Source organism: Suillus fuscotomentosus, assembly GCF_016647785.1.
Source record: "Suillus fuscotomentosus strain FC203 chromosome Unknown F5891scaffold_73, whole genome shotgun sequence".
In the NCBI taxonomy this organism is placed as follows: domain Eukaryota; kingdom Fungi; phylum Basidiomycota; class Agaricomycetes; order Boletales; family Suillaceae; genus Suillus; species Suillus fuscotomentosus.
Window position 1 is genome coordinate 1 of NW_024539585.1, and position 267020 is coordinate 267020.

The 267020-nt window shown below is 46.1% G+C and overlaps 74 protein-coding genes across 74 annotated transcripts; 44 read left to right on the forward strand and 30 right to left on the reverse strand.

The window, feature by feature from the left end:
- Positions 1-5385: 5385 nt before the first annotated feature.
- F5891DRAFT_984619 (uncharacterized protein) lies at positions 5386-7758 on the forward strand (the record flags this gene model as incomplete). The annotated part of the gene is made up of 10 exons (XM_041377480.1): positions 5386-5448; positions 5496-5504; positions 5551-5631; positions 5678-5794; positions 5984-6689; positions 6743-6801; positions 6853-7008; positions 7061-7252; positions 7304-7488; positions 7539-7758. The coding sequence occupies 10 exons, from the start codon at positions 5386-5388 to the stop codon at positions 7756-7758; spliced, it is 1788 nt and encodes a 595-aa protein (XP_041220476.1).
- A 1740-nt stretch (positions 7759-9498) lies between these two features.
- Positions 9499-11117, forward strand: F5891DRAFT_1254247 (uncharacterized protein; the record flags this gene model as incomplete). Its single annotated transcript, XM_041369951.1, has 5 exons — positions 9499-9770; positions 9827-9904; positions 9964-10152; positions 10206-10836; positions 10905-11117. The coding sequence occupies 5 exons, from the start codon at positions 9499-9501 to the stop codon at positions 11115-11117; spliced, it is 1383 nt and encodes a 460-aa protein (XP_041220477.1).
- A 150-nt stretch (positions 11118-11267) lies between these two features.
- F5891DRAFT_960783 (uncharacterized protein) lies at positions 11268-11543 on the forward strand (the record flags this gene model as incomplete). Its single annotated transcript, XM_041375770.1, has 1 exon — positions 11268-11543. One exon carries the CDS (start codon positions 11268-11270, stop codon positions 11541-11543), a length of 276 nt encoding a protein of 91 aa, XP_041220478.1.
- A 1091-nt stretch (positions 11544-12634) lies between these two features.
- On the reverse strand, positions 12635-13351 carry F5891DRAFT_1060398 (uncharacterized protein). Its single transcript, XM_041362867.1, has 4 exons — positions 13044-13351; positions 13001-13012; positions 12894-12942; positions 12635-12841 (listed from the first exon to the last, which is right to left on the reverse strand). The coding sequence occupies exons 1-4, from the start codon at positions 13083-13085 to the stop codon at positions 12681-12683; spliced, it is 264 nt and encodes an 87-aa protein (XP_041220479.1). The 5' UTR covers positions 13086-13351; the 3' UTR covers positions 12635-12680.
- Positions 13352-14751: 1400 nt separating this feature from the next.
- On the reverse strand, positions 14752-16426 carry F5891DRAFT_960821 (ABC1 family-domain-containing protein; the record flags this gene model as incomplete). The annotated part of the gene is made up of 7 exons (XM_041375772.1): positions 14752-14851; positions 14954-15144; positions 15198-15350; positions 15425-15532; positions 15590-15808; positions 15918-16276; positions 16333-16426. 7 exons carry the CDS (start codon positions 16424-16426, stop codon positions 14752-14754), a joined length of 1224 nt encoding a protein of 407 aa, XP_041220480.1.
- Positions 16427-17491: 1065 nt separating this feature from the next.
- On the forward strand, positions 17492-18697 carry F5891DRAFT_1194715 (uncharacterized protein; the record flags this gene model as incomplete). Its single annotated transcript, XM_041367994.1, has 6 exons — positions 17492-17541; positions 17601-17670; positions 17719-17760; positions 17810-18120; positions 18180-18552; positions 18671-18697. 6 exons carry the CDS (start codon positions 17492-17494, stop codon positions 18695-18697), a joined length of 873 nt encoding a protein of 290 aa, XP_041220481.1.
- Positions 18698-19018: 321 nt separating this feature from the next.
- On the reverse strand, positions 19019-20938 carry F5891DRAFT_960837 (uncharacterized protein; the record flags this gene model as incomplete). The annotated part of the gene is given in 11 exon segments (XM_041375774.1): positions 19019-19250; positions 19302-19377; positions 19440-19617; positions 19669-19919; positions 19971-19991; positions 20044-20097; positions 20114-20227; positions 20279-20367; positions 20482-20506; positions 20564-20831; positions 20879-20938. Coding segments are annotated over 11 exon segments (1368 nt in total), but the record flags the coding sequence as incomplete, so codon positions are not given.
- Positions 20939-30879: 9941 nt separating this feature from the next.
- Positions 30880-31470, forward strand: F5891DRAFT_699729 (uncharacterized protein). Its single transcript, XM_041372851.1, has one exon. The coding sequence runs from the start codon at positions 31093-31095 to the stop codon at positions 31390-31392; it is 300 nt and encodes a 99-aa protein (XP_041220483.1). The 5' UTR covers positions 30880-31092; the 3' UTR covers positions 31393-31470.
- A 381-nt stretch (positions 31471-31851) lies between these two features.
- F5891DRAFT_1060415 (ubiquitin-conjugating enzyme/RWD-like protein) lies at positions 31852-33139 on the forward strand. The gene is made up of 4 exons (XM_041362868.1): positions 31852-31958; positions 32018-32150; positions 32207-32284; positions 32338-33139. Exons 1-4 carry the CDS (start codon positions 31956-31958, stop codon positions 32976-32978), a joined length of 855 nt encoding a protein of 284 aa, XP_041220484.1. The 5' UTR covers positions 31852-31955; the 3' UTR covers positions 32979-33139.
- A 144-nt stretch (positions 33140-33283) lies between these two features.
- Positions 33284-34287, forward strand: F5891DRAFT_984624 (uncharacterized protein; the record flags this gene model as incomplete). The annotated part of the gene is made up of 3 exons (XM_041377481.1): positions 33284-33611; positions 33671-33934; positions 33992-34287. The coding sequence occupies 3 exons, from the start codon at positions 33284-33286 to the stop codon at positions 34285-34287; spliced, it is 888 nt and encodes a 295-aa protein (XP_041220485.1).
- Positions 34288-36780: 2493 nt separating this feature from the next.
- F5891DRAFT_1060422 (uncharacterized protein) lies at positions 36781-37943 on the reverse strand. The gene is made up of 6 exons (XM_041362869.1): positions 37925-37943; positions 37604-37873; positions 37367-37539; positions 37234-37311; positions 37120-37185; positions 36781-37068 (listed from the first exon to the last, which is right to left on the reverse strand). The coding sequence occupies exons 2-6, from the start codon at positions 37814-37816 to the stop codon at positions 36978-36980; spliced, it is 621 nt and encodes a 206-aa protein (XP_041220486.1). The 5' UTR covers positions 37817-37873; positions 37925-37943; the 3' UTR covers positions 36781-36977.
- Positions 37944-38086: 143 nt separating this feature from the next.
- On the reverse strand, positions 38087-38703 carry F5891DRAFT_960772 (uncharacterized protein; the record flags this gene model as incomplete). The annotated part of the gene is made up of 2 exons (XM_041375769.1): positions 38087-38510; positions 38585-38703. 2 exons carry the CDS (start codon positions 38701-38703, stop codon positions 38087-38089), a joined length of 543 nt encoding a protein of 180 aa, XP_041220487.1.
- A 343-nt stretch (positions 38704-39046) lies between these two features.
- On the reverse strand, positions 39047-40698 carry F5891DRAFT_1060425 (uncharacterized protein). Its single transcript, XM_041362870.1, has 7 exons — positions 40416-40698; positions 40197-40359; positions 40110-40147; positions 39867-40057; positions 39734-39811; positions 39620-39685; positions 39047-39568 (listed from the first exon to the last, which is right to left on the reverse strand). Exons 2-7 carry the CDS (start codon positions 40264-40266, stop codon positions 39403-39405), a joined length of 609 nt encoding a protein of 202 aa, XP_041220488.1. The 5' UTR covers positions 40267-40359; positions 40416-40698; the 3' UTR covers positions 39047-39402.
- Positions 40699-41796: 1098 nt separating this feature from the next.
- On the reverse strand, positions 41797-43102 carry F5891DRAFT_1060431 (uncharacterized protein). The gene is made up of 3 exons (XM_041362871.1): positions 42912-43102; positions 42152-42854; positions 41797-42099 (listed from the first exon to the last, which is right to left on the reverse strand). Exons 2-3 carry the CDS (start codon positions 42747-42749, stop codon positions 41885-41887), a joined length of 813 nt encoding a protein of 270 aa, XP_041220489.1. The 5' UTR covers positions 42750-42854; positions 42912-43102; the 3' UTR covers positions 41797-41884.
- A 99-nt stretch (positions 43103-43201) lies between these two features.
- F5891DRAFT_1115488 (pali-domain-containing protein) lies at positions 43202-44592 on the forward strand. The gene is made up of 6 exons (XM_041363782.1): positions 43202-43615; positions 43678-43688; positions 43739-43785; positions 43836-43928; positions 43984-44178; positions 44229-44592. Exons 1-6 carry the CDS (start codon positions 43448-43450, stop codon positions 44384-44386), a joined length of 672 nt encoding a protein of 223 aa, XP_041220490.1. The 5' UTR covers positions 43202-43447; the 3' UTR covers positions 44387-44592.
- Positions 44593-46129: 1537 nt separating this feature from the next.
- Positions 46130-49040, forward strand: F5891DRAFT_699865 (uncharacterized protein). The gene is made up of 14 exons (XM_041372852.1): positions 46130-46182; positions 46238-46733; positions 46797-46850; positions 46901-46976; positions 47025-47301; positions 47357-47381; positions 47484-47572; positions 47624-47707; positions 47755-47796; positions 47856-47876; positions 47928-48178; positions 48230-48406; positions 48462-48553; positions 48601-49040. Exons 2-14 carry the CDS (start codon positions 46270-46272, stop codon positions 48818-48820), a joined length of 1872 nt encoding a protein of 623 aa, XP_041220491.1. The 5' UTR covers positions 46130-46182; positions 46238-46269; the 3' UTR covers positions 48821-49040.
- Positions 49041-49260: 220 nt separating this feature from the next.
- F5891DRAFT_1194727 (quinon protein alcohol dehydrogenase-like superfamily) lies at positions 49261-52102 on the reverse strand (the record flags this gene model as incomplete). Its single annotated transcript, XM_041367995.1, has 4 exons — positions 49261-49545; positions 49594-51027; positions 51081-51107; positions 51170-52102. 4 exons carry the CDS (start codon positions 52100-52102, stop codon positions 49261-49263), a joined length of 2679 nt encoding a protein of 892 aa, XP_041220492.1.
- Positions 52103-54179: 2077 nt separating this feature from the next.
- Positions 54180-56124, forward strand: F5891DRAFT_1060440 (uncharacterized protein). The gene is made up of 9 exons (XM_041362872.1): positions 54180-54295; positions 54351-54375; positions 54487-54575; positions 54628-54711; positions 54761-54802; positions 54910-55184; positions 55236-55412; positions 55464-55555; positions 55602-56124. The coding sequence occupies exons 1-9, from the start codon at positions 54256-54258 to the stop codon at positions 55789-55791; spliced, it is 1014 nt and encodes a 337-aa protein (XP_041220493.1). The 5' UTR covers positions 54180-54255; the 3' UTR covers positions 55792-56124.
- F5891DRAFT_1060441 (uncharacterized protein) lies at positions 55638-56124 on the reverse strand. The gene is made up of 2 exons (XM_041362873.1): positions 55816-56124; positions 55638-55754 (listed from the first exon to the last, which is right to left on the reverse strand). Exon 1 carries the CDS (start codon positions 56103-56105, stop codon positions 55872-55874), a length of 234 nt encoding a protein of 77 aa, XP_041220494.1. The 5' UTR covers positions 56106-56124; the 3' UTR covers positions 55638-55754; positions 55816-55871.
- Positions 56125-56155: 31 nt separating this feature from the next.
- F5891DRAFT_1060443 (uncharacterized protein) lies at positions 56156-57937 on the forward strand. The gene is made up of 6 exons (XM_041362874.1): positions 56156-56274; positions 56343-56389; positions 56486-56583; positions 56641-56781; positions 56834-57568; positions 57597-57937. Exons 1-6 carry the CDS (start codon positions 56236-56238, stop codon positions 57869-57871), a joined length of 1335 nt encoding a protein of 444 aa, XP_041220495.1. The 5' UTR covers positions 56156-56235; the 3' UTR covers positions 57872-57937.
- A 1305-nt stretch (positions 57938-59242) lies between these two features.
- F5891DRAFT_1194730 (amino acid transporter) lies at positions 59243-61769 on the forward strand (the record flags this gene model as incomplete). The annotated part of the gene is made up of 18 exons (XM_041367996.1): positions 59243-59390; positions 59439-59767; positions 59827-59840; positions 59888-59949; positions 59997-60058; positions 60112-60252; positions 60305-60484; positions 60538-60638; positions 60693-60702; positions 60752-60766; positions 60817-60844; positions 60896-61005; positions 61066-61164; positions 61216-61267; positions 61320-61364; positions 61421-61487; positions 61542-61680; positions 61734-61769. The coding sequence occupies 18 exons, from the start codon at positions 59243-59245 to the stop codon at positions 61767-61769; spliced, it is 1638 nt and encodes a 545-aa protein (XP_041220496.1).
- A 610-nt stretch (positions 61770-62379) lies between these two features.
- On the forward strand, positions 62380-65118 carry F5891DRAFT_1254314 (adaptin N terminal region-domain-containing protein; the record flags this gene model as incomplete). Its single annotated transcript, XM_041369952.1, is given in 10 exon segments — positions 62380-62503; positions 62554-62942; positions 62994-63278; positions 63333-63625; positions 63675-63840; positions 63893-64084; positions 64143-64222; positions 64242-64320; positions 64372-64550; positions 64617-65118. The coding sequence occupies 10 exon segments, from the start codon at positions 62380-62382 to the stop codon at positions 64984-64986; spliced, it is 2157 nt and encodes a 718-aa protein (XP_041220497.1). The 3' UTR covers positions 64987-65118.
- On the forward strand, positions 64928-66018 carry F5891DRAFT_700179 (uncharacterized protein). The gene is made up of 3 exons (XM_041372854.1): positions 64928-65539; positions 65604-65785; positions 65834-66018. The coding sequence occupies exons 1-3, from the start codon at positions 65251-65253 to the stop codon at positions 65906-65908; spliced, it is 546 nt and encodes a 181-aa protein (XP_041220498.1). The 5' UTR covers positions 64928-65250; the 3' UTR covers positions 65909-66018.
- F5891DRAFT_700163 (uncharacterized protein) lies at positions 65834-66926 on the reverse strand. Its single transcript, XM_041372853.1, has 2 exons — positions 66632-66926; positions 65834-66575 (listed from the first exon to the last, which is right to left on the reverse strand). The coding sequence occupies exons 1-2, from the start codon at positions 66649-66651 to the stop codon at positions 66050-66052; spliced, it is 546 nt and encodes a 181-aa protein (XP_041220499.1). The 5' UTR covers positions 66652-66926; the 3' UTR covers positions 65834-66049.
- Positions 66927-67622: 696 nt separating this feature from the next.
- Positions 67623-68412, forward strand: F5891DRAFT_1060457 (uncharacterized protein). The gene is made up of 2 exons (XM_041362875.1): positions 67623-67800; positions 67849-68412. Exon 2 carries the CDS (start codon positions 67988-67990, stop codon positions 68327-68329), a length of 342 nt encoding a protein of 113 aa, XP_041220500.1. The 5' UTR covers positions 67623-67800; positions 67849-67987; the 3' UTR covers positions 68330-68412.
- A 140-nt stretch (positions 68413-68552) lies between these two features.
- Positions 68553-69590, reverse strand: F5891DRAFT_1194734 (uncharacterized protein; the record flags this gene model as incomplete). The annotated part of the gene is made up of 5 exons (XM_041367997.1): positions 68553-68635; positions 69008-69212; positions 69269-69337; positions 69404-69468; positions 69539-69590. 5 exons carry the CDS (start codon positions 69588-69590, stop codon positions 68553-68555), a joined length of 474 nt encoding a protein of 157 aa, XP_041220501.1.
- Positions 69591-88959: 19369 nt separating this feature from the next.
- Positions 88960-90030, forward strand: F5891DRAFT_960752 (uncharacterized protein; the record flags this gene model as incomplete). The annotated part of the gene is given in 3 exon segments (XM_041375766.1): positions 88960-89179; positions 89193-89720; positions 89786-90030. Coding segments are annotated over 3 exon segments (993 nt in total), but the record flags the coding sequence as incomplete, so codon positions are not given.
- Positions 90031-90220: 190 nt separating this feature from the next.
- F5891DRAFT_1194742 (uncharacterized protein) lies at positions 90221-91039 on the forward strand (the record flags this gene model as incomplete). Its single annotated transcript, XM_041367998.1, has 2 exons — positions 90221-90436; positions 90839-91039. 2 exons carry the CDS (start codon positions 90221-90223, stop codon positions 91037-91039), a joined length of 417 nt encoding a protein of 138 aa, XP_041220503.1.
- A 7957-nt stretch (positions 91040-98996) lies between these two features.
- Positions 98997-100031, reverse strand: F5891DRAFT_1060465 (uncharacterized protein; the record flags this gene model as incomplete). Its single annotated transcript, XM_041362876.1, has 2 exons — positions 99720-100031; positions 98997-99658 (listed from the first exon to the last, which is right to left on the reverse strand). A coding segment is annotated over exon 2 (568 nt), but the record flags the coding sequence as incomplete, so codon positions are not given.
- A 2897-nt stretch (positions 100032-102928) lies between these two features.
- On the forward strand, positions 102929-103473 carry F5891DRAFT_1060468 (uncharacterized protein). The gene is made up of 3 exons (XM_041362877.1): positions 102929-103054; positions 103112-103311; positions 103364-103473. The coding sequence occupies exons 1-3, from the start codon at positions 102934-102936 to the stop codon at positions 103427-103429; spliced, it is 387 nt and encodes a 128-aa protein (XP_041220505.1). The 5' UTR covers positions 102929-102933; the 3' UTR covers positions 103430-103473.
- F5891DRAFT_1060469 (uncharacterized protein) lies at positions 103414-103989 on the forward strand. The gene is made up of 3 exons (XM_041362878.1): positions 103414-103661; positions 103711-103794; positions 103863-103989. Exons 1-3 carry the CDS (start codon positions 103577-103579, stop codon positions 103922-103924), a joined length of 231 nt encoding a protein of 76 aa, XP_041220506.1. The 5' UTR covers positions 103414-103576; the 3' UTR covers positions 103925-103989.
- A 1467-nt stretch (positions 103990-105456) lies between these two features.
- On the forward strand, positions 105457-106411 carry F5891DRAFT_1060474 (uncharacterized protein). Its single transcript, XM_041362879.1, has 3 exons — positions 105457-105877; positions 105934-106139; positions 106192-106411. Exons 1-3 carry the CDS (start codon positions 105568-105570, stop codon positions 106279-106281), a joined length of 606 nt encoding a protein of 201 aa, XP_041220507.1. The 5' UTR covers positions 105457-105567; the 3' UTR covers positions 106282-106411.
- Positions 106403-108089, reverse strand: F5891DRAFT_1060476 (uncharacterized protein). The gene is made up of 5 exons (XM_041362880.1): positions 107959-108089; positions 107686-107899; positions 107402-107626; positions 106753-107348; positions 106403-106703 (listed from the first exon to the last, which is right to left on the reverse strand). Exons 1-5 carry the CDS (start codon positions 108044-108046, stop codon positions 106594-106596), a joined length of 1233 nt encoding a protein of 410 aa, XP_041220508.1. The 5' UTR covers positions 108047-108089; the 3' UTR covers positions 106403-106593.
- An 806-nt stretch (positions 108090-108895) lies between these two features.
- Positions 108896-110587, reverse strand: F5891DRAFT_700319 (uncharacterized protein). The gene is made up of 6 exons (XM_041372855.1): positions 110258-110587; positions 109783-110200; positions 109607-109725; positions 109415-109556; positions 109276-109362; positions 108896-109222 (listed from the first exon to the last, which is right to left on the reverse strand). The coding sequence occupies exons 1-6, from the start codon at positions 110392-110394 to the stop codon at positions 108905-108907; spliced, it is 1221 nt and encodes a 406-aa protein (XP_041220509.1). The 5' UTR covers positions 110395-110587; the 3' UTR covers positions 108896-108904.
- A 1534-nt stretch (positions 110588-112121) lies between these two features.
- On the forward strand, positions 112122-112370 carry F5891DRAFT_912666 (uncharacterized protein; the record flags this gene model as incomplete). The annotated part of the gene is made up of 2 exons (XM_041373649.1): positions 112122-112232; positions 112287-112370. Coding segments are annotated over 2 exons (195 nt in total), but the record flags the coding sequence as incomplete, so codon positions are not given.
- Positions 112371-113002: 632 nt separating this feature from the next.
- Positions 113003-116281, forward strand: F5891DRAFT_960822 (Na+/solute symporter; the record flags this gene model as incomplete). Its single annotated transcript, XM_041375773.1, has 22 exons — positions 113003-113045; positions 113096-113125; positions 113172-113266; positions 113390-113412; positions 113471-113532; positions 113586-113601; positions 113660-113756; positions 113807-113897; positions 113950-114130; positions 114182-114363; positions 114424-114437; positions 114482-114520; positions 114568-114660; positions 114704-114828; positions 114878-114931; positions 115046-115154; positions 115208-115241; positions 115348-115509; positions 115556-115660; positions 115709-115990; positions 116041-116113; positions 116173-116281. The coding sequence occupies 22 exons, from the start codon at positions 113003-113005 to the stop codon at positions 116279-116281; spliced, it is 2019 nt and encodes a 672-aa protein (XP_041220511.1).
- A 167-nt stretch (positions 116282-116448) lies between these two features.
- F5891DRAFT_1060508 (uncharacterized protein) lies at positions 116449-117692 on the forward strand. The gene is made up of 2 exons (XM_041362881.1): positions 116449-117149; positions 117204-117692. Exons 1-2 carry the CDS (start codon positions 116777-116779, stop codon positions 117422-117424), a joined length of 594 nt encoding a protein of 197 aa, XP_041220512.1. The 5' UTR covers positions 116449-116776; the 3' UTR covers positions 117425-117692.
- A 41-nt stretch (positions 117693-117733) lies between these two features.
- On the forward strand, positions 117734-118657 carry F5891DRAFT_700692 (uncharacterized protein). Its single transcript, XM_041372856.1, has 3 exons — positions 117734-117818; positions 117876-118402; positions 118463-118657. The coding sequence occupies exons 1-3, from the start codon at positions 117809-117811 to the stop codon at positions 118493-118495; spliced, it is 570 nt and encodes a 189-aa protein (XP_041220513.1). The 5' UTR covers positions 117734-117808; the 3' UTR covers positions 118496-118657.
- Positions 118658-118791: 134 nt separating this feature from the next.
- Positions 118792-119199, reverse strand: F5891DRAFT_1130743 (uncharacterized protein; the record flags this gene model as incomplete). Its single annotated transcript, XM_041364567.1, has 4 exons — positions 118792-118866; positions 118915-119025; positions 119099-119126; positions 119183-119199. The coding sequence occupies 4 exons, from the start codon at positions 119197-119199 to the stop codon at positions 118792-118794; spliced, it is 231 nt and encodes a 76-aa protein (XP_041220514.1).
- Positions 119200-123631: 4432 nt separating this feature from the next.
- Positions 123632-124820, forward strand: F5891DRAFT_700736 (uncharacterized protein). The gene is made up of 6 exons (XM_041372857.1): positions 123632-123769; positions 123820-124046; positions 124102-124147; positions 124200-124322; positions 124379-124551; positions 124609-124820. Exons 2-6 carry the CDS (start codon positions 123915-123917, stop codon positions 124765-124767), a joined length of 633 nt encoding a protein of 210 aa, XP_041220515.1. The 5' UTR covers positions 123632-123769; positions 123820-123914; the 3' UTR covers positions 124768-124820.
- A 695-nt stretch (positions 124821-125515) lies between these two features.
- F5891DRAFT_700820 (uncharacterized protein) lies at positions 125516-127935 on the forward strand. Its single transcript, XM_041372858.1, has 11 exons — positions 125516-126132; positions 126182-126277; positions 126332-126341; positions 126393-126457; positions 126522-126802; positions 126861-126900; positions 126958-127089; positions 127145-127190; positions 127244-127366; positions 127425-127597; positions 127647-127935. Exons 1-11 carry the CDS (start codon positions 125749-125751, stop codon positions 127884-127886), a joined length of 1590 nt encoding a protein of 529 aa, XP_041220516.1. The 5' UTR covers positions 125516-125748; the 3' UTR covers positions 127887-127935.
- Positions 127936-129557: 1622 nt separating this feature from the next.
- F5891DRAFT_1060546 (uncharacterized protein) lies at positions 129558-131937 on the reverse strand. The gene is made up of 6 exons (XM_041362882.1): positions 131217-131937; positions 130742-131151; positions 130495-130690; positions 130268-130411; positions 130103-130206; positions 129558-130033 (listed from the first exon to the last, which is right to left on the reverse strand). Exons 1-6 carry the CDS (start codon positions 131890-131892, stop codon positions 129938-129940), a joined length of 1626 nt encoding a protein of 541 aa, XP_041220517.1. The 5' UTR covers positions 131893-131937; the 3' UTR covers positions 129558-129937.
- Positions 131938-133144: 1207 nt separating this feature from the next.
- Positions 133145-137319, forward strand: F5891DRAFT_1281362 (uncharacterized protein). Its single transcript, XM_041370465.1, has 10 exons — positions 133145-133308; positions 133362-133430; positions 133481-133564; positions 133618-133722; positions 133781-134008; positions 134057-134107; positions 134165-134360; positions 134414-134548; positions 134597-136119; positions 136167-137319. The coding sequence occupies exons 1-10, from the start codon at positions 133228-133230 to the stop codon at positions 137061-137063; spliced, it is 3369 nt and encodes a 1122-aa protein (XP_041220518.1). The 5' UTR covers positions 133145-133227; the 3' UTR covers positions 137064-137319.
- On the forward strand, positions 137230-137849 carry F5891DRAFT_700958 (uncharacterized protein). Its single transcript, XM_041372859.1, has 2 exons — positions 137230-137706; positions 137763-137849. Exons 1-2 carry the CDS (start codon positions 137396-137398, stop codon positions 137770-137772), a joined length of 321 nt encoding a protein of 106 aa, XP_041220519.1. The 5' UTR covers positions 137230-137395; the 3' UTR covers positions 137773-137849.
- A 487-nt stretch (positions 137850-138336) lies between these two features.
- Positions 138337-139046, reverse strand: F5891DRAFT_1254366 (uncharacterized protein; the record flags this gene model as incomplete). The annotated part of the gene is made up of 2 exons (XM_041369953.1): positions 138337-138677; positions 138734-139046. 2 exons carry the CDS (start codon positions 139044-139046, stop codon positions 138337-138339), a joined length of 654 nt encoding a protein of 217 aa, XP_041220520.1.
- A 2804-nt stretch (positions 139047-141850) lies between these two features.
- Positions 141851-145218, reverse strand: F5891DRAFT_1130746 (uncharacterized protein; the record flags this gene model as incomplete). The annotated part of the gene is made up of 11 exons (XM_041364568.1): positions 141851-142464; positions 143084-143155; positions 143339-143558; positions 143594-143690; positions 143741-143766; positions 143791-143916; positions 143970-144099; positions 144153-144381; positions 144469-144670; positions 144719-145019; positions 145166-145218. 11 exons carry the CDS (start codon positions 145216-145218, stop codon positions 141851-141853), a joined length of 2070 nt encoding a protein of 689 aa, XP_041220521.1.
- A 1412-nt stretch (positions 145219-146630) lies between these two features.
- Positions 146631-149198, forward strand: F5891DRAFT_984643 (uncharacterized protein; the record flags this gene model as incomplete). The annotated part of the gene is made up of 6 exons (XM_041377482.1): positions 146631-147139; positions 147422-147551; positions 147607-147996; positions 148051-148386; positions 148478-148792; positions 148848-149198. 6 exons carry the CDS (start codon positions 146631-146633, stop codon positions 149196-149198), a joined length of 2031 nt encoding a protein of 676 aa, XP_041220522.1.
- A 3191-nt stretch (positions 149199-152389) lies between these two features.
- F5891DRAFT_960765 (uncharacterized protein) lies at positions 152390-152767 on the reverse strand (the record flags this gene model as incomplete). Its single annotated transcript, XM_041375768.1, is given in 2 exon segments — positions 152390-152558; positions 152574-152767. The coding sequence occupies 2 exon segments, from the start codon at positions 152765-152767 to the stop codon at positions 152390-152392; spliced, it is 363 nt and encodes a 120-aa protein (XP_041220523.1).
- An 8181-nt stretch (positions 152768-160948) lies between these two features.
- F5891DRAFT_1166006 (MT-A70-domain-containing protein) lies at positions 160949-163347 on the reverse strand (the record flags this gene model as incomplete). Its single annotated transcript, XM_041365413.1, has 4 exons — positions 160949-162233; positions 162366-162477; positions 162535-162880; positions 162929-163347. 4 exons carry the CDS (start codon positions 163345-163347, stop codon positions 161371-161373), a joined length of 1740 nt encoding a protein of 579 aa, XP_041220524.1. The 3' UTR covers positions 160949-161370.
- A 194-nt stretch (positions 163348-163541) lies between these two features.
- Positions 163542-166300, forward strand: F5891DRAFT_1130748 (Noc2-domain-containing protein; the record flags this gene model as incomplete). Its single annotated transcript, XM_041364569.1, has 12 exons — positions 163542-163753; positions 163811-163886; positions 163936-164026; positions 164073-164326; positions 164382-164487; positions 164544-164634; positions 164692-164878; positions 164996-165109; positions 165168-165356; positions 165417-165586; positions 165633-166218; positions 166265-166300. 12 exons carry the CDS (start codon positions 163542-163544, stop codon positions 166298-166300), a joined length of 2112 nt encoding a protein of 703 aa, XP_041220525.1.
- Positions 166301-167099: 799 nt separating this feature from the next.
- F5891DRAFT_701075 (uncharacterized protein) lies at positions 167100-167743 on the reverse strand. Its single transcript, XM_041372860.1, has 3 exons — positions 167660-167743; positions 167417-167606; positions 167100-167349 (listed from the first exon to the last, which is right to left on the reverse strand). Exons 2-3 carry the CDS (start codon positions 167594-167596, stop codon positions 167188-167190), a joined length of 342 nt encoding a protein of 113 aa, XP_041220526.1. The 5' UTR covers positions 167597-167606; positions 167660-167743; the 3' UTR covers positions 167100-167187.
- A 1426-nt stretch (positions 167744-169169) lies between these two features.
- Positions 169170-172501, forward strand: F5891DRAFT_1060576 (actin-like ATPase domain-containing protein). Its single transcript, XM_041362883.1, has 18 exons — positions 169170-169791; positions 169842-169861; positions 169918-170099; positions 170152-170224; positions 170273-170375; positions 170431-170575; positions 170627-170729; positions 170788-171019; positions 171072-171202; positions 171256-171363; positions 171428-171568; positions 171620-171708; positions 171761-171802; positions 171856-171879; positions 171935-171957; positions 172014-172078; positions 172135-172234; positions 172286-172501. Exons 1-18 carry the CDS (start codon positions 169281-169283, stop codon positions 172384-172386), a joined length of 2193 nt encoding a protein of 730 aa, XP_041220527.1. The 5' UTR covers positions 169170-169280; the 3' UTR covers positions 172387-172501.
- Positions 172502-173071: 570 nt separating this feature from the next.
- F5891DRAFT_701401 (L-gulonolactone D-arabinono-1,4-lactone oxidase) lies at positions 173072-175122 on the forward strand. The gene is made up of 5 exons (XM_041372861.1): positions 173072-173578; positions 173710-174189; positions 174240-174428; positions 174478-174689; positions 174740-175122. Exons 1-5 carry the CDS (start codon positions 173270-173272, stop codon positions 175014-175016), a joined length of 1467 nt encoding a protein of 488 aa, XP_041220528.1. The 5' UTR covers positions 173072-173269; the 3' UTR covers positions 175017-175122.
- Positions 175106-176068, reverse strand: F5891DRAFT_1254378 (ubiquitin-conjugating enzyme/RWD-like protein; the record flags this gene model as incomplete). Its single annotated transcript, XM_041369954.1, has 8 exons — positions 175106-175208; positions 175270-175331; positions 175389-175529; positions 175579-175642; positions 175699-175731; positions 175786-175853; positions 175911-175937; positions 175996-176068. The coding sequence occupies 8 exons, from the start codon at positions 176066-176068 to the stop codon at positions 175158-175160; spliced, it is 519 nt and encodes a 172-aa protein (XP_041220529.1). The 3' UTR covers positions 175106-175157.
- Positions 176069-178516: 2448 nt separating this feature from the next.
- On the reverse strand, positions 178517-182707 carry F5891DRAFT_1194763 (beta and beta-prime subunits of DNA dependent RNA-polymerase; the record flags this gene model as incomplete). Its single annotated transcript, XM_041367999.1, has 15 exons — positions 178517-178564; positions 178614-178887; positions 178943-178979; positions 179033-179039; positions 179093-179218; positions 179281-179334; positions 179388-179477; positions 179509-179926; positions 179982-180061; positions 180117-180557; positions 180614-180885; positions 180936-181417; positions 181469-181951; positions 182015-182559; positions 182612-182707. 15 exons carry the CDS (start codon positions 182705-182707, stop codon positions 178517-178519), a joined length of 3453 nt encoding a protein of 1150 aa, XP_041220530.1.
- A 42-nt stretch (positions 182708-182749) lies between these two features.
- F5891DRAFT_1281370 (uncharacterized protein) lies at positions 182750-183550 on the forward strand (the record flags this gene model as incomplete). Its single annotated transcript, XM_041370466.1, has 2 exons — positions 182750-183181; positions 183231-183550. Exons 1-2 carry the CDS (start codon positions 183016-183018, stop codon positions 183548-183550), a joined length of 486 nt encoding a protein of 161 aa, XP_041220531.1. The 5' UTR covers positions 182750-183015.
- Positions 183551-186081: 2531 nt separating this feature from the next.
- Positions 186082-187686, reverse strand: F5891DRAFT_1130754 (uncharacterized protein; the record flags this gene model as incomplete). The annotated part of the gene is made up of 8 exons (XM_041364570.1): positions 186082-186169; positions 186217-186395; positions 186448-186576; positions 186628-186760; positions 186813-187006; positions 187051-187159; positions 187222-187365; positions 187673-187686. 8 exons carry the CDS (start codon positions 187684-187686, stop codon positions 186082-186084), a joined length of 990 nt encoding a protein of 329 aa, XP_041220532.1.
- Positions 187687-189533: 1847 nt separating this feature from the next.
- On the forward strand, positions 189534-193161 carry F5891DRAFT_984653 (uncharacterized protein; the record flags this gene model as incomplete). The annotated part of the gene is made up of 11 exons (XM_041377483.1): positions 189534-189615; positions 189670-189889; positions 189948-189956; positions 190028-190308; positions 190355-191256; positions 191450-191767; positions 191814-192019; positions 192230-192423; positions 192486-192812; positions 192884-192943; positions 193052-193161. 11 exons carry the CDS (start codon positions 189534-189536, stop codon positions 193159-193161), a joined length of 2709 nt encoding a protein of 902 aa, XP_041220533.1.
- Positions 193162-193464: 303 nt separating this feature from the next.
- Positions 193465-194182, forward strand: F5891DRAFT_1254394 (uncharacterized protein; the record flags this gene model as incomplete). Its single annotated transcript, XM_041369955.1, has 4 exons — positions 193465-193513; positions 193565-193652; positions 193786-194030; positions 194080-194182. Coding segments are annotated over 4 exons (485 nt in total), but the record flags the coding sequence as incomplete, so codon positions are not given.
- Positions 194183-194687: 505 nt separating this feature from the next.
- Positions 194688-195238, forward strand: F5891DRAFT_1060614 (uncharacterized protein). The gene is made up of 3 exons (XM_041362884.1): positions 194688-194755; positions 194812-195012; positions 195068-195238. The coding sequence occupies exons 1-3, from the start codon at positions 194743-194745 to the stop codon at positions 195214-195216; spliced, it is 363 nt and encodes a 120-aa protein (XP_041220535.1). The 5' UTR covers positions 194688-194742; the 3' UTR covers positions 195217-195238.
- A 427-nt stretch (positions 195239-195665) lies between these two features.
- F5891DRAFT_1060617 (uncharacterized protein) lies at positions 195666-196158 on the forward strand (the record flags this gene model as incomplete). Its single annotated transcript, XM_041362885.1, has 2 exons — positions 195666-195775; positions 195828-196158. The coding sequence occupies 2 exons, from the start codon at positions 195666-195668 to the stop codon at positions 196156-196158; spliced, it is 441 nt and encodes a 146-aa protein (XP_041220536.1).
- A 1238-nt stretch (positions 196159-197396) lies between these two features.
- Positions 197397-198904, forward strand: F5891DRAFT_1254398 (uncharacterized protein; the record flags this gene model as incomplete). The annotated part of the gene is made up of 9 exons (XM_041369956.1): positions 197397-197432; positions 197491-197601; positions 197625-197651; positions 197696-197778; positions 197834-197943; positions 197997-198160; positions 198214-198417; positions 198477-198522; positions 198648-198904. 9 exons carry the CDS (start codon positions 197397-197399, stop codon positions 198902-198904), a joined length of 1038 nt encoding a protein of 345 aa, XP_041220537.1.
- Positions 198905-207673: 8769 nt separating this feature from the next.
- F5891DRAFT_1194769 (uncharacterized protein) lies at positions 207674-211384 on the forward strand (the record flags this gene model as incomplete). Its single annotated transcript, XM_041368000.1, has 15 exons — positions 207674-207760; positions 207819-207893; positions 207950-207973; positions 208029-208130; positions 208182-208269; positions 208432-208740; positions 208792-208844; positions 208892-209065; positions 209120-209296; positions 209349-209533; positions 210187-210295; positions 210344-210605; positions 210658-210905; positions 210954-211224; positions 211272-211384. 15 exons carry the CDS (start codon positions 207674-207676, stop codon positions 211382-211384), a joined length of 2277 nt encoding a protein of 758 aa, XP_041220538.1.
- Positions 211385-213248: 1864 nt separating this feature from the next.
- F5891DRAFT_1130756 (calcium/proton exchanger) lies at positions 213249-215388 on the forward strand (the record flags this gene model as incomplete). Its single annotated transcript, XM_041364571.1, has 11 exons — positions 213249-213324; positions 213375-213409; positions 213462-213510; positions 213628-213670; positions 214023-214024; positions 214098-214163; positions 214223-214369; positions 214492-214820; positions 214875-215069; positions 215229-215280; positions 215333-215388. 11 exons carry the CDS (start codon positions 213249-213251, stop codon positions 215386-215388), a joined length of 1050 nt encoding a protein of 349 aa, XP_041220539.1.
- Positions 215389-218940: 3552 nt separating this feature from the next.
- F5891DRAFT_984657 (uncharacterized protein) lies at positions 218941-220835 on the reverse strand (the record flags this gene model as incomplete). The annotated part of the gene is made up of 6 exons (XM_041377484.1): positions 218941-219249; positions 219298-219612; positions 219663-219968; positions 220120-220180; positions 220270-220473; positions 220624-220835. The coding sequence occupies 6 exons, from the start codon at positions 220833-220835 to the stop codon at positions 218941-218943; spliced, it is 1407 nt and encodes a 468-aa protein (XP_041220540.1).
- Positions 220836-221045: 210 nt separating this feature from the next.
- Positions 221046-224349, forward strand: F5891DRAFT_1130757 (uncharacterized protein; the record flags this gene model as incomplete). Its single annotated transcript, XM_041364572.1, has 11 exons — positions 221046-221346; positions 221409-221861; positions 221898-221920; positions 221970-222171; positions 222228-222456; positions 222505-222637; positions 222758-222867; positions 222915-223083; positions 223251-223415; positions 223569-223654; positions 223728-224349. 11 exons carry the CDS (start codon positions 221046-221048, stop codon positions 224347-224349), a joined length of 2493 nt encoding a protein of 830 aa, XP_041220541.1.
- A 382-nt stretch (positions 224350-224731) lies between these two features.
- On the reverse strand, positions 224732-225265 carry F5891DRAFT_984660 (uncharacterized protein; the record flags this gene model as incomplete). Its single annotated transcript, XM_041377485.1, has 3 exons — positions 224732-224919; positions 225001-225078; positions 225148-225265. 3 exons carry the CDS (start codon positions 225263-225265, stop codon positions 224732-224734), a joined length of 384 nt encoding a protein of 127 aa, XP_041220542.1.
- A 2690-nt stretch (positions 225266-227955) lies between these two features.
- On the forward strand, positions 227956-228363 carry F5891DRAFT_960753 (uncharacterized protein; the record flags this gene model as incomplete). Its single annotated transcript, XM_041375767.1, has 1 exon — positions 227956-228363. A coding segment is annotated over one exon (408 nt), but the record flags the coding sequence as incomplete, so codon positions are not given.
- Positions 228364-229991: 1628 nt separating this feature from the next.
- Positions 229992-230243, forward strand: F5891DRAFT_960750 (uncharacterized protein; the record flags this gene model as incomplete). Its single annotated transcript, XM_041375765.1, has 1 exon — positions 229992-230243. A coding segment is annotated over one exon (252 nt), but the record flags the coding sequence as incomplete, so codon positions are not given.
- A 5563-nt stretch (positions 230244-235806) lies between these two features.
- Positions 235807-238227, reverse strand: F5891DRAFT_984661 (uncharacterized protein; the record flags this gene model as incomplete). Its single annotated transcript, XM_041377486.1, has 9 exons — positions 235807-236212; positions 236274-236561; positions 236648-236682; positions 236740-236848; positions 237091-237187; positions 237248-237440; positions 237510-237560; positions 237890-238063; positions 238111-238227. The coding sequence occupies 9 exons, from the start codon at positions 238225-238227 to the stop codon at positions 235807-235809; spliced, it is 1470 nt and encodes a 489-aa protein (XP_041220545.1).
- Positions 238228-238545: 318 nt separating this feature from the next.
- F5891DRAFT_934467 (uncharacterized protein) lies at positions 238546-238907 on the reverse strand (the record flags this gene model as incomplete). Its single annotated transcript, XM_041374019.1, has 2 exons — positions 238546-238715; positions 238760-238907. Coding segments are annotated over 2 exons (318 nt in total), but the record flags the coding sequence as incomplete, so codon positions are not given.
- A 561-nt stretch (positions 238908-239468) lies between these two features.
- Positions 239469-242088, reverse strand: F5891DRAFT_1130758 (uncharacterized protein; the record flags this gene model as incomplete). The annotated part of the gene is made up of 10 exons (XM_041364573.1): positions 239469-239561; positions 239643-239810; positions 239844-240133; positions 240184-240509; positions 240562-240679; positions 240704-240781; positions 240827-241200; positions 241256-241476; positions 241528-241869; positions 241921-242088. 10 exons carry the CDS (start codon positions 242086-242088, stop codon positions 239469-239471), a joined length of 2178 nt encoding a protein of 725 aa, XP_041220547.1.
- Positions 242089-243643: 1555 nt separating this feature from the next.
- On the forward strand, positions 243644-243931 carry F5891DRAFT_960785 (kinase-like domain-containing protein; the record flags this gene model as incomplete). The annotated part of the gene is made up of 1 exon (XM_041375771.1): positions 243644-243931. A coding segment is annotated over one exon (288 nt), but the record flags the coding sequence as incomplete, so codon positions are not given.
- Positions 243932-254522: 10591 nt separating this feature from the next.
- F5891DRAFT_928317 (uncharacterized protein) lies at positions 254523-255871 on the reverse strand (the record flags this gene model as incomplete). The annotated part of the gene is made up of 4 exons (XM_041373911.1): positions 254523-254570; positions 254625-254701; positions 254798-255299; positions 255350-255871. Coding segments are annotated over 4 exons (1149 nt in total), but the record flags the coding sequence as incomplete, so codon positions are not given.
- Between the last annotated feature and the right edge of the window lie 11149 nt (positions 255872-267020).

The window sequence follows — 267020 nt, forward strand, 5'->3', positions numbered from 1 at the left end:
ACCTAAGGCTCTGGTCTGTGGGAAATTTAGTCATGCGATGATGGCAGCTACGCTGGCAGTTCAAGGCTCGGCTGTTTCTGCCGAACCTTGTTATGACATACAGCTGAAGTTCAGTAAGTCCTTTTTCATCCGACCTCAATTGCATACTCGTTCTTTCAGCTCCTCCTCTTCATGGACTTCGGGGGTTTACCGCTGACTCCCGCTCCTTTCAGGTGCACCTGTACGCGTCACTTTACGCAGGAAAGCGCCTACACTAAACATCAACGTTCGTGTACGCAAGGGAAGAAGCGATTATTTTCTGCTTTGTCCAAAGCAAAAGAACTTTTGGGCTCTGCCAAACGGTCCCGAGTGGACGGCAGTGGCAGACCATATGCTTGCCTTAGCACGGCGTCTTCAAGCGTGCAGCCCCCCCGCTCATGTGACCTGTCTCCGTCCGCCAACCAGGTTAATGAAGGATCTGTTGCAGGGCCTTCCAACACTGGCTCAACCCTGTCGGAAATGCACTCCCAAAGGGAGCTTTCCTGTGCAGCTTTCTCGTCGCTCAATACCGATTCGGGTGCTGCGCCTATGGTGATAGATGATGACGAAGACCTGTCACTGGCGCAGCGGAGAAGCCGACGTGTTGACGTCCCTATGCCATTGTGTTACAGGCAGTACGAGGACGTTCTTCCACAACCTCCCCCGAGCGTCCCGTTAAGCCATACTGCCCCGCCACCAGGTCCCAACCCACCAGAAAATCCTACTCATGCTTCCACCGGTACTCCTACTTCGTTGCGGGGTCCTCCTTTCCGTACGGCTAAGAATGCCTTCGGACTAGTACGCCAGTTTTTCTCATCCATTCCCCCGTCTCACGATCCGGAAGAAGCTGTGACGCTGCAAGACATGAGCTCTGTCCCAGCTGTCGCACCAGCAGAGCCAGATACCCCCTGCGCGCCTCACGACCTTGCATTTCACCCATACCCCAACCAGTCTTCTTTCGAGCTCGGTCACTGGTACTGGAATGGTGGCGTGCAGAAGTCTCATAAGGACTTCAAGGAATTGATTGATATTGTTGGCGATTCGCATTTTGATCCTGACGACGTGCGGAGTACGCCATGGGACAGGATCAACTCGACATTGGGTACGAGTCGTGACGACGACGAGGAAAACGAATGGGAGGACGAGGACGCGGGCTGGCGTAAAACCGAAGTCACCATTCAGGTGCCCTTCTCTCGGACCACGGCCCAGCCAGGCTCTCGCTCGTATATGGCAGCGGACCTTTACCATAGACCTCTCATCTCTGTCATTCGGGAAAAGCTCTCGAATGTTCAAGACGATGAGCTTTTCCATTATGAGCCTTACGAACTACGATGGAACGCTTCCCATCTTCCCCGTGAAGTACATATTCATGGTGAACTGTACGCTTCACCGGCCTATATGCATACACACCGCGAGCTTCAGGAATCTCCTGGAGAGCCGGGATGTGATTTACCCCGTGTGGTCGTCGCACTTATGTTTTGGTCAGATGCTACGCACCTGACAACGTTTGGTAATGCGAGGCTATGGCCGGTGTATATGTACTTCGGTAATGAATCGAAATACCGCCGCTGTAAACCGTCCTGCCATCTGGGCAATCATGTCGCTTACTTTCAAAAGGTACGATCACCTTTACTATGAACTCTCTTCAGCACAAAAGCTTATGTCGCAGTAGCTTCCAGATTCGTTTAAAGATTTTGCGAGTACCTACACTGATGGCAAGGGGGCTAGCCGCGAGTGTGCAACCCATTGCCATCGTGAATTATTTCAAGCACAATGGAAGGTCTTACTCGATGATGAATTTCTAGAGGCTTACGAGCATGGCATTGTTATCCTTTGCTGTGACGGTGTCGAACGCAGGTTTTACCCGCGAATATTCACCTACTCTGCGGACTATCCTGAAAAGTGAGTTGTGCACGTCAGCTATATGAATTTCAAGCTAATAAATTCCAGGGTTCTGGTTGCAACGGTTCGGCAGATGGGAGGGTGCCCTTGCCCAAGATGTCTGATACCGACTGCGCGGCTTCACAATTTGGGAATGCACTGCGATAGGCACGAACGTTCAACGCTTGCGCGATCCGATACCTTGAGGAGTGAGCTGGTTACCGCTGCACGCAGCCTCATCCACGACAAGAACCATGGTGTAGATAGTGCAGGAGTTGAGACGCTTCTTAAGCCTAATTCGTGGGTGCCGACCTCGGTGAGCATGATCATCGGTTGCTTTTGCTGCCCTTACTTACCCTTGATTAGAATGTTTTATCTGACGCCCTCGGTGCATTCGGATTCAATCTATTTTTTGCACTTGTCGTTGATCTCCTGCACGAATTTGAGCTCGGGGTGTGGCGCATGCTTCTCATCCATTTACTGAGAATCCTTTTCGCATTGAATAAGGATCTGATCAACGAGCTTGATAAAAGGTGCCCGATGCGTATCTGATGAAGGCCTGATATACTTATACACCCCTGACAGGTATAGGCAGGTCCCCCCGTTCGGACCCTCAACCATTAGGCGGTTCTCTGCCAATACATCTGAGTTGTCAAATATGGCCGCTCGGAACTTTGAAGATCTTCTGCAGGTATGCCTTTAGAACGATTCTCCTAGGTTCTTTGGAACTGACATTGTATAAGTGTTCTATTCCAGTATTCGACGGTCTTCTCCCCGACGATCACAACAAAATCGTCATCGATTTGCTCTTTATCATGGCGCACTGGCACGGACTCGCTAAACTCCGGATGCACTCTGACCTGACATTAGATATCCTTGACCGGCAAACCACTCAACTTGGTGAACAACTTCGTCGATTTAAGGCGAAGGTGTGCACTGTGTACAGTACCCAGGAGCTTAATCGTGAGCTCGATGCGAGATCTCGCCGGCAGGCAAAAGAAACAGCTAAACGGGCAGGGAAAGACAAGGCGGGTGGCAGTCAGCAAGGGGCTGCGGCTCAAAAGCCTAAGGAAGGTGCCAATGTTAAAGGGAAACAAAAGGCAAGCCCAGAGCAATCACAGGACGCACTTTTACCGGGGAAACTCAGGAGAAAGAAGTCGTTTAACCTTCAGACGTACAAGGTTCATGCGCTGGGGGATTATGTGGCCTGCATTCGTCGCTTTGGTACCACGGATTCATACAGCACAGAGCCGGTAAGTCTTAATATATTGTATGCCCCTCTCCGACTTAACTGCTATCAGGGGGAGTTAGAACATCGCATGCCAAAAGGCAGATACCGTCGAACCGACCGGAGGGACTTCATTCGCCAACTAACGCAGATTGAGCGCCGTCAAGCACGCTTACGTCGCATTAAGCAACGCCAGCAAAAATTGGCCCCTCGTGCGGAGCTCAACGAAAATGCGAGTGATCCCCGCTTACAACATCACATGGGCCAAAGCGAAAAGGTTTATGATGAGTTTGGTCATTACCTGCGCAGCCGTGCGAGAGATCCTGCTATGAAGGTAAACAAACTTTGTTTTTGGCGATTATCGCCATTTTGACGGGTATTTCAGGACTTCCTACCACGGATGAAAGATCATATTCTTGATCGCCTTGTTGCAGGAACTTCTGGAATGTCGACGGAGAAATCCATCCACTCCGATGAAGAACGCAACTCAATCCTGTTCAAACGAAACCGAATCTACCATCACAATCTTGTCAGGTTCAATTATACCACGTACGATGTTCGAAGGGCTCAAGTATCATAGTTTCTCACTCATATATATTTTTACATACCTACTCGGTAGCGCTTCGGCTCCGCATGAGCGCGCTTAGGCGCGCTATATAAGCGCTAGCAGTACATACTACACTGGACCGACTTTTCCTACTTTTCACTTACTAGTTACTACCCACTTACTACTTAGCAGAATATAGTAGAAAGCTATTCCTTTACATTTTGCACTCTTATATCTCTTATCTTGCTTTATATCACTACTTAAGCTTAGTTTCTCATTTCCGCATACGCGCGCGCACTTTCCCGCGCTTCGCGCTAATACGCGCGCGCGTTCCCGCGCCTTTGTACCTTGCGCGCTCCTGCGCTTTCTCGCGCTTCGCTTAAGCGCACACTTCTAGATCCTTGCTGCACTCACTTCCCCTATAGGGTCGAACGCACTTGCTTCTCAAGTAACGCAGACTAGGCAGCGCGCGACCTTACAACTTTTACAGATACAGTCAGGAGCTTCTTTTGTTCCTCATTGTATTGACGTCATAAACCCGAAGACTCCGCATTGTAATATAATACTTCTCCGACGTGATTGCGATGATGGAACTGACGACAATTACTGCTATGCCAAGGTTTTAGGCATACACCACGTTAATGTTGTTCGCACGGGGAACATCTACGAATCTCACCGGATAGAATTTCTGTTTGTTCGATGGTACGAATCCGTACAAAACCATGCTTGGGATGCATGTACGTTGGGCCGCGTTAGGTTCCTACCCCTCGCAAGCCCAAACGCATTTGGCTTCGTGGACCCAAGAGATGTCCTCAGGGCGTGTCACATTATTCCGGCATTCTCTCGAGGCCAGCGCAATCCGAACGACGGGATTTCTCCTCTTGCAGGAGATAAACATGATTGGTATGAGTATTATGTCAATAGGTAGACGGCTTGATTTATCTTAGCGATACTTACTGATATCACGACTGTACTAGCTTTGCTGATCGTGATTTACTCATGCGTTTTCACTATGGGCTTGGTGTAGGACACACATATTCCCATAGGCCTGGAATCTTGAAAAATCTCGGCTCGGCACTATACCCTGCAGCTCAAACCGAAGATATTGAATACATAGGAACCGAACAAAGCCTCACGGAAACCACCCATTTGCAACATGCAGCCGACGATGAAAACGAAGAGGGCGAAGATCACGTTGGTGTCGAAGAATCTATCCTCTTCGAGCAGCGACGTAATGGAAGCACCGAGACGCTCATAGAGGCACTAGAGGAGATGTATTTCCACCACGCGTTTGATTATGAAAACTGAACTTCTATTACATCAGTTTAGATGGGCGCAAACCCAAACTATTTCCTAGTCATCTCGTTGTCAGTCCCAGTGTCGTCAAATACTAGCCATCATGGCCATAGATCCTGGCCATCACCGCTACATATCCTGGCCATCGTGCGATCTGTAATCCCTGGCCATCAATATCTCTTAGCCATCACTGGCCCCCGAGCACCTCTAACTTTTAGCCTCGTCAAGCGCTGGTTCATCGCTAAGTAGTACTGAGCCCAAGTGACCCTCGTTAATTTACGAACCAGCACTTGACTAATGAATAGCTGCCCGTGATATTTATTGCGCTGCAATTTTCTTTCTAGTCAATCCCAGACGGTGAGGTGAATCCCTCTTATCTAGGTAGGACCATCTTAACTCTATCACAGACATTCAAATGCATCAAACATACTTATATGTACACGAATCCGACGAAGTCTACATGATGGTACAACTTGCTGTAAGTAGGCTACTTAGAGTCGACTCTTGCTGATACCTTTCCTCTAGCACGAGGAGGTGTGCATTTACCATCAGACATCAACGGGATCTAATCGTGTTTCAGCACCCTTTCTCAGCGTTCAAAAACCGTCAATTTCATTTTATTGGATACATGGCCGCCCATGGCGAAGTATCACCGCTATATGTAAGACTCCCCCTTCGAAATATTTCCTCTCATTGTTGGTTTGCAGTGTGATGGGCTATCCGAGGTCGAAAGGCCTTGGCTTCGAAAACTGAACGTCCTTGGAGTGCTGTGTATCCCCGACAACGTTGGCATCATCCATGATTACCCCTTGTTTGCAGAGCTGGTCAGGAATTTGTCTTTTTCGTGCTGGAAATTTCGTTTTGAAATAGTAGACTTAGGTTGGCGACTCTACCTTTTTGGTTAAGACGTCTTTCTGTAGGTCTAATATCTTGGATAAACCCGGCCCTATGTGGTTCATAAGTATTGTTCTGATTAAAGTCTAGCTTGCCATGGACTTATCTTGCTTCGGCAGTTATCCCAGCTATCTGAAGCGTCTATTCCTTTCACTCCGGCGCAATTTCCACATGGATTTCCCCCTCCCGTCCTCGAGGACAATGCATTTTCATACGGGCAGCAACTATCCGTCATCACCGATGAACCATCCTCGATGCTTGAGTTGCCGCTCTCCGCTGGCCCCACCGTCACCGGTGACACTCACTCGGTGTCCCAGCCCCCGCATTCTGCCCCTTTCAACGACGTAATCAACCCATTTGATTCTCTCTTACTGTCTACTCCCAATTCCCCTAGCACGTCTGCTGCACATGCGTTCACCTTCGGCTACAGCACTCTCTGGCCCACGTCGTCAACGGTGTTCTCTGACAGTATCACGGTATTCGAGGCTTCGGAGGGCCTGTACGAGGCTGTCCCTGGTAATCCAACCCCCACCGGCGATCATGTACGACTCCATCCGGAGTTACAATGGAGAGATTCGACCAATCTCTGGGGAGAACATTCAGGATCGCAAAGGACACAAATTTCGCGTTTGTTGGGGAAGTCGCCGTGCTGGTTCCGAGTTTTGACACTCACGAAGGCCCTTCTCGACGGTAGTCTATGGGTCGGACTTTATGGTAATCCATTCAAACTCTCTGCGGTGGATCACCGGCGTGCAATCACCAGTAATTTTCTAACTGCCCTACGACTCGAAGGCAAAACTTACGACGAGATCAGGGATCAGCCAAGTGAGTGCTCTATCGTTTGATACTTTGAGACCTTATCTTACAGTTCGATTCAGTAATCATCAATGAGGGTGGAAAAGACATCACTATTGGATGGCAGATACTCCGCACACACGTGCGCTTTCCTCCTTTCTTACCTTCACCTCCTCCTGATACATTCGAGTAGTTGCTTGCGTGGTTCGAGCACACAAGATCTGAGTACAGAAAAGTCATCAAGGGCGCCATGACGTTCTTCACAAATTTTTGTGAAGACACTGAGTCTGGTAGAGCAGAAGCAATCACGCATTTTCTCAAGCTCTTGAATTCGGAACATTGCCACGATGTAAGTAACAAACGAGATCTTTGAACCTTCTTACATATCTTTCGTCATTCAGGTACAGGCCGCCATTTCGGAACTAGTGGGCGAACAGCTCTTTGCAGAGCTCCTCTGGACATCCTTGTTGATGCCAATGGAAGGGTTGGCTGACGGGAAAAGAAGTGGGAGGGTAGCGGACTTTTTCCCCGAAGATATCTGCACATCGACTAAGTGTTTGGCGGAGGATACCGTATGCAACTTGGTGACATTAGTAAGTCTTTTCCTCATTTGTACGTTCTTGAGTGATATAACAAAACCACAGATCTACCAGACAATGTTACTTGTTTTGAAGAGGCTCGTGGGTAAAGATCGTAAAAAGGAACTCGCTGTCTACCTGGACCACAAAGTTATGTCCGATGTCATCACGGCCGCGCTTTGTCCCATGTATGAAAAGCCGTATTTGTTTCCCGAGTTTACGCAGACCGTGACGCGGCTGCCTTTCATACAGTCAGTCCTTTACATGTTGCTTAGTATTGCTCATCATGATCTAAATTCAGGTATCAAAATGTGCTCAACTTCGAGCCAAAAACGAAAGCGCCAAGAATGATCGGGAAGACCAAGGTTGCAAGAACCCTGCACGACGTCAGGCCCATTGATACCACCGAACCATTCGAGGCTGGCAGCCTACCAAACAATGCAGGCTTTCAGTCCTATAGGTCACTCGTAGACGTATTCTGCTCCATAAACGACTTCAGACCGGTGATGCAAACTTCATGAGACGGAGTCCCTGTCTTTTTCTTAAATTCCTGTTGGATTGTCGCCTTAATCTTTCATGTAACACTTCCGTTCATCCTTCCTGCATTCTAGCAGCACGATTATGTTGACAGGCGCTTGTAGTCGGCAGCTCATTGATAGCCAAAATTCCCGCCTGTTTTGAATGGTGTTTTGTTCGCACAGTCCTGCAGTGTATTACATCAATATTCTTTAGTCATCAAATATGTCTTTTATCTATTACAAAGTCATTGCATTTTACGCTAATGAGTTCCTGCTGTCCCAAAAGCCATATAATTAGTGGCACGCAGATACGAAGGAGATCATCAGATGTCTGTCGCATCATACATCCTGGGTCAGTTGGATACAGTTCTCACCTGACGAGAAAAGGCTCGCATTGGCATCAGAGGATGGCACACTAAAGATCTGGGATGTAGAGACATGGGAACTTGTGTTTGATATCGATGATCATCAGGGAGAAGTATGGACTGAGTTGCCTATTCTCCTAACGGAACAAGGTGAGTTCAAGTTACCTACGCGTGTAGTCTATTATTAAGCGAATTTTTTTTCTCTCTTGTATTTGTACCTGTTTTTCTCATGCTGGTTATCGCCACCCATCAGGCGAGTCTGGCAGGTGGACCGTGTTGTCCCTGCAAAATGAAGTTCGTTCCAGGCGATCTGTGGTCGAATGTGTGTAGTTTCTCAATCTTTATGACTTCAATGTGCTCAGAGCTCTGCAAGATGTTAGAGATTGCCTGCTTTCCAGATAGGCTGATTATATGCGTAGGCCAACAGGTTCGCACCGCATCTCCCTTTGTTGGTTAAAATTTTGATGGTGAGGATAAGATCTAGAGCCAACATCACGTTCACATTTGGTCGAATGGAAATAACAAGCGCAGATAGCAGTCAGTGACTATATTCTGACTGTGTAGGGATGGAAGGAACTGTGTTACCAGTATTACCTCCTTGGCGCCTATGGCACAATGCAGCCTAGCGTTCGAAGATTCTGTCTAGTGGAGCCATTTGAGTCTGCAGAAATAGAATGGCATACTCACCCTGTATGTGAAGACCATGTATCATTGCCTATTCAATAAACTGACGAAGGAACGTTGTAGACATCTTTGCAAGGCCTCCCAATTGCATTCTTCACCTTTGGTGTCCAACTGGAAGCTGTAAAAAGTCTTCATTAGCTCATAGTAGGACATGGGCAGTCATCGCAGAACACACCATGGGACACGATTAAGTCGAAACCAGGTGCGAGTGCTAAGGGGGATGCAAAGCGAGAGGTCAAACCACCGAACTTGGCAAACTGTTTCGTCACTTTAAGGCGAAAGCCTTGGGCGGGTGCCAATGTCTGGGATTTCCCCTCTTGCAGGAGATAAACATAATTGACATGAGTCAGATAGACGATTTCTAGATCTGTGCTAACTTTGTTGATCGTGATTGCTTCATGCATTTTCACTATGGGGTTGGTATAGGAGGCGCATACTCATATGAGCCAAATGGCTCGGACCTTGATGAACATGTGGAGACCGGACAAAGCCTCACGGAAACCATCTACCAGCTGATAATTAGCATAACTCGCGCCAAGACATCCTCAATTGCTTTCCGACTTCGGGTGCGTTCTTATATCGTTGAACCCAGCACTTATCTGAATGTGATGGTCTCATTTGTGTGCAGCCGAAGCAGTCACATCATACCGTGGGCGACATACTCTGAGGGCCGCTTCGTTGTTGACCTACATAAATGGCGTTCGTGGACAAGCCACATGGAGGTAATTTCATCAAGCTGATTTGTCAAGGGACTTCGTCGAATTCCATTTTTAAAACGGCTTCTCTTTACCGAAGAAGTCTGATTGTCTCCGTTGCAATAATTGCTACCTTTCTTCCACGATTAACTAATTGTGCCGAGCGCCAGCCTGCGTTGAAGCGCCTGGAAGGGGATGGGGACCTGAAGAGACTGAGCGGTGGCCGCGTTCACGGCTTTTGCCCCGCTATTACCGACCAGAAGGTGCCGTAGTTCGCATTGCTATCGGTTTAGCATGGTCCTTCAATTTTTACTCCCCCACTTTTAGTGCAACGCTTAGGCACAACCCAGCAATACTGTTCCTTATTGTGCCTCCTAGGATATATGTTATCATTTCCACATTCGTGTGGGCCAGGCAAGCTTCCATATCGAACGATCTAGGAACTGATCTGGAGGACTTCTCAGGCACTGTTTCTTGTCTGAATCCTCCATTGGTACAGGCTCCGTCGAGGACTTGCGTCGAATTGGCGCATGGAAGCTCAAAGATGACAGCAAGAATATACGCCTTCTGCATTTTGGACTAGATCCATCGAAATTGCAGACTGCTATGACGACGGTCGCCTCGATAAAGACATGGATGTTTGTCTCCTATTCGTAAGGAACTATCGAATTCACCTTTGACTTCGACCACGTCTGATGTTCATTAGTCTGGTCTTTTCTCAGCTGTCAGCTCAGCATTTATTCTTCACATGCAATCAGACCTCTGCAGCTGACATCACCGATCGTATGTATCACACTATCCAGAACGACCCGAGTGAGACTCTCAATCCTTCCGCGTGGACTGGGCCGGAACCAATAATTATTTGCGCAACATCGCTTGCCCATGCAAGTTTAATGCTGCACTTGGTGCCAGTCTTGGAAAGCAACGGTTCATATACTTCAAGTCCTCTACTCTACTCTACCCCCACCCTGTCTAACCCCATGAGCTACAGGAAGGCGTTAGTGGTGACTGCTCAACCACTCATCGCTGATCAAGTGGCATCTTTGCGAGAGAAGCACGTTAATGTTGACTGCATGTCTTCCCTAAGGACCGTAGACGACTCTTGGGACGAGTCTTGGAAAGCAACGGTTCGTATACTTCAAGTCCTCTACTATACTCTACTCTACTCTACCCCCGCCCTGTCTAACCCCATGAGCTACAGGAAGGCGTTAGTGGTGACTGTTCAACCACTCATCACCGATCAAGTGGCATCTTTGCGAGAGAAGCACGTTAATGTTGACTGCATGTCTTCCCTAAGGACCGTAGACGACTCTTGGGACGAGTCTTGGAAAGCAACGGTTCGTATACTTCAAGTCCTCTACTCTACTCTACCCCCACCCTGTCTAACCCCATGAGCTACAGGAAGGCGTTAGTGGTGACTGCTCAACCACTCATCGCCGATCAAGTGGCATCTTTGCGAGAGAAGCACGTTAATGTTGACTGCATGTCTTTTCTAAGGACTGTAGACGACTCTTGGGACATCATGCGTCACCTTCGAAGCCAGCAAAAACCCGACATTTGCTATATCACTCCCGAAAAGCTACGCGAGAGCAATGCCATGCAAGATATTCTAGCCTAACTGTATGAAGAAAAGAAGCACGTTCATGTTGACTGCACGTCTTCCCTGAGGACCGTAGACGACTCGCGGGACGTCATGCGTCGCCTTCGAAGCTAGCAAAAACCCGACATTTGCTATATCACTCCCGAAAAGCTACGCGAGAGCAATGCCATGCAAGATATTCTAGCCTCACTGTATGAAGAAAAGAAGCACGTTAATGTTGACTGCACGTCTTCCCTAAGGACCGCAGACGACTCGCGGGACGTCATACATCGCCTTCGAAACCAGCAAAAACCCGACATTTGCTATATCACTCCCGAAAAGCTACGCGAGAGCAATGCCATGCAAGATATTCTAGCCCAACTGTATGAAGACGAGCAAATCGCGTGCTTTCTCATTGATGAGGCACATGTCACTCAGCCGGGGGGGATTTTCGCGATGCTGTAAGTTTGCACAATTTGGTCCATGAGTGCATTAACAAGTTCTTAATTGTATCTTTAGCATGCAGAGGCCACACGAGCTCGCCCTCGCGCTAACGCCTAAGGCGAATGTGTCTCAGTTGTTTAATCATGCTCGTATTACGCATAAGTATGAATTCCGCTCGATCGAAGCATGGGCCCTCGGTGCCCTTACGATTATATACATGCGCCTAACGCAACAAATGCGCACTTTCAGATAGCAAGCTCCCTCTCGATTCCTTCAAATCCGCTCTCGATTCTTCAAGGCCTGCTCTCGATTCTTCAAGACTCCTTCTCGATCCTTCAAGACTCGCAATCTATCCTTCAACAGCCCCTCGCGATTCTTCAACAGTCCCTCGCGATCCTTTAATACTGCTTCTCGATCCTTCAACAATGCCTCGCGATTCTGGCTCGTGCGATCTGGCTTGCCGAGTGGATCGGCACTATGGAGGTAAGAACCTGTAGCACTAGTAGATTACCTACTTACTTTTGGTGCCCTTCACTTCGCGCCACGGCCAGTGAGAATCCACTCACTACCACCTCCACCGCAAGCTTAATGTACCAATTTATTTTCTGGGAACCGAGTGAGTGAACGATTAATGAGAACTCTTTTCACTCACAGGAAGTCGAGGGCCCATTCCTGCAGATAGTGATTGATGAGATGTGCGTGTGCTTGTGCGGGTCCATCGCCCTAAAAAGGGCGGTGTGACACGGTGTGACAAATCGGCAAATCGAACCGTCCACCCGGACACACCTCAAACATTTGAAGGCACTTTGAACATACAATGACCCTACGGGTACACCTGGACCCGTTATTTCTTAAATACTTTCTTAGAATTGATAATTAATACACTGAAGTGCGCAGCATACCCACAATATATAATCTTATGATGACTTGGAGCGCGGCGTCCACCCGCGTGCGTCTCGCGTGCCAGTAATACATAGCTACGTCGCCAGCATTTGTTGCCCTATGCTGTCCATACCTTATCAAGCGCTCACGTCGGGATAGACATCAAAGCGACGCTGTTTTGTGACTGGTATTCCAGCTCTTACCTCGTGGAATGGTTCAGGATCTAGCTACCGAGCTCGTTGAAGCAGTTCCCAATGCAAAGGTCCAGTGGTGAGGTTAAATGCCCCAGGATAAACCATGGCGTGACAACCTTAAGAGTTTGTGCGTTTTTCGTTTTTCGTATAAATCAGGTAACCACGAACCTCGCCGTGCCGCAATCATCGCCAGTTCCGGGAACCTGACGTCGTAGCACAAACCGAGCCCAATACGTGCAAATTCTTAGGAGAGTTTCATCGAGTGTGGTGCAAGCACGTTGAATGAGGTTCGCACCAGTGTCAAAATAGTTCGCCGTTGTTCCTCCTGTCAACGTTTCGCTCTCCTGTAGGTACGATGAGATCCAGAAAAGACGCTAAAGCGAGAACTAGTAAAGGGTATACCTTGAATTTTATCTTCCCAGATATTGATGTCAAATAGGTGAACCTTGCGATGTGATGCAACAAGTGCACCTCCATCCACGTACATCAGTGTTGATTGGAAAGAGTTTCAGGGAACTTGACACCTGTCGGAGAATACACAGTGCAGGTGTTGTAGATGTCGTTTGTCTCCACATCTCTCTCGGGTATCGAACCTGTTAGACAAAATATAAATTTTCTATCCCTTTGCCACACATTTGAGTGAGGTATGACCTCCGATGAGCCAGATTCCCGCCTCCTTCGCAGCAGAAGATAGCATCTTGACACTTTCGCTTACACTCGCTTGAATATCATACTCCTTGCCAGCAGTGTAGCTAATGTTCTCGGCATACGCGGGGAAGTGAACAAAGCCGTACGGCGAGTTGAAACATTCCTGAAAAATGAGTTAGATGTCGTGACTTGCGCGAGCCTTGATCAGCGCGGTGAGCAATGGCGTGTATGAAGAAATGTGGTGCCGAGAGACGGACAGTGTTCATTACACATATGAACACGGAGCAGGTCACGGACACAATCATGCGTATCAGTCGCCTTAACAGACAGAGAATGAGTGTACTACTAGTAGATCTAGGAATGTTTAGAATTCTTACTGAATTTAAAAGGTCTGGCTAGTGTGTAGGCCAGGACAACGTACTGCACTCAATAGCGACTCTAAACAACTTTGAGAATGTTCCAACATAATATAACTGCGAGCAATGACCACACTATACGTCAAGATATTGCAGGACATTGTAACCCTTGATTGCCAACCGGGTGACATTGCAAACGGGCATCGCAAAGACAAGCTCAGATGGTGGGTGACCATTATTTCGGAAAGATGGCGACTTCCTTCAATGGTTTATCTGTCAAATATCATAGTTTGCGAGACATACATATGTTCAACAGAATTAGATTTGTTTTGCAATTTCTTATCCCTCACTGTTATTATGCCGAGGCTAAGTTATGACTTTATCTTTGGATATAATTTGTGTATATTTGATTTTATTTTGCCAAAACTATCTATTCAAAACATCTCCAAGCCGATTTCGTGATGTCGTTGCTCCGAGTCGCTAAGTATCCGTGTCGTTCAACAGTTGTCTTGGTGTCGATTGGCACCACTCACACCTGCCACGCATTGTGGCAAGCATCTGGGAGGTTATGGACTGCCTCAGGCTTAATACTACACAAAGACAATCTTTCGAAGTATGTAATGAAGAACTACACTTACGACACAACGAAGCAGCATTTGAAGTAGAGAAAGAACATGATCAGCTCAATGCTTGTACATGCTTTCCACCAAATTCACAGTGCAATTACAAACAACAGAAGTGGTGTTTTCTTTGTAGAAGGTCGCCCAGGACGAGAAAACTATTTTCAATCAGAGCCTTATGCTTTGCGATACATGCGCAGGTCAAATTGTGCTGATCGTCAGGAGTTGCGCACTTCGCGCAATTGTTTACGGGCCTGCATCATCGAAGTTCAACGTTGCCGCTCCGAATCAACAACCTCGAAAGTCACTGTAGAGATACACTCTGTTTATTGAAGTTCGCATCGACAAACGAAGAATAAGCGCTTGCTTTTGGAATGAAAGCAATTCCTCTGTGCAACGACCGGAGGTTGCGAGGACGGCTCCTTATTGTATAGGATTACAGCGACTTTTTGTCAGACGACGCATATCGCTGCACTAAGGTGTTCCATACAAATTGTGCATTGGGTATTCTGGATCGGACAGCACAGACTCATGCAAACTTGTACGGTTCAGTCACTTGGTCCCAAAGCTTCTTGGTGTCTACCACAGCACGCAACCTCGAAGCAAGTAGGAACGCCCCACTCAATTTCCTACAGAACCGACGATGAGCAAAAAGAGGACAAAGAAGCACGCAAAAAATTGAAGATAAAACCCCGGCTTTTGTTCGGAGGGAAATCTATCCCAAGACTCACCGATTCAGACTGTAGGTTTCCCTTGGTGGAGGCGTCAACCTATGCTTAAGCATCACGGGTATGAAATCACGTATTTGAGCTGTGATGTCCGCCCACGGTGTCCCAGATCCAAATGCGAAGGGCTGCGAGGTCGTGGGTTTGAAGGGGGTAGCTAGGAGGACCATGGAGCTGACGTGCGCATTGAGCATGACCTGTGAACGTGTTCTGTGAATACATGCGCGGGACAGTGATGGGGAGATAGCACTTCATTTTCCTCTCCAGTGAGATATCCAAGTTTCTGACTCCATTCTGCGCATGCGATACGGTCCTCAGATGCAGCGGCTTGAAGAAGGCGCAGCCAGTTGTCCATGAATTCTTTCGTGTACTCGCGCGTTGCACCAAAATCGACCAAGGACAGCTGCAATGATAGTCAGCGAATTCGTCCAGGCAACTCAAGAAGTAGAAAATATGAAGTGTCAACATGAGACACACCTGTTGTGCCCTTGAGTCCCATAGGAAATTTGTGAAGTTAGGGTCCGTCTGCATGAGTCTGAACTGGAAGAGCTCCCGCAAGCAGAGCTCGATGATTCGCGATGCAATCTACCATGAATTTCAAGAAATGCATAATCTATGGTGGATGATAGGAGAAGCGCGCACCTCGTTTCGCTCTTCTTGTGGTAAACCTCCGACTATAGCATCTCCAATGCTGACGCCTTCTACATGCTCCATTACAAGAACACGCTCTGTGCTACCTGGCCACACCCACGGGACCCTGAACCGTGCATCTGCACCAAGACAATCTGGGCTCCTATACCGCTCGAGGAAACTTGCCTCCCGCGAGTAGTCGCATTCGTCAGCAAGCTCGTCTTTCATTACCTTTGTGTTGAGATAGGATGTAGTGAATTATCCGGATAGCAGGAAATGAAGCAAGATCGAGAATAAAAAATATTCAGCACTAAGTATGAGGAAAATATAGAAGACACACTTGAATCGTACGATCCAGGAATAACCCCCGTGGAAGCAAGCTTCCAGCGGTAAGAATCATCTTAACATAGCCAAGGTCGTTCGCAATTGAGTTAGCAATATTCGGGAACTGGATCTTTACAGCGACATGTTGGCCATCGTCGCCAGATGGACTCTGACTTTGAGCAAGGACAGCGTGGTGCACCTGGCCGATGCTTGCAGCTGCGAACGGTATACGATCGAACGATGTAAAATTATCGGCCCATGATTCCCCTAGGGACGTGTACAGCACTTGTTGCATCTGCCAGTCCGGCATATAGTGAGCGCTGTCTTGAACGCGACGGAATATTTTATCGACTTCTGGGGGTAGGAGGTGGGTGTCTAGCGCCAAGATTAGTAGTGGACAAAATGATAAGAGATGGCCAATGAATGAGCACCTTGGATGCTCATGAACTGGCCGAGCTTTAGTGCGGCACCCCGCATCTGAGAGAGCTTGGATACCAAACGAGTTATGTTTGCTTCAGTTAACATGACTGGTTGTGTGTCGTTTGCATGGGATGTAGTAGAGCGACGTAAGAGCTCGGAAGCAGCGCCATACGAGAGTGATGCTGCAAGGCCTGTGACTACAAGTGAGCAAAAGGTGCACTAAAGGACAGTAAAGAAAGACGTACCGCCATAATGAAATAAGCGACCAAGTCTGGATGAAGGGACCTTGGATGATTGGAGGTTGCGTGATTGTATAGGAGGGGAGTTTATGGGTGCAGATAGAGCTTCGTCTGGATGCTATAGGGTGGCAGCACATGGAAATGAGCAAGAGGCGGACATAAGTAACGAGTTAACTGGCAGGGAGGAAAGGACTAGAGACACACCTCTAAATCTAGGGGCACAGGACTTTCTATTTCACGACGTAGGCTTTCAAATCTCGTGGGTATGGAAGGAGGACCAGAGTCAAACGTGACTTCAGAAGAAGACGCGATTGTCAAGGAACCCTCCACCTCAAGTGGAATAGAGATGACCGCAAGACTGGGATCGCTAGGTAGTTGAGGTTTCAAGATAGGCTCAGTGGAGAGAGATATATGGGTAGTGCGCGAAAACTGCTCAGACTGGATGTCTTTTTCAAATCGAGGTGGTAATGGTGTCGCTTTCTCTTGCCGTTCCTCGGGATGGGACAGGCAAGTATTGTTAATCGGAGGGTTGGTAGAAAACGCGTGATTTGTGCGCGGTCTTGGAGAGTCGTGGTCAGCTTGAGCATCACCTGCAAGCTGTGACGTTAACTGATGCTCCTCTGTCTTGCTCTTGCGCAAAGAGAACTCCGGAGATACAACGGGTCTGACAGGAAAAATCTGGGAGGCTCTGATCTGTGCTGCACGAACAGCAATATCTGTAACTGAGTGGAGAACGCAAAGCCATCCAAACGCAGGCCCAGGTGGCATCCACGACTAAAGTTCTGCTTCAAAATCAATTTAAAAGGCACTGCACCGTCACGGTTGTAACTTGGAGTGAAATTTGCACAGCCACAGTAGTCCGTTTCAGACCTTGCACTCAAGTTGAGCGTTAAACGCACCTATCCTTGTATCACAACTACAGGTCGGAGCCATGCAGAATCAGACCCACAGTCCCAACCTGGCTCGATATGTGATACAGAGGTAATTAAATGTTGTCCAGGTAATATGCCACCACTACATTTTACCTTGGTTTGTTATAGCTCCGACGTCATTTCTGACTTGCGAATCAACGTCTTTGAGGAGGGTCACGACAATGTCATGTGGTACAAGGTGCGACATTATAGCGGTTTTTTTCTCCGCCCGCTCACTTGAATGAAGGAAAGGTTCCTAGGGGACGATGAGATCATTGAGCATGTCGTGGTGCGTTTTCATCTTTCATGTATCACACCAATTCATATTTCCTCCGAAGCACAATCAAACATCGACAATATGCTGGACAATCCACAAGCCAAAGCGCGGGTGGTATATCCGCATTCGTGCACCATCATTTCCCCCAGGCGTCTCCATATCCCTTCTTCCTATTCCCCGCACGTCCCCTAATTATATAGACGCCGCACTGTCCTTATCATGTCTTACCAACACCCCCTCTACTGTGATACACTCACCTAGTACCTCGAAGATGTCCATAGATAGCACATCGACAGTGCACTCTTATCCTCCAACACCGCCCCCGGCCTCCATCATGATCACCCCGCCTACACCACAAAGCATCAGCGCGCGGTTGGAGGAAATATCCCCGTCTCCCATTTCAGTACAGAAACGCGCCTCTTGTCCTGAAGCAACACAATTCTTGTTGGCACCGCATTCTACACCACACATCCCGGGGCCGCAACCAGACGAGCAGACATCATTCCTATACGTGCGCTGTCAATGTTCAAAAACAACAGGCCTTCGCACTCTGCCTCATTTACGATCACGCCACTCAACCGGCCTAGTCCCCAACCGCCTGGTTCAGGACATCGGATATCCCAAATTATTCCGATGACCCCGACGCCATTGTTGACCTTCCACGATCGCACACCGTTACTCACCTTGGCGTCTGTGACGGGTCTTCTCGAGATAAACAGAGCAGAGGAGCGTATATTGGGAATTGATACGAGCTTTTGGATCGCTGTTGCCTTAGCGTATTGGGATTTTTTGGAAGATAGAGAGGTGAGTATCTTGCCGACTGCTAAAGCACCTGGCGCCGTCCACCTATCACAGTCTCTTCGGCAGTTTATTCTTCTACACCGACCCTTTGAATATCCTCGCTGACACATTCCTTGCACAGAGCTATCTGGCTGCAGTCAGTGATTAAACTCAGTCTCATATACCCGTACTCTGCTGTTCACTTGCTGTTAACATGCTATATTGTATTGAGTCATCCTGATCTGAATATTCCCCCTCCCCACCTGTGCTAGTTCATAGGTTCGCGTGCCATCTATAGAAGGTCCGAATTTCCCGGTCATTGCATCATGCCGCTTGCTTCTCATATCTTTGCCCCTAAAATCTGCAATGCAGGTCTCGTCCCCAAAGACGGGTATTCTACCCCACCCAGGTACAGCATATTGTATATATACGAGGCCAGTCAATGTCGGGCACTACCATCTAGTGTGAACCTGTCTTGTTGTCCAACAAACTATACGTCAGATTCAACGCGAGCCCTGGTGGCGCTCCACGATGGTATGCGATGTGACTTGATCTGTTTTGTGATCCAAGAGAACAGGTCAGAAATGTGCACATCGTTGGAAGCCAGTACCGGCCATGTCGCCAGAATTAAAATAGCGACCCAAATGGGAGATACGATCGAGATGGTGACGACGCTAGAAGTGAAAATCACGATGGACAATGCCGCAGCAAAGAATGCCATTCTGTTAAATAATGAGCCACTACCGTCCCATGGTCTTTAACTGGACACGCACCCCCAAATTAGAAGAGCAAATGGTAGACATAGCATGAGGGCAAGGCCTTCGAGGCCGAGCACAGAAACCGATATCGCTTCCATAAACGAGGCCTAAACTGTAAAGAATGCAGACTAAACAATTAAAAAGAGAACTTACCACAGCTTTTAGCGGAGTCCCGCCGGCTGTCATTGACTTGTCCGGCTAAGACTAGTGAAACCACTAACGACCCCATAGCACAGAGGGTAGACATATAGGAAACAAGAATCGCGGCCTTTTGAGTTCCGACAGATGGTACCGCGAGAAAGCTAATATCGACAGCAAGCATCACAGTAGACTGAGATGGACATCGATTGCATTGCCAATATGGAGCAGAAATACAACTCACGAATATTGTGTATCCATTCCATTCATTGTTGAGTCTATTGATAAAATTCTTCCACCGCGGTTGAACGATGGTGGAATCGACCCATATCTTTCGAAGGACCTTGTTGTAAGCATTAGGGGATCCAAACAGTATGCAATTCATGACGCGAAGAAGGATATTGTTCGAGCGGGTATTGGTATCTCCGTACAGGGACTGGTCTGCGTTAAGCCGAGCGCCCGGTTGTCCACAGAAATTCACAAATTTGACGTTGCCTATGAAAGTAATTAGGAAGCGTGATGCACTTCCAATCGACCGGAACTCACAGAATTCTTCCATAAATCGAGCTGAAAGTACACAAAATCAGGTAAACAACTGGCCTTCTATGCTCAGGCTTACCGACAATCCACACAGAATGCTCATGTGGATGCTCATGCTCAATGCCAGCACTGCCTAATAACTAATCAACAACGACCATCTATATCAGTTAATGATTTACCCATGAGAGGATCCATCAGGCTAAGCATACTTGCAACCTCTTCCGAAGAAAAAGGCGCTAAGGACGTGTCAGAAGTGATATTGTCTGTTACGAACTTTCCAGTATAACGTGAAACATTTATGAATCTTTACCCACCTGCCTGGGTATACATAACAATTTCTCTGAGTCTCACGACAACATCTTTTGGAAGGAAGCGTTTGTTTGGATATAGTTCGACGTGTAGCCTGTCAAAGTCATCATGGATAACCACACGAGGTCAAGATAGGCTGTCACACAAGTTTCAGCGCATCAACTTCGGTCAAAGTGAGGAATAGGTATACTCCTGAGGCCGTACGAACCAGTACTGTGATTCTAATGCATATCCTAGGAGTGGTGCAATGAAAGAAGCTCGAAGGGGGATACTTCCCATAAAGAACTCACTGATATGATCAGCGCACTTTACGCCTCGGACGCCACCAATGAGATCACTAGATTTATGGGCCTCGAACCAGAAAATGATGCGTCTGTCGTGATCGGCAAAGTAATAGCCCCATTCTTCATGATCCCCATTCATGAACTCCAATACTAGCTCGACGGATGGATCGAGGTCGATGCCTGCATTTTCTACTTCTTTGTACGCCTTGTCAACAGCCTTACCTATGTTGTCCACCATTCCAGGGGCCCGAATATCAGCATCAGTAAAAACTCTCTGGTGGGAAATGAGTCGAAGTTACACAGAAATGATCGTAAACATACTTTATACGAGTGATAGAAAAACAAAGCGCCTTCCGGGTGTGTAAGTGGTTCCCATCCAGACACCAGAGCGAGCTCCCTACCAGTCCCTTTCAATCTTATTGTTCACTCTCTCGCCAACGTACTTACTCTGAACAGTCTAAAAGACCTTTCGGAACTTCGTACAATGCATAATCACCTTGACTGTAGTTATGGATTAGAAAGGCAAAATACTCGGCAAGTATGATGTGCGTACAATTCAATCCTATCGTATCGCTTGATTTGTCCAGGTGTTGCGGGAACTAAAGTGATACTATCGAAAGATTGTACTGGCGCCACAGGATGCGAGATAATAGCGATACTGGTGGTGGTGGAGGGCTCGGGCATGGAATATCCATGGTGCACAAGAATCCAGAGGAGGCTGGATATCAGAAGCCACGCCATTCCACCCGTCGCTTTGCCGAGGTGAGAGTTCAAACAATGGTACTGCGAGCGTTACAGAAGTAGATTTCTCTTGATTGACGGCGGCCGGTTGAGAACTCCACGCCAGCCCTGATTCTCGAAAGATTCTCTCTTTTCCGTCCATGATGGATTGACAGTGTCGAAACACCCGCCGGAGGACAGAGAGGATACTTGTGTATGGCCGAAATGCGATGGTCCTGATGACGAGCCTCAACCATGAGATAAACGTCCGAATGTAGCCTCTAGGTATGATCATATTGAGAAAAGTGGAGTGAAGTACAAGCTAGAGAATCTAAGAAGTAAAGTACGACGGTTTTCGGAAACGTTCGCGCGCTCGCGTGGCTTTCGCGTATTTCGCGTATTTCGCTTACCTCGCTTAAACCTGTTTTTGGAAATCTCGCGTGGTTTTCTCGCGTGGCTTTCGAGCGCCGACTCACTTGCCCATTAGAGCAGCGCACTACGCAATACAAGTATTTTCCTTATTGTAATGTAATTGTTTATGTTACATGCATACAGTAAATAATAAAATTGAAAATGGAACAACATGATATAATTTTGCAGACAGGGGGACAACAAATATATGTGGTGACAGGAAATGAATGAGAAAAGGTTGTGAAAAAATAAATAAAAAATAGAGAAAGTAGAGACTTGACAACTGGAGAACAGGAGATAGTGAGGAGACAGGAAAATTGGGAATGGGAAACAGGGAGAATGGGAGGAGATAGGAGAACAGAAGATGGGGAGGATGGGAAAATGGGAAACAGGGAAACAGGGAGATCGGGAGGATGGGAGATGGGAAACAGAGAGATCAGGAGGTCGGGAGATGGGAAACTGTCACAACCCAATAACGAATTAACGCTGGGCAGAGACTAGGACTCAAACAAAGAATAATCACGCAGAGGAAGTAGGCAGCAGGTACGTCTTGGTATTGCTCACTTGGAGATACAAGAGGTTTGAACTAAAGAACTACTGACTACGACGAGCTACCTATATACACATATTGAAACTGAGACTGAAACTGAGTATGAACTAACTAACCAATCAGAATAATTAAAGGTATCGTACGATTCTATATATAACTATGATGTCATAACATGTGCCGCAGCCGCAGTAAGACTCTGGAACATTCCAAGAGTGTCGCGAGGCATGACATCAATATCTTCGGCATTGTCCGATAGGTCACGTGACTCTGGTAATTCTACAATAGACGCAATAATAGGAACTTCTTCAACAGTAAACACATTCTTAGGAACAGGCGCTGTGACTGGGCGCTTAAAGGACTTAGAGTTTAGGAACGAATAATGGTTTGTATTTGGAACTCGTGACATTACCCCCTCTCTAGGATGAGCGTCATCGCGAATGAAACTAGGACGAATAAATTTCTTGCGCCATTCCAAAAACTCCTGGGTTTCGAACACCGATTTGTTAATTTTGCGGGGATTTAATGCCTTCGGATTTTGCCGGTGAAATTCTTGAACTTTCAACCGTGCATTCTCAAGGTTTTCCTCAGGTTCCCATGTCGCTTCTTCTATCGGATATCCTTCCCACTCTACTAGGTATTGGAGTTTTGATCTGTGCAGTCTCGAGTCTAGGACTTTTCGTACTATCCATTCGGAATTGCCTTCTGATAAGATCTCTGGCGGCGGACGATGATGTGGAAGTCTTTGGATTAAGGTCGAGGGGGAATGCGGAGTGAGTAATTCTACGTGGAATACCGGATGAATCTGATATTTTGCTGGAAGGTTCAGGCGGTAATTTACATCACCCGTCTTCTCTAGCACTTCAAACGGACCAAGTCGTCGATCGGAGAGTTTCTTATTTGGTCTTTTCTGACGGATATTTTTGGCATTGAGCCAGACCAGATCTCCTTTCTTGAATTGTGGTGCGTCTTTTACTCCTCTATCGTAGAATCTCTTCATCCGCTCATTCGCCATTCGCAGCATGCTTTCTGCGTCTTCCTTCGCCTCTTTCATTACATCCACTCGTTCATCAGCTGCAGGTACTTTAGAATTGGAAATTGGTGAAAAAGTAAACTCTGGATCGTATCCGTAGAGTACTTTGAATGGACTATGACCTGTTACAGTGACAGAGTTATTGTGAGCGAATTCTGCTATCGGAAGCCAGTCTACCCAATCATTTTGGCGGTAAGACGTGAACATTCTCAGATATTGCTCTACTTCTTGGTTGATTCTCTCTGTTTGTCCGTCTGTCTGAGGATGATAAGCCGTTGACATGTTCCATTTTATGCCTAGGCGTTTCGACACTTGTCCCATAAATTTGGAGACGAATTGTGTTCCTCTGTCCGATATCACCTGTTTCGGAGTTCCATGGTGTTTCCATACGTTATCTAGGAAAAGTTTCGCGATTCCTCGAGCGTCAACTTCCTTTTTCGTAGGCATGATGTGTGTTTGTTTCGTGTATCGATCAACGACAACAAAAATAGAATCGAACCCTTCGCTTTTAGGCAAATCTACTATCAAATCACAAGTGATTGATTGCCAAGGTCCCGCTGGTATTTCATTTGGTTTAAGCGGACCATGTGGTTGCGTTGGGTGAATCTTCGTTGCTCTGCATCTATCACAGCCATCTACGTAATCGTGGACATACTTCATCATTGAAGGCCACCAATAATTTCTGGAAATCAATTCTAAGGTTTTGGCACGTCCAGGATGTCCAGCCGGTGGAGAGTCGTGAAACAGCTCCAATATCTCTCGGCGGATCTCTTTATCGTTGGGGACGTAAACCAGTCCTCGGAATAACACCAATCCATCCTCCACATTCCATTCTTCGACTCCTCTACGTAATTGTACCGGTGCTGCTTTTAGCGTTTGTAGCGCTTTAGCGACTTCGGGCTCTCGTTCTGTGCATTGCCTTATCTTTCTCAGCAATTGTTTTTCTCCTTGCACTAGAACTTGACCTCTTTTAGCAGCTTTTACAGTAAAAAACTCCGGTTTTAACAAAATACGATCAGAATTGTCGTTTTCTATCCCCCCTCTGTGGTCTTCTCTCCGAGAAAGCTTATCGGCCTTATCATTGACTACACCAGGCTTATGTTGGAGCGTAAATTCATACTCCGCCAGGAACAGACTCCATCTGGCTTGCCTTCTTGTCAACTTTTGGCTCGTCATAAAGTACTCGAGATTTTTATGATCCGTCCAGATCTCCACATGGTGAGGTTTTCCCTGCACATAGTGCCTCCACTCCTCCAACGCTCGAATGATTGCGAGTAACTCTTTGTCATGGATGTCATAATTTCTTTCTGCATCGTTCATTGACTTAGAGTAATACGCCACGGGGTGCCACAGGTCATCTTCCATCAGTTGAGATAGAACCGCTCCAGTTGCATAATCAGAAGCATCGGTTTCTATTTTCATTTTCTTCTCAACGTCAGGCATTACTAGGATCGGAGCTGATGTAAACCTTGACTTCAGTTCATCAAAAGCATCTTGCTGTTTCTCCGTCCAGTCCCATTTGACATCCTTCCGCAATAAATCATTCATTGGTCTGGCAATGTCCGAAAACCCGAAGATAAATCTTCTGTAGAAGTTGGCAAAGCCCATAAATGCTTGAATATCTTTGACGCATTTGGGTACAGGCCATTTCATTACTCCTTCTACTTTCACAGGGTCCATTCGAACACCACCCTTCTCCACTATCAACCCGAGGAACTCGACTTCTGTCTGTTCGAAGCTACACTTTTCAGGCTTCAGATACAGATCGTTCTCTTTTAGTCGTTTTAGTACCTCTCGTACAACTTTTCGGTGTTGCTCCCTATTGCCATTCGTGAACACGAGGATATCATCGATATAGACAACTACGGTCTTTCCATCAATTAAATCTCTGAATATCTCGTTCATCATAGTTTGAAACGTGGCAGGGGAGTTTGTTAAACCGAAGTACATCACGGTTGGTTCATGGTGACCAAACGGCGTTTTGAAGGCCGCCTTCCACTCATCTCCTTCTTTCATGCGAATATTATTGTACCCCCATCTTACATCCATCTTGGAGTACATCGTGGCGCCGGTTAAAGCATCAATCAAATCTTGAGATCTCGGTAGCGGGTATGCATTTTTAACCGTCTTCTCATTGAGCTTTCTATAGTCCATCACCGGTCTTAACTTGCCATCTTTTTTGGCCACAAAGAAGAAAGGTGCTGCCACTGGAGATTGTGAATTTCTTATACGTCCCAGTGCAGTCTCGGCTTTTAACCAATCTTTCAAAGTGTCCATCTCCTTGGGTGATAAGGGATAGGGTTTCGCATTCGGCGGAAGATCACCATCATCTTTAAGATCTATCGCATGATCCCATTTCTTTCTTTCAGGGAAGCGCTTAGATTCTTCTTCTGAGAAAACTCCCAGGTACTCGTGAAGCCAATCGGGAACCATCTCTTCGACCGATTTCTTCACCTTCGTTGCTTCTTCTGCAACCTTCTGCTCCGTGGCAACCGAGGCTTTATACTTGATCCATTCTCCAGGATACTCTTCGTCTTCTATTTCCTCAACTGTCGCCCTCTTCATCGCCATGTCTTCTTCGTCATCCTCTTCTGTGGGAATCAGGTCTGGCACTTCTTCTATCTTTTTTTGTTCTTTTCTTTTTTCTTTATTTTTTTGTCTTTGTTCTTTTTTAGTAATACATTTAACCGGGCAACGAGAAAGTGCAAAACGTCCAGCGTTCCAATCTATTTCTGGGTTGTGATATCTTAGCCAATCTATGCCAATAATAACATCATCGCTTCCTAGGTCCGTAACCATGAAGGCTGCTTGGTCTTCAACATGGTCACCAATTTTTAGACCTAGATCTGCGTAATGAGTCATCGATCCAGCGGCATTTAACGAGCCATCAATATTTTTAACCGGAATGGGCCTTAATAATTTATGACACCGGACTTCGTTCTTTTTCACAAACTTCTCGCTAATAAATAATGTTGATGCACCGCAATCTACCAGTGCTTTCACATCTGCTTGTCGGTTCTTTCCCTTCAACGTGATCGGAATGTAAAAATGTTCAGATTTGGATCTAATATATACTTCTGATACATCCGAGAACGTAGATAGGATGGAGAAACGATTGTTCGGGTCTAAGTTCGCAGACTTTGACTTCGACCCCTCTAAAAACCCTTGCCTTCCTTGGAGCTGACCCAGGCTTTGAACCAACTCGGGATAGGGTCTTCTTCTTTTGGCACTGTAGTAGCCTTCACCTGCACCTTTGGTGCGACTGCGTCTTTGCAGTTTCTAGCCATATGGCCTTCGCCTCCACAGCGGTAGCATTTGAAGGATCCAGTCCTTCCTTGAGGTTTTGGAGCACCTCGCTGCTTGTTGGCGTCGACGTCCATAGCGTCGCTTTCCCTGCTCGGACCAGGTTTGTATTCAGGGGTCCTGGGGCCTTGTTTAGGGGTCCACCAGGTCGTCTTCTTCTTGTCCGCGTCTAGCTCTTCGAAGTTGCGTCCGATTTGGATCGCATGTTCCACCAGTTTCTTCATGGTGTTTTTGTCCTCGTAACGGACATGAGCAAGCTGTATCTTGACGCGGTCTTGAAGTCCCATTCTGAACTTCTGCCTTTGGTCGTAGTCGGAAAAGGAGGTGTGTGCAGCCTTTTGTCTAAAAGCGGCTGCGTACTCTGGAACCGAGGAAGCTCCTTGTCTAAGGGATTCTAGTTCCCTAATCGCTTTTCCTTCGCGATCCTCTTGCCCCCACATGGCTTCTAAGTCTTCCAGGAATTTTTCCACGGTCAACTTCTCATCTCCGGTCTTTCCAAGTTTGTTAATGTAAGGTTGCGCCCATTTGGCTGCAGTGCCTTTCATGAAGGAGAGCATTACTCCAATTCTTTGGCCTTCTTGGATGTTGGGCCATTGCGCCGTGTATAGCGCTACTTGGGATATCCAGACCATGAGTTCTATGGAGTCTTTTTCTCCAGTGAAGTCTTGGGGCTTGGAATATTTGATGGATGGGGAGGAATTCGATGATAATAGGCTAGCTCCTGCAGAGCCGAATGATGGTTGTTGAGACTGTATTTTCACGGTCTCGTCTTCTTGCATTTCTAGACGTACGCCCAGGAGTCTGTTTGCTTCTTCTAGAGCTAAGTTTTTGGCTTCTAGTTCCGCTATTCTGACCCTGAAGCTGTCCGCTTGGTTTGCAAGTGACATGTGAATGTAGTCAACAATTTCTTGTGGACTAGATGGTAGTATCACCGTCTGTGCAGGCTGCGTGGGAGAGTTTGGTAATTCAGACATAGTGCCAGTTGTGTTCTGGAACCCGATTCACTGATGTCTGTTGAAGAGCTGCTCGTAAGGGCTCTTCCGAAAGGGAATGATGGTGAAAAGATGAAAGTTTATGTAATGGAAAACTGAAGCGGTCCCCGATATCTGATCGGATCTACCACGTACTTCAGGATCGAAGGGTTCTTTTATCAACCCAACCGATGCTTCCCTAATACTAACTAAAAATGGTACGTAACTATACTCGATCGAGTGGGAAAAACTAGGGACAATGCAATCTCCGTTCTGAGGGTACAAGCCTAGGACAAGTTATCACTCTTCCAGCCGAAGCTTACAAGTGCGAGTCTCACTAGGGTATGTCGCTAAATCCTCGTAGGTCGAAAGCACGGTTTGTCGTCTAGACAGTTCCGCTATTGACTCGAAATGAATGCCTACGTGCGTATGAAGAAAGGATAGGTAAAATGAAACTATAGTAACGTTGAGCAGGCAGGGTTTTGGGCCAGCACTCAAAGTTGCAGTGACACGCCTAATGTCGTGAACACCTCCGTATACTGGCGGCTGCGGTAAGACAGGGCCTGGTATAGGACTACTAACTACGAAAGATGATAGGTATGAAAATTGTGCTCAAATGAGCAAAGGGATGAAACAAAGGATCGCGGCGGTTAAGCCGGGCAAAAGTATAACGGTTCTGTTTCGGTTGATGGTGTGGTGATTACCAACACGACCAGGCGAAAGAGAAAGAGGTGCGAGAGTGTAACGCGGGAGTCGGAGTCTCCTATAGTTCAAACCTAATGTCACAACCCAATAACGAATTAACGCTGGGCAGAGACTAGGACTCAAACAAAGAATAATCACGCAGAGGAAGTAGGCAGCAGGTACGTCTTGGTATTGCTCACTTGGAGATACAAGAGGTTTGAACTAAAGAACTACTGACTACGACGAGCTACCTATATACACATATTGAAACTGAGACTGAAACTGAGTATGAACTAACTAACCAATCAGAATAATTAAAGGTATCGTACGATTCTATATATAACTATGATGTCATAACATGTGCCGCAGCCGCAGTAAGACTCTGGAACATTCCAAGAGTGTCGCGAGGCATGACATCAATATCTTCGGCATTGTCCGATAGGTCACGTGACTCTGGTAATTCTACAATAGACGCAATAATAGGAACTTCTTCAACAGTAAACACATTCTTAGGAACAGGCGCTGTGACTGGGCGCTTAAAGGACTTAGAGTTTAGGAACGAATAATGGTTTGTATTTGGAACTCGTGACAGAAACAGAGAGATCAGGAGGTCGGGAGATGGGAAACAGAGAGATTGGGAAGATGGGAGATGGGAGATGGGAGACGGGAGACAGGAGACAGGAGACGGGAGACAGGAGAAGGGAGACGGGAGATGGGAGACGGGAGACGGGAGACGGGAGACGGGAGACGGGAGACGGGAGACGGGAGACGGGAGACGGGAGACGGGAGACGGGAGACGGGAGACGGGAGACGGGAGACGGGAGACGGGAGACGGGAGACGGGAGACGGGAGACGGGAGACGGGAGTAGGGAGTAGGGAGACGGGAGTAGGGAGACGGGAGTAGGGAGACGGGAGTAGGGAGACGGGAGACGGGAGTAGGGAGACGGGAGATGGGAGAAGGGAGTAGGCAGTAGGGAGCAGGGAGCAGGGAGCAGGGAGCAGGGAGCAGGGAGCAGGGAGCAGGGAGCAGGGAGCAGGGAGCAGGGAGCAGGGAGCAGGGAGCAGGGAGCAGGGAGTAGGGATTAGCATGGGTATACCCCATGGTAACACTTTTTCCAATCACATATATTACCATTTGAAGGCAAATGTACAACTTCAAAATTTTATACTTATCCATCACTCCTATGGTAATCAATTTGGGGATATATTTCCAGGGGTACAGGGGTCTTCAGATCCAAACCCCTACCCCTACCCTCAAGTTTCCCATACCCCTGCTGATCCCTAGATGGGAGGCAGGGGAAAATGGGAAAACAAATACATTCAATGATACTGTTACATATTTGGTATTTTTTACATTGGTCAAAATCCTGCTCAAAGAACATAGCACTGACTGATCTTATGTACTTTTATGTGGTGTGATAGATTGTACTTTTGAGTTCTTTGAAAAGCTGCTCATAAATATATTTCAAAATCATTCAAAATGCACAATTTATTAGGATGCAGCCTGAGGCCAGGAAGCCAAAGGAGGGCGTAGCCCTCCTTGGCTTCCTGTGACGAAGGAACAACACTCATTTTTCTCCCCTGAAGGAGCGCGTAGCGCTCCTTCGATTTGTGCCGAAGGCACAACGGGCGTGAGCTCGTCGTCTGCTAAGCGCGCCTGTACAGCAGTCACGTGATCGTCATTCACGTGCTAGACTGAAATCGGATTAATCTGGCCCAAATCTGGCCGGTCTTGGCACTCTGGGCATGGGTGATCAATGCCATCAACCTAGTGAGAGTGGAGAATTTTGACGTAGTGTCAGACTGGTCGATCTCGGAGAAACGAAGCACGGAATTCGAAATTTGGCGTTTGTGCCGCATATAGCCGGTTTGCTGCATCTATGTACTATGCATACTAGTATCTGCTTTGAATAACGGACTTTACAAACACGCTTTCAACGATACAGTTCCAGCGAGTACTCGAAGCTTTCGCGCGCCTTGATCTTGTCTCGAAAGGCACCATTGACCAAACATCCGAAGTTATTTCAACCCAAGGCTCTCGTATCTTTGCTTACAAGAAGGCATCGGCTTCTAACACATTCAGAATTTGTGCTAGTGCACTACGGAAAAATCCATCCCTCCAAGTGGCCATGCTAAGCTTTTCTGAGTCTCTGAGATGGTTTGTAGCAGGAGGTCGTTGACCGTCACCATTATGACACGGAGTATTTTCAGCAAGGAGATAGTTGCCCTCCTTGCCGAGGCTACGAGGGTCCGCTGTCCATGCTAAAGATTTCGACAGCAGAGCATCATGCTGCAGTGGTGGTGGAGGATAATACGGAGCAAATGGTATCATTTGGAGGATTCAATTTCAATTTAGTGCTGTAGCGCCAAGCGAGAAAGATATGGTATAGCACTCTATGCAGTGCGCGAACGAAAGTTTACGTGTGATTGATAGTCGACGGTAACCATGTAGCACTACATGGCTGGTCCCGAGCCTACATTGAAAATGCATAGTCTGTACCTCTCACACATGGCACACTTCCAGGTTCAGATGATGAAGCCACGAGTGCTAGTGAGAGATCGGGACGAGAAATCGTAGTTCAAGCGAGCGTTCTGTGGTTACAAAGAAGAGAATCGTTGATGCCTTCAGGCAGGTTATGATTCGATGGCCGTGCGCGCGCGCGACCAATGGAACACGCTCCTGCAGGTTCTGCCGAAATTTGTGCTATCTGACAGCAAACACAATTATACCAAAATGATCAGAATCATGCCCGTTGGTAATATATGCATGATATAAAAACTGGCCGTTGTCCTATAGTATTCCCCCATCCTCAGTGATATCATCCGAGAGCCCCCTCAGAAGATTCCATATCATCTCGTACAGAAAATGCGTTTATCCCTCCCCGCTGTTGTTGTTGCTTTGACAGCATCTATCTTGGTCAGTGCATGTTCGAAGCAGTATGATCCTTGCAATTGGAACACCGATTGTTGTCCTTCCTACTTTTGTTCCTATAATATCGTGAGTATGAGCAGGCCGTTGTACAACCAGAACTCAACCACAATGACCCACCCAGTGCCAGTGATACACCTGCCAGCCTTCGTAGTCGATTGGAAATTGAGCCGGCAGCTCGAGCGGCACATGGGGATAGTGAGTCATGTCTCTGTTTTCGCATCATATCATGGTTGATGGTGCACCACCTAGTTCGGAGTCAATCAGTATAGTTAAATGTTCATACTGTCCGAGCAATGTAAATGTTTGAATTTATCTCGATCGTGCCTAGTAGTCTTGCTCGTGCCAGTCCACTGAGTTGTACGATTAGTAATAAGGAACGCACTGCACAGTCACCTCAAACGAAAGCGGAATTCCCTTGTTTTCAATGCGAGTTTGAAACTAGGTGCCGTCGCCGGCGATGCTTTGTTTGTAGGGCAGGTCGTCATAGACAACTGAGTGAGAACTGTGAACAGAGAATGAGGAAAATGCCATAATTTGTAACGGTGGACGATCCGCAGAATCATCGGTTTGGCATCTGACCTTGCAAGCAAGGTGACTTTTCGGGAGTTTCCCATTGCAAAGGAGGTTTTCCCTGAAAGCGAACTCACACATAGTACTTGCGGCAACAATTCTTCTCCCTAGACTAGGGTTAGGGTCGGAGTACGAATTTGTCATCACTGCTCCTTCTTTTCGAACCATTCTCTCAGGTCAGCCACATTTCATCTGAATTCTATTCAACAATACCTTATTACTTTGCCATGGTGCGTATGTTGAACGTGCTGCTTGATGCAGCTGTAATGTTTATTCTATTGGTTTACAGTCCCTAACACCCACGGCCATGCGCCGTTTGATGCGCGAGATCACCGAGTTGAAGAACAATCCTCCGGAGGGCATTCGCGTCGTCACGAGTGAGGAGAATATGCTCGACCTCACAGGAATCGTCGAGGGACCAGGTGAGTTATTGCATACTGAAATACGCGTCCATAAATCAAGTCATCTTATACCACAGAGCAAACACCGTACGCAGGCGGGTATTTCAGGGTGCGGTTCCAATTTACACACGAATTCCCCACTGCACCCCCCAAATGTACGCGTCATTATTAGTTGTCTGATTACATTTATCAAATACCATCGGCATAGGCTGGTTTGCAACCAAGATTTTCCACCCAAACGTCTCTTCCGCGGGAGAGATTTGTGTGAACACGTTGAAGAAGGACTGGCAACCGTCATATGGCATCGGTCACATTCTCGTGACAATCAAATGCCTCCTTATTTATCCAAATCCCGAGAGTGCCCTCGACGAGGAAGCAGGGAAGCTCCTCTTAGAGGACTACGACGCGTACTGTTCCCGCGCGAAGCTTATAACAAGTGTTCATGCCACTCCTCGCATACGACCTCCCGAATTTCAGACGCCATCCACTGAGGAAGAGGGAGAATCATCCACGACATCGATACCGGTTTCGATTCCAACACCAGCTGTGGTGCCGCCGCCACCACATATCACGCTACCTGTCCCAACATCTGCATCATCGCCTCGTAAATCCTCTCCTACGCCACCGTCGCAACCTCTCCAATCATCACAAGCGAACACATTGCCCTCATCACTCTCTGCGAGTACTGTGTCTAGCAAAGACGGCAAGGAGCGCTTATTTCCGCTTGGGACTGCAAATTCCAATGTTGCGGGCCCAGCTGCTGCTGCCACAACTAAAGCCGTCAAGCGATCCGCAGCCTCAGCCAGCTCCGGGACAGAGAAACGTAAGAAAGCGTTGAAGCGTCTATAAGAGCGCGCTTTGTACATACACTATGATCTAGGACATTGGTGCAATAGGGGGACCATCTTGTGCACATAGTAGTTACTAGTTCTGTTCTTTGTTTCCTGTCGATATGGCTGTCGCATTTGTTTTCTCAATAACATAATGACTAATACACAAGCTTGACATTATAAGCAAAACATCTGAAAAAAATTATAGCCGGCTCACTGTCACGTGTAACGGTGCGCGTCGCGTGACAAAGTGACCAAGTTATTTTCTATTTGAGCCAAATTTGAGCTCAGTACAAGAAAATTCGTTGTACTACATTCTCTGTCATGTTCTCCAAAGCCCTTTTAGCTCAGTCAAGGATGTTCTCTGTATCTCTCGGGGCCCGTGCGTCACATTCGTCGCTAGCTCTGTTACGCCATGCCAGCTCTGGAAAAGTGTCGATGCCATTACAATGGCAGCGGGCATTGTCAACGTCGTTAGCGCTGCGTGATGAAGAGTCACGGTTTGGCGACCAAAACTCGAAGTCAAGGGGCTTTCGGAGAAGCGTTCCGCCTTCGGGAACACTTTACATAGGAAACCTTCCATACTCTATCACTGAAGAAGAACTGCGACAGTCTTTTTCGGAGTTCGGGGAGATCGTGCGCGTATCTTTGGGTGTGTTTTCCGTGCTACACTGAAGTGTTTACGAAGTGCTGACTAGGCATGTGTTGTAGGCACCACACCAGAAGGGACCAGCCGTGGGTTTGGACACGTTCAATTTACCAATGTGGACGATGCTTGCAAGGTCGTTAAGGCGGATGAGGAGGACCCAATATATATCATGAACCGCGACATCCACCTTGACCATGCTGCAGTCCAGAAGGAGCCTGTGCGCGAACCTTACCACACGCTGTACATTCGTCCGTTTGGTGGGGTGGAGGACGACTTGCGCGAGATATTCAGCAACTTTCAACATTCCATTGCGGGTGTGAGATTACGTGCGTGCGCTTTGACTTATTGAACTGTCATGTGTCTGACTCTGGGCTCGGGTCTAGTGAGGGACAAAATCACCGGCGAATCAAAGGGAAGCGGGTTTGTGGAATTTGAGGATGCCGAGACTGCTACAGAGGCGCTCGAGGCTATAAAAGATCCAAAGGACCCTTTGACGGGTAGGCAGATGGTCATCAAATATGCAAGGCCTTCTCGTCTCGGTGCTGCTTCTGACCTCAGGAGTAACCCGGAGGGACAAAAGCGGAGATTCAACCAGAGGGAGAAAGGTCCTCGTCGCAAAAACTCATACGGTGGTGACTGGAAAGGTTCCCAGCGCACGGAGGAGTATCGTGATTCATAATGGAGTGGTGATCATCTGGGCATATTATAACTATATTGTGGTGCCCCCTTCATGCATGCTTGTTGTTCGCGCGTATTATCAGCTCATCATTAATCCCATCTCATGGCGTTATTCCTGGCTGCCTTCACTTCGTTCCACTGCTCTCTTGCTTTCTGACTTCGACATCTTAAATCTTGTCCCTTTTTCATTCTGCACGCCCGCCTCTGCTATAGACACCACCTGTAAGTGCACTCTTCTCAGGTATGGTCGACAAATTCTAACTCATGTAGAAATGAACCAGCACACCAGCAGTACCGCAAAACGCATTGAACGCCACGGGATAGGTGATGAACGTTGAACGTTCGAATACGTGCCAGGCTTTGAGCAATGCGATTTATATTGCGCTTCCAATCAGGAAACAACGTGCATATTGTTGGTGGCGCGTCACTACTGTTCGCCGACGCACGTGAACGACGAGAGCGAGGAGCTTGGGTATGTGATGTTCGGACTTGCGGTGTCAATTCCATCAAAGACCGGATATTTAAAATGGTTGAGATCGACCTCTGCTGGTATCTGCGGGTAAAGCAAGGTTCATACTGATAGCCACCTTGCCAGGCGCTGTCGATGTTGCACTAGGAAAACTAGCAGGTATGCAGGTTCAAGAGTCCAAACCATTTCAAACTTCAGAAAGGATATCGCCGTCGCCCAGAATCTTCCGAACCATCCATAACCGGCAAGAACTTAGGCTGAGGAGGGTCTGGAAGGTATGGCCTGCTCAGCGCTAGCAAATTTGCAGACGCTCCGAATAAGGGGCGTCAACCGTAGTGTCAAATATATTTTTAGCCCATTGGATGATCATGCTGTCTCCCACCATAGCTGGCTCGGGGTGCTTTCCACAGGCTCGTTGCAGTACTTCACTGCCTAGGAAAGTCTCAAGCGTCAACGAAAGTTGAGCTGAAGCAGATGTGGTGTTTCTCAGCGACCTCTTGGCTCCCATAGCGCGACTGGCTCTGTATACCTGCTCTGATCAAACAACCTACGGCACTCATTAGGTCATTATCATCGGACCGTTTTTGCGACTTCTCTGAAACACTAGTATTCACCTTTCCCCTGCTGGCCTACGGTGCATCGTATTTGCTTACAAGGTAGATACTAAGCCCTCCCTTCTTTCACATGTGACCAGGTTTTGACGCTTCTGCTCGTCCTTTAGAATCAATTCATATCTTGATCCAAGAATTTGGATGCGAGGTGGCGTGGATGTAGTTTCGGTTGGGAACTCATCTCACTCTTTCGGCGACCTTGTGCTGCGTGATGAATTGAGTGCTTATCTGTATGTGGTCATCGCATATCACCCTTGGGTATCGGGCAGGATGGCATCATAGATGTTACCGTGTGTCTGATTCTATCGTTTCGTTCTGTCAAAGCCCTCATGATTGACTGCGTCGGAATACATAGGTGCAAACGTCGGATGATTGTGTGTCCAACCTTGGCCGGCTGGCAGCTTTATATCCCCATAGGCGGCGAATCCTCGAACCATCTAAAACGTGGAAAGCGAATAAATCGTTTGTGTACACTCTATACATCCACACACGGGGTACATTCTACCAAGGACACGCCAGTCATCCAGGGACGTCTAATATGATTCAACTTGCGCCATATATATTCCAATCTCCGTAGACAAATGTGCCAAGCGATTCGTGCAAGCAGGACGATGAATTTGAACGTCAACAAACCTGCACGAAAAAGAAGACGCAGAGTCAGTCGCATAATAACAATTGAAGCAGCGTATATAAAAGCGATAGATTTTACTGTAGCACCGGGATTGTACATGACAGCGGTCACGAGCGCCAGCATGAGGATTTTGAACAGGGCCATGAGATATTGGGGCGAATTGAAGAACAGCGCCCATTTAAATACTTGGCCGAGCTTGTGCAATATGATATGATTGAGTACTGGCCGGAACAGCATGATGAAGCAGCATAGGCGAAAGAGGATGAAGACAAGGGGTCTCAACACATGGCTGAGTTTTGCGAGTTTCAGCGGCGAGAGCAACGATGGCACGAATTTTGAGATGTTTGAGCAGAGTAAGTTAGGACTTTCTAACGGCAGAGTTTTTTTGAGAGGTCTGAGGAGAGTATCCGTCTTTATGACGAGCCCAAGCATGATGATAACGGTTACGGTGAGAGAAGTGAAATTTTATATAGGGGTCAATTGACAAAAAGAAATACGCAATCACATGACTTCACTAGGTAATTGACCATCTACTACTAGTCTTACTTCATATCTATGATTCTATTCCTGTCTGATGACACGACGACTTAGACTGGTGACACGAACACCATATAAGACATACTTTGATCGTATTACTTAGTGATAACACGGAACCGACACGAAGCTTGACTATTTGACTCAGTCTGGGATGTTATATGTACGGTATTTGCATTCACCGATTCCTCGAATTCAGGCGTTGTGTGGAGATGCGGTGTGAGCAGTGTAGTAACTGCATCGAAAAGCTTGCCACAAAAACATAACTTATATTGCTCGTACACAACACTACCTGGTAACTAGGCGAAGCTATTGGACAACGCGAGAATGGAGGGCACTATATATCAGCTGTGTGCAATGCTAGTCATGCATTGTCATCACAACTGCAATATAATGACAATGCATGACGTAGATCGAGGAAAAAGAAGTGGAGGATAACAGCCCGCTTAAGCAGCTAGTGGTCTACGCATTCCATGACGGCGAGCCGTGAGAATGCTACGGATGAGCGCAGCTAGTAATACGAAAGTTACAAGAGCCCTAGCGGGAATATGAACAAGGAAGCCATGGTTATATATCAAAGATACATACTCAGTGACCCAAGCAAAGCCTTCTAGCGCGTTAAGTTGAACAAGATATACGAAATTGCCCTGGGTCCTAAGAAGATAGGAGGTGAGCGGTAAGTAGTAAGAAGATGACACCAACTTGCGATCCAGCGCTCCACTGAGAGCTGTAGTCATACTTGTGGCGCCGGCGGTCCAGAAGAGCCATGTTAAAAACAGGCTACAATAAATTCATCAGCAAGTCCGACCGTCCATGCCAAAGGAAGTCTACGTACACGCTACCCAAAACACTGCCCGGAAGACAAGAGGAGAAAATCATGTAGAGACTGGAGAATACGATCGTCCATGCTGAAGTGAACAATAGAAAACGAGTGCGGTCTCGTTCAGCTAGACTGAAGTAGTTGTGGTAGGCAGTAAAACGCGATGTGAGCCAGGCTGAGATTGACAGCTACCACAGGATTTCCACAGGAGGTCATTATATCACTAATGTTGAAAATAGAACGGGCACATACCACGATGATACTGCAGAAAATAATTAACGAAGAGACAACTAAAATCCAGGGTGTCCGCCAATGATGGTGCAGATGTCCCATTCGCCTGTGGGTATCTAAAGCCATTGTGTGAGGTAAGGAATTCAGCTGAGAGGGGCAGGGATTAGTATTTATCACGAGGTATTGAGGTCGAGGATTGTGGAGGTTTTGCAACTGAGATCGCAATTGCGACATCTATGTGTATTCAAGTTAAGTTCAACATAAACGCTGTTGAACCAAATGATCACCTCTCTGCGGAGAAATCATTTAGAAAATATTCATTGCTTATGAGGAGCAGCTCACAGGGCACGTTCAGTCTCTATTTCCTCGATCTTAGCAAGGAGATTGTCTTCCACAGCACGAGATGTTCTGGAGCCATGGTCTGTGGTCAGTGTGCTGTTGCGAAGCTGGTCGCGAAGATGACGACATTCTGCTTTATCACGCTCGCTCTCACGTTGAAGAACTTTATATCGCTGGAGGGAGTCTAAGGCGGCTCGAAGTGGTATATGCTAAAAATGCCGCATATGAGAAATTTGATGAGAATTGGGTCAGGTACTGACAGCAAGCATAGGTATACATCGCGTTTGTGATGCGCCTGCAGAATGAAAAGAGACTCACAGAATTTGGGTCACCCGGTTGAGACTGTAGCCATTCCTGTACTTCGGAGACTACTTCATCGGCATCGACTTCGGGGACACCTTCGCCTGAGACTAGAGATATCCGACGAAGAAGAAAATCAGCACGATTGGGAACAACACCCTGTTCGGCATTGTCTCGTTCAGCATTATCTTGTTCGAGTGGATTTCCGATATGTAGTCTCTTGACACCATCTAGATCGAACGGTTCGCGACAGAGAGGACATGTATTTGTGTTTAAGGAGTGAAGGCACCTGAGATTGAAGAGGATATGAGATGAGAAATAGATATTATTGCTGGGCGCAAGCTGGTAGAAAATCAGACGTACCCGAAACAGAAGATGTGACCACACTCAATTGTATGCGGAGAAGTAGCAAGATCTGAGGAGGTCGAATAGGGATCAAGGCAAACGTCACAGCGACTTGAGGGATGGACGACAAGTGGCATGCCTACTACTAGTTCATAAGAAAATTTACCAACAGTAAGCTTAGGATTTTTTTTATTGGTGCAAAATTCAAACCCAGCACTAGCCACAAGCTTAATGCCATCAGCGCTTCAGCCATCTATTATGTATAGTGAGTACTTAACTTACGTGTGGTTGGAACAAGATTGGCGAATCACTATTAGTAGCGCACTGCCATCCTATGTTCCTGGCCATTCGCCAAGGCAAAACCTGATAAAACAAGGCAGTTGGCTGACTCCGTAAGCAGAACTTGGCAAAAGGTGCAGAGCATTGCGCGAGACGACTGTACTCCACAATCACTACAATGTATACATTGCATGGCCATGATGAATTGATGTCGATAATGCTTTCGACAATATTTTCAAATGTCGATCTACATTACATAAGCGGGTACATCCTGGCAGGCATACAGCATAGCTCGGTCATGCAATTCAAAAGTATAAGTGTATGGCAGTGTGTGCTCAGGCAAGCAGTCATTACGAAGTAAATGCGACGTGCAAAGACATGTAACAGCAATATCCGCTGGATTTGGGGTGGCAAGGAAGTGACAAGAAACAAATATGGATAGAAAGAAAGATAAATTGAACATAGAAGTGATGCATGGACGCCCGGAGGGTCATGTCGAATTTCGAATAGAACGACAAAATCAAAGGCGTCTCGACTCTCGCTCAGTTGCACGCATACTAGTAGTGCGGGGGATGACTCTCCGGCAGGCTCCGAATCGGCACTTTGCTCAATCGTACTATGATATTGTCACGATCGTCAAAATTGTCGTGATGGTCTGAACCTGGACGGGTTGCGATGATGCCACGGATGAGCACAGCTACTAATGCGAAAGTTACAAGAGCCCTAGTGAGAATATGAACAAGGAAGCCATAGACATGTATCAGTGACACGTACTCAGTGACCCAAGCAAAGCCTTGTAGCGCGTTGAGTTGATCAAGATATATGATATTTCTCTGGGTACTAAGAAGATGAGAGGTGAGTGGTGAATAGCAAGAAAATGTTACGAACTTGTTATTCAGTTCTGCACCGAGAACTGTAGTTATACTTGTAGCACCCGAGGTCCAGAAGATAAATGTTAAAAACAGGCTGCAACGAGTTTGTCAGCATGTCCGACCATCCATGTCAAAGAGAGTCTTCGTACAAGACGATATGAGATCCCACACTACCCAAAACACTTCCTGGAAGATAAAAGAAGAAAAGCATGTAGAGAACGGAGAATACGATCGTCCATCCTGAAGTAAACAATAGAAAACGAGTGCGGTCTCGTTCAGCTAGACTGAAGTAGTTGTCGTCGACAGTAAAACATGATGTGAGCCAGGCTGAGATTGAAAGCTACCACAGGGGGTCATTATCTCGCTGTTGTTGAAATAGAACGTGCACATACCACGATGATACTGCAGAAGATAATCAATGAAGAGACAACTGAAATCTAGGGTGTCAGTCAATGACGGTGTAGAGGACAGAGACTCACTAGGATGTCCCATTCGCATGTGGGTATCAGAATTCATTGTGCGACCCGGAGGCAAGGAGTCTGACTTCATGAGGGGGAAGGGATTAGTATTATTGATAAGGTATGGAGGTTGGGGATTGCCAGGGTTTTGCAATTGAGATGACTTTTATGATTATCCTAGATACTAGTAGAAGATGCATAATTCAAAGCCAGCATTATGAGTTTGATGCAAGTACTTACTGATACTTTCATAGACCAGATTTCATTTTGTTCCCTTCACGGCACGGCTTCTGTTTACGTGTGGTCCGTGGAGCTCGACAGACAAAAGGGAAAGGTCCCGCAAGTCATTACGATGTTTGGGCGCGTGAGATACCCCACAATGGCCGCTTATCCGACGCTCTGCCTGATACGATTGTAGGAGTCATACATGAGATTGTTAGAGATCCTGCACTCGGCCTGCCGCGGTCTGGTACTGATATCGAGAATCAACACAGACAAAATGGACCGGTTAGCTTCGAACCATGATGGTTCTGGAACGGACCGCAGCAACCGTGACACTGCCTTGAAGGAATCAGTACGGTCAATCATGATGAAGACAATAGTCTAGTGGTACGTCACTGTGGTATCAGAATATCGTCAATCGATAGTCATGCACTGCCGCAAGAGGTGACATATTCAAGTTGTCGCAGCTACCATGAACACTATCATGATGAGCGGACTCCGAGCTTGCCATTCTAGAATAGCAGCTTCGCGCATCGCAAGAAGTGGGAACCCTGTTGTTTGTTGAGCTCTATAAGTAAACAGAAGCGGTAAGGGGAACAAAATGAAATCCGATTTGTCGTTCTGTACTGCGTTTGAACAACCGCCAATGGCAAAACGGACAAGTGCCCTTCGAGGTCAATCGAAGTTCTTGCAACCTCCTTGAAACACAAGATGTATCGGCAATTTCCGGCTGAAGAACATGATCGAGATCACGTGATGTTCTGTCCTTTGAACTTTGAACAGCCTCGTCGGACTCTGATCAGTCTCCCGGAGTCCCAGGTCAGAACACTAACTTAACAATTATTTAGGTCAAGCAAGGTTTCTCCCGGCGCAGGTGGCATTCTCGAAGCACTGACACTGGTCCCTTGAGCGCAATTGTGACTCCGATCATAAACAGGCCCATCTTCACTTACCTCGAATACCTCTTGAGATTTCATCGACAATTCCTCAACCGGCGGGCCACTTCGGTTATCTGGCGCTTGAAGCTTGAAAGTGCGCTTCCCCACTGCTTGGGCATCTTTGGGACATCGATTACACATCTTCACGCTCGCCTCAAGATGTTCTAAAGGCGTATCACAGGATTAAATTGTCCCTTCTTCTATTTCCTATTTAATTCTCGTGAGTCTACGCCAAGTACTATCTTGAATATTCATCCGGTTTTCAAACGCTGGCCCATGCAAACACGACCTATCTATGTGTTGAGGGAACAGAACAAGCGCCGAGTGATAACAGGGTATGTGAGCCGCACAACCTTGATACCCGTACGACTAAGTTCTGCCAACCAAACGGCGAGCATCAGATGTACGGTTTCGTCGAAAGTTGCCTAATCTGCAAGAGACTTATTTGTCATAAAGTCGAACATGATATTTGGATGCAGACAAGCACTACGATACGCCAAAGATACGCAGGAGAACTTATGAAGAAACATTCAAGTCATGACAGAATACCTACATCTGAAATTTGATGGCGTCCACGCCTGATTTCTTATGGTGTAAAATCCTGCGTAAAGCCCTCTTTGCCCTGGATTGTCCGGCGCTGGTGCGTTTAGAAGATCCACGGCGTATGAGCCCTTGGCCCTTCACTCCAGATAGAGACTTCTTTCCGTGAGCGATAGATCGGTACCTGTGCGATGCTTGCCTTGGTGGAGAAACCCGATCAGGTTCTAGCCAACATAATCAGTAAATTGTTAGTGGAATCGGGTACTGGTGGGCAACCTTGGGCTTTGAGGGTAATCCCGGACGAGGAAGGAACAAGCTGGAAAGGAGAGGTGAGGAAGTTGAGCTGATCAGAGTATTCTTTGGAGCCATCTCTGCTTTCCGCATAATCCTCGACAGCTTCATCGGCAGATGTACATAACAAAGCTTCATCGTCGTCATGTTCGAAAACTACTTCATGATCGCTCCCGTAGATCGAAAGACCGACGAGACTCAGCGGGGAGAAGTCAGCTGTGGTTTGTAGAGAGTCCTGGTTGATGCATCCGGGACCATGAACGTCGTATAGCCCGCGAAGGCGAGGTGACGGGAAATGACTGCTGCGTGTGGGGGTGGGGGTGTCGCGCATGTGTTGCTGTATGACGATGGACTCCGATAAAGCATCTCGAAGCCTCCGATTCGGAGTGAACGCCTCGAGAAAGTGCAGCCTCTGTCTTTTAGCTTCCACGCGGTGTTGTGTCTCGTCACGGAGTCGCTCGAGAGTTTGTATGTGTTCGAGAAGGATGCATGCAGTTGTGAGTGCGTTGAAATGATTCAGAGGGGTACGTGTGCTTGTCTCCATGTGTGGCTGAGCATTGCCAGCTGGAATCGGAGAAACCATGATTGTGTTACCAGGGAGCTATGATTTTGTTGGATATAAACGCAGTAGGAACAGCCATCGTGCGACAACAGAGTCCCAGTCAGTCTGAACTGAAATAAATCAGTACTAGAGGTTTGAAACGTAAATAGAAGATAAAAAAGGAACGGCTAAAAGAATACAAGCCTTCTATCTTGATTCCCTGGAAAGACCGTCGGAACTAGGTCTCGCCGCCTCGCCCTGATAGTACCTGAGTCCGAGTTTGAACATATACGTCATCGATGACTAGACTCGTGACTAGGGTGGTCTGGAGACTCGATGTAGGACGCCGAGATCAGACCTGAGGCTGCTCAAGACACGCGTACGGTCAATGGGTGAAGATGCGATATATACACCATATTGATCAAGTATGCCCGTGTTGTGGACTCAGTGGCTGTGTCTAGTCAGCAGACAAAGCGCCATCATAACCTTATTCACGCTCGCTGATTATCGACGATCTGCAGAAAACTTCCGAGGGTGGATACCTATTACCGACAACCCGGAATGACGTTACCAAAAGGTGGCATCGTGGCAGTGCTGTAGGGCGCACACACTCCTCCCTCCGCCGCAATTGGCATAAAAGTTAACCTTGCCCCCACCCCCACTTAATCTTCGTCTCTGACGTCGTTCGTTCATAGTCCTTGAAAGACGACAAACAAGCAATACCAATCAAACTGGCGAAGATGTCGAGAACATACTGTATTCCAGGCGTCTTCTTCCTCTTTTCTGCCTGGTTCCTCCTTTTCATCGTCTCAATCTCTCTCCCAAGTTTTCAGGCCATGGACATTACTCGCGTCCATTCCAGCGGACAGGTTTCAAGCAACAACAACGAAGCATTCACCCAACTTAGAGTGAGTAGCAGTTTAGTTGACTTGAGGTGCCCGAACTCATGGTTCCTCACCGTATCGTCTAGCTCGGTATTTGGTAAATATCATACAATACTATACGAGATGGCACAACTAAACTACCTTCAGGGGTTATTGTGTTGACCTGTCTGCGGGCCGCACATGTTTCAACACTGGTAAACCTATTTATTGATATCGCTACAATTCTATGCTTATTGAATGACAGGCCATGGATACTCGCTCACTGTCACCAACTCACAGAATACTGAAGTTACTATAGGTCCTTCGTGGACACGTGGCCTCGCTACTCTCCCCGTTGGTCAGTTGTACTCCGTACCCAAAACAGCTGCAATCTGACTTCGCCTCTCCCTTAGCCTGCTGTGTTGCATTTATTGCACTTCTTCTATCCTTTTCCCAGCACATCACAATTACCTTGGTGGCTTCTCTAGTCTCATTCCTCGCGGCCCTGATTACTCTCGTCGCATTTGCCATCAATATCGCTCTTTTTGCCTATGTCAAGCAAGAATTGGGTACGCTAAATATAAGCGAGACAACCATCACTGGGCCTGGTTGGTTTTTTCTTTTCCTCAGCTCACTACTGGTCTCAACACTACCACAGGTTTTTGGCTCACATTCGTAGCCCTGATCCTGCTTCTCTTGGCTGGATGCACTGTGTGCTTCGGCCGTCGTCGTGACAGAATGGCAGGTGCTACTAATAACGCATACCAGCTGAATGGCCCCAAGGGCGGGTTCCTTTCGCGCTTCCGCCGCAACTAGGATTCATGACTTTTACGGATGGATGGAAACTTGATGATCTTGCTATATATACCGACTGGACGCTGCACGCCGAATTTTCGTGTGCATCATTTGTTGCAAAGGTTCTCCTAGTAGTAACCGTGGACAGTGTGTTCATTCTATCGATTTGTCTTGTATACCATGTTGAACCCTTTTATGAATTTGACATCTATATTTGGAATCCCCTAGTGCCTGGTGAGGTATTCTTTGATCTGAGTATATGGCGCTCGACTACTGATGTGACAGATTGAGGAATACGTGCCTCTGTATGGAAACACGTCACATGGGGTCGAATACTAAGTGTAGGTATGCACTTCACTGTACACACGGAATCTGCAGCTGCGACATCAACCCCACTAATCCTCCTAGTAAGTAAAAATTCCGCCCGCAAAAGTTTGAATCCAGGTTTGAACTGCTTTTTCAGAGTTACTAGCTGTATGCCACTTCAGCATATGACAAGCATCCGACCGGTTCCTATCTTGTTTCGGATGTCACATCATGTCAAGGTCCAATCGACCGAAACGAGGTTGCTTGCAACTGTGGCGGTGTGTTGATCACGCGCAATACATGCATGCCTCCATAGCAATCTCCAAATCCAGTGTGATTGTCACTGACTGATCCACTCAAGCCTAGGTCTGATGTATCGATACTATCCTACTAGTATCAGGCCAATGGCGATGCTGTGTGATCTGCATAAGATCATGACCGTTAACAATAATTGTGCTCCCCTCAGCTGGTATTCATAGGCTCCCGGATCAACCCAGTTTGACCTTCCTGTTCCCAAGTTTTATCAATGAAGATGGGCATCATCGGACTTTCAATGAAAGACTCATCTGCTCTCAAGGACGTCGATAATGGTCAACGCATGGCACTGCTGAGTGGGACGATAGCGGTGATCAATACTGCAAAGGCTGTCATGCCTAGTGTCCTCTTGCAAAGCATTCTTCTACAGGTTCGAACATCTTGCATCGCAAAAGTAAGTTATTATTGGACGATTTTAGGCTACATGGCACTCTGATATTTCTATATAGAATACCCTGAATAACGAGGGTGATCTCCGTGGATTGATCGAACAGTGCCGAGTGATTTGTGATATCGTTGTAAGGGCTACAGATGCGATGGTCAGACTGACAGCGGCTTGAGCAGTGAGCTTAGCGACATCATCATCGATCACAGAAGGTGGGATTTTCGGCAAAATGGAATTCCATGAGGCGAAATCTTTGGATCGAAAAGTCGGAGGGGCGAAAAAGTCAATGCTGAGACGTTCTACACAAGTCGACTGATATGCTTGACCATCAAGCGTCTGTAGCCAATCTCGCTCACCCTGGCTCTGCAGCCAATCGCCGCCTTGGGAAGAAAGCCTCTGCCACAAATCATAAGTAGACTGTGTCTGTCGTCGAAGCGCCCAACCCTCATTGGTTTATATGTATACACCGCTTGAGTACCTGACCATGAGCGGTAACTGCGATTCATCACTCTCATCGACCTACGTGTTCTCGATCATACAATACAAACAATGTGTGTATGTCCAAACACTATTTGCTGCACATATTCACCACTTCTCCATGTCCTAGCATTATGTTCTACTGCACGTGGAGTAGCACGAGTGGTCTTTCGTAGTGGGGGCTTGATTAAGTAAAACGAGCAAACAACAGGGATTTGGATCATCAACAAATGAGACATCATTGAATTTGAAGACTCGTTCTGTGTGGGCGTACACACGATCGATGAACGACATTCATAGGGCGGTCGGCGGCCGGACATTGAGGGAAGCTTAAGTAAGTAACTTGATGTCCGTGAGACTTGGCCACTGGAAGCTATCATGTATCGCAGACAAAGTGCTTTGTACAGGAATCCCGTCCTCGATGATCGTCAATATGCCTGGAGGATATCACATGCGCATGTTCATCGCCTGGTTGAGGCTCTCTGTCAGGAATACCATATTTCGCTCATATACGAGCCTCCTCGCTTTCCTTCTGCGACTAATCCGACACTGCCAGATCTTTGTTAGCCGAAAAAAGAGAACCTTTCGAGGACCAGATTTAGCGTTCAGCTCTCATCCGACCGACCAAGAGAATAAGACTCAGGAGACTCTCGCCGTGCCGCTGCTCAAAGCACCACGAAGTGAAGGGTTGAATCCTCTAGCTTCCAACACCCAGTCTCTCCCGATCCCTTCTGTGCCATCAACACCAAGCTATATCGCGATGCCTGAGCCCAGTTTTCACACCACCGTCGCTGCCACCATGCTGCCCCATGCCGCGGCGCCCGGGCAGTTCACTTTTACTCCCATCATACCTGGACAGATAAGGCGATATGAGAGGAATCAATTGTATGCGAAATATATCTGTTGAGCGCATTATCATCTCAACGCCGTTATAAATCATATTAACAGTCAAGATCAAAATGAAGATTTTGAGATTCAAAAAGGTCCTTTGGACTATTCAGAGTAAGCATGCTGGTGGCACCGCACTCGATGAAATTAAAAGGGGCCGTCAGGGAGCTCGTTCCGGTGTCGGGATGGGAACCGCTCACGCACCCAGAAGGCGCTTTGTTTTTCTATCACTCATATGATGTACGTCTGTGGCAGCTCTTACATGACTTTATTCATATCTCCATCCAGCGAGTTTTCACCGATGTTGATGTTCGAGACCCTGGATCTGCGGTCACAATGGGTACAATGGGTGAGGTTGTTAAAGAGGCGTACAAAGAAGCCCGCAAGGCACACACCTTTCATGCGTCCGTCGAACTCACTTTGGAGCATATGGAAGTGGATGGGGAAGAGAAATGGGGGTACTACTTTGTCGATCACGACAGACATGTCATTTTCTGGCCGGAACCCTACAAATCTGGAGATCTTCTGGATAATGTTCGAGGAGTCAAACGCAAAAGCCACATCAGTGAGTTTATTCCGTCCAATGCTCACCCGAGCTTCTCCCATGGTGTTACTCCCAGAATATGCACTAGAATCGCAGTACTGGTCCGTATGGTCTCAGAAGTATGCATGTTCCCTTACCTGACCAAAGTAAATGTGCTGATATTTTTTAATAGCCCTTCTTACCTATTATCATCATTTCGACAGGTTACACATCGAATTATTTCCAAATAAACGCTTCCTTCCGCAATATGTCCTCGTGAGACTTAAGGAAATCGTTATGTTTACCCAGGCAGGTGGGTAAACACTAAAAATCACCTGCGACGTGCTGGCATGATTTGTGACAGACAATATTACTTCTGAAAAATCCCTAGCAACTTTTACTCCGGACCAGGTTTCAAGCATGCTAGACCTTATGGATCCTCTCATGAGTGAATCGCTTCCTGATATGAGAGGTTATCGTTAATTATCTGTTCAGGCAGTGTTGACAAGGAACATGAGCATTCTGTGTGGATCGTCGGTAGGTCTAAGAACGGAAACTATGTTGATGGCTTCTGATACCTTTGTTGATGACTTCAGCTCGGTTTATGGGAGATTTCTGTGAGTTCAGGTTAGTTGCGAGCGCAAGCCGTCCGCTAACTACTTAATCAGGCAGCGACAAGTTTGCGAATTTCTGTGGACAGCCGGGCGCCCGACTTGACGTAGACCAGTCGTTATACGGCGATTCCGTTCCCCACCCGAAAAGCGTCCTTTTTCGCGTCATGAATGTGATTTTGTTTGGATCCCCTGATGCTCAAAGCAAGGCCCTTCACAAGATATGGGTCGATTACACCATTGTTCAACGGCGTTGGAAAAACTTCATCAACAGGCTCAATAATGAATGGAATGGATACACGATATTCGTGAGTTGTACTTTTGCTTCCTGTCGTCAATGCATTCGACGTCTATTTCAGTCTACGGTGATGCTTGCCGTTGATATCAGTTTTTTGGCGGTTCCACCTGTCCAGAATCAAGTGCCTGCAATCCTTGTATTGTATATGTCTACCCTCTGCGCCTTGGGCTCGTTAGTGATCTCACTGGTCCTGGCTGGACAAGTCAATGACAGCCGGCGGGATTCCGCTGAAAGCGTGGTGCGTTTTCCTGTTTGTTGTTCGTTTGACTTGCATTTTTTACGCCCACCACTAGGCCTCGTTCATGTTAGAAATGTCGCAATCTGTGCTCGGCCTCGAGAGCCTTGCACTCATGCTTAGCCTGCCGTATGCTCTTCTGATCTGGGGGTACGTTTTTGGTTGCACAAATGAGACGGTGACTTACTCTTTGATAGAATGGCATTCTTTGCTGCAGCGTTATCCACCGTGATTTACTGCACTTCCGACGTTGTCACCATCTCGATCGTCTCTCCAATTTGGGCTGCCATATTTATCCTGTCGACGTGGCCGGTACTAGCTACTAATAGTATCCATGTATCCCACATGAGTCCCTGGATCGCGAAACAAATGTCGTATTTCAGATCATGGTGGGTAGCCACCAGGTCTCATTTCTAATCCGATGTACTACAGTTATGTCTGGTGTTTTGGATGTTTTATGCGAACTGGTTTGTTACTGGATATTGATGTGGTGTACACAGCCCTGTGCATTTATAGTGAACGTGACACTTGCAAGTTATTCTATTCCTCCGCCAGCACCTCATCAGTCCACCGCCATTCTACGTGTTTGGACTGTCACGTTTTTTCTCCTAAGCTAGTGCCCTTGATCCCTATGTATCCGCTACATAATACCAGATCGAATGAATGTTACTTATCACACAGGTACATCTAGGTAATGCGGAGAAAATACAACGATGCGACAAGATGTTGTGCTGTAAGGGCTATGGTATGACAATATTGTGCATACAAGTATCAAACGGAAGTACGATGATGGATGAGCAAGAACAAAAAAAAGGCGAGAAACGAAACTTGTATGAACAAAGAATCGTGGACCTGTGCTAATGAAGACCATCAGAAGATTCAGCGGAAGTGCAGCAGCTACAAGACCAAAAACGAGTCCAGCACCCAGCCCGTCTTTTAATAGGAGCATCGGGCATATTTTTTATGGTTAGTGGAGTAGAGGCGACAGGAGGGGGCATTGGTCCGGGTGGCAACTCTGGAGTGGGAGCTTCTGCCTGTAGGTTTGGTGGTGGCAATGACGGCTCTCCAACTTGTAAAGGGTCTTGTTTTGGCTGTCCTTGAGAGGCAGCTCGTGTGTTTGGTGGCGGAGCTATGTGTCTGAGCTTTGAAATAAATGAGTATAGGAATGAGGAGGTTAGAAGAGAACACACTTTATCCTTTGAAGAGGCAGCACGAGGATTAGGAGGGCGACGAGAGAAAAAACCTAACCATGGGCGTGGTGAGAAGCGTGGAGCCTGTGAGTGGCCTTGCCACGACATAGAAGTTGACTGCCATGCTTGACCATGGGGCGTCTGCAGCCAGTCTCGTCCACTCTGGGTCTGCAACCAATCTTGTCCGCCTTGCGCCTCAAGCCAGTCTTTCCCGCTCTGGGTCTGCAGCCAGTCTCGGCCACTGGAAGCATCCAGCCAGTCTCTGCCACCATGGGTCTGTAGCATATCTCTGCCGCCTTGTGTCTCCAGCCAGTCTCTCCCGCCCTGTGACCCTAGCCAGTCTCTCCCGCACCGAGTCCGCAGCCAATCTCTTCCGGTCTGAGTTTGTAGCCAGTCTTTCCCACTCTGGGACTGCAGCCAGTCTTTCCCGCTCTGGATCTGCAGCCAGACTCTGCCACTCTGTATCTGTAGCCAGTCCTGCCCACTCTGGGTCTGTAGCCAGTCTTGTCCGTTGGAGGTATCCAGCCAGTCTCGTCCGCCCTGAACTTGTAGCCAATCTCTCCCGCTCTGGGTCTGTAGCCAGTCTCCTCCGCTTGATGTATTCAGCCAGTCTCGCCCGCCCTGGGTCTGCAGCCAGTCTCTCCCGCCCTGTGTCTGCAGCCAGTCTCTCCCACCACGGGTCCACAGCCAGTCTCTCCCGCTCTGGCTCTGCAGCCAGCCTCGCGCGCCCTGGCTCTGTAGCCAGTCCCGCCCGCCTAGGGTCTGCAACCAGTCTTTCCCCTTCGGGCCATTCAGCCAGTCTTTCCCTTCCTCGGTCTGCATCCACTCTTGCCCAGCCTTGGTATCCAGAAAGTCTTGCGAAGTCGAAGGCTGCTCCCACTTCCGCCGGCTCCCAGGCTGCGCCCATGCTGGCGCGTCCCGGGAATTCACCCCCTCTCCACTGCCTGCAATCTGCGGGAAATCGACCTCGTCATGGGTATATGGTTGTATTTGCCCTTCATTGTCCTCCAGAAACTCTTGCTCACTTAGGGTCGACGGTGTCGACGGTATGAATGGTGTATCCTGCTCACTCCACAGTGACGGTGACGGTGATTGTATATTTATTTGAAGATGTTCCCCGTTCTGGGTCTGCGACAGGTCTTGTCGTCTCACGACTTGCAGCCAGTCTTGTTGCCACGGGACTTTCAGCGAGTCTTGCCTGCCTTGGGTTCGTAGCCAATCTTGTCCGCCTTGAGTCTGCAGCCAGTCTTGCCCACTTTGTGTTTGAAGCCAGTCTTGCCCGCTTTGTGTCTGCAGCATATCGTGTCCTCCCTGAGTCTGCAGCCAATCTTTCCCCATCCGGGAGTGCAGCCAGTCTTGCCCCCTTGGGGTGTGCAGCCACTCTGATGTTACTTCGCTGACATCCTTGACTTGCTGCAGTTGAGTAGCATCAGCCTAGAACGGTAATGAGATCAAATCAAATGGTTTTTTTAAGACGTATAACGGACATTGAGTGACGACTTCAAGTTACTGTCCTGCAGGAGGTGCTCTCAGTTCCTTGAACATAGTTGCAATCAGAGGAGCTTTCAAAACTCACCTTTGGATCTTTTGGCAGGAAGCCGAATCTGCGGGTGTCTCTAACGATTGTCCATACGTACGCATTATGGTCACAGCAGCCAGTGGTTCCTAGCTGTCCATCTGCCGAAAATGACACGCAAGACACTGTATCTGCATGCTTGAGGGGTGAACTGATTGGTTGGCCATTGTCTAGGCTCCACAGTCGCGCTGTCTTGTCTTGCGATCCGCTTGCCAAAATGCGATTATATATTGCAATGGCACGAACACCGTCAGTGTGCTCGTCCAGACCGATGATTTGCCTCCACGTGGAAGTATCCCATATCCTAATCCAGTGATCAGCTGATCCAGATACAAGCTCCGCGCCCCAAGCTAGACAGGACACTCTGTTTGTGTGTCCTTTGAGAGAAGTAATTAGGGTCCCTGTATCGGCATCCCAGACCTTGACCAAGCAATCTCTGTGGCCAGGCGGGGACTTGTCGGACCCAGCAGTCGCAAACATTTTTGTGTCTGGCGAATAGACGACTGCCTGCACCTCTGCGTGTCCAGTCTTGATTGGTTCGAGGATAGTCTCTCCGTTTTCCACATTCCATTGCCTTGCGGTACCATCGAGGGATCCGCTCACCACTCGATGTCCATCCTTACCCCAACAAACAGATGTCACAAGGCTTTTGTGCCCAGTCCATTCAACGATGACCTTGGTTGTGTCAATGTCCCACAACCTCACCACACCATCTTCACTGCCGCTCGCTAATTTCCTTCCATCCGGAGACAATGCTATGGTGAACACATGAATTTTGGCGTCCTGCCATTCGTCGCCAATCTGCTCTCCGCTCTCTAAGTTCCATGCTCGCAGCGAACCGTCGATTGAACATGTGATGATCCGCTGTCCATCGGGCAGGTGTATTGCGTTGGAGACAGGTTCGGTATGTCCTTCAAATTTCTGGCGGGGCATTATTATTGATGTCTCTGCAACCATCATGTCTGACGAGTATAATTTTGAAGGTGGTTGCGGTAGCAGATCTGATTCTGGTATTGGTCTTATCGCAGAATGGGGTGTTACATGGGCCTGCGACGACGAGATGGGGGTAGGCAAATACGTGGTCATTGCCTGTTGATTGCAGTCTCAATTTTTTCCGCTGACTTAGAATTTAGGTTATCACTCACAGACGGAACGAACAATCTGTGGAGGTTGAACGTTGAACGATGGAAGCTCGAGTTTGTAAGTACGTTATTTATTCGCGTTATCTTTGTTTGCCACTGAATGATCAAATCATAAGTAGGCTGTATATGTATGTCAAGGCGCCTAAGGGCCCGTTCGGCAACCGCTCGTTTGCGTCCGCTATCATTTAAAACGGAAAAACGTGTTCGGTCATGCGTTCGTTTCGTTAAACGCCCATCAGGCTGCATAATGCAGTATCGCACTTGTACTTATTTGCTCACTCTTGTCAATCGAGATTCGAATATCCATCCCTCTGTCAACCACTACCCACCATGCCAGCTATGAATTTAGAACACGAGCGCACTCTCTTGTCAGATATCAAGGAGAACATGCATTCACTGCGGGAACCTCAAGAGTGGACTGTCAGCAGGAAGATTCCATGGAACACGAACAGCATTTGGGATCCTAGAATTTGATGAATATTTCGATCTCAGAATATCCGACCCTCGCCGAGACCCTGTCCAACATCCGCGCTAGGTATTTACTGCGGAAACGAGATTGACAACTGTGGCATGTGAGCGCCTCGCCAGGAGTTGAGAACACTGATTTAAAATTAGAATGATGTTTTAAACGCTGGGGGAAGTCATCCGAGAACTTAAAATAGGGGACCTAACGAAACCTTCGCATCACATGTTGCACGCAAACATGTACAACCCGGGCCGGCTATGACCTCGGCCACAGTGTGTGACACAAGGTTAGACCAGGACCCTCTTCCATGGAATATCCGACAAACAGGGATATCTGGTAGAACACCACACAATGACTCATTCGTGGGCCAGCTGCGGGCGGTGGCAGGATATTGAGTCAAGCTTAAGTAAGTGATATAATGTCCGTGAGACTTGGAAGCTTGGCCGCTGGCCATTTAAGGTTATCGCCAAAGTTCGAGTTTGTTCCTCGATTATCAATATGCCTGGAGGGTATCCCATTCGGATGTTCATTGACTGGTTGAAGCTCTCTGTCAGGAAAACCATATTTCGCTCATATACGAACCTCTCCTCGCTTTCCTTCTGCGACTATTCCGGCACTGTCAGGTCTTTATCGGCGGAAGAGAGAGGACTTTTCGAGAACCAGGCTTAGCGTTCAGCTCTCATCTGGCAGACCAAGACAATAAGACCCATGAGACCCTTGCAGTGCCGTTGTCTAAAGCATCTCCACGAAATGAAGGGTTGAATTCTTTAGCTTCCAACACCCAGTCCCTCCCGACCCCTTCTGTGTAATCGACACCGAGCTATACCGCGATGCCTGAGCCCAGTTTTCATACCACTGTTGCTATCACCGTGCCGCCCTATCCTGCGGCGCCTGGACAGTTCACTCTCACTCCCATCATACCTGGACAGATAAAGCGATATGAGAGGAATCAATTGTATGTGGAATATATTTGTTGAGCGCATTATCATCTTAACGCCGTTATAAACCATATTAACAGTCAAGATCACAATTAAGATTTTGAGATTCAAAAAGGTCCTTTGGACTATTCAGAGTAAGCATGCTGGTGGGAGCACACTCGATGAAATTAAAAGGGGCCGTCAGGGAGCTCGCTCCGGTGTCGGGATGGGAACCGCCCACGCACCCAGAAGGCGCTTTGTTTTTCTACCACTCGTACGATGTATGTCCATGGCAGCTCCTACATGACTTGACTTAATCATATCTCCATCCAGCGAGTTTTCACCGATGTTGATGTTCGAGACCCTGGAACTGTGGCCATAATGGGTGAGGTTGTTAAAGAGGCGTACAAAGAAGCTCGCAAGGCACACACCTTTCATGCGTCCGTCGAACTCACTTTGGAGCATATGGAGGTGGATGGGGAAGGGAAATGGGGCTACTACTTTGTCGATCACGACAGACATGTCATTTTCTGGCTGGAGCCCTACAAATCTAGAGATCTTATGGATAATGTTCGAGGAGTAAAACGCAAAAGCCACATCAGTGAGTTTATTCCGTCCAATACTCATCCGAGCTTCTCCCATGGTGTTACTCCCAGGATATGCGCTAGAATCGCAGTACTGGTCCGTGCGACCTCAGAAGTATGCACGTTCCTTATCTGACCGAAGTAAATGTGCTGACACTTTGCAACAGTCCTTACCTGACATCGTTACACATTGTCATCATCTTGACAGGTCACACATTGAACTGTTTTCAAACAAACGCTTCCTTCCGGAAGATGTCCTCGTGACACTTAAGGAAATCGTTATGTTTACTCGGGCAGGTGGGTAAAGATTTTAAAATCATATTCCACGTGCCAGAATAACTCGTGATAGACAATATCACCTCCAAAAAATTCCTAGCATCTTTTACTTCCGACCAGGTTTCAAGTATGCTAGACCTTATGGATCCTCTCATGAGTGAATTGTTTCCTGATATGTGAGAGGTCATCGTTGATCACCTGTTCAGGCAGCATTGACAAGGAGCATGAGCATTCTGTATGGATCGTCGGTAAGTCCTAGCACGGAAGTTACGTTGATTGCTTCTGACACCATTGTTGATGACCTCAGCTCGGTTTATGGGAGAGTTTTGTGAGCTCAGGTTAGTTGCGAGTGCAGGCCTTCTGCTAATTACTCGATTAGGCAGCAACAAGTTTGTAAACTTCTGTGGACAGCCGGGAGCTCGGCTTGACGTAGACCAGTCGCTATACGTCGATTACATTCCCCCTCCGAAAAGCATCCTTTTTCGCGTCATAAATGTCATTTTGTTTGGAGCCCCTGGTGCTCAAAGCAAGGCCCTTCACAAGATATGGGTCGATTGCACCATCGTTCAACGACGTTGGGAAAGTTTTATCAACAGGCTCAATAGTGAATGGAAGGGATACTCGGTATTCGCAAGTTGTGCTTTTACTTCATGTCATCAGTGCATTTGACGTCTATCTCAGTCTACGGTGATGCTTACTGTTGATATCAGTTTTCTGTTAGTTCCACCCGTCCAGAATCAAGTGTCTGCAATCATTGTATTGTATATGTCTACCCTTTGTGCCTTGGGCTCGTTAGTGGTCTCACTAGTCCTGGCCGGACAAGTCAATGACAGCCATCGGGACTCCGCTGAAAGTGTGGTACGTTTCCTGTTCATCATTCGTTTGACTTGCATTCTTCACGTCCACTAGGCTTTGTTCATGATAGAAATGTCGCAGTCTATGCTCGGCCTCGAAAGCCTTGCACTCATGCTCAGTCTGCCATATGCTCTTCTGATTTGGGGGTACGTTTCTGGTTGCACGATGAAATCCTTACTCACTCTTTGACAGAATGATATTCTTTGCTGCAACATTGTCCATTGTGATTTACTGCACTTCCGACGTTGTCATCATCTCGATCGTTTCTCCGATATGGTTCGCCATATTTATCGTGTCGACGTGGCCGTTACTAGCTGCTAATGGTATTATATCCCACCTGAGTTCCTGGGTCGCAAAACAAGTGTGGCATTTCAGATCATGATGGATCGCTACCGGGTCTCCTTACTGATGTGATGTGATGCAATTATGTCCGGTGTTCTGGCTGTTTTATGTGATACCTGTTTATTCCTGGATATCAACACGGTTTACACAACCAAGTGCATTGACAGTGAACGCGATACGTGCAAGTTGTTCTACTCTTCCATCAGCCCTGAAGCCTAGGCTCGAGAGCAGCCTGGTTTTGATTTTACGACCAATAAGTCGAGTTGCACATCTCTCACAACGGCGCTTCACAAGGTAATGCAAGTACGATGAAGGACATGCGCGCACTAGAGAAATCAAAAAGGGTAAACGCATATTAGACGTTGGTTAGACGACAACAGTAGCCGTGTGAACAATTATCAATCTTTGACCTCTACAACCAAACGGTTACTGAATTTTAATCTTCCAATCAGTCTTTGTATACACGGTGTAGAATTTCAGAGATATGTCGGTCGCACCCCAGGTCTCAGTCCGCCTTGCCATCGTACGGTCAACTTCTCGCACAGGATCAAAGTCAGTGGTCAAGCCGCTCATTACTTGTTTCCTCCCTAGGCCATCACCGTCTTGAAACACAAGCCGAAGGACCAGTCCTATTTCAAGTCGGTTGCTTCAAGGCTCACTCACAGGCTTTTATGACACGGATACACAGGTTATCTCCTCGACCTTCGGTCGTATTTTTCTACGTCCGACGATAGTCAGGCAACGTACGATGAGGATGGGTGGAGGACTCATGCACTCTCACTCGAAAGAGAACTTGAGTCCTTGAAACAAAAGCGGGAAGAGGATGAAGCAGGTGTGTTCGAGTCTTCGAATACCATCCCGTCCGCCAGCCTTACTTATCATTTTCTAGAACTCGTTCATCTGCGGCAAAACGCGGCCAAGGACATGCCAGACGACTCGGAAGTTGCTCCTCCTCCGAAGAAAACGAAGAAGGCAGGTAAAACTCAAGAGCCTCAGCTTCAGGACGATGACTGGCCTGCAAAACGGGAAGGTGCAAATCTCATATATCCGCCTCGTTTTCCTTGACTCACGATTCGGGGAAGGACGCCTCAATGCGACAGGCCAATTGTCATCGTCGCTCACTGCAGCATTCACCTCCCTCCGAAGTGTTCTCGACTCAACAAGTTCACAGACAGGTGACGAACCACCACGCAACTCGCGCCTGCTAGCTGCGATCACACGCACGATCAACACCGTCGGTAAATTTCTAGGCCTCCAAAATATTTCAATGTCTTCTGTTCCAACAGAACTCAACGAGTCGAGAATCGCAATGGCCTCCCCACTTCTGGTGTACGTCTTGCGCGTCGCTCTTCCAGCCCTCTTCTGCCAGGACATCAGCAATTCCAACAGTATCGCTGTATCCCGCCTCATCGGCACCATATTTGTCCCCGTTGTCTGCAGTTTCAGTCTCATATCCCGGGCATACATTATGCACCATCTAGGCGCAAGCTTGGCCAAGAAAACGTCGAAAAGCCGCAAAGGAAACGAGAAGGTACCTAAACCTCCCAGCCAGACACCCGTCCCCGACCCTCGTGCGGACCTCTTGACTCTTCTCAGCGAGGCGATGGATACGTTGGACTCGATATCACCCCGCTACTTTGAGTATACAGCTGGCATCAGGGAGCGCATAGCATTGGAGTCAATTCGGGCGTTAGAGTTGTTGTACCTTACCAGAACTACTGAAGGGACTATGGGCAGCAACGCAACTCCGAATGAGGCGTCTCGTGGTCCGGAATTATTGCAGGCGTCGAATCCACACAAACGGAGAACTGTGCTCGGTAGACAGGATAGGCTCGAGGGCTCTAGCGCGGAAAGATGCGACGTGGTATCTGTGCCACATACTCAACTCTTGCGTGAGCACAGGCAGAGCGAAAGACGGGCTTGGAATTATACTCAACGGTGCTCTTTTGGAGGCCGCTGTAAGAATGGGGAAGATGTGCATCTCGATGGACTGTGACGATGTCGCGCAAGTTGGAAGGAGGTGTATCATGGACGTGGTGTGTCGGAATATGATCTTGGCCGCTTGTGAAAAGATAATCAGTGCCCTACCTCAAGAGAACCTTGAATGTAATACATCGTAGATTTGTGCAGGCCCTTACCTGTGTTACTATTTAACAACATTCGAACGCAGGTATCCGTCGCCCAGAGTAGCCACCTTGCGAAGTTCTAGTGCGTCTGTTAGCTGATGATGGTGGTACTACCTCCAACTGTAGCTGCAGGCACTTCAGCGACTTGAAAGTGGTATGTGGTCTCAATATTTGCAATTCAGGCTCCATTTACTGCATTACTTCATTTCCTAAGTACTGGATCCTTGGTCAAGCCCTACTCAGTTGGGCTCTCCAGGACGCTCCAGCACTCTGGTAACGGCGAAGTGTCGTTCAGCATTTGAACACTCCTATATCTGCCAAATGTTCCCAACACTCGTATTGTGCCCTTCATCACATATGCATCACTTCTCGTCGACTCATTTGCCAATCACAATTATTTTACTCACCCACGTGCTTCCCATCGCGGGGTACCCGATAAGCAGGTAAACGTCGATGGACCAGACTAATTTGGTACACAGTTACCACTACAATATTAGATTGTATTCCACTGTCCACATGTATTCGCATAGCTCAGTGATAAGTGGTTATTATGGGATATTGATACGTCCGACGTTCGCTCGAAGACCAAACTCTACAGTACTAGTGTGTTTCACTCAAAAGCGGCAACTAGCGAGATCAAAAATTGTAATTTCATCTACACCTCCAAAAACACTTCTTCTTTCTCGAAAATATTACAAATGGGTTATGATAGAGTAGAATAAGTAATAAGACTATCAGACTCCAGCAAATCCGGCAATGTCTCTGGTGTCATATAACAGTACACGCTTATCTAATAGGAACGGAAAGCCAAAGGTGTATGTGATATAGAGGTGTGTCCCAAATAGGAACGGAAAACCAACGGTATATACGAGAGAAGGCGTGGTTCCAATAGGATGGCTGAGGAACGGAACGCTCAGCATGCTGCTTGCCGGGAAATTAAGGTACATCCTGAATAGACTAGCCGGCAACGTCCGATAAGCCGTGCTGGCATGAGTATTGATATAAAGAAGTATGTCCATGTACTGCACAACCGCTCCACGAAGTCCTTATAAGACTCGAGTTTTCCAGCACTAGCGGATATGACTACTCGTCCGATTGTGGTTTTGTTCTTTGCTTCATGTAATTCGTTCTTATCTGTTCTGCCGCCGCAGTAGAATCTATTTGGTTCTTGCTTCCGAAAAATCTAACTTGGGGTGTCGATAATACGAGGGTGTGATGCCCCGCCTTCTCCTCCAGGTCACGAGTCACTCTTTTTGGCCTTCATACCTCGCAACTAGAACGGGCATAACGTGTATATGAAAGTTAATAAGGAACGTTGGTTTTCAGTGATGATCTTGTGTTCGTATTTCCCACCTCATCTACAGGATGTCTACTACCTGGTGGTCGCGGTTAAACAAGAAACAGGAAGAGAACCATGCTTCCGAGTCACAGCTCACCGAAAAGGATCAGAGGATTCAGACGCAACCAAACGATGATCCTAACCTTAATCCTGGAGAGCTGACCTTTGAAGAATGTGCGATTGCTAGCTATTCTTTCAACTTACTCGTCTAATATTGTCCAGATACTGCTGGAGGTCTCGGTCGTCACCTTGGTGTAACTTCTTGCACTCTCCTTATCGTTGGACGGATCGTTGGCACCAGTATATTCTCAACACCGTCCTCCATCCTCTCCAGCGTGGGCTCAGTCGGTGCCTCGTTCATGCTCTGGGCTTTCGGCTTCTTTTTTAGTCTCTGTGGCCTCTTCATATGGCTTGAATTCGGCACCATGTTTCCTCGCAGTGGTGGAGAGAAGGTATACCTTGAGGCCGTCTATACAAAGCCCAAGTACCTTGCCACCGTAGTATTCGCTGTCTACTGTATATTACTTGGATTCACTCCAACCGGTTGTATCGTAAGTCATATCTTATTTCGGATGGATATTCGGTGTTAAAACTTGGCTGCTTTGTCAAGGTTTTTGCTAGCAAGTGCGTATTTTGGATCTTAATGAAACGACTCAATTGATATGATATAGTATCTTGGTTGCCGCTGATCAGCTCGTAGGTCGCTGGAATGAACGTGGAATTGCACTGGGGGGTATGATTTACACAACTGGCATGTTACGGTCGTTTCATGGCCTTTAGTCATCTTCTTCGTAACCCTTCTACACGGATTGACCCCAAAGACCGGCGTGCTGATCATGAACGTATGCAAACTTTCATTTTTTTACCATTATCATATTCATCATCTTCCTTTCAGTTGCTCTCGATATTCAAGATCCTAATTCTCCTATTTGTTGTGATCGCAGGTTGGGTAGTTCTCTCTGGTAAAACCCGCGTCGCAGATCCACACTATAATTTCAGAAACGCGTTCGCGGGGAGCTCCACGAGCAGCAGCGGTGTGCGTTCAATGATATTCCTAGATGTCCACCTGCTGATTGCGGTCTTGACAGTATGCTGCCGCTACCTTTAAAATCCTGAACGCATATGCGGGATGGTCTAACGTGAACTACGTGATGAACAATGTCCGTAATCCAGTGAGGACGCTCAGGATCGCGGGCCTGCTCGGTCTTGGTATATGCGCCGTTTTGTACTTGCTTGCAAATGTGGCTTATTTCGCAGCTGCAACCAAGGTAAGAACTTCTTGTGTCTGCACCACGAACGAAATACTGAATGGTATCGATAGACAGAAATCGACGAGTCTGGTGTTACTGTTGCTGCTTTGTTTTTCGAGACCGTCTTTGGTTCTGCTGCGGAGCGTGTGCTCGCAGTTTTCATTGCTCTTAGGTGAGCTCAACGTCCTGAGTTTGAGGGTTTCCTGATTTATTGTTCTCATGACAGTGCTCTTGGAGTGAGTCCTATGTATTTTATATCATGATCTCTCTGATGGTGCGCCGTAGAACGTTATTACTGTGGTAAGCGAGGGATGTTATTAAAATATGTAACCCAAGAACTTTTCATCTAGACTTTTGCTGCGGCACGAGTAAACCAAGGTTCGTCATACCAAACATCGTAATTATACATAGCTCATGCTTCAATCGCAGAGCTCGCAAAGGAAGGGATACCCCTACCATTCGGAAACAAATTCTGGGCTTCAAATTGGCCCACAGGGAAGTCCCCCCTTCCGGGATTGATCATCCACTTGATACCCTCCGTAAGTGCTACTGTAGAACTACATGATATCCGTGATATTAATCTGAGATTGGTTTCCTAGGCCATCACTATAATCGCACCTCCCCCAAACATTGCTTTCCCCTTCATTTTGGATATCGAAGGATACCCACAGCAGATTATTGACTTCTTTATTGTCACCGTACGTCTTTCAACTCTGTCTGGAGTGTTTCTTACTTCTTGATGCCGCCAGGGTCTGTTCTATCTGAGATGGAAGAAGCCAGATGCTGTTCGGCCATTCAAAGGTGAACAAATATGTTGCTCTTCCTATGTGATATCTTCATGCATATGATGTAGTATGGTGGCCTTTCGCCGTATTCTTCTTGGTTGCTGCTGCCTTCCGTGAGTTACCATCTACAGCTTCCACGCTTTCTTTCCCTAACCAAACCTCTATACAGTCCTCGTTGCTCCCTTCCTGAGACCACCCGGCGGCGTTGGTGACACCCCACCATTACCATATTACCTGTACGCTTCTTCCACTAGTGCGTCCCTTATTCTCATTCATCGCTTGTTCTATAGGTACTGCCTTGTTGGAATCACTATCATGTTTGCAGGCGTGCTGTACTGGGCTGTATGGCGAATCATTCTTCCCAAGGTATTTGGGTATGAGCTTGTACTGAGGAAGGAGGAGTTGGATGATGGAACTGTTGTCGCTGTAGTGAGTGTTTGCGTTTATTAATCTTTTTTTTGCTCACGGGACTTATTTTCAAGTTTTCGAATCAGAAGATCCAGCGATCTGGGGATTGAGTGGAAGTATTAATCAGTTGGTTTACTGTTGTAGTGGTGTTCGTGCAATGTAAGTAAGTATGCGGTATCATACTACCGTATGCTAGTCTAGGTGTAGATCGGATCCTCGGTCACACCTGAGGCCTGAAGCAGGATAGAATCTATCTGCCAGACAGATCGGCATTGTCGACACATAGATCTTCTCCACTTCTCCTTTCGTCGTATGTCTTGCTTCTTGGTCCTGTATAGCGATTCACCTTCTTACATACTAACTGGCTCGTATTATATCAGTAACTGCGCCGTTGTACATAAGAATACGTTTGATCTCGCGGGATTATCTACACCTTACTGTCAAACAGCGAGGGTTGTTGATCTTCAATTTGCAATGTTCAACGATCTAACGTGCACCTCAGTGCTATGATGAAAGTTGCATCCTGGGTTGTACATGATCCAATTACCAGCATCAGGGAAACGTAACTCATTACACATGATTACAGAGTGCTACGAAGCGCTCCGTAGCACTCTGTAGCACGATCTAACCCGCTGATGCATATAGATTCGGCACACGTGTAGCAACAAAGACAATTAAAGTGTGCTTAGGTAATGGCATAATCTCTAATACTTACTCTCGATGAGCATACGAGCACCACGGAAAGGCGAAAACTATGAACTCAGCGTGGATCTCAACAGCGAGTACCGCGATAAACGAAAAGATGCGATCAAGCGGGTCATAGCATCGATGACCGTCGGCAAAGGTGCTGCTCATTCTCGCTTGATCTTCCCTCCGTGCTTAACACATCCCTAGACGTCAGCGGCTTGTTCCCCGATGTTCTCAAGAATATGCAGACAGATGACCTCGAACAGAAGAAGCTCGTATATCTATATCTTATGAACTATGCAAAGACACAACCAGAACTCGTCATATTGGCCGTGAACACCTTCGTCAAGGACTCCGAGGATCCCAATCCTCTCGTACGCGCACTGGCGATTCGAACTATGGGGTGTCTGCGTGCAGAGAAAATTATAGACTATCTATGCGACCCTCTTCAACGCGCTTTGCGAGATGACAACCCGTATGTTCGAAAGACTGCTGCGCTCTGCGTTGCAAAGCTGTATGATCTCAAGCCCGAGCTTGTGATCGAGAATGGTTTTTTGGATCAGCTTCGTGATATGATTTCAGATAGCAACCCTATGGTAATCTCATATCTTTCTGTTTTACAGAGTAGGATTCATCTTTGCATTTAGGTCGTGGCGAATACAGTCGCAGCACTCACAGACATCCACATCTCAGCAACATCCAACCAACCATCTGACTCTACTTCCGATCCCGCTGTGTTCTCCATCACCTCCGCTATACTGAACAAACTACTCATCGCCCTCAACGAGTGTTCAGAATGGGGTCGAGTCGCAATTTTGAATGCTCTAGCACGGTATGACGCGACAGACGACAAAGAGAGTGAGCACATCTGCGAGCGCGTCGTACCTCAATTCCAGCATGTAAATGGTAGTGTTGTTCTTGCAGCAATGAAGGTACACAGTGTCACTCATCCGGCCCTTGTCATGACTTGACCTTCACATTTCAAGGTCATCATGATCCACATACGCCATGTTCGACGAGACGATCTCGTTAAGCAGTTGATCCGCAAGATGGCACCACCACTAGTCACCCTGCTATCGTCTCCGCCCGAGGTACAATGGGTTGCGCTGCGGAATATCAACCTTCTCCTTCAAAAACGATCCGACCTCCTTTCGAACGAAATGAGGGTATTCTTCTGTAAATACAATGACCCGTTGTATGTCAAGATCGAGAAACTTGATATCATGGTCCGATTGGCCAGTGATAGCAACGTAGATGCTTTGTTGAGCGAACTGAAAGAGTGAGTCATAGCAACTTCTGTGGTTTGCATTGCTGACCGTGCTGGTCAGATACTCGTCGGAGGTCGACGTCGATTTTGTCCGGAAGAGCATCAAAGCTATTGGCCAGACAGCAATTCTAATTGAGAGCGCAGCGGAACGTTGTGTGAACGTATTGTTAGAGCTCATTAACACTCGCGTCAGCTATGTGGTCCAAGAAGCCGTGGTTGTCATGAAGGTGCGCAGTGATATCTTGCTTTTTGTGGCCTTCGTAATGACATTCCTTTTAGGATATTTTCAGGAAGTACCCCTCTACATACGAAGGTGTAATCCCTACACTCTGCGCTAATTTAGAAGAGCTGGACGAGCCAGAAGCGAAAACGTCCTTGATTTGGATTATTGGCGAGTATGCCGATAAGATCGACAACGCAGATGAACTGCTGGGGATATTTGTGGACTCTTTCATCGAGGAGTCGTACCAGGTATTTGACTTCAGTGTTACTTTAAACTGGTGCCACAAGTACTGATCTTGCACAATAGGTACAGCTTCAAACGTTGACTGCAGTGGTCAAGCTATTCTTGAAGAAGCCTGACTCGTCCCAGGGAGTCGTTCAGCGTGTGTTGAATACAGCAACGAAGGATTGCGATTCACCATGATGTGCGGGACCGCGCTTACATATATTGGAGACTCTTGTCAACAGACCCTGGCGCAGCGAAGGTGTGAAAAATTTCTGGGCCTTGGTCGATGGTGCTAATCAACGTAAACTAGGCTGTTGTCCTTGCTCATCGGCCACCAATATCTATCCCGAGAACAACGGTTTCGCCCGCGTTGCTTGAAGAGCTCCTCGGCGAGATATCATCATTAGCAAGTGTTTACCACAAACCTGCTGAAACATTTGTTGGTCATGGACGGGTTGGTGCCGACTCAGTGCAACGCAAAGGATCAGAGTGAGTGCCCACTGGCCAGCTTTGTTTGTTTCTACTGAATTGACGACTCTCATGGTGTAATTACAGAATTTCAGATGCTCAGAAAGCCCTCCAGACGGTTGTTGCTGGCCAACAAGCAGAGAATCTTCTCGACTTTGGTGATGATTCCGCGCAGGATGGGCAGCCTTCTGGACTCGCTGCTACTCAAATACTTCCTTCGACACCCGCTGCAGCAAACTTCCTGTCAGGCACTTCTGCGAATCCACTAGACGACCTTGTGTCGATCTTCGGTGGTATGGAAACTATGGATACGGGTGCAGGATCGCTGTCAACGGCGCTATCGCCGACAGTGACATCCCTGTCCTCGCCTTTCGAAGGATTTGGAGGGTCGTCGGCGCCACCGTCCCAGCCGGCTCAGAATGCGCAGCCCCAGGAGGACTTGTTAGGGTTGTTCTAACGTACTTGACATCACCATGCGCATTTACTCGGTGCCGTTAGCAGCCTTCCACGTGTGGTACACATACATGTCTGCTGGTCGATATTTTCTGTTTGAGGAATGGATGGGTTACTTTCCGCGACATGCGCGTTACTGTCAAGCACGGAGTCTAAAACTGCTTCTAAGTCAAAAGTTTTCCCACCCCGTCTGAACTTCACAGGTAACGCCTAGCTTTGGGTTTTTACCCCTATCCAAATCTTCCTCTTTGCCGTACCCACTGGCACAATGCCGAGACCACTACTACGAGCAATTTTTTACGCCTGCTTTCAAGTCATCTACATAATTATCATGCAATACCCATGGTTCTCTTCCCGGGCCGCAGAAGTCACTGCTGTCATTATGGCAGCAACCTGGCTCTTAGCTGTTGTCCTAGTACGAATCCCAATCACTCGCAAAGTTTTCCTAAATGAACCATTCAAACTTCCCATACTGTGCTGGGCCTTCTATGGATTGTTGGTGATAGCCTTAGTGATATATGATGACAGTGACACCGCAGAGACGAGGTCACTTGCAGGTAAATTTGCAGCAGCTTGAACTTGGGAACCCCTACTAACTTGAATATCATGCTAATACCATAGATTTGCTGGAAAACAAGGCCATGGTGTTGAGTTCTTCATTGGCATATGCGCTGTATTGCTTGGTCACGTTAAGTGTCTGGGGGAATTTGAAGTGGAACTTCTGGAAGCATCCGATCGCGAAAGTTTGGTGGCTCATCAACTTGGGCCCAGTCATGGAGGAGTTGTTTGTGCATTCCCCGTTGGTAGGTATTTCATTCAGTATTCATGACCACACTAAAATTACGTTCAAGCCTGAAGATGATCCTGATTTGTTGCATCTTTCAGACTCGCAACTAGACGAGAAATCTTTCACATCCGAGGTTTGAATGTTCACAGCACTGGACTATCTCTTCTAGACCTGGCTCTTACATATCATTGCTCGACTGTCAGAGGACCTACCTAGCTGTAGCGTAATTTTATCATCCGGATTTTGTGGAAACGAGGAACCGTATGCGAGGATCAGCTCATCATTCGCTTTGAGTAGGTATTGAACACTTCTTCGCTAAGAGGCGTCGTGGTATGCGAGATGATAGAAATAGTAGCCGACTCATCCCTTTCTTCCGTACTTCCGGATAGGACGTGCAACAAGAAACAGGCTGTCCACGAGAATGGCTGAGGACATCTACGCCTGGAAGCATGAACGGATAGGTCGAGGAGGTGGTCTGCAGCGTAGGAGATCGAGATAGAAGTGTGGATGGAAATGCGCGGGTCAAAAGATGCGTCGTATTTGTCCCTGATCTAGTTTGAGAGGCATGCACGGAAAAAACAAGCATGGAATATGCATATCGAGTGTATCTTTTAGCCCAATACAGCGTGGATAAAGGTTCGGCATATATTCCACTCAGGATTCCAGCTTTCCTGACGATCATGGGTAGCGCCGTAGATGTTAGTTCCTCGGAAAGCCTCGAGTTCAGATGGCGTGAATTGAAGAGTGTGTCTGCAGGTGGAAGGCTTTTCAGGTAAAAAAGGTATCGAAGGACATCGGGAATTGAACTGTAATTTATTATCATCAAATACTCACGCAGAAAGACAATATTAGTTCAACGCGCCTTGGATCGGGGAAGATCATATGTAGATGCAAATAAGCTGCCTTTCTGACCACGACTGCATGTCGACGAGAGATATCCTCCACACGCGTTGCGTAGCACAATGGACGACAAAGTGCTCGTATGGGACTTTGGGCAGACACAAATGTTGGGGGAGACTACGATAATATGCCAGAGTATGCCGATCATGGTGTGGTGCATGTGCAGACACGAATGTGGCATAGCGACAAAGAGGAAACGATTTCTTACATGTTAGTGTCCGCATAATGAGAAGGTAGCATAGGTGCATAAGGGTCTTGAGATGCGGTCCAGGATGACAAATGAATAGTATGTCATCCACACATGACATCATAAGTATCGTCATTTACCTAACCTACCGTTGACCCACCACAATTTTAATCCTCACTTAATCCTTCATCATGCCCAAATACTACAGTACAGCTACCTTCGTCAAGAGTCTAATACTTCTATTCCTGATAGTCGAGTCTGTCACCATCTATTCGATTCGGAACATCGTCCCTCGCTTTATCACAGAGGCACTCGCAGGTTGTATGGCCTTTTCATGGGCCCTTACTGTGGCCTTTACCAGAGGTCGCAGTACCAGAAGGTTTATGCAGTCAGGAGCCATGTTCGACATCCTGTGCTGTTCTTTCACAATAGCTTGGGGTGGCATACTTTGCCACATTGGTCCAAATATGGAAACTTTGACAGGTAAGTTCCGCGACAATGGCACTGAACACACCACTAATTCCATAATAGTTACACTCGCAATCCCTGGGATGCTATTGATACTATTGGGTGCTGCAGTATTTGTGTACTCGGTGCCTGTTTTCTTTCATGGCCAAGTTCACTTCCGAAAGTCACTTTTTGGTCGACAGTTCTCGAAGATTTTTGGAGACGTCTAGAAGCCCAATTCAAAGGGGCTCAGGGATTTTGCCGCATCACTGCCGCAACTTGCCGCACCACTAACGCATCACTGCCGCATCTCACTGAAACCAACATTCAACGCTCATTTCCGACAACTACTCTAACCATACACAAGCTAATTGACCTAGCAGCATTACTCGTCGAATTCATCAACTATGCGCCTCTCGGACATGCCTTTGAGAGGTTGAATTTAGAGGACGTGTTGGGCGTGTTGCGGCACGGATGCGGTAGTGGGCGCGGCAGCAGTGAGTCCTAGTAATATAGTACGAGACGATGTCATTCAGACTATATAGATTCTAGAGCACCCACTTTACAATAACCTGTCACTCTCGACAGGCACCTGCTAGTTACAATCTGTTATATACAGACCTCCGAGTCAGACACAACACACTATGCGGCACAGCCATTTTGGAGCAACCTGCTCCTGCGAAGATGCGCAACGCAGTCCCAGCGCTTGGGTATCTTGCCGACCTATCAGAGAAAACGGGTCGCAAGCAGACTACTGTGCCATATTGTGGTGATCTGTCTCTTACAGACTGTGCTCAGATTGCGAACTGGGTCTACCATCGCATCCCTGGTGCATCAAAACGAATTGTTAATTGGCTAAACTGTGCTACCTATGCGCATGCATGCACTATTGTAATTGCAAAACGGAAGAAGAATCGACTCCAGGAGATGGCCGAACATATTTTGACTGAACGTCGCTCAGCAGCACTTGACGTGGACTCCAAGTCAGTTCCTACTCCCGAAGAGGAAGCAAATGCAACCTATTAGCTAGCCTTTCCATCACTGTGATAAGAATTTGGTAGCCATTTATACATTCCTATCTTCGATAGATAATCCTGTGGAAATTTGATACGATCTTACCAAATCTATCTAGGAAAAACATCATCCACCAATTCCGTGATGGTTGAAGTAGCTGCCGGTCGCAAAAAAATGTGGGTAGCTTCCATCGCTCCTTGTTGATATCATGGAAATTAATACATTTGCAGAGAATTTATGTTTCCCCTCCCAGCGCAGCAGAATTAGCCCATGCAGAAGCGGCAGCAGCAGCAACTGCATCAGCAAAACCCTCCTGGGCTAAATATCAGTGATTATCGACAATTATTGACAAATTACTCAAAAAGCGACTGATTTCAAGGATCGCATAGATTATGTTACCCCAAGAAACTTTGACAGAAATGTTTCTAATTATTAGTTATTTGACTAATTTGTCGAGCATTTGAGAGACCATCCATTCAAATTTCGGCAAACAGTGTTCACCAATTTCCCCACCATCAGACAGCATTACATGAACAAATTAGTTTTTGATTAGAAAAGGGTATGTAATAGCTAGTAATGACTGGAATAGAGATATGTATCAATCAACACCACGACTCGGAGTCTCGACAATCTTTGAATCGCATAGGTACACCAAAAGAGCAGATTCCCATCACTAGTCTTCCTCCATACCCTCAAGGTCAAGCAGTTCGAAGGCGTTCAGCTCGATGTGATCCCCAGTAGCGCCATTCCATTTCAACTTACTGCAAGCCAACAGAATTTCGGGACACTTTGACTTGTTCTTGGAGATTTCGACAAAGTGTGACGTGAATTTCACACCAATGGCCCTTGAGCTATGAAAGAGCTGGTTAGATATCAACAATATGAGGAGTTCAGCCTGGTTTAAGGTCAATTAGAATATCCTGGGTATTGAATGAGGATCAACAGACTTACATCCTGCGAACGGTGGGAACGACTTGGATCAGTAGCCCTTGCTTGAATGAGGACCGACACACTCACTTCCTGTGAACGGTGGGCAACAATTTGGATCAGCGTGACCCTTGCTCGAACGAGGATCAACAAACCTACATCCTGCGAAGGGGCAACACCTTGGATTAGTGTGGCTGTTGCTTGAATGAGGATCGGCACACTCACTGCCTGCGAACGGTGGGCAACACCTTGGATCAGTGTGGCTGTTGCTCGAATGAGGATAGACAGACTCACGAATTGCAAACAGTGAGCATGAACGACAGGCCCTGACAGCTTCGATCAGCATGGCTCGACCTCAAAGCAGAATCGGCACACTCAGTCTGTGAACAGTGGGCAACGACAAGCATGAAAGGATGACTATGAACTGTTAAACAAAACTTTTTTATATATCTAAGACGTACCTATCAGCTTGATGGTTGAGGCTGACAACGTTGAGGAATCATAATGAGGGATCAATGTCGGAAGTTCAAAAATTCAAAGGTTTTCAAACCAAAGTCATGTGAGTCAAACAAATACAAGTAAATGGTTCGATTTCAATATCAACCAAACAGTCACATGAACGAAACAAATATGTGCAAATGACGAACTTCAACGAAATTTCAACGTTCTGGTCTCAGCTTTTCCTGCATATCATTTGAATGGTTTACTTACACTGTTCCTGACTGCTCCTGCGTGAAATAGCGGACTTGATAAACTCTCAAGGTTACTGTGCGGTGGTGACACAGTGGCTAGTGATACATAGATAGATAGATTGTAGATAGACATACTTTTTCAAAATTCAGATAATTCTCGCTAATAATTTGTTCTTGTTCAAATAATCCATCTGACATTATCTAACATTATCATTCTTAATGTAATTATGTGAATTCACAATGTTATGTAAAATTTAGCAAATTTATGTAATTTTGCCCTGGGAGGGTTTTCCTGATGTGCTGCTCAATGTGCGAATGGCAATGAGGCTGGAAGTTCAACGCAAGCAGGTCAACCTCAGGCTGTGTCAGGGACACAAGCATCTCAAGGATGCCAGGCAGAAATGCAACCGGGTCCATCTCTGGTTGTGCCAGGGACACAAGTTGTTGGAGTATGAGACCGAGAGATCCGAGGCCAGGGGGAGATCAGAGTCGAGAGAGTCCGAAGGATCCGAGTGATAAGGGGAGAATGGTTCGAGCGCGCGCCAAAACAGATGAAGACGAGCGACGTATGACGTCGGCTCGTGTCCTAGTTTATTTTTCAGTCTCTCATTCATATATTCCAGTACCTGACCAACTTACTATAAGATTAGCAGCAGTACCACAAGTGCATCTCAGTTTTCGTTTGAGACAACTGAGATGTATGTGCCAAAAAGTCCCTAGAGTTTGCAACGCGTCTAACATTAGCTATAGCTTGTCTTTGTCGTTCTGGGTAGATGCACCGTTTAATTGGAGTTTTCATTCGAGACAACTGAGATCTTGTCTTTGTCGTTCTAGACTCCTCGTGACCCTCTTGCTCATCATAAACACCTTTAGGTTATGAGCCCTGCCTCCATCATGTTGAGAGCCGATGAAGCCGAAGATGGAAAGACCGAGAAAGGAAGAGCTGAAGGGGAGAATGGGAGTATGGCCGAAGGATGAAGCAGCTCGAGGTGCAAGCACCACCAAACGGAGAACATCGACGATGTGTCAACGTCGGCAATCTTTTCACTCTTTAAGTATATATTTTTCATCAAAACTCTTGCTGGCAGACTCACCGTATAAGAGGATGCTGCCATTGTCGAAACATCTCAGATTCGTATAATGAACACTGAGACGTGAGTAAAAGTTCCTGTAACATTTGAGTACAAATACTAACGTACAAGTAGTTGTACCTTTGTCTAGGTACAAACATTTGTTAATGGAGATTCGTATAACGAACACTGAGACTCGTACCTTTGTCTAGCGTGTCCTGAAGCTCCCGCTCGTCTATTATCTCCACACATCATGGAATCTACGCTCCCTGGTACAAACTCCAGCCTGTTCAATATCCTGAAGCTCACAGAAGACGGCTTGAATTGGATTACTTACAAAGAACAAATGCTAACAGCTATTGGAGCCCGAGGTTTGATGTGATATACCGATGGATGCATCTGCGAACCTATTTCCTTCGTCATTGATCTGAACACCAAGGCTGTAAAGAAGCCTGACGGTTCGACGCAGACGCAGACTGAAATAGACGAGCTTGATAAGAAAATTGATGAGTACCACCAGAAAAACTCACTTGTAATGCAGCCGATATTCAGCACGATCACCGATCAGCTGCTACTGCGCATCCAGAAGCTTGGGGAGGCATCCGAGATCTGGAACAAAATTTGTCAGATTCACGAGGGTAAGACTGAACTCGTGCAAATAGACTTACGGTGTCGGTTGCAAGAGACACGCTGTGATGAAGGAGGCGATATCAAGGCCCACTTTGCAGAGCTCATAAGGCTCCGCGAGTCGCTGGCAGGAATGGGTGTGGCTATCGTCAACAACAACTTCCACACCATTATTCTAGGCTCGCTCCCGGAGTCGTACTGGCCCCTCCTATTGTCCATCAGCACAGCAGCTAGGATAACTAAAAGTCCCCTCACCTCCTATGAGTTAATCAGCATCATCACTGAAGAGTACGAGCATCGCCTACTCACCGAATGTTGTCCCACCAAAAAGGGAGCTTCTGGCTCCGCCCTATCTGCTAGAGAAGCTAAGGGGAAGGGCAGAGCGTCAGCCGGCACCCCCAAAATGAATCCGGAGGTCACCTGTTTCAATTGCGACAGGAAGGGCCACTATAAAACGGACTGCTGGCGTCCGGGGGGTGGTAAGGAAGGGCAAGGCTCTAACCAGCAGAAAAGGAAGGCTGAGAAAGCGCCCAAGCAGGCTGCTAACTCGGCCACACAGCCAGAACCCCATGACGACCAGTACACCTTTGTTACGTCAGACTTGGCGAGCGTGGCAGGCGAGCTGAATGTACCTGTCGAGAAACAAGGCGCAATCATAGATTCAGGCACGACCTCTCACTTTTGCCCTGATAGGGCGAAGTTCACGAAGTTCATGAGCATCCCTCCCCAAGACGTTCGCACAGCCGACGGTTTGAGCTTGAGTGTGATTGGCCGTGGAGATGTGCACCTGGAGCTACCGCTCAGTGAGAAACGCACAAAGGTCACATTGAAAAACGCACTCTACACACCAAAAATGGCCTTTACGCTAATTTCCACGAATCGTATCGCAGCGGCTGGCCTAGCCATGCTGTTTGAGGGCAGGATGTGCAAGCTCCTGTCGAAAGGGCCAGACCGGAAAGTCATTGCGGAGATCCCCCAGGTTGAAGGCCTGTATAGTGTTGCAGGAGGACAACAACATCAGCATCATGCCAATGTCGCAAAAGGGAAGCTTACCGTCAGCAGTGCCCACAAAGTACTGGGCCACATGTCCCAGACTGCAGCCGCTGATGCGATCCGGAAGGGCCTAGTCACCGGCCTGGAACTGGATGAGGCATCGAAAGCCGAATTTTGCGAAGCCTGTGTGCAAGCTAAGTCAACGAGGAAGCCTTTCCCAGAGGAAAGCACAAGCCATGCACTTACCTACGGTGAGCTCGTGCACACTGATCTATGGGGCCCTGCCCAAACAGCAAGCATCGCCGGGTGCCTGTACTACGTCACGTTCACGGACGACTACAGCCGGCAGACCAAAGTTCAGTTCCTCAAATTGAAGAGCAAGGCACTTACAGCGTTTAAGGCCTATGAAGCCTGGTTGGCGCGTCAGATGCCGGGAGTTTGGCTGCACAAGGTCCATTTGGACAGAGGGGGAGAATATCTCAGCGCCAAGTTCGACCTGTACCTCCGTCAGCAGGGTATTGAACGTCAGTTAACCGTCCATGACTCACCTCAGCAGAATGGCGTGGCCAAACACCTGAACTGGACCCTCGTTGAGCACGCTAGGGCCATGCTGATAGGGAGAGATCTCCCTAAGTACCTGTGGGCAGAGGCGGTCAACTATGTGACTTGGTTAAAAAACTGCTTACCGTCAAAGTCCACCCCCAGCACAACGCCATACGAGCTCGTACAGAAGTCCAAGCTGGACTTGTCACGGGCCCATGAGTTTGGGGCGAAAGTCTTCGTCCACGTGCTGGATACTGGGAAGTTGGAGCCAAAGGCGGAGGAGGCAATCTTTGTGGGGGTAGATGCTGAAAGCAAGGGTTATAGGGTGTACTGGCCAGGGAAACACTGTGTATCGGTGGAGAGGAACCTCACCTTTGCACTGGCAGATGTAAGTCGGGGTTGGACTTGCGAGTGTGAAGGGGTGGGGAGACCGCTGGAGGATGTACGAGCGCTAAAGAGTTAGATAGTTATTAGTGAACATTTTAGATAAAGGGAATGTGATGATTTTGAGACGTTTAGACGAGAGTTATAGATATATCAAGGAGTGTGAGAGTGAGACTGCGTGACTAGATCTGATTGCCTCTCAGTATGGACTGTACATGGGCTACTTATACTGTTAGAATAGTAAGGGTCCTTATTGATGGCTAGGCCGAAATTAAATGCGAAAAACGGAGTCCGAAGAGAGAATTGTCACGTCCGAGAAGGTAGGGTAGATATAACACGAAAGAGTACAAAAATGAGCGAGCGGAGGTTTGAATGGGTATGGCTTGACAGGATAACGAGAGCATGCATAGGTTTTGACAGTTTTTAGATGGCTCGGTTGTGAGCAGAGCGACGGGGACAAACAGAGAGACACGAACGAGAGCTTTAGTGCTATAACGGCTGACAAGGACTTGGTGGTGGTGAGCACCGGTGATGTGAGGTGGTGGTAGCAATGAGCATTGATTCGGCTATTTCTGGCGACAAACGATTGGTCATCCTTACATCTCCCCCCAACTACAGATATCAACCGTCCTCGGTTGATCCTTCAACGAATTAAACACCTGATGACTCCATTCCTCCTGCGACTGAATCTCCGTCCATTTTGATAAGCTGCGTGACCTCGAGCGTCGTTGGTGAGCATGCATGGTACGGAATGAGTCTAAATGCGGCAAATTTGAGCTTCGAAACGGCTCCATCAATTTCAGCAAGATAATAGGCACCATTTGTGTTGCGCGAGATGACAACCATAGGACCGAAATAACGTGGTTTGCACTTCGCGTTTGATGAAGGCTCAATCTTTTTGTTTAAAACCAATACGAGCTCGCCTGGCCTGAAACTTCGGTCCTTGATTGTGTTCGAAAAACGGCGCTCAAAATCTCTCACTGACGCATAACAACTTGCGAGGACATGTTTGTGAATGTCTGCAAGGTCTTCGTCTCGTTTGGCAAGTTGTCGTGCGCGGACAGCAAGTAACTTGTGTGTAGGAATGATTTTGGTGATATCTGGGATAAGGAATGTGGCCTCTGTGATATCGAGTGGGAGGAGTGGTTCAACACCGTGTGCCATGTAAAATGGTGAATGACCGGTGGATTTTCGAGTTGTAACATGGTCTGCCCAGAAGACATGGGGCGCGAGAATTGGCCATTGCGTGATATCACCTTCACATGCTTTGACGAGTGAATCGCAAATCGTTCAATGCGAGCGTTCAACTATTCCATTGGCCTTTGAGTTGTAAGCTGAGATGCAGATATGATGGATATGGTATTTTGTTGCGAGCCAGTCAAGCGCAGCCACGAACGGCATGCCATTATCAGTAATGATTTCCTCTATTCCTCCCCAACGACATAACAAGTCTTCGAAAATAAAACTTCCCAACGTGCGACCAGTTTCCTTTCGTAACATGCGCCACTCTGGCCATGCTGTGAGTGAGCAACGAGCTTGAACGATATAGGAAAATCCATGCGAAGTCGGCATGTGCATAGAGTCGGTATAGGCTTTTCGAAAGAGAGGCGCGGGAATAGCGACTGTTGGTGGTAGGACAACTTTTTCGATAGATCGAAGCTGACATTGATGACACGTCTTGAGGTACCAAGAGAGATCATGATCGAGGGATGACCACCAAAAACGGTCTGCTATGGTTCGTCAAGTTGAATAAAATCCTTTGTGTCCAAGATTGTTGTGAGTTTGCTGGAGAATTCGTGCATGATCGTTTGGGAAAATGACGAGTTGATGACGACCTGCAGGATCACGATGCCAAAGTCGTTTGTTATGAACAAAAATTTTTGCTGCTTGTTTGAGAAAACGAGAGCGATTTGAGAGCTGTGTGCCCGAAGGCAGCACGAGCGTCTCGAGATAAAGCTGGATGGCACAAAGGTCATCATCCTGCATTTTGGAGTCTTCGTTGCACGGGAATTCTAGGTCAGTACTGAGGTCGGCTTTGGCAGAAACGAAAACCTGGCCTGCTGTCATCATTCCAAGTCCTCCGTTGCGTGAGTCCAACACTGTCCATATCCCATAGCTGAGTACTTCATCTATCTCCTCTTCCACCTCTTCTGAGTCTTCTTCATCAAAATCTTCATCTTCCAGTGCACGACGACGACGTGATAGGCCGTCTGGGCCAGTATGCTTGGGTCCTGGAACGTGTTTGAGCGAGAAGTCGAATAGTAAGATTCCCGTGATCCAACGGTTGACAGCTGCGTTAGGTTGAATATCAGGATTATTGAGCATGCCTTTAATATATTTGGCATTGACTTCGACAATGAAATTCTTTATTCCTATGGTCCAGACTTTAGTAGCCTTGAGTGCGCGGAGTAAGCCATAAAGTTCGATTTTTGCCTGAGAATAGCGCAATTCTCGATCGTTCCAAGTGATTGAGCCGAAATGAGAGGGTCGACAATGATTTTCATTGTCAATCTGAAGCAAGATCCATCCACAGGCAATATGGGACGAGTCGACGGCAAGAATAACAGGATTGGGGCTATGATAATCGATTGGTCAAATGGCAGGAGAGTTAATGACAGCGTGCTTGAGGGTGTCCATGGCAGTTTGTGTGTTATCATCCCAAACGAAAGGTACAATGTTGTGAGTGAGATTGGTAAGCGGTCGTGCGATGAAGGCATAGTTTTTAATCCAGTTGCGCGAGCCCCTTCAGTGACAAATTCCGTATTATATGGGCCACCCGACCTCCATAATATCCCGTATGAGACGGGCCAGCTGATCATGGGCCCATGTTGTGTATATTCTCGATGATGACGGATGGGCCGGGACACATATTATTTCCGATGGAGACGGGTGGGCCCATGTATGCCAATGATATGTATATCCTTAATGTTGACGGATGGGCCGGGGGAATATGATCATTCATGGAGATGGGTGGGCCCATCTGGGTAATATGTAGAGTAGGATATTATAGACAGCTGGGCTGAAGAGAGATGTAAGGCAAATATTGTTATATAGATGGGTGGGCCGATGTGGGTGTATTACATATATGGGTGGGCCGAGGTAGGGGAATATTACATAGACGGGTGGGCTGACGTAGGGTGTATTACATATACAGGTGGGCCGACGTGGAATGTATTACATATACGGGTGGGCCGACGAAAGGGATATCAAATAGACCGGTGGGCCGAGGGTGCTATAAAATATTTATTACATAGACAGGTGGGCTGAGGTGGGGTATAATTATATAGACGGGTGGGCCGATGTAGGATGTATTATATAGACGGGTGGGCCAACATAGGATGTATTACATAGACGGGTCGGCCGACGTGGGGGATAATACATAGATGGGCGGGCCGACGGGGGTGTATTACATATATGGGTGAGCCTAGATATGTTCCATCAAGACATACAGCTGATGTAGCCACCAGCGAATCAAACACATAGGATACATGTACACTATCAGTGCATATACCTACCATCAACCACCAAATCTAAACCCCTAAGCACAAAAACATGAATCTATCATGTGTGGCATTGACCAATAATCCAGGACTGAAGTGGAAAAACCCCACACCTGAACCCTGGTGTGCAACAAATCCTATTTCTAAGCATGGACACCAGAAGCACAACACTCACAAAAATATATATGTCAAATTTTCAGTGCCAAACCCCAAACCGAGATGTACCAACCCCCGAACCCCGAGAGTGCCGGGTCTCGGGTATCGGGTGTCTGGAACTCGGAACTTGGGAGAATTTGGGGAGATCAATACAATTTAATTTACAATCAAGTTGATTGACAACACATTGACTTACCCATGTTTGCAATATATTTTTGTTTAGACATACCGAGTTCCGAGTTCCAGACACCTGATACCCGAGACCCGAGACTGCCGGGTCTCGGGTTTCGGGTGTCCGGAACTCGGAACTGGGGAAAATTTGGGGAGATCAATACAATTTGATTCACAATCAAGTTGATTGACAACACATTGAATTAACTATGTTTGCAATATATTTTTGTTTAGACATACCGAGTTCTGAGTTCTGGACACCCGATACCCGAGACCCAAGACTGCCGGGTCTCGGGTGTCCGGAACTCAGAACTCGGTATGTCTAAACAAAAATATATTGCAAACATAGTTAATTCAATGTGTTGTCAATCAACTTGATTGTGAATCAAATTGTATTGATCTCCCCAAATTTTCCCCAGTTCCGAGTTCCGGACACCCGAAACCCGAGACCCGGCAGTCTCAGGTCTCGGGTATCGGGTGTCCAGAACTCGGAACTCAGTATGTCTAAACAAAAATATATTGCAAACATGGGTAAGTCAATGTGTTGTCAATCAACTTGATTGTAAATTAAATTGTATTGATCTCCCCAAATTCTCCCAAGTTCTGAGTTCCAGACACCCGATACCTGAGACCCGGCACTCTCGGGTTTCGGGGTTCAGGGTTGGTACATCTCGGTTTGGGGTTTGGGGGTTAGTAAAATGTTTACAGATATACATAGGTTGATTTAAACATGTCTGGAAGATGTCGTTCGTCTAAAATGTCAAATCCTGAGTTCCGGGTGTTGGGACTCGGTACCCAGCACCGGGACTCGGGGTTCGGCACTGATAATTTGACATTCGGGTGTTCGGGTTTCGGGTGATATCTACCTCAATCTGCAGTTTCGAGTTCTGGATATTGGGAGTGATCATTGAATGATTCAATTGTGGCATAGGTAACATGCATGGAAAAACATTTATGTACATCTATCACTGAGCAATTATGTAGCCATGTCAACCTCCTCACCAGGAAGATCAACCTTTCCCTCAACATCCATCTCCTCATCAGAACAATCATATTCTGGCAGGAGGTTACCTGGTTCATTAGGGACCACAATATCGCCGGGGATTCTGGCAGGAGGTTGCCTGGTTCATCAGGGAGATCAATTTCGCTGGAGGATTGTGGACCCTCAGGCTGAACTTGGGTGGGCTCAACCATGGGACCTACCACAGCAGATTCATGCTCAGGCGTCAAGGGTGTAGGTTGCATGACTGAAAAGTCCAAATCAATGAGGTTGGAAAGTGCGGAGGGGAGGGGTGACATGGACGGGGGGGACCTCCTTGACCAAGTAACATTATTCCATCGGCCGGTGTGTCCGGAAGTGAAAATGAAGGGTGCCGGTTGACCACTGTGCGCCGGAGGCTCTCATGGAGGCATTGCAGGGTATCAATCTTAGCGTCCTGCTCCTGCACCCGAGCCTTAAGAATAGCGATGCGAGCTGCACCATCCTGAATCGCGATTGCCATGGAATGGAGATCCGGCATGGGAACATTGAGTGCTGCACGAGGCACTGCGACGCTGGAAGACCTGACTGCTAAGTAAAAAATTTGGTCAGCCAGTCATCAAAAGTATGGGTGACTTACCAGCTGGCGCAGGTGCAGGGACAGGTGCAGGGACAGGTGCAGGAACAGGTGCAGGTGCAGGTGCAGGTGCAGGTGCAGGTGTCTTCTTGGTAGTGATGGTCTTGCTGCGACCACGTGACTGCACCTGGGGTGTGGTTGCAGCAGGGATGGCCGGAGTTCGGGAAGGGCCACGAGATTGACTACGAGTTCGGGCCCTTGACTGGGAGGGAGATGGAGCATTGGATGGAGCAGGGGCAGGTGTCTTGGAACGCGTCCGGCTGGTGGTAGACTTCCCTCGGGTCCGTTTTGGCGGGGATCCCAGAGATGCAGGGTTGCATTTGATCTTCTTGGTGGAGCAGCGGATGCAAGACAAGCAGGGGAGGCTGGACCTCTTGTCCAATTGAGTCGCACAGGGCCAATTTTCCTTGACACAATAATGGCAGGGGTTGTTCTGTAGTATCCGTTAGTAGATGGACTAAGGGGAATTTATTTGAGTACTCACTGGGCCGGGAATGGTGATATCAAATGTGGTAGTGGCCGGCGGGTCACCATCCGAAGCACTGGAAGTATCATCGGAGGACTCCTCCTCAACTTCCGGACACCTGCCGGAGGTTGCCTGACAGATTGTTAATACACATGAGTTTCTGGAAAACTTCTAGGACTTACCCGAGCCTCCAGACGACTGACCGGAACCTCCGGACGACTGATGGGAGATTTCTAATGTAATGGGAATGAGTGGGAATTATACATGGGAGGTCCAGACATGTCCAAACGACTCACTGTAACCTCTGGACGACTACAGGCAGTCAGCTGTGGACACATGAGCATATATTTAAAGTCCAAATGAAAAATGCAAACTTACCGAAGCAGGCCCAAATGATTGCTTCTTGGGGGAACCGGGTGACCGAGGCGACTGGGGCTTCCTTACCACAATGGTGCGCTGGGGAAGGACGACCTCCGGCACTCCACGCGAAATCGGCTGCAACAAATTGAGAGCATGTCAGAAATCAGCCAGAACACATACCTGAACAATTGGGTCCTCATCATCTTCCGACTCCACAAACGGCTTCGACTTGGGGAGTTGAGTTGAGTTGACATGCTTGCGAGCCTTCAGCGCCGACTTTGGAGGTTGGGAGGAGTGTCCCGAAATCATTGGAGACTTCCTCTTGTTGCTCCCCCCAACTTCCGGCGACAGGTCGACGGAGGTGGCCTTACCTTTTCCTTTGTCCCGGACCTCGGGGGTCGTCTTGCCGGAAGGTCCGGTGACGACCGGAGGTGAGGGAATGACGGGGGTGGGGGAAGGGACAAGTGCAGGTGAAGGGACAGGTGGAGACGGAAGGTTGACAGTGAGTGGGCCAGTGGAAATGTTAGGGACAACAGGGAGATCACAGGAATTGTCACCCAACGCCTCCCAGGCATGGACTTGCTTGCGCCAGGCGTGTCTAGCCACCCGGGGGTCATCGTGGCCAATGCTGTGCCAGTTGGGCAATGCCCGGGGAGTCATGGAACGCACCCTCATCAGCTCCTTAGAGCAGGACGCCACAATTCCAGGGATGTACTCCCCTTTCTCATGGGCCCGGATGATGTCAGCCTACCCGGACATTACAAACATTAATGTTACACTAATTTAATAAGTTCAACATACCAAAAGAGTGGTAACCTGCTTTGTTAGAACAAGGTGGACGTCCACAGAGCCGGCCGGGATGTGCCGGGCACTGGCAATGATGCCCACAAGTTGAGCAGTGGATGCCTTGAGGTTGGCCAATGAAGATTGAACTTGAGTAGACATTTGGATGGAGTTGACAGATGTGAGAATGTTGAAAGCAGGGTGAAATCTGTTATCAATAGAATGAAGTTTCAAAGAAACAATACAATTGAAGGACGATGTTGAAAATTCGTTGATTGTTTGTGTTTGTTTGGTCATCGTTCAACTTTCGGCAATCGCCGGCCATGTGTTGAACTTCGACGTTATCAGTTATCAATCAGTTCATCAGTGCATCAGCTCATCAGATATCATGAGCTCTCAACCTGGGGTCAGATTTCATGACCCTCCGGTCACTGAATTTACTTCAATGGATGTGGATGAGTCCTCCCAGTCCCGGATGTCCCTTGGTATGTTTTGTTTTTTCTGATTTCAGTCAATTGATCTGACATGGTTCAGATCCATTAGATGATATATACCTTGGGCCGGATGATGAGTTAGACTCTGATTCTGGATCGTCTGGTGGTTTGGATGTGTTGAATGTAATTCCCAGTATGTTTTCCAATTCAAATGTACATATTTTACATGTGCAAATTCATCACATATCTCCAGATCCATCATCTCCGGCTCTGGCAGATGGACTGGCCCTGTACGATGACCCGGACTTGTATCTTGGTCCAGAGGATACCTTGATTTCGTCTGATGATGCTCTGGTTATACCCGATTTTCCTATGGCTGGTGAGATTACTCTTTCAATCCCATGGTCACCTTTCATGGCATTTCCCCAGTGAATGAATCAACTCCGGAGCCCGATCCGGCCACTCCGGGTGTACCAGGTGCACCCATACCTTGTAGGTATATTCATATCATTTCATGTGCTTTACTCATGCTATCTCCTAAGCTATGTCAGAAACTCCCGAACGTCAATCGCCCGAGCCGGAACTCAACAATGAAGCCCTGCGTGCCATGGTTCAGGAGTTCATGCCAATCGGATCTTATGATCAAGCTGAAAGTAAGTATACAACAGTTGATTATTTATCTCTGCTAATATCCTGCAAGTTCAATCAATTGTAGATCACCTGGGAGATTACGAACAGCGTCATGGAAATCTTCCTGCCCCTACAGTAGCCCAAATTCTTGAGGCTGACAGACCATTCAGGATGGCATGGGCTGAAACATGCGACAAACTGCGGAAAGCAGATGCGGACCTCCGGAGGATGCAAAGGGTAAGGGAGTCAACCTCCGAAATGCTGAAGGTATTGGATACCCTCATTGAGGCCTTTGAGGACTCAAGTAACATGTAAATATTGATCAATGTCTGATAGTAGACACATTGCAGTACTACTCAGTAGGTAGTCCTTGGTACTTGTATACTCTACCTACCCAGTACTCGCTGCCAGGTTTTCTGTGCTCGGTACTTGGGGCTCGGTACTTGGGGCTCGGTAGTTGGGGCTCGGCAGTCGGTGCTTGGTACTCGGGGCTCAGAACTCGGGCCTCGGGGCTCGGTACTCGGTGTTTGGTACTCGGGCCTTGGTACTCGGTGACTGGCGTTCGGGCTTCGGTATTCAGGGTTCGGTACTCGGGCCTTGGTACTTGAGATTTGGCATTTGGCAATTACAATTTGATTGTTAGTACTTTGACATATACATAATAGCACTTATGACATTACACATGAGGGCAGGAAGATATATGTACAGTGGCTCAAAAAAGTGTCCCAATGTTTGTAGCTTTTCATGTAATTGCTATATCATGTGTCAAGCTGTGGGAATATGACTAAGCCATAGGGAGGTGTCGGAAAGGTCTGCTTCTCAGAGTCAATTCGGTTCCCTATACCGTGGGAAAATAACGACATTATGTGAAGATATGATCATTTTAATTTGATGACTCATTGGGACACTTTTTTGACTTTGAGTTTAACTAATGTAATCTCTATAATTCTAGTACTTTGTGTGACCTCCTTCTGCCCCAATCACTTCTGCCACTCTTCTAGACATATTCTCTATCAATTTTGGGTATTCCTCTTTGGTATTTTCATCATACTCTGTTGTAACACTGTCTCATAGTTGGAATAGCCCCTATGGTGAATCTTGATATGCTACAAGCAATTTCTTGAGTGATTCTCAGGGGTATTCAATATGGTTGATGTCTTGCATCTATGCTGAACATGATAGAATAGTAATATCATGGTCTTTAAGTTATTTGGTAGCCAATATAGAAGGTTGCTCTATAAGACTTAAGATCTCTTAATCACTATATTCTAATCGGAAAGGCCACTGATGCTAAAAAGGTGACTAAATTGATTATTTCCATCATCTCTATGACTATCTCTACTCAAATAGTCAGACAGACTCTTAAGACAGCCCACTTTAAAGCTATAATCAAGAGAAACAGATTCTTCTGTCTCCAACCTATAAACAGAAAAGACAAGATGCTACTTTCAAGTACAAATATTGGACTGCTAATAGCTGAAAGAGGTTTATCTAGTTAGATAAGGTTAAAATCAATAGGATGAGATCATATGGCAAGGAATTTGTATTAAAATTGATAGCACAACCATTAAGATAAAGAAAAGTTGAATAAACACTTAAGTTTCAAGACGAAAACTCGATGGTATAGAACTATATGAGATAAAATGGAGTAGGAATTTTCTATGAAGTAAAGGGGAGGATGAATATAGAGTAGTAAACACTCATTTGACAGGAGTGTCTGCTAAGAAGCATGCAGGAGTTATGAGTTAATGAAGAGAATACTATTTTGTGATAAGACAATGACCCTAAGTATACCTCTAAATCAGCCACCAATAGCTTGCAGACCATGATATTACTATTCTATCATGTTCAGCATAGATGCAAGACATCAACCATATTGAATACCCCTGAGAATCACTCAAGAAATTGCTTGTAGCATATCAAGATTCACCATAGGGGCTATTCCAACTATGAGACAGTGTTACAACAGAGTATGATGAAAATACCAAAGAGGAATACCCAAAATTGATAGAGAATATGTCTAGAAGAGTGGCAGAAGTGATTGGGGCAGAAGGAGGTCACACAAAGTACTAGAATTATAGAGATTACATTAGTTAAACTCAAAGTCAAAAAAGTGTCCCAATGAGTCATCAAATTAAAATGATCATATCTTCACATAATGTCGTTATTTTCCCACGGTATAGGGAACCGAATTGACTCTGAGAAGCAGACCTTTCCGACACCTCCCTATGGCTTAGTCATATTCCCACAGCTTGACACATGATATAGCAATTACATGAAAAGCTACAAACATTGGGACACTTTTTTGAGCCACTGTACATTAAGTGCGTCCCTGTGCTCTGGTTACTCTAGGTGTACTGTCTACTGGCATTTGCAACTTACTCCGGGTCGTCCTCGTGGATGGTTCAACAGTGACTCGAGTGCCCCTCCTCCTTTTCTGTGCCGGCGGTGTGATACTCTCTTCCATTTCGACATCATCTCTAACCTCGCCCGTCGCGTTGTCAGTTAACCCAGCGAGGAGGTCTCCCAATCGTGATGTCAGTAATGCACCTTTTTTGGCCGGCTTGGCCGGGCAAGGCTTTGGAATTGAACGTGGGACTGCTGGCCCTCTGGGTATAGGACCTCCCATCCTGGGCTTCTTCAGCGGAGGTCTCCCGTCAGCCAGGTCATCATCCACATTATGCTCCGTATGATGAGTGGCACTCTCCTTATCACTCTTGGCTTCTGTCGATGACTCCCAAGGCCTTCGGATGGTAACCCTCTGTTGCCTTCTCACTATACGAGTCTGAGGAGAGGGCGAGTTGCCAGATATGACAGATGGTACCATGTCCCCATCTTTGTTCTTCCATGCTTTGAACAGAAATGTGGGCCCTTCGCCTGTTTCTTGCCGAGCGAGCCAAAACTGGAGCAAGGTAGTGGTGTCCCAAATTTGCAGCTTCGAAGGTTCCTTCAAGTCAACATCCGCCGGAAGATACGTCCGGGCCACGAAGTCATCCTGACTTTGCACAATGGCACTCCATGGCACAACCGCCTTGTCCTTCCTGGAGCATATCCCTTTGTCCATGCATTGAACAATTTGTCAGGTGATGCGACGACAAACTCACGATAGTGCGATGTAAGAAAGGCCCTTACTATGGCCTTCTTCTCCTCAAGTTTGGTGTCGGTGATGTCCGGAAGGAGTGGCATACCCTCCCCGTCCATTTCGAGTTCGAAGGCTGGTTTTCGAATTCGTTTTCGACCTCCCTTGACCTGACGTCCTCCATCCCGTTGTAGGGATTCATTTCTGGCTGGGCTTGTAGAGACTGTTTTTACCTTACCTTATGTTGGCACTTTTGTAGCTTACATAGGCAAGCAATCTTTTCACCAGTTACCAGTATGAGTCAGAGTCCTCAGTAGTTTTTATGATATTTCCTCTCCTCTGAGCCTTAAGCCTAGTCCAGAAACCCTTTAGGGTCGAATAGCAGCTAGGTTCTGCAAGACCCAACACATTGTTCAGACTCACCATCTGAATTGTTGTACCTTCACCGTGCCCCGGCGCCTATCATTGTGATGCTCAATATGTTCAATCTGGTATACATGGTTCACACACTCACCGAACTGTTCCTGCGCGTACTCCTGCCACACTGGCTCAATGTCCTCCCAGTCCTTCATCTTCATGAAGCTGTCCCCATCTCCTAAGGCCTCATTATCATCATGCCTGCATGAATATTTTGAGATGAAAAATCTCCGTCGATGGATAAATGTACTCACATCCCGAACAGCACCTCGCCCTTTTCATTCTTCCAAGCCGACATCACAAACACTCTCATCCCACATTGCCTCCACATCTCGTTCGAAAAGTGCTCCATATATGCCGGACCCTTCTTACGAGCGACTTGTGCTTGTATCTCCGGAGGCGGACAGTTGTTGGACCACTCTTCGGCTGTTTCTTTAGCCTTCTCCAACTCGTCATCATCCAATTCAGCCATGACTCTCTTCACCGCCGCCTGATAATGTTTGAACATACCAGGATCTCCTGGCTTTACCCCGGACTCGTCCTCAATCCTCTTCAGCACCTCTTCGCGTTTTTGCTGGTAGACCACCATCCTGGGCGTCCATTTCCTCCCATACTTGATCATGTCCTTCCTTTCCTTCTTTTTCTTGTTATTGAACAACCAAGTCTTGTACACCTAAGAGTTGATGAAAGAATGTGACGTTAAAAATTTAGTTTTTCAACACAACAAAGAAGCCTCACCTGCTTCCTCTTTTTCCATTGTTTTTGGTCCAACTTCGGAGCAAACAACCTGGCCGCCCTTGCTATGGCAGTGAAAATTGCTCGCTTCTCACTCCTTTTGGCAGCAGTCCACTCAGGAAGGTAGTTCTTCAACTCCAAAATCTCCTTGTCCGTGAGCTTCTGAGACTGTGGTTGACGCATCCTGTGTCTTCCGGAAGTCGTGTTGGTGGAATGACCTGTTCTTGTCATAGTGAATCAGAATGCAGAAATGGCTAAGGATTTTCAAGGTGAAAGTATTAATGAATTGTGTGAAGTTGAACTTTGAGCAAAGCCTAATGATAGGTTAATCGGCCCATATTGGACCCTGAGCCATTAATGGAAATGAATTTGTAATAAGCCAACAGGACTGCACCGCATCATATTGCAATAACAATTCATTACACCTGAGCTGATGCCTTGCTTGCAACATTAATAAACAAGATGAAGATAGGTAGATGCACCCCAGTGCAAAAATCTCACAGGGTGGAAGCAAGGGGCAGCAAAGGTAGGAAGACTTGGGTCAAGGTCCCACTTGCAAGCACGAGGCAACATGCCTACAGGTCCATGCCTAACTCTCCCCCGGAATCACCAACAATTCAGCCTGTTAAGGCACCACCTCCTTGGGAAGACTTTCCTGACAATACTTACGAGCAGGACCAAGGCTCATTTGAGCCTTTGCAACTCCCAAAAACCATGGCAAGTTCATGTACAATGTTGGAGTGTCATTCAAACTATGGCTAAGCATTCAAAATACAGAGTCAAAATGACTACCTCAGGCAATGGCTGCCAAGGCAGGAATCACATCTACATCACCTCCTCGATCGAGAAGCTCCACCCGAAGACAGGAGATGCATCATCTGCCAACAGGATGGGGTGTACAAATGTCAAGATTGTCTTGGCGAGCCACTTTATTGCACAGGCTGTTGCAGGAGTCAACATCGTAGCAATCCTTTCCACTGGATCAGTCAATGGAATGGGTGATTCTTTGAGCGGAGTTGTCTAGCTCATGTGGGACTCATTATATACCTTGGCCATGATGGCAAACAATGTCCAGCGGTCACCGATCGGTGGAATTTGTTTGAAGAAGATGAACCCGAAGACCTGCTCGAGCCTGAAGATCTGCCATTTGTGTCCAGACCCGAGTTCCAGCCAAAGGAAAACACCATGGTCATTGTGGACAAGTCCGGAGTTCATCACCTGGAGGTTCGATGCTGTGAATGTCCGAATGCCATGAGTCCGGACATTCAAATGTTTCGACACAGATTTTTCCCTGCATCTTTTAACAGGCCAAAGACTGTGTTCACCTTCAGAGTGCTCAATGATTTTCTACTGGACAGCCTTGAATGCGGCACCTTGGCGATGAACTATTACAGCAAGCTCCGGCGAATGACCTCCAGCATGTTTCCACACCTTGTTCCGGTAATGCCTTACCCTCATGATCTACTGGACATCATATTGACAAAGCACATTGCAAGGACCGATACAGAGAGCTCATGAGGGTTGCTCGACAGTGGAGGCAGTTGAAGACAATGAAATGGCATGGCTTTGGCCATCGTTCTGATAACCCGAGCACAGGAGAACTTGCATTATTTTGCCCGGCATGTCCTCAGCCTGGGATTAATGTGCTGTTGTCAGAGGATGAATCTCTTGATGAGTGAGTCCTATTCTCAACCTATGTGGCCTCCATAATAATACTAGGGATCCAAGCTGGAAATACACCCAGTCATTTGTGATGGACGGAAATTTCAAAGCCGAACATCTGCATCCCATTAAGCCATTCGATGAAGTTTGGCTGTCCGATGGGCTTGGATTCATGGTAGGAAAGGACAGGTATAAAATGCATCTGGCAGAGGCTGCTGACACAGTGGAAAAATCAAGCTGCAACAATCACTGGGCAGTAAATCAAGCTAATGCTGCTCGGCACAAGCTGGAGTCCACCAGTATCGGGGGAGTTGCCTGTGCCAGACACAGTTGCTTTGTCCCTCACTCCATGGTGGATTTTCAGAAAGGCGAAAGGCAAGCCACATACACCATTCCCCATTCACAAGTTAACCATGGGTCACTTGCAGACAAATGAACATGGACTATGCCCTTTGCGAGGCTTCCCGGCACAACATGGAAGGCATCACCAGGGCTGTCACCTTCTATGATATTAATTGTCAATACAACAAACACTTTCTTGGATCAAAGTCGATTTCTAGAAATGGCACCACAACTAACCATCATTCCCGGAATTGGGTTATGGCACGTTCATGGCCATCAGGACAGCTGCTATGTCTGATATGCTTCTAACTTTATTGAAGGCATTGGTCGGATCGATGGAGAGATCATGGAGATGCTATGGGCACGGTGTAGGGATTCATTTCTGGTTGGGCTTGTAGAGACTGTTTTTACCTTACCTTATGTTGGCACTTTTGTAGCTTACATAATCAATCAATCTTTTCACCAGTTACCAGTATGAGTCTGAGAGATCAGCAGTTTTCTATTATATTTCCTCTTCTCTGAGCCTTGAGCCTGGTTCAGAAACCCTTTAGGGTCGAATAGCAGCTAGGTTCTGCAAGACCCAACACATTGTTCAGACTCACCATCTGAATAGTTGTACCTTCAACGGCTCAATTTGATCTCCCCTGCTGCTCGGGGAATGTCATCTCCCCACCGAAAGGAATGCCTTGATTATCAGATGAATGACTCCAATTTCTGCAAGATGATTCGCATGAAAAGGACTCTATGCCGGAAATACAAACTGGCTAGGAATGGTATCTTAGAAAGTGGAAAGGCATTCGACAGACTCGATGAAGCAGCACCCTTACATTTGAAGACAGAATGGTTAGCCAGGGAGAGGATAGCTCAGTCAAGCAGATTGAATGATCCTTCAGCCATGGATGAATATGAGATCAATATCAAAAAGGGTACGTTGAGTTCCATTGTCTCCGTCGAGGTCTGAATTAATATTGCACTCAGCACCTAGCAAAAAGGAGATCGAGCTTAGATTGTTAGAGGAGGGTAATGCCCGCAATGCAGCACCCTCTCGCAGATCTGTGGCGACATGGATATCAACAGGGTTAGCAATTGAAGAGGCTCAGATTGCATTGCTCATCAAGGTCCGAAGGATCGGAAGAAGATCCACCGAGACACAGAGATTAGACATCGCCCGTCAAAGAGATCGGCTCCAAGGCCAGATAGATGGATTTGCTCGGTCTGCTCTAACACATCTCGGGGAGGGATTTGATGCAGATGATGAACCTGAAGACTTGGACTGTAGACATTCTAGATGATCTCGATGATGACCCGGCGGATTTCACAGAGACATCTCACACATGGACAAACTCTCCCGATCTAACTGTAATCCCATTGCCATCAAACCTGGGGGTTGATAGATGCAGACAATGCATGGCAGAGGATCTGATTCCCCTGGAGATGTTGCTTCGTGAAGGGCAGGCCAATGATGCCCTTCACAATCTCCGCATTTACCTTTGCAACAAGGCCATCCTGTTCCGAACAACCGTTAGGCAGGCCAATTCCCAGGCCCTGAAAACTCGAGCTTTGTCCCAGGTGACGTCGGTGCAGCAGGCAGTCTCCCTCCATGCCAGCATATATACAAAGACAAGGAAGCAAATGATGAAACTTGAGCCGGGGCAAGACCAGCTTCAGAAATACAAACCCCTGCTTTGCGAGCAACTCAAAATCAGCACTGCAGTGGGCGACCCAAATGCCCGAGGTCAACGAAATGAATCTTTGGCTTGGTTTTGGTCTGTTGAAGTCGACCTCAGGGGTCCTGATCAATCGTGGAATGAAGAATGTGAGTTCCCACTTGCATGTCATATCCCGCGGTTACCTGACTGGACCCATGCCAAGTTTACTGAGTCCATTGGCTGAGGGCAAAGGCACTACAGGATCGATGGAGGGAAGAAATGCTATTGGTCACATTGGAGATGGATTGGACATGTAAGTTCTTTTTGTGGAAAACAACCATATGGGGCGAGCACATGCAGGAATCATTGGAGAAACGACTTCCGGGTCACGGATGCTACGCCGGAAGGCAATCCCACATGTATTCATTGCTGGCACAGGATGCGCAGGCAGCTTTTAAGACCTACAAAACGTGTTGATAGAGGCTGGAGATGAATGAACATTGTTTTCTCATGAAGTCCCTTTTTCCACATACATAATTGACGCCCGGAATTGTCTGGGTCAGCCCATGTCGGAGTTTGAATTTTGTATCCATCCATCAGTGATTCTTATCTTCACATCTTGATCATCTTTCACTTGTATTGCCAGCGCCATAGTCCTGTATTAGCCATGTCTGCATCTCATGCATCCACTTCTGGCACTCTGAATCCCGGAAGCCATTACCGACCTCTGAAGCTGAGCCTTGCAACTATTTCCTGCACATTGGCAATGGCTGGATCGCGCGTCCGTGCAATCATCTCTCAATATTGGATGGAAGCTGCCAACAATGGTCTATCTGCTGACCGGATCAAGTATTTTAAAGCCGGGCTGCAATGGGAGATGAATGTATGTTACCACTGCCCTGATGACTTTGTTGGTCAATGCTAAGAATTTGAGCAGACATTTGTCACACCACTCCTGCAGTACTCCGCTTCACAGAATATCGTGTCGGTTCTTCCAGGTCCCTGTCGCTTATATCCTTAAGTTGTATCCCATGCTGACCTGGAACACGGTTCCGGACGACAGTCTTTTCATTCCACCTCCTTTCATTTCATGATGAGCCAATTGCAGGACATCCGTCCCGGATTGTGTTCAGCATATACATGTCCATGGTGGATGGGAAACACCACAATCCCTGATCAACCATGGCAGTGGGATGAAATAATGGCTTCCTGCAGTCTCTCACTACCAGTATTGGGCGGTAAGATGTCAGCTGAATTACCTTGATTGATGACTTATCTGTTTCAGCTTAATGTTGAGGATGATGCTTTGGTACTTCCAGAGAAGTTGAAAAACACTTCGACTCCACCACTCATGGGACTGAGATTCATCAAAGAACACATGGAAGCATTGCTGGAGGAGCAAGATCAGGGCATCGAAGCTAAGATGGGAGAGGTGAAGATGTACACTGACATGTTAGAGAAATTGAGGAAAGGCAAAGGAGTGTAGTCCCATTCACTCTTCATTGTATACAAGATGTAACATATTCTATGCATTCAAAAATCTCACATTCGAGTCCCGGACGCCCAGGTCCCGAGTCCTGAATTTCAGAGGTCGGGGCTCGGAGACCCGGAGCTCGGCAACTGTGTTGGGTGTCAGGGTATCCAGACCATTGGAGATAGCATGTGTCAGTATTTTGCGTTTCATGGTTTATGTTGGGTGAATATGGAATCGGGGATCAGGGACTCGGTATTCAGAACAGTGTCAAGTCCCAGGTCACGAGCTCCGAGTCCCGAGTGCCGAACCCTGAGTCCCGAGTCCCGAATTTCGGAGGTCGGGGTTTGGCAACCCAGGAGCTCGGCAACTGCTGGGTGTGGGTTTCGGGACTCAGGACTCAGAGCTCATGACCTGGGACTCAACACTGTTCTGAATACCGAGTCCCTGACACTTGATTCCATAATCACGAAACATAAACCATGAAACTTAAAATACTGACAAATGCTATCTCCAATGCTCTGAGTACCCTGACACCCAACACAGTTGCCTGAGCTCCGGGTTGCCAAACCCCGACCTCCGAAATTCGGGACTCGGGACTCGGGGTTCGGCACTCGGGACTCGGAGCTCGTGACCTGGGACTTGACACTGTTCTGAATACCGAGTCCCTGATCCCCGATTCCATATTCACCCAACATAAACCATGAAACACAAAATACTGACACATGCTATCTCCAATGGTCTGGATACCCTGACACCCAACACAGTTGCCGAGCTCCGGGTCTCCGAACCCCGACCTCCGAAATTCGGGACTCGGGACCTGGGCGTCCGGAACTCGGTATTCAGAACAGTGTCGAGTCCGGAGTCCACAATGTCGGGGTTCAGGGTTTTGTTAAATGTGTATGGCAATAACAAATGTTAATTCGAGCGTATTTATACATCTTCCCCCAGTCTCAAATATCATGTGCTGAGGTCCAGGTGTCGGGACTAAGTACCCCGGCACTCAGGACTCCCATATGTCAAGTCCCGAGTTCCAATTATCGAATACCGAGGCTTGCATCCAAATTATTTAGTCCCACATATCACTTGGGAAATGCTCAAAATTGAGTATTGAGGTCCAGATCACAATTGGTACATGGTATTCATTTGTTGGAATGTATATAGGTCACAATGCTTGCTCTTTGTTTGATCTTTCACACGCTGTATGGACCATCCACACTAGCCCATCCACATGATGGAACACCAGCATAAATATGAACAGCATCCCTCATATACCATGCCCAAGCAATCCGATCCCCTTCCACATCATACACTCCATGTCTCACAATCTTTCCGGAAAACTGCAATCATACAGCCGGAATTGTACTTGAACTCCAGCTGAAGGTTTGGCATTGTCATCCGAGCATTAGAATAGTCCCCCACATGGTGGTGAGAATGTCGAAGCATTCAGCAATGGACATGTGGTCTCGATGATGGGGGGTTTCCCGATTGGAAATGATGGAGAGGGTGTTAAATACGGATGCCCAGTACTGCAGGGCCTCCGGCATCTGTGGCAGATCCTTGCTTACTGCTATATTTCCAAGGTTTGACAAGGTTCTCAACCCTGCCCAGTACTGCTCAGGATGCATGACTCTGAGTGCCACGGATGCGAATGGCTGCTGGCCTTGCAATGGCTTTGAGGATATTCTCGCAGGAAGGTCCCTTCAATGATGCAGATACCTCCGGATCGGACACATTCTTTGGGATTGGTAAGTATGACTGCCGGAATCACCATCTCATCAGATCCTACCTTGTGTCCCTGTTGAAACCATGCCGGAGATAGATTGATGCATCCGGGAGTTGCTCCAACATCTTCCGAGCCCCGGTTGAACAACCTTTGATTAGTTCGCCAATTGCCATCAGCCCTTACACTTTTTTCGAGGCTTGGAGAGAGCAAATAGGTGGCCTCCCTGATTTCCTTCTGTAGGTTCCATTAATATTCGATATCCATTCGAGTAACAATGTATATTACACACCTGGGTGGTGTCTGTCAGGGCGTCTGGGAGATACCATGCAATGATGGCACCAGATGCATCAAGAATTATTGCAGGTTCATCGACCAACCTTTTGCCTTCATGGCCAGGAGGACACCTCTCAAGCAACCTCGCCTCTCTATGTTCATTATGCCCGGTGTCCTTCGGGGAGATCAATTTGCTATATCTTGCAATATCCATCTGCATCTGAACTGTCATGCAGGAATTTGAATGATAAATAGAATTTTCCGAATCTGCAGGAAGACCCACTGGGATTTTTAGATGCCTTTATGAGTACATCAGCCAAGCGATTCGCACGCCATCACCAGATCAGTGTCTAGGTTGGGGGAAGGTATGACTGGGCCTCCTCCAGTCTTCTCTGCCTTGAATTTCTGTTCAGTATATTCCCCTGCTTCATAAGTCACAGTCAGGGCCCAAGTGCGCCAGATGTTTATGCTATCAGGAGGGGAAGGGGAAGAACTGTTCATGCTGGATGTTAATCTTGGGAAATCAGACGCTGAATGCTGGATGTCCTGGACTTTGGTGTTATAGGAGGTGGAGATAGAGAGGATCAGATAAGGGAGCCATGGATAATTTTGGCTGCTGTCAAATATGTATTATTATCCATTGCTCAATGAAATACTACCTGATTGGAAGTGTGCTGGTCATCAGATATTCATTTGTCGACTCCCGGGTCCCGGTACTCGGAAGTCGGTACGGTTGACCCATATTTGGGTGGTCGGAATTTGGCGTCTCATAGGGCAACACAAGCTTCATACTGCCATATCAGGAGATCACCTGCTGCTCCGGGAACTCGGTAACTGTGATTTATTACCTCCTCTGAGTAAGGTTGACTTGCTGGTCATCAGATATTCATTTGTCGACTCCCGGGTCCCGGAACTTGGAGGTCGGTACGGTTGACCCATATTTGGGTGGTCGGAATTTGGAGTCTCATAGGGCAACACAAGCTTCGCACAGCCATGTCAGGAGACCACCTGCTGCTCCAGGGAACTCAGTAACTTTGATTTATTACCTCCTCTGAGTACAGGTTGACTCACATTTTGGTGGTCAGAACTTGGCTTCTCGTAGGGCAACACAAGCTTCGCACTGCAGATTCCACATTCTGCAAGACAACCTAAGCACCATCAGAGGCCATGTCAAGAGAGCACCTGCTGCTCTCTTCAGAAACATCTCAACTTTGGTTGGCCATTTAACACGGAAAGTATTAACTAAATTATGTGTTGAGTTCCGGGTCCCGGAACTCGGAACTCAGAACTCGGTACAGTTGACTCCAATTCTGGTGGTCGGAACTTGGCTTCTCGTAGGGCAACACAAGCTTCGCACCCCGGATTCCACATTCTGCAAGACAACCTGTGCACCATCAAAAAGTATTAACCAACTTATGTGGTGAGTTCCGGGTCCCGGAACTCGGAACTCGGTACAGTTGACTCAAATTCTGGTGGCCGGAACTTGGCGTCTCATTGGGCAACACAAGCTTCGCACTGCCATGTCAGGAGATCACCTGATGCTCCAGGAACTTGGTAACTTTGATTTATTACCTCCTCTGATTTGGTTGATGTACAACTACCTCAGCTCCATCATGTCTACAATTATGATACACATGGGCCCACCCATCTATATTGTATACCACCCTCGGCCCACCCGTCTAATACAACATCCCATACAACACCCTCGGCCCACCGGTCTAATTAATATGCGTCTGGGCCCACCCGTATAATACAATATTTTATAATACCCTTGGCCCACCCGTCTAATTTAATATGTGTCTGGGCCCACCCGTGAATGTGATAACAAGTACCTACCCATCTATCTCATACACATCTACCTTAATACACCCATCTGCATAATATCCAGCTACCTCGGCCCACCCGTCTACCTAATATTCATTTACATCAGCCCACTCATCTACTCTATATATTCCCTGCATGGGCCCACCCGCCTCCATCAGGAATAATTTGCCTCCCGGCCCATCCGTCATAGTCGAGAATATTTTTATCATGGGCCCATGGTCCGCTGGCCCATATCATACGGGATATTATGCACGTCTGTTCCCTCGTATTATACGGAGATAGGTCACTGTAGTATGTGCCGCTTCTTCGGTGGGCTTTGTGACCATGTCTAATTGAGAAGTGGAGTTCATCAAGCCTTGGTCAAGACTCCAGGAGCTCTGCTTCTGTGTTGGACTAGTTGGGTATGATGCCAGGGCGCCCACAACTGTGAGTGCCTCTACAAGAATCACATCTCATATACCTAATCACCATAAAATCAATGATGAGATGCATCAATCATAAGAGTTGAGATACGGAGTTCTTTGTTCCAAGTCCTGCGTATCTGTAAATCTATTTATTAGTGCTTGAGGAAGAGATGAGGAAGCAGAGCCCATTGAGAGCCCAGATCCGTGATGCTGATCGAGGATTCTTTGGTACAGGATGGGTGGAGCATACGCGTGGGGGTTCGCACATCATCTATTCCGTGAGGTGCAAACTCCCACGATGATACAGGGCATGCGCAGATGGGTCTTGTAGTATGGTGGTCCAAATGCAACTTAATTAAATCAAGTGCACGCACAATTTTCACGCACACACACAAAAAAATCACGCGCAGAGACTCGACCATTGTTTTCGACAATCGCAAGTTGCTCCTTACTATATTATAAATACTAATTGTGCAGTATTGTAGTACTAGCTGAATAGGAAACAAATTAATCTAGTGAGATATCAACCGGGCTCTCAGCCCCTCAAGCTTGTCCTCCACAAATCCATATTCCATCAAGAGACACCTTGTTTCCTTCACGTTTGCGATGGAAGATTCCCAGAAATCACTGCAAACCTGTGGAATCTTGACCAAATCAAGTTGTGCAATAGTATCCCAACCAGAATAGAAGACATCAGAGTGTTGGCGGTCACAACATCTTGGCAGGGTCAGCTTTTGGAAAATGTTCAATTCTGACATCGAGTTTGTTGGCCAGCGACTGAGTTCAAGTTCCAAGACAACACTAGGGTTGGTGGAAGAACCCAAGAGAAAGCGATGTTGAGGTATGCCATGGCTTTCCAATAATATCCCTGGCAATAAAACAACATTAATTTTGACCCTACCAGTTGTGAGCAGTGCTACAGATTCATTTGCAACACTAAATATTGATGATGAGAGCTCGGAGGTTGTGACTAGGGAACTGCACAGGTAAACCCCAGGTATTGGAGGCCATACCCGCACCCGCACCCGGCAAAAACCCATACCCACTCTGACGGGTACGGGTTTTTGGCGGGTACAACAAGCTCAGACCCGTACCCACACCCGTGCAGGGTTTACCCGCAGGTACCATAGGTATCACCACTAGTGCTTAGCACATATGTCCAGCACACATCAGCGAATGCTGACGTGACTCGAACATATGTGGATGGCACAAGAAGGAACCCGGGCATACAAGATGTTGCCCAAATGCACGACAGGCTTGAACTTCGTGAGATCAATGACACCTTTCTCTGTGAGCACGTCTTTGCGGACATGGATGTACTTGACGTGTGCGAGAATGAGGATGTGACTGGGGGGGGGGGTGAGTTCTATCGATTTGTAGAGCTGTTGGGAGGCAATGTTGTTAGTGAGCGAGTGGGTTCGGTGTGAAATGGAATTACCTCGCATTCCATGCTAAAAGTGCTTTCCTTGACACACGAGGCTCTTATTTGCACCTGAACACACTGTTGTCAGTGCATATATCATGTTATGAAGGTGCACACGTATGCTTCTTGTGTACACAAGGATCTTGGGAGTCTGTTGGATGGAGAAATGGTATTGCCCTAAGCTATATACATGTGTTCGAAGGAGCAGTCCTGGGCATCTATTGAAATGAGGCAAGCTGTGAAGCACCATAAAACGCACCATACACCCTCTGCAGCTTAGAGAAAGACATAATCCCTCCAAAGTTCAGCCTCATCCATATTCCATACCATCAACATCCAGTAAAATGTCAGAGCTCAGTACAATCACCACTCCCCTGCGACGGTTTGAAGGTCATGAAGGACGCATAAATGCAGTCGCAGTTTTCCCTGATAAATGTCGGATGGTTACGGGCTCGTACAACACAATGCTTCGTCTGTGGGACTTGAAGACAGGTGTTGTGTTGAAGAAGATGGTGGGGCATCGCAATCCGGTGTGGAGATTGGCGGTATCACGAGATGGGCAATTGATAGCAAGTGGTGATGAAAGGAGAGAGGTCATCGTCTGCGCAGGATGTACGAGAGGGTGCGTGTGCAATGTATGAGAGGGTGCAGCGGAGGTCTGAGAAAACGAGCAAGGAGTAAAGACAAGAAAGAATGATAAAGGACAACTCACATGACAATAGAATTCAGCTGTGGGACTTGACAATAATTAGTGTGATGAAGTAGCATTAAAACACGCACATCTAGAGTCGACTCTACATGCGCTGCGTGCGCGCGCTGCGAATGCACCCAAGCGTAGAATGGCTACACTGCGACTGTGACGGGTACATCACGGGTACGGGTATTTGCGCGGGTCACGAAATCCTGACCTGTACCCGTACCCGGCAGTACCCGTACCCGTGCAGTTCCCTAGTTGTGACAGAAGCAATAGTGAAAGTCGAAATAGAATTGCTGAAGGAATCCCATATACCATGATGGAGGAGAACGACGTCGGAAAGACAGGATGCTGCGGTGACCGTGGGAATATTTCCGTATGATTCAGCATTGCGACCTCAACAACGTTATCAAGAGGCTGTGTCGTCGATATTGACGGATTCCTCGGCAATGAATGTTGCATCATTGACAGCCAACTCTCGCAAGGAACTGGGTTGTGGTCATCCACAGGGTACTAGTAGGGCACATGCCTTGAAGACTCCAGCATCTTCGTCCCGCCCACATTTGATATGCTTCTAAAGCCCAAGAATAATAACCTTTGGCTTAGGAAATAGATACATTTTATGATAAGTATTACTTTTGCACAAGTCTTTGATACTACAATTTCTTCTTTATACAAAACTTTCCTTTTTATCTAGTACTTTGATACAGTGCGCGCGATTTTTTCTGTGTGTGCGCGCGATTCTGCTGTGCGTGCGTAAAAATTGTGCGTGCACGTGATTTAATTAAGTTGCGTTTGGACCACCATACTTGTAGGGGATCAGCAGCATTTAAGTAGCGGTGAACACAGTGAGTGGCGTGCAAGAAATCACCCTTTGTCCCACATGGTGCGCAACTCTAGCACCGCACCAAATCATCAGATCGCTATGACAATAACAATAATATATAGCGATCACAATAGTGTGCATGCTATTGTGCCATAGACAATAGAAAGGGTATCCGTAATTGGTAATTATTGACAGCAAACAATAAAACAATCAGTAGCGGTTAAATTTGGTCATGCATCCTTAAATCTCATTAGCCTCCCAAAAATCAGAGTCGTCCTCTTCCTCTTCCTCTTCCTCTTCCTCTTCCTCTTCCTCTAGTTGAGAGACAGTTACAGAAGTCGTGAAGCTGGGTGTTCCACTCTGTGCGTTTTGAGACATTGGCGGGGCAAACCTAGGGTACGGGCAAGCATATGCAAACACTATGGTAGGTGCTGCCACAGGTGCGGGAGAAGCAGAGCTTCCGGAGTCTTCACCAGCTGGGTATGACGGCGGAGCGACCACAGTTCCGGAGTCTTCACCAGCTGGGTATGACGGCGGGGCGACCACAGCTGTGGCCCGTTTACACGTGCCGTTGTCCAAATGCCTTTTGTACGAATCACCTCTCGTATAACTAGTCACCACAACGTTAATAATGAGATGCGTCAATCATAAGAGTTAGGATACGCACGACTTTGAACAAAGAGAACATTTAATTCTCTTTAGTTTGGAGCCTTGGTGTTTGTCGGATAATGTGTGCTTACGATAGCCGTGGGGTCCAATTTCCCCGCCGTCTATCGAGCAAACAAATTTCCCTGTGGGTTGACCGTATTCATCAACTACGGGTTTCTGTCCCAAGGTTTGAGAGTGCGACCTCAATGAGATGAGAAAAAAAAAACTCACGAACAGCGGATCGCTGTATATCTTGTGTAAGCTTGTTGTTGATTTTTTGGCCTTGCAGCGTCGACGGACTTGACAGCTTGGTGCTTGAGACAGAGACGAGGAAGCAGAGCCCATTGAGAGCTCAGGCCCGTGATGCTGGTTGAAAATTCCTTGGTGGGGGATAGGTGGAGCGTACGCGTAAGGGTTCGCCACTCCCGGAATAGATGGGAAGAGTTGATGATATAGGGTGCGCGCTGGTGGGGGAGCAGCGACATTTGGCGGTAGGTATTGGCCAATCTGAGTGGCGCGCGAGACATCAACTGCAGGGGGGTAATGACCATTTTGTCCCGCTTGGAACGCGTGGTGCGCAACTCCAGCACCCGCATCAGTCGAAGGTACGACAGGCGTGTATTGGGGCGCGGGACCACGCGTCCAATGAGGCGGCACACCGTACGGGTGGTAGGTGGCGTAGCCTGGATAGGGAATGTATGCGGGCTCGGGCCCGGGTAATCGACCCATATGCATGCTACTGCTTCCTATGTGTCGTGTTGCTTCGGAAGAATCCGAACTGTGTGGTGAGGAGGCAGGGGGGGTGGATTGGGTCATCTGGAGGTGACAAGTAGATATGGTTAGAAAGCACAGGCGTTGAAGCTGGGGAGAGCCGTACCTGGGCTCCCATATAGTGATTTGAGATGTTAAGGTTGTCTGTATGCGTCCGTGGTGATAGAAAGTCCAGTAGATGAGGGACAGAGGGTGAAGGCCACCGTTGTATATGCTCATCCACCGCTGGTATTCTCGAGGTTTGTTTCCACTGGGAACTTCCTTTCGGGGAAGATTGTCTTTGGGGCGCCATTATTCACTAAACGGACGGTGGTTGTTTCGTTCGACGCGTCGGTTTTTCTTCCACACTTGAGTTTTTCAGTCTTGTTTCAAGTGCACGATGATAAAAAAAAGAAGTGCGCCGTTGATGAACCGTGGAATGTTTGTGTTCCCCTGAGGTCAACAATCTGATTGGGGCATCGTAACTTATGTTTCTGGCTCCGCGAAATAGTTGAATAATCGTAAGTCCATGGCCGATTCGCATAAGTGACAAGACTCATCAGGTCTCCACGAGTCATGTCGGTGCTCTGGGAGAAACTGTCTGGTGAACTTGTCAACAACGGTCACCAAGAACGAACCCACGCGAGGTGCAAGAGGCGATGCAAAATTCAATGTACACCACTCGCATCACGTTCTAAACCCGTGCTTTTAGAGACAGCCAGCATCCAACTCGAGGGCACTCAAGAGCGAAGCTTCACAGGAAAGATCACCATAACAGCATTTCCTTGCGCGTACTCACAATTTTATCTGGTTTCCTTTATCACACCATAACATGCCGTCGTAGATTCTGGCCCAACTTGATTCCTCTGACCAGGCTAGAGAATATTTTCGACCAACATTTGATTTTCCTATCTTCATATCTACACATCCGAGTTGAAGGAGATCGCCGCCTTGCAACATTAGTCGATTGACGTAAAGGTGTGTCTTTGTGACCCAACTGAGAGCCTACAACCGATCGCTTTTTAGTGTTTGTACGAAGAGCAAGACAACATAAATCGCAAGGAATAACCTCCTGGCCCAGAAGGACAGGTGATACGGATGCCGTGAACGGTAAAGGAGCAAAAATTCACTTACCCATGACATCGACTCAAGGGAGCACCAAAAGCCGCCTTCACCGTTGAACAGTCGTCTCTGGCATTGCTTTGAACTGCTGCGGCTCATAAAGACAACACAGAAGCGACATCCGCATGTCCTGGTGCAGCCTGAATCCAGAAGTCTGGATCGGATGGAGCGACAGCATGTGCGTGAAATAACTGATTATAAAGGTGAAACTGCGTTATTGCTGGGCAGAAAGTCATACCTGAGGACACAGGGGTATCTTTGACACTGCAATGTACGACCAGCGCATTGGTATAGACTTTCGAAGTGCAGCAAAACGTCGACCAGGTAATATATTTCCAGTCATAATCATTCATGGTTTCAATACTGATGCTTCGACCACGCTAAAGATCGATTGTCATTTGGTTGCCATATGACCTTCCTATTCTCCTGCCAGTGCGCCTTACAGTTTGCGGTGCGTGTCAAAGATCCTCTGCGTCATTTTTGATGGGCCTACTCTGAGGCCGCACTCGCATCAACTTTGCAATGGTTTCGTATATGACGCCATAGGTGCAGACACGCATTTGAATGAATTTTAGACGATCGTCGACTTGGTGCAGCAAAATGCGCTGTGCGTGCATGAAGAGAAGGAATACTGTTGGTTGACCTCCGAGTCGGTCCTCGGATTCTAAGCGTCACATCCGAATCCCGATAGTTAGCGTTTGTTGTACTGTTGTTTAATTGTTGACTCTCACGTTTGCATACTGCAGCCTACAGCACACTACTTGGTTTGGCCTACGAGAATGCGAAGCTGGTTGAATCTAGCGAGCTTGAAAGTGAGGTCAAACGAGCTTTTCATCATTTCAGTGCAAGATTGCCAATTTGCGACCTTCAACTTCCAGCTCATGGATTATGATTCTATCGTGGACTCTCCTTGAAGACAAGTTTCATGCTCTGAAGGAACTCACGTTGCGCCGTGGCATGAGAGAACCACGCGGGTGGATGCCGCTCCAAGGTCAGATCATATTCTGTGGATTGTTCTAGAGCAAGCTACGGTCATCCTCAGCTAGTAAGGACATATCGTGCAAAGATCCAAAGATGTGGATTTCGCATCAAGTGCTGGTGACTCAAGTACCCATCACCGGAGCATTGTAACCTCCTTTGTCCCTCTCAAGGTCCATATAACTTCGTGAACCTTGGCTCGTGCATTTCTCTTAGATCCATCCAAGTCAAAAATGTCACTCCCTGGATTAGTGTCAACACCTGTATGAAGTTGAAAATCGAACAGTAAAACCGGGCTTACGAACGCGGCAGCCTGATAACATCCGAACCGGCAGTCACCAAACACAGGTGCGTTTATTCTGCGCTCCTGTCGAATTCCGTCAAGGCGATAAGCCACTCTTACTTACCAAAATGGACCTATGATCTGTAACACATGTAGCGCTGACCGAAATCAATCATATTTGTGGATGAAACAATTTTTATCGCAGGGCCGTACGTCGTATGATCGGATCTAGGGTCTATTTCAATACTACCCTGGATGGGAAGGTTCAAGGTACGTCTGCATCAAATTCCTTGTCGTTAACTGATGAAAACGAACAGATGCAAGTCTCAGACATGTGCAGCAAGGCTTTTTGACGTCTCGGAAAAGCCTTGAGATGTGTTGGCCAAATAATGAATGTCGGAAGTGGATATTTCCGGGAGAGAAAAAAGCCGCTGAGTACATGAATATTGCGGCACCGAGTAGTGCGGCTAGGAACCCCACAGGTAAATTGAATAGTGTGACTATTATGAAATTGAAAGTGTGTTCAGTGCCGTTGTCGTGGAACTTACCTGTTGAAGTTTCTAGATTTGGCCAACAGATCCAAAGCATGGAACCAGCGCACAGGTGGTCGAATGTGCTTCCTGCCTGCATGAACCTTCTGATGCTCATGACATACTATTTATGGCAATTGTCATACAACAGTCCGCCGGCATCCTTCTTTCAGGGGTACAATATCTACCCCTATCCAAATCTTTAAAACTACGCGCTTCTAGTCTAAATTTTTTTAAATTAGCCCATAACAATGGCATTTCACTTACGAGCACATGATTATACCCACATCTGGGCCCACCTCCTCATAAACATCATTTTCATGAGCACTAAAGTGTTCCCTTCCTGGACCGGAGTGTGCTTTGCCGTTAGCATGGCGGCAACCTGGCTTTTCGCTGTCGTCCTAGTACGAATTCCATTTACCCGCAGAATGTTACTACAGGATTTATCCGGCCTTTGCATGCTATGCTCGGTCTTTTCGGCATTGTGGATATGCGTCTTCCAATGGTACGATCGTGGGACCGTGAAACCGGAGATGGTGACATGGGCAGGTAAAGTCGCAGCACTGCATCTTCAGGAACTCCAATTAATGTACATGCATACCGAAGATGTTCTAAAACTAACTGCCATATTGTTGGGTTCTATGTTGGCATGGCAGGTGGAGTTCGTAGTCATGTTGTGTTTCTGGGGGAATTTGCAGTGGAAAGATCCGATAGCGACATTTTGGTGGTTGATCACCTTGGGTCCGGCGTTTCGTGATGAGGGCGACCCGGAGAATGATCTGCACTTGTTTACATATTCCTCGCTGGTAGGTATTTCATTTAGTATCTATAACCAAGCTAATCAATATTACGTTCAAGCTCCACGAGGATCCTGATTTGTTGTTCTTGCAACTTGACGAGAAAGTTTTTACATCTGAAGTCTGAATGCTCACGGCATTGGGCTATCTCTTCTAGACCTGGCTCTTCCATATCTTTCCACATCGCTACATATGTCGTAGGCACCTAGGGCGTGCGCCCCCAAGAAAGTCTCTTTCAAATTCTCCGTATTATTCCTCATCAAACACTAATTCAATGCCTTCATCCCTTGCGGCCGCTATCGCAGCTTCTTGTCTCCTCTTAAAGTGCATTTTCAATGGAGTAATAATGTCACACTGCCCTGCAAAACAACGTCAGAAAACCCCGCAACGACTTTCCCGATGACCCACCTTCTATGAGCATCAATCTCACCACCAGCCGTTCAATGGAATGTGATCACGTGTTCAGGCGCTTTAGGTGCACAGCTTATGCTGCTGTGAAGCGAACACCAGAATACAACATGTAAAGAAATATACCAGTAAGCAGTGGATTCAGTTCTTACTTGACACCAGAACCATCATTCCCCGCTGCCTGACTATCGCTGCTGAGAAAACCTCCTCGTAAGTGATAATTCCGAAATTTGATCGATGAAAGCTGAGACCGCACTCCACTGCTCTAGTCAAAATTCTGGAATATGGCTTCATTCACCGCTAAAACGAAAGAGACATTAACGATAACACCTTGCCAAAAATTTGAAGGACATACCGAAAGGGTCCCAGGCATCATACACCTGCCAGGTGGAGAGCGAATCATGACTTGTTCATCGGATGGCTCGCTGCGAGTGTGGAACTTGAAGAGCGGGAAACAGATAGGAGAAGACTGGAGAGACGGTGAAGGTGAAGGTGAAGTGTAAAGGCGATATTACGAGCGCGGGACCGAGAACGACGAGGAGTGTATCACTAGAACACAAAGGTAAATCTCAGTTCGTTTGAAACGACTCTATTGATCTATGTACCTAGACAACAAAGGTAACTCCGAGCCGTTAGTTAACGTAAACGGCGGGTACGAGAATATACGTACATCTCAGTTCGTTTGAAGCGAACGTTCGGACGCTGGAGCTGCTCCTTTTAAGGTGAGTGACATGGTTACTGGATATGAGAGAGAAATATTGAAAAAGATTTGCAGGACACGGGCAGACGTCATATACGTCGCTCGTCTATGTCCAAAATGGCGTGCGCTCGGACCTATCATTCCTCCCCTCGTCCTATCTCGGATCTCTCGGCCTCGGACTCCATCAAAGTGAACTGTATAGCGTTGTCTCCGGACGGGAAGAAAGTGGTTAGGATGACTTGAGCAAGATAGGAAAATAATTAAAATGGTATTGTCACAGATGTGATATTAGATTTAGTGTATTCAAATAATCTTCTCTTTACATCGTAGTAATCCCTTCAAAGACCAAAGGTTGCGTTTCTGCACAGCTGGAAATGCACCGTTGCAGCTCGTCACGAACATATACAAAATTCTGTGTAGTTCCGTCCCAACATCATACGGGAGGGGAAAGTGGGATTAAGATTGGGATCGGACTCACCTAACAACATTCTCCTGGATTTCGTCATCGTTGACCATCTCGCCGTCAACACCAAAAGGGATTCGATCAATGCTGATATCAGCGCGTCGAGCAAACCTGCTGCTCTCCCTCCTGAACCACAGCCAGCATAAGAGTAGAGGTGGATTAATTGCGGGTCAACCTGTGGTTGTGAGGAGGGGGATGGTTATCCACAGGGTTTGGATTTTGAGTGTGTCGCTTGTACCTAGAAGAACAGCGAGCCCATTGAAAAGAAAGACGGACTACTACTATGAGCGATATTTCCAGCGATGATGCGAGAACGATTTGGCTTTCCCAAGTGCGGCGCTGAGAATTTCAACAGCTTTTAATTGATACGGCCTTGAAAAGCATGGCACCGAGAATCGAGATCAAGTGGGGCCATCAAGTCATTGATTCGAGCAAAGCGAAGATGCAGTGAAAGTCACGTTCGCGAATGGTACCAAGAGGCAATGCACGGGTGAATCAGTCCCCTTGGGCTTTTGGCTGGCGTCTATCCTTCGGGTCACACTGAGGCGGGTCACACCGCGGGTACAATATCTACCCCTATCCAAATCTTTCACGCGAAACTACGCATCCTTGCCCTCGTTCCTCCGGCTTCAAAGCTTCAAGCTTGCAAGTACCATCAACTCTTATCTAAATCTTTCTAGATTCGCCCATCACAATGGCACTTCACATAATAGCACATCGATGTGTCGTCTTCTGGACTCACTTCCTCATAAACATCAATTTCATCAACAGTAATGTGTTCCCTTCCTGGACCGGAGTGGGCTTTGTCATCAGCATGGCGGCAACCTGGCTTTTCGCTGTCGCCCTAGTACGAATTCCATCTACCCGCAGAATGTGCCAAGAGGATTTATCCGGCCTTTGGCTACTATGCTGGGCCTTTTGTGTATTGTGGGGATCCATCCTACTATGGTACGATTCCGAATGGTACGATCGTGAGACCTTGAGACTGGAGTGGAAGTGGACAGGTAAAGTCGCAGCACTACATCTTCAGGAACTCCAATTAATATCATGCATACCGAAGATCTTCTAAAAGATTTGGCCATATTTTTCGGTTCTACATTGGCGTGGGCGTTGGAGTTCGTGGTCATGTTATGTTTCTGGGGGAATTTGCAGTGGAAAGATCCGATAGCGACATTTGGGTGGTTTATCTTTTTGGGTCCGGTGGTTCGTGATGTCGATGAGGGCGAGCCGGAGAATGATCTGGACTTGTTTGTAAATTCCTCGTTGGTAGGTATCTCATTTAGTATCTATAACCAAGCTAATATAAATTACGTTCAAGCTCCATGAGGATCATGATTTCACAGCACAACCACGTAGATTACTGCTTCCGGGAAACGGAAACACAGTGCAGTCTGGCCTTTTCCAGTAATTTCTTGCATTTCCCCAAATGAAAAATACACCCAGCTGTTGTCTTTCAATACAATCTGAAAATACAATCAAACTATCCTTTCGTTGTGTCGCAAATATTGATCAATATATATGGGACTTAGTCGCGATTTTGTTCGGGTTGGCCCCAGCGCTCTTGACTCTCGACTAGGACTGTACATCCGAAGTCTGAATGCTCATGGCATTGGGCTATCTCTTCTAGACCTGGTTCTTACACATCTTTCCATATCGCTACACATGTCGTAGGCACCTAGGGTGTGCGCCCTCAATAGACCCTCTTTCAAATTCTCCATATTCATTCCTCATCAAACACTAATTCAATGCCTTCATCCCTTGCGGCCGCTATCGCGGCCTCTCGTCTCTCCTCAAAGTGCATTTTTAATGAAGTAAGAATGTCACGCTGCCCTGCAAAACAACGTCAGAAAACCCCGCAACGACTTTCCCGACGACCCACCTTCTAGGTAATGTTTGAGCATTAATCGTACCGCCGGGCGTATGCTAGCATCGTTCTCGTCCGGGAGATCGGGAAGTAAATCGCACTTCTTCTGAACCATTTCTAACAACAGCTGTGCTGCTTCCAAATCGTCCTCATACCCTATCTCATCCGGGGTTTCAGCCACCAATCGCCTCACTTCGTTCCAGAGTCCTTCCACACCGCTTGCAAGACGACCGATCGCCCACTTGTTAGAAGACCCACCTAACTGTAACGTAATTTTATCATCCGGGTTTTGTGGCAGCGAGAAACCATATCCGAGGATCAGCTCGTCATTCGCTTTGAGCCCATAGTTGTTGAAGACTTCTTCGCCAAGAGGCGTCGTGGTATGTGAGATGATGGAAATAGTGGCCGACTCATCCCTTTCTTTCGTACTTCCTTCTGGATACGACGTGCACCAAGAAACAGGCTGCCCACGAGAATGGTTGAGGATATCCACGCCAGGAAGCATGAACGGATAACTCGAGGAGGTGGTCTGCAGCGTAGGAGATCGAGACAGAAGCGTGGACGGAAATGCGCGGGTTGAAAGATACGTCGATGCTCTTAGATATTTGTCCCTGATCTGGTTTGAGAGGCGTACGCGGAGAAAACAAGCACGGGAGATGCGTACCAAGTGTATCTTTCAGCCCAATCCGAATTAACGGCGTGGATAAAGGTTCGACATGTATTCCACTCAACATTCCAGGTTTCCTGACGATCGCGGGTAGCGCCGTAGATGTTAGTTCCTCGGAAGGCCTCGAGTTCAGATGGCGTGAATTGAAGGGGCGTTAGCAGTGCGTCCGGAGGTGGAAGGCTTTTCAAGTAGGGAAGATGTCGAAGGACATCGGGAATTTGACTGTAATGTATTATGATCATCAGAATAGCACGTAGAGAGACAATATTAGTTCAACGTACCTTGAATCGGGGAAGATCCAGTGTAAACATAAGTAAGTGCAGATGAGTTGCCTTTCCGACCACGACTGCAGGTCAACGAGAGTCGATTCGCCAAACAGCGCTGTCAGAGCACGCAGGGAACACTCCACGTCGATGGCCAGTGAAAATGGACAAGACACAATCGTAGTGTCGGCATCGATAGCGTCTTGCGCGATAGCAGAGAGTCCGAATTTGTCTGGCGGTGAAATTAAATGGCGGAAAGGATACAAAGTGTCTACATGTTAGATCGAGCACCTTGGGACAAAGAGACGGACGGGTGAATAAAACCGCCATAGGTAGTGAGCCATCGTCTGAGCTCGGCGGCAGCGCTGCTGGGCTCCATGGTCGTTAGAGGGATGAATAAGTGATTCGGATCAATGTCGGAGAAGAACCGAACTTGGCGCTAGACTTCACGTGACCGTGATATATGACAAACGGGTTCTTGAACTACTACTACAGTACTAAAAAGAATTGTCCGTTATACATGTTTGTCATATCTTCCTCTCTTCGATCTCTTCGAGACCATGTCAGAATTTTCTTCGAGTGTCTAGACTATCCTCCCCTGCCTGTTGTGGAGAGACATGAAGAAATCTTCCCTGACATATCCGAATCCCTTTTTGGGGTCCCTATTTTGTCGTTTAGCGCTCAGCCTGAACAAAGATACGTTTGAGATGGCGCGTACCGTCTGACATTATATGTATCTTTTTCAGCGTATTTTCGGCGTCACTCGTGCCCAGCTGCGCTTCTGTTGCGTCCATAGAGATGTTCATGGATCTCGGATGCCGCAAGTTTTGTAGTAGCAGGATCTTGGTGTCTAGGAAAGCTTCCTCCGCCTCCAGATTTTGGAGTTGTTCGAGAAGGAGAGGAATACGGTCAACGACTGTAGACGCGAGCTCGCTAAGCGGGATGCAAGAGAGGCTGTTTCTGGGATGCTGCATTGTGAAAGACAGAGCCTGCGGCAACGCTAATCACGGTGGTGAGTAGAGAGACTCGGAAGAGTATTCCAAGAATAACTTTGCGGTGAACAGTGAGGTTGTTGATGAAGACCAAAAGCTGGAACTCCTTATAGCCCGAGGTATGTTCAATTAGAACTACCAGTTTCGATTGATATTTCTTTCAATATGCATTACAGCGGTTCTGAATCTGACGGTCGTGAACGCTCCAAGCTGCATGACAAGATCTAGACATTCGCGTAGAATAACTACATTTCGCTCTCGGTAAATGGTCCGGATAACATTTCGTCGCTTGCCCTCCTCGCTACGTCATCATTAAATCGCGTTCGAATTGCTTCATCTCTAGCCCTACATGCGTCAACCCCTTCGACCACCCGAATTTCTCCTTGTCGTCTAGCTTCCCTTACGAGCTCTGATGTACGCAGTAGCCGAAGATCCTGGTAATTAGTGAACACTCGTAACAATAATTCTGTCGACAGCTGGTCGACAGATGGATTGTGCTTCCCCAGGAGCCGCATAAAATGGTAGATGTCTTCGAAGGCTTGATTAGCACCTTGGCCCAGATGCTAAATACGATTCTATCTATCAGCGCCATGAAAATGGATGGCCACCTTCGTACCGGAGTGGTTGGGTGAGCTGCATCGCCCAAAAGAACAATCCTTCCCTTAAACCACGACTCAAGCTCGGGCCGGTCATAGAGACCATACTTGGAAGACGTCCATTTCAAACACTCGCAAGTATATCACGAGGGAACTTACCCTCACGATCTTCTGGCCGGTCTTTACCAAATCTCCGGCCCCAAACCCCCAAGCAGAGAAAGGCCCTTTTCGGATTTCGTTCTGCTGCTCCGCGTTCTGCATCCTCCAATTCTCCTTGGCCTCAGCTCCTCGAGTTGTGATGCTGACTCCCAGGATAATCAAACTTGGAACAGGTAATTAAGGCGCACTTACGACCATGCATACTCATCTTCCGCAACGGGATACGCAATCATATGACGACCATCCCCGTAGTTGTCTACCCTGGCAAAGCTCCCTTGAAGGACAGGCGGCGTAGGAGACACACCACCGACCTGCAAATCACTTGAATATCAGCCCCCACGCCAGGAACGTCACCGAAATGGGCTCACCCGCACCATTCCCGTGAAGCGTGCCTTCTCTTTCCCAAAGAGCGCAATCCGGGTATTGCTATGCAACCCATCACAACCTATGACAAAGCTCGCTGTGTCCTTGGTACCATTTGCGAACGTGACTTCCACTGCATCTTCACTTTGCTCGAATTCGATGGCTTCGTGGCCCCACTTGATCTCGACGCCATGCTTTTGGGCCGTGTCGATTAAAAGCTGTTGGAACTCTGGGCGCCGCACTCCAATGTTGGGAAAGCCATATCGTTCTCGCATCGTCGCTGGCGAAATATCGCTATCAACGAGGATATCCTCCACTTCATCCAAGCAGGAACAGTGAATCATCCTATCTGGAGAATGGCCGGGTATATGTTTCAGGAGCCCTGGAATGAGTGATAGAACACGCATGCCGTTGGGCTGCAGCCTGTCTCTAGCATTTAGTATTGGGTTGACGAGGAAAAGGAGGAGCGAGGGTGTTTACATGATCGCGATTCCGCCTTCTCCTGGACCAGGAAGTCTCTCATATATGACGGGGTCGTAGCCTTTCATCTTCAAAAAAACTGCAAGCACGGGACCAGCAATTCCAGCACCCACTATTATGACCCTGATGTTCGCCATCTGCGAAGGTGTTTGGCGGTGGCGGCAATGATCAGTAATGTCCCTTTACGTTGGTCACAGCAAAAGAACTAAATAGGTACTTGACAGTTCTTGTCGGACCGGGTCGTAATCAACCGTTTATCATAGTATGCGCAGTGGCGGCCCGTCAATATCACACCACCTTCGGGAGGTCAGATTAAGGGTGCGTTCAATCCAAGGCGTGCAGATGCAGCTTCGCAGCTGCACTTCCAACTCCCCTGTACTCTTCCCTGGTTAGTACAAGTGTTCTGTAGGTTTAGCGTTCAACTTTACTGTGAATGTGCGCCCAGAAGTCCAGCCTGATGTTGGCCTCGTCCTTATGGCCAACAACTCAATCAGGGCGTATCGCATATATTACATAAGGCAGTTATGCGTTGGTACGTTAAAATGCAAGCCATCTGTCATGGTCATCATCGGTATCAACTCTTGGTACGGTCCAAGCTAGTCTCTTTGAATTCCAGTACTACAAGTCTTCCTCGAACTCATAAACCATCGCCATCGATCTCCTCATGCTCATCTCTTACTCATCATTAAAGTCATCATCCCCTGAGCGATGATGTGTCGTCTTCGGAGTCATCATGCGAGTCGTTGAACCCTTTGCCTACTCGCGTCGTTGCTTGGCATCTTCTCGCTCCTCTTCTGCATCTTTAGTGAGTCAGAAGTTGCATGCATTGTGGGATACCGCCCAAGGTTTCGTGCATGTCCATAGCTCCTTCCTCGTACAACTCTTGACTCGGCGCGGCGCCATTTTTGTCGTAACTTCCATTCGATCTATCGAAGTAGCCCCAGCATCTGCATCGCACAACGTCGGATGTGCGCAGTATTGATCCAAGTCCGTGAAAGCACTCGACTCGGACTGGCAGCAGTGATCGTGCGTGGCTATTGATCACCATAGATATCCGTCGTGAAACAGTATTAGTGGGCCATACGCACACGGGAATCGTACAGGTCCGTCCAGTTTGGGAAAATAGCGATACACCTGAAGGGCGCCTACATCCAAGTACATCTTCTCAATCTGAGAAAACACATGTTTTGATGGAGTCACCAAGCTAATCCCCGTATTCGGAATTATACTCATCCTCATCTTCCTCAGAGTCATTTTCAGAGTCCTTGCATGACACAGGCAGCACTGCGCGGCACGTTTTCATGGTTTGGCGGCGATTGATGGAATAGCTGGTCCATGCGCCCTGTGTGGCGGTGGTTGGGCGAAGCAAGGGTCTAAAGCGATGTTCAAAGAACCTCGTCCTCTAGATATGACTGTCGATGTGAACTCACGAAGTGTCATGTAAGCGATGTCGTCTGTGGCATATATACGTAGTGCATTGAGGAGTGCCAGCAGTGAGACCTCCACGAATACGCGAGTATGTCGATATTGAGGCCTGCCCAAACCGATACCTGTTGAAGAAGTGGCCTTTGCTGATTCCTGGTTCAAGTTTCGTGACTGATTTTGGTATTCGGTTGATTCCGTCGCACGACAGGGTCCAGGCTACGTTCGGAACCTTCTAGCAATTGCCAATGGTCGAGCAAATACTTTTCTTCTGTGTTCAGCTTTCACTGTCCATTAATAGGCAGCTTAGATCCTCACAAGAGTGACAAGAGTTGGCCCCAGATATTTGATACTCCGGTCGCGACCTGAAGCAGAATCCGAGATGGCTCCGTCTGAAGCGATTACCAATATAAATGACGACCAGCAGATGCCAAGTGCTACTCCACTTCTCATCGCGCCTCCAGAAAACGATGATGCGAAACAAGTCACCTTGGGGTCCTCTGAGACTATCAAACTCGATGCTTTAGGTCCGATGGTAGTGAATAGTGATGGGGTAAGCCAGCCATTTTGACGCTCGGACAAATAATCGTCTCATTATAACTTCAAGACCTTATCGAGGATTGCAAACTGGGAGAATATGACAAAGGAGGAGAAAGAAAGGACCATACGTGTCGTTGCAGCTCGGAACAGGTGTGTTCAATTGTGCCGGAAGCGGCGAGCCGTGGTTGCGGGCGCTTGAGCTGCTAACCCCGCTTTCTTCCCCCGATTGAATAGAGCTCGGCTTGCGAAGCAAGCTGACCAGATCCAATGAAACACACCGCATTCACTCGAAGACATTTTCTGGGGTTGCGCATCAATATGTTTACTAGTAGAACGGTTGCAACTAAATGCCAACAAATTTTGGTTCCAAAAATCAGCTCTGAAACTTTTTCCTCCATCGCCAATCAACTTTAACGTCATGTTCATGGCAGTAACTATGCTTGAACGGAAAAGTGGTACGTATGCGTATCGTCATGCGTAACTCATGCCTTCTCGGTAAGCCAATCACCATGCCTTGATAATCCGAGGATTCAGTTTGTTTGTCGGAATGCCGCTCGGTAGGTACCATCAACTAGCTAACTTAGAGCTCCAGCTCACTCACGCTCTGTGTTATCGTAGATTTACCAGGTGCTGGATGCTCATATCTTGCTGCCATCTGACAGTTGCCCAGATCCAACATTTCTAAGAATATCTCACAAGATAACAGCTGACCCTATATCACGGCACACCAACACTTCGCCAACAAGTTGAGGGGTTAGCAGCTTTTCCCATTCAACATTTATCATGTCCAGCGAGCCGTCATATTCTGAGTTCAAGCCACTCCTCGGTATGTCTAGGTTTTGAATGCTTCCATCGCTCACAAACTTCTGCATGAAGCCCAGAGCGTTGGTTATGGCGTTGTTGTTGGTATGATGTCTAACAAGCTTGAAAATTTTTGACTGACTATTTTCAGGTGTGGGGTTCTTCTTCGCAGGCGTCATGTTCATCTTGACCACACTGCAACGCAAATTTTTCAAATTTTCTCCTGCTTCTTCGGAAGAATTCACGGTATGATATGGTTCAATACTATAATTGTTCTAATTTCTAAACTATCACAAGAGTGCTTCCCGGAGTGTTAAGGTACAGTTCGTATTTTAAAACACCTGAACGCCACCTCACGATCAATGGAAGCCTGGCCTAATATGCTGTGGAATGTGCGTACTACTACTCGTTTGGGTTTCCCAAGTGTTGTTGGACTAAACGTGCGTGTAGCGTAAGCGCGTGGACATGGAGCGCTACGCTTTTGCAATCGAGCACTGTTGCATATACATTCGGTAAGGACTTCTTTTATATCCGTTACGGGATGCGCGTTGATCGCAGTTGAAAGGCGTTAGCGGTCCTTGGTGTGTATCTTTAGGACTTGCGGTTACCTCGTTAGCTCACACTTTCGACCCTGTGTAGGTGGTATGGTGTCGGTGGCACCATTCAGGTTGCTATGTTTGGCATGGTTGCCTCCAAGGTGAAGCAGAACGCCAACGGTGCCCATACATTCCTTGAGGTATGAATAATCAATTCGGAAGGTATTCTGACTTGTTCATTGGCATTTAGATTGTCAAGACCCGATTTGGGACAAGTGCCCACATTCTCTTTACATTTTATGGATTTCTGTGTATCTTATTGGTCTGCGGGTCTCTGCTACGTATGTCCTAATCTTTGTTCTCAATTGTCAGTTTCACTCATGACTGAGATAGTTGGAGGCTCTGCAACTGTTAACGCCTTGACCGGCATGAACACCACCGCGGCATGCTTTCTTCTCCCTATTGGTATTGCTCTCTATGTCATCTTTGGTGGTCTGCGCGCGACATTTATCTGCGACTGGAGTCATACCATTATCTTGTTCATTATCATCTACATATTCACATTCCGAGCATAGTGAGTGTTTTCTCCTGCGTGGGGCTAGTCGATCATGGAATATCTTGATAGCGGAACATCACCTGCCATTGGCAGTGTCTCCAGACTCTATGATCTCTTAGAACAGGCTAGCATCATCACTCCAGTGGTAGGTAATCAAGGGGGCAGCTACTTGACCATGAAATCCGATCAAGGCCTTGTGTTTGGTGCTATCACAATCCTTTCTGGTTTTACCGGAGTCTTCTGCGATCAAGGTCTGGCTCTAATACATGCATTATCTAGTCTACATTTTTCTTATGGAATATTTTGCATAGGTTACTGGCAAAGGGTGAGCCTTACGCTTTGCAACATGCTCCTGGCTGAGCAAGTTAGGCAATCGCAAGTCATCCAGAATCGACCACCAAGGCATACGTCAGTTTCGCGTTCGTGGGCTCTGAAACAAGCTGACAGCTCGACAGATGCTTGGTGGTATTTCTTGGTTTGCTGTTCCATGGGCATTTGCATCTTGTCTCGGTCTGAGTGCTCGCGCTCTTATTACTAATGCAAGTCCAGTTCCAGTACATCCCAAAGATAACAGCTCACCGATATTTGTAGCCAAACTTTCCCACCTATCCTTCTCCGCTTTCTCCAAGTCAGATTAGCGCGGGTCTTGCAGCTCCTGCTGCAGCTGCTGTGCTCATGGGCAAAGGTGGCGCGATCACCGTGCTCCTTGTAGTATTGTACGTATACATCATGGTGGGAAGATACAATGTTCTGACAAGATATCAGTATGGCCGTGACTTCAGCCGCGAGTGCTGAGCTCATCGGCGTATCCAGTCTATTGTGAGTTGCCACATCATCCTTCCAAACGCAATCACCTGACTATACTCAATCAGTTCGTATGAGTAGGTAACACATAGCATGGATATTATTATGGGGAATGACCCCGTACATTAGCATATACCGGACCTATTTCCGTCCCAACGCCACTGGCGATGAGATAGTGAGGGTATCTCACTGCTTCATATGTTTCTGGGCAGTCTGGATGGGCTGTTGGGCAACTATTGTAAGTGTCATTCATCCCACCGTTTGTCTACCGCATGAGCTCAAACTCGATAGCTGAATGCTGTTCACATCGACCTTGGATGGGTGAGTTAGATCGTTCCCTATGCTGATGGCCTCTACTGATGAGCTCGTGGGAAAGTTATATTATGTCCAGTAAGGTTTTTGATTGTTGCGAGATGAAGTGAAGTACTGAGACTATCTGGAATACAGAGGCTGTATACTCAGCCCTGCAGTTATTCCCATTGGACTTACCGTTTCGTGGTCTAAGCTTACGAAAGCAGGCGTTTTCTGTGGTGCTATAGGCGGTGCATGTTTCGGAATGTTGGCTTGGATGATTGGATGCTGGAAGATATACGGTCTGATCTTTCAAAATACCGCCTATCTTATGCTGATCAATTTCAGGCCAAATCAACATCAGTAACCTTGCGCAACCGTACTCCGCCCTATGCAGTAGTCTCGCGGGACTATTTTTCTCTGGAATTTTGACAGTGGGGGTGTCGCTCTTGAGTTCGTCCTTGCTGCCTTGTAGTATCTAATGTTGATTGTTTTCTACAGACCCTGCTGACTATGACTTCTCGGGCACCCGAGCAATCGCCACCTTAGAAGACACAATCGGGAGCGACATTTCAGGCGTTGACACTTCATACAGAGCATCAGATACCGAATCGCAAAATGAGAAAAGGGATGAAAAGCGGTCATCGTTGAAACAACCTGTTTCCAACATCATGGAGGTTGGGTTGGAGAACGATGATGAACAACGTCTCAGATCTCTTAAGACGGTATTCAGAAAGGCGTTTATATATTCGTCGATTTTGACATTGATTGTCGTCATACTTGGTCAGTGTTGCAGCGCTATTCTATTTGCTACACAACTGATAGAGAATTAGTCCCACTGCCACTATTCTTCTCTCATTATGTCTTCAGCAAGAAGTTTTACACCTTCTGGACAGCCTGCTCGATGTGAGTTCTCGACGTCAACATGCGGTTCGATGGAGTACTCACCGAGTTTCTTTCGACAGCATATGGGCTTTCGCGAGTGGGTCATTTTGCATCGTCTTCCCCTTGTGGGAGTCCAGAAATGAGATCGGTATGATACTGGGTTCAGCTTATAGGTCAATCCGCAAATAGAGTTCGCTTTGGACCCCAAGTTGTTTCATGTATATCTTTCCTGTTAGCATAAAGTCGCAATTGTGTATCCCAGATCGGTAACGCCTTAACTGAAGACAAAAGCTGGAATCTTGATTCAAACATGATTGCAACTATACCACCTAATTGTTTTTGTATGCCGGCAAATGGTATCTCATGGGAAGCCCTCGTTATTGTCTTTGTTGTGCGAGCCCGAACGGTCTTTACCAAATCTGGTTACTAATCGCATTGGGTTGGCAGCGTGAGCCCATCATCACGACCACCTTCGTGTTCCACCTTTTTGTTAACACAAACTTGGCCCATGGATGCTTTACCAATGCCGCACCACTAGGAATCTATTTATTCGCGAATATCGGAATGGGGTGAATTCTAGGTGTCGTTCATCCGCCCACTTACAGGCCTACCAATTTCTCTCGGAATCTCCACACTACAATACTCTCGGCTCATCACTAGGTGTTTCATCGATTCCTCGGCAAAATGTGGCATACGGGCAATACTGCATCGTTCTCTCATCCTTCCAAACAGCCAGTCGAGCTGCACCTGCACAACTTGCCATCAGATACCGTTTTAACATGTGCTAGCGCATCTAGTTCATCGCAGGCAACCTACACCGAACGACTCACACCTCCTCCTCAAGCGCACTATTCATCTGTGCAGCTCCAGGATGACATGTTTGGACAATTCTTCGGAGCCAAGCCACAACGACCGAGAGCCCTCGAACGGCGTGTCCCTCCACCCTACTTGCGTGACGGGGAGTTTGAGAAAGTGTCCACGTACACTGCTTATCCGTGTCCGGATGCAGACACCAAGCCCAAAACACTCACTCGACATCTGTTTTTCTATGGTTTCTGTATGTTCGTTTACAACATGTATCACAAGATATGAAACTGACAATTCCCTTCAGTCTTTCCAATATTTTGGATAATTGGAAGCGCTATAATATTCTCCCCACCTCGGCCCAGTTCTGAATGGGAGACTGGAAGGTCGGAAGAGGAGAAACGGAGGTTACTTGCAGAGATGCGAGTTTCGGAACTCAAATGGGCGAAGCGTTGTTTATATGCCATGGTCGTACTTTTGGTTCTCATTATTGTGTTGGTGACCACCTTTGTTTTGGTAAAACGGTGAAGAACGCTGCTCTGCTCTAGCTTCTTCCATATAGCGCTGCTATTGTTGTATTATGCGTCTGGTCGACCGGACCTTCATCTTTTCGTTTATCAGCAAGTACTATAGTTGGCTTTTTCTTTTGTGTATCAGCAACTCTGCCGTACCACTTTCAATCCCTATGTTTATATAGATAGACAACATACTTTATTGTACTACCATATCTGTCTCTGTACTGAATCTCCTTCGGGTATCCGAATGATTACCTCGTGCGCAAGGGTTTGTTACATAATAGCTGCCAGCGCGTGTGACACAAAGGACTAAATGAGCCTCGTCAGTAACACTGGCGCATGCCCAGTAACTATCTCGGTTTATCAATTCGCAGCTCAATATCTCTCAGCAATATCCATGGTAAACTGTGAGAGGCCCTACATTTCATCAAATTGACTGGTGTTAGTGCTTATTGGCGTGATAGTTGCGGAGCTCAAGCAGAAGGCAGGGAAGGCCAAAGATGCGAGTGTCACAATGATGGTGAACACAAGGGACAAATATTCCAGTGTCCCCTCTTCAAAAACGAATTGGGATCCTAACTGGAAGCGTGCACCTCCACCTGCTCCAGCAGGATCGTCGGGTAATGGGTCCCCACCGCCTCCGCTGCGATCACGTCCAGATGCTTCTGGAAGTACGAGAAGCTCTGTTGTTTCACCTCCTCCTCCCTCGGCTCACGGCTCACGGTCCGGTGCTCCTTCCTCACCATCGTATAGCCATATTTCTCCTCCACCCGCACGCGCTACGAGTTCTTACCGATCACAGATGGCGGGATCAGCAGATCCAGTGAATCACATAGATTGGGCGAATTTGTCACAGGAAGACAAGGATGAATTTTTTAGTTGGCTGGACGAATTTTTCTCTAGATATCTCGATATCACTCTGCCTTCCGGGCGTTCATCTGCAGGAATGAAAGGAAGCACTGCGGTCACAGTACAGTCAGCTGGACCTCCGGTGTGTATCAGTATGATGACATATTTCATGCCAGCTGACTGAGATAATTCTGCCGCACAGCCGGTCAATCTCAATTCACGACCGTCCTGGTGAATGACCACCTTTATTTGGTACTGCGCCTCCGAACTGTTTGTGAACCGCTTCCATGGAATCTTGGCCTGACTACTACAAGCGCTCATAATAGTCCGCATTTATGGAGCTCGAAAGATTAATGCATAGTTAATGAATGACTGCGAAGATATCCAACATCTGTGAGGCTACAACATCTCAATCGACATACAAATACAAGAGGGATTTGGGATATAGATATTCCGATGTGGAATGACATTCGGACGTCAGCTAGGTACACCATGCACCCATGTCCAACATGAGACAGCACTCGTCTAGATTTACCGTGACGGTCGTACGCAGTCGGGATGACGTGTTCGGTACAAGTTTTGTACCCGGCGGTCTTCCGTCACCACCTACGAAACAGTAAATTCCAGCAGATAGGGGAATGCGAGGACTCGTACCGAGAGACACCCGCAATTTCGTGCTGTCTTGTGCATGTGAGACGCACTCGTCTTACACCGTAAGGAGGCGCAGTCGGAGGTTACTCCGGTAAAATATCTTCCATGAAAGTGCTGCAGTGAGGAGTGCCACAACATCGCTATTGTGTTAGTGCCTAGTTGGCTTCTACTCGAGAATGAAACCTACTCCACACCCTGTCCAATAGTCACCGACACTGTGATACAATGCAAGTGTGAAGGGTGACTGTACGACCTTGGAACCAATGCTTACATCTCGTGAAGACACATCAAATCTTGTCGAGGGCGGTAGCGCTAGTAGTGGTGGCGCAGAAGGATGGCTGGCAATGGATCCGAACCGTACCGACGAAGACAAGGTTGCTTCGGAGAGATGGAATGGCTGAGACCAGTTGGTTTTAGGAGGCTATTATATATCACCTCGCTAAGCGAAATTGTGGCCTGTGGTACATATGCATCCATGATGATGGTATCCCACATGTAATATGATAACATACGAAATAAAGAGTGTTGAGGTTAGAAATCCAGTACACGAATTCTCGAGACATCCCGCGGTCAATATCAAGTTGCCCCAGATGCGTCATTCCGCGCCGAGCCGGTTCCATTCGGATCACAGCAATCTTATCTCGTCGCGAGGAACGCCGATAACAAAATCAGATCGACATATTCAAAAAAACTTTACTGAATTTTGAGGAGACAGATAATGGGTGCACATGCGTGACGGACAAGCCGTCGTGAAGAAGTCAACACAAGGCTTGCTGGCAACAAGTGGCAGGATTATGTACATAATAAGTATGTACAAGTCTGACTCTAATATTTGCGAAAGTTCCCTAGTCAATCAAGATCAATGCATCCGTACTACGTAGCATCACCGCGTGAGCGACTGACCGCGGAAATAGGTATTTTGTCATGAGTATGCATCACCTACTTGAAACTTCTCCATTCTATGGTTTTCAGAAGACCCAGGGTCACATTCGTCCAAAGGAACAAGATCGTGTGTGCAAAGGGGTGTAGTATGACGTTCTACCCAGTCACGGAACGATCGAGAGACGGGATAACGTTCGAATAAACACAAAGGTATTCTGACGTAGTACCATTGCAATTACTTATATTTTCAGCCACGAAAGCCTGACCCGAATGACCCAAACTATGGGAACATCCTGAAGGGTGCTAGTGACTAAAGTAACCGTTTGTTGAGTTGAATAAAGTTCATCAGATTATACAGGGTCGAGCGCGGTGACGCAATGTGGGTGGCTTTGGCGAGCTGTTAATGAATCAACGATTGACCCGCTTGAGTAACTGCACTTAAGTTGGACTGTCACTTACGTTTGTCATCATCAATCCCGTAGTCACGAAATGAAGACCATTTCAGGTTGTAAAAGTAGGGACCAGGGGTGACTGTTTATCACATGAATATGTAAACAGCCCATCATGAACTGATGTCCGATGCCCATGCAGCTAGCTCAGACCTTGCTAGGCATGACAAAAAAAGTAGATCCGTGTATAAAGGGCAATGACGTTGGTGGGCTTGATCCACTGTAAATGGACTAATGTGTAGCTTTGCGTAGAGCATAGACTGATTGCGACTGGAGTGGACGAGAACTGCCGATCAGCATAAACACAATCACGACATGTGATTCGTTTGTGTGTTTCAGGTTGGTAGGAGTCGGACCACGGACTCTGTCTGTGCAGTCACCGCAGTGTGATCATGAGTAACTTGGAGTCAGTTATGTACACACTTAGTACTTACCACTAGTTAGTCCGTTAAGCGGTTTAACCGAATCGAAAGACATGAAGAATTATGGGCCTGGCAGGGATTCATGGAGGCTTCGTGAGTGAATGCACTTGATCATTAATAAAAATTGTCGATCGATTGGATTGGTCACGGTGAGCAAGTGCAAGTAACCTCGCCTTAATATTCGGTTCGGCGCTTTCCGCTTGCAGTGGCACAGCCTCAACCCGGGATCAACGTACGTAGAGCCTACATGTTTGAAGCATATAAAACATACATGTTGCATGATTCTGAATTTACGAAAGAGTATACGACTTAATTAGTGAGATACCTAGGGTGCTGCCATACGGTATTGCCGCGATAATATTTGTCTCATAAGTAATTTATTTTAAGCATCACTCACGTGACCTCAGCGGCGCTCTCAAGCGCTTGCATGTCAAGCGCTGTGCCAACTTGCCAAGTTCATGCGCCACGGGAACTCGTCACTTCTGATTTTCTGAGGATCTTACGGTCTGACAGTGACCCACGCTGAAAGTCTGAAACACTCGTTCCGTTAACCACGAAATGGTTCCCTTGACTACCATAGGACTGTGACGAGCCAAGTTTTGATATTTCTGCTCCGTGGTGAAAATACTAGTGTGGATTAATCGATTGGATTCCGAGTTAGAATCAGAAGTTGGTGCACAGTCGGCGTTGTGAGTTAATTCCCGAAACTACTATAATAACTTCTAGCTTATCAAGTCTCAGACCCCAGCTTGGGGGTAACCTTTGCCTTGTCTATGCAGAATGACAATGTATCAGTTTTCGCACTAGGGCCGTTTCATACAGGCATTCACATTAATGACGACCGCACGGTGGTATCACAATCGTGCGTCACGTGGTAGACTGCGATAAGCCGTACATCGAATAGTCGTGCAGATCTTAGGTTGAGAACTAACCTTATGTGAGTTGACCTCGTCGATCACCATCCAGGGCGGAATACCTCGCTGACAAAATTCAAGATCATCCTAACGTGTGTGCCATAATTGAATTGCAACGTTGCCCGTGCAGTTAGTGATTATGATGGAAACTTGGATGTTGATGACATCAGTCACGTTTCTATACCCCGTGGGTCGTGAGTTCCCCGTCAGCGTTTTTTTATACCTCGTTTGACGCCTTAAAGGCCTCATTGTCCGTGGCCGCAACCAGTTGCCAGATACGTTCCTTCCCACATCACATCGGGTGCCGCATCCCACTCAGAAGTTGAGCTTCTGTGATAGTGTCGTCGATGTACACTTGCTACAATGTCATCAAACTGATCAACATCGAAAAATCCAGTCTAATTGGCCCCAACTTCAGTGCCAGTGGTCACTGAGTTTGCTGTTGCCCTTGGCTCTGCACTTGCTGTCCGTGTCTCATGAAGCTCAAACGACGTTTCTGACATCCTCACAGACTGCCATACTGGTCGAGATAATTTCATCCTACGGAATTTCATGATATGATCCAGTTAGTCAGTTATCTTATTATCCTATCTCGATGCACTCCTCACGCCATCCGTGGCACACGTTCTGCCTACCTCGTGTTTGTTGCCTCGATTCTTCACTCATGAAACGTGGTGATCATTCTCTGTTATGGCTTCGAGCTGGGCAAGGGGAAACGCATAGAGTGGTCATGTTTCCCTTCGGTTTGGTACTGCTGCCGAGCGCTAAGAAGTTCCAGGAACCGATTATCACACTGCCAGACTTTCATGCGTCATGTTTGGATGGCTTCCGATATGCTCTAACACAGATTAACATAGATTCAAGTTATCGCTGTAGATCTTCAGCAACCAATCGATGGCATCGAGGAAACCTAACTCTGCAGCTTCAGCAGAGAATAGATATCGATATTGGGTCCGAGCGCTACTTATCCGTATTCATAAGGCGAGTCTCTGTGCAATCACAATCACCGTGGTGGTCCAAACGAGCTAGAATCATGCATCGACACAACAGTTTCAACAACAACGTATCTCGTTCGCCCTCCCTTACCCAACGTAAACTCGCGGCTGAATTTCGATCTTCATCTCCGCTCGTTGGGGGATCGCCCGTGAGCACTACTGAGACCCATCAGACGGTGATCACGAAGAATTCATGGCTCGATGCTGCTCGTGAAAGCACCAACAAATTCAAACTGAATGGTTCACCACTCCCTCTCGTTTGGGTGAGGAGCATGGTGATCGATCTTTATTGAATCTCACTTACAATTATACAAGGTTTTGGTTGAAGACAACGTCATCCCGCCGAATGCTGTTCCCTTTGGCGAAGACAAGAACGGTTCTCAGCTGTACATTGCTCGTGCCCTGCTCGAGGTAGGTTGTTTTTCTCAGGGGTATCACAACACTGACCGTGCCATATCTTTCAGGGTGGGCTCTGTAAGTATATTCTGCCAGTCATCAAGAGACAGCGCTAACCTGATTTTAGACCTCGGAAGGGTAGGTACTCACCTTCAGCATGCCCTCATTAGTTACGGCGGAAGGGAGCACCACGTACGTCTACCAAATCGAGCGCTACATCTCTTCATGAAATTGAGATTTGCGTGTTTCCAGATCCAAAAGTACGAAGTACTCGTGTGTGCTTCTCAAGTTCGCTGGGGCCTGGCCTCCTACGACACAGCAGGATCTTTGAGTCAGGGCACAGTCGTACTTGCACAACAAAACCAGCAGCTGCAATCTCAACGCGGGTCGACAGCATGGTCTACTCAAGCTGGCGGCTTCTCCCAGCATGGGGGATCGCCTGGTGGTTTTGTTGCACCATCTGGATCGCCTGCTGGTTACGCTCCACCATTTGGATCACCCGCTGGTTACGCTCCACCATCTGGATCACCCGCTGGTTATGCTGCACCATTTGGATCACCCGCTGGTTATGCTGCGCCATCCGGATCACCCGCTAGTTACGCTGCACCATCTGGATCACCCGCTGGTTACGCCGCACATACTGGATATTCTAATGTCCGGGAGGTGTCCAGTGTCCGAGAGACTAGAAGTGCATACAGCTCTCGAGAGAATTCGAGCCTCGTTATTGAGACCACGCTGCGTGTCGACGATATTCCAAGGTTCATCCCCAATCTTGAGGACCTCAAGCTGAGGAAGCTTGCGTATGGATTCTTTTCAACCACCTTGTTACATACCTGACGATTCTTAATAGCGACTACAAAACTGTGGTTCTGATCGATGATTCCATTTCTGTTGGTGTTACTTTCCTTGTAACATGACTTAGATGTTCTGATCTACCTCATTTAGATGGCCGAAGAACAATCTTGGACCCTTGTCCGTGGAGCTCTGGCGGGAATAGCTGATCTTGCGAATCAGTATGGCTCTCAAGGAATTGATTTGCACTTCTTGCACCAGGAGCATTACCATCAAAACATCAAGGTCTGTCTTGCAGCGCACAGCTTGTAGGAATTACTGTGATTGACTGGCTCTTTAGACGAGCCACGAGGTTCAACAAATTTTCGATCAAATGGCCCCTAACGGTTAGTTCCATCCTTGACGATACGTTGAGCCGAAGGTGACATCGAGATACAGGTCCAGAAACGCCAACTGCTGCGAAACTGGAGGAGCTTATCAACACCTACCTCCCCCTCGTGGAACGCAAATTCCCTCGACACAACCCTATCGATATTATCGTCATTACTGATGGTGTCGCAAGTAAGTTATGCCTCACGCGCCTCGGCTTGTTGTGTTGATAATTCTATGTGAATTAGCTGATCAGCAGGCCCTCCCTGAGGTTATCGTCAGTGCAGCTCAGCGCCTGGAAAGAAGCCAAGTTCCAGAGGGAATGTTTGGCATCCAGTTTGTACAGATTGGCACAGACGCGGAGGCTGCTTTGGCATTGCGCGCTCTAGACGACCACCTCGAGCAGCAGTACAAAGTCAGAGTATGTTTTGTATTCCTTTCTAATTAGTTCAACTGGACTAATATTCCTTGTTGACAGGATATCGTGGATACCACACCTTACGATCCTCAACAGGGCGCGTTCAATACCGATTACATGCTGAAGATCCTGCTTGGTGGTGTGAATAAGGTTCTTGACAATGGAGGTCCTGTGCCGAGCGAGTTGCTCTCTATTCCAGTCCCATACGGGCCGAGGTAATCGATCCGTCTCGGACTCTCAGCATTGAATTTCCCGAAATGTCTGTGTCGTATGCTGGCGAAAATATGTTTTCCATCAAGTCGTTACTGTACAATAAATGTTTCGCAACGCATGATATACATAAGTTGTCTGGCTCGTATGTTCCGCTGTCAGGAAATTCCAGCCCATCCGGCCCGTACAACCCACTGCCCAGACCCCAAAAAATTCAAGGAGCGTCAAGCAAGTTCCCACCATGAATTGCTCTTTGCCTTCATCGATCGCATCATCCATCATGTTCGAGCCATCCACTGGGGCCACTACACCTACAAGTTGTTGTCTGCCATGCGGTGAGGGTACTGAAACCTTGCGCCGTAGGCCGTGGCAAATTCCGCGAGAAGACAGGTACTTGCCCTATTGCATTGAAGTGAAGGCTGTTGGATCCTTCCGGAAAGTGAATCAACAACTTGAAGTCTGATCTCATCAATGTTCCTTGCATATATATGCAATCAAGCCAGCCTCCTGAAATTCAAATTCTCCTACGAACTCGTTATCGATTCATTCACGAAGACCTTGGTCGGTGGGCATGCTTCGTGTTTCAAGAGAGATCTCCACTTTATTGGCCTCTGATCAACCTCGTTGAGCTATGGTAAGCAGCGTTATCCATCTGCTTCCGAAATGAGGCAACGTGCTAGGTCGCGCGGTACAGATTTCTGTGATGATTGGACCGGCATTTCCCAACTGACAAGCCAGCCTTCCGGGATAGGTGAAAGTTTCAACAAACTTCTGGTGCATCGTACAGTGTCACACTGCGCCTTGTGTTGATTGAACTATTATTGTGCTTGTACTCCTTCAAGAATCATAGAATTTTCTGTCAAACTCTATGATGCACCTGATATCGATGGATTGGGCGCCAATGCATGATGCCTGAAATTCATGCTATAAAGTGGTTTCCAGACAATCCCCCAGGAATCTACCTTCAGCTTAACAAACCAATACTTCACGATGCGCAGCTCCACTCCGACTCAATTCCAGTCGACGAGGACGTCGATGTCGAGTAGCACACACTCTAATCCCGCCGCTTTTGGCACTTTGATGCCAGAAACTCGTCCGGCACCGTATCAGCAACGTCCATCATACCTAGCCCCACGGCCACTGGCATCACAGTATGAGACCTCTCAGTACACCATGACGAAGCCAGCATACGAATATGGACGCCCTCCCGCCACAAGTTCATATCCGCCCCCAATGCCAGCATTCAACAATGATTCAACAATCACCACCACTACCACCACAATTACCACCAGGCACAAGAACAGCTGGCTTGATGAAGCTAGGGAAAGCACCGCTAACTTTAAGAAGAACGGCTCACCTGTACCACTCATATGGGTAAGAGTGATATCCATTGAGGTCATAATGGTTGCTAAAAATCTGAAAGATCTTGATCGAAGATAAATCCATCCCTCCGAACGCTGTCCCATTTGGCGAAGACCGCAATGGACAGACGTTCTTCATTGCACGTGCTCATTTGGAGGTAAGGTTTATTGTCAAGGAATCCCGGCCAAAGACGCTCACGTTCGGCTGACAGGGAGGTCTCCGTAAGTGCTATTAACATGTAGTGCGGACACTCCACATGATCAACTGTTCAGACATTGGAAAGGTTGGCTATCACACCTCAGGTGCTCTGATCAGCTACGTCGGCAAGGAGCACTTGGTATGTGTTCTTATTATTGTCGCACTTTTCTATTTTCGTTTTGACGGACTTCGTGCGATACCAGATTGAAAAATACGAGGTTCTAGTATGCGCATCTCAGCTTCGCTGGGGCCTAGCATCTCAGGATGCGACGGGAAGCTTAGCTCAGGGCACCGTCGTCCTCGCTCGTCAGCAACAGGGGAGACAAGAGCTCAAGCGCACTGCAAGCAATTTGTGGTCGCGCGAGACTCGGGAGACTCGGGAGTCCACCGTGACATCGGTTGTTCAGACTGCCCTCCAGGTAGATGACATTCCTCGTTTTGCTCCCTCTCTTCTGATACAAGAGGAAGAATTGCGACGCGTGGCGTGCGTGTTCACTGTTCACTGCTCTTTGTTAACCAAATTCTAATCATCTTTGTGATAGTGAGTACAAGACGGTCATCCTGATCGATGATTCCATCTCCGTAAGGATGGCATCCTCAATATGTTGATCCATGACCGCTAATGTACTTTGTACCTAGATGGCCGAAGCTGATCTCTGGAGCCAAATGCGAGAGGCTCTAGCTGGCATCGTCGACCTTGCCATACAGTATGGATCCAAAGGGATTGATTTACACTTCATGCACCAAACTCAGTTTGCCGAAAATATGAGGGTATGGGAGTCCGTTCGCTGGTCCTATGCTTTTTTAGCCTAACGGTCTCGACCAGTCTCGATCTGAAGTCCAGAAACTTTTCGACCAGCTCAGTCCCACTGGTATGTATATCGCATTTATCGGACTTTATCAGTGAATCATGCCCTTTATTCAGGTGAGGACACACCAACGGGAGTGAGACTCGAGCAGATCATCGAGATGTATCTGCCACTCATCGAGCACCCGAGCTCGACTCATGAACCTATTTCTATCATTGTCATTACCGATGGAGCTGCTAGTAAGGTAGTACTTCCATACCGTGTTCACATATCTAACGTACACGGACATCACTATAGCCGACGGTGATGACTTATTGCGATGCATCATCGAGGCTGCCAGTCGCCTTGACAGGCAGCAGGTTCCTCTCGATAAGTTCGGTATCCAATTCGTCCAGATCGGCACAGATGAAGATGCTGCAAGGGCGCTCCATATGTTAGACGACGAGCTTTCTGAACGTTACAAAATTCGGGTGCGTCTCGTTCATGGTTTCTCGTACGCTTTTACTCATGATTCTTCAGGACATCGTCGACACCACTCCCTTCGACCATGCTCATGGCGCGTTCAACACGGACTACATGGTCAAGATCTTCATTGGAAGTCTGCACCAAGGTACTAACAATGGGACCCCTGAATTGCCCTTGCCGGAGAGGAAGCCCCAAATTATGCCGATGCCTGGCTATGACAGGCATCCATCTCCCGCCCCCAGATCTGCCTCTCCCCATTTACCTGCTAGCGGCCTACGCGCCCGAGGGTTTTGAGGGGATCGGATAAACATGCTACGCTTTACGATAGATTCAAAGTCACAATTCCATTCACGCTGTGTACATCTTCTCGATAGGCTACGGTTTTGATCGGTTATCTGTTAAAGAGTTCATTGGTTGAAATTGAAGTGTTGTCTCGTGTCAGTGAAATGTCAGGGCGGTACTCAACTACTGGGCATGTGTTGTAGGATGTAGAAATATTTACAACGAAGGCTCTGGTTGTATATGGGTATTCCAGTAAGTATATCGATGGGAGATGGGGTGCAAAGTCAGAAACGCATACATGCACATGGTGGGACGGGCACGGACTGCAAGGAGAGCCCAGGTCGAACCCCTAGAAGTAGGAGGCTAGGACCTGCGCTAGAGCACCCTGGTACAATGGGATGTTGCTGCAAATGCTAGAGCGAAGCTGGCCTCAACGACCTATCTCGTTTTATTTGTGTTACAGGCTAATCACTGAATTTGTCCTCCCAGGATGATAAGTGTACAATTGTTGCTCGACATATGCGATGTATGTATACACATTTCTGAAGCTTTCTCATTTTGATCGAACATATTTTGTAGACTGATGCTACACGAATCACAGTTGGTGCTGTCGAAATGCCCTGCTTCAGATAATTTGTCTTGACATTCCATTCTTGTTGATGTGCTTCTGTCATTGCAATGCCCAAAGACTTCGATTGATATATCAGTTAAGCCTGAGCGGGACAGTTAAGTCAAAAGTCCGAGTCGACGGTAAGAGGACTCCAGCGGCGCTGCGGGAATGGGCCGGCCAGGGGGGGGGGGGGCGGCTGAGCAATTTGACATACGCGATCGTCTCAGGTTTTAGCGTGGCGAAGGCAGGAAGAAGAAAGAGACAAACATAGAGAGAGGCTTTCCCAGGGTTTGGGCAGGGACAAGGACAAATCCGTCAACAAAAGATTGACCTGTGACTGACCATGTACGTGCCGAGGGGATGTAGACTCCAACCCTGAGCTGCAGGGACGTGGGACGAGGCACGCCGCTCAAGCGCGAGCAGGCGGAGCCGCGGGGAGAGATGTTTTCAATGTGCCGAGGGGGCCAGAAGGTCTAGATTTCGCCAGTAACGAAGAAAGGCATCGGATGACTGGTGCTCTAGAGCTTTGACGACATTTGGAGGAACCTCGGATAGAAGCATCCGTCAAGTCGTGCCTCCTTGTACCTCGGGGTTGGAGTCTTACGAGTCCTCCCCTTGGCACGTACCTTGGTCACAGGTCAATCCTTCTGTTGACGGATGTGTCCGCCGCTGTCGGCTGTGTACGGTCCTGGAAGAACTGGCAGACGAAGAATTTCTCCTCATGTCCTATAATCAATTTCACCATACACAAATAGTCAGTGCGTTTACCAGAACCAGTCAGCGCCGATGAACAGAAGGCCCTTCACATTGAGGATGGCAGGTTTTTAGATCATAGGGTCGCTACAAGCGGGTAAGCGGGCGGTGATGTCGCTGATTTGCAAGGAGAATCAAGAGGCTTCAGAATTGTAGCTGGAGTAGTGGAAATCAGGAGCACAGGTCAGGAGCGCAGAAATCAAGTATAGTGTTTTGCAACCAACTTTATGCTCTCGTCCGTCACGGTTGCACTCCTTTGTGTGGTTGACTCGTCGTGTTTCTAATACTCAGGGGAGTGGACACGCAGCTAGCAGCTAGAATCAGGAGAAAACGAGGATCAAAATCAAATTGCAAGTGATGGTATATGTACTCTATGAATTGGTAAATAGTGACTCGGGGATTTGGAGATTGCAAGGTAGTAAAGACGTGCAAAATGTCAGTCAATAAAAGTGAGTAATGTTAGGAAAACAGCGGAGCGATGAAAATGTGAAAAGGGTCCTCAAAAGAGCTGATAATATTGCATGATGGAGAAAAGAGAACTTCAATGGCTTTGAAAGTTCAATAGCACCGCGCTTACCAAAGGCTTCAGCGAATGGCCACAAGAAAGCAGGTACAAGCGAAAAGTGCTCGCCAGCCTTAAGTGAAAACTCGGATAGATGTGCCCGAAGAGAAACACCATGGAATGGATGGGGCATGGCGCTCACACATCAACGCGGAAGCTCATCACCTGTGGTAGATATGCAGCGCCTGCAAGATCAAGGACATGAACATCGTCGAAAACGTCATGACCATTGAACTGTGCGAATAGATGTTAGCATTTTCAAGACATCCAAGCTCCAAAGAACAAAGTCGATGGAAGACTCACCCCTCCAAAGACAAACAGTCTGCTATCTGCAAGGATCGTCGCATGGTATCCGCGCGCGGAAGGGGGTTTACCTTTCACCGTTCGTGGTTCATATTGGAGGTTCACTGTGCTCAAGTGCGTCAGTTCGTTTTGCACTGAAGTTTGAAACCATAGGCGTGCACTCACCAAGGTTAAACAAGACAACTTCGTCTCTATACGCCCCACCGTCGTGTCCGCCTACGATGAAGAGGCAGCTTCCAACTTGTGTAGAGGTATGCGAAAGCCGTCGGTGAGAGAGAGGGAGATTAAGACGGGTCCAAACAAGAGTGTCTGTCAGGAAGTAAGATTGACAGTTAGGACTGAAGGAAGAACAGACGCGACGTGGGGCCCAAAACATTATATAAATGACCCACCAAGGTGTAGACACCATACATCAGAAAAACATTCTCTCCCATCACTCCCTCCGACCACGATCATTATATTGCCTACCAAATTGGCAGTGTGGTATCCTCTCGGCACGGGCGGCTCACCTTGCGTTTCGACGAGGGACCAACGAAGCCCACCGCTTGCGCCTGAGCCGCCAAAGGAACCACCCCCGTACGAGTACGTCTGTTTAGAGACACTTAGTAACATGAAGACACTGATTAATAAACCACACACAGATTGTGAAGTAGGATCTAACCGAGAGACATCAAGCGTCCATAGATCGTTGAGAGCTGTGAGGCCATTTCCTCCCCCAAAGATGTAGATTTTGCCATTATAGAGGACAGACGTGTGGGCACGACGCGGTGCTGGGTGGAGGGGCCTCTCTGAAGGATTCTGCGATTGCGATGCCGGCGGTTGCACCTCAGTGTTCGATTCAGGGTTCTGCGACGGGGATTGGGAGTGAGGAAACAAGGGACAGAACCAGGAACGCGTAGTAGTGTCAAATATATATGTACTGTCGTAGTACACTGGGCCTTGGCCCCCGCCGAAAATCACAATTTTACGGTCGACGAGAGTAGCAGTATGGGCGCGGCAGGGTGGTGGAACGTCGCCGAGGGTGTCAGGATGTGACCAGTGCATTGTATCTGAAGCCCGCAACTTCATCAGTATCTCACAGATAAAACATGCATCACGAAGAAGTGCAACTGACCGGTATCAAAACAGTACACATCCTTCCAACAGCCTTTATCATCACATCCTCCGAACAACCACGCAACATGGTCTACAAGCGTGACCGTATGAGCCCTGAACGCGCGCATGGGGAGGGTGCCATGAATTGGAGCTCGTGACCAGTAGAGTGCGGTTGCAGGTGCAGGGGGATCGTCGGAGTGCGGCAGACGTGGGGTGGCGCGAACGCGCTGTTGGGTTTTTGGAGGGTATTTACCTTCCCTGGCAGAAGGAGAGGATGCACGTCGTTTGATGGAGGAGGAGATGGATTCAGCGGGAACTGCGGTGGAGGTGTGGCGTAAAGAAGAAGGTTTCCGGGAAGAGGCGGTGCGAGGTGTACCAGGCATTGTTTGGGTTGATGTACTGGTGGGCGTAGAGCCCGCCGTTGGAGTGTTCGCGGTAGCTGTAGGTTGTCCACCAACGTTAAACGTGGACGTTGAAGCTGTCGCCTGGTGGGTTGGGTGTATATATGGTGAATGGGTACTATCAATGTTGCTACTAAGCTGCAGCGCTGTCGGACGGGAATCATCATGAAGGGAGAGCGAGCTCATGGTATCATTGTCATCGTCATCCACCGGCGCAAAGAGAAGCGTCGACGCTGTCGTTGAATATGTTGCAGAAAGATCTGGATTGGTCTTTTGCCGTCCCCGCTGTGCCATGGCGATGTGCACAAGCGATCAACTCGTGGGAACAATATTCGGTTGTCCTGGAGTAAGTAATTATATTAATTAGCGCTTAGCGCTCGTGCACCGATGCCATCATGACTCACAAACAACTACTCCTTCCTTGAAGCCCCCCCGGGAGAGACTCAGAATGCTGCTGCGATCATGAAATGATTTAAAACATTGTGTATGCACAAATCTCCCAAGAATATGTTATAAAATACAAGGGACCCGCCTACATCGACTATCAACCTGGTGGCCCCTTCAGGCCAATCACACATCGCCGATTATCCTCGATGTTCTTCTCCCAGGACCCATTGGGTAAAATGGTATGCGCGTCTCATTCTCCTCGTGGTCTTCCAAATCTCATTCGTCCGTGTATAGCGGTACGCTACAGCGTGTGCTCCCGACGATGGCGGTGACCTCATACGCGATGAGGAACATGTTTCTCCTCCTTCCCCCCAATCCCGGCTCAAGCCAGCTACCTGTATCAGACATTGTCAACTCCGGACACAATCGGTTTTGTCTCTGCTTCTAGCTGATTTTGAACTTGTTCCCTAGAATCTCGTTCCTGTGAAATTGTTTCACGCTGCATGCGTTGTTTTCCCTAGCTGGAATCTATGTTTACCATGCCCCCTAAAGCGCTTGAGATATATTGACAGTCCCAATGGTTGATCCTGTCCAGACACGGTCAGTTGGTTTTGCTTTGCAGCTCAGCCTCAAATTCCTGGTGATTGCCACTGATATTGTGTACATTCACCGTTCGTCGTCAGCACTGGGTCATCGTCAACCCCAAGGACAGTATGCCATCACCTAGACCAGTGACTGTAGACAAATTCTTGGCAATATATATCATGATGTTCTGATTAGCTTGCTTCCGAAACAAGTAGTACATTTGGATTACATCTACATGACAAATGGAGCAAACCATCGAATCATTTAATATATTGTCTCATCCCATGCGCCGGTATCGTCGTTGCAAATGTTCATTGAACAACTGGAATTTCTAAATGGCACATTAAATGCCACTACTAAATATGCAGGCTCCAACTTGAACTTTGACAACGCCAAACCTAACTTGAAGAGACCGCTGTTACCTGTATAATTCGATTTTGGAGCAGGCCGAGCGCAGTGCATGGACAATAACCTGCCGCTATGAACTGATGGGCCCATCAGTGCACTTGTGTGGCTGAATGGTTGGCACTTGAAGTCAACGTTCTGGCTATGCTTCGGAGTTCTGCTCAAGGATGAGACGCCCATTTCCTTCTCACACCATTATTCAGTGTACCCCACCGTTTCTCTCACACCGATCCAAAACTACAGTCACTCACGATGAGTGAAGACCATAGACCAGATATCGATCCTCCTCCAGGAGTCTCCAGATCCAGTCAGGCAAACGTTGTTGAAAGCTCGGTACGTGCTAGTCTCTCAAAATCTATCGCTGCCCTTATGCGTTATTCGTCCAGAACCAATCCCGTGGAGGATTGTGTCAGTCACTGCGGAAATTGAAGAATGGGTTAACCAAAAAACTTCCTGTGCGTGGACGTCAATACTGTTTGTCCTGAATACGACTGAGACTGTATAGAAACGCTCTACGCGAACACGCAACCGCACCACTGCGGTCCAGAACGTCGAAAGTGAAGGGGCTTCATCTAGTCAGAAAGTTGAGGTGAGTGCTCGAACTTGCTATCCTAGTCCTTCGGTGTTCTTAGAGGCGCCCAGGACACGCTGCATCTTCATACTTCCAATGACAACAAGCATCCCACCACATCTGAGATTCTCAGTGACTCCGTGAACCAAGGGTTGTCTGGTGAACCTGCTTCACAGGTATGTTCGTCAAATACGTTGATTTTCTTCTCTAATTTTTGCGGTCCCACATATTCAGGCCGCTCCTTCTGACAAGGACAAGGGACCTGATCCCCAATTAGTTGACGCTGAACTTCAGGGTGCCTATGATGGTACACAAAACATGAAATTACTCGGAAAACATGCGATTTCTATGGCATCCGCCGCCGACAATGCCCCAGCGGGTCTTGCTGCTGCGGATAATTTTGAGATGAGGTATCTCCAGCCGCTAATGATTATCGACGGTGTCCTTGAGAAGATCGCGGATGTATGGGCCATTCTTGTTGATTGGAAGCGAACTAATTAAATTGTATAGATACATCCGTACGCAAAGATGGTGCTGGGTGTGCTATCTGCTGCATCTAAAGTATGTTTGGTTTCTCCCAAAGTCCAGTCTCCTGCTAGAAGTCACAATGTCTTATAGATTATAGTCGCTCAAGCAGAGCGCGACAAATGTATCTATAGTCTTCTCAAGAAACTGGCTGAAGTTTACCGCTTCATGACTCAAGATGACAGTCTCAGTAAAATCGAATCGATGCGCGGTATCGTTGGAAAGATCGTTCAGCAGACTCTTGAGTGCGCGCGTTTCATCAGGGACTACTCGGAGACAAAGAACTTCTGTGAGTCACCAAGCTATCGCACTTTGTACACGAATCTTATAATATTGTCATAGGGAAGAGACTCGGGAAAAACGTTCTCTCGGAAACTGATGACGTCGTCAAACGGTACAGCGACACTTTGGACGACCTTGTACAACAATTCCGGGACCAAGTTGATCGGGACGTGGCCGTCTTCGTCCAGCGTACGGGTAAGGATTCTGACATACTTCTGTCTTTACATTCACTCACTGTTTCAGGCGATACCCTGGATCTCGGGGATATCGCTTATGCAAAGGGCGCAGGACTAAATACTATGAAACAATGCCTACCAGGGACGCGCAAAGAGATGCTTTCCCAGATTACGGACTGGATCAACGGCAGTGGAGATGCTGCTCAACGTGTGCTGTGGCTATCTGGCCCTGCAGGCACAGGTAAATCAGCCATCGCTCAAACGATTGCCAAGGGGTTCAATGACATGGGAGTGCTCGGTTCATGTTTCTGCTTCGACAAGGCCGAGAAACGCCACGAAAAAGTTTTCTCTACCATCGCTCGTGACCTAGCCGATCGTGATCCGGAGATGAGACGAGCATTGGCGGATGCGGTTAAAAATTCCACTTCACTCAAGAACCCGAAGGATATTTTCCAGCAGTGGGAGAAGCTTCTCATGAATCCACTGAAGAAATTCCCTACGTCAAGTGTGGGACCTGTCTTGATCGTGATCGAAGCGCTAGACGAGAGTGGCGGAGTGGAGACGCGGCGGGACCTTCTCCGCATACTTGCGGGTAAACTTCAAAACAAGGATCTTCCTCAAATCACGGAACTCCCATTTAACTTTCGTATCCTCGTTACCTCTCGTCCACTTCATGATATCGAAGATGCATTTCACGGCGCTCAGCATATCCTACCGTTATCCATGGACCAAATTCCAGCCACAGTGGCGGAGCGCGACATCCGTACGTTCGTATCTGAGGAGCTGAAGGGGTTATCGGATTTTCACGACAAAGAGTTTGCAAGTCTTGCTGCGAAAGCTGATGGACTTTTTGAGTGGGCGCGTCTCGCCTGCGAATACATCAAAGATACCCCTCCAGGTGTCCGCCAAATGCCTCGCTTCAATGCTTACGCGAACCGCAGTGCAGGAAAGCAGAAAAACCTGTTGTATGATATGTATTTGGTTATTTTGAAAGACATTATGAAAAGGGATCAACATGATGACGATGAGTATGAAGAAGCACTAGCAGGGTTTCGTTCCGTGATGGGACAGATACTTGGCACAGCTGAACCACTGCCTTTCAACTCCCTCAATATCATGCGGAACTACTTTCCAGACCGAAGCAAGGATGTCATTATGGATATTATTAAACGTATGGGATCCCTCCTCAGCGGCACCACCAACTTATGTACTCCCATCCGACCTCTTCACGCATCTTTCCACGACTTCCTCACAGACAAGTCATCCAGTGGAGACTTTTTCGTTCAGGTGTCTAATGTGCAACGCGACCTTGCATTCGCATCACTACGAGTGATGGAAGATGGCCTTTGCTTCAATATCTGTGATTTGAAGTCGTCGTACCTACCTAATTCGCAAGACACGGGACTACCTCAACGAGTCAAAACATGCATTCCCTTACATCTCTCTTATTCCTGTCGATATTGGACTACACATGTTCAGACAACAGACTTTGACGATGAGCGACTGCTGTTCTGGATTGAAGCGCTCGGACTTCTCAACGCAATCAGAGGTGCAATTATCGTGCTCCCACTCGTTGCCAAGTGGCTAAAGGTGAGTACTGAGGCAGTGTTGGACGAACAGCTCATAAATACATACAGGGTCATTCTGGATACGAAGATCTGCAGTCCACCACGATGGATGTACAAAGATTCATTCAAGTGTTTGGCGGCATGATTTTGCACAGCACGCCGCATCTGTATTTATCAGCGCTTCCATTCTCGCCCGTCAACTCCACCATGGCCACCAAATTTACGACAAGGTTTCTGAATAACCTTCGCCTGGCATCTGGCCGTGATCTAAATTGGACAGTTGTTCAGACCATAATCAATGGTCACACTGGCGCGGTTTCGTCACTCTCGTTCTCACCTGATGGTACTCGCATCGCGTCTGGTTCTTGGGATAGGACCGTGAGGTTGTGGGATGCAGCGACGGGACAGCCATTGAGTGAGCCCTTGCTGGGGCACACTGGAGCGGTTGAATCGGTCTCATTCTCACCGGATGGTACCCGCATCGCATCTGGTTCTTTGGATAGCACTGTGAGGTTGTGGGATGCAGCAACGGGACAGCCATTGGGTGAGCCCTTGAAGGGGCACACTGGAGAAGTTAGGTCAGTCTCGTTCTCACCGGATGGTACTCGCATCGTGTCTGGTTCTTTGGATAGGACCGTGAGGTTGTGGGATGCAGCGACGGGACAACCATTGAGTGAGCCCTTGCAGGGGCACACTGCAGGAGTTACATCAGTCTCGTTCTCACCGAATGGTACTCGCATCGTGTCTGGTTCTTGGGATAGCACCATGAGGTTGTGGGATGCAGCGACGGGACAGCCCTTGGGTGATCCCTTGCAGGGACACACTGGAGAGGTTTGGTCAGTCTCGTTCTCACTGGATGGTACTCGCATCGTGTCTGGTTCGGATGATCACACCGTGAGGTTGTGGGATGCAGCAACGGGACAGCCATTGGGTGGGCCCTTGGAGGGGCACACTGAAGATGTTTAGTCAGTCTCGTTCTCACCGGATGGTACTCGCATCGCGTCTGGTTCAAATGATAACACTGTTCGGGTGTGGAGTGCAGTGAAAGTGCAGCCATCTCCCAAGTCAGGAAAGCCAGATTCCTCCGCATCTTCGCTGCATTGAAGCACTGCACCTCCCATCCAAGAAAACCGTTTCATGTCCACCAACACTCGTAATGATCGCCTCATTTCCTTCTCTTCCAGTCTGGAACACGCTTTACCCGGTGGAGCAGGCCGAGAGGCTTGCAGCCCAGAGACAGGGAAACCAAGCTGGAATGAGGTGAAGCTACGCGACGACATGCTCGAGACCTAGTCTACATGCTGACTAAGCTATGGAAAGGGCTGACTGAGGCCTTGGTGCGCGACTCTTGCCCTTGGGACCCCCAGTCCACCGGCCACGCTGATTTGCTTGAACCCACCTCTTATCATGATTCTAACTCAACCCCTGTCTTGCTGCAAGCTGATGGATGGATAACGGGACCCAATCATCGGCTCCTTTTCTGGGTACCTCCCTCTTCCCGACGTGGATTACATACTCCTTGGACTGTATTAGTGATACCCAGAGGATATCCTGAGCTTGATTTGAGCCGCATGGCACATGGAACACGCTGGTCGAGTTGCCGAGATGCGTGAGTTCTTAGTCTTTACCATTCGTCCTCATAGTTGCTAACATCAATCCTGCTAGCTCCACGTAATGATGAATTTATTGCTGCAATAGCGAGTGTACCATTTGATCCTTTGATTCCTTATCAATTTCATACCTAGCACCGAGCCTGAATCTATGATTGTCTGACTGAACGATACGCTGAAAAGCAGACTGGGTGAAAGTCAAATGTTGCCGCTCGTAAGAGTATGTACGGCAAACTGATTTCATCTCTGAGCCGTGTTTGCACCCTTGAAATTCATGCAGATGCTTTGAGTAGGTATCATAGGCGCTTCGGTGTTCCTTGTTTCACTGTCAGTGCCGAGAAAACTTGAAGTTCTTGTGGCAGTCGCAATCTTTCGATTGAAGTGTATGTGACCAAGTGGCTACAACCTCGCACATACAGTGGTACAAGGACATGCCGATCGACTCATTCTCATGTCCGGACTCTGATGAGGAACTTCATGGTATCACGACAGACAGAAGATGCCTCTGGCTTAGGGTGCGGTAAAAAATTATCCAGCCAGTTATTAACTGGGTTATTAACCCAGGAGGATGGCAGTTAATTATTAACTGACATTTTTTAACACATATTGACAGTCGGCACGTGATTTTTTCAGTTCAAGCTAACTCGTCGAAAACAGGTGTTATTAACTATTCTTGATGAAAAAACTTCTGTGCGCTGGGCAATTTCACTTCCAGACCCATTCGCCATCAGCATCGTCGGCGTCATCAATGCAAGCCACCATTTGCTCTTCTTACCTTTCGACACACTCCCTTGGGGTGGATCATCAGCGAGAATTTTTGTGAGTTCCGGCACGTCTAAGTCAATGTCTTCCTCGGCATCGAAAGTGGAATCACCAGGCATTTTTTCAATTTTGTCATTGAGCCAGGTATGAGTATCTTCATCAAGTATCTCCTCGTGTTCATCACCGTTTTCAATAATCAACGAACTTCCTGTGACGCAAAGCTTTCGGTAAAGTGATTTTTCAACCATCAATCTATGGCTTGACGAAGCGCCACAGGTGCTCCCGAACCTCCTGGATCACCATACAATACCTTTCTCTCACTCTGGTTGACTACGATGGCCACCCAGTGGTTGCCATTGATAAGACAAAGTGTACTGATGCTATCCTTTAACCCGCCTGTGAGATCAGATCCCAAACGTGGCAGTTCTCCGCAGTCCTTTGAGTTGGGATAATCAATGTTGTCACGCAAGCCGTAAACAGACTGAATTTTGGTAGCTGTGTAGCACAGAACAATGTCATGACGGGAGGAGAGGTACGAGTTGGTAGAGATGGGTTGCCGGATGATGTCGAGCATCATGTTGACTGTGGTATCACTAAGCCAGACATGTGAGGCAAGCTGCGACAGCTTGAAACAGGAGCCATGTCACGAAAGCCAAGCACATTGCCTTCCAAGGGGAGCTTTGCCAGTCAAAGGCAAAAATCAGCTGCTGCAGAACTCGGAATAAGGCCATCATGAACTGTTTTGGATGGAACTGAGGTATCGAGAACTGAACCACTCATAGCCGTCAAATCTGTAAGGAGGTCTGCGATACAAGCAAAAAGTTAGATCAGTAGAATTTTGATTGACATATCTATTATCCCAATCACTCCAGTCGTCCAACACTCTGAAAACATATTAGTATGATTCAGGTGCAACCCAATGGCTGGAATGACACAAATATGTCAGTATGAGATTCTACGAGCCTTTATCCACCCAACACGAGGCAAATCAGGACAAATTTGATATAACAGCATGCCTAGGATGCCATGGTAGGACATGGTACATTATTTACAGTTCTTGACCGGTGTCCCTCCAGCATTGAATTATTTACAGTTAATAACCTGGTGTCATAACCCAATAATGAATTAACGCTGGGCAGAGACTAGGACTCAAACAACAGAATAATCACACAGAGGAGGTAGGCAGCAGGTACGTCTTGGTATTGCTCACTTGGAGATACAAGAGGTTTGAACTAAAGAACTATTGACTACGATGAGCTACCTATATACACATATTGAAACTGAGATCGAAACTGAGTATGAACTAACTAACCAATCAGAATAATTAAAGGTATTGTACGATTCTATATATAACTATGATGTCATAACATGTGTCGCAGCTGCAGTAAGATTCTGGAACATTCCAAGAGTGTCGCGTGGTGCACCATAATTAGATTCGGCATTGTCTGATAAGTCACGTGACTCTGGTAATTCTACAATAGACGCAATAATAGGAACTTCTTCAACAGTAAACATATTCTTAGGAACAGGTGCTGTGACTGGGCGCTTAAAAGATTTAGAATTAAGGAATGAATAATGATTCGTATTTGGAACTCGTGACACCCGGTTAATAACTCAGTTAATTAACCGCTGTTAAAAATTATTGAATTTTTCACCGCACCCTACTCTGGCTCTTTGCTTATTCTGTGTCATATCCCATATATTCACGCTTCTCTTCCGGACTTCGGACCCTGAGATCCGATCCGGTCCGATGTATAGATCCGCTTCCGATCCGATGTAGAGACTTGTGTGTCTCATGGTCTGATATGACAGCTTTACACTAGGAAGTACATAGCATGAACTTGTAGTGTCACTCTGTGCACTACCCGCAGCTATCTATATGAGGCGCAGCTTTCCCGCGCAATGCGCGCCATGCGCGCACCATTCCCGCGCTTCACGATGTATGCGTGCGCGTGTTCCCGCGCTTGCGCGCCCTATAGCGCCAGCCATTCAGATGCATCCATCCACTGTCCACCAAGCTCCCTAGTACATATATTTCCATTTCCTTTATTAGCATAGTTCCACCTTTATTTTTATCATAGTTTCTCACTCATATATATTTTTACATACCTACTCGGTAGCGCTTCGGCTCCGCAAAAAAAAAAAAAAACCTTACTTTTACCTCCCAATTACTAGTTATCACTTACTTACTACTTAGCAGAATATAGTAGAAGTCTATTTGTCTATACTTTGCATCTCCCTTCTCTTTTCTTGCATTATATTATCACTTGAGTCTAGTCTTTATCATTTTCCGCATACGCGCACGCGCTTTCCTGCGCTTCGCGCTAATACACGCGCGTGTTCCTGCGCCTTGCGCGCACCTGCGCTTTCTCGCGCTTCGCTGAAGCGCGTACCTCTAGATCTTGGCTGCACTCGCTTCCCCTTTAGGGTCGAATGCACTTGTCTCCTCAAGTAACGCAGGCTAGGCAACGCACGACCTTCAACTATTATAGATACAGCTAGGAGCATTATTTGTTCCTCTCTGTATTGTTGTTTCTACACCGATTTACGATAAGCTTTCTAATTCATTTCCTGTTCATATAACGTTAAACACAGCCTATTCGGTATTTCCTCTTCCCGGTGTTTTGGTTATACTTATTACCGGTATGATTACTGATCCATTAACCTATGTCTCATTTCCGACTCGCGTTTGATAACCTTTGCACATGCTTCGTACATAGCCTCGGACCTTTGCTTACTGATACTTCTGTTATCCTCATAGTATATAAACTCGTGTATATGTCCTGTAGTACCTCAGTTCGAATATCATCTTAGTTTGTCCTCTTTCTGTCCTCCGGACTTGAGTCCTTCTTACTCTTGTCACCCTCCGAGACTTCGGATAGATTCCGATAGTCTATATCCTCGGCTCTACCTTCGGGTAGTCTTACTCTGTTAGTTTCTAGTTCGGATACGTCCGGATTAGTCTTATATACGTTTCCGATATCCGGAAGACATCCAGATATACTACGAGACCCGTCCGGACCTTCGGACACGTTATCGTTAGTACTTTGAAATAAGGGACAGTACTTGGGAAAGGGGCACAGCGTACGAGCTGAGGCCAAAGTCCTTCGGATCCGATCCTACGAGAGTACGACCTTAACATTCTGCCAGGCTACATCAGTAAAACCTCGTAATCATTTTCCATCATTATGTCACTTTTTTCACCTTGGCACGAGTGCTAAGGTGCGAAAATCAATCTAAGGAGTGATAAGACATTTTGTTGATTTTTCTCCAAGGCGGTTAAGAGAGTTTAATGTGCAAAGGAGAAATAATACATGTTCAGAGAGATAATAGTAGTATACATTCAAAGTGTGTACAATAGCTATAGTAAATAAAGTATTGTCAAAATGCAATCTCAAATGCATGGTGGTCAGCATACTTATTCATGTAGTAAGTTCGAAATGTGTCATATGAGTCATGGCATTTGAATCCCTGAGGCAAAAACTCCATGCCATACACCGGAATGAGATGCGCAGCATGATAGATAGCATTGACGTGAATGACAGCGTGCTTGGATGCGCCACCTGTGGGACTAACGATCCACATTCCCATATCTTCGTCTGCAGTGTCACCAACCTTGTCAAACCAGTGTATCACGGCGCAGGGATATGTATTACCCCGATACTTGAATGAAAAAAAAGTGCGAACTCGAGCAACCTTGAGGCCTCGCATGCCAGGTAAATCGGAGTCTGTGTTTACAAAAACACAGTCGTAGCGTGAGTGCTCATTGCACCAGGATGGAGAAGAGTGGATGTGCTCAGTGCGCATGCCACCGCTACCGCTCAAATCACTGGGCGCATAGAAGCGTGACGAGGCTGAATTAAAAACCAATATTTTGTTGAGATAGCGAGGACATTCCGCGAGAGGTACATCACATGGGTCGCAGTGATCATCAGGGTGTAATTGTTGGAATAAAAACTGTGCAAGGAGGTCGGGAAGGCGAGGTATACTGAGTTCTTCAGTGAGTGCAGGGACAGTTTAAGCACACTTTTTCCACTCTGTACAGTATGTTAGAATATTGAAAAATGAAGATAAATGAAAAATTACGGGGGTTTTTGCCAGCTGCACGAAGGCTTGTAAAATGGTTGGTCCATCATCGATTTCGAGGTCCCCATCAATACTAATCCGCAAAGGTGCAGCTGGTGCAGGTGCAGGTGTTGTTGCTGTTGCTGGTGTTGCTGTTGCTGGTGTCGCAAATTTCCTAAAGTGGTTGCAATGAGGTATTCTTGAAACGAATTTGCAAGGAATCTTGCTATATTTCAATATATTGCAATAATATGGCAACCAAATTGCACCGTGCCAGTACCATTGCAAGGCCTGTTGCAATCTGTTGCAATGCCATTTTAACTACATTTCTATGGCAATTTTAAGTACAACTCTATTATTTAAACCCATTTCAAAGGCCATTTTGCCTTTGAACCTTGAAATGCCTTACAAGGCGTTGAAATCCAAATTAGGAATTTCTGACAGGTGTTGCTGTTGCGGGTGTTGTTGCTGTTGCTGGTATTGTTCCAGGAACTATTATGTACATTAGTGTTTGGGACATCTTGTACTAGTATAAACCGAATGACTTACCTAAGGCATTCATAGCTGCTGAGAGGCAGGTGCCAGCTGACATCCCTTGACGTGTGAATTCAACTTGTGCTGCTGAAATTTTGTCGAGCCGTTGATTGATCAATAGCATTTGACCGAGCGTGCAAAAACAGCTCGATCATCTCCAAGGTTCTTTGACCGCTTTGATGTGCTTATTCTCAGTAATCAATGAGCAGAGGCCATTGGGTGCAGCAAAAAGTCGTATATTTTGTATGTAATGCTTGAGCGAATGTTGACAAGGCAGCGAGAAGGTAGGAATAGTACCCGATGTCTTGAAGATTTCGTGGTAATGATGAAACCGTGAGAGTGCATCTTCAATCTCAACTAGAACATGCTCTGTGATGATATTGTGGCGAACGAGGTAGCAAAATTCTAGGAGTGCACGGAAGGCGCACACGATATCAGTAGGTACATGACCCTCAATTGCGGGCAAATAGACCTGTTGAATTAGTAAGTTCTATGGTGAGGTGAGACTCAAAATGCGTGAATTACCTTCATCAGGGCCTTAGAGTCATCTCCCGTCCATTGCTTGAAGCCACGTCCCTGAAGGAATCGTCGCAAGCCTGAAAATGGGGCCACAGCGGCAATCCTAATATACAGTGAGTGATCATATGTAATATAAACACTAGATAAGCTTACCTGCGATCAATATCATCTAAAATTTGCTCTGCGTGTCATTTTGGATGAACGTGTCTGAGGTATTTTTCGACCCATTCCACAAGGTGGTCCTTGAAGGCACCTTTGATGAGCTGATGGAGGATGTCGGGTGAGATCATTTGGTATATATCGGCTCGGGGGAAGTTGTTTGTAAATGGCTGTTGAAATAATTAGTATTGATGACCTGTGAAGAGCATACCGATTGACATACCACAAGTTCTGGAACTATCCCTGCTTCATTCCACAAGTTACCCAAGGGACCTTCTTCAATAAGTGCCTCTACATAGTCATGGCAACGACACAACGAGTCTTGATCAAGATTGGCATGAGGTGCCATACATCTGTAGAGGTATTAGTTACAAGGTAAAAAACATATGAAATGATAGATACGTACTTAGGACACTGACCACAAACAATACACGTCAATAGTACTTGCTCCTCGTAGTCTGCGATGTAAGGTCCTAGCCCATATACAACTTGCCGGTAGTGACCATCTCCAAAATGTGCGACTTCGGGTGTTGTCATGCCTGGCTTAAGCGAACTGAGAATCTTTGAGAGTGACGAGGGAAATAATTGTTGACGAAAATTTCGGAAGGTTGGCTCATCCGCATGTTCTTTTGTAGCTGTGCATGCAGGTGTGAGTGCAGAGTGGATGAATGTGTTGTGACCATAAATTAGCATACACTAGAAGAGTTCACACTGTGACGTACTTTTTGGCATAGTGAGAAACCCAATAATCGCTAGTCCATCATGATGGGCTCGTCGAACGTTGTTGCAAATATTCCCGATTGACGCATAAAGCGGGTAATATTCATTATTCCCCATACCGACTGAAACAGTTGTTTTGTCACTACCGAGGATTATAGGGACGAACGTCGAGCTGAGCGTGTTTGGATCTTTAGCAATTTCGTCCTAGACACAGATTTAGCAGCCATTATCGAAGGAAAGTCAAGTACTTACTGCCTGGTCCCAGGCCCAGTTGCCTGACATGAAATCCTTCCACTGACACTGATCGTTCTCCATAGAGTATTCTCGATATGGGCAGTAGTCAAATTCATTAGCGTATGCTGAGTTGGCAAGCATGTTGCGTGTCACCTCACGTGGGTCACGGAACCATACATCGTACTTATCATCCATCCAGGGCTTGGGATTTTTGGGTCTCTCACCATCATAGGCCACCATGAAACATTGCCATTTCACGTCTCCAAAGGGTGAACTATCAATGACCGCGTAGAGATCACGGTGATCTGCAAATGGTGGCCTGTCATTGTGCTTTGCGAGGGTAGATGCCCATAAGTCCAACAGTCGGTTGATCTGACCAGCCGACATCTGATTTTGCATGTACAGAAACTCTGCCATTTCAAATTCCACACGGCTATGAAAGGGTGTCCAGTCGTCCGAGGCTACATTCTCAGGAGGAGGAGGAGGAGCGCCAGGAAGGAGATATATACCATCTGCATCACATGGTTTGCCTACCATCGTGTGAAAAATAAGATAAAACCAGCCAGCAAATGAACATACCATCGAGACCCATGTGGTAGTTCCTATACAGATGATTGCCAGGCCCAAAAAACTCTGTGTGGATGTTTGGCTGAGGGGACAGTTGGTGTGGGGGATCGCCCATGTCAATATCATAGTCAGTGCATCCTTCATCAACATCCATTTCAAAATTGAGTTCTGGGGAGCGACTGGCCTGAGGCACTACTGGTGGAACAGGGTGTGCAGCAAGACAATGTTTCATTCGGCCAGCAACAGTTTTGAACCATCGTGGGCAACTTCCGCACGGAAGCTGAAGTGCGCTGAAGTCTCATCGATGGACTTGAGTACGAGGAATATTATCAGGCATTGCAGTAACTAAGGTTCAAATAAGTCTATGTACTTCATTAAAATAATAATTTATGCGCCTTCTTGTTGGTAGGATGGCCAATTTCAGTTGACGAACCAATTAATTGTCTGGTCATTGACTATTGTCAATAGGATGGCCAATACTATCTCTGGGGACTGCGCACCTGTCTGGTTGGCAGGATGGCCAATTTTCAGTTGACAAAGCGATTGATTGTCTGGTCGTTGCAATTTCTGTTGACGAACTGATTAATTGTCTGGTCGTTGACCCACGGATGCGCCTGACAAAGGGATCCACACACCTTCCAGTTGACGAACCGATTGATTGTCTGGTCATTCCAATTTCGGTTGATGAAGCGGTTAATTGTCTGGTCATTGCAACTAAAGTTGACGAACTGATTAATCGTCTGGTTGTTGACCCACGGATGCGCCTGATGAAGCGATTGATTGTCTGGTCGTAGGGATCCACATGTAGGATGGCCAATACTATTGGAGATCTGTGCACCTGTCTGGTTAGTAGGATGTCCAGTACCATCTCTGGGGACTGCGCACCTGTCTTATTGGTAGGATGGCCAATACTATCTCTGGCACGACTGTTTGTCGGCAGGATGGCCAATACTATCTCTGGGGATCTGTGCGCCTGTCTGGTTAGAAGGATAGCCAGTACTATCTCTCAGGATTCACGTACCTTCTTGTCTGTAGGGCCACTAAGACTGGCTCCAGGGATCCACGTGCCTTCTCATTGACGTTTGGTCTGTAGTATCAGGTGAATATAAGAGAAAATGAGTGACAAAAAAACTGACTTAGAATAACGAACAATTTTCAGGTGCGCACTCAGTTGTAACGAGGTGAAGATGGTCTGACACTGCTGGAATGGGCGTTTGTTTGGTTAAGTGATTTAAAGTTAGTATGAGAACTTACAAATTTGCACCGAGCGCTTCAAAGTTCAACTCCAACCACCCGATTCCTTACACCCTTCTCCACCCTCCTGTGTGCTGCAGTACCTGTTAAAATTAGCTACTTGTCAGTTATGACTGATATCAATGAACTGCGTCGCACCCGCCCACAAAATGCGAATAAACACCCAGGCTTACCCAACCTGGAAGGGCAAAGTCAGCGACGTTCTCAAGCTAAGAAGAAGAACACCAAACTCCCCCAGAAAACCCATGAAGCTCAAGAACTGGCCGTGGTTGAGGGTTTGCAGCAGCTGTCTGCCATGCAGGAAGAGATGAAGAAGGTGGAGGTGCAAAGCATGACGAAGAAGCCAAAGGCAGTAAGGCCCTGCGCTCGCCCTGTCAAGAAAAAGTCAGAGCCTGCTGCTCAAGCAGATAAGGCACTCCTGGGAGTAGGAACTGATACCGTGGCCAGTGAGCGCATGTCGCAAATGCTGCGTGATACTGACCCAGGCGAGGATGTTGAGGCTCGGTCTCAAGAAAATCAGAAGGACAATGGAATCAAGACAAAGAAGAAGACTGAGAAGGACACGGCTCTTGCAGCTCAGTCAGGGGCACGTGTTGAAGACAAGAAAGGAAAGTTGATGTGCATCCAGACTTCTTTTCCAACCATGATGTTGATGCTTACCGAATCAACGCTTCTTTTCCTTAATTTGACCTCAAATTTCAGGACCAAGTCCAAGTTTTCGTTAGGGAGGCGCATCCAGGGTTGGGTTAAAGATGTTTCACCAGACCAGTCTGACATCATATCAAGCGCTCCCAAGCCGCCTCATATGGCAGTCACGGGACTGACTTTAGTGCACTAGCCATCAACTACCATCTTCTTATCTGGCTCCCACCCTACGTCCACAACAATTGTGACCACCAGCTCCGGCCAGCACAAAATCCCACCTCAGGTTGTCGCTAATTCTTCTCAAGCTCTCGTTGGTGGCTTTGGCGATGAGCTTTTTGATTCAGAGGATCGCTTGGGCATCCTTCCAAAGCCATCCACGCTTAAGGTGTGTGGCAGTTTAATATATCATTCAATTCTAATGCAGTAAGTGGACACTACAGATTATAGATGTGCCTACTGAGCTGACCGCGGACAGGTCACTTCCAACGGAGGGCTTGAAGGATGACACAAAGGATTCGGATGATGCATCAACCGATGCAGACAATGATGCACCAACTGATGCGGACAACGATGCAACAATGGATGTCAAGGAGGATATGGCCGATAAGTCTCAGGATAGCGGTGACAGCCTGAGCAGTTTCATATTCCGTCGCTCAAATAACAGGACGCACAACGCTGTGGACACCAAACACCATGTCCCAGTCTTCAAGGATTCCTCAGACGAGGATGACGATATTGAGGTTCTCAACATGGATCATAGTATGATGAAGCCTACAGGCTTCGTCGAAACAACCAAGACAGCGAAGAAGGCTGTACGTTTGACGTCTTCCGTAAGTTCCTTTTTTATTTATTAACAATGGCTACTACTTATATTCTTGCGACAGACTTCTGTTGGCGTCTCCAAGTCATCCACTACAATGCAGCCACCTGCAAAGAAGGTCAAAATCGAAGACGGGGCCGATGATACTATACCAAAATCAACACTTACAGCGCCGCCTGGCTACTGGATTGAGAAGCGGTACAAGTCCTGTTCAGCTTATCGAAACTGTGATCTTCCCCCTCAATGCCAGGATCAACGATGGCCTAAGCACTTCCTCCCGACTGTTTATTTGTGGGCCAGCAGTCAAAATGACCTCTGGCAGATATCAGATAATTCTCTCATCGACGCGCTCCAATGCATCATGGATGTTGTGTATGATGATTCAGATCTCCAGTACAAGGTAAACACTCAAGGTTCTGTCTTTGGTGTCATAGGTCCCATGTTTTTTCTTGCATCACTATTACTAACTGACTGATCACAATTTGAATCAGGCCACGCAGCGTCTAGCAGAGTGGCGCAGTAATTTCGGTTCAACAGGACTTGCTATAATGATCGATTTCTATGCCCGGAACAAGGACACTGACGCGAAAGAGCTTGGCCAAGCGCTTATGGAAGACTTCGCTTTTCTTTTCGAGGACATGGACAACATCGACACAATGCAAGCATTCCTGTCCCCATTCATGTTACAACTCTTCACTACCGCTCATCTTCATAGCATTATCGGGTATGCTGAAGTCACTGCGCTCAAAACGGATGTATTGGCTTCCATTGGCATGGCTGGCGTTCTCGGCATTTGTGCAGCTTCGGTAAGTACCGGAGACATATGAGAAACATGACTGATAGCTGTACTTTTTTTGACAGCTTGAATGCGCCATTAAGTGCCTCAGTGATGGTGCCATCAACATTGATTCGGATGCTCTCAATATGCATCCTGCACAAAGGAAGCACAAGCTGTGGACACCGATGACCTTCAATAAGGCCACTGGCAATCACAGTACTACCGAACATGCGTTCTCTATCAATAACTGGGGGTCTGTGACTACCTCCTATGTGACTGGTGTCAAGAAAAAGGGAGAAAGCTTTCTGAGGGAGACAACATCGATGGCCCGGAAACTGCTCAAGAAATCAGGCAATGCTGCCCTTCGGAAGTACATTAGTCTCAATGATGAGGATGAGGAGGAGAACATTGACCGGCGCTGCATGTTGTGGTAATGAACCATTGCTTTATTTTATTTTTTTGTCAATGAACTAACATCATTCCATATAGATTCAAGTTGCAGTTTCACACTGCCTGCTGCGCGTTTTTTAATGTTGACTCATAACTCCGTGCTGTATCCATCTCCTCGTACCATCACATTTTGCCTGTTCCGCCATCTGTCTTCATTACTCGCCTTTAATTCCCCTTTTCTTCATTTACATGTATTTCTCATTTCGCCCTTTCCTACTGTTTTTACTGCTTTGTCGCCATTTGCATGCATTGTTTGCTCTATTTACACCACTTTTTCGTACTTTACCATTGGACAATGTGATGCCCTTTGCTCTATTATCACCACTGTCAATGCCTGATAAGTGACTTTTCAAGAGTGTCAAAGTAGAATTAAGAGGGCGAGTGGCCTTTTTTTCAATTTTTTCCGTCGTGTCTTCATGTTGTGTGAACAGCTCCTCAAATCTGATCAAAGCAGGAAAAATGAGAGTTCCGAGTGAAAAATGATGGAAAATGATTACGAGGTTTTACTGATGTAGTACGACGATTCACAGTAGTGGGTTGCCATTTGCTTGAAGTTCTGGTTGTTTCTGCAGGGCATCGTTCACAGGCGAGTTCATAAAGAGGTTGGGAACAAAATCAAATCCCTGCCAGTGGAACATGACAGTTTCCATCATTTACACTAGTATCTGTCCGGAGTCGTCTGCGTCTTTGATACAATCGGGGCCGCATGGTCCATGTCAGAGATATCAGAGCTAGTAAGATTTGTATTCATGAATGTCTCTGGTGTACCAATCAGCAGATCGAGTAGAGCCTCTGTGGCAGGCAAACACTGAAATTTGCCATTATAACCTTGTGGGTATGAGAAGGCAGCGGGTACTTCTCAATCGTCAGTGTTACTTGCTACTGATTAGAAGATTGGACTTGGAATTCAATGTCACCTTCCTGGGTTATTCAAGAACATAGGGTGAATTGTACAAGTACCAGAAGCAGGTGTGGGGTATATGGTAGGAATCCTTGCCACTATGCCCTTACACCAGCTTCTGGTACTACTTAGGATCGTGAACAACATGTCAAGTCATCGTTTTATCCAGACATCAGATCTTCAAAGAGGAGTTTGTGAATTTTCACAAAATATACGAAGAGGGAGAAGAGAATCAGAAGTGGGAGCACACAAGAATCTGAACAATCATTATGTTTGATAAAGCTCCTTGTACCACAATTATTGGACGATGCACGATTTTTGGCCACAGTGAAGGGTATTGAGATGAAGGTAGGCAGCGATAATGTCCATTGTGGTCTTTTTTCGAGCAAGTACAGTGGATAGCAAGCAGTGCGTGTTGCATGTTGGTCTAGTGTGAGTGGGGGTTGGTCAGAGACATGGGAGATGATTTCAAGATAAGTGCACGATCAAGAATGACAGTGAAATTCAAAAACTAACCACAAAGTTGCAATATACAAACTCATTGGACAGAAGACAGGTGTTCTGCTCAAGAAACCTTGATCACTTGCGAAACTGTGCTACCCACATCCGCTGGTGGGTGTAGAAAGTGACATGTGCAACAGAGAAAGACTTGGAAATGAAACAAAGGAGAGGGTAATGGATGAGATTATATTGACCGCATGTGTAGAACTGGTCCCTGGAGTTTGAGGAGAACATGGGAATTAGTAAGGTTAGTGGTCAAACAAAGCGCCGCCCGGTGCCATGCTGATCATGCCGATGATGTCATATTTCTCCCGGTGTAGATGAGGAATCTTGACTATACGTGAAAACACTTAAAACAAAAGGGTGCTCAACAGCAAGACCGGGATACGAGACAACGACTTGACCCAAAGGACAACCACTGAGAGAAGTTCCTCGAAATAAAAGTGGAGGGAAACTCTATGAGCTAGGCGGGCGCTAACAGGCGCGAGAAGATAACGCGCACTTAAAAGGCGTGCGTACGCGAGGCAAAGGCGCACAAGATGCGCGCATGAGCGGGAGGTTTGAGAATGCGCGCGCAGTGAAGCGAAGGCGCGCCTTGAGTGTTAAAGGAAAGGTCCTATTGAGGAGTGAATGCACAGATGGATGATTGACAGGAGAATAAGATCTGATATCAAGTGAGGAGGTGATCTATACACTTTCCAGTACACAAAGATAAGGGGAAAGTAAGTACCAGAACCAAAGGAAACCCTTCTGTATTTAAGAATGGAGATTGCGCTAAGCGGCGCGCTTCCGAGCGCACTCCCGAACCGAGTAACCATATCAACTCTAATTATAACTAAGTTTAAATAGACTTTCTATATGTAGCGCGGACGTCGGACCGAAGATTTTATTAGTTCAATGGACAAGATAGGAATAACGCACCAGTGAATCAGTAAGGACATGGGACGAATGGACGGACGATAGCGCGAAGACCTAGGAGAAGGCGCACGAAGCGTGCATAGCGCGTGTGCAGGTAAGGCGCACGCGAGTGCGCGCGAGACTGGTCCTTAGGATTAGAGCTGTAGCATATAGGAATGTATGGGTAAAGGCCGGATATTCGGCATTGAGACGCGCGAGTCTCTACACCGGTTATCATGATGATCTGATGCCTAACATGAAATATGTTTATCCTCCATGCGGTTTGTCAACTCTGGACTGTACAGCATGAAAGTAGCCGGTGCTTCTAACTGAATTTGTTATAGCGCTCGAGATCCGAGACCCGATGATGATTGATCTTGCCGAGACTCTAGTGTCTACAGTGGTCTGAGGCACTACCCCCCCATTCCTATTCATCATGTACGAGCACTTACCGTGTTGTAGTGTCGCTAGGTAACTTTGGTTGGCTGGTGCCTATCAATGATTTGGATGTCAGCTCTCTCAAGATTTTACGGCAGAAATGTGTTCACATTTCCGATCGATAAGTTGATTGTCAAGCCTTCCAAAGACGATTCTGACAACCAACTTATCGGAAAAGCTCAGCAGGACTGGTGATGATGTCATGAATCGTTCATCTCACCTTGCTTGCTTGGTGTGTACATTCAAGGAGTGTGTATTATAACCAACAAATGGCATCAGATGAATACAAAGAACATCAGCAAAACCCTCCTGGGCTAAATTTCATGTAATCTTGAAAGTTCGTATAATTTTTCCTAATTACTCGTGTTTAGAGACAAAGTTTATAACAATGTAGTGGCAATATGAAATTTTTTCACAACAGAAGAGAATTAGTAAGGATTATCTGAATATTGAAAAAGTATGTCTATCAATGTATGAGTTGACCCAAAATGTGTTACAGTCCTCAAGAACAGTCTCACTCGTCCATTCTCGCAGAGCCGAGTCTCCAAACTTCGGTATAAGGTGGATACTGCGCACGATATCACCCACTGGCACGATACTAGCCACTCTGTCACTACCTCACACCAATCTTGACAGTTTATAAAGTCCATTGTTTCGGTCCAGAGCAGGTGGGAAGGGAGTGAACCATTCGATATATGCGAGGTGAGGAGGAATGTTGACAGTGGGTGGAAAGAGCAATTGTAAAGACTTTGGGGGCAAGGAGAATATAACTCGAACTTGACCCACACTGAAACCTAACGAGTCAGTGAGCAGCATAACAATCAGACGGCCGGCACCGAATCACGCACCTTTGAGATCATTTGTAACCGAGTCTTCGCAATAGCTAGAAGACGATAATGTGGGATGCAAATATCACAAAATGTCAAGAATTACTTGAATATACAAGAAGTATATCTATCTAAATACGAATTCAATCAAAAATTGTTACAATCATTCAGAACAGTGGGACGCCCCACCCAATCCCAGCAGCCACCAGTGCTTAGCGCACACACCCGGCGCACGTCAGCGAATGCTGACGTGGCTCGAACATGTGCGGAGGACACTGGAGAGCACCAGAAGAGTGGAAAGAGGTCCGAGGCAGGAAGCACGAGATGGAGGGTAGGATGTAGTGTAGGGCGTGAGTGGTGGTCATAGTAGCACGCTGCAAGGTTAAAGATAGTAGTAAACAAGAAAAAAAAACATGCGCACCTACTACTGACTAGAACAAGTGGCGAACAACTGAGTAAAATTTCGTTGAAGTTCATCATTTGCACATATTTGTTTCGCTCATGTGACTGTTTGTTGATATCGAACCATTTGTGTGTATTTGTTTGGCTCGCATGACTTTGGTTTGGAAACTTTTTGAACTTCCGACGTCAATCCCTCATGCCTTAATGTTCAACATCGTCAGCCTCAATCATCAAGCTGATAGGTATGTGTAAGGATACTATGTCCTCTGCACTCCGACCGAACTTATAACTAATGCAAATGCAGTCCACATGTCTCAATGATGCGAAGACCTCTACTCTTCGTATCCGAGACACGCAGATACATTCCTTCATATTTTTATGATTCCTCTTGTACTTAGAAACACCTTATCTTATGTTATGTGACAGGCGTCACCTCGTGTAGAACACAAGCCTTCTCGTCGCGCTCACCCTTCTTCCAAAGTCCCTTTCATCGGATTTCCCTTTGTTTCTCAGCATATCGTACCATATTTTGAGCCACTTGGCTATCCCTTTCACACTTGTATGTATATATACTCTTCAAATATCCATGTATTCAGTGTGCAATCCAGAGCCTTCACCACAAAATGTCGCAAGTCCCAGAAACGTCTCCGCTAAATACATTCCATCACACTATCTTCTCGACACATCAAAACTCAAAACCTCTTATATCAAAACTCCATCGTTCGTGGAACCCCTTCACACTAGCTATTATAAAGCCTTACATATGTCTTAGGTTTTTTAAAAAGTTCTATCTAACATTTGCAACTACAAAATAGGTATCAAGTTCATATCAACTTTGCTTGGATCCGTTTGAAGTGAGTGTGTTGGTCCTTGTTCCAGCCAGAGCCATGCTGATCCAAGTTGTTGTCTGCCATTCGCAGGTAGTGAGTGCGTCGATCATTGTTCGAGCAACCACCCAACTGCCATGCTGATCCAACTCGTTGTCTGCCAGTTTGCAGTGGGTGAGTGTGTTGATTCTCCTTCAAGCTCGAACCATGCTGATCGTTGTTGTTGTCTGCCATTCGCAGCATGTTGATCCTCCTTCCAGGGGTCACTGTATGTCCTTTCTATAAATCCACTCGTGCGTCTTACTAATGTAGCTTTATTAGCTTATACTCATCCACACATTCACACCTGTATGTGCTTGTCCGCACTCATTCTTGCTGCAACAGGTACAGCTTTGCTTTATCTAAGCCAGGGATTAGGTATTTGCAGTCAATTGTAGCTATACAGTAATTACTTTTGTGTCTATATTCTACAAGTGTCCTATGTTGGTCATTACTAGCTGTGTTGCTACTTTACATACCATTTTCTAAATAAAAAAACTAATTCTTTTGTGTAATATTGTCTGATGGTGTTTAGATTTGTGAATGATACTCTTCTAAGTTTGAATGGATGGTCTCTCAAATGCACGACAAATTTGTCAAATAACTAATGATTGTAACCAATTCTGTCAAAGTTATTTGGGGTAACATAATCCATATGATCCTTCTAACCAGACATTTTTTTGAGAAATTATGAGAAATTAGCGAATAATTTTTGATAATCATGTATATTTAGCCCAGGAGGGTTTTGCCGATGAATATGTGTACTTGGTGATACATGAATGATTGTGACAGCAAACAAAAATAGTCAGCTGCAGTAGCAGGAGTGAAATTTGATTACATTTCATAGTCATCCTCTTTCTCATCCTCCTCTTCTTTGGCAGGCTTTGTGACCATGTCTAATTGAGAAGTGGAGTTCATGAAGCCTTGATCAAGACTCCAGGAGCTCTGCTTCTGCGTCGGACTAGTTGGGTATTGTCGACCGTTCACACGTACCGCACGTGTGAACGGGCGACAGCTGTGAGTGCCTCTACAAGAATCACGTCTCATATACCCTAATCACCACAAAATTAATGATGAGATGCGTCAATCATAATAGTTGGGATACGGAGTTCTCTTTGTTCCAAGTCCTTCGTATCTGTAAATCTATTTAGTAGTGCTTGAGGAAGAGATGAGGAAGCAGAGCCCATTGAGAGCCCAGATCCGTGATGCTGATCGAGGATTCCTTGGTACAGGATGGGTGGAGCATACGCGTGTGGGTTCGTGCCTCACGGAATAGATCATCGATTCCGTGAGGTGCGAACCCCCACGATGATACAGGGCGTGCGCAGATGGGTCTTGTAGGGGATCAGCAGCATTTAAGTAGCGGTGAACATGAGTGGCGTGCAAGAAATCGCCCTTTGTCCCACCTGATGCACAACTCTAGCACCGCATCAAATCATCAGATCGCTATGACAATAACAATAATATATAGCGATCACAATAGTGTGCATGCTATTGTGCCATAGACAATAGAAAGAGTATCCGTAATTGGTAATGATTGACAGCAAACAATAAAACAATCAGTAGCGGTGAAATTTGGTCATGCATCCTTAAATCTCATTAGCCTCCCAAAAATCAGAGTCGTCCTCTTCCTCGTCCTCTTCTTCTTCGAGTTGAGAGACATTTACAGAAGTCGTGAAACTGGGTGTTCCACTCTGCGCGTTTTGAGACATTGGCGGGGCAAACCTAGGGTACGGGCAAGCATATGCAAACACCATGGTAGGTGCTGCCACAGGTGCGGGAGAAGCAGAGCTCCCGGAGTCTTGACTAGCTGACGGCGGGGCGACCACAGCTGTGGCCCGTTCACACGTGCCGTTGTCCAGATGCCTTTTGTATGAATCACTTCTCGTATAACTAATCACCACAACATTAATAATGAGATGCGTCAATCATAAGAGTTAGGATACGCACGATTTGGAACAAACAGAACATTTAATTCTCTTTAGTTTGGAGCCTTGGTGTTTGATGGATATCGTGTGCCTACGATAGCCGTGGAGTCCAATTTCCCCGCCGTCTATCGAGCAAACAAATTTCCCTGTGGGTTGACCGTATTCATCAACTACGGGTTTCTGTCCCAAGGTTTGAGAGTGCGACCTCAATGAGATGAGAGAAAAAAAACTCACGAACAGCGGATCGCTGTATATCTTGTGTAAGCTTGTTGTTGATTTTTTGGCCTTGCAGCGTCGACGGACTTGACAGCTTGGTGCTTGAGGCAGAGACGAGGAAGCAGAGCCCATTGAGAGCTCAGGCCCGTGATGCTGGTCGAAGATTCCTTGGTGGGGGATAGGTAGAGCGTACGCGTAAGGGTTCGCCACTCCCGGAATAGATGGGAAGTGTTGATGATATAGGGTGCGCGCTGGTGGGGGAGCAGCGACATTTGGCGGTAGGTATTGGCCAATCTGAGTGGCGCGCGAGACATCAACTGCAGGGGGGTAATGACCATTTTGTCCCGCTTGGAACGCGTGGTGCGCAACTCCAGCACCCGCATCAGTCGAAGGTACGACAGGCGTGTATTGGGGCGCGGGACCACGCGTCCAATGAGGCGGCACACCGTACGGGTGGTAGGTGGCGTAGCCTGGATAGGGAATGTATGCGGGCTCGAGCCCGGGTAATCGACCCATATGCATGCTACTGCTTCCTATGTGTCGTGTTGCTTCGGAAGAATCCGAACTGTGTGGTGAGGAGGCAGGGGGGGTGGATTGGGTCATCTGGAGGTGACAAGTAGATATGGTTAGAAAGCACAAGCGTTGAAGCTGGGGAGAGCCGTACCTGGGCTCCCATATAGTGATTTGAGATGTTAAGGTTGTCTGTATGCGTCCGTGGTGATAGAAAGTCCAGTAGATGAGGGACAGAGGGTGAAGGCCACCGTTGTATATGCTCATCCACCGCTGGTATTCTCGAGGTTTGCTTCCACTGGGAACTTCCTTTCGGGGAAGATTGTCTTTGGGGCGCCATTATTCACTAAACGGACGGTGGTTGTTTCCTTCGACGCGTCAGTTTTTCTTCCACACTTGAGTTGTTCAGTCTTGTTTCAAGTGCACGATGATAAAAAAAAGAAGTGCGCCGTTGATGAACCGTGGAATGTTTGTGTTCCCCTGAGGTCAACAATCTGATTGGGGCATCGTAACTTATGTTTCTGGCTCCGCGAAATAGTTGAACAATCGTAAGTCCATGGCCGATTCGCATGAGTGACAAGACTCATCAGGTCTCCACGAGTCATGTCGGTGCTCTGGGAGAAACAGTCTGGTGAACTGGTCAACAACAGTCACCAAGAACGAACCCACGCGAGGTGCAATAGGCGATGCAAAATCCAATGTACACCTCTCGCATCGCGTTCTAAACCCGTGATTTTAGAGACAGCCAGCATCCAACTCGAGGATACTCAGGCTCAAGAGCGAAGCTTCACGCGAAAGATCACCATAACTGCATTTCCTTGCGCGTACTCACAATTTTATTTGGTTTCCTTTATCACATCGTAACATGCCGTCGTAGATTCTGGCCCAATCTGACCAAGCTAAAGAACCGACCAAAATTTTATTTTCCTATCTTCAAATCTACACAGTCGAGTTGAAGGAAATCGCCGCCTTGCAACATTAGTCGATTGACGTAAAGGTGTGTCTTTGCGACCCAACTGAGAGCCTACAACCGATCGCTTTTTAGTGTTTGTACGAAGAGCAAGACAACATAAATCACAAGTCCTGGCCCCGAAGGACGGGTGGTACGGATACCATGAACGGTAAAGGAGCAAAAATTCACTCACCCATGACATCGACTCAAGGGAGCACCAAACACCGCCTTCACCATTGAACAGTCATCTCTGGCATTGCCTTGAACCGCTACGGCTCACGAACACAGCACAGAAGCGACATACGCATGTCCTGGTGCGGCCTGAATCCAGAAGTCTGGATCGGATGGAGCGACAGCATGTGCATGAAATAAAGGTGAAACTGCGTTATTGCTGGGCAGAGAGTCATACTTGAGAACATAGGGGTATCTTTGACAGTGCAACGTACGACCAGTGCATTGGTATAGACTTTTGAAGTGCGGCCGAACGTCGACCAGGTAATATTTCCAGTCATGATCATTCATGGTTTCAATACTGATGTTTCAACCACGGTAAAGATCGATTGTCATTTTGTTGTCATATGACCTTCCTATTTTCCTGCCAGTACGCCTTACAGCTTGCGGTGCGTGTCAAAGATCCTCTGCGTCATTTTTGATGAGCCTACTCTGAGGCCGCACTCGCACCAACTTTGCAATGGTTTCGGATATCACGGCAGAGGTGCAGACACGCATTTGAATGAATTTTAGACGGTCGTCGACTTGGTGCAGCAAAATGCGCTGTGCGTGCATGAAGAGAAGGAATATTGTTGGTTGACCTCCGAGTCGGTCCTCGGATTCTAAGCGTCAGCATCCGAATCCCGATAGCTATTGTTGTACTGTTGTTTAATTGTCGACTCTCACGTTTGCATACTACAGCCTACAGCACACTACTTGGCTTGATCTACGAGAATGCGACTAAACGTGAAGCTGGTTGAATCTAGCGAGCTTGAAAATGAGGTCAAACGAACTCTTCGTCATTTCAGTGCAAGATTGCGACCTTCAACTTCCAGCTCATGGATTATGATTCTACCGTGGACTCTTCTTGAAGACAAGTTTCATGCTCTGAATTTCCCCTTCTTTGGAACTCACGTTGCGCCGTGGCATGCGAGAAACCACGCGGGTGGATGCCGCTCCAAGGTCAGATCATATTCTGTGGATTGTTCTAGAGCAAGTTACCGTCATCCTCAGCTAGTAAGGACATATCGTGCAAAGATCCAAAGATGTGGATTTCGCATCAAGTGCTGGTGACTCATCACCGGAGCATTATAACCTCCTTTGTCCCGCTCAAGCCAGGTCCCATATAACTTCGTGAACCTTGGCTCATGCATTTCTCTTAGATCCATCCAAGTCAAAAATAACTCCCTGAATTAGTGTCAACATCTGTATGAAGTTGAAAATCGAACGGTAAGACCGGGCTTACGAACGCGGCAGCCTGATAACATCCGAACCGGTAGTCACCAAACACAGGTGCGTTTATTCTGCGCTCCTGTCGAATTCCGTGAAGGCGATAAGCCACTCTTACTTACCAAAATGGACCGATGATCTCCCATGAATCTAACACATGTAGCGCTGACCGAAGTCAATCATATTCGTGGATGAAACAAATTTTAGCATAGGGCCGTACGTCCTATGATCGGACCCAGGGTCTATTTCAATACTACCCTGGATGGGAAGGTTCAAGGTACGTCTGCATCAAATTCCTTGTCGTTAACCGATGAAAATGGACAGATGCACATAGAATTGGCGAGCTGACAGCGGCTGTCGTGAGCGTGCTAGGACGTGCCGCCACCCTTGACAAACGGAGATCTGAGTGCCTCGAGATATGTTTGTAAATAGCGAGGGCGCAGAACTATGAGGTATCATTTGAGCCCTACGCACACCGTAGATGCGTCCAAGTACCAATATCGTCGTTGTCTCACTCATTTCTTCTTTCGAGAGAAAACCGAGTCTTACCACAACACGCTCAGTTACTTGGCAGACACAACTGGCCATTCTGGTTTTGCTGTCTTTGTTCGGACGCATGACACTCGTGGATTTGGTAACACCAAAAACTTCTTTGGACGGGTGCACAATCACAGCATTTGTAGAACCATCACTTTGTATCATGATGGGACCCATCTTGCAACAGACAGCCGACAGCTCATTTCCGTCTTTCGGAGACAGGGCGAACCAAAGGAACTGATCATACTAGTGCTCAGAGAAACTTTGCGCTATTTTTGTTGCTGAAATTGTTCACGAAAACACTCACCCTGGAAATCGGAGAGAGGTTGGAGAGATGATATTGCGAGGCCGTAATTTGTAAGATACTGGTAAATGCTCTGGCGATGTATTCCAGTTGCACGAAAGACACGACACCAACGACATTATTTGACATACTAATATGGCCCAGAGGCAGATCAGGCATAGCTGCTCCTTCTTACAATCACTTCTTCACCAGGTCAGAGTCGACCCTCGCTACCCGAGTCTCGGACATGTGCAGCGAGGCAATGTGTTGAGAATGTGGCACGAATTTACAGGTATACCAGAGGAAATATCGATCGGACAAGTCGCGGCAAATCAAATCGTAACAGACTATCGTCCACCAGGCCCGTCCATCGGCAGCGCTTCAACTATTCAATCGTCTTATATTGGAGACGAACAGCTGAAACTCGGGTACCTCTTATCGCGGAGGTAAAGCGGTACAAACGCGTTATCCTATATTCTTATTCGACGCAATCCCTCGCTGACTTTTCTAGTACCCAAAGTTGACGCCTAGAACATCCCCCACTGCGAGCTACCTCAACCCTTGACTATAGTGGTGCATTCGCACGAACTCGGATCAAAGCAACTGCAAAAGGTTAAGAGTTGTTCGTGGGGAGTCCCTCTTCAAAATACCACGGTGCACGTATCGTCCACATCCCCCAACCTCCTTTGGGTAACCATTGAGATCACGGAACACTCGATTACTAGTCGATCATAACAGGTGAAGTATACGGTCTCGACTAGTCATGGGTTATTCATAATCGTCTATAAAGCGTCAGATTGTTTTTTGGGCTATTCTTTCCGCAGAAAATACTAGCACTGCCTCTCACCTGGCAGCAGTTTACAGCGTGGTATAACACGCGGTCGGTCTGCTTTGAAGGACTCAACAATTTCCATTACTTTGCCCTTGTTACAGGGGTATTCATCCACTAGTGATGTTTTCGCACCTTTGGTCGCCTTGTCACATTTGTATCAATGCCCGCACGGATCAACAGCCTGTCACGATTGTGAATGAACCACACGCAGCGCTACACTATCAGCTTCTGCATTCCATCGGCCTGCCAATCTTCCGCGCATCGCGGACTTCATTGTCCACATGCTCAGATGTTCTATCCTCTCTGGGCTGTAGGGTGTGCAGTGGCGTCGCCACTGGTGTCTATTGTTATGATACGCCTCATACGTAGGATTCGTGAAGTCAATTTCCAACACGAGTGCTAAGGTAGTCGTACTGGCTCATACCTAAACCCATTGCGCATGCCATAATGATATACTGCATGATATGCTATTTGCTCTCAATGAGATTGCATAGATGAATACGTGAACTACATTAGATAGAGGCTACCGCGGATACAAGATATAATACAGTATATGATACAGTATGTATGGATGCGTCCAGTGAGCGACCTGCCATAACTCCACACTGCACGTACAAGATTGAGCCTCACTGGAACCCGTCGTACCCCTGACCCCATTGGCCATGCATCCCCATACCGCCCATACCGCCCATACCCATCCTCGTGTTTCCCATACCTATACCCATTCCCGGACCTCCTACACCCATTCCTGTATTCCCCATACCCATACCACCACCCATGCCCATACCAGCCATCATTCCATCCTCCCAGATTCGATCACCATCCCCTACCCATTGGAATGCGGCGCCAGGCATGTCTCCCATTCCCAACACTCCCATGTTCCCCATCCCCATCATTCCCATGTTTCCCATACCTAAGCCCATCATATTCCCGATGCCCATACCCATATCCATCGGCATCCCCATCCCCATCATTGGAGACACCATCATTGGATTTTGGGAAGGCGGACGCCGGGCATGTTGAATATTCATGTTGGGGTCGGAGTTCATGTTTCCCGCATTCATCCCCATCCCGGTACTTCCTACGCCTACACCTACGCCACCGCTGATAGCAACCCCAACTCCACCACTTACACCTGAATTGCCAGAACGCATAGGAGATTTGGGGCGGAGAGTATCAATTTCCTGTGAATTTGGCACAACACACTTCCCCCCTGCGAGCGAAGCCAGGTGTCGAGTCGCTTCCTCCCACGAATCCTTGTTCCATGGGTGCACGACATCACCTTCTGTAGTCCGCGTATGCTCCCCAACCTTAGCCCCATCGCTTGCAGTCAGCACTGTGACCCACCCGCGGCGGAGGGACGAGCGTGCCCGCCCAAAAAGTTCAAGACGGCGTGTGCCGAGACAGAAATTTTCTATGAGAGTATACATTTCGGGTGGTTTGCGCATCGGATCGGCGGTATCACCTTCCCAGATGATGACGTCGGTATCTGCAAACTAAATTAGTGTCCAATTTTCCAGAGGGTATGAGTTTGTACGTCAGACATGATGCACGGTTCCAAAGCATGATGAACGAGCATGGACAACAAAATGATAAGGACCCAAATAGAAAACAAGCTCACCAACGTTGCAGTGAACAAACCAGCTGTCAGTCGAGCGACGTACTGTGCCGCGGATACCCATGAGGCAATGCTGTTTTGTGCGGGTCAGAAGAGAAGTAGTAGGTGGGTCTGTCTATGTAAATAGCGTCAGTTTACAGATAGATGAGTAGAGGGTAACCATGACACGCACCCCTGGGCCACGATTGGTGGTGTTGTTGGTTTTCACCCATACAACATCCTCGCACCTGCGGTAGCCCCACTTAGCAAGGACCTCACGACCACGCTCGAGACCTTCTCCTGCGCCACTACCTACCCACATGAATACAAACGAAGGGTCGGCAGCAAGGGAAGGCACAGGAAGAGCTTGAAGATCGTCCCAGCCAAAAGATGAGGAGAATGGGGGGTCTAGGAGGATGACATCGAATTTTTGGTGATGTAATGAAGAGAGGTGAGAAAAGGGAAGGAAAAATGGAGGTGTAGCATGCGCATCGACGGATTCCTTTTTCAGACCGAGCAAGCGCTGCTGCTTTGGGTATCTGTAATTGACATGAGATCAGATCCGGAGCAGCAAGTAGCGGACGCACTCCTCGAAACGGCGGGAAGGCTCCGCACCGAGAACCCGATTCTGCGGCCACTCACCACTGTCGACGTACCGCTGCGAGTAGTCGTTGCGGATCGTTTCTTCTTCTGGGACATAATTTGCGTAGCGGGCGACTCTCGCACGTTTTGCAGGATGGAGATCTTGGCGTTGTGGGCGGGTACGAGGAGCGAGTTGGGGCGATGACGGTGGGGAATGCACTGGTGATGGTTCAGGAGAATCAATTAATGGGAAATTTGCCAGATCGTTGGGCGCAGTTGCAAGAGCACGAAGCTGACGTCGATGCGCCCGCTGTGAATTGCGTATGTATGTGAGTAGCTTCCGATGGGATGTGAGCAAGTTGTTTGCAGAGTCCAGTACATCTGTTGTGCTCGCTACTGCCGATATGGAGCCAATATCTGTCATGACTGTCGACCTAGTGAGTATTTGGAATATGGTGGTTGGTGCAACTTGGGGTGTGTCCGAGACTTTCAAGCCGTGGTGACTTTCCTCTTTTGGTAATATGTGATTTGGATCGCAATAATCTTTTCTGCAGTTCCATACTCCTCCATTTGCTTTCTCTACCTACACTTCGAAAGTCGGACAACTACTTTGAAACCATGGGGAAGGCAGCAAAGTCTAGCCGCAAATTCGCGGCGAGTGGCAAGTTGAAGCAGGCAATTCAGTCGCGGAAGAAGCACCAGCAGATGCAGAAGAAAATTCAAGGGAGACGTGGGACACACAGCAAAGGAAAGCAACAGGCCGTTACTGAAGCAGACGGCAGTGAACATGACGACGATGACGACGAAAAAGAGGTTAAGGGAGGCAAAGAGTCAGTTGATTAATTGTCGTCTGATATTTTGTCTAAATGCCGAGAATTCTGCTTCAGTGCGAAGAAAATGACTGTCGAGGACTTTCTCGGAGCAGAATTTATGGATGATGACAATGATGCTGAGGAAGATGAGGTAGGACCGTTATTCTTTTCATCACTCGGTGCAATTCTGATACGCGCAGGATGATGCCGGAGGCGACGAGTTGGATACAGACGAAGATGAAGAAGACGTAGCAGACGACCAGTCCTTTGCGTCTGTAGATGATCTTGAGGGTGAATGCCTACATGATTTCTACATGCTTTGCTTATACTGTGATAGATCATGGCACAAGTCACATGCTTGAGCTCGCACAACTCGCCGAAAAGGACCCTGAGTTCTACAAATATCTACAGGAGAATGATCGCGAGCTTCTCGAGTTCACCACCGCTCAAGAGGGCCGTGACGAATCGGATAATGAGGATGATGTCATGGATGGAGACAACGATGGTGATGATGACGATGATGAAATGGGAGAGGAACTGCCCATTCTTACTACCGGCATTCTCAAAACCTGGCAAAAAGCACTCCTTGAGGCAAATCATACATCTTTCTTTAATTACACATTCACTACTGACCCGGCGGCTGTAGCATCGTTCCCTACGAGCCCTCCGCAAACTGCTCATTGCGTTTCGCTCTGCAGCGCATATGAATGAAGACGACCAGGTTCTTTTGTGGCGCATTGACAATGCCGCAGGTGAGCATCGTATCCTCGTGTATCGTGTTATGTAGCTGAATCGGTTCTCCCGAAAGTGTACACAAAGTTGGTAACGACCTCCCTGCGGTATACGCCAATTGTCCTAGCCCATCATCTCCCATATAAAACACTTCCGAACGGTAAATTGTGTGTCCTTCGCTCTTTCTACAACGTCTTGCCCTGAAATATTCTATCTACCGTCAGTAAACAACCTTCGCAATCTGCAAAGCAGAAAACGCTGCAAAAACTAACTCTGTCATACTTCAACAATCTGATTCACCTCATCCCTCAACTTACCGACCCGGATACATTGCGTCTCGCTCTCACAGAAAGCGCAAAGATTCTCCCTTACGTCGTTTCTAGCCGCAAGGCTGTTAAGACGTACTTGAAGGCGAGTCCAAATTTACTGTGTTCCTGCTTGAAATCCTTTATTACAACAGTACTTATCTTCTGTTTTTACCCTTTCCCCCTTCTATTCGTCTTTGAACGAGGCTGACCCCCAATACAGAAATGTTTAGAATTGTGGTCCACAGGTGAGGATGACGTACGGATAGCTGCATTTCTCGCCATCCGTCGACTTGCGTCTTCCACTGATGACTCTATCGTGGATCTCGTACTCAAGGTACGCCGCGCGAGTTTTTGATGCCTGGTACTGCTCTTGACGCAGACCAACTTTAAAGAGCACTTACTTGGCGCTCGTGCGCGCGTGCAAGTCTACGACCACTTATCGACTGCCATCCATTACGCTCATGAAGAACTCCGCATGCGAATTATTTTGTGTAGATCATGGTGTAACATACCCGCACGCATTTGGGTACATACGCCAGCTTGCAATACTCCTGCGTGGGGGTATGAAGACAAAAACAAAGGCAAGTAGAATCCTTGTGGGTAACTTGAGCGGCAGATCTGACGACTTGTATCACCTTCAGGAGGCGTACAAACAGGTCTACAACTGGCAGTACGCGCATTGTGTTGACTTCTGGGCACTTGTGCTAGGTCGCGCGTGCGATGCACATGCGGAAGCCGAACGAGGGGGGCAGGAGAGTGAGCTAAGGCCGCTCATCTACCCACTCGTGCAGGTCAGTCTGGGTGCCATCAAGTACGTTCTCCACGTGTAGTTTTTCTTGTGCTTATCTTCTTCGCAGACTCATTTCGAATTCACGGTCATATCCATTCCACTTACACATCGCACGCTCGATGCTGCATCTGACTCGACACACGCGCATTTACGTACCACTGACGCCTTATCTCCTTCCTATCATCTCCTCTACCCTCACGGCATCTGGCAAGCCTAAGTCATCCACGCTGCGCCCTCTCGACATGGAAACGCATATACGTGCTCCGGCGCAGTACGTTAAGACGCGGGTATATGCAGCGGGGCTTGTGGAGGAGACTGTATTCCTTCTCGCGGAGTGGCTTGGCAGCGGCCCAGTACATGGAAGCGTTGCATTCCCCGAATTGATCGTACCCATCATTGTCACACTCCGCCGGACACTCAAAAATTGCAAAGTGCTCGGGAAAGAAGCGGGAATGGTGAAAGGCCTTCTAGAACGGGTGGAAGATTGTGCAAAATGGATAGACCAGTCACGCTCAGGCATCAATTTCGGTCCAGGAAAAATGGATGAGGTCGAACAGTGGGAGGCCAACGCGGAGATAGCGGAGTCCCCCCTGGGAAAGTACCTCAAAGTGCAACGAAAGAGCAGGGAGAAGCGCAAGAGGATGATCGATAAGGTACGCGTATTTTTTTACCGTGTGGATACTCCTGATGTCGTTACAGGCCAACAAAGGCGAGGATGAAATCTTAGAAGACTAGATTGGTATGGGCGTCTTCCAACCCACCTGCCTGCCGTTAATTATTTTGACACAAGACGCCGAAGAAAATGATAATCAAGGGGTCGCTTCCCCAATTTGATCCTTTCGGAACGCGAGAGGAATAGCGTTGACCCTCTTCTGTCCGCGGAACATCTACAAAAGTATTCGGCAAGGCCCGAAGTCACCGCCACAGCGCTTCGTTCCGCGTTTAATTTCCGGGACGTTCTCCACCTCCACAATGCTTGCACACACATACACCATTTCATCCTTCCCAAAAAATAGATATCTTAGCGCAAGCGGTATCTGCCGTCTGTCTCTTGATCGCGCTGTGCCTCAATTTCAACGTTTTTGAATTGTGAGATCCGGCGAGGACCGAATTGATATTACAGCGTTTTGTTCCGCGCTGTGACCTTCTGGAACGCCAAGCTGTTGGCGTTGTTTTACACAACAGGTCATATGGGTTCATGAACCCAATCTTGGTGAGGCGGGGGTTCTTTGGTTATCCCTTTGGACTCAGATAGATCTCAGGATGGACCGCATGGGGTTTATGAGGTGAAAATGAACAGGTTGATCGTCTACACAACCATAAGGCGGCATTGCCATCGCCAAATATACCGACAGCCAGAAGTTTGACCATAAAATTATGGCAAAGTGATGGTGATATATAGTTCGACCAATTGATGGGTCTAAGCCTGAATGGATCCGAGGACATCAGGACTGAAATCACTAGACGGTCAACTTGGGTTTCGTGCAGACCTGGGGTCTATTCTCAGATTAGAATACCATGCAAGGCCCCTTCTATACACACTCTGAGCTTCTAGTGAATGACAAGGCTTCCGCTCCACCAAGTGCCGAACAGCAGGGCGAGTAGTTCAGCGAAAATGAAAGTCACAGAAAGGTTTGATATTTCATGGTTATTTCCATACTCCAAAAAAGACCTTCCACCAAGGTCTCCCGGCACCTCTTGCACTTCTTTCGGTATCCTTCCACAAGCCGTTCGTAGTGTCTTGGCATAGAAGCCGGCTGAAGTGTTTTCGCTGACAGTGCGTACTGAATGCGGAAAACGCCCATTTGTAATCCGTTAACCATGGATGAGAACACATGTGGTCGCACTCACCTTCTTCTGTATGGCGTTGTCCCGTAGTAGCTGCGTTGCTTGGACAGCCTCGGAGGTTAGTTTCGGATGCGCAGAGAGGTGTATCAAGAAGTTCTTGAGTTGGATATTCGGACGAAATGGATCAACGGGCCATGATGAAGCGATACTGGACAGCTTTTGTGCCGCCTTGGAGGCAACCATGAGAGTTCTTCTAGGTGAAATCTAGGGTTGGTCATTGTCCCGACGTATCGCGTGAATGAATACCATTCGACCTTGTACTTACCAGTACTTCAAATAGATTGAACTAGAGGACCGACGTCAATTTTTCGCAAACCTACTGAGTAACAGGCGCTCCGACTTCGCAGAATCGGACCTTCAATCTTACGCAAACCTTCGCAAACCTTCGCGGGAAGCTCCAACTTGAACTTTCATTCCAAGGGGAAACCAAAATGCAGTGGTGCGTCGTTTATGGTATTTTTAAATCCGTCTAACAGTAACTGGCTGCCATCGCTTGAGGATCGGGAGTGATTGGGAGCGATTGTCAATTGTCCTTCCCAGTCAGCAATGCATCCGCGGCCGGATTTCGGACACACAGCAAATGTGACGAAAAGTATGCCAGGGCAATCAACAAAATTTGGAGTCGAGTGACAGGAATCGACACTTCACGTGGAAGCAATCGGTACTAGCCTGTGCCGCCATTCTACAACGTGCGACTCGCAAAGGATTCCCCTCGGAGCCACTATCATGAAATAGATATCCCACATCCTGTACGAAATGGAAGATATCAACACACTCGGAACTTTCCTGAACGGTTCCCACTTAGACTCGGGGAAGGAATCAGAACTCCTTCGCTTGATACCGAAACCTTCATGTGAAATATCACGATGAGCCATCCTCCCGTCTGCACTCGAGAAGACTCACAAGAGTCGCTGACATCATGTGATGCGTTCGTGCATAAGTGGCGCAGAAATCACCCTGTGGTTCTACTGTCGGGAGGGGAAAATTCCCATTCCCGGATAGTTGCACAGGTTAGCTGATTGCATTACTATCGAAAGATCATCATAGAAAGCCAGCGATGATCCATATTCGCAGTGGACGACAGCGCTGATAATACACCAGCTTGGGTTGTGGCAGCTGGAAAAATCCCACCAGGGTGTCTATCTCTGATTCAAAGCTCAGAGTCGTGGCCTTTTCCGGATCTCATCTGATTACAGGCCCCCGTCTATAGGAACCGCTGCAATCGTCATAATCTTTGCCCATCAGGGATTCCTTCCCGGTGCAAGTAGCAGCCAGGCAGCTTCCTGCATTTCTCCGAGTCATAAATAATATATGTGCGACAGCTTGTCATCCCTCATGACCTATCATTGCTAGTAAGAGAATAATTCTAATTATATCTGTTCCTGATGTAACTTCGGTATTCCTCGAATATCAATATTTCAGCTAGAAAGTGTTAATCGTGGGTGAGAAGCTCATGACCAGGCTGTCTCGGATGTCTACTCATCACCTATGCCGCTGAATGCGTGACTGAAGCGTGGTTCTACTAGTGCACTGTGTGTCTATTAAGTCGAGTAAATTTTAATCTTCATGTCGCCACTCGGTAGTATAACAGCTGAATTCAGACTTGAACGAGTCGTACATCTACTACTATGTATTACTGCAGAACTAGGGTCAACGTGCCTATCAGTGCCGACATTTGCGGGGTAATAATACTTGTCACAACACATGTCTGGAATATGAGCGCTCTGAGCGGGCGCTAGTTTGACGCTTGCAGTTAGCTCGGTTTGAGCTCGGTTGACTTCACAGCACTTGCACTGCCACGCCAGGGCAGTTGCAACAGGGAGGTAAGGCATACACCCTAGTTCCGTCCATTTTCGCTATTTTCAAGATGGGCTGCTGTGGGGAGTCAGTGGTGTCAGCCAATACTCCTGATACTCAATATGCCAACAGAGCGCAACCAGTGAATAACGGTATCATTAGCCAGCAGCCTGGTCCTCATCCAGGCGCTCAACATCACATACAACCATTTGCAGAGAAACCACCACTGCTCATCCCTCCTGGGCCTTCTCCACCTCCACCAAGCTTTCAACAAAACAACCGGTCGATAAATGGCACTCCTTGGAGTCACTCGCCCTCACCACCTCCCCAAGGCCCGGCCTATTCAGCTCCTTTGAGTCCAAATCTTGGAGGTGCACCATTGATGTCACCACCAGCTGCATATGCTCCTCCAGGACCGTCAAATTCTACTGCGTTCTTTACACCTCTCTTCCATCCTGACCCCATTCATGCTCCGCTAAGGAGCAACAGTGTCACACCATCTACATCCACTGCAGTAACTTCAGCTAGGATTAATCCGGCGCCTTCAGACGAGGGGAAAATGTCGATCTCTATTGATTTTGGTGAGTATTCCTATTGTTACTGGCGAAGTCTTGTGCTGACTGGAATGCAGGAACTACCTTTTCTGGTGTTGTGAGTGAGCATGATTTAAGGAAGGCTTTGCAGCTTATGGTTTACATCGCAAATAGGCATATGCCTCGTCTCGAATTGCGTCCGGGAAGATACAGCAAATCCTGCATTGGCCTGGATCTTTTGAAACTTTCCGCAAGGTACCCACGTGCTTGCTGTACGATGAACATGGTCAAGTTCTTGCTTGGGGGCTGGAAGCGAAGAACGCTAGCTCCATGCCCGGCACTACGCGTTGTGAATGGTAGAGACTTTATAATGGGCCAAAATTATCTGATTCAGATACTTCATTCAAGGTTCAAGCTTTTTCTCGAACCACGCGCTCTTCGTGATGAAAGCGCGATTGACCCTCGATTACCCCAATTACCTGTTTGTGTTATCCCCTTATTTTATGGCATCGAATTTACGGTATTCTAGCCCGGTAAAGTAGCCATGGATCTCATCATCGACTTCTTGTCGTGTCTGTGGGAATACGCCAAAGAGCAGATTACCCGTGACATTGGTGCTGTCGCAGATCTCAGTCAGTGACCACATGGAAGATAATGGATACCCTGATTTATCTGATGTTCTTCCAGACTCGGCTGATGTACTCGTGACGTGCCCGGCAGCCTGGGACGCTAAAGGATGCGACATGATGCGCGAAGCTGCTATTGCCGCAGGCCTCGTGCAGTCGGCTCATGCAGGTGATGGTAACTGGCGCGACAGGCTGCGCATTATCACGTATGATATCTCCTACTTGTCTGCCTCTCCATTTGGCTGATCCATTTCCAGCGAGCCAGAGGCCGCGGCTGTCCACTGTGCCAGACTTACGGATCTGCACAAGCTTAAGCCCAACCAGAATTTTATGATATGTGATGCTGGTGGTGGTACAGTTGTACGTTTTCTTACGACGAGTTATTTCATGCATCTGACTGATGCATCTCTGGCAACAGGACCTTGCCGTTTACAAGATTATTGGGCAAATGTCTAACCTCGAGATCGCCGAGATGTGTGCTCGATCTGGGGCCAATTGTGGTTCCCTTTTCCTCGATTTGAGATTCCGAGAGCTTGTAAAAACTCTTTTAGCTGATCATCCTGCTCATTTGGACGCCGCCAGTCTCGCCTATTTTATGCACTCTTTCAGTCAAACCGATAAGCTCGCATTTAGGGGCGAGAGAGATGATGGTTGTCAAAACTTTTGCCCTGGGATTCTCACGCTTATGCGCACTATCTGCAGACACATACTTCAACTTCACATGTTTTAATGTGCAGGATCCCCACGATTCTTCCGTTGGATTGATCAATGGAGAACTCGCGATTCCAGGGAATCTCATCCGCCGGGAGGTGTTTGATCCCGTTGTGAATCAGGTAACTTTTGTCGTGAGATCTCGCTATTTTCGCTGGTCATGGTCTTTTGACAGGTACTTGAAATGATCGAAGAACAGTCGAAGAAGGTAGAGCAGCGCATCGACGCACTGCTTCTCGTGGGAGGCTTCGCTGGCAGCGAATATCTTATTAGACGAGTTGAGGTCCGTTTACACGAGTGGAGCGTCATGGATGACTGAGTAGGTCTTACACACCCTCGTGAGATAGGCGCAATTTTCGGGGAGGATCAAGGTCATCGCTCGCCCTTCTGACGCTGACACGGCTACGGTGCGAGGTGCCGCGTTGTACGGGCTTTCTCGCAAATCAATTGTATCCACTGTGATCGCTCCACGGTCCTACATCATGAAAGTGGGTGTTCACACTTTAGCCTCCTTGTTACCCTTTTGATTGTGTGTCCAGGTGAAACTGCCTGCCGAGCCAGAGGACTGGGCCAGACGCCCTGCATACATAAAAGAGAACAATGCCAACGTTCCCATTTGTGACAACCGGTAATGACGGTCCATGAACCACCCGGCGCAATGTATTGATTACCGGACCTAGCTTACAATACTTGGTCATGAAGGGCGCTATCCTGCGAAAAGGGTAACTGGCGATCTGCTTCAGAGTGTTATCTTGTTGACCTTGTATTCTTCAAGGCAAATATTGAGGACGAAATTTTGGTAAGCGCCTCAACTACATCTGCACAACTGAACTTTAGTTTAACTTGCAATGCAGCAAATTCTCACAGAATGGACAGGGTGCGATACAACTCGAGGTTGATTATCGCCGCCTCACGATACTCATAGATATCCAGATTGTATCTTCGTAGCCGTATTGTATACTTCCGACTCAGACAAGATGATGAGATATACTGATGAGGTAGGTGGCTATGTCATGGATATTTCCAGGATATCACTAACCTATTCTTCATGAAGGGCGAAACGATGGAGCTCTGTAGATGGACTGTTGATCTGAGTTCTCTGCCCACGTTCATGCAGAATGCGAGCATACCGCAGCCAAATGGGTTCTTCACAGGTTTGTGGTTGTAGCCGTTTCTGAAAGACCTGTGCTGACGCTTGTTCGCAGAATTTGAATTGGGTTTGGAGATTGATAGCGCTGAGGTCCGAGGTGTTTTATTTTACGAGGGACAGGAATGGAGCCGAGTTGTCTTCGATTTTCTCAATTGATTGGCATGGTGACTGCGAGTAACTGTACTACTGAGTTTGCTGCATCTCGTTGACCCGGAGTATATGTTGCGTTATTATTAATGTTCATGCGCGTGTTCCTGGCAATGACCTAAAATACGTCGGAAAAGTCGAATCCCCGTGGGAGAACGGCAAAAATTTGCCAACGCAACGACGGCTTGGATGAAACGGAAATATAGTTGTGCGCTTCATGTTCTTCTGATACTAATGGCTAAATTACTGTAAAACTACCAAGACTTTCCCGTTCATGAGGCGATATATCCTTTCCAATGCGTGCAAATATTGACAGCTATTGACAGCCATGTGGGATACGAAATTTTCTGGATTAAATTCCGTTTGATGAACGATGGGAGACGATGGGTCGGCCGATCCTGAGGCGGTGATTGAATTCGCAGGTATGTCGTCGATGATCGATGATGTGAACGTCCTAAAGTACTTTTGAGTAAGTTCATGACGCCCCCATGCCATGATGCAGCTTTATCTGTCAGATCCGGGACTCAGGTTCGTCTCACGCGTTTTCTGCCACGGGGCGATAGCTTCAAACGTATGGCACGAGATCTACCTGGCTATCCCAGGTTGAATCCTCCGATTTGGCCGCAAGTGTAATAGCCTGTGGGTGAAGAGATCTCGGAACCCGATCTTGGATTATGTGACCTGGTGCCTATTGGTCGTCGGTACATTGCCTTCGAGCGTTACCTCCACTCTCGTCCACACTTTTGATTGCTGCGACATCCGGTCATATCCGTTTATCGTCGGAGTTCGCCGAACTGTCTTACAGAGGATCGGATTGACATATGAGTCGTCACCCAAAAACTTATAAAGCCTTTGCAATGGATGGTCAATCTCCTCGCTATTTGTCCCTGCAATGTCGACGTCGACATCGGCACTTCACCTTTCCTCCATTTCTATCCAGCAGCTGTATGGCCTACTCCAGCCAATAACAGTCCCTAATACTTCTCCCAATGCCAAATTCACCAATTGGAGCGGCACTTTCACTTGTTCCCCACTCGCGGTCTTCGAACCAGAGACAGAACTTCAGTGCGAGCTCATTCTGGAGCTTGCACGACGTGAAGGCAGAGTAGTCCGAGCAGTCGGAGTGGGCCATAGTCCCAGTGACCTCGCCTGTACCACTGGCTACATGCTACGCACCACCAAGCTCGACAAACTTTTGGAGGTAAGCATAATTTTAGACTCATTCGGTTAAACTTTGTTTCATCCCCGACCCATTGCCGGAGACATTCTGGCCATTCGTCATCGATTTATCATTAACACGTAAGCGCGCAATATTGATTTCGAATTGTTCAGGTTCATGCAGATAAAAGATATATCATTGCTCAGGCCGGAATTACACTTGATGCACTGCATGCCGAACTCACAAGCCATGGTCTTGCGATGATCAATGTCGGCTCAATCTCCGATCAGACGTTGGGCGGTATCGTTACGACCGCTACCCACGGAACTGGCATCAAGTATGGCGTTATTTCTACGCATGTCATGGGACTGTCGTTGCTGCTGGCGGATGGATCTCGTGTGTTCTGTTCTCCCCAAGAGAGGCCCGATCTTTTCACAGCATCAATATGCGGATTGGGCAGCACGGGCCTTATCTTGACGGTTACCCTTGAGGTGGAGCCCGCGTTTCGCCTCAAAGAGGTTCAACAAACCTTCCAGTTTCATGAATGCGTGCGGAGCTTGGACAGCCTTATCACTGCCTCCGAACACGTTCGGTTCTGGTGGTTTCCAGCTGCGGATACCATGCGGGTTAGTTCAGCCGATCGTACCGTAGAGGTGAGTCCATGTGTTCAGCTTATGTACACTTCCAACGTAATTCCTTCTAGCCAGTCAAACCGGCAGGAAGTTGGCTCTGGCATTCGTTGATCGGCTTTCACGTGGTGCAGTTTCTACTTTTTGTGGCAAGATTCATTTTGCCACTGAACATCTTCATTGGTCGATTCGCATCATGGCTGGTCAGCACCAAAGTTATTGCGATTGATGATAGCTTCCGGATCTTTAACATGGAATGCAGAGTGAGTGAAGCTTTTTTTTCTTCGTCCCACATCACTGACTTCATTGTAGTATCCGCAACATACTACCGAATGGGCTATCCCCTACGAAAATACGAAATCCTGTCTTCACGATTTACATGATTGGCTGATGCGCGAGTTCTCTGACCCAAATGGTCTCCGCCCTCATTTCCCTATCGAAGTGCGATTCTCCGACAGTGACGACATATGGCTAAGCCCCAGTAACGGACAGAAAACTTGTTGGATTGGGATTATCCAATATAAGTACGTGTCTTGTTTATCTTTTTTTTTGCACTGGCTAAGACTTGGCGAAGACCTTATGGTTTCGAGGTCCCGTACAGGTTGCTGTTTGAGCGTTTTGAAGCCATTTTGTGCCGTCATGGTGGTCGACCTCATTGGGCCAAGGCACATCACCTCCGTCCGGAGACACTTCGCAGATTGTATCCTCGATTCGACGACTTCACCCGCGTACTTGGGTCTGTCGACCCTCGTGGGATGTTTCGCAATGAGTATGTGGAACGCCACATATTTGGCAAGACAGGCCCTGGGTACCACAACAGAGTGTTCAAGCGTCATGCCCCTTCACGATAATATTGCAATTTTTCCACTTCCGCTATACATACAATAAGGCTCGTCATCTCGTATAACCTATTCCAAGTAGATTAGTCCAGCCAATTACTGCAAGGAACGTGCTGGCAACGTATATTATTCTAGTGTTATATATCATGTTACTCATACACCTAGCTGTTGCCTAATCGACTCTCTGACCAGCCTTTCATACTTCTATGTAAAAGAGTCATGTTTATGAGAGATAAGAGTGGCATGATACTAAATCAGCGCTCACTGGTTTGTTCTCCCGATACAACTTGCAACAGTCGATGTTAGCTCCACTCTCCAAATTTGGTTCTATCGAGTGAAGCATCAGGAGAAGGGCAGAACGAGGATCAGATCCGGTGAACGTACCGGCAAGCATGGAAATAACACTCAATATCACCTTCTCAACGCTTTGCACAGGACTCCATCTCTCAGACGCTTGTTCATACATGGTAGGGTCGTCTCCGGGTGTGTGGAGGATCGATATGCAGACGTTTCCATCCGGATAAACTGTGTACTATCAGCACGGTGATAAAATAAATTAAGGAGATCATTTCACTGTTCGGGTGGAATAAGGGAGGGTCGAATTTCATCTTGAAAGGCGATAGCGGATAGTCCTGTGGCTAGACCCATCTCTTGAGTTACATTTGCGAGATGACCATCTGACACGTTATCTTACAAAAGTGAGTTTGGCGACAAAGACGCCACCCTCCTGAAATGCCAATTACATCAAGTACAACTTGCGAGAGGTCGCGGAAAAACCTACAAAAGGTGTGCCTTCTGGACCAGAGATAAGCGCTTCCCAAGTGAAGAAGTCCGACTCTGAGATTGGACCTATATGTCAAATTGCGGGATTACACCAACAATATAGCAATATTTTTGTTGATATACCTGCGGTGAACATTCCGTCAGGCGAACCTGGAAAGTTGAAACCCAGTGAGTGTCAACTGTATGATTCACAAGACACCAAAGTAACCTCCTGAGGTCAACTGCTTGTACTCGGTCATTAATCGTCGTAGTGCAGTTGCACTGCTGCTCTTTGTGTTCATGGTGGGAGATCCGAGTAAATATCGGATAAGAGAGGGAAGGTGTGGAACGTATAGCCCAACCAGCACAGTATTTGAGCGTTTATAGTAATAATAGCTATTTGACGCAAATGGTAATATTCGACATAACGTAATTGCACAATCGACTGTCGACAACGTGTCTCTCTTGCACAAGGATTTCATGTGCATTCGAACGAATTTTGACTTAGTTGTCTCGCTAACAATCCTCATACGCTCACTCCGTTCATAGCGCTCTTCACTATTACTCTCTTACATGAGCTTGAGGCTGAAGCATGAAAAGCTTGCCTCAGAGGGCAAGGCCAGAGGTGCGGGTATGAAATCTTAAGATCCGAGGTCTCACGCATTTTTTATCAAAGGAGGTCCGTTACTGCGTGCAGAGATACTGCATATCACGTATCAGGACCTATCGACATTACTTTCATGAAAAAAACCAGATGTCAGATGTGACAACACCTGGCAACACCAGACAACACGGCCATCTGATCATGATACTTGCCTTATGAACGGTGACTTTACGGACCGGTCTTTCATCCATGAGCGCTCAGGTTATATGCAGTGTAGCCCATGGTGGCGGGTTGCAGTGCCGAACTGTTTATCATATTTTGACGGCTCGGTGTTCAAAGTTGTTCCGTGCGGATGCCCTTGGCGGGTACAGCTTGCCGCCAGGGAACTTAGGGAGGAACACACAAGGCATTTACTGTGAGAGATTTCAATCACCAAGGCACATCCCTTGCTTGTGGGCAAATGATTCAATATCACCATAATAACGAGAAGCAGGGCAGAGCAGAGCCCACCCTGGATAATACTGGATAATACCTATCACAGATACACTTTCGGTCAGAATTTGACTCAGGGCCGAAGATACATGATTGGGCGACTTCACCTCAGTCCGGACCGCACGTGGTCCTCGGCGTAAAGCTATATCACGGTCCGAAAGGATCATTGTAACTTCCGTAAAATCTTGATAATTCCATCTTGTTCCTAGATATGACTAGCTACCCAGGGTGTGGCGGGTATGCCGACAACGATATTCAGCTTTTTCTGAAAAACTACAACTTTTTGCATCTTTGGTGAGCTTGGAAAAAACTCAAGGAGAGTATGGTCACTATTTATCAACAACTTTTTTGCGAGTTCACCCCATGATCTTCCAATAATTGCGTGGACTTCGGAACCTACTACCTGGTAACGCCGAGAGCCCAGGCAGTGAAGAACAGTCTCGGAGCACACGCGTTTATTGTGTCGATTCCTTGAACCTAGATCCGGGTTTTGATAAGTTTCTTTTCGGGATCTACATGGGTTGCACAGATATTATCCGGGGTCTAGAGTAGCCAGGTGGCCGAGCGCGCATGGCTATACCACAAAGTATCTCCCAAATTCGGGTAATTCCTGTCTCGCAACCAAGTTTTGATACTTCTCACCCCACACCCCGCAGATGCCGTAATAATTCAGGACTCTAGCCACCTCCTGCTGGCCCTCCGCTGGCTCGCACATTAATATTGTCGTATGCGTTAATGTCTAGACTGACATCTTTCGTGCTATCATGCATGGTCATATTACAACGAACATCTGCACAGCATCAGCGCCTAGTCTGGCCAAACATGAACACGCACAATACTAATGGCGGTACTAGTCCACAACTAGGCCGCCGCCTTAGTAACGTCAAGGCTCCAAGCTTCAGTCACCTGCAACAACGGTTATGCTCGGTTAACTTCGTAAGGAGTCTGACTCCCGTACGTACCGCTCTGACTAACAAGTGTACTAAGCACCTCAACAGCGTGAAGAGTTTCCACTCGTCACTCCCGAGGCTCCGGGATACACTCCTTTCGATTCCCTCGGAGCTCTGCATACTTTCACGTTTCACTATCACTATTACTATTTTACGTTAGAAACAGCTAAGCTTTGTTGGTATGCATACCTCGATGCACAACACACCGCCATTCACTTCTATCACCTCCATCTTTTCGTATATGCACTAGCATGTATTCTGGCACAGCATACCAATCGGAATCCACCCATTTTTTTTGACTTGAAAGGGTTTTCGCGATCTAGTAACGAGTCAAATTTAGCGTGATCAGCGCTATCCCTAATAAGTCATCAGTCCTATGATTGGTTATCTCTCTCGATCTAAGACATACATTTCCAACAATTTTGAGAAATAGTAAGGGTTGTAGACTGTTGTCAGGAGCACGAGTGAGGACGTTGGAAATTGCAGTTTCAGTTGCTAGCTATATCCTCTCAAATTCGGCTGTCCTCAATATAGATCGATCGACTCCAGCTGTACATGATCATCACATTACACTCCAGTGTACACGGGCCGGGTTTCCGACAAGTCACAGGTGCAATGGTTGTCCACCAACAGCTGTTAGGCTGTACAGCCCTAATGATCAGGTGGAGGATGGAAGAAGCATTGTGTTGTATTATGTTATACAATTATGCGTCATCAAGTATCAGTCGGGGAACGACATTCATTGCCATCAGCTGTACGGACAATCAGTACTTAACACGAAGTGTACGAACGCTGACAAACCTCCTGGAATAATAATTTTGCAGCGTACGGAATGGTGAGCTTGGCCATCTTCTTCGAACTCTTGCAGTATGTACACCACCCGTTGTATCCCATCAGTCCGCATTCCTGGCAAGCGTTCACCTCGAATTTGTCGGAAGAAATCATCAGGCGTTCGAGCAGCAACTGAGTAGCACCATAACCTATAAGACAGTCTCGCTCCATTTCCCCGAGCCGTAGACCACCCTCGCGGGACCGACCTTCGGTAGGCTGGCGTGTTAAAGTCGCACGTGGGCCTCTTCAGACAAGTCAGTAAAAATTCGCCAGGATTTCTCAGGCTCATTCGATCGTACCTAGCACGGGCATGCATTTTATCCATTACCATGTGTTCTGTGGCGCATGGGAGTCAATCGTAGACAATGTTAATGTGGGACTTCTCTCACTCAGTTTCTGTGAGACAATCAGTCAACTGAAACCTTATACGACGCAGCGAATTGACATACTTGATAGTATATTGGACCAAAATAGACATAAGCTTCCAGGGCTTCACCAGTGATACCGCTTGTGAGCATATCTTTTCCGGCATAATTAAAACCATGCTCAATTAAGATCCGGGACATGTCTTCGACCTGTGGTAAGATAATTGGTAATCAAAGTTCGATTGGCGCTAGCGCTGGTATCTGTACTGTACCTTGGAGCCCCCAAATGCTGTACCGTACTGCAGTTTACCACTTAAGACCCCGGCCTGCCAAGCAACATTAGCCCACAGAACCGCACGTAAATGTCGGTGGAAGTTACCTTCCCTGCTAAAAGCTCGATCATCTTACCAACCGTCATTCGAGATGGGAATCCATGTGGGTTCATGATGGTATCTGACCCCAAAATTAACTAAGTGAACGTCAGTCAGGGACATGTTTACTTTACCGGGGTTGATTCCTTGATCGTTGAAGGGCATGTCCTCTTGGTTTACGATCAGACCGCATACACCTTTCTGGCCATGTCGAGAAGAGAATTTATCACCCAGTTCCGGCCTCCGCGTCTGGCGGATCAAGACTTTGATCAACGTTTGGTCGTTTTCGGTGTCGCTGATCATGACTTTGTCAATGTAACCAGCAACTGGGGATTTATAAGACATCGGTGCGTTCTTGTAAGGGACCGCGGCGGCTTGGCCGCTGAAAGTATTATCGTTGGCATTCGTTGGCATCTGCTTGTTAACATAGACATCCCCCGGATCAACCCGCTCGCCGACGCCAGCGAGACCGTCGAGTTGAATAATATCATATTTTTTCTGAGTTTGCCCGTTCTCATCCAAGGGAGCATCTGCCAACCGATCAAAGCTAGAGATCGATGCTAAGACAAAGAGATACGGTCAACCAAAAAAACACCACTCACGTGCCGTTTGGGTATTTCCGAATGAGGGTAGCGTTCTTGCGCAGAACTTGACACCTTCCATAACCACGGTCGAGACTTGCCTACACGTCAAGTTAGATCACCTGCTGACATGTAAAACAGCAAATGGTGACCAACTTTGTTTTGAATGAGAGCATCTTCGATGTCATACCCAGAATAACTCATCACCGCAACTGTAGCATTTTGACCAGCTGGCAGACGATCGTACCCAATAAGTTCAATGGTCTTCGTCTTGACCATCGGCTGTTGCGGATACACGGATAAGTACAGAAGCGTGTCGATCCTATTCAGTTGGTTGTACCCGATTGCGCCTATCGCCTGTTTACCCATAGCACATTGATAGGTGTTTCGGGGTGATTGATTGTGGTGGGGATATGGTATAAGACCGGCGACAGCGCCCAAAATGGTAAACGGTTCGATCTCCAGATGCGTAGTCAGTGCGACAATATCGGACTCATAAAGTGCGATATAGGAATCGTTCTCTTCATTCACATCGAGGTATTCCACAAGACCATTTCGGAGGAAGTCATCGAATGAGGCAGTACCTTGCTTGAGTTGCTGAACGACCCAAAACAAATTACCAGCTTGCTTTAATATCAGAAAAAGAATCATACCGCGATATGTTCTGACGTGACTCTTGGGCGGCCGTTCTCCACGATGATCATTGGTCGACAAATTCGTCCACCGTCGCTTGCTATGTGAACAGCGTGATGGTGGTGATTAACATAAATACCAACAAACTCGCTGAAGCGGCCCGCTCTGCGCAGTCTGCGGAAGTTTGTTACAAATCGCATCGGGTACCGAGTCAGGCCAATGATTGTGCCATTCACATTGACCACAAATGTATGTGGTCCGTATATCTCCGTGCCCGTGGCTAAGCTGATATCTGGCAGTGTATTTCGTAATAGAAACAGGTATGACGCGATCCGAACGCACCTTCGACGCCGAGCATTAATGCCAAACGGACGATTGGCCCTTCTTCTACATCTGTGGTGATATGCGTCATCAAGGCAAGATTCTTGACTAAACCACAGGCTTCTCCTTCCGGAGTATCACTTGGACATAGCATACCCCACTGACTAGGCTGTAAAGCACGAGGTCCGCTGACCTTTCTAGTCTTTTCAAATTGAGATGATATGCGTGTCATCATTCCGAGGGCAGATATGAAACTCAGTCTGCTGAGAACATGTGTGACTCCTGCACGCTCCATTTTGAACCTCTTCAATGACCAATTCCCAGTGGAAATGGCGCGTACAAATCCGGCGGTTATGTGATCTCCCTGGAATTGCATCGTATTGAAAGCGTCGAATTCATTGGTCCTTGACGGCTTCTTGAGAACCTTATCGATAGCTGATTTGAGGTTGGAATTGAAAGTTTTGAATAGGTCTTCGAACAGCAAGGCAAGTAACTGTCCCGCACTAGGTAACATTGACCCATCGACAATGGCAAAAGATAGAAAATAGACCTACAGTTCTAATCGTTTGTTGCCAACATAATCCCGATCGTCCACCATTTTTTCATCATCCATCGCCATCAAAACCCGGCGAGTCATGGTAGCCACGAAAATCGCCTTGGACCGGAAGTCCAAACCTACCACAGGAACATGGGCTAGGATAATTGTCGCAAGTGCTTCTAAGGCTTCTTCCCAGGCGGGCCTTCGTGGACCTACAACTTTTCGGTTGACCTTTACACGGGATCCTATCCATTCAAGTGCTTGATGTCTCGTGAATACGCCCGACTTGGCAGACTCCTCAAGGTTGGCAGAAAAGGCAATCTTATAGGCCTCTGTATTTCCAGCAGTTAAAAGAAGAATCTCTTTGTCGGACTGGATACCGAGCGCTTTTAAAGCAATAACAATCGGGACATCTTCGTGAATGCAATTGTGTCGGAGATATATTTTTCCTTTTTTCGTGGCAACATAGGTTTTGGACTTGAGCCCACCATGAGTTGAGCTTTAATGCGGATTAGCCAAAGGAGTCTTAAGAAGAGAAGTTAAGATATAGAGAACGACTCACGAAGTACATGTTGCTTGCACGATCCCCTTGACACTGTCAGTTTCGACGATTATGCGATTCTTGCTCAGCTGCTCTTGAACAAGAATGACCTTCTCCGTGCCTTTGACAACAAAATAACCTCCGGGATCAAGTGGACACTCCGTCATTCGAGCCAGCTGCGCTTCATTCCTGCCAGTGAGCACACATTTGTTGCTCCTCAACATGATCGGCAGTCGTCCAATGTTGACGTTAGGTCTGCGCACAACGTTCTTTCCTCGAGTGTATTGAATAGTGACAAGAATCGGGGCACTATAAGTGATGTCGCGTAGCCTACATTCGTGAGGCGTGATACTTTTGTCTATCGCGTCCAAGTCTGTGCGGTCCGGGAAGCCGACATGAATATCCGTGTACTTGAGCCAAAAGCGAGGATCGACATCTGAGGTGACCTTGTTGTTGCCTTTTACAATGTTTTTGATGTCCACATCGACGAAATAATTAAAGGAGTCGATATGCTGCTTGACCAAACCTTTAATTTTGAGGAATGCAGGTAATAATAACCATTTGTCCTGAGGTGTCGACAATAAGTGCAATGAGGACTACGCGAAATGAAAAAAATACCTCGACCCTCTTGATTGGATCTGCAAGTCCTAAGCCGCGCCAGTTCGTGCGATTTGCATGCTCCCAATCATTTTCCTCCTCCACGATAGTGGCCATTGTGGTGATTAGGGACGCTATGGAAAGCCTAACAGCCGCGCTCTGTTACCGCCTGTGACATGGCCCATAAACGGCAGTCACAACTGGTGGACTCCGTACCTCTCCGTACACCTCTAATGTTGAGAGACTTGTCAGTACGCAGATGTTGTTGCGAGCACCAGTGAGCTACAGGTCATTAACAGAGCGTGGCTGTTAGGCTACCAATCACGCACCTCAGGCAGCACTTCTCGGTGCCTATAGAGACCCGGTTTCTATGTTATGGGAAACTAGCCTGTGAGACCCACCCTCCCGCCATCTAATAAGAGTACATGCTCTCGCATTCCCTCGCGGGCCTCCAGCACCTCCTTACGAGCCTCCAGGGCCCCTCCCATGTGGGCCTTCAGGATACCTCCAATGCTCCAATGCTTCCAGACGCTACTTCCTCCACTAACACGAGTACCATTCAACATATTCGTCAGCTCGGTAGTTTTGCAGGTGCGTTTCAATAGCTTTGCTCCAAGTATGTGATCATATCATTCCCAAGTTCTTAGTACACTAATTGATATCCTGCGCATCATCTCGCACCCCTCTCGTACATCCATTGCATCCTCTGATGCATCCTCTCTCGCACCCTGTCGCACCTCTGTCGCACCTCTGTTGCACCCTATCGCACCTCTGTCGCACCCTGTCGCACCTCCATCTCATCCTCTCGCACCTCCGTCCCATCCTCTTGCAATCCTCTTGCACCTCCACAGGCTCCACCCCATCCTCTTGCGACCCTCTCGCAGCTCTGTTCTATCCTGTCGCACCTCCGTCCCATACTTTCGCACCCAAGAGAATGCAGACTGGCGACGACGCTCTTGACACCACGGAAGCTGCGCTATAACTCGGTGAGTCAAACGTCTGATGTTTTCGAATATATTTAGTAGGTCTTACAATCACTCCAAGTTCTCCATCGCGCGGATTGTATCCCGAGCTCCCTACGCTACTCGAACCCGAGCTTAGTGGACCACGAGCAAAACGTGGCACAGTCGATCGTATTCAGATAAATTCAAACATTCACATTACTCGATGTCTTCTTTCCTGCCCGTCTCGTCCATCTCCTCTCCCTCGTTATCCTCCCCGCCTTCTTCCCTCTTCCTGCTCTCATCCGTCGTCCGTATTCGTCTAAGTCACGTCAGCAGTTGCTGACGTGCACTGGGCGTTTGCGGTGTTGGGAATGGTGTGGTGGAGCTCGAATATCGATTGCACAAAGACACGGTCCGGGCCGATGGATCAGTGAGGTTTGGCAGCGATGGGTGCCAGGGGTCCTGCAGAGGTGTTCGAGGTCTTAGATAGTCATATATAGCATGTCTTAGGGTTAGGTTCTAAACATCCTTTCCTCCAGCTTTTGCTGTGTGTTTGCTTGTCTGAGGCTTTGCTTTGCTTTGGCTTTGGCCATTTGCTGCCTTGGGCCTTTGTTTTGAGGTTCTTGCTGCTGTCCTTGTCTTGTTCTCACTGCTGTCCTTGTCTTGTTCCTGTGTCTTGGAGGTTTTAGCCTTGCATCTGCTGTCCTCTCGCTGGTGCCAGAGTGTACTGTTCCACCAAGACACAACAACGTCAATGTTAATGTTAATCGAGGCTATTAGACTTTTCATAGAACGCTCACAGCTAGGCGCACCCCCTACACACCCCTTCTAAAAATGGTAGTCTTACTTACATAACTGTTGGACTTCAAAAGAAACCTTCTGGCATGCAGCCAAACTTCCTGAACTAAACAGTGGCCATATGTTGCTCTTTTGCCGTTGAGTCGAGAGAAGACGATCATCAAGAGACACAGTGCTTGAGGGCTCAGTGAATATGTACCTACTACCAGCCACAAAAGTTTCTGACCAGACATTGTACACCCTCCCAGGGAAAAAAATGTACCCATTATTTGTACACCACCAGCTGGCAGCTGCCGCTTTAGGCCATAGTGATATAGTGAGAAAACTATTTACTCCAGTTTAATCTTGTTTATACCAGGGTAATTGGACAAGTGTGCTCCTCAGCAGACATGTCCCTTGGGTCTTCCCGTGTTTATCCTTTGGGGCCTGTCCCCTTGCCAGTCAACTCTCCTCCCTTTTTCACCACCGAGGCAACCACAATGACTTGGATCAGGCTGTTGCACTTCACAGGGAAGCACTAGCTTTGTGCTCAGTCAGTCACATAGAGTGGTCCATGTCATTAAAATAACCTCGTGGTTCTACTCTCCTCCCTTTTGTACCACTGAGGTGACAAAGACAACAATGACTTGGATTGGGGACATCAGGAATTTGACTTCAGTATGACAAAGATTTAACTAACTTTATCTAATACACAATATAGAAAATATATATCACAATTGCAGATCAAATGATAAAGGAATAGATAGGTAGACTACGTTGGCAGAATCTGCCAAAGTTACAATATTGTTAGACCTATTGGAATCTTTCAACACACTGTTAAGTTGTTATTAAATCCACCTAATACACCTAGCTTTATATAGGTAGACTACAGTGGTGGGATCTACAATCATTGACAGTGCGACGGGGACAGCAATGAGTTACCTGGTGTTAGCAAGGTGCTGACGTTCCACCTAATACACCTAGCTTTATATAGGTAGACTACAGTGGCGGGATCTACAATCATTGACAGTGCGACGGGGGACAGCAATGAGTTACCTGGTGTTAGCAAGGTGCTGACGTTCCACCTAATACACCTAGCTTTATATAGGTAGACTACAGTGGCGGGATCTACAATCATTGACAGTGCGACGGGGGACAGCAATGAGTTACCTGGTGTTAGCAAGGTGCTGACGTTCACACCTAATACACCTAGCTTTATATAGGTAGACTACAGTGGCGGGATCTACAATCATTGACAGTGCGACAGGGGATGGCAATGAGTTACCTAGTGTTAGCAAGCTGCTGACATCACACCTAATACACCTGGCTTTATATAGGTAGACTACAGTGGCGGGATCTACAATCATTGACAGTGCAACAGGGCATGACAATGAGTGGCCTGGTGTTAGCAAGGTGCTGGCATCCTAACTAATACACCTGGCTTTATATAGGTAGACTACAGTGGCAGAATCTACAATCATTGACAGTGTGACAGGGCATGACAATGAGTTACCTGGTGTTAGCAAGTTGCTGGCATCCTACCTAATACACCTAGCTTGATATAGGTAGACTACAGTGGTGTGATCTACAATCATTGACAGTGCGACAGGGGATGGCAATAGTTTGGTCACCCATACACAATCACAACCGTCTCTGGGTAGGGGCATTCCCACGCTATACTAGCTCATAGTGCTGCATTATACATTATGGAGAATTCTTTTATTGCATTCACAGGCATTACAGCGCGATACATCTACGAAATACAATGGACTAATGAACGTCAGCAATAGCTCGTTCTCGAAGGGCAGCACATTTTTCCCTGGATTTTTGACAGCGCGCTGTTTTTGCTGATGCTGCACTCTGAAGAGGAAGAATTAGGGAACACCCGACTGCAAATATATTAACTTAAAGCTCAAGATATAATGCGTGATTGCGAACCGAGTCCACCACATCATCAGGTCACATACTTCTTCACTTTTGTCAGGATCTTCCAACAGGTCGAGAATACTATGGTAGAAATTTTCGGAGTCCGTGACTGTGTCTGTCCATGAGAATACAGACGAGGAACTCAACAAAAACCGAATCTGAAGGAATAATCAGCCACAAGACGAATGAACGATCAGATCTCATATGCGCCTGCGTCGCAATATATGCAAGGGAACCTTTTGTCACGCTCTTCATGCCGTGGAGGTATGCGTTGCCGGAGCGCGTAGCTTTGGGCTCCTTATCCACCGAGCTCGGAGATGTAAATACATGTTTGAAACCCTGTCGAATGAAATAGTTAAAGATAAGAACTTTATCGTAGAATGAACTTACAAAGACGAGTATCTCACTTCTTAATAATCCATTCCATGGATCTTCGGAATCGTAAACATAGCCAGAATATAGAAAAATAGGCCACTGATCACCACGAACTGCGGTTTCACCGCTCTTAAGACTCTGCTTGGTTCTGGGTAGCGTCATGATATTTAGATTAATGGAAGATGAAATTTTAGACTTACTCTGCATTCAACCAGTCGAGGCCTGCGGGACAGAGTAACGCACCAGTGACCTCATGATTAAACCCCCGGTCGGACTTGATGTTTCGCGAGAGAGGCGGTATGACTGCCTGTCCTCTGGGCACGAGCCATTCGAGGACAGCAGCTTTGAGGGTTTTAGTATCGTCTCCTCGTGCACCAGAAGCCCCTTTACCCAGCTACAAAAGGTAAGTATGATGATCTTCCAACATACAAAACTTACCATTTCTCCCACATAAATGATATCCTCCTCCTCGCCGTTTGTTAGACGATCCATCAAACCAGGATATGAATCTAGTAACTCTATGAATACCCTGTGTTCCTGTCGAACACTGCGGTCAGTGGTAGGGTCAGAATACTAGCGGCGGCTACTAATAGATGCAACTGAACTCACTCAGCTGGAAAATCCTCCAGGGGAGAGTCCTGCAATTCTTCGAGCCAGAGTATACCTGCAGTCAAGAGAGCGGGATAGTTACATAATGCAAAGACGGTACGACCAAAATGTCGACCATGCAGAACAAGGGGATTTGATGAAGTCCTGCTCAGGACAATTCAGGAACGCACTAGCAAGGGTGCAACTTGAACCACTCACGCCTTTTTACGCGGACCCATATGGAGCGCTGAACCACTGCGCTTGCGTGATGCTTCGTCAAGAGAGGGAGCATTCTCATCGTTACCCATAGTCATACTAAACTGTACGATGTGGTAGTCTACATGCCATAGGAAATGAGACACTATATATATCAATTCGAAGTGACACGAGAACGACTCGTCATCCGAGTGCCATCGATATCATAATAATAAAAAATCTCGCCAACCAAGCACCATCGACAAAAAAATCTCACCATCCTAGCGCCATCGATGCCGTGAGGGAAATTGAATCCCCGTGCTGCAATATCGGGGTGCATGACGTAAGCTCGTGCGCAGGTACCAGTAGTAGTATACTCATCGGCATTGTAGCGATTTACTTCCATTTTATTTTGGCCCCTTTCTATTTTTTTACAGATAATATACGAGTCCCAGGCAGTTAGAAATGAAATATGTTCTAATTGAAGGTGTCTATTTTACTTTCTTTCTGAGTCATGGCAACGTGCTGAGATCAGGGAATGCCGAGGTGGCACACATAGCGACACAGCTCGAAGTCTCGAAGTCCAACGCCAACAGTCATGGATGGGTTTCCGTGGGCGTTCCCCACCGAAAATACATCCTCGGGAGTACCGGATGTGTTCAAGCAAATGAACATGTTTGAGAAGCATGGACAGCCTCTTCAAAAGAGAGATTATGATATGCTGCACACCCCTTCCTTCAATCAGTATAAGAGACTCCTCCGTCCATGACACTCACCAGATGCTCTGTCCCTAGCACACTGACTCGCCAATCTCATATCTGTACTGATCCACCCTCATGTCTTCGTCAGTCCTTTCGAAAAATACGACCGCCGAATGGTTATACTTGTTCCATTGCAAATTTCATGCCAGGCAGAGCCTTGTTAGGACGAGGACGAGAAAAGCTGGGTTTGGCTCACCATCAATTTTCTCTTGTACTGACACCAGCAAAAATTCCCAGAACAAAGCAAACAAACACGAGCTACGCCCAAGTCAGCGCTAGCAGGTGACCACTACGGGTCAGGCCAGGTTCGAAGGGTAGTACTTATTGTCTAGAAACAGACAATCTGAAAATGAAGTTCGTCGATAAAACAAGGACACAGAGAAACAGAAAAAGACATACACAAATTTTGCCGAAGGGGCGACAGACTTTGGGTAACATTAATCCATCATCAATCAATTGTGAAGGTATCGTATCATAGGTGCTTGAGGATGATGGTGTTTGGCGACAACAATGCAAGTCGGGGACGTAGTGGCTGGAAAGGGGTTCAGCCAGAGAAAAGACGTCCTGATATAGTGAACAACTATATTCAAACTCAGATTGAAGCGGTCTTTGCCGGCTGGGTCTAAATGTAAAGTCATTCACTATATCAACCGCTATTTCATCAATAGTGTTGGTTTTTTCCGCTCCTCATACATTATAATATATAGTATAGCTACTAGTGATTTAATTTCAATATCGATATCGATTTGCGCGATTTGGGTCTTGGCAAAGGCAGCGGTGCATTATGGTGTCGGTCACACTTACGCCCCTTGCCACGACCTGTGCCGAAGTTTGTCATAGCCGTGAGTGCATACTAGTAATGGGACTTTCGAATCAATTCTGAAAATTAAAGTTCAACTTAGTTCCCAGTCATACCATTACTTCGCCTATGGTCGCCACGTTAGTACTACAAAAGAAAGGTGTTTGCGCGCAGAAGTCATCCGCCACACTGGCGGGCTGGACTCCGAGGAGTCCACAATCATTGTCTATTACTAGTAACTCCGACGAGTCTTCAAGTTTAACAGTCCGAGTCACGGTAGTAGTTCCAGATTAGTCATTCACTATAAATACCAATCACTGTACACATTTGCAGTCTTCTTTCTGCTCACTGATCACTACCTCGATACGATATATCAGAGCCATACTAACTACACCAGGATCGAGTTTCAGTGAGTAAACTTGGCATACCAACTTGAATATACGGTACTAGTAGTACATTACGATGAGGCTTTTACCTATGCAAAACGAATTTAACGTGAACTTCGACTACTAGGTGCCAACCGTGACTATCATACTACTACTAGTTACAGGCAAAGTACGGCAATACTCGGGCTAGTAATGACTCCGAGTCGGACTAGCAAACGCACGGCACTACCGATTGACGAACCGCCCTCGAAGCGCATAAGGAATGACTCGAATGGTGAGTGATGATGATACTCGTCGCAGTTATCCCTCATGCACATGACCGTGACAGGGACATGTGTGCCATCCCCACTTGAGGATGCAGGGACGTGGTCTTTCCTAGAACGATACCTCAAGTCCGAATTATCCTACGGACAGGCGGAAGAGGGATTGATATCATACCTTGGCAATCGATACCGCGAGGATGACTGGAGAGAAGCCAAACTTGCGGTATTCTCTGGTGATGGCGATGACTACGAAGCTATGAATAATTTGATGGCCTTGAAAAGAAGGTACATACCTGAGCCCTCCGTATTGAGTTCGACGCTCGTAGCTACGTTTGCATCGAAGTGCAAACGAGTAAGTGCAACATTTCTTCGATGAGCCTACACTAAAGAAATGTAGGTGAAACATTGTATTTTCATCGACAGGGAAGCAGGAGAAGGTGTCGACGAGGAGGAGGAGGAGGAGGAGGAGGAAGAAGAAGAAGAGGGGTACGAGTATGGCCTCCCTGCGCGTCCACGACAAGTCACGACCCTGCCGGGACCATCAGCTAAACATATGTTGTCTAAGAGAATCGATGAGATCTTCAATGCATACGACACTCAAGCTCATGCTTCCAGGCCACCAGGAAGGCTCGGATGCATTCCTTACAGAGCTGCCTGGTCCTCCGACACGATCGACAACAGGATGTATTTGCTTAACGTTCACAGTATGTTTAATCTAAATCATGTAGCATCTGACTCATTATTTGGTAGGAACTGTCACGGACTACGTCGCAGAACGCCTTCGGAGTAAAAAAATCTCCGTTATCGTGTCCCCCTGGGTACCGGGACAACTTTACATGGTCTCAGAGAGTCCCCGGGCCATCGCATCATCACTCCCGACATCACACAGACTCTCCGTGAAAGATTATTTTCGGATCTCGGACGAAGAACGTGCGGTAGTCGAACATCCACAATCCCAACTGCCATCTAGTCCAGGGTGGGTAAGGATCATATGTGGCAAGTACAAGAACGCCATGGCCTACGTCACAAATTTGAAGCCGGCAAACGAGTCGCCATCTGGTCACCCTCTTGTCTGGGTCTTAGTTGCTTTACGAGACTTTCCCTATCCTATGCCTAAGGGATCTGTGGCATTACTGGACCGATCTCGCCTTCCAACTGGCAATGCAGTATCTGATATCATTCGTGATGGGAAGGTTGTGGGATGTTCGTATAAAGGAGAAGAGTATTACCAGGGGCTGTTACTAAAGAGTTTTCACCGCGATCTCTTAAACATTGTCGAGACCCCTCATCCCGACGAAATTCGACTGCATATTGATTCTGGATGGGACAGACCCTCCATGAAGATAGCTGAGCGGGCATTTTCGCTGGAGTTCTTGCGCATGGGCGATTCAGCCAGGGTCATCATCGGGGAATTTGGCGCAGAGATCGGCGAAGTAGTCTCGACAGACCACACATTTCGTTCTGTCCGTTTGGAATACAACATCGAGGGAGACAAAATACAATCAGAAGTTCGACTCCAGGACATCGAGCACGTGTTTTGGGTTGGCGATACTGTCAGAGTCGTAGCGGGTATATACTTAGGTTTAGAAGGCCACATTGTTCAAATGACGGACGACATATTTCACATTTGTCAAACCTCTACGAAGGAAGAGGTGGGTCCATGGTGTCAGTATAAATCTTATAAAACTAACCTAATGCACAGGTTGAAGTTTCAAAGTACTATTTGGATCGTCGCTCTTTGAAGCACACATTACAAGCACAGTTGCCAACTCAGCAATCTTTTGAGCCTCCCCCCAACCCGATGATATTCAAATCGGGGATGTTATACAAGTCCTTTTCGGGGAGCATATAGGGAAATGCGGTATTGTAGACTGGTTTCCTTCGGGAGGGACCATGCTGTGGTTCCGGGATGCAAACCCTATGCCGACCACTGGTGACGATACAAACATAGGACCCCCGAGTATTCAAGTTCCTGCAGTCATGGTTCAACGGATCCGCCTCCCCCCAACAATCAAATTCACAAAAGACAGGGGTTATGATGTCAGACCTGGGGATGTGGTGAGTGTCGCTCGTGGGCCGGAGTATGAGGCGACAGGGATCGTACAAAGTGTCAACGTTCCAGAGGCTTGCTTGACAATACTGTCCACCCGTGACCACACAATCGTAAGTTTAATGCAGCTCAACTTGAACATCTATTAAATTGTTACAGATCAACGTACCTATCAGATTCGTGATGAAATTGCGCAATGCGAATGTGGACTCATTCAATCACGTTATCGGTAAAGAAGTATTCGTTGTTGGTGGTAACCTGAAGGGCTACCGAGCTACACTGTACAATATTGGGCGCAAGGATTGTGCTGTTGCAATACATGGACAGAAGCGTACGACACTCAAACGTTCCGATGTCGTTACCAGGTGAGTGGAATGCTTAGTATATTCGTGGTATTGCAATTGCTTACGGTGGTTCAGTTATGGCATGAGGCTAAATGGTGCGATACTCGAAGGGAATGACCTGGTTTCTTTCTGTGATATGCGGCAAAAATCATATTTGATAGTGCAACCTCCGAGAAGTATAACCCCCCCACCTGAAAAAATAGTCCCCTCCAGCTCTATTACAAATGTCAGCTCGTTGTCCTCTGATGTCTTGTCCCACTGGACCGCCAACCCCGAGGATATTGACTTAGCGCTCAGCCCCTCCGAGCCGGCAACAGACAATCAGACCGCTAATCTCAACTCATCAGCATCCGACCCTTGGACTATCAACGAGGGCGATATCTGGGACAACATTGGGGCTAGAGCCGAGAAACATGGAGACAACGGTGGGACCTTCAAAACGAAGGCATTGGTTCACTGCCCACTTACTTTATTATTATGATTATAGGCTCACTATCCTGGTTGATGAAGAAGGAGTTTTCTTCGACATTGCTTACACATCATGCATTGTTGAAAGTCTCGCCAAGGTTTGAGCAGGGCAGGTTATGCAAACGATTCGTATCGACTGCGTGTCCCGACCCCTTCTGCGGCGCTAATGGACCAGCACCTGAGGGGTTTGTCGCAGTATTCTGCACATCCAACGGCGCAGGGGCTCGGATACAGCACTATCATGTTCCCGCCAGTGATCTTAGCCCAGCTCATCCACGCAAAAAGAATCAGCATTGCCTCGTTTTGGACGGGGAGTATCGCGGGCTCGTCCTACCTGTGTCGAAATGTAACATGAAGTCAAAGACTGTCAAGGTTCTTTTGATGACTACGATTACTGCAACTCTGCATTTCGACCAGATATGTCTTGTGGAACTCACACAGCACCGACTCGGATAGATGGTAATGCATTTGTTCACAGTAATTTGACCGTGACTGCTACTGTACTGTTTTTCACATGTAGTACTATGACTCGATACTCAATCACATTTCATTCGATACATGAACTACTATATCATCGTACTACAGCTTGTAACTGCCGGTTCATGGATGCATACCGTACTAGTAAAGGATTGAATTGCACATCTGCCGCCGAGTCCTCGGTGCGGCTCATACTATCACTCACCTTCAAGTTCTGAGTCAATCATCCTACGTGATTTTGCAGCTATGTTCTAGTAGGGCATGAGGGTAACTTGAAGTCGTGTTGTCAACAACAACAATAATCCCATGTTTGCTGAGTGGTGTACGCAGCGATGAAGACTCGGAAGATGGCTGCCTCCAATGTACTGATCGTCGGATTGCAAGGCCGCCTCGGGGCTGAGATTGGTAACCCTTTTATAAATACCAACAAGCATGGTTCCAACAAACTCATTTAATTCTCATATCTTCCATAGCAAACGGAACATTTATCTGGCGGGTGTCAAGTCCATGACGCTGTACTAGTATGACCCAGAACCGGTCATCATGCAGGATCTCAGCTCACACTGAGCAGTGCGTGCTTACTAGGCATCACATTGCCTCAAGTTGAATTATTTTCTACAGTAGTACTTCCTTCGCAAAAATGATATCGGAAAGCCACGCGCAGCATTCACCCTCAGGCTACCGCTCATTTAGCCGAACCGAATGCTTAGTACGTCCCCGTCTGGAATCTTGGGGGAAATGCAGGACAGAAAATCTCAGTTGATTTAATACCGTGACGACCTTTCTAAGTAAGTCCATGCACTATCATACAGCCATCATATTGTGATGTCGATTTTCTCCAGGCCGTTGTCTTACTATGTGACGTCTCTTACGAGAAACAAGTTGAGATCGACGACTGGACACATCAGAATGGTGTTCACTTTATCTCAGCGGAGACTCGGACCCGTGGTCTTTTTGGGCACGTGATGGCTACGACTCCCTTTTTGATCAGCTCCGTCACAGTCTTCAATGACTTTGGTCCAAAACTTCCTTGCGTGGATCCTACAGGCGAGCAAGCTCTTACTGGAATGATTGTGTCAGTGCAAAAGTAAGTCTTATGAACTATAACTCCAACATCCTATCTATACTATTATTAGTAAATGGCAGGACAAGGAAGGGCTGGTAACATGCCTCGATGATGAATCAAGACACGGTCTTGAAGATGGCGTCACGTTCACTGAAGTGCAGGGAATGACTTAACTAAATGGTTGTAGTAATCCTCGCAAAGTCACAGTGAAGGGTCCATATACTTTCACCATCAGCGACACTTCGACCTAGTAGTATGTTCGAGGTGGGATCTTTACCCAGGTGAAAATGCCCAAAATCCTCCAGTTTGTGAGTTATACTCCAGTTTCATTAAATTGTAATTTACTTTCTCTTCAGAAATCCTTGCGAGAGTCGCTTGCAGCTCCAGAGTTCTTCATGACAGACTTCGCCAAGTTCGATTGGTGAGGAAACTCGATTTGCGTATGTCTGTGCTACTGGTTTTGTATACCCACTTCCTCGCAGCTGAAGCACTGACCCATGGCTTGCCCTCAGCCTCTATATAAATTCACAGCAGCTCGAATTTCCCTAAATCAAATCAACATGGCCAATACTCCTCACGCCTCAGCGGTTTCCTGGCCTCTCCACGCTTATGGTATTCAATTCCTGTCGTCAAGTAGTACCATCAACCCCACTGAATATATCTAATAGGCATCACAGTCGGACGTTTGCTAGAGATGGGAACGGAGGATTTCCTAGATTTGAAACGTAGTGGAATGCTGGGAAACGGTACGTTCATCGATTCTATCTCTCTCTGCTACGTTGGAGCTCACACTTTGTCAAAGTTCCCGTTATTGCCATTCTTACTAAATACGATATGCTCATCGATCGGGTGGAGCGAAATCTAGATGAAGCCTCTCGATGGATTGAGCGACAAGCCATCAAGGAACTGACCAAGCAAAAAGCAGATGCCGAGGTTCAGGCTAACTGCGTTGGACCTCTAAAGCAATTTGCAGGGTCTGGTATTCCCCACGCTACGACCTCTAGTGTGTATCGAGACTCTGGTAGGTTCATGCATGCCTCTGAAGTGTAATATCACAGCCAAAGAAGACTATGAGGAAACGCTCAACCGCCTGATCAAGATAACTGAAAGCTGTGTCGGTCAGCATTCTGCGCCCGAGGCTGCAGTGATGACTTCCGTCACTCAGCGAGTGGATCCTAGACTCAAAATAAAGGCATCAATTGAGTGAGTCTTGCTTGTTTCATTCTTATCTGGTGATCTACGCATTGTCAGGGTTGGCAAGAAAAGTGCATCCCGGTTTCACGTTCATAATTACTGAATATGGTCTAAATTTTCGTGTCTTGAAGAATATTGGAAGGCGCTTATGTCATGCCCAAGGTTCAGGATCCGCAAGATGTGGGATGGTCTATACGTACTTCACGCTGACATCGTCGATGTATGGAACTTCTGTGACCCTCATAAGGTGATGGCTCTCTTATTTGTTGTTGTCGCACCCGCCCTAACATGATTTATGCACAGTACTTGCATAGCCAAGAGTTCAGGGAACTGATGATGAAAATAATCCATACAATACAAGCTGGACTTACACCTAATCTCAACAAGACCGTGTAGGCCGGTCTTTTACGTGATGGATAAATTTTTATCTCATTTAATGTTTACAGGACCTCTGGATTATCCATGCTGGGCACTATTGTGGGCATGATGTCGGAACCTGCGGCTCCCATCATAGTACCAATTCCAGCAAGTGTCGTACTTGCCACGTGGGTTTACGAGGTATACCAGATATCGTACGCACCATTATTTTGCGTGTACGAAAGGATATCGACACTTCTTTGTCAGCCACGCGGTGCTTCAGTGTTTCATGTCCTACATTATTCACTTGACGCTTGTGCTGCAGACACTTTATCTTGTGTCAGACAGCCAGGGACTCACTCGTAGGGCCATCAAGCTGGCGGTCGCTTCCTACCTCGCTTCCCCATTGAGCAGAGAAGTTCATACTCGGATTCAGGCTTATGATATGCAATTGATGATCCTGGGACGCGCGGATCACGATACCTTGGATAAAATTGCTGAGGTGATGCAATTTTATAGCATCGATGAGACACATATGTCCGAGTCCAAACTTCGGGAAAAGCCTCTAGTAGATTTGTCATCGGACGAACCATGGTAAATCGAGAATCGTAGCACTCGATTGTATGTTTCGTGGATCGGTTTGTGTATGTGCAGTGTCTGAGTATGATGTGATTGCAGGAGGTACTATACCACTGGATTCACTATGGCTGATCAAAACAATGTAGTCTCACGTACTAAGTTACTGCAAGATTTTACTCGAACCCTGTGAGTCGTACGATTTCAAGTTGCCAGCCTGAGTGAAAGCTTTCAAGCTCTCGATAGAACTTCCAGGCACCATGATTATGACCAACAAATGTCCCACTTCGCACCGTGACCATACTGCATAGTGCCAGATCCCGGATCAGCCGATTCTCCCCGTCGTCTACTATTCCATCCTCGATGATCCTTCTTATTTCAGCCGTCAATTTCACTCCTCATTCATACAGTGATGGTCGTCCAGTACCCCATTGTAACGGGGAGCCCCGTGCAAGGGCCGGCAGGACGCAGAGAGGCCAGGAGAGCAGGCTTGGAGTGAGCATGAGATGGGTGTAGAGGCATGAGCGTACCGTATATGGTGGTCACCGTACTACTAGGTAGTACTAGACTCGAAGCAGGGTTAGAGATCAGGGTCTCAGGGGGTTCGGGGTCCCAGGCTTCATAGTCCGATGTACTACTACTACTACTACTAATTAGTACTACATGTTGCAGACACACGGTTCAGCCTTTCATAGCAGGCAGCAGCGCATTTTCTTCCTCTCTCTCGAGTGCAAGGCTGGTGGTTCCACCGTCACTGATCACTGTCGTCCCACTAGCACCTTCAAGTTACTCTCCCTCAATCACCTTCCCACGTCGCTTCTGCATTTGTTCTCTTTGCTCTCTTCACTCTCCAGGTATGACCATTGAACGACAAAGGGGAACCTACCTCTCCGCTCTCGCACATTTCTCTTCCACCATCTGTGAGTAGCCAGATGGTCTATTTTCTTCGTCGTTCTGATATCCGGGCGGAACAAGTATCATTTCATATTCTGGAATGTTCAGCCATATCCAGCTCACCAAAGGACTTTCCCCTCATACGTCCGACGATCTCCGCCCTCTTTTATGTACCGCAATAACTAATACGTGTGAGGGAACGTCCCTCCTCTCATAAACAGTGTCCCCACCGTCAGGGCATCCCAATATCTCCTATGGGACTCCGTCACTTGCGACCCTTCAAGCTCCGCCATTCGCAAGTCACTCCTACAATAATCGTCGCTTGGGAAACTCACTACAAAAACAGTACTCTACTGACACGTGCATATGTGTAGTTTGAATGCTCAAGTCCAGACGTTCAAAGTCAGTCATGTTGTGCATGATGTAGCTTTTTCACTAAAAACAACCTAAAGGCACAGAGCTCTCCGCTCACCATAGGCGTACATTCTCGCAGTCCTCAGCGGTCGTCAGTTTTGCTTGGTATGCAGGGGCCTCATCCAATAACACTCCAGCTTATGGTTTCGTCGCTTCTGTACGTGATTGTCCCTGGTGAAGCTTCTGGATGCCTCAGATGGAAGGTTAGTGTTCATATACATTTTCGTCAGACTGTTGATTGACCTTACCAGCTGAGGGCCTCATACCCGATCATCGATCATCACGAGAGGTTTATCGCTCCTCATAGTCTCGCATTCAACTCGACAGCCAACAAGTAAGCCTGTCATTTATATTTGATCATAATCACCATGTGCGTCACGCACACCAAGACTATACTGCGGTTTCGAAGCTGCCATCGAGATCTTTGACATACAACAACCTGGGGAGGGCGATCGGCTCCCGACCACGCCTTCCAAGAAAAGTAAGGATAGCCTTAAAGGTAAGATGCGAGGTTTACTACTCGTATAGATTTTGATCCGATTTCCGAATCAGGCATTATATCTAGCGTAGCTTTCTCCTCTTCTTATGACTATCATGCGATCGGCAGCTTAACACCTTCCTCACCAGCGACAAATAATATTGCATTGTATTCGGAGTCAAATCAAGCAGCTATCACGCCTGTGGGAGGCGCAGATTTTTATTCCGGAGTCACGCAGGTATGTCGCCTTCAGAATTAAATTAGTCGTAAAGCTGATCTTATTCCTTGCAGCTAAAGTTCAACCCCACAAAACCGCACATTTTGTATGCTGCATTTCGTCGACACGATGCTATATATGCATGGGATCTTCGCAGTGATACATCTGTACCTGTAAAAGTCTTCAAGACATCCCCTGGTCCTCGCAAAACCCTGACTAATCAAAAAATTGAATTTGACATAGATTACGCTGGAAGATGGTTAAGCGTCGGTGATCATGTACTTTACTTGCTCAGATGTCTGTCATTCAGGCTTTCTGGCTAACAACCTGGTTGTAGGATGGATGTGTTTCGATGTTTGACCTTGAAGGTTCGGACGAACTGGGTTCTGAACAGTCACCAGTGACTTCACCACAGAACATCGCCCCAAAGATGACTTTCAACGCACATGGAGGCAAGTGTATCAAACATCCCCATTCATCCCTTTGTAACTAATGTTTGCAAGCGAAGATGTAATCGGCTGCGTGGCATTTCATCCCCTGCGTTCTAGTCTCCTGTCAGTATCTGGCTCACGCCATTTCGATGAGGACAGGGGGGAGGGTGATTCTAATAGCTCTGATGGGGATTCAACAGACCGAGAGTCGGATTTTGAGAGCCAGAAGATTATCGCACTGTCAAAGCGCCGACCACTTCCGAGTCCATATGTCAAGGACTCTTCTTTGAAGCTTCAATCATTCGAACCCACGCAGACTGTACAACACGCTTGACTGATACTTGTTTCGAGCTGGTTTATAGCTCAGTCCAGGTCGTCCGTCGAACAAAGGCGAGATTTCGGTTGGCTTCTGCTTTTGCCAACAGTTGTAAGTGATGTCAAAGACATTAATATAAGAACTTATCGCACCCACTGTACAACACATGTATTCTGACTGGTCTAGGGGAATTAAGAATCATGACATGCATTGTTACACAGGGTCTTTTGTACCACACAGTGATCTTGATGCGTTCACTTGGTGCAGAATGCTAATTTCTATTTCTATCTTGACCTCGAGTTATTCATGACAGTAGTATATATATCTTGTAGCGATAGAATGTGATAAACATATATTGTTATTTCAAGAAATAGCAAGGTTTGTGTTGCAAGTTTATCGTGTAGATTCTGTGCTTGCTGCATTGAGGAAACATACAAACATTTTTATCGGTCTCCTCGACCTGGTCTGTCATTGTCACTTTGATTGAGATCCTGGATGCCAATGCGCCTGAGGCTCGTAGCGTCCAAACTTTTCCCGCTGCGATGATCCAGCCAAATTACTCAATGGAAGTATGATGAATTTGCGAGATCTAAGAGGTGATGATTGAGATCGGAAATTTTGTGGCGATTGAATTGCTTCAAGTGATTTTGATAAGCAAGGACGAAACATTGTCCTTATCGCGAACTTCGTGATGCGATCATTGCACATCTCATACACGGTGCAGTAGGGCTCCCACGGGCAAGGACTACTCGGCATCTGGATACTATGGAGCATGAAGAATTTAATCATGGTCCAACACCTAGAACTTCATCTTTATCATGATACCCCTTCAAGTTGGAGCGCATGACCTCAGGTATGAAGAACTCAAGAAGTCACTGTCAGGGATTCCACTGGCACATGCATAACACAAGTGCATCCGAAGAGCGGTGTTTTGTACTAAACAGTACTCAGTATTCTCACCAGAAGAACCAGGAACTAAAATTACAGTCATCGCGGCAACGTTCAAGTTAGGAGCACTGAGGGCGCATAAACACCAGTTTTTAAATGAAATACTACGCGCGCCCAGTGCGTGCTTCCATCATGATGCGAGCCTGAGGTACATTATGACTCGAGTGATTATAATTGGCTCGTCGTAATGAGAAGGCCTATCAGACGATCCTGGACGTGTACTATCTGATCTGACCATTCGAAAGACGTTACCCACGTACGATCGATTGTTGTTTGTGCGAGTCAGCTGCAGATGAAGAATCATGAGTACGAAAAGCACGTACAAGGATCATTCACTGCATGACCACATACAAAACACATCTACTACTTCATGCCATCAAGGACATGAGCAAATGAGAATTCGTGCGTGTGTGATAGGACCCCGCATTCGCAAACTTGAATGAGGAGCATGGATCACGGGCCAGTAGGAGATGCAAGTAGTAACTTCCCCCCGGCACGCCAAAATAGAAAAAAAGGCCAGTACCAGCATCAACGCTCGGAATCAAATATCGACAATGGAACACGCCTCAGCATGGCGCAGTTAGGGTTCAGCCCATATGATAAGTACATACTGTTGTAGAGAATCATGCCTCTCATGGCGTGATATGGTAGTTTTCACCAAGGAGTATACAGCACGAACTCATAGCATTACTCTGTGCGCTACCCGCAGCTATCTCTATATGAGGCGCAGCTTTCCCACGCAACGCGCGCCATGCGCGCACCATTCCCGCGCTTCACGATGTATACGCGCGCGCGCGTTCCCACGCTTGCGCGCCCTATAGCGCCAGCCATCCAGATGCATCCATCCACTGTCCACCAAGCTCCCTAGTATGTATATTTCCATTTCCTTTATTAGCATAGTTCCACCTTTATTTTTATCATAGTTTCTCACTCATATATATTTTTACATACCTATTCGGTAGCGCTTCGGCTCCGCATGAGCGCGCTTAGGCGCGCTATATAAGCGCTAGCAGTACATACTACACTGGACCTACTTTTCCTACTTTTCACTTACTAGTTACTACCCACTTACTACTTAGCAGAATATAGTAGAAAGCTATTCCTTTACATTTTGCACTCTTATATCTCTTATCTTGCTTTATATCACTACTTAAGCTTAGTTTCTCATTTCCGCATATGCGCGCGCACTTTCCCGCGCTTCGCGCTAATACGCGCGCGCGTTCCCGCGCCTTTGTACCTTGCGTGCTCCTGCGCTTTCTCGCGCTTCGCTTAAGCGCACACTTCTAGATCCTTGCTGCACTCACTTCCCCTATAGGGTCGAACGCACTTGCTTCTCAAGTAACGCAGACTAGGCAGCGCGCGACCTTACAACTTTTACAGATACAGTCAGGAGCTTCTTTTGTTCCTCATTGTATTGTTGTTTCTACACCGTGTACTACTAGTAGTCGCTAGTAGTCAAATCCTGACCGTTTCAAGAAGCATCGTCCGAAACAAGACTCCCGGGCCGACGTTGAATGTGTGGATGCCGTGACTGGATGGCAGGATGAAAGGTAGCGTGCCGTACGCATTGCAGTTACGCCCATGCCAATGGTTACACCGAGATTACGATCATGAGAAGGTTCAACAAAAGGAATGGTGACGGAGTTAGGAGCCGAGGATTGTATGTCGTGCTGCTGGTGGGGGCTATATTCTTTGTCCGAACATGATTGCCAAACCTTCAACCGCTGTCAATGACTCGGAGATTGTACTGGTACGTACTACTAGTCCTGCCGGTGCCACAGATCTAGAACATGTCTCCCGTGCTGGTCCGAGGAAATATGTACTTCACCGTTTTCCTTTCCTCGTCCACTCTGGGCCGCTGTTAGTACTGTAACCATGACTGAGGTATGGCTCTCTCATACCAGTCCCTTCAAGATTTCGGGGGCTGCCGGCGGAGTTTTATTCCAAAAGTTGTTCAGTATATAAGCCCTACTCATGTGAATTGTTCTTCTTTTCGATTTTCCATCATCTCACAAAGCATCCTGATGGAACGTAGTTGTACGGTTACTTTGATACAAAGATTTAAAGTGTATTTGTCGTGCCCGCCTTATCATAATATCATAATAAGTTTACACTAGGATTAACCGTAATCTCGCGTAAGTGAGATATTGAAGGTGCACTATTGCATTAACTCAAGTACATACCAAGCGCGCCAGACCTCATCCCGACTGCCAAATTGTACGTATTTTATTTATTTATTATTTGATTTGATTACGATTTCTGTCACTTTGCAGGTGGGACAATACGTTCTGGTCTGACGTACTTTCAAGTGCGTGAATGTCCTGACATGAGGCGTGTACGTATCCTTATCCTCCGAACTAAGGACAAGATACTTATAGTGCATTGCCCACTTCAGTCCATCTATCGTCGTGCCTGACATCAATCATATGGAAACATGTACGGCGGTTGATCATCCCTGAACATATGAGCATGTACGGACGTGCTCAATCTTAAACATGCACCTCCGAGGATAATACATAGCCGGTACGCAGGCTCTTGCAAAAAATCTCTCAACATTTACTTAGTCATAGATCAGGAATCCTTTCCTCTTGGTGGAGCAAAAGTCGACTAACGCATGTAACCACATGTGCTGGTCGCGCATTCAGCAATGTATTGCCCTTGATATACACCTCTAGTTCGCTGAAAGATCGATGACTCGACATATCTGCCCCCCGTTGTGCACAGGCAACATGGGTAACAAAAGTTGTGCACCTCTCGATAAGCCGCAAATCTTGAAGGGTGTATTTTATGCCCAAATCTAGTGGTAGGCCTGGAATCCCGATGAGTAGGTGTGCGCAGCCATTTTTTCTACAATGACAATTAACTTACCATTCAAACGTTGCTAGTTCTCCTGTTTGTCCATGGTAATGCAGGACACCGTGACGTGAAGTCAATATCTTCACTAACATGTTTACCACGTTGGGGTCGGCTTTGAACTCCGGGAGAGTTGAGCACGTAGAACATGGAGAAGAGGGTGCGGACATCACAGTTGCAAGGATAGTAGGTGGCTGGAATGCGTCTATCCCGAAATATATAGCCTCCTGCGGCTGGGCCTCATCCCTGTGCCATCGCATGCCTGACTAAACAATAATTACACTATCGCATTTTCCATCAGCCATCCATGCGCCATCGCATCATTTTTTTTTCGAATCACCTCAGGCCAATCCTTGTGATCCTGACATTCCTCCATGACGGCGTCCAGTTATACCTGTATCTGCAAGCGCACATTCACGGCGCAGAACCACTTCAGCCAACACCAACATTCATGCTCTCACACCAAAAAGTGTCTTTCGTCCGCATTATCTTCTTTCAAACAGTTTATAGGCCGCAGGAAAAGGCCCCGCCTCTCAAATGATGCGGCTGGGCCTGCAGTCGATGAAGCTGGGCCTGCAGTCAATGAAGCCGGGCCTGCAGTCGATGCCTCACCCAATGTTTTATTGGATTCGCACCCCAACCAGTCGCTCGTCTGTGCAGCCGACGCTTCTCCAGTCCCTCAAGGTCTCGAAGTCACGGTCTCTTCTATGCGCAATTCATCAGTTGATGCAGGAGGGCCCTCCTGTGAGGGAGGGGACATGGACGGGGCGGATATGAGTTTAGCGCAACGTAGACCGAGGCGTCAAAACCGAAGGCTACCGGTGAGATTTAGGGATGTCCTTCCTCAGCCCCCGCCAACTGTCCCTCCAGAAATCCGCGATCAACTTCCACAATCTATTGGCTCTGTTGTCAGTGCAGAAGACCGTCCAGCCTCAGCAGTGCACACGGTGTTTTGCACCCGCCCGAATCTCTTCGGGCTAGTGCGTCAATATTTTTCCTTGACACCACCATTACACGATCCAGAAGAGTGCATTACATTAGCAGACCTCTCAACTATTCCTGGCGCCCTTCAAGTCGATGAATTAGCCCCTGAACCTCCTCCATCAAGCAGCGACTCTCCATACCATCCCTATCCCAATCAGTCATCCTTCCAGCTGGGTGATTGGTACTGGAATCAAGGAGTCCAAAAGTCGCAACAGGATTATAGCAAGCTGGTGGGAATATTGGGCTGCAGTTCTTTCATCCCTAGTGACCTTAGCTCTACTCATTGGAGGAACATCGACACGAAGTTGGGTACGAATGAGTATGACGAGGGAGACGGAGAAGTGTGGGAGGACGAAGATGCTGGATGGAAAAAAATGTCTGTCTCTATCCGAGTACCTTTTCCCCGTACCACCGAAGTACCAGGTCCTCGTGTCTACCAAGCTGCTGATCTGTATCATTGGTCCCTTGTGGCCGTTCTGCGGGAGAAGCTTGCCAACCCCAGAGATAGTAAGCTCTTTCATTATGAACCATATAAATTGCATTGGACCCCTGCCCATCTTGACGCGGAGGTCTCCATATATGGCAACCTCTACACTTCTCTGGCTTTCCACGAAGCTCATAGCAAAGTGCAAAGCTTGCCTGCGGAACCCGGCTGTGGTTTGCCTCGAGTAGTGGCTGGCCTCATGTTTTGGTCTGATGCCATGCAACTCACTTCCTTCGGCAACGCCAAGCTTTGGCCTACATATATGTATTTTGGTAATGAATCCAAGTATCGCCGGTGCAAGCCATCGTGTAACCTGAGCAATCACATTGCTTACTTCGAAACAGTATGTCTTACCATAATTTTGGCTCTGCAGGGTACTTAACTTCACGCTATCAGCTCCCAGATTCGTTTAAGGATTTCATAGGCGGGAAAAATAGTGATTGTGCGACGCACTGTCATCGAGAATTCTTTCACGAGCAGTGGAAGATTTTACTGGACGACGAATTCCTGGAGGCATATGAACATGGCATCGTGATTCACTGTTGCGACGGCGTCATGTGTAGATTCTATCCTAGAATCTTCACATATTCCGCAGATTATCCGGAAAAGTATGTATTATTCTTAAGGCAGGTTGGATTGTGCTGATTCTGGTCTGAATAGGGTACTGATAGCTACAGTACGAAACATGGGAGGTTGCCCATGCCCTCGTTGCCTTATACCCAAGGATCACATTCATAACATGGGTCGGCCTCAGGATAGAACACAACGTGAGACCCTTGCACGCGACGATGTCGGAAGGCATTCCTTGGTGAGCGAGGCTCGCAAATTGATCTATGAAAAGGACTTGGTGGTCGGTAGCACGCGGGTGGAACAAATACTGAAACCACAGTCCTGGGTACCCACCTCGGTGAGGCTGCAAGTTTCATGCTAGTAACGATGACTAACACGCTTCAGAATGCATTCTCAGATCGCCTCGGCCGTTTTGGTTTCAACATTTTCTGCGCTCTCGTGGTAGATCTCTTACATGAGTTCGAAATCGGGGTTTGGAAAATGCTTTTCGTTCACCTACTACGAATTGTCGAGGCGCAAGACAAGGGACTCATCGACGAATTGGACCGGAGGTATGTTACCAGAATACACGTCACCCACTCCGCTGACCCCCCCTACTGACCAGATTCAGGCAAATTCCAACGTTCGGACAAGCTACCATCCGAAAGTTTTCGGCCAACTCCTCGGAGATGAAACGGATGGCAGCTCGCAATTTTGAAGACCTACTTCAGGTAATGATTTCACCGCAATTGAAGTTAAATGGGGTCTGACACACTACAGTGTTCTATCCCTGTTTTTGACCGTCTTCTTCCTGAACCCCATAACACAGCTGTTCTCAAGTTGCTATTTACCATGGCGCATTGGCACGGATTGGCTAAGCTTAGAATGCATTCTGATTTGACCCTTGATATCATGGACTCCGTCACTTCTGCAGTCGGTCAACAATTCCGGGACTTCAAAGCCAAAGTTTGTTCTGCGTACGACACCCACGAACTTCGTCTGGAGGTCGAAGCTCACGCCCGACGCCATGCGAAGCTAGCAGCAAAACAAAAGGGATCCCAGAAGGGCAAGCGAAAGCAAGGGACAGCGGTCGAGGCAGAGAATCCTGTACGGAATGCTCGGCGAACAAAGATATTCAACTTCCAGACCTACAAGTTTCATGCCTTGGGGGATTATGTGTCGACAATTCGCCGGTATGGCACTTCCGATTCGTACAGTACCGAACCTGTACGTGGTCTATCGTTCATATCTAGACTTCGCTGACTGACTGACTGACTGGAACCTCCCTAGGGTGAACTCGAACATCGTTCACCTAAGGCCAGATATCGCCGCACGGATCGCAAGTCCTTCGTGAGGCAGCTCACTCGGATTGAACGCCGTCAAGCTCGCATTCGTCGTATAGGGGACAAAATCGTTCATCGCCCCCACATCGAACTTGCCGAGATAGCGACAAGCCCGTACGTCCACCATCACATTGGTCTGACGCAGAAGTACCCTATCCATATAGGCTCGTACTTACGCAGCCATGAAGGCGACCCAGCAATCAAGGTCATTTAAATGTATTTCCACAACCGACTCATCTCACATGCTCCTGCAGAATTTCGTGCTGAAACTCAAGGAACATTTAGTCCGTCGGATCAACACGTCAAAAAATCTGTTGGAGTCGGGAGAAGATCATACTATCAACACACTCATTATCAAGGATGATCGCATCTATCGCCACAACATCGCAAGGATCAACTATACTACATACGATGTTCGCCGAGCGCAAGATGTAATCAACCCACGAACTGAACACTGTAATATTATGGTGCTATGCCCCGACAATGATGTGGAGCACGCAAGTCACAAGTTCACCTATGGTAAGGTACTGGGTATTTATCATGTGAATGTAATCATTATTGGAGTTGGAATGGTCGACTACACTCCACGCAGAATGGAATTCCTGTGGATCCGATGGTACGAGCCCACGGATCAGGTCTCCGACTGGGACACCTTGAGCTTAGATCGAGTCAGATTTCCGCCTATGGCGGACGAGTACTCATTCGATTTCTTGGATCCAGCACTTGTCCTCAGAGGCTGCCACATCATACCTGCTTTCGCCAGCCTCAAGAGATACCAAAATAGATTGGGAGTGTCAGCATGTGCAGGGGACAAGGATGATTGGCGGGAATACTATGTCAATCGGTGAGTGAGGGTCTGTTTCACGTGTAAGTTATATCGAGCTCACCATTTTAGATTTGTGGACCGCGATATGTTGATGCGCTTCCACTTTGGTCTTGGAGTTGGACACGTTTACTCTCACCACCCCACTTCGCAGGATGTGCCTGTGCCTGAGGGCAGTGCGGAACAAGATGATGGTCAGGTCATTGACGATTATAACGAAGACGAGAGCCAGGAAGATGATTCTTCAGATGAAGAGGAAGATGGAGATTCCAGGATGCAAAACGTTTTACAGGGGTCAGATTCCAGTAGCGAGTCGCTGATATCTCAATTTAATGAGATGTACGGTAGTGATGTAGAACTAGACTATGAGAACTGACCTGGGATATCTAGGAATGCTGTTCTGCCCACGTAATGAGATCCAAGAGGCCGTTGCAGAGATAGACAGTGTTTTTAGCACTTGGATGGCGCCGGAATTATATGACTTATCAAAAATACAGCTCAAAACGTATACGTACATATAATCTGTCGCCGTCGGCCCAATACCACCTGATATCCGGCGTATACCTTAAACGAGACACATACATGTAATATGCTCAAGGCGCCGTGATGGCTTGTCTCTCAAGCGAGGTATGTACATGTAATATGCACATCTGACTTTAACTTAAGTGCCCTAGGCCCTATGACTTCTTCGATGGCGCTGCGATGGCCTGTCGCAGGTCGAAAATAATCAAAACTCAAATTAGACGTGCAAATTGCTTTAAATAACTTTCACATTGACCTTACATTGCAGTCCCTCAGTCACAATGCTAATGTTGGTCAACTCCATACCAAGTGTCGATGACAATGCCTGTATCTACAATATCCATTGTCCTGGCTTGCAATTTTTCGCTGTTCATTGTCTTCTTTTTTTGTCAACCCGAAATACCTTGCTCACACTGCATCCTTCAGGGTGCGCCCACCGTTTGCGTGTCATTTGTGGGGTATCTGTGGATAGGCGCGCAGCCCATGCTTTATCCTCTCTATGTAAGCATGCAACTTGTGTCTCTTAGTTCATTCTGGGTATCTTATGATGAACTCAGTGTCCGCCTACTGATCTGGATAATGTAAGACAGTTTTATTTTATGTGTGCTACTTGATATACTGACCTTCTCCTCCCAGCTCAAACAAAATCTGTCACTGTTTGCTTATCTGCATGCTCCTATGAGTCATGGCACACCATATGAGCGAGAGGGCAAGGATGTTCCTGTATTTGTCTTAGCTGTAGGTTCAATCTCGACTGTGCCATGCCTTCCTACTGATTCTTGTGTGTAGCTGCCTGAAATCATGCCGTTTCTCAATTTGCCATGGTTACGAGGAAAATTTTCCTCCGACAGCAGCCGTATACGGTGTATACGATCATGTATGTCCACCTTACGATTGTATCTGTTCTTGTGCTACACTGTCACAGTCGCAGGTTGGGGTGGCTCGCGAACACGAGCCTGAAACTCTGATTCATTTCAGCGCAGCATCCTTACGGGTACTACCTCCCCACTGACCAGTTGGTCAACTGACTCTGAATCAGTTCTCCAGACTACATGGGTAGGTTCATCAACCATCGACTCATCAGTGACCAGAACCAGGGCTCTTCCCTGTATCAAGAAAGAGACAGCCAGGCACAGCCTCCAAAGAATCATGACAACCTGTCCCAACTGGCGAAGGGGTCTGGCATACCTACGCATCCTCACGAGGGTTAATGTGTGTTGTGGACACTCCGGCAACCCACATATTCTCGTAACTGTGGATTATGCTGACCGTAGACGCGAGTTACTCAGAAGCTGCTGGCCTCAAGCCCTCATTCGGGCAAATATCGCATCTGAGAATTTAGAAACAGGTCGGGTGCTTAATCCTACATACCATCACATGCTGAATCCTCTATATGTAGTCCTCACCAGAGACACCCAGGTTCCGATGTCGGAGTCCGCAGTATTGGCGCTCGTACGTGTCTTTCTTATCTCATTTTGATTTCTCTTATTCCATAATAGGCTCTTCCGTGGTTGAGCCAGTTCATGTATGACAATAGAAGAGTAGCTGTCCGCTCCATGGACGACAGTCGCATCTTTGGCTTAGGCAACTTCTTTGGGTTGGCTCAAAGACACTGCATTGTGGACTTGCTGCAAATGTTCATACACCCTTATGCTCATTCGTTACCACTCAGCGTAAGTTCTATGAACTCACTCTTATTACGACAGATGACCTACCTCGTCTAACAGGTCAATTCCTTTGTGAAATTCCTGGAGAACCAGATGGCGAAGGAATTAGCATATCATGTTATATTTCGAACCACGGCCACATGCCGCGTTCGTCTCACCCTCGCTGATTTGGAGCCACAAATTTTCAGGAATGCTACAAATACGCCAGTTGATACACTGGCGTTGATGGGGTCTTGCGTAAGTGCCTTCTACCTTCTAGATGCTTTATTCACGTTTGTTTTCACACCAGTGTTATCAAGCACTGCTGGCAAGACTCATAGCCATTTGGGGCACAGTTGACGTCATGCCAGACTATCCATCTGCGAGCCAAGTCCATGGGGAACTCCGCGAGACAGCTATCATGCTGATCCTGCAGGTTGAGGACCCGCAGTACGTGCCCTTCATGGGCAAACTAGGAGAGCTGTGCACAATCACGTGAGTTTTTTCAGGATGGGATCTTACTATGTAATGTTGACTCGGGGATGCAGCGAGGCCGATGTGTACCTGCATTGGCCGGTGAAATGGAGCTGCCACCAGTGGCCCATCTTTGACTAGTAATCGTGCTCAATATTTTACAATTTGTATTTGCAACGAGCCCATGAGTCTGAAATGTACTTTGTTCTCCGTCAGATTGTAGACCTTTGATAACGTGACGGTCGTGTACAATTCCTCGAAACAGCCTTTCATACTTGTGGACGGAACTAGTCAACAATTACTTGTACGTGAAGTCACTGTTATTACATTCATGACTTATAATCTATTTTTGTATTCAGAGTTTGATGGCCATCGTCTCATTTGATGGCCATCGTTTCATTTGATGGCCATTGTCTCCGTATCATGGCTCGGATGTCGCCTCCCCACTAGTGTTATAGGTTATGTGAGCATATTCCTTCCTCTTACTACCCCTCTAACTTCAATATGATGTATTTAGAGTTTGATGGCCACTGTGCTGTTTGATGGCCAACGTATCTGGACACGGACATCGCCTTCCTAGCTAGTGTTATAGGTTGTGTAAGCACTCAGCGATCGTGAGAGTATTCCTCAGCCTTGCTCTTGCTACCCTCTAACTTCGACATGTTAAATATCAGCTCCCCTTTTCTTTCTACATATGATACATCTTCAAAGACTCATTTTCTTGGAATGGAACAAACCGAGACAGCTCTCATATCTTGGCTTCAGAAACAGGACCGCAACAGTGTGAGCGTGCTCACATTTTTTGATATTGTCTTCTAACTTCATTTCCAGCTTCTGGCTTCTCTCTACATCACAGCTTCGGTACTCTTTGGATGGGTCGATACCCACGATCTTATAGTTCTCCTGGATGTGAGTCTCAGGGAGGTTGCCATGCAGACACAACTTCAGCAAGAAGAGGAGAGGAGCTGTGCGGCATTCCGTTCTCGAGGGGGGTGTTTGATGGAGCATAGAATACATCGAGCTCAGATGGAAGTTTCGTTATTTAGTAATGCTATTGCAAACCTGTCTGAAGAGATGGAAACCAGATTCTCGAGTAAGTCATGGCTCTTCGAGGATTATGTCCAATACTCAAAATTTACTTCTAGTTGGCTCCAATAAGCTAGGATCCACAGTGAAGGATGTCGCGTATGCGGGAGCATGCGCGGTGCCCAGCTCGATAATGTTCGATCAGTGTCGACCTATGAAGGCCATTCAAGATAAATGCAATGCATGGCTTATCATGACATCGCATTTTCAAGGTATCGTAGGGCCTGATTCTCATGCAAACCGAACGTTGTTTGGTTTCCCACAAACCATAGACGACGATCCTTATCTTTATGAATCCTTCCAAGGGGTGAGTGCTCTTTATACTACGAGGACCCGATGTTCTGATGGTATGCAGCTGGACGATCAATTTCTTTCCTTACCTCGTTTGTTGAGGACTTGGGTTGATAATATGACATATCATGCATACATGAGCGCGTCCTTTGCAGAAAGCGGATCCCTACACATCGACACTAGCGACGACTTTCAACCAATGAAGTCCAAGACTACGGATATTCTCAAGTCCGATATGCATATCCTGGGCTTGAAGAAGCAGCGTGCACAGGCCGAAGTGGACATGTTTTCTGAAGCCCTGGCATGTATTGCTGAGTTCGAGGGTACCGATGACGGTAGGCATGCAAGTCACACATCCCTTTTCTTATACTGATAACTTCAGGCACACCTCCCAGGAGTGCCGTCACACATGCGTCACTTACATCTGACGACGAATGCCTTGATGATTGTTTTTCAATCTCATACACCTCTTCTTATGGCTCTATAATCATGTAACATTGCCCTTGCTTGTAATTGTACCATACCTCGGTTGTAAGTCGGACTTGATCTATGTTATTTGCGCTACTTCTATTTGATTTACTTCGTGTTTGATGACCAATTATCATTGGTTCCGTCCCTGTCTTGACAAGTAGACGACATTGCAGCATTCAGCCTTCAGTCTTAATCTCCTCTAGCTCGTTTACTCCCATCCGAGCCACTCGATGTCTCCAAGTCCTCACTCACAGACTACTAACCCATTTTGTTGGATTGTTTCATTAAAGGTACGATTCCTACTAGTACTATAACATGACCGTTCTGACCCTTGCGTACTCGCGTTGCCCACTGTTCGCAGGATGTGAGAGTGTTGATCCTCCTTTGAGATCGAGCCAATGTGTCGACCAGTCTCAGTGGCCTGCAAAGTGTGATGGGGTATTCCGCTATTGGGGGGGACCCAGCAGGCCCTTCTTAATCTTTGCATGGACGGCAAGACAACTTTTTACCTGTTGTCAAATTGTGGCTGATTTCGTCCCTAGTGTCCATCTATAACCCTTCCAACTTTGTCCTCGCTACTGGCGACCTACGTTGGTAATAGCTGTTAATTGTAAGGTTTAAATAACTTATTCAGGGGATTCAATCTGCCGAATTTTGTTGACCAAGTCTTCAAGCAGTTGAAGAGTGACATACCATCATCTACATAGCTTACGATTGGTTCGAGTTTTGCTATAGATTTCCTTTCGATTATTCACATTAATACTTTTGCAGGGATCTAGGCGGTGACACTCAGTTAGACTGATCAACATTTTTTTTAACTATATTCGCAACCTGATCTGTTCTTAAGTCTTCACCTAGGATCGGAGGCGTGATCTGATGCTACATGCTGTTACAATGTTGTAGGATTGAGTATAACTTTTTTGGAAAAAATATCAAGCATTCGTTGAATGGATGCAACATATTGTGATATAGTCAAGAGGTTATCGAGCTTCTCCGACAATGGTCCTCAATCAACGAGGATAGTGAGATCGAAGCTTTTCGTAAATGGCGCATATTTGGGCTTCCCATTAGACATAGTATTCGTCACCTTCCTCACCCTTCCTTTAGGTACCTCACCCAACGTCTCCCCGCCGTCAGCATTGCTCTCCCTTGGATCGCGAACGTCAACACGAGCTGACGCAGAATGCGGAGGTACGTACTGTTTGTTCCCTACTACCCGCCGCCTCAGCCTGATTGTAACCGTTCGACATCTTATTACTTCCTCCACCTCCCCCTTCGTTGGGTACCGACAACAGTCCTAACATGAATTAGTAGATATCGTTGTGACACGCGTAAGTTACTCACTGCTTTTTGTTGGCCCATAGCTCAAGTTATTGTTTTTAGAGACGGATTAGGAAGAACAGCGAAACAAAGTAGATATTTCACAAATGGTAGTGGTAAGAGATTGGAGCGCTCAATACAACTGTCAAGCAGCAATGACCACCCGCCCATTGTCTTTAACACCCGCCTATGTCACGATACTGATAGATCATGAGTCGTGCTGATGGGCACGTGCGTATTCACCCAATTTCCAATTTGAACGCTAACTGTACAAGTAGCGACATCACTCAATTCCAACGCATCCGCACGCACGCGAACCAGCCTCCGCCCAGGTGTCCAACCGAAACTCGAAGTCTTTCGCGTACTCTCAGTACGCAGACAAGAAGACCATCGTCATCAGGAAATCAATTCAAAAAGCAGCTGTGCGCCCAATGCTATAGAGGAAACGTTCCCGCTTACCCAGAGATCATCCGCATCTGCCAATCGACCACACATAAGTACTTCAGGCAGCAAACATCAAAAGAAGTCCCTCAATTGGCTGGCCAAGTTCAGAAGAGCTGCAACCTTAATGGTGCAACCAGAAAAACGGACAGCCAAGGCCCCCACCGTGTGGAGAAGCATTCAAGCAATTGTTTTTGCATCATGTAAAATGATTTACTTGCAACCAATGCACTGAGTTGATATTGTCTTCTAGGGTTAAATGTCTTGTTGGTTTTTATCCCGATATCTGTATGTTTCTTTCTGTCTTAGCTTGGACCATCTAACGCATGGTGTCCGAAAGTGGGCTATAAGCTTTGCTCTTCCCCATCATGACACTCTAATATTTGTTTGTAAGTACACGATTTGACCTTCACTGCAACAGGCTACCTTACACATCGCTCCAGTTATATTTCTGGCTATCATACCGCTAGCCAAGGTAACATAGATTCATTTTCGCTATTGTTCAGGTTTGATGTACTCGCAGCTTCTCGCCTTCGCGACCGACGAACTGTCACTATGAGTCGGTCAAACTCTAGCTGGACTTCTCAACGCCACATTGGTTAGTGACTCATGCTTCGATCTTTTATCTCGCTGAAATTTGACGGTGTATAGGGAAATGCGTCAGTAAGTTTTTTTCTCGGTTGATCACTTTCTTACCTTGTTTCATTTCATGCACAGCGTCGAACTCATCATATCAGTACGTCGTGCTAGCCACCGGCAGCTTGTGCAATGATCAATCGACCCATTTTAGATCATCGCACTCGCGAAGTGTCAGCTTACAATCGTTCAGTCGTCCTGTATGTGTCCCGCAGCTTTACTCTGTTGCAGCTTCCCTTGACCTGACATGTGTTATTTTCTATAGTGGTGGGTTCTATCCTGAGCAATCTATGTAAGTGTTTAGACTTACTGTGATGAAATCAATTGATGTGTACTGTAGTGCTGGTACTGGGCATGTGTTTCTTTGCCGGTGGTCTCCGCTTCTTGGAACAGGGATTTGGTCAAAGTACACAGTTGCTTGTTTCAAGTTGATACAGATTATTGATGCTTGCATCTATGGCTTAGGTGCTGTGCAACTTAATTCGACATTACTGACCATCAGTGTGATTGCTGTTCTGTTACCTGGGGCTTTTCATGTGGCTCTTCAGGGTCGACCAGAATATGACGAATTGTCGACCGATTACAACATATTGAAAACTAGCCATGGCGTACGTGGATTATTTGTTTATAATGTTTTTCTTACGTTCTTCGTATAGGTTGCAATCATTTTCCTTTTCAGTAGGTCAACAAAATGATTTTTTTAGCAGTTGACTAAACTCATTCTAACCATCCAGTCTACGCCTCATATCTGGTTTTCCAGTTATTTTCGCACAAAGGCCTCTACGATGATGACAGCGGAGATATGCAACAAACCAAGGCATACGCAGGCCACAATCCATTCCGGTTGCACAGGACACGTAGGAATATCACGGACGGCGAAACAGTACGTTCCCCAAGTTCGACGCATGACAGAGAGGCAGCCACAACATTGTCCCGCCCTGCAGATGCCGACCCGGATGTGGAACTTGGGACAAATTCCATAGCATCATTGGAGACTGAGGCTCTCGAGCAACCATTGATGAACCTTGCTGTGTGCATTTGGCTTTTGGTTGTCGTGACTGTGGTACGTGCTTACCGTGACAGTCACACAAAGTTTTCAATTCTTTCGCTTTACTAGTTGGTTGCTGTTACTGCAGGGTTCCTCGTCGACTCAATTGATAGCACGACTTCCTCCGGGTTGATCAACAAGGAGTTTGTTAGTATTATTTTGCTCCGGATCGTCGGCAATGCAGCGGAGCACGTTACTGCCGTTATGGTATCCGTCAAGGATAAACTGACTTTGAGCTTGGGCGTTGCTGTGGGTTTGAGTATTGTGAGTTCACCCCTACAGATATGGCTTCTATGGTGACTAACCGTTTCCAGCAAATTGCGCTCTTTGTGATTCCATGCGTTTTGCCTTTGTCCGTTTTTACATAGTATTTACTCAGATGGTTTCAGATTCATCGTGACGCTTGGTTGAATTATGAACAAGCCATTGACACTTCTCTTTGACCCGCTGGAGTCCATTGTCCTGTTTCTTTCCGGTGCGTGAATGAATTGATGCTGGAGAACGTGCTAATTGAAAGGTAAAATTAGTCCTTACTGTCAATTACGTCGTGCAGGACGGCAAGTCAATTGGTTGGAAGGAATGATCCTCATGTGTAAGTCTCTGTGGTATTTTTGGGTGCGTTTCGTACTCAATGCACTCTCTAGGCTTGTATAGTGTAACAACAGGTTTCACGTTGGCCTGATGCCGTTCAAAAGAGCTTCCGGTCTCACACTAAGGCTCGCTGAGAGTGGCTCACCACGAGTTAAGTGGACCAAGTGAGTGATTCAACGACTATGATGGCGATGCTGCTAACTTGAAGTCTTAAAAGTCCTTTTACTCCCAGCTCCGAGTATGGAAGCTATGTCTCTTACTAGTAGTCGGCGTGTCGTCGACCTTTGAGCCAAGAGTGGCAGGATCCAATCAAGCCGGAGGCAACTACTGACCTTTGACTCAGGACACAGTCGGACTCCCATCAAGACACATATGCCTGCCATGACACCTGGACCTTCGTCGGAAAGTATCGTCGAGTCTTTCAGAGGAGCAAAAAAATGTGCTCCAGAGGATCGGGCGTGGCGAAAATGTGTCCTTTACCGGATCTGCGGGTGCGTAATTTAAGCTGACTTAGTACCTGCCACATCCGACTTTGAGTCGGAGTCATTGATAATTTTATCCAGGCACCGCTAAATCTGTTCTCTTATGGGCAATAATTCGAGCGCGTGGCGGGTGGGGCCACTGTCAAGCAGTTGGTGGATGTTCTAAGCTCAGGTGCGATCGCACGATGGAACACCACTCGTGTCCTTGTAATCGATGAAAGTACGTTTGACCTACCGAGCGTTCAGTAGACAACTGTGCTAACATCCGGCAGTTTCGATGCTGGACAGCTGTTTATTTGACAAGCTTGTATGATTTCATACATGTACTACATCTTCATCTGACTGACTTATTGGATAAGAAGCGATTGCTCAGATTGTTCGGGAAAGCGATCACCCTTTTGGAGATATACAGGTAAGTAGTTGTTATTCTGGCCCTTGTATTCTCTTTACTTTCTGACAGCTTAAATAGCTTATCAAGTTGACCTACACCGCCGTAGAGTCCAGTTTCATAGAGTGAGTATCCCGAAATAACTATGTCGGCTGGGCCTGACCATAGCTCCAAAGAACCTTTTGTGAGGCAGGCCGGTCAATGGCTCACTTGGCAGAGTGGATGACTTCATCATCACACGAGAAGTGACCTGTGATGCTAGTTGACAGTCGATGTCGAGCCCACGGAGCCTCCCAAAGCTGTATTCACTACTGCCATCGAACATGGCAGCAAGTGAACGCTCCCAATTTGGCGTGTGATGATACCTGAGGAGGTAGTAGTAGAGATATATTGTTTTTGGGGACTCGGAGACACCTGGACTCGGGGGGAGGAGATGAAGGGGTATTTGCGAGCGTGCGTCACACTGGGTATAGATTTTTTTGTCTTCAGATGTTATTGTGCCCTTAGAATTTCTATAGACCAATTATTAATGTTTTGCAAGTGTCGGAGTCCGAGTCGTCCCTGATAATACATTGGAGAAGCATGCCTGGAGGCTCTTGTCACATTCCACCCATGATGATGACAAGAAATATGAGCCTGATTGGTCAGTTGTCAGTCAGATCTCCAGGCTCATCAAAAGCATGTCGAACGAGGGTGGGAGGAGATAAATTGAAGATGGAGTCGTCTGGCCATTTATAATATAATTCAGAACATCAGGTTATAATACATTGTCAAGTTATTGTCACAATTGTCATTTTTGCAGGTACTTACTAGTAACATAAAATGGGAGTCACAACACATTATGAGTTTGATCATTAGCCAGCCAAATAATGTGTATTGAAGGTCATATCAAAATGATATGTCTCTGACATAGTCATACTACTTCATATATTTGTTGCATATTTATAAGATGCATATCAAAATGGCATGTCTCTAGCACAGTCATATATTCTTCCATATACTTGTTACATACTTGTAAGACTTATATCAAGATGACATGTCCCTGACATAGGTATATATTCCTTCATATATTTGTTGCATATCTGTAATATGTATATCAAAATGGCATGTCATTGACATAGCCATATATTCTTCCGTATGCTTGTTACATACCCGTAGGACATATATCAAGATGACATGTCCCTGACATAGGTATATATTCCTTCATATATTTGTTGCATATCTGTAATATGTATATCAAAATGGCATGTCATTGACATAGCCATATATTCTTCCGTATGCTTGTTACATACCCGTAGGACTTATATCAAGATGACATGTCCCTGACATAGGTATATATTCCTTCATATATTTGTTGCATATTTGTAAGATGCATATCAAAATGGCCTGTCATTGACATAGGTATATATTCCTTCACATATTTGTTGCATATTTGTAAGATGTATATCAAGATGACATGTCCCTGACATAGGTAATATTCCTTCATATATTTGTTGCATACTTATAAGATGCATATCAAAATGGCCTGTCATTGACATAGGTATATATTCCTTCACATATTTGTTGCATATTTGTAAGATGTATATCAAGATGACATGTCCCTGACATAGGTATATATTCCTTCATATATTTGTTGCATACTTATAATATGCATATCAAAATGGCCTGTCATTGACATAGGTATATATTCCTTCACATATTTGTTGCATATTTGTAAGATGTATATCAAGATGACATGTCCCTGACATAGGTATATATTCCTTCATATATTTGTTGCATACTTATAAGATGCATAGCAAATTGATATGTCCTTGACATTGTCATGTATTTCTTCATACACATGTTGTGTAAAGATAATAATATGTAAATCTAAATCTAGATGTATCATAATGGGTTTTATTTGTCAGGTCTAACTGGTTATATTAATTTTGAGTTGATTTCCTGATGGAAGCACTGGCCTTGCAACCAGTCAATCACACAAATCAGTCCTCATCATTAACTAACCTCGCAAATATACTCTCCTCCCGCTTTAAGCACTGAGGCAATGGTGAAGACTTGGATTAGGCTATCACACTTGACAGGCAAGCATTGGCCTTGCTCCTGGTCGGTCATGGCTGGGCAGCTTGTGATTGCAATTCATTGTTTCAGGTTGTTTCACTCTCACTGAGGTATGTATTCATTACAGCTCATAGTTACACATGCTGAGTCTCATAGTTAGACTAGCATCAGGAAATCACTGAGTTCCTTATTTGCTCTTTATTCTCCTTAATTCACACAATAAGACAAGTTTAAAAAAAGGAGAATAAGGAGATCTATTTCCTTAAACTAAGGCACTTCTCCTCAAACTAAGGAAGATAAGGAGATCAAAAATACTGTTATTGCGACACATAGAATAAGTATGCTAAGGAGAATCTATGAGTTCAAGGCCGCTAAGGCAAATCCAAGAGTTCAAGGTGGCCTATGAAAATGTCCAACAATGAAAATGCATCTGAATACAAGTGACAAAACAAGTGATGATGATAGCAGGAGCAGGAACTGGTAATAATGATTTGAGGGGGGGAATAGCAAGTGCACATGTACTACTACTAGTAGCCAATTGAATCCTGTCAAAAATATAGTGTCAGAGCGAGAAAATTGAGATAAAGAAGAAAAAATTACAGATGTGAATGCGCTTTCATGGATTCACAGGGATATGGCTTTCACTGTTGATAACAGTGTCCTTGTCTTGACTCTTGTGGCATGGACACTTCATGTATGGTTGAGATCGCTCCATGATCTCCTTCATGCGGTTGAAGGGCAGCTCTTCAATCCACTCCATGTAAGCAAGCATGTCAGTCTCCCAATTGCCTGCAGAAAAAGTGGTACCGGTATTGCTCATTTTGTTGGTTGCTTGATTGAGCGTTAACACAATCTTGTGTTTCCCATGGTCTGAAGTGTCCTCTATGATGAGGTTGTCATGAACTAAAATAAGTGCACATTTGGACTGAAAATCACTAGTCAGTAAAGTTTACAAAGGGGGTAGTAAACTCACAGTGGCAGTAGTCAGTGCCAGTGCTGTCTGGTATCCAGGTAAGCCAACATTGAGCGTGTCTATTAACTGGTGTCCTTGGATGGCATTAAGGTGTGCAGCAAATATATGCAAGATGAACTCGGATAAGAAAGCTCCAGGTGAATCTTCGCTATCTGGGTCTTCATAAACAAAACATGAGTCTTCAATTTGATATTCTGAATAAGCCTTCTGTGTCTCCGGTGTCTCATATTCATTGGTCGAGGCAAAAAACACCATCAATATGGTGATAGCAGTCGAGCCGAAATTTCTGCGCCACTTGGAGATCCTTTGACAGACCTGCACATATAGTCAGGTCAACTACTAACACAGAACAGAAATTCACTCACCACATTGAAGGTGCCATTACTGCCATCAACCTCAAAGTCTCCCAGTTGCTTGTACACTGAGTAGTAGATATTGTGGAGAAGGTTTGAGAGTGTGTTGTCAGGGATAGTCCACGAAAAGTTGCTGTTTCCAATCCAATACATGACCGTTGGAATGAATTTTGAGCGCCATTCTGAGTTCTGTGCACCAATGGGCAAGTGCGCATTCTTCAGTTTTTCTTTCTTGATGTTGTGAGCCCATGGCAATTGTCCAGCTTCAGTTTTGATGGGCTTGTTTGAATTGGCTGTCTCCACAACACTGACCGACATCTGCAAAAATATGTCAGCATTCTTGTGCATCCATCTGTCAACTCTACCCTATGGAAGTTGTGAGCCAACTACGACTCATCGTTTCACAGACCTATGGAATGCCGGAATTGTAGTAAGTGATTCTCAGAAGACCCAATAGTAGGTGACTTACCTCAAGGTTGCCCTGGTCATCTGTCATTCTCTCTGAAGGTATACTACTGAGGGACTCAGACCTACCTACATTCAAATGAGTAGAGCAAATCAAGATAATGAAGAGTGAGTTCTGATAGAAGCAACATCATAGTTCAAATTAGGAACTTACATTGACTTGGAAATTTTCCCATCATCAGTGTTTCCAACATGTGTCACGCTCACGGCTATTACACCACTGTTCGACACCTTTCGACTGGTGTTGACGCCATCCTTGAAGGCAAGCTTTAGACCTGGATGCTTCTTCTTCTGGATATCGGTGTATTGGGTTGCTGAATTCTTGGCCCCAATGGCTGTACCAAACAGTAAGTGCTCCCTGTCATGGATATTGTAAAGGTTATGCTTACATATTTTACGCCCAGTAGAGGTGATGGACTCTGCTATGTTCTCGAGGGTCGACACTGGTTTCTTCACCACTGGGTGTGGCTTTGGCTTTGGTCACACAGGTCGCCTGGGGCTGGCACACTGAATCAGTTGCTCAACAGCCATCTCATCCTCCTTTGCTGCAATCTGCTTTTGAGCATCCTTCAAGGCAGCAGCCTTGGACAATTTCTCTGCTGCCTTCTTGTTTCTTTCAGCTGCAACTACTCCCTTTGGGCGCAATACTCGGTTTGCATCAAGGACTACTTGTCCGGGATGCTTATTAGCATTGCCAGGGCATGTCGCAGGTTGAGACATGTTACAGAAATGCAAGGGGCATTATAGGCTGTTGAGGTAGAAAGAATGTGACTGCTGGTAGAAAGCTTGGAGGTGATGAAGTGAGTTTTTTTTTCCATTCTATTCAATTGAGCGTGTCATAATTTACAATTCACACACTTAGCAGTAGTTGAAATTACCTCTTAATGCACCATTTTCTGGTGCCCAGCCCATTCAAGTCCGTCAGTCGATATGGCCCCAAAGATCAACAGGCTTGTTTGTCAATTTCCAAACTTTAAGCGCGTTTTCCGAAACAAGTCAGGTCTCACTCAGCACATACACGCCAAGCATCCATTACCCCCACAAACTCAGGAAGAACTCAATCGAATGGCTCTGCCTGCAGGTCCTGGCTTTATTCCTCCAAGGCAACATTCTCCCACTCAAGCGGAAAATCAGGGTATCGACGAGCAGGATGACACAGGGTTTGTACCTGAGGAAGGCACTTGGGTGGACATGGGGCGTTTGTTTCAGACTTTCCATCCACATATGACTGGTAAGTAAGCTTTCGAGGAGTCTTTCATACCATGTCGCTCATATTTTTTTTTTGTGACTTAGGATGCAAATGTGATGTTAATGGTACATTTATTGACCAGGATGCACCCCCACTGCCTCGTACAGATACCCCATCAACTGACTGGATGCCCTATAATGATAGGGTCGAATTCGAGACTGCAGAGTTTCTATTTACATGCAACCAGATGTCCACCAAACAAATCGACACTCTACTCGACTTATGGGCTGTGACTCTGATAAAACATAATGATGCTCCCCCTTTTGCTAACCACAAGAACATATACGCTACCATTGATGCGACACCACTTGGGGATGTCCCTTGGAAGATGTTCTCGATGTGTTTCAATGGAATCAAACCGGAACAAAATGTGCCACCATGGATGAACATACAGTATGATGTATGGTATAGAGATCCACTGCAAATTGTGTGTGACATGCTCGCAAACCCTGCCTTCAACGGGGCATCAAATATTCACCGTACCTGTGATTACACCAGTGACAACAAATGATACTGGAAAAACTTTATGTCAGGTGACTGGGCATGGAACCAGGTAGTATGGTTTCAAATATTCATGTTCAGAGCATACTGACAATCATTTTAAGGATCTCATTGCTGAAAACCAAGAGACTTATGGTTTGATGTTTGTGCCATTGATTATTGGCAGTGACAAGACAGTTGTATCTGTTGCTACAGGCCAAACAGAATACCACCTGCTATATATTTCCATTGGCAACATCCACAATAGTGTACAATGTGCACATCACAGAGGCATTGTTCTCATTGGGTTCCTTGCAATACCAAAATGTAGGTACCCACACCTATTATTTGTCCTGAATTATATACTCATTTTGTTTGTTTAGCTACAAAGGAATACAACAATGATACTAACTACAGGAACTTTCGACGTCAACTCTTCCAGCAGTCACTCGCCAAAATATTCGAGTCTGTGAAACCATTCATGGAAACCCCCAACATCACATGCTTCCCTGATGGTCACTTTCGACGAACAATATATGGCTTAGGTCCCTATATAGCTGATTATCCAGAGCAGGTGTTGCTCTCTGGCATCCTGCAGAACTGGTGTCCACGGTATGATTATCTTTTCTTTGGTTTCTTAATGACTCATTTTTTTCATAGGTGTCTGGCAAACAGCAAGGACCTTGATGGTGGTCAACCATGTCTGCATCAATGCAAAGCGCACACTGAGCTACTCATTGAACAGCTAACATATAGACAGGTTTGGCAAGAGTATGGTACCATTGGTGATCTTGTCATAGGTTGTTTCCTCAAACTCAGGGCTCAATCTCACTCTTCACACCACTAGCCATTCACTAATGATTATCCTCGAGCAGACATCCACAAGCTCCTCTCACCAGATCTATTACACTAGATAATTAAGGGAACATTCAAGGACCACTTGGTTGACTGGGTAGAAAACTATCTAAATATCACGCATGGTGCTCGCCATGCAGCCAAAATTATGGATGACATTGACCGCAGGTATGTAAGTTATCGTATTTTTGCTAATGACTACTGATAAAAAGCAGGATAGCAGCAGTAGCCCCATTCACAGGGTTATGGTGCTTTCCTGACAGGCATGGATTCCAGCAGTGGACTGGTGATGACTCCAAGGCCTTGATGAAGGTGCACACATTTGGTGCATTCCTCAATTTCTGTTATCTCGTACAGCATGAGGCTCTCACCAAAACTGACCTTGTCCAAATCCAAGATGCCCTTGACTGCTTCCACAAATACTGAGAGATCTTCAAATCAACTGGTACTGTCGTGACATTCTCCCTACCATGCCAACACTCCCTGTGTCACTACATACTCCACTTCTTGGGGCACCCAATGGCCTTTGTTCTTCCATCACTGAATCTAAGCACATAAAGGCCCTGAAAGAACCCTGGCACCGCTCTAGCAGGTTCAAGGCACTTGGTCAAATGTTGCTGACCAACCAGCATTTAGACAAACTCGCAGCTGCACTCACAGATTTTGAAGCACATGACATGCTTCATGGCTCTTGCTTATCTGAGGCTTTGCGAGAAGTCCAAAGGCATATGTGATCTCTTGAACTGACAGTTTAACACTTCTCACATCCATAAACAGGTTTGAATGATCACGAGGACAGTGAGTCAGATGATGACGTGGATATGGCACTTGAGCATCTCCCTGGGCACCTCCAGTTCCATGAACCTCAGAATCAATCTGTTGAGGTAGACGCTGGTGACATTCTTGATGGACCAACTGTAATAGAATCCCACATCGAACTTGCAGTGACACCACAGTGAGTCAATTTATTCACCTGTTGACCCTTTCTGATAATGCTTACATTGTGTACGAAATGTTTGTACACTCAGCTTTGATCTTAACCTTCCATGCTTCCCTCTCATGATCCAAGAATTCATCCATGACCAGCAACATTCAGATGACCCCAACCCTCCTGAGTATGATCCTGCAACAGCTCAATTATTCTTAGGGAAGTTGACCATCTTTAACTCTGCTGCAGCATCATTCTATGCACCCAGCGATCTGAGTGGTACTGGAGGTATGCACTGGGAGCACATCCGGGCAACACCATCATGGTGTGGTGGCCCTTGCAGGAACGACTGCATATTCATTAACATGGGTGCCAACTTAGACTCTCCTATGGGTGGACTTGCAGTTGCATGGGTCTTGTGCTTTTTCTCTTTCAGCAATTGGACATCGCATTATCCCTGCACTGTTGTTCATTGGTATTCTCATGTACTTGAGGGACGTGATCCTGACACAGGCATGTATGTTGTCACTCCCACAACAAACAATGACGACACTCCAGATGTCTCTATTATTCATGTCGACTGCATTTTTCATGCCACCCATCACATTCCAGTATATGGACTGGACTTTATTCCTATCATCAGTCTGCACGACTCATACAACATGTTCAACTCATACTATGTCAATAAATATGCAGATCATCATTCTTTTGAGATAGCATGATTTAAGATGTGTAATTGTCTGCTTAGATTTCAGTGTATATCCAACTCACATGTTTCTTAGGAAAGATCTGCCTGAGCTCTATCTGTACAGCAAAGGTGGCCCAGACAGACGGCCTTAATCCTCATTATTCAGAATGCCACACAAATCTTCCAGCCAGATATGCCATCACCAAGTTATTCAACATTGATATCTCTAGTGTCAATGACATCATCCCAATACTCCTGGGCATGGAGGACTGTACTGCATGCATTGTCTCAGCTTCATTATCTCCAGGTATACCAAAACACAAGCTAGTGCCAGTACCACCGTCTTCTATGAGAATTCATATTTCATCAGGTTGACGGCCTTAATCCTCATTATCTGCCTGTCAACCTTCATCGCATTATTCAGAATGCCATGCAAATCTTCCAGCCAGATACACCATCACCAAGTTATTCAACATCGACGTCTCTAGCATCAACAGCATCACCCCAACACTCCCAGGCATAGAAGACTGCACTGCATACATTGTCTCAGCTTCATCGTCTCCAGGTATACCAAAACACAAGCCAGTGCCAGTACTACCGTCTTCTACGAGAATTCATCAGACAGCCTCAATCCTCATTATCTGTCCCTCCACAGTCGCCTTCCCTCCACCCAACTACTGCCCACCATCCACACCAGTATCCAACGACATAACACCCTTCCCATTGCGCTGTAGATCGGCACTCGCCTCCCTGCTGTCAATTACTACCCACCATAGAACCATCAAGGTAAGTTTTACTTAAAATTACAAGACATAATGCTCACCCTACACACGACATGCTCTGTCTCGTTTCCTGTGTGACAGCCACCCCTTCACCCTCTTCCAAAGCCCCAGCTTCACGTCTGTCCCTCCTACTCTTGCCTCCGCTACCTCTGCAGTCACCTCAGCCATGATCGCAGCCTCTATGCAAGCCATCAAGTCGTCCCACTGGTGCCTCCTTCCTTGCCTGCGACAAGCAGATTTTGGAGTCATATAGCATACTAGCATCTCGTCAATAAATGATTGACTATCACTAGAGTAGTAGTAAATAAAAACTTAGTGTTTTTTTCATTGAAGTATAGCAATTGATATTGTTGATGGATGCATGCTTATTTTCGAGTAATCGGAACAACAATAAACGTAAATAAACTATAAAATTTTCGTGTACTGAGTAGTAGCCTTAATCTCATTGTTGCATCTTCGCTGCCTTGACTGCCTTAGATTTAGCTTAGGTCATTAGTTAAAAGTTTGAAAATGTGCCTTATATTCCTTGACTGCCTTGACTACCTTAGTGCTATTTTTAAGTAGTTTAAGGAACAAAAAGGAACCTGGTGATTTCCTGATGTATGCTCTTTCATTCATATGCTCGCAAAGGACCAGGTGATAACTACTAATGGATGTTTGGTATGTTGCGCATGTAGACTCAACTCTGGATGGAGGACTGATATGTTCTTCATCAAACCAATCATTGTCGACCACTATGAAAAATGAAGAATGCAAAACATTGAATATGTCAAACCATTGTTTGACAGTAAGTTTTTCATATCTACCTCCTACCACTACTTCTCTCTGATGGTTGGAACCATTCATACAGACAGTAATGATGAATGTTGTGCATGGCCCATCCACTGAACCAAGCCAACTGCCACCCTTGAATGCCTGCCTTTGTTTCAACACCCTTAGCTATGGCCAGCAATCGGGCCAGAACATCACTACCTCCGAGAACTACCTCAACTTCATGAGCTCAGCAAGGCCAAGAATGGTTGCATCCAGCCGATTCTTGTTTGCACTTGCACCTGGTTGGTTTCTTGGCAGTTGTTGAGCCAGCAGTATGCAGCTATTTTATTAAACTAGTTACTCAATGTGTAGACTAGTAATTCATCAATTTTTTTTGAGCACCCTACTGAAATTTTTTTGGTTTGGTTCGAGTTCAGACTGGAAAAAAACCAAACTGGTCCATAGAGAACAGTTCTCAATGGTCCAGTTCTGGGTTTGGAGATTTTGTAGAACTAGACCATGGTTCGGTTCTTGGTTCTCAGGACCCCCTGAATTAGACTGAACTGAACCACGGCAGCACTTGTGGCAATCATGCAATCCTCATTGCCACCTCCTTTAGTGGAGCTCATGGCAGTCTATATCTAGCGAGACTCAGTGAAATTATCTCAACTCGACTTCCAACCTGGATTCTTGCACTTTCTCAACCTCCTTAATCATGCTCATGACCATGGTCAATCTGCTTCAGAGCGAGCATCTGCAGATGAGCCTAGTCCTGAGTCCGGAACAGGTTTGTCTCAGAACAGTGGTAATGAACTTGTCGAGAAAGAGAAAAGATTTTGTGAAAGATTGTATCAATGGAATATTTCCGAAGAGGCAGAAAACAAGTCTTCAGGAGATGACAGAGATTATGTCTTGCGAGGAAAGCGACAAAAGCTCACTCCAGAGTGACTCCAATTTTATCTGTGGCTCCAGCCAAAAGAGTATCGGTGTAGAAGAGGAAATGGAAAGTTGGGTAATTGAGTGGTATGAGATATACTCAAATAATCCTTGATGAGCAAGATATACATCGGCCCAAGGGGATTGCTACTGAGAAGGTTCCTCTAAGTGTATGAATGGAGGGAAACACTGGGCCGGGCACTTGGTCAAGCCTGGTAAGGCGCACAACGATGAGCGATGACAGCTGATGATGAGCGGCAACATGCAACTTATAACGGGAGCGTGCGCTAAGCGGAAGTGGTGCACGCTTGCGGGTGGTGGAGTGCAGCAACTCTTAATGAGTCAGAAAACTAATTGGCAGAGTTTCTAGTAGTGTACGGCGGTGGCGCTCATATTGTACTTAGATACTTAGAGTTGGTTTGATATGAAGAAGAACTTAGACTTAAAATCCAACAATGTGCAGGCAGAAAGATGATCATTATACAGTTTTAGATACGCATATATGTATATACTAAGTAATGTTAGGCACTGTCAAGCACTAAAGTGAACCAAGAAGCAAAGTGGATACAAGATAATATGTAATGTAAGGGTCCATAATGGAAAATATACGGAATATGTCCATAAGCGCCAGAGATATGTCAGAATAAATGGAAATAGAATCAGAATACACACCAATGAACCGAATGAACATGGAATGGAGGGACAGAGGACAAGCAATGGAACTGAGGATGCATGCGCCAACACGCAACCAATATACGACCTAAACACTAGTGCACACGAGCGGCAATGGAGCACTTAAGTGCGCTGGGTGTGATATGAGTTGTGCTATATTAGGAAGTGATAGAGACATTGGGAATTTAGATCCCTGCAAGCCCACAGAGATATTAGTCTCTACATCAGTTCATCTCAAAAAGAAAAGCTGATCAACTCACCCTTGACTGCTATGAGGAATGGGCTGAAGATACTAAATACTATTGAAGCCAGGTCATTAGCACCCCAGGATGTCCTAGTTTCCTATTCTCTCAGTGGACCTTGTTTCTCAAAGGTTGTGCCCCACACCTCAAAAAATATTGTCAAGGCATTATTCCACAGCCATCAATCTGAAGCAAACTCAGGACCTTGGAAAAGGATTTGAGATCATTCTCTCCCAACCAACCACCACACATTGAGTCCATTCATATGGAGACTGGAGTATTGCTTCAGAACTCTGGATTGATGCCTTATCGTTCATTATGCCATGGAAAGAGTTGGAGCTCCGTGACTATAATAGATATTTGACTGGAATCTTCACTGACATCCACTATAGTGTCCATTCCTACATCATCAACTTTGATCAAGCATGTCAGCTCAAAGTTAAAGGAAAAAAATACCTTCATTTCAATGACTTCCATGAGTTTAAGCAGCTTGAAACCTCTCACTTGTCTTCCCTTGGAATGGTTGTCTTTACTGAACTCCAGTGCCCCTCTGGACTACCAAGTTCATCAGACAAGGGTTCAGGAAAGTCATTGAATGCGGGACAAAAATTGGCACATACAGATTCTTCCTCACAGAGAGAGCCATGCCATAATTGGAACTGAGGGGCATGTGAGAAATCAACCACTGACTGTCCACAATTCCACATCTGTAGCAAGTGTTGAGGTCCCCATAAATGAGGTGACTGTTCTATGGCAAAAGGGGTTAAATGAAACCATTGCTTGTGGTCAGCAATTTTGAAGAAGGATGGTTTGGGGAGATAATGGAGTTCTGTCAGTGGGACAGTACAATAGACAGAAACTACAGAGCCCTTACCATGTCCTCCAGCAGCAGAGTTTGAGAATACTACTGCACTTAAAACCATTGCTGAACACCCTAAACTTTTCAATGTCTCTACTCCTATCAATGTTGATCATTTCGAGACCCTTTTCACTCTTGCAGAACATCCCAATCCTCCCTTTGTTCACTCAGTGTGTCAAAGATTGTGAGAATGTTTCTGGCCCTGGGCCAACACCAATTACAGATCTTATCTGACAACATTGGATATTCCTTCTCCTTCCCCATCTACTGAACAAGAACAATAGTTTCTTCAGGATCAAATCTTGAAAGAAGAGTCTGTCAGCAGGTATTCACATAACTTCGGCTCTGAACTTTGCCTAGGATGTACAGCATGCCTATTCATGTAGTCCCAAAGGAAGTTCTGTCTCATTACTAATCACAGTGCAGGTAACTTTTCTTTGAATTCTATGATCACAAAAGAGGATATCTCAGGAGTCACTCTTGATAATGTTCAAGACCTTGGAGATGCACTGTGCATTCATTGTTGTTGTCATCCTGATGATGAGCTGCAAATTTGGAAAGCTGATGTCTCAGAGGCCTACCAACATATGCCAATGCACCCGCTGTGGCAAATTAAACAGGTTGTCTCATTTGAAGGAGAACAACGAGTGGACAGGGCTAATGTCTTTGGTGGTCATGCATCACAACATATCTTCCATGCTTTCATGTCACTTGTCATGTGGATCACTGTTTTCATTCAACTCATTCAAGCATTCATTTATGTCGATGACTCTTTTGCCTTCACTAAAGTGGGAAAGATAGCATATTACATCAAGTATCAAAAGATGCTTCCATCTGGTATGGTTGCTCTCCTTCTTCTGTGGGATGAACTAGGTGTTCCACACAAAGAATGGAAGCAGATTTTTGGGTCACCCTTAGCTGTTATTGGCTTTGATATTGATCCAAATTTGATGAAGATTTCACTCAAGAATGAGTTGAAGAACACTTTAGTTTGTGAATTGTGGGAGTTTGCAAGGCATAACCACTATGAGATTTTGAGCACATCACAAGAACCCATAATTAGGCACTGAATGTGTGTCCTTTGCTTTATCCAGGGCTCTTGGCCATTTAGGACAAGACACGAGGGAAAACTAATGCAAAGGGTATGTTGTGGATTAATCATAGAGTTGTTGATGAACTCCAATGGGCTGCATTTCACCTAGACTGTTCCCAAGGGGTTTTCTTACTTCAGTCCGTATCCTGGAATCTCTCCCCACTTCCTTCCGACATTCTTCAAGTATATTGTGACACATCAGGAACTGGATTGGATTTTTGGTATCCAGCTCTCAACATTAGTTTTCAATCATGTCTTCCCTCTTCTTTGTCCGTGGATGACATCTTCTTTCACAAAGCTCTATGTATTTGCTCTGCTGTCCTTGATGCAGTAACTTAGCTAGGTCCAACACAGAGGTTGGCTGTCTTCTCTGACAGTCTAAACAGTGTCTATATGTATAACACTTTATTGGCTTCGCTGGGCTATCATCAGCTTCTCATAGATGTTGTTAAAGTTGTTCTCATCTTTGACATTGATTTCAGGGTCTTTCATGTCTCTGGTGAGGTTAATCTTGTTATTGATCATCTTTCATATTGGTGGGCTGGTGAAGCTCAATGCATTTCTCCTAGTCTGCATGTGTTTCCTTTTTAACCCCCTTGGAATGTGCTGGGGGTGCTGAGGAAATGATCCCTGTGACTAATACCAGGCAACCCCCTTGTATTGCCTGGACAATGGAATATCTCATTCATGAGCATTCTATTAATCTTGGCCTTGCTCTAGACCATTGTAAAGAGTTGATTTCTGGTGGGCTATACAAAAGGTGCTATCTTAAGACTCAAAGTGTGAGTGAGATGTTCGTCCCAAAGAGACTGTCTGTAGGATTATCTTTTGATATAAAAATGCAAGGGATATCTTGTTAAGATTGAAGGAGAGAGTAGGAAAAGATACCTCAGGTATGTTCAGAGTTCCGAAGAATTGTCCAAAGTGTCCAATAAGTTGTCTGATGGGTCTGGTCGAGGTCTGACGTCAAGAAACAAAGGTCTGAGGTTGCACGAAGCTTCCAGTGAGCTTCCAGTGAAATAGCAAGGCTTCTGGTGTATAATATGGCGATTTTTCAAAGTATAGAACTTGCATAGATTAACCAGTGAAGTCTGTTGAAAGACTTAAGGAAATTAATAAGAAAAATGGCAGTGGTCAGGCCAAACAATTGTTCCAAAAGAACAAAAGATCAATTATGCAGAAGACTAAGATCTGAAAGTGACTCTACTAACTATGACTTGTAGCAAGGGAAGTGAAGTGAGTTGCGAGTATTAGTGAGCCAGATCATATCCTACTGCGTGAAAGTCCAGAATCTGCATAGGCGAAAACTGTAGTGAGATAAGACATCCCAAATGTAATAAGGCTCAAGGTGAGCCACTATGAAGATATCCATGTAATAACGCACGATATGCATATCTGTAATTAGCAAGGGTTTTCAATGTATGTGTCCCTAGACATAATCAACAACAGATAACTAAGTGAAAAATGCACCAGCAAAGTCAAATAGACAAGAACAGGACATGGTATGGAGGACTGGAAAAGCTAAAAAGGCCTCTGAATTGGACAGATGACCTTCAGACAACTTGGACAAGCATGTGGAACCTTCAGAAGATCAGAAGAGTATCAAGGAATGTAAGATGTGGTTGTGACAGGATATGTGCCCAGCGCTGACCTGAGTGTTACACCATTCTACAAACCAAACCTATTCATCAGCTCTGAACTTTTATGTGGTGTTTTGTGACCTACATCATCTCTCTGTGGATCTGACAGTTGACACTCTTTCCCTCTTTGTTACCTGTTTTGGCCTGACAATCCTACAATTTAATCACAGGATAAACTCACCCTGCAGACTTCTGTGGTTATTGCTGAGTCATATCATTCCTTTGTGCTCTGCTCGCACAAGGCAGATGTTCAATTTGAAGGGAGTACCATTGTGGTTCAACATTCAGATTTGGCAGACCCACACTCTGCTTTCTTGTCTTATCTTCTCAGGATTGGCTTTTCATTTCAACTGTTTCCTCTGGGTATGTGCTGATGGGTCTATCCCAACTTGCACATGGTTTATTTACCATTTGCGAGCATTACAAATGGTGGGTTACTGTCAGTGTTTTCAGAGTGTTTCAGATAAAGAACGGATGATATTGCAGAATTCAGTAAAGAACTACTAACATCAGATGACCTCCTCCTATTTGGAGATAGAAAGGTAAAGGTAAGTAAGAAGGAGGCATGCAAAATATATAGTGTCTATGTAGAATTTCAGAGTGCTATAGGCGAAAGTAGTAGTGCTAATTTTCGGGTCTGATGTTCTATGTAATAAGACATGTGGTACTGTGGACATGTAATAATGCTGTCTACAATGTTAGCAACATGAAAACTGATAACTGCGCACCTAGTGGGGATAGATATGACAGGACAGGACATAGGGAGGACAAATGTGTAGGAAAATATCGGGTCTGAAGCAGCCTAACATTGGATTTCATCGTGTTTGCATTGGGTTTGCATCAGGTTTGTGCTGGGTTTAGCAGATAAATATCAGATTGAGCGGATGAGTGTCGGATAACATTGGGAAGTGATTCTTGTACAATGGACATCTGACATGATGTGTAAATTAGCTGAATACAAGCCTAACATGAGCTCAAGTGCTACACCATGTTTATTCTTTTGGGCCTGTCCCCTTGCCACCTGTGGCGATCATGGAATCCTTATTGCCACCTCCTTTAGTGGAGCTCATGGCAGTCTATCTCTAGTGAGACTCGGTGAAATTGAGTCCTTGCCTTTTCTCACTCAATTTACTTGTCTTGCTAGGTACACTGTCAGTTCATTCTAATATTTAAGTTTCTCATTCAATTTACTTATCTCAATAGTAATCATTTATTTGCACACCCACCCTTTTATATTTCCCTCCTGGCATTTGTACAATACATTTGAGTTTGTATTTGAATATGTTTGTATTCTGAATCCATGGGACCTCTCTGTCCTCATGGTGGGGTCCTGTTTTTGCTGGCTAAATCCTTGTCATCTGTGTTTCTGCAAGATTGAGCAAGGACAATTAGAACACCTGGCAACCAGGCAGATACAACGTTGAATATAGACATGGTATATAAATAAATAATGCTGTAAAGCTAATAGATCAGATCTTCACCAAAGGTTTTTTCCTGACCTGCACAACAGATTGGTTACAGCTCAAATTCAGTCCGATCCAGGGCTAGTTCATAGTTCTAAGCATCAGACCTATGATATACTTATGAAAAAGCTTGTGTGAACATCCTAGCTAGAATTTCATTAATGAAGGAAGTCAAGGTAGCTTGCTAGTATTCACTATGTGTATCCTACACAAAATATACCAAGTTCTATTTCCCTGAGCATACTGAAGGCAAATAGCATCATATAGAACTTGAATTTCTGGAAAACTGCTTTGTGTATGATAGATGTTACACTGATCAAGATGCCTGTGAGACTTAGTGAAATTTGTGAAGAGATGACCTAGAGGTGATGATATACATTAGCAATGTCAGATATACAAGCACTAATAGCTTAATGATATAGCTTCATTGTGAACTTAGAATGCTCCAAGTGGAATGCGTGAGTTTGAATCTGCCATGTTTCATTTTAAATTTTTATTTATTTTTTCAGAATGCTGCTATATATGATATATCTTGTATACTGTAGCATTTTGACCTTAGGTTCGTCACAATGTTGCTAGCCTGATGAACTGAACCTATTTTTGTGACAGTCACAGCAGTTTTGCATTGACAAACCTAATTTTGTGACATAATGTTATGTTATGTTTTTTTCTTATATGTTTTTCTGTAATTATCATTTTGGATCTATTCCCAGAGTACATACAGTCCTCTACTGATCTCATATATATGAACTTACTGCAAGTTTGTCACAATGTCCCCGATTGACTAACATGTCACAAAGTCATTATGTAATGCAGTGCAGATATTCTCATGAACCTAAGATCAAAACACTACAGTAGGCTGCTTCCCAGCTCTTGAATAGCTCTAAACCAAATCTCTCACACAGATAGTGAGAAATTATATTTTAAATATATCTCAGGGCTCATTAGCACCTTGACCATTTTTGGGCTCTACCATAGGTTTGTGGAGATATTATATGAGCGGGAGCTTCAGGGCATGCTAGACAAAGGTACGAGTCTCAGTATTCATTTCGAATCTCTATTAACAAATGTTTGTACCTAGACAAAGGTACAACTACATGTACGTCAGCACTTGTACTCAAACATTACAGTGGGACTTTTACTCATGTCTCAGTATTCGTTTCGAATCTGAGATGTTTCGACGAAGGCAGTGTCCTCTTATATGGTGAGTCTGCCAGCAATAGCTTTGATGAAAAAAATATATACTTAAAAGATGAAAAGATTACCGATGTTGACACATCGTCGATGTTCTCCATTTGGAGATGCTTGCACTTGATGTGCTCTATTCTTCGGCTGTCGTGCCCTTCTTCCCTTCGGCTCTCTCCCTCTTGGCCTTACTCTCCTCGGACACATCGGCTCTCAACAAGGTTTTCAGGAGTCAATGGTGTAAGTGAGAATCAGCAACTGAGGAACCTTTGACATCAGGGAATCACCGAGAACTTGGTTTTCATAGATATACATGGCAAATTCAGACCAAATATCTACTAGATTATATCTGAAGACAAATGAATATGTACACAAAGCACAATGCCATTCAAGGATAAGAAAGTGCAATACAGACCCAACTTTGACAAATTAATATATGTCTCATAATACCTCATTACTGTGATACTTGAGAGATAAGCTCTTGTAAGAAGCCCTGCATCTCTCCAATACAATTGACATCTCTTGCCTAAGGTAGACTTTGTGATGGCTGTTTACAATTTTAACAAGGTGGTACTCATGAGTTACATGACCAGTGTATGTAATACTGAAACACATTGAAGGTGATATTGGTATTCTCCATGTCCATTGGTTTGGTAGGGAGTTGACATATCATGCTCTGGTTCTCAACCTCCTTGGGCCATCACTACATGACCTATTCCTTACCCACAACAATCAGCCTTGACACTGTTGTGAATCTGAGAGACCAGCTGGTCAGTTGATGTGTGTGGGTTGTTGCATGTGCAGATCACTAACCCTGTTTCCCAGCTTTCATGCCTTGAATACTGTATTATTTCGACCTTAGGTTCATCACACCGTTGCAAGCCCAATGAACCGAACCTATTTTTCACCTGGGTTTCCCAATAAGTAAGCTTTATTAGCCTGGATGATTATGTGTCTCACCCACACTTATTTGGCTCAACAACAAAGTTTCCCCAACACCAGCATTAAATACTGCCCTAAATAACCTAGGTACTTGGGCTATCTACCTGTTCTACCTATCTAACCGCTTACCAGATCTACCTTGCCACTGGCAATGCCCGCAGCCTGTGCATTTCCTCCCCAATGTCTATTCTGCGCATTCCCACGCACTCACGTACCTTCCACCCATAGTACCATGCAGCGTGCGATGCCCAACACCTCCTAGTCTCTCCCGCTTCTTCCATAGCTACACAATGTGCAGCAGTCCTCACTGGCTACAGCCCTTGCTGGTCTGCAGTCAAGCTCTCCTCCAGGAACAGCTTCTGTCATGACCTCCCATAGGACCCATACTCATCCACCGGTCCCCGACATAGCACTATACAGCACTTTTGGCAACATGTCCTTTCCCTTGCGGTCGCAATGTATTCTTTTCCTCGCATCTCAATGTATCCTATGCCTCGTGGTCTCAATGTATCCTTTTCCTTGCGGTCTCAATGTATCCTTTGCCTTGTGGTCTCAACATATCCTTTCCCTCGCGGTCTCAACATATCCTTTCCCTCGTGGTCTCAATGTATCCTTTTCCTTGTGGTCTCAATGTATCCTTTCCCTCGCAGTCTCAACATATCCTTTCCCTCGCGGTTTCAATTCATCCTTTCCCTCTTGGTTGCAATGTATCATTTTTCATGCACTTATTACTGAGATACTAGTAGCACCTTGAATAATGATGCGAGATGATGATGCGGTGCTCGTTGCAAAAACAAATCACTAGTATTGGCTGTGTAATATGTACTGAAAATGACAATCATTTGCTCAAACATTGTCTATACGTTCTGTGATAAGGCTGTGACTGTACGAAGATCAAACTACTGCAAGAAATAACTTGAAGACTTAGAAAGGCATGAGAGATGGATCAAAGTTCGCAAGAAAATCTTCGAAACCTGGAGGCAACGACAAGCTCAAGTCTGGGTGAGGATTTGGAAGGATAGATGGGGCTGGCCCAAGGCTGCCGGGGGTGGAGGGTGGATATGTGAATGGAGGTGTGAGGTCTGGAAAGGGCAGGTTGTTGGCGCTCTGAGTGAAGTTAGGCTCTAGCACAGGAGTTGTATTGGTGCCATCCGGGGTGGGCGGGGGAGTTGAAGCATTGCTAGTGCTGGGGATAGACATGTTGGATGGTGGGGATATCACTGGTGATCCTGGTGTATCATCAGCGGGGGGCACAGTCAAGTCAAGGTTCTCTTCCTCATCATCAGCTGCTGACCATCTCTGTACTCTTATATACCTTCTTCCTCTGGCACTGAGTAGTGTCATCATTAGCATCACAGTGTCTCTTCTTGCCCTTGTCAGAGCAAACACACCGGTGCTTCTCGGCTATTGCACCATTTTCGATACCTTTGTCCCTCTCCTTGTCCATATGCTCTAATTCTTCTGGAGTAAGGTGCTTCCAGTAGATGGCCCCAGACTTCCACTTCCTTAGAAGCATCTCGAGTTTGGGAAGGGAGCTAGAGACTGCGCTGAGATTTGCAAATGGAATTTGCTCTGGCCAGCCCTTGATAATTACAGAGTACCATTTAACAATGTTCCGCCAATATTGCGCCCATTGCATCTTGGCATTTGAGTCTCTGGCAACGGTCTCTGGAGACCATCTGTCAGACAAATGTTAGACTTTGAAAAAATTGAATTGATATTCATGGAGGGCTTCATTAATTTTAGAGTGGATGAGGGCACATACTTTAGCCACGTGCTGCTGATGATTCTTTGCTGCCCCTGCACAAGGTCAGTACTAAGTAGTACCCAACAAAAACCGCAATTATGAACACATACCTGGCATGCCTTGTATCGCAAACCTTCCAGCTTGCTCACCAGGTCTTGATTATCGATGCCCATCGCAGATTCCATGAACTCTTGAACGCCTTCGGTCGCAAAAGTAACACTACATAGAGGAAGGTCGGTAGTCCCTCGGGTCATGTACATAATTGTCTCTGCTCCAGTACGAGAGCAGAGACTATTGAGCTAGTAAATTCAAGAGTTAGACACTGGCAGTTGGCTGTGGGACACAACAGAAAATTGTACCTCATTTTCAACAGCCTTGAGAGTGTGCGTGACAGTCGTTGATCTTCAACTTAGTTGAAATGTGTTGCCCCAGTAGTCTTGATAGCCTTGTATTCCTTGTACTCTTCGATGAGATTTGCTTTCTCCTCCTCAGTAAGGCTATAGTACTCGTCTTTGAAGTCCTTTGTGATCCCTTCAAGTATATATTTGCTGTGTCCGTCTTTGTGAAAAAAAATAATCAGATTAGGCTATATTAAAAGAAAGAAACATGAAGACTCACAATTCTCTTTGTTGCTGTCTTGGCCTTTTTTCCATATGAAAGAGTTCCATGCGCTGACCTTGGAATGCTTCAATTGCAGCAGCGAGTGTCCTATATGCAATTCATGTTGCACTCGACGGACACTTTTCTTGTGCTCCAAAGCAATCTTTATGGTAGCATCGTCTATGGCCTGCCAGGTGTCCTCGAGAGCATTCTGAAATTTTTGAGAAGCTTCATGGCGTCATAGTGTGATCACAGCATGAGCCTCTTTGCTAAGCTGCACCTTAGTGCGAGCCGGCTTAGCTAGTCCTTGGGTGCGCTTTGCCATATCAGCCTAGGGAAATGGGGGTGCAAATCAGTGCCTCTGATATATATCATGCAATGACAGTAAAATCACACCGGATCAAAGGATTGTTTTTTGGACAGTCTATTTACTATAATTATGCACGACATTAGTGTCATCATCCATGCTAGTAGATGCAAACTAAACCAAAGACAGATCTACGTGAAAACAAGATAAAAAAGGTAAAATGCACAGCAACCAGCAAGGGTAACGAAAACTAGTGCCATGATCCTGATAATTTGCCAAATGGAGGATGAAGAAGAAGCCTTGTATTAAACATTAGTGCAATGTGAAGTGTCAAAAATTAGATCTTTGCTTACCCTGAAGCTCGAGCCAAGCTGCAAATCAGCATGAAGAGCCCAATTAAGTTTAGATGCTTGCTCGTAATTGAGGCCCATTTTGGGAGAGCGCATATTTTCCTCCCAACAGGTATTACAAACTGTGGCAATCAAGGTATGCAACTTTGGAAGGATTTCATCACCCAGTTCAAACCGCTCAAGAATAGTGTCAGTATGCGGGCCAATACTAATAAGTGGCGGACCCAAAACAATGGGCTTGGTGAGAAAAGCATCCGCTGGATGGCGATGATAGATCTGAGCACGAGGACTGGCAACTTGAGCAGTACCACAACGACCAGTGGACGCTTGAGCAGTGGCATGGCGAATAGCAGCTGAAGCAGGTAATAATGTTGGACTCTTCAATCCAGATGCAAGCTCCTGCTCGAAAGACTCTTTAGGATAGCCTGAACACTAGGTGCTGGAAGGTGCGGCAGCTCGCAGAGATTGATACGTGTAGAAGCAACTGGAAAAGATCATGAAAATGATGGAAAAATGGACTGAAACCAACTTACAACAATGAGGGCCTCAATACCTTCAATATGACAATGCTTCATGAAGCGTTCTGCATGTGGAGCGACAAATTCCTCACAAAAAGCTTGCTCCAAGATGGCAACATCTCTGCCGATTCATGCAGAGCTCTCCTGCAGCTCGCATGAAGTGACATATAAGTCAAGTGCCACCTCTTCTGGAGAGGGTGTGGTGTCAGCCTTGAAACCTGGGCAGCAGATGAGAATTGATATCCCTCCATCAAGATGGTCTTGCATGGCAATCTGCAGGAGTATTTGATTCAATCCACATGAAAAAAAGGCTGGCACATACAGAATCAAAAACATCTTACAGTGAGGCTTCAACCAACTCTTCGTGAGAGAGGGAAGTCCTTTGTTGTAACAGAAGGGTTGAATGCTGCATAGGATGGATGAAGGCCGCCTGGTTTCCTGGCATGGTAGTGTGTTCCGTCTAGATGGACATCGTGTCGAAGCAGCACATGGGCTGCAGCCTGTCATTCAGAATTGCTGTAACCTTCAGCAAAAGCAGAGTGGTAAAGTGCCGCTATGCTCTGGACTGAGAAAGATGGGGCCATTATGGGGTCAAGTTTGGTGGGTTTTGATTTGACCATTGCTGTTGAGACAGAGGCAGAGAAGAAACTAGAATAGGTATGAGATTGAGAATCGAGCTGAAGTTGATGGTCAAAAATAGATAGCGAGTGCTACAAGTAATAATGGTAGTCACCTGATTCACATACGCACAGTAGGAAATGTTAAACCTGCCACACCGAGTGCCGAATCATATAGACACGACTGTTACAGGTAGCTAGTGCAGTGTACATTCAAATATATGTTGAGTCCTAAGTAGCAGATGTAGCTACTGTACTTTCAACAAAATATGACATGTTTTAACAGATTGTCATTTGAATTTGTATATGGCGATTCCGAATCATGATAGTTGCGCTCAGGGGCAAGCCCTGAGCGCAACTGATTCGGAGTCGCCATATACAAATTCAAATGACAATCTGTTAAAACATGTCATATTTTGTTGAAAGTACAGTAGCTACATCTGCTACTTAGGACTCAACATATATTTGAATGTACACTGCACTATCTACAATGGAATTGAGATAGCTACCCATAGTCTCCATCTCTTCAGCATGCTCTTCCTGCCGTATAATGTCTGCATCTGCATACTCAGAAGCGATGGTCTCACGCACATCCAAATCTCCTGCTATGTGAGAATGCACTCCAATGCCCTGCGCGCCTGAGTACCCTGGGAGGCCCTCGATCTGATTGAGACAGAAAATGTGAAACACGTTGGTGGCCGAGCGACTTCGCCATTGTTGCTGAAGCTCAGATGCGAGGAGGGGATTAGATGATTGAAGGTCATTGATAACTTTCTTTGTTTCGATTTCCTCGTCATGGATGAAGGTTCATAATCAATGGACTTCGACATTGAGGCAAGATACCTCTTCTTGAGCATGCAACAGTTTGAAATACTTTGTGGTGGCCTCACAGTGAGCAGGTTTTGTCCAGTCGAGTTCCCAAATGTCTGTGCGTGAATGACACAACAAGTCGAATTCTCCCAAGAAGCTGTACTCCGCAATGTCCTTCCAGGACAATTTTGGATGTGGCGGGTTGAGTGCAGCAGCCTGAGTATTGTACCAGTTGATTTCATTGTGGATTGCCTCTGAACGGCACTGTAGTGCTTTTCCAATTTGCTGACATAGTTTGTATCCTGAAAGCAAATATGGAAACAGTAAAATATAACAAGATGGAACATAATACCTGTGCCCGACAATGAAAGCTTTGAGAGCTCAAAAAGCCTCATGACTACAAGGCGCTCCAGCTCATTTAACACTGTATGATACTTGCCCAATGCTGCTTCATCTTTGAACTGAACGTATTTGGGACCTCCGATAACCCAGCACTGCTCAATGTGAAGTTGAATTTCCATATGGGCGACTAAGGCTTCAGCATTTTGCAACTTTGCGTAAGCAGCATCAACACAGATATGAGCTGTAGTCAGGGCGGTGCTGATCTCTGAGAAATTGCTGACTCCAATAGTAGTTAGTGCATTATTGGCAGCCAATTGAGCAGTGTTCCATTCCTCCCTGCAATTTAAACATATTCAACAAAACAGTAATATATGAGACAGCCACTCACCGGCACAATTCAAGGTCATCTAGGACTTCAACATATCGGATACAAAGACGGTCTTGGATTGGAGGTTCTTTCAGGCGATCAAGATACAACTTTTCCTTGTTGTAAAACTTCACAAAGTCTGTATCATCCAGATTTAATTCACATTTGATGATGGAGAGCTCAGCTTGCAGGGTTTGAATGCCATGTATGGCTTCCCGGTAATGATTGAACAAAAAATTGCCTATGAAATTTCAGGATCAGGGTGCTAGTGATGAAAATTGCTTACTCAGGGCAGTGTATTTATCAGCGTCCCAGAAGCCAAAATGTTCCTCAATAGACTGATGGTGATGGAAAGGACTAGCGTGTCGCAAACTCCGTGCGAGCTCGTTCGATGACGAGAAAATGTGTTCACAGCCTTCACCTTCGGTATGGCCAGTCCCACTTATATACATAGGGTGCCAGTCCAGCTGGCACTTGCGATTATGTGCATGTCCATGGAATGCACCCACCATCATGCATAAAGCAAGTGCATGTGCACGCGGACACAAAGAACTAGTACTCAATGTCTTCAAAAATGCACAACCAATGTCGTAAGCGCACAAGCCATTCTGCCCATATACAGTCATTAGATGATCAATTAAAGCGAGCGGATACTTCGCTCTGAATGATGAATATTAGTTTTAGCCTATCTGGTGCTGGTGGTGTTGGTACTCACAATTCTCCGCTGCGAATCATATTGCAGGCCACTAAGACAAAATGGTGACGGCATGCAGCAATGAAAATGCCAGATTCGTCGAATACTGAAAACATTTTCTTGCGTTGTTCGGGCCCAGCATTGCACCAACGGGCTGTACAATGGAAAGGGATCTCGCCTGGGACTTCTCTATCATCACATACATCCTGCCAGTCATCAACATTGTCATCCTTGTTGAGTGCCTAGTCATAGGGTTATTTCACATGCTCAAAACTAATCCATAGCGCACCTACAGTTATTGATCTGACTTTGTCTTTGAATTTGTCTACTACGTCGCAACCGATCCAGTAGTCCGATCTTGGCTGATGAGAGTCATCATGAGGAACAGAATTATGAACCAAAGATGCCCAATGCTTAAGGATATTATTGCTGTCAATGGTGGCAAACCAAGTAAATTGGAGTGGTGGTTCGTCCACCAGTTTGTAAGTACATGGCAGGCACACATTCAATAACCGCCAGTTTGGGGTGTCGTGCTTAAGTGTCTGCTTCAGCAATACATCAACACGATAGACAATTTCAAGGAAAGCATCATAGGCAGCCAAAAATTGAGAGCGGAGATATGGGCGATACAGCATCTGAAGTTGAAGTGTAAATTAAATAAACACAAAAAATAAGCTAGTACAAACATCATGTAAGTAGCATAGCATTTTGCATTGTGCCTGGATGCTGAATTGAGGACAAGTCCGGTGAGCTTGGCGATAGGCTGCAAGGGTGCAAAGGCTGATAGCGATGTTCGGATACAAAGGTGAACAGCCGAGATAACCATTATAGATTAGCGTTTCATTGGGGTACATATAGCATTGCAGTGCATTAAATGATGCTCGGTGCCGAACTGTGTGTCAAACTTAAGTAAGTATAAGCAGCAGTGACAATAGTCAGGACCTACAAAAAGTGTCGACAAGCTCAATGTTACTGAGTACCAGGGCTGTGTTGAGAGAAGGATTTTCATTTTCATTCAAGACAGTAGGTGCTGGCAGAGGCATACCATCGCTGGAATCATGAGATTGGTAGTCCAGATAGACACTAATGAGTTGGTTCATTTGCGTATCCCAATGATTTGTTTGAAGGTCAATACAATCACGTCGAGTCCTAGGGTCCACATAGCGGCTGACGGGCAAATGATGAATGTGTATGTACAAAAAGAAATGCACACCTACAATTCAGATAGGTCTGCCAATGTGTGAAAGAGCCCTTCAAATGCCTCATATTTACCACCTTCGTGGCTGAGGTCAAGTCCCTCATCACCTGGGGCTGGCTCATATGGTATGTCGTCGATGATCATGCCTTGATCAGCGATCATGCTCTCAACATTTTCTCGATCCACTGCAGGTAACTCTAAGACTACATCAGCTCTGAGCAGCAGTCATACAATACACATACCTCGCAGCTCAGACTGGCGCCTAGTTTCAACAGCATCCATGCGCTTCTTTTGAGCTGAAGCAGTAAGAACACCAGAAGTACGCTGGCTGTGTTTGAAACCATGTGTGATGGCTGATTTAGACAAATCACTGATTTGGTTGACTTCTGTGGGCGAGACATTGAGAGGGCAGAGAGAGAGAGATGGAGGGCATACATACAAGCCTAGTGCACATTGCGACCACAAGGGAAAGGACATGTTGCGACCACAAGGGAAAGGACATGTTGCGACCACAAGGGAAAGGATACATTGAGACCACAAGGGAAAAAATACATTGAGACGCGAGGGAAAGGATACATTGAGACCGTGAGGCAAAGGATATGTTGAGACCGTGAGGCAAAGGATACGTTGAGATGCAAGGAAAAGGATACATTGCGACCACAAGGGAAAGGACATGTTGCCAAAAGTGCTGTATAGTGCTATGTCGGGGACCGGTGGATGAGTATGGGTCCTATGGGAGGTCATGACAGAAGCTGTTCCTGGAGGAGAGCTTGACTGCAGACCAGCAAGGGCTGTAGCCAGTGAGGACTGCTGCACATTGTGTAGCTATGGAAGGAGCGGGAGAGACTGGGAGGTGTTGGGCATCACACACTGCATGGTACTATGGGTGGAAGATACAGGGGAAACCCAGGTGCTATTTTTTGTGTCAGTCACAGCTGTTTTGGGTCAACAAACCTAATTTTGTGACATAACATATGATATGTTTTTTTTAGATATGTTTTTTGATGAAAACATTTGTCTAACCACTTTTTTTTCCCTTCTTATTGTCATTTTTGAGCTATACTTTGTGTAGAAAGTGCATATATTATCCTACTGAATATGAACCTTATGAACCTATGAACCTATTGTAAGTTTGTCACAGCTGTCCTTGAGAGACGAACCTGTCACAAAACCATTAGGTAATGCAGTGCTGAAATTCCCATGAATCTAAGGTCAAAATGATACAGTATATTCACTCGCATCATTATATTCACGGTAATATAAAACCACAGAATGTCATTGTGAGGCTTGGTGATTTGAGTGACACCATCTTTCTTATTTATTTTGCAATCACAAAGGAGTTCTGGAACACATCAAATAATGTCCACATTCCATTTTGCCAAGGTCAATGTCTTGCTGGCACTCCTGCATTTGCTTCAGTCAACAATCACTTGAAAGTTGAACTGGGTTGTCATGATAACCTCGAGTCACTTACATACATGTTGATATACTTCCTGTAGGGTTCCCTTCTATGGTTAACCACGATAAAGACAAACTTTGCAGCTCTTCAATACTCGAGCATAAAGTCAACACTACCATTGAAAATCTATGTCAGGGAATTCCTGTCAAGTTCACAATGATTATCATTTACACATGCTCTCTTGCATTCTCAGAGGATCCTGATTATAACCACCTTCATTCATCATCTGCACTTGTTACAAGTAACATCAGCTACATGGCCCCCCTATTATTTTCCCTTCGTCCTTACCCTCACCTGCTACTGGCTCGTCCTTCTCTACCAAATATCTGTTGATTGGATCCTTGGGACTGTTCCAGTCCCTTGTCTCCCCCCTCTCGCACCAACGTGCGCATGTGCCTTCAGGCTATGACTCATGCCACCAAAGTGGTCTTCCCTTATCTCATCCTATCTTATCTCCTGACTCATGCCTGCTGTGCATTGTATCTTTACCATTGGTTCATTCCAATGTTTCTCGGTCTCATTCTACATTCAACCATCCACCACTAATCTGGTTCTGCTGCCAGTGTACCTATACCATTCTCGTTTCCCCTTGACCCTTACCTACAGTACAGTAGCCTTGCCCTTGACCCTTTCTACTTAATATAAGTAGTTGGTCATCCTGTACCAGATTCTCTAACTTGATCTGCTCAATCTTCCCTGGAACATACTTCTCTCTGAAGCCCCTCAGCTTCAGTCTCTAGTATCTTTTCTTAAGTGCTCTTTGTGCTTAAGTCTATCTCAATCAACACTCACCATTAGGACAAGTCTGTCCTCACCTTGAGCCTGGTGACTTCCAAGACATCTATCCTAGAAGTCATATGACACGCGCATCTCTGATATCTGCTGACTCAACATTATCAGTCTCAGTTGCTACATCAGGCATTCCTGGTTATGTCACGAATATTAGCAGATGACACCTGTCATATCCCGTATTCCGGACCTACATCCGATAATATTCCCATGCCTCATCTGGACCTTCAGATGTGCTATCCATGTCTCCAGTACCCATCCGGATCCCTGCACCTCTGCACATCCACATCCGCATGTCCACGTCCAGATCCCTTATTCTTCGCAGCTAGCCTGCATCATTCATCCTTGTCCCATCGCCCTAATGCCACATCCTATATATCCACGCATCTCATCCAGACCATATCCGATCTGGTCCGATCCGATGTATAGATCCGTTTCCTATCCGATATACGATAAGCTTCATAATTCATTTCCTGTGCATATAACGTTAACACAGCCTATCCGGTATTCCTTGTTACCGGTACCTCGGTTATATCTATTACCGGTATGCTTACTGATCCGTTAACCTATGTTCATTTCCAACTCGCGTTTGTCAACCTTTGCATATGCTTCATACATAGCCTCGGACTCTGCTTATTGATCCTTCCATTATTTCTCTTAGTATATAAACTCATGTATATGTCTTGTAGTACCTCAGTCTGAATATCATATTAGTCCTCGCACTAGTCTTCACTCTAAGTCCTCATATCGGTTCTAGTCTTCCAACTTAATTGATATCCATCTCAGGCCTAGGGAGTTTCTCCCTAGGCCAGAGCTCTGCTCCTCCGCTCCTCCACTCATCCGAAGTTCCGGAAGTTCGTCCGGAACTTTCCCGTGGTCCTCCGGACCTATTCTGCTTCGGACTTTGTCCTTGCAGCCTTTCCTCTGTTTGCTTCTACTCAGGACAAGTCCTGAGTAGCCATTACACGTATCTGTATTAGGATGAAACCCCATTGTAATTTCCGGAAGTTCCTCCGGAACTTTCCCGCACTCATCTGGAAGTTACTTGTACCCGTCCGGAAAGTCCTTCCGAAGTTTCCCACGCCTTCGGATGTCCTTCAGATGTCTTCGGATGTCTTCGGACTTTCCTCGGACACCAATCTGAAATTAAGGGCACATACTCGGGTAAGGGGCGCAGTGCACGAGCTGAAGCCAAGCCCCTCAGAATCAGTCCTACCCTTTGTGCATGGTCTTAACAACACCCCTCTTAGTGCTCCACTGTAGGGATTTATTTCTGGCTGGGCTGGTAGAGACTGTGTTTACCTTACCTTATGTTGGTACTTTTGTAGCTTACATAAGCAAGTTATCCTTTCACCAGTATCAGTATGAGTCTGAGAGATTAGCAAGTTTCTATTATATTTTCTCTTCTCTGAGCCTTGAGCCTTGTCCAGAAACCCTTTAGAGTTGAATAGCAGCTAGGTTCTGCAAGACCCAATATTGTTCAGACTCACTATCTGAATTGTTGTACCTTCACCACATAACAGACCTATTTGAGTGTGTAATAGCACCAGCTGCATGCTTGCTGGATTTCAACCAGCCTAATGCACCTATCACACATTCCCCTTCATTCTCACATTCTCCCTGGTTAATTGAGGCAGTGCCTCCATGTCCGCCACTTCGCAGATTAACTCGGATGTAAGCAGTCCACTCATGATGTTCCTACTTCTGAACTGATGTGATTGCAAGTTTGTGCCCACATAATGGCCCCCCTGCATGCAGCTACTTCTACTCCGCTCTGGAAAAGAACTAGGGTCGCCTGGATCTGACTTTACATGAGTACAAGGACTCCTGGTTACTAGATTGAAGCTGTTGAATGTTGAATACTAATTACCTATTATTTGTAAAAAACATTGTATCTGTGCAGCTGGCTGCCTGTTGCCAACTTGCCATTATGAATGATCAAGAATTGAGATTTCTTCCACTTCTCTCACTTTAACACTCTTAACTTAATCAGCATGCTGTGTGCCTCGAATGAATCATCGCAACTCCCTGCAATACAATATAACAATTTGACAACTTCTTATTGATGGAGACTACCCTCATTGGCTTCACCATCATCCAAGATTGAGTGCAGGTGCATTTGATTGATCAGAGATCATTTAAGACAAGTTTCTCAGAAAACCAGGTGTATGTTTATAGAAAATAAGATTTATCATTGACAGGTTTCAAACCTGCACAATCCAAGAGAAACAGATTTTGACTCTGGTGATCACTTAACAATTTCATCTTCAGTAGGTTTTGAACCCACACAGACAAATTTAGATTCTGTTGTATTAACTGCTTGGCTAAGACTAGTTGAATACACCTGCAATGAACCCATTCATAAGTGAATGCTCTAAGCACAATATTAGCATTGATAGATTTGTATTTTTTCTCATTCCTCAGGTGATTGGAATCAAACTTGAAAGTTTGATGTATAATCTGCTCTTCTTCTTCTTCTTCAACCAACTCAAAACCTATGGAAAGAATTAGATTGTTCTTATACTTATCCTTCCAAGTTTGCATCAAGACTTTGGTTATTTATTGAACTCTGTTGAAAATACTTGCATTCACCTCTGGTGAGTTTTGTTGTGATCAAAAAAGGATGCATGAAACCAACAGCAATGTCAATCAAGCTTAAGATCATCAGTGTTTGCTTGCTATACTATTATTTTATGGAATAAAAACAAAAACATTATCATTGGTAGGTTTTAAACCTACACAGTCACAGTTTGAGAGAAACAGATTTTGACTGTGGTGACAACTCGACTAAGACTAATGAAGATCAATATTTGAGATGCTGTCTGTGAGCAAATATCCAAGAAATGTTCTAATACAAAAAATGTGGCTACAGGTTTCAAACCTGCAGACTTCAATGGAAACAGATTTTGAATCTATTGTGGCAATGACATGACTAAGATCATTTAAGATGAGTTTCTCAGAAAACCAGGTGTATTTTTATAGAAAATAAAATTTATCATTGACAGGTTTCAAACCTGCACAATCTAAGAGAAACAGATTTTGACTCTGGTAATCACTTGACAATTTCATCTTTAGCAGGTTTTGAACCCACACAGACTGATTTATATTCTGTTTGATTGACTGCTTGGCTAAGACCAGTTGAATACACTTGCAATGACCCCAATCAAAAATGAATCCACAAGGAAGTTCTTTCAATAGTATGATTGCCATGATTGATTCTTTTATTTTACTCTTATTGCAAAAGACATCAGACTTCTTCTGGGGCTCTTGACTTCAAGACCTGTTTATCTAGCAATTGCTCTGAAAAAGTGCTGATGACAGACCACTGTTTCTCTTGGATTGCGCAGGTTTGAAATCCACTGATGATATCATTTTTATTGTATGAAATCACACCACCAGTGAGATGGTGCTTTCAGGAAAGTACACATGAGTCCATTTTGAGGTGTGTTCTAACAGGAAAAAAAACATATAGATCAGTGTCTGAGATGCTGTCTATGAGCAAATATCATGTTCTAACAGAAAAAATGTGACATTCAACAAGTTTGAAACCTGTTGCATTTGAATGGAAACAGATTTTGATTGTGTTATGACAACCACTTATCTAAACACAACTTTGATGAGGTTTTAAGCAAACCGACTATGAGCATATATCAAGGCGCATTTTTATAGAAAATGAAAATTATATTTGGCAGGTTTTAAACCTGCACAATCCAAGAGAAACAGATTTTGACTCTGGCAATCACTTGGCTATTTAATATTTGATAGGTTTTGAACCCACACAGACAGATTTGGATTCTATTGTATCAACTGCTTGGCTAAGACCAGTGAGATGCACTTTTCATGAACTCATTCAGAAGTGAACCCTTAAGGTACAAAAGTTCAATTTTTCCAATGTCAGTTGTCACTCATGACCCAGCTGTTAATATTCTAAGACATTACAAACATCATTGGCCCACCATGATGGTCTGTCATCAGCACTTTTTCAGAGCAATTGCTAGATAAACAGGTCTTGAAGTCAAGAGCCCCAGAAGAAGTCTGATGTCTTTTGCAATAAGAGTAAAATAAAAGAATCAATTATGGCAATCATACTATTGAAAGAACTTCCTTGTGGATTCATTTTTGATTGGGGTCATTGCAAGTGTATTCAACTGGTCTTAGCCAAGCAGTCAATCAAACAGAATATAAATCAGTCTGTGTGGGTTCAAAACCTGCTAAAGATGAAATTGTCAAGTGATTACCAGAGTCAAAATCTGTTTCTCTTAGATTGTGCAGGTTTGCAACCTGTCAATGATAAATTATTATTTTCTATAATAATACACCTGGTTTTCTGAGAAACTCATCTTAAATGATCTTAGCCATGTCATTGCCATGACTCTGGCCTGTGCACTTTTTGAACTCTATACACTCTGAAGGTCTGTCTTTGTCAATCCTAAATCTCTCTGAGTATTAGCTGCTTCTTTTGAACTCATAGTTACTGCATCAAAATCAGCCAATATTTCTTCCTCTTTGAAATACATCTTGAAGGTTTCCTTATAGACAATGTTTCAAAGACTTATCTTTAATAGCTTTGGCCAAGTTATCACAAAGAGTCAAATCTGTTTCTATCACATCGTGCAGATTTATAACCTGCTAATTGCAACATTTGTTTTCTATGAAAACATGCCCCAGCATTTGCTTATGGACGGTTTCCTCAAAAGCCTATCTAAATGAAATTTAGCTCAGTAGTTCTCATGACAGAATCAAAATCTGTTTCTGTTGAAATGTGCGGGTTTGAAACCTGTTTGATGTCATAGTTTTGCTGTTGAAACATGTCTTTAATATTCCCTCGTAAATATTTTCTTAGGCGTAGATCTTTATTGGCCTTAGTCAAGTGGTCAACAGAGTCAAAATCTGTTTCCATTGGACTGTGCATGTTTGAAACCTGCCAACAATGGTGTCATTTTTCTTTCATAAAAACACATCTTGATATTTGCTTGTGGATGGTGTTCTTAAAAGGTGATAACAGATGATCTTAGTCATATCATTGCTATCACAGAATCAAAATCTGTTTCTTCTGCTGTCTGCAGGTTCAAAACCCATTCGATGATAAACTTTTTATTGATTCTGAAACATGTTTTGGATAATTGGCCCATGGTCATTTTCTATATCTATTGCTCTTAAATTGAGCAGGCTTAAAACCTGTATAATAACATGGTTTTTTCTTTTGCTATTAAAACTTGCCTTGAATGTGAGCTCATGAGTCATTGCATCCCACCATTTTGTGTGGTGGTCAAATGCAGATAAATGTGCCTTGAGAGTTCACTTCTGATTGAGTTCATTGGAAGTGCATCTCACTGGTCTTAGCCAAGCAGTTGATACAACAGAATCTAAATCTGTCTCTGTGGGTTCAAAACCTACCAAAGATTGAATTCCCAAGTGATTGCTAGAGTCTTGAATATCTGCTCACAGATAGCATCTCAAACATTGATCTTCATTAGTCTTAGTCGAGTTGTCACCAGAGTCAAAATCTCTTTCTCTCAAACTGTAACTGTGTAGGTTTGAAACCTACCAATGATAATATTTTTATTTTTATTCTATGAAATCACAGTATAGCAAGCAAAAACTGATGATCTCAAGCTTGATTGACATTGCTGTTGGTTTCATGCATCCTTTTTTGCTAAAAAAAAACTCACCAGAGTTGAATGCGAGTATTTTTGACACAGAGTTCAATATATGACCAAGGTCTTGATGCAAACTTGGAAGGATAAGTATAAGAACACTCTAATTCTTTCTATAGGTCTTGACTTGGTTGAAGAAGAAGAAGAGCAGATTACACATCAAACTTTCAATTTTGATCCTAATGACCTGGAGAATGAGAAAAAATACAAATTCATCAAGGCTGATATTGTGCCTTGAGGATTCACTTTTGAATGGGTTCATTGCAAGTGCATACAACTAGTCTTGGCTAAGCAGTTAATATGACAGAATCTGAATCTGTCTGCGTGGGTTCAAAACCTGCTAAAGATGAAATTGTTAAGTGATCACCAGAGTCAAAATCTGTGTCTCTTGGACTGTGCAGGTTTGAAACCTGTCAATGATAAATTTTATTTTCTATAAAAACACACCTGGTTTTCTGAGAAACTCATCTTAAATGATCTTAGCCATGTCATTGCCATGACTCTGGTCTGCGCGCTTTTTGAACTCTACACACTCTGAAGGTCTGTATTTTTCAATCCTAAATCCCTCTGAGTATTAGCTGCTTCTTTTGAACTCATAGTTGCTGCATCAAAATCAGCCAATATTTCTATATCTATTTCTCTTAAACCGAGCAGGCTTAAAACCTGTATAATAACATGGTTTTTCTTTTGCCATTAAAACTTGCCTTGAATGCAAGCTCATGAGTCATTCCATCTCATCATTTTGTGTGGTGGTCAAATGCAGATAAACGTGCCTTGAGGGTTCACTTCTGATTGTGTTCATTGGAAGTGCATCTCACTGGTCTTAGCCAAGCAGTCGATATGACAGAATCTAAATCTGTCTGTGTGGGTTCAAAACCTACCAAAGATTGAATTTCCAAGTGATCACCAGAGTCGAAATCTGTTTCTCTTTGAACTGTGCAGGTTTGAAACCTGCTGATGATAATATTTTTATCCTATGAAATCACACCTTGACAGTCCCTTGTAAACAGTTTTGTCAAAAACTCATCTTAAATGTTCTCAGCCATGTTATTGCCATAATAGATTCAAAATCTGATTATCCTGGACTAAGCAGGTTCGAAACTCATATAATTGCATTTTTTGTTGTTCATTGAAATATACCTGAAACATTCGCTCATTATAAACAGTCTTGGCCAAGTGGTTGTTACAACAGAATTAAAGTCTGTTTCTCTTGGACTGTGCATGCTTGAAAATATGCTGAGTGATACATGTTTTTGACCTGCTCAGTCCAGGAAAATCAGATTTTGACTTTGATAACTCCCGAACTAGGACTGATTGCCAACCTGTAGGCTTTGATTGAAACATATTCATATTTTGAATCTATTGTGGCAATGATATGGAAAAGAGCATTTATGATGGGTTTTGAAGAAAACTATCCATGAGGAAATATCAGGGTTTAATTTCATAGAATAAAAATATCATCATCAGCAGGTTTCAAATCTGCAAAGTTCAAGAGACACATATTTTAACTCTGGCGACAACTTGACTAAGACCAATGAAGATCAATGTCTGAGATACTGTCTATGAGCAAACATTCAAGGCACGTTCTCATAGAAAAAATGTGACATTCAACAGGTTTGAAACCTGTTGCATTTCAATAGAAACAGATTTTGATAAAGACATCAGGCTTCTCCTGGGCCTCTGCTTCAAGACCTGTTTATCCAGCAATTGCTCAAAAAAAGTGCTGATGGCAGACCATCACAGTGGGCCGATGATGTTTGTGATGTCTTGGGATTAACAACCAGATCATGAGTGACAACTGACAATGGCAGAATCGCATATGGTTGGGCTCAAGGGTAATGTTAGAAATTAATGTTAGAACTGACAAAATGCAGGATAAGTGTATCTTGAGGATTCACTTTTGAATGGATTCATTGGGAGCACATCTAACTGGTCTTAGCCAAGCAGTTAATACAACAGAGTCAAAATCTGTCTGTGTAGGTTCAAAACCTGTCAAAGATGAAATTGCAAGTGATCATCAGAGTCAAAATCTGTTTCTCTTGGAATGTGCAGGTTTGAAACCTGCCAATGATAAAATTCATTTCTTTTTAATGCAACCACACCTTGACATATGCTCATCAGAGTTGTGTTTAGCCATGTGGTCGTCCTGACAGAATAGACATCTGTTTCTGTTGGAGTGCAACAGGCTTAAAACCTGTTGAATGTCGCATTTTTTTCATAAGAACATGCCTTGAATATCTGCTCATGGACAGTATCTCAGACATTGATCTTCATTAGCCTTAGTCAAGCCATCACCAGAGTCAAAATCTGTTTCTCTTGGACTTTGCAGGTTAAATCTATACAACACAAAACCTACTGCAACTGCGCCCACTGTCTCAGCTTTATATATTATTGTCCATTTCTATGTCAGACCACATGACAATACAATCAATACTTTACAACATGTTCGGTTGCATTGTAGAGTCTCACATCTCTATATCCTCATAGAGGTCTATTTTCACATCATTCTAAGCACTTCCATAGCTTAGTGTGACTTGTATTTCATGCGGCACACCTGGCGCTTCAGCGCACGCTTACTAGCACAAGCACTTTTGTTGTGCATATGTGTGTGGCGCCTTCAGCTCGATCACTTGTCCTCTTTCTGTCCATTCCATGCATGTTTTGGTTTGTCGGTGCACGGAAGCAAGTTGGAAGTGCAGCAAATAGGTAAAAATATGTAAGTCGCTTCTGAATGGATTCATTGGAAGCGCATTTAACTGGTCTTAGCCAAGCAGTTGATACAACAGAATCTAAATCTGTCTGCGTGGGTTCAAAACCTGCTAAAGATGAATTTGCCAAGTGATCATTAGAGTCAAAATCTGTTTCTCTTGGACTGCGCAGGTTTGAAACCTGCCAGTGATAGCATTTTGATTTTATGAAATCACACCTTGACATTTTGTCATGAATGATACATGTATTTTTTTTCCTGTTAGAACACACCTTGACATCGACTCATGTATATTTTCATGTTGTATAAGAGGGTCAGGAAAGTGATGCCAGTGGTGTGATTGTAGTGCTGACCAAAACTGAATGTGCGTCTGAACACAGACAGCTTTCTTCAAAGGTCTTGACTTGGTTGAAGAAGAAGAGCAGATTACACATCAAACTTTCAAGTTTGATCCTGATGACATCAGGAAAACATCGAGTTTCTTATTTGCTCCTTATTTGACTTAATTTGCACAATAAGGAACTTTTAAGGCTGTTTTTCGTCCTTAAATTAAGGAGACTAAGGAGATTCATTTCCTTAAACTAAGGAAATAAGGAGCGGTTGCCTTAAAATCAGGCGGATAAGGCAGTCAAGGCATACTATTATTTCAGTAGACACAGAATAATCCAAGTAGGCTAAGGCGAAAATAAGGACGTCAACGAGTTCAAAATGTTCTATGAAAATGTCCAAAAAATATTAAAAAAGGTGTAGGAGCGATTTCATGGAATAAAAATGTTTTCATTGGCAGGTTTTAAACCAACACATTCCAAGAGAAACAGATTTTGACTCTGGTGATCACTTGGCAATTTGATCTTTGGTAGGTTTTGAACCCACAGAGACAGATTTAGATTCTGTTGCATCAACTGCTCAACTAAGACCAGTGAGATACACTTCTAATGAATTCATTCAGAAGTGGATTCGCAAGTCGCATTCATTTACATTTTGTCAGTTCTTTCAATAGCATGGTCACTGTTGATTCTTTTATCCTTGATGCAAACTTGGAATGATAAGCACAAGAGTAATTTAATTCTCTTCAAAGGTCTTGACTTGGTTGAAGAAGAAGAGCAGATTACACATCAAACTTTCAAGTTTGATTCTGATGATCTAGGGAATGAGGAAGAATACACATCTGTCAAGGCTGATATTTTCAGAATACCACCATCTGGATAGTTGTTTCTACACCGCATGGCTCCAAAATCTCGCGTGCAAGTGCAACAGAAGACGCGCAAGTGGGGAGATGTGACTGTCCAGGCGGAGGCCACAATCAGAGCTGAGGCATTGACAGAAGAAGCGGAGGCATTGGCAGATGAAAGGATGGCGAGAGCAGACAAAATGAAGGCAAGAGAAGACGAAACAAAGGCGAGAGAGGGAGCAGGAGCAGGAGCGGGAGTGGGATTACTGGGCTTCTTGAAGAGGGCAAAGAGCCAATTTTGCTCCAGAGATAGGAGCTCGTGGATGTCCGCTCGAGGAAAGTCATTTGTAAATGGCTAGAAAAGTGAAAAGGTGAGATTGGACCTAGCGAGTTTCAGCGAGCAACTTACAACAAGATCGGCAATGATGCCATACTCATCCCAAGCCTGTTTGTATGTGAGTTGTTTGATGAGCAACTCGGTATGTGCTTCGCGTCAATGGAGACACGGTTGAGAGCCATCAAGGTCCTTCCTATGTCCTAGACAGCTATTTTGATAATAAATAAGTCATTAAAAGGCAAAACAAAGTTTGATGATGCACCGTGGACACCAGTTCTGCACGACGCCAGAGAAAAGTATCTGTTCTGGATAGTCCACAATGTAAGGGCCCAAGCCGTACACTGTGCATCGATAGTGGCCATCTGGAAAGCGTGTGACATCAAAATTTTCCATGAAAGGTTTCACAGACTCGAAAATCTTTGCAAGGGAGCGCTGGAACAGCTGCCGTCGAAAATTTCTGTATTTGATGTCATCATTATGTTCCTTCGTAGCTAGACAAATGAAGGTTATGATACAGTGATGCATTGAGAATAACAAGTACTTACATTTCGGTATCGCAAGAAATCCAATGAGGACAACACCATTGCGATGTGCCTGTTGTACGCTATTGTGAAGGTTCCCGATTGAGAGATAGAGTGGGTGGTATTCGGTCTGACCAGTAGTGACAGAAACAACAGTCTTATCACTGCCAATAATCAATGGTACAAATGTCGAACCATGATTCTCCTCATTTCGAGCAATATCATCCTTGAGATGATTGTTAGTATGCCAAAAATGTACATATGAAAAAGGCGTACTGCCTGTTTCCATGCCCAGTCACCAGACATAAAGTTCTTCCAATATTGTTTGTCCTCAGTAGTATAATTGCGGTAGGGTGAATACTCGATTCCTCCATCAAAAGCACAGTTTGCCAAAATGCTGCACATCATTTCCAATGGATCTCTATACCACACATCATATTGTCCATCCATCCACAGCGGTACATCTTGTTTGGGTTTGGCTCCGTTGTAGCACAATGTAAAGCTCTTCCAAGGGGTATCGCCGAGTGGTGTTGCATCGATTGTAGCGTACATGTCCCTATGGTTTGCAAATTGGGGGGCATTGTTGTGCTTAATGAGAGTCACGGCCCACAAGTTGAGAAGTGTATCAATCTGCTTTGCAGACATTTGATTGCGCATGAATAAGAATTCTGCCGTCTCAAATTCAGCACAATTGTCATAAGGCATCCAATCGGTTGGGAGGGCATCCGTATGAGGTGGTGGGGGTGCATCCTGGTCAATAAATGCCCCATTAGCATCACACTTGAGTCCTAAGACAAAAATTCAGTAACAGTAAGATGAACTCCTTAAAAAATGCCCACCTGTGAGGTGCGGATGGAAAGTACGGAATAAGCGCCCCATATTCACCCAAGTACCTTCCTCTGGTACAAAATCTTGGTCGCACGCCGGGTCTTGATAGAAATTCTCATCGATAACACCTGCTGGAGTGGGAGAACGACTCCATGGAGGTATGAATCCAGGACCTGCGAGCGGAGCTGTGCGATTGAGGTTTTGTATTTGTGGGGTGCCGTGCCTTGCATGTGTGTGTTGGGTGAGGCCAGACTTGTTTTTGAAGACCTGATTGCAGTTCGGAAACCGACAAACAAACCTGGTGACAGCTGGGGCCATGTTGGACAGTAGCAAGATGGATACCAGGGAGCAGAATACGTAGAATGGAGACTAGACTAATACTAAGTGTGTGAATCAGAAATTATGACATGCTCAATTGAAAAAAATATAACTTCACCCATTCGTTACCGGTGACCTTTTGCTAGGGTCCATATTCTTTCAACACCTCGCCACCAGCATTCCTCCAACAGCTCGTCCTAGATCTCAACATGCCTCGACCTGCAACGTGCCCAGGGAATGTGAACAAACATCCTGGACAGATAGTTCTTGAAGCGAGTTGCGTAGCATGCCCAAAGGATGTAATTGCAGCTGAAAAGAAAAAGGCATCAGCAGAGAAATTAGCCAAGGCAACCGCCTTGTAAAATGCTCAAAAGAAGGTCGCTGCAATGGAAGATGCTATGGCTGTCGAGCAGATGGCTCAACGTGCTGGCCCAGAACACTTTGTCAGACCAAAGCCTAAGCCGCGCCCAGTGACCAAGACAGCGCCAACTGCAAACCCTGAAAAGACGCGTAAGCCTTATGCAATATAATGCTGTTGCAAGACTCACCAGTCCTTTGACATTTATACAGCTGTTGAGGCGAAAACGGTGTCCCAAAGCACTGATGCCTCGAAGAAGAAATATCCAGGCTTGAAACTCACCTTCAAGGATGGTGTCAACGCCAGTCGAAAGGTGTCCATGACGAGCTTGTAAGCAAACCGACCATGAGCATATGTAAAGGTGTGGTTTCATAAAAAATGAAATTTATCATTGGCAGATTTTGATCCTGCACAGTCCAAGAGAAACAGATTTTGACTCTGATGATCACTCGACAATTTCATCTTTAGCAGGTTTTGAACCCACGCAGACATATTTGGATTCTGTTGTATTTAACTGCTTGGCTAAGAACAGTTAGCAGCATTTTTAAAGAACACATTCAGAAGTGAATCTGCAAGGCAAGTCTACCATTCCCTGTCACTTGTAATGTTTTCCCTCAGCTGAATAGATGAATTAGATATAGACTGCAATACAGCACTTTCAAAAAGCAAGGGGAGAGCAACATGATGACGAACGAACGGGTCTCAACCTTGTACATGAGCGAATAGTTGTCATATGGCTCTTTTGAATCTTTTCCTTGAATATCAGCCTTGACAGATGTGTATTCTTCCTCATTCCCTAGATCATCAGAATCAAACTTGAAAGTTTGATGTGTAATCTGCTCTTCTTCTTCAACCAAGTCAAGACCTTTGAAGAGAATTAAATTACTCTTGTGCTTATCATTCCAAGTTTGCATCAAGGATAAAAGAATCAACAGTGACCATGCTATTGAAAGAACTGACAAAATGTAAATGAATGCGACTTGCGAATCCACTTCTGAATGAATTCATTAGAAGTGTATCTCACTGGTCTTAGTTGAGCAGTTGATGCAACAGAATCTAAATCTGTCTCTGTGGGTTCAAAACCTACCAAAGATCAAATTGCCAAGTGATCACCAGAGTCAAAATCTGTTTCTCTTGGAATGTGTTGGTTTAAAACCTGCCAATGAAAACATTTTTATTCCATGAAATCGCTCCTACACCTTTTTTAATATTTTTTGGACATTTTCATAGAACATTTTGAACTCGTTGACGTCCTTATTTTCGCCTTAGCCTACTTGGATTATTCTGTGTCTACTGAAATAATAGTATGCCTTGACTGCCTTATCCGCCTGATTTTAAGGCAACCGCTCCTTATTTCCTTAGTTTAAGGAAATGAATCTCCTTAGTCTCCTTAATTTAAGGACGAAAAACAGCCTTAAAAGTTCCTTATTGTGCAAATTAAGTCAAATAAGGAGCAAATAAGAAACTCGATGTTTTCCTGATGTCATCAGGATCAAACTTGAAAGTTTGATGTGTAATCTGCTCTTCTTCTTCAACCAAGTCAAGACCTTTGAAGAAAGCTGTCTGTGTTCAGACGCACATTCAGTTTTGGTCAGCACTACAATCACACCACTGGCATCACTTTCCTGACCCTCTTATACAACATGAAAATATACATGAGTCGATGTCAAGGTGTGTTCTAACAGGAAAAAAAATACATGTATCATTCATGACAAAATGTCAAGGTGTGATTTCATAAAATCAAAATGCTATCACTGGCAGGTTTCAAACCTGCGCAGTCCAAGAGAAACAGATTTTGACTCTAATGATCACTTGGCAAATTCATCTTTAGCAGGTTTTGAACCCACGCAGACAGATTTAGATTCTGTTGTATCAACTGCTTGGCTAAGACCAGTTAGATGCGCTTCCAATGAATCCATTCAGAAGCGACTTACATATTTTTACCTATTTGCTGCACTTCCAACTTGCTTCCGTGCACTGACAAACCAAAACATGCATGGAATGGACAGAAAGAGGACAAGTGATCGAGCTGAAGGCGCCACACACATATGCACAACAAAAGTGCTTGTGCTAGTAAGCGTGCGCTGAAGCGCCAGGTGTGCCGCATGAAATACAAGTCACACTAAGCTATGGAAGTGCTTAGAATGATGTGAAAATAGACCTCTATGAGGATATAGAGATGTGAGACTCTACAATGCAACCGAACATGTTGTAAAGTATTGATTGTATTGTCATGTGGTCTGACATAGAAATGGACAATAATATATAAAGCTGAGACAGTGGGCGCAGTTGCAGTAGGTTTTGTGTTGTATAGATTTAACCTGCAAAGTCCAAGAGAAACAGATTTTGACTCTGGTGATGGCTTGACTAAGGCTAATGAAGATCAATGTCTGAGATACTGTCCATGAGCAGATATTCAAGGCATGTTCTTATGAAAAAAATGCGACATTCAACAGGTTTTAAGCCTGTTGCACTCCAACAGAAACAGATGTCTATTCTGTCAGGACGACCACATGGCTAAACACAACTCTGATGAGCATATGTCAAGGTGTGGTTGCATTAAAAAGAAATGAATTTTATCATTGGCAGGTTTCAAACCTGCACATTCCAAGAGAAACAGATTTTGACTCTGATGATCACTTGCAATTTCATCTTTGACAGGTTTTGAACCTACACAGACAGATTTTGACTCTGTTGTATTAACTGCTTGGCTAAGACCAGTTAGATGTGCTCCCAATGAATCCATTCAAAAGTGAATCCTCAAGATACACTTATCCTGCATTTTGTCAGTTCTAACATTAATTTCTAACATTCCCCTTGAGCCCAACCATATGCGATTCTGCCATTGTCAGTTGTCACTCATGATCTGGTTGTTAATCCCAAGACATCACAAACATCATCGGCCCACTGTGATGGTCTGCCATCAGCACTTTTTTTGAGCAATTGCTGGATAAACAGGTCTTGAAGCAGAGGCCCAGGAGAAGCCTGATGTCTTTATCAAAATCTGTTTCTATTGAAATGCAACAGGTTTCAAACCTGTTGAATGTCACATTTTTTCTATGAGAACGTGCCTTGAATGTTTGCTCATAGACAGTATCTCAGACATTGATCTTCATTGGTCTTAGTCAAGTTGTCGCCAGAGTTAAAATATGTGTCTCTTGAACTTTGCAGATTTGAAACCTGCTGATGATGATATTTTTATTCTATGAAATTAAACCCTGATATTTCCTCATGGATAGTTTTCTTCAAAACCCATCATAAATGCTCTTTTCCATATCATTGCCACAATAGATTCAAAATATGTTTCAATCAAAGCCTACAGGTTGGCAATCAGTCCTAGTTCGGGAGTTATCAAAGTCAAAATCTGATTTTCCTGGACTGAGCAGGTCAAAAACATGTATCACTCAGCATATTTTCAAGCATGCACAGTCCAAGAGAAACAGACTTTAATTCTGTTGTAACAACCACTTGGCCAAGACTGTTTATAATGAGCGAATGTTTGAGGTATATTTCAATGAACAACAAAAAATGCAATTATATGAGTTTCGAACCTGCTTAGTCCAGGATAATCAGATTTTGAATCTATTATGGCAATAACATGGCTGAGAACATTTAAGATGAGTTTTTGACAAAACTGTTTACAAGGGACTGTCAAGGTGTGATTTCATAGGATAAAAATATTATCATCAGCAGGTTTCAAACCTGCACAGTTCAAAGAGAAACAGATTTTGACTCTGGCGATCACTTGGAAATTCAATCTTTGGTAGGTTTTGAACCCACACAGACAGATTTAGATTCTGTCATATCGACTGCTTGGCTAAGACCAGTGAGATGCACTTCCAATGAACACAATCAGAAGTGAACCCTCAAGACACGTTTATCTGCATTTGACCACCACACAAAATGATGAGATGGAATGACTCATGAGCTTGCATTCAAGGCAAGTTTTAATGGCAAAAGAAAAACCATGTTATTATACAGGTTTTAAGCCTGCTCGGTTTAAGAGAAATAGATATAGAAATATTGGCTGATTTTGATGCAGCAACTATGAGTTCAAAAGAAGCAGCTAATACTCAGAGGGATTTAGGATTGAAAAATACAGACCTTCAGAGTGTGTAGAGTTCAAAAAGCGCGCAGACCAGAGTCATGGCAATGACATGGCTAAGATCATTTAAGATGAGTTTCTCAGAAAACCAGGTGTGTTTTTATAGAAAATAAAATTTATCATTGACAGGTTTCAAACCTGCACAGTCCAAGAGACACAGATTTTGACTCTGGTGATCACTTAACAATTTCATCTTTAGCAGGTTTTGAACCCACGCAGACAGATTCAGATTCTGTCATATTAACTGCTTAGCCAAGACTAGTTGTATGCACTTGCAATGAACCCATTCAAAAGTGAATCCTCAAGGCACAATATCAGCCTTGATGAATTTGTATTTTTTCTCATTCTCCAGGTCATTAGGATCAAAATTGAAAGTTTGATGTGTAATCTGCTCTTCTTCTTCTTCAACCAAGTCAAGACCTATAGAAAGAATTAGAGTGTTCTTATACTTATCCTTCCAAGTTTGCATCAAGACCTTGGTCATATATTGAACTCTGTGTCAAAAATACTCGCATTCAACTCTGGTGAGTTTTTTTTTAGCAAAAAAGGATGCATGAAACCAACAGCAATGTCAATCAAGCTTGAGATCATCAGTTTTTGCTTGCTATACTGTGATTTCATAGAATAAAAATAAAAATATTATCATTGGTAGGTTTCAAACCTACACAGTTACAGTTTGAGAGAAAGAGATTTTGACTCTGGTGACAACTCGACTAAGACTAATGAAGATCAATGTTTGAGATGCTATCTGTGAGCAGATATTCAAGACATGTTCTAATACAAAAAAATGTGTCACTCTACAGGTTTCAAACCTGCAAACTTCAATAGAAACAGATTTTGACTCTGTTATGACAGCCACATGACTAAACATGACTTTGATCATCTTGATGGCAAACCGACCATGAGCAAATTTCAAGGTGCATTTTCATAGAAAATGAATTTTATCACCTGCAGGTTTCAAACCTGCACATTCCAAGAGAAACAGATTTTGACTCTGGTGATCACTTGACAATTTCATCTTTAGCAGGTTTTGAACCCACGCAGGCAGATTTATATTCTGTCGTATTGACTGCTTGGCTAAGACCGGTTGAATGCACTCGCAATGAACCCAATCAAAAGTGAACCCACAAGGCAGTTCTTTCAATAGTATGGTCTCCATGATTTATTCTTTTATTTCACTCTTATTGCAAAGGACATCAGACTTCTTCTGGGGTTCTTGACTTCAAGACCTGTTTATCTAGCAATTGCTCTGAAAAAGTGCTGATGACAGACCATCATGGTGGGCCAATGATGTTTGTGATGTCTTGGGATATTAACAGCTGGGTCATGAGTGACAATCAACAATGGAAGGATCACATATGATTGGACTCAAGGGGGATGTTGCAAATTAATATTAGAACTGACAAAATGCAGATAAATGTATCTTGAGGATTTGCTTCTGAATGGGCTCATCGGTAGTGCATCTAACTGGTCTTAGCCAAGCAGTTGATACAACAGAGTCCAAATCTGTCTGCATGGGTTCAAAACCTGCTAAAGATGAAATTGCGAGTGATTATCAGAGTCAAAATCTGTTTCTCTTGGACTGCGCAGGTTTGAAACCTGCCAATGACAACATTTTTATTTTATGAAATCACACCACCGGTGAGATGGTGCTCTCAGGAAAGTACACATGAGTCTATTTCGAGGTGTGTTCTAACAGGAAAAAAAAAAACATATAGATCAGTGTCTGAGATGCTGTCTATGAGCAAATATTCAAGACATGTTCTAATAGAAAAAAATGCGACATTCAACAGGTTTCAAACCTGTTGCACTCCAATGGAAACAGATTTTGATTCTGTTATGACGACCACTTGGCTAAACACAACTCTGATGAGCTTTTAAGCAAACCGACCATGAGCATATATCAAGGTGAATTTTTATAGAAAATGAAAATTATCCTTGGCAGGTTTTAAACCTGCACAGTCTAAGAGAAGCAGATTTTGACTCTGGCGATCACTTGGCTATTTAATATTTGGTAGGTTTTGAACCCACACAGACAGATTTAGATTCTGTTGTATTGACTGCTTGGCTAAGACCAGTGAGATGCCCTTCCAATGAACTCATTCAGAAGTAAACCCTCAAGGCACAAAAGTTCAATGTATGACCAAAGTCTTGATGCAAAGTCAGAACGATAAGTACAAGAACAATTTGATTCTCTCCAAAGGTCTCGACTTGGTTGAAGAAAAAGAGCAGATTACACATCAAACTTTCCAGTTTGATTCTAATGACATGAGGAAGTTCTGAGATAAAGCAGAAGTATTTAGACAATAGTGCGACATTCTGCGCTTAGATGCTTTCAAGTGCTCAGTGTCAAATAGCAGTTATAGCGTATTTTGGACTTTGAGTCCCACAATATGCAAGATGGTGGTGGAAAGTTGTTCAGAGTCAAAAGATACATGGTGCTATGTAAGTAATTCTAAGTGCGTTCTCAGTGCGCAAAAGCAAGTCGGAAGCGCAGCAAATAGGCAAAAGTATGTAAGTCGCTTCTGAATGGGTTCATCGGGAGCGCATCTAACTGGTCTTAGCCAAGCAGTTGATACAACAGAATCTAAATCTGTCTGCGTGGGTTCAAAACCTGCTAAAGATGAATTTGCCAAGTGATCATTAGAGTCAAAATCTGTTTCTCTTGGACTGCGCAGGTTTGAAACCTGCCAGTGATAAATTTTGTTTTCTATGAAAACGCACCATCTGTTTCCATCAGAGTGCAACAAGTTTGAAACTTGTCGAATGTCGCATTTTTTCTCTAAGAACATGTCTTGAATATTTGCATGGTGGAATGTGATGAATCATGAGTTGATGCAAAAGGCACATCATTATACAGATTACAAACCTGCTTAGTTCAAGAGAAATATATTTTGACTCTGGCAATCACTTGAACAAGCACAATAAAGAATCTCAGCCTTGATGGATTTGTATTTTTCCTAATTCCCCAGGTTATTAGGATCAAACTTGAAAGTTTGATGTGTAATCTGCTCTTTTTCTTCTTCAACAAAGTCAAGACCTTTAGAAATAATTATATTGTTATTGTACTTATCCTTCTGAGTTTGCATCAAGACTTTGGTCATATATTGAACTCTGCGTCAAAAATACACTGTGTGATCCTTTCATTGTCAGTTTTCACTCATGGAGCCACCATGGTGGTCTTCCATCAGCACTTTTTCAGGGAAATTGTTAGATAAACAGGTCTTGTCTTGAAGTCAAGAGCCCCAGCAGGAAGTCTGTGTCTTTTGCAATAAGAGTAGGATAAAAAATCAACACCGACCATGCTATTGAAAGAGCTGATAAAATGCAGATAAATGTACCTTGAGTACTCACTTTTGAATGGGTTCATTGGAAGTGAATCTAACTGGTCTTAGCCAAGCTGCTGATACAACAGAATCTAAATCTGTCTGCGTGGGTTCAAAACTCGCTAAAGATGAAATTGTCAAGTGATCGTCAGAGTCAAAATCTGTTTCTCTTGGATAGCGCGGGTTTGAAACCTGCTGATGATAACATTTTTATTTTATGAAAATGCACCTTGACAGTCTGAAACCCATTGAATGCTGCATTTTTTCTATTAGAACATGCCTTGAATATTGAATCATAGACAGTCTCTTGGACACTGATCTTCATCAGTCTTAGTTGAGTTGTCACCAGAGTCAAAATCTGTTTCTCTTGCACTGTGCAGGTTTGAAACCTGCCAATAATAACATTTTCTTTCTATGAAATCACATCTTAACATTTTCTCATGAATAGTTTTCTCAAAAATTCATTTAAAAATAGTCTCAGCCACATCATTGCTATGATAGATTCCAAATGTGTTCTCATCAAAGTCTGCAGGTTTGAGACCTGTCAGATGACACACTTTTTTTTTTTTTGTTTCATATTGCAACATACTCAATTAAATATTTGCTCATGGACAGCCTCAGACTTTGATCTTCATTGGTCAAACCAATATAAGTCGTGAGTCTAAGTATCAGAGAAGTGCTCACCTCTACTGGAATCGTGGTGATACTGGAGTAAGTCCAATTATTTATCTATCTACGTAGAAATACAGAAGTATGTAGGCAAAAGTTGTGGCATGATATTAGGTCCAATGTTCTATGTAATAAGATAAGAGGTGCTGCGGACTATGGGAAAACATGTAATAACACCCGTCTATGATGTGAGTAATGTGAGAAATAACAAACTGCGCACCTAGCAGGACTAGCAGGACAGGATGAGACATGGGTAGCATAAGTGTGTGTGATATCTGATTGGCCGATGTGAAACCTGATGTCTGATGTTTGATATTTTCAAGTTTGATGCATATTGAGTTGGATATCATAGAGAGTCAGTGACTCGGTCAATGTTCAACAGTTGGCGTGGATCATAAAACAAGCTGCTGCAAGGCTAGCAGTGGAACATGGTTCCATACACCAGCTTTGAATTTTTTTTTTGGTTTCTCTTCCAAGAAAGTCGTGATGCCACCAGAAAATTGAGGCCTTCCAATTCATTTTAAGATTCATATGGAAATGTGAAGGTGCAATTTCATAGAATAAAAATAAAAATATTATCATTGGTAGGTTTCAAACCTGCACAGTTCAAGAGAAACAGATTTTGACTCTGGTGACAACTTGACTAAGACCGATGAAGATCAACATTTGAAATGCTGTCTATGAGCAGATATCCAAGACATGTTTTAATACAAAAAATGTTTCACTCAATGGGTTTCAAACCTGTAGACTTCAATGGAAACAGATTTTGAATCTATTGCAGCAATGACATGGCCAACATCAGTTGAGATGAGTTGTTGAGAAAATAATTCATGAGACAATGTCAAGATGTGTTTTCATAGAAAATAAATTTCATCATAGGCAGGTTTCAAACCTGCACATTTCAGGAGAAACAGATTTTGACTCTGTTGATCACTTGATAATTTTATTTTTAGCAGGTTTTGAACCCACACAGACAAATTTAGATTCTGTCATATCAACTGCTTGGCTAAGACCAGTGAGATGCACTTCCAATGGACCCATTCACAAGTGAATCCTAAAGGCAGTTCTTGCAATATCATGAAGGATCACATATGATTGGACTCAAAGAGAATGTTAGAAGGACAAAAATAAATTTCATCATTGGCAGGTTTCAAACCCGCAAAGTTCAAGAGATACAGATTTTGACTCTGATAATCACTGGCGATTTCATCTTTAGCGGGTTTTGAACCCACAAATGCAGATTGGAAACAGATTTGGATTCTGTTGTAGCAACTGTCTGACTAACACCATTTGAATGCATGTTAAAAGAAGACATTCAAAAGTGAATCTGCAAGGTAAGTCTACTGTTCCCTGTCACTCACAATGTTTTCCCTCAGCTGAACAGATGAATTGAATACAGACTGCGATACAACACTTTCAAAAAGCAAGAGAAGAGCGACATGTAGGCAACTGCACGGGTATACCCTTAGGTATCAGCAGTCGAACCCGTATCCATACCCACAGATATACCTGTACCCCAACTGCGGGTATGGGTTTCACAATGGGTATCTGCAAAATAGACCCGGGGTATGATCCATGGAGGGTATACCTGCGGGTATCAATGAATTATGTATGTACCTACGAGATAAAAAAAGTAGTAGTTAGTCAGTCTGCACTATTGATGCTGTCCCATCCATCATCCATAGCTTTGTCATCTCCCACGATGTCTGGAAGCTTTGATACCTTAATCACGTCCTCGGACTCGACGAGGCCCAATTCACTCCATTGGCCAAGACAAAGAAGTGCATGTGATGACTGTGCCAAAAGACAACTTCTGACATGTGTCAGGATGAGGCGGCCATGACTGAACAGTCGTTCAACATCCACAGATGTTGCTGTGGCAAAATATAAGCCCACAGCGTGTCAAAAAAATTAGTTACATACCGGAGATGGTTAGGTAGTCCATAGCCATGCGTGAAAGCCATGGGAAAGACTGCTGACACTCGAGCCACCAACCAATAGAGTCAGTGACACGTTCAACATCCATGCTGAGATATCAGTCGAGCTCAGAGCATTGGCTGGCAGGTTTTGGGGGTGCAAGTGCCAGGAGATTGTCAAATATATTATCACTCTAAGAATTATCCAGTACAGATACAAAACAAAATAAAATAAAACTTGCCATCTGTGCATCATTGTTTGACTTGAAGACGTCATTCTCGCATCCAGTGTCAGAGTCGTCATTGATTGATGAGTATGAATCTTCAAATTCCTTGCAGACAACTTGCTCTGCAGTTTTGATCCAGCCATCTTCCCATTGCGCAGCCTTAAAGTAGGCTAGTTTGTGCTGTGGATGTAGGACTAGAA

Bases quoted from the DNA above. Each gene is read 5' to 3' on its own strand.
- F5891DRAFT_700319 (XM_041372855.1), bottom strand. From the start codon at position 110,394: ATGGCGAACATCAGGGTCATAATAGTGGGTGCTGGAATTGCTGGTCCC. The intron at 109,726-109,782 runs GTGAGCCCATTT...AGTGATTTGCAG, and splicing joins GCTTCACGGGAATGGTGCGG to GTCGGTGGTGTGTCTCCTAC. The intron at 109,363-109,414 runs GTAAGTTCCCTC...ACGTCTTCCAAG, and splicing joins CCGGCCAGAAGATCGTGAGG to TATGGTCTCTATGACCGGCC.
- F5891DRAFT_1060425 (XM_041362870.1), bottom strand. From the start codon at position 40,266: ATGAAGTCAGACTCCTTGCCTCCGGGTCGCACAATGAATTCTGATACC. The intron at 40,058-40,109 runs GTATGTGCACGT...CCCCTGTGGTAG, and splicing joins TCTTCTGCAGTATCATCGTG to CTTTCAATCTCAGCCTGGCT. The intron at 39,812-39,866 runs GTACGAAGACTC...AACTCGTTGCAG, and splicing joins GTGGGATCTCATATCGTCTT to CCTGTTTTTAACATTTATCT.
- F5891DRAFT_701401 (XM_041372861.1), top strand. From the start codon at position 173,270: ATGTCGACGTCGACATCGGCACTTCACCTTTCCTCCATTTCTATCCAG. The intron at 173,579-173,709 runs GTAAGCATAATT...CGAATTGTTCAG, and splicing joins AGCTCGACAAACTTTTGGAG to GTTCATGCAGATAAAAGATA. The intron at 174,190-174,239 runs GTGAGTCCATGT...AATTCCTTCTAG, and splicing joins CAGCCGATCGTACCGTAGAG to CCAGTCAAACCGGCAGGAAG.
- F5891DRAFT_701075 (XM_041372860.1), bottom strand. From the start codon at position 167,596: ATGGTTGCCTCCAAGGCGGCACAAAAGCTGTCCAGTATCGCTTCATCA. The intron at 167,350-167,416 runs GTGAGTGCGACC...TTCCGCATTCAG, and splicing joins ACAACGCCATACAGAAGAAG to TACGCACTGTCAGCGAAAAC.
- F5891DRAFT_700958 (XM_041372859.1), top strand. From the start codon at position 137,396: ATGCTGACTAAGCTATGGAAAGGGCTGACTGAGGCCTTGGTGCGCGAC.
- F5891DRAFT_1060614 (XM_041362884.1), top strand. The intron at 195,013-195,067 runs GTGTGTATCGAG...GTAATATCACAG, and splicing joins TCCCCACGCTACGACCTCTA to CCAAAGAAGACTATGAGGAA.
- F5891DRAFT_1060576 (XM_041362883.1), top strand. From the start codon at position 169,281: ATGGGCTGCTGTGGGGAGTCAGTGGTGTCAGCCAATACTCCTGATACT. The intron at 170,225-170,272 runs GTTTGTGTTATC...ACGGTATTCTAG, and splicing joins CTCGATTACCCCAATTACCT to CCCGGTAAAGTAGCCATGGA. The intron at 171,364-171,427 runs GTCCGTTTACAC...CTCGTGAGATAG, and splicing joins ATCTTATTAGACGAGTTGAG to GCGCAATTTTCGGGGAGGAT.
- F5891DRAFT_700163 (XM_041372853.1), bottom strand. From the start codon at position 66,651: ATGATCTTCCCCGATCCAAG. The intron at 66,576-66,631 runs GCGCGTTGAACT...AATAAATTACAG, and splicing joins ATGATCTTCCCCGATCCAAG to TTCAATTCCCGATGTCCTTC.
- F5891DRAFT_1060474 (XM_041362879.1), top strand. From the start codon at position 105,568: ATGGCACTTCACATAATAGCACATCGATGTGTCGTCTTCTGGACTCAC. The intron at 105,878-105,933 runs GTAAAGTCGCAG...TGCATACCGAAG, and splicing joins ACTGGAGTGGAAGTGGACAG to ATCTTCTAAAAGATTTGGCC. The intron at 106,140-106,191 runs GTAGGTATCTCA...ATTACGTTCAAG, and splicing joins TGTTTGTAAATTCCTCGTTG to CTCCATGAGGATCATGATTT.
- F5891DRAFT_700820 (XM_041372858.1), top strand. From the start codon at position 125,749: ATGCGCAGCTCCACTCCGACTCAATTCCAGTCGACGAGGACGTCGATG. The intron at 126,803-126,860 runs GTGCGTGTTCAC...TCTTTGTGATAG, and splicing joins GAAGAATTGCGACGCGTGGC to TGAGTACAAGACGGTCATCC. The intron at 126,901-126,957 runs GTAAGGATGGCA...CTTTGTACCTAG, and splicing joins TGATCGATGATTCCATCTCC to ATGGCCGAAGCTGATCTCTG.
- F5891DRAFT_1060546 (XM_041362882.1), bottom strand. From the start codon at position 131,892: ATGGCACAGCGGGGACGGCAAAAGACCAATCCAGATCTTTCTGCAACA. The intron at 130,691-130,741 runs GTGTGTGGTTTA...GTCTCTAAACAG, and splicing joins TAGATCCTACTTCACAATCT to ACGTACTCGTACGGGGGTGG. The intron at 130,207-130,267 runs GTGAGTGCACGC...ACTTGAGCACAG, and splicing joins AGTTGTCTTGTTTAACCTTG to TGAACCTCCAATATGAACCA.
- F5891DRAFT_1281362 (XM_041370465.1), top strand. From the start codon at position 133,228: ATGAGTGAAGACCATAGACCAGATATCGATCCTCCTCCAGGAGTCTCC. The intron at 133,431-133,480 runs GTGCGTGGACGT...GAGACTGTATAG, and splicing joins GGTTAACCAAAAAACTTCCT to AAACGCTCTACGCGAACACG. The intron at 134,108-134,164 runs GTATGTTTGGTT...AATGTCTTATAG, and splicing joins TGCTATCTGCTGCATCTAAA to ATTATAGTCGCTCAAGCAGA.
- F5891DRAFT_699865 (XM_041372852.1), top strand. From the start codon at position 46,270: ATGATCGTCAATATGCCTGGAGGATATCACATGCGCATGTTCATCGCC. The intron at 46,977-47,024 runs GTACGTCTGTGG...ATCTCCATCCAG, and splicing joins TTTTCTATCACTCATATGAT to CGAGTTTTCACCGATGTTGA. The intron at 48,179-48,229 runs GTGAGTTGTACT...CGTCTATTTCAG, and splicing joins GGAATGGATACACGATATTC to TCTACGGTGATGCTTGCCGT.
- F5891DRAFT_1060431 (XM_041362871.1), bottom strand. From the start codon at position 42,749: ATGGTTTCTCCGATTCCAGCTGGCAATGCTCAGCCACACATGGAGACA. The intron at 42,100-42,151 runs GTTGCCCACCAG...TATGTTGGCTAG, and splicing joins GATTACCCTCAAAGCCCAAG to AACCTGATCGGGTTTCTCCA.
- F5891DRAFT_700692 (XM_041372856.1), top strand. The intron at 118,403-118,462 runs GTGTGTATCAGT...TCTGCCGCACAG, and splicing joins TACAGTCAGCTGGACCTCCG to CCGGTCAATCTCAATTCACG.
- F5891DRAFT_1060508 (XM_041362881.1), top strand. From the start codon at position 116,777: ATGTGGCATACGGGCAATACTGCATCGTTCTCTCATCCTTCCAAACAG. The intron at 117,150-117,203 runs GTATGTTCGTTT...AATTCCCTTCAG, and splicing joins TCTGTTTTTCTATGGTTTCT to TCTTTCCAATATTTTGGATA.
- F5891DRAFT_1060457 (XM_041362875.1), top strand. From the start codon at position 67,988: ATGCGCAACGCAGTCCCAGCGCTTGGGTATCTTGCCGACCTATCAGAG.
- F5891DRAFT_1060422 (XM_041362869.1), bottom strand. From the start codon at position 37,816: ATGTCGCAATTGCGATCTCAGTTGCAAAACCTCCACAATCCTCGACCT. The intron at 37,312-37,366 runs GTACGTAGACTT...AATTTATTGTAG, and splicing joins GGCAGTGTTTTGGGTAGCGT to CCTGTTTTTAACATGGCTCT. The intron at 37,186-37,233 runs GTTGGTGTCATC...CTATCTTCTTAG, and splicing joins AGTGGAGCGCTGGATCGCAA to GACCCAGGGCAATTTCGTAT.
- F5891DRAFT_1060398 (XM_041362867.1), bottom strand. From the start codon at position 13,085: ATGTACGTGGATGGAGGTGCACTTGTTGCATCACATCGCAAG. The intron at 12,842-12,893 runs GTGCGAACCTCA...AACTCTCCTAAG, and splicing joins GGCGAACTATTTTGACACTG to AATTTGCACGTATTGGGCTC.
- F5891DRAFT_1115488 (XM_041363782.1), top strand. From the start codon at position 43,448: ATGTCGAGAACATACTGTATTCCAGGCGTCTTCTTCCTCTTTTCTGCC. The intron at 43,786-43,835 runs GTAAACCTATTT...ATTGAATGACAG, and splicing joins CCGCACATGTTTCAACACTG to GCCATGGATACTCGCTCACT. The intron at 43,929-43,983 runs GTCAGTTGTACT...CCTCTCCCTTAG, and splicing joins CCTCGCTACTCTCCCCGTTG to CCTGCTGTGTTGCATTTATT.
- F5891DRAFT_1060440 (XM_041362872.1), top strand. From the start codon at position 54,256: ATGGATAATGTTCGAGGAGTAAAACGCAAAAGCCACATCA. The intron at 54,376-54,486 runs GTCCGTGCGACC...TCATCTTGACAG, and splicing joins GCGCTAGAATCGCAGTACTG to GTCACACATTGAACTGTTTT. The intron at 55,413-55,463 runs GTACGTTTCCTG...CACGTCCACTAG, and splicing joins GGGACTCCGCTGAAAGTGTG to GCTTTGTTCATGATAGAAAT.
- F5891DRAFT_1060441 (XM_041362873.1), bottom strand. From the start codon at position 56,105: ATGCGTTTACCCTTTTTGATTTCTCTAGTGCGCGCATGTCCTTCATCG.
- F5891DRAFT_700736 (XM_041372857.1), top strand. From the start codon at position 123,915: ATGGCCGAAGAACAATCTTGGACCCTTGTCCGTGGAGCTCTGGCGGGA. The intron at 124,323-124,378 runs GTAAGTTATGCC...TATGTGAATTAG, and splicing joins CATTACTGATGGTGTCGCAA to CTGATCAGCAGGCCCTCCCT. The intron at 124,552-124,608 runs GTATGTTTTGTA...CCTTGTTGACAG, and splicing joins AGCAGCAGTACAAAGTCAGA to GATATCGTGGATACCACACC.
- F5891DRAFT_700179 (XM_041372854.1), top strand. From the start codon at position 65,251: ATGCCGAGACCACTACTACGAGCAATTTTTTACGCCTGCTTTCAAGTC. The intron at 65,540-65,603 runs GTAAATTTGCAG...CTAATACCATAG, and splicing joins AGAGACGAGGTCACTTGCAG to ATTTGCTGGAAAACAAGGCC. The intron at 65,786-65,833 runs GTAGGTATTTCA...ATTACGTTCAAG, and splicing joins TGTTTGTGCATTCCCCGTTG to CCTGAAGATGATCCTGATTT.
- F5891DRAFT_699729 (XM_041372851.1), top strand. From the start codon at position 31,093: ATGCGTTTATCCCTCCCCGCTGTTGTTGTTGCTTTGACAGCATCTATC.
- F5891DRAFT_1060415 (XM_041362868.1), top strand. The intron at 32,151-32,206 runs GTGAGTTATTGC...CTTATACCACAG, and splicing joins AGGAATCGTCGAGGGACCAG to AGCAAACACCGTACGCAGGC. The intron at 32,285-32,337 runs GTACGCGTCATT...CCATCGGCATAG, and splicing joins CCCCACTGCACCCCCCAAAT to GCTGGTTTGCAACCAAGATT.
- F5891DRAFT_1060443 (XM_041362874.1), top strand. From the start codon at position 56,236: ATGTCGGTCGCACCCCAGGTCTCAGTCCGCCTTGCCATC. The intron at 56,390-56,485 runs GTCGGTTGCTTC...GTCCGACGATAG, and splicing joins AAGGACCAGTCCTATTTCAA to TCAGGCAACGTACGATGAGG. The intron at 56,782-56,833 runs GTGCAAATCTCA...GATTCGGGGAAG, and splicing joins CTGGCCTGCAAAACGGGAAG to GACGCCTCAATGCGACAGGC.
- F5891DRAFT_1060468 (XM_041362877.1), top strand. From the start codon at position 102,934: ATGTTACTACAGGATTTATCCGGCCTTTGCATGCTATGCTCGGTCTTT. The intron at 103,055-103,111 runs GTAAAGTCGCAG...TGCATACCGAAG, and splicing joins GGAGATGGTGACATGGGCAG to ATGTTCTAAAACTAACTGCC. The intron at 103,312-103,363 runs GTAGGTATTTCA...ATTACGTTCAAG, and splicing joins TGTTTACATATTCCTCGCTG to CTCCACGAGGATCCTGATTT.
- F5891DRAFT_1060469 (XM_041362878.1), top strand. From the start codon at position 103,577: ATGCCTTCATCCCTTGCGGCCGCTATCGCAGCTTCTTGTCTCCTCTTA. The intron at 103,662-103,710 runs CTGCAAAACAAC...CCGATGACCCAC, and splicing joins AGTAATAATGTCACACTGCC to CTTCTATGAGCATCAATCTC. The intron at 103,795-103,862 runs CTGTGAAGCGAA...TTCAGTTCTTAC, and splicing joins TAGGTGCACAGCTTATGCTG to TTGACACCAGAACCATCATT.
- F5891DRAFT_1060476 (XM_041362880.1), bottom strand. From the start codon at position 108,046: ATGGAGCCCAGCAGCGCTGCCGCCGAGCTCAGACGATGGCTCACTACC. The intron at 107,900-107,958 runs GTGCTCGATCTA...TTTCACCGCCAG, and splicing joins GTCCGTCTCTTTGTCCCAAG to ACAAATTCGGACTCTCTGCT. The intron at 107,627-107,685 runs GTACGTTGAACT...AATACATTACAG, and splicing joins TGGATCTTCCCCGATTCAAG to TCAAATTCCCGATGTCCTTC.